This window comes from Rhinolophus sinicus, chromosome 16 (assembly GCF_057876585.1).
Source record: "Rhinolophus sinicus isolate RSI-liver-muscle chromosome 16, RSI-T2T, whole genome shotgun sequence".
NCBI lineage: Eukaryota > Metazoa > Chordata > Mammalia > Chiroptera > Rhinolophidae > Rhinolophus > Rhinolophus sinicus.
The window spans coordinates 117,272,465-117,560,822 of NC_142516.1; the positions used below are offsets into that span (position 1 = coordinate 117,272,465).

The 288,358-nt window shown below is 37.0% G+C and overlaps 4 protein-coding genes and 2 pseudogenes across 6 annotated transcripts; 4 read left to right on the forward strand and 2 right to left on the reverse strand.

The window, feature by feature from the left end:
* The first annotated feature begins 932 nt into the window (after positions 1-932).
* Positions 933-41,796, forward strand: FAM149A (family with sequence similarity 149 member A). Of its 3 annotated transcripts, XM_074329775.2 has the most exons (15): positions 20,615-20,757; positions 22,902-22,972; positions 24,469-24,585; positions 24,874-25,006; positions 27,843-27,985; positions 28,967-29,092; positions 29,777-29,944; positions 30,498-30,688; positions 31,537-31,691; positions 35,182-35,285; positions 35,762-35,971; positions 37,158-37,278; positions 38,465-38,593; positions 38,678-38,756; positions 40,999-41,796. In XM_074329775.2, the coding sequence occupies exons 5-15, from the start codon at positions 27,900-27,902 to the stop codon at positions 41,070-41,072; spliced, it is 1,443 nt and encodes a 480-aa protein (XP_074185876.2). In that variant the 5' UTR covers positions 20,615-20,757; positions 22,902-22,972; positions 24,469-24,585; positions 24,874-25,006; positions 27,843-27,899; the 3' UTR covers positions 41,073-41,796. The 3 variants fall into 3 exon arrangements, with proteins under 3 accessions (XP_019591626.3, XP_074185875.2, XP_074185876.2); XM_019736067.3 differs by lacking the exons at positions 20,615-20,757; positions 22,902-22,972 and adding an exon at positions 933-2,056; XM_074329774.2 differs by lacking the exon at positions 22,902-22,972 and having other exon boundaries at positions 20,169-20,757.
* Positions 41,797-52,045: 10,249 nt separating this feature from the next.
* CYP4V2 (cytochrome P450 family 4 subfamily V member 2) lies at positions 52,046-75,836 on the forward strand. Its single transcript, XM_019736068.3, has 11 exons — positions 52,046-52,867; positions 59,378-59,490; positions 60,821-60,906; positions 61,668-61,858; positions 62,234-62,303; positions 64,987-65,113; positions 67,543-67,728; positions 68,861-68,963; positions 72,885-73,019; positions 73,110-73,289; positions 74,006-75,836. Exons 1-11 carry the CDS (start codon positions 52,657-52,659, stop codon positions 74,176-74,178), a joined length of 1,575 nt encoding a protein of 524 aa, XP_019591627.3. The 5' UTR covers positions 52,046-52,656; the 3' UTR covers positions 74,179-75,836.
* On the reverse strand, positions 71,533-72,405 carry LOC141571226 (protein SET-like; annotated as a pseudogene).
* Positions 75,837-83,413: 7,577 nt separating the features above from the next.
* Positions 83,414-104,856, forward strand: KLKB1 (kallikrein B1). The gene is given in 17 exon segments (XM_088793309.1): positions 83,414-83,559; positions 84,161-84,219; positions 87,268-87,356; positions 89,065-89,227; positions 90,126-90,232; positions 92,736-92,895; positions 93,324-93,433; positions 95,813-95,972; positions 96,742-96,851; positions 97,006-97,168; positions 97,268-97,380; positions 97,546-97,711; positions 100,313-100,488; positions 101,931-102,026; positions 103,768-103,907; positions 104,374-104,536; positions 104,539-104,856. Coding segments are annotated over 14 exon segments (1,797 nt in total). The 5' UTR covers positions 83,414-83,559; positions 84,161-84,219; positions 87,268-87,356; positions 89,065-89,120; the 3' UTR covers positions 104,565-104,856.
* A 6,636-nt stretch (positions 104,857-111,492) lies between these two features.
* On the forward strand, positions 111,493-136,412 carry LOC109449636 (coagulation factor XI-like; annotated as a pseudogene).
* A 118,826-nt stretch (positions 136,413-255,238) lies between these two features.
* Positions 255,239-278,222, reverse strand: MTNR1A (melatonin receptor 1A). The gene is made up of 2 exons (XM_019736058.3): positions 277,861-278,222; positions 255,239-257,862 (listed from the first exon to the last, which is right to left on the reverse strand). Exons 1-2 carry the CDS (start codon positions 278,090-278,092, stop codon positions 256,994-256,996), a joined length of 1,101 nt encoding a protein of 366 aa, XP_019591617.3. The 5' UTR covers positions 278,093-278,222; the 3' UTR covers positions 255,239-256,993.
* Between the last annotated feature and the right edge of the window lie 10,136 nt (positions 278,223-288,358).

Here is a 288,358-nt window from a genome sequence, read left to right on the forward strand (position 1 = left end):
ACTTGGCGTTACCATGGAAATTTACTGTGGCTCAGAATCCAGCTTGGTAACTTGCAAAAGACTAAATATATAGTATATAGTGAATGTCATACAATGTGTATACTGTAGATCATGAATGTCCATTAATTTATTCACTACTAGACTTATTCTTCTTTCCCTGCCCCAAATCAGAAACTATATCTCTTGCATTATTAGTAACTTGCAAAAACATTAATGAATAAACCCTGTCCAAATTTTATTTTTAAATTTTGCTCAGAACTGACCCTGGACTCCTACAGATCATCACACTCATACACTACCTTTCACATATATTTCTTTAGACTTAGCAAAAATGCAATTTATTCCACTTAACAAGAAACTCTTACTTTTCATATCTGCCTTTGAGTTTGTATCGAATCAGTCTGATTATAGTTTGAGTTGTCAAAACATTTTAGTTATTAAATCTCTTGGTTTAAACACACACATTGTATGTGGATTTTACTAGTTTAGGTGTCAGAGCCCCCTCTTATTTCCTAGTTCTTGGGCGAGGCACCCCACTGTTGTTCCCTTATGTCATCTTTAGTGACACACTTTGAACATGAGAGGAGAGGAGCACTGCTGTTTCAAATCCACTCACCTAAATTTCACGTTTTTTTACCAATCTTCCCTCTTATCAGAGAGCTGGCCGTCTCCCTGAGCCTTGGCACATTTGATCTTGTCAGACTAGATAAGTTTCAGATCTTTTTGAAGCCTGTTTACCTTTCCCAGGGCTCTGTTCAAATGCCTTGCCCTCAGTCCAGAGCTTGGTGAATCTGGTGAAGTTCTAAGAATGATGGAGAAATTAGAGGGTGTTCCTTTAAGGCACGAATCAAGGTGGGGAGCTAGGGTATCTACTATGGATACAATCCCAAGCTGCTGTCCGGGGCCCAATTAGCAGCGAGCTAAGCAGGGTTTTTGTTTAGCTTAGCAACCGCCCGCGCGCTTTCCCGGGGGCCCATCTGGGTATCTCCGCGGGCGGAGGCCCAAATCCCCATCCTCAGGCAGCGGTGGCCCTGGCAGCTGAAGCACGTCGCCTCTGTGGGTTCCTCGACCCTTGGCTCTCCGGGGCCTCGCAGCATCAGGGCAGAGAAGGGACTACTCCCCGCAGAGGGTGGCCGCCGCCAGCAACCTCAGCGGGTCACCTGGCGTCGGGAAGGTGGATCCCAAGTGCTGCGGGGCTGAGCGCCGGGAGACGTTCCTCGGTGTGGGGAGTGCGGCAGAGCCCCCCGGAGCTCAGAGGCTTGCGGGTATCCGGAAACCCCATCCCCGCCCCGGGCCGCCTTGTCCGAATTCCTGCGGGCGGCGGTGGATGGAGCTCCGAAGACCTGCTCCCCATGTTCTTGAGGTTCAGGTAACATCGGGGATAGAATCTCCAAGACTGGGACATGAAGGTCGCTGTGTTGGACCTTGGGTCTCTCTTTGCCAAAATCTTCAAGACCTCGACGGCGCCTCCGGCGGTCCCCTCTCCGATTGCCTCCTCCAGCCACTCAAGGGGCGCTGCCGCCGCAGAGCTGGTGGGCACAGAGCTTAGCACTGCCTCCACCCTGACCCTCCCAGCCATGCCTCCTGAGTCCTCCTCCGCGTCTCAGGGGGAACCCGTCCTGCTCCATCCTTTGCTCACTACCTCCTACCCCAGGGTCTCTGTCGCGAACCGCTCAGCAGAAGCAATAGGGACCCCCTTCTCTCTGCCCAGCAGCCCGAGAGCAGCCAAAGTCCAGCCCCTGGCTCAGGCCTTGTCCCTGGCCTCCTCTAGCCGTGACTGCAGCGCCGCAGGCTCCCCAGGCCACCTGGTGACCGAGACAAGGCCGCTCCCCGGCCCTGGGGGGATCTGGGCCCCGCTCCCGTCGATTGGAGGCACCTCAGGCAGCAGCAGCAGTTTAGCCTCGAGCCCACGGAACCCCTGCCAGCCTGACCCCGGAGAGCGAGAACCCAGCGCTTGGATGCCCCCTGGGCCTGGCCCCAAGACCCTGTTCTTCACCCTGCCGGACATCGGTGAGGAGTGGGCCTCGGACAGCGACTCGGAGGATGGCGGAGAGGCGTGAGTAGCTGCAGGATCCCGGCCTGCGGTCTTTCCTTGGGACCCCTACCCCTCCACTGGCCACATTCACCTTGCCAGGAACCCTTCAGAAAATCGCTCTATTTGCAATGACTTGCACTAATTACCCTGGGCACCCTCCTTGCACTTTTCCTGGGTCCGTATGTTCTTTTCAAACACAGTGTGGCAGGCTTTTGCTCAACTTTCTCGTAGATAATCCTCCGCTGTTTACCAGCAGAGAGGCAGGGCTTGAAGAAAAGGAGGACAGAATTTTGTTTCTCTTCTAGCTGAAACATTGACACTTAGATTATTTGATAATCTGGTCTTCTCAACGACTTTGAGAGGAGTCTTCAGGTCCCTTTTTCTCATGCAGAATATGGCAGATGTGCAGGGTATCCAAATACATGTTGGCAGCTGCGATTTTAAGAAATGGTGCCTTCCAACTTTTCAAAGATCAGCCCCAATTCTTATCCCAAGTGGGATGGGTTTTCTTTGCTAGACATTTAATTAATTTACGTATGTATAACATCATCTGACACTGATGACACTCATAATGCTAAGAAGAGGTCTGATGTATACCCTAGAGTTCCTGAGTTCTTATATAGTCCCTTGAGGTACTCCAGAAAGTTGACAACCATGTCACAGAGCAGTAAAGAAACATTCTTCTTATAGAATGTGTATTTTGGAATTAAGGTGCATTTTATTTTTTAATGAGCAGAATATATGACTATTCTTAAGTGGTTACAAACATGTTCAGCCTTTGGAGTCCTAGGAAGGAATAGGGAAATGGTTAAAGGCAAACCAGAAGGGCCCATTCCCGAATGGAGATTTCTGCATTACAAGCTAGTAAAGGAAGAATAGTCAGGCCTGCTACTAGAGAAGCTCCCCACCACCCCAATTAACTAGAGAACTTTTGCATCGAGACTAATTCTAACCCATTCACAATCCAAATAATTACTTTTTTTTTTTACAAAACTGTGTGACATTCATCTCAGTACTAAAATAAGCAGTTAAATGTTATTTCTTTTCATTTAAAACATTGCGTTATAAAATACATTAATAAACTGACTTTTTCTTTCCTCAAGGAACATCAATTGCATTTGGATAAGTCGCTATAATATGTATGCCTAAAGAATTAGACCTTTGTAATTGGCTACTGGTTCTTAACATTTACACGATTAATGTTTTATGAGCAAACAGATCTACACATTGACCTTAAACTCTAGTATTAGTGCTTTTTACAAACAGGCCCTGAAAGGACTGGCTTTGGTTTCCATTGTTGAGCATTTTTGTCTATGTTTGTATTGTCTAAAAATTTTTAATAGATACTGTTTGATTCACACTTTTTTGGCATTATTTACAGAAGTCACCATTTTGCATTAGCAAATATATCAAATTTTACTGAAAATGCAGTCATTGAATTTTAGATAATTGCTATGAGAAATAATATGCACAGATATGTGCATTCAAGGATCTTTCTGGTAATGAGTTTGTGCCCTCTGTAGGACATCAGACAGCCCTCTGAGTACACCAGTTTTCTTTTTCACATGCAGAAATAGTCATATTCAATTCCTTTCATAACTCGTTCATTTTTTAATCATAAAGTTTACAAAGGGACTAGGGGAAAGGAAGAAAATATTAAGGTGATTTTCCCTAAAATACCACAGACATTTTGTACCTTGAAGTATATTTTTTCCCTCTTGGATTTTTGGGGTGGCTATTTATAACATTGAATAAACAAACGTCGTTCAACAATGGATTTAAATTATACAACTACCACTTCACTTGCCAGTTTGCAGATAGCGGCTACTAATCAACCTGATTGATTAACATTAAAATAGTGTATTTAGTTTTCTAAAGCCCAGGGACATGGAGACCTGGAGTTGGTTAAAACAGGAGTAGGAGCATGACACTTCCAACTTTGTTCTCCTTTCTCAAGATTGCTTTCACTGTTTATGGTCTTTTGTGATTCCATATAAATTTTAGGATTATGGATGGACCTAGAGGGTATTATGCTAAGTGAGATAATTCAGACAGAGAAAGACAAATACTGTATGGTTTCACTTACATGTGGAATCTAAAAGAAAAAAACAAAACAAACAAAGCAAAACAAAGCAGACTCATAGAAACAGAAACCAAAGGAATGGTTACCGGAGGGGGTGGGCGTGGGGGATGGGTGAAAATGGTGAAGGGGAATATAATCAATAATATTGAGAAAAGTTTGCATGGTGACAGATGATATTAGAATTAGTAGGGTGATCACATTGTAAGGTATAAAAAGTCGAATCACTATATTGTACACCTGACACTAACATAACTAATATAATATTGTATAATAACTATACTTAGATAAAAGGAAAGAAAAGTAGGAGTAGGAAGAGAAAAAGAGTAGATAAAGCGGATGTGGGTGCATGTAAACAAGTATAAACAAATCCTTAAGAAACGTTAATCTAATTTTAAGAACATTACCCTCAGTTACAAAGGAAAACTCTCATTCACAGTTTATACATTTCTGAAGAAAACCCATGCATTTTACATTTGACCTGGTTATGTATTTGGCCTTTGTTGAAACTAAAAATAGTGAAATTAATTTGGTGGGGGAATATGCAAACTTTCAAATCAGAGCCTTTTTTTTTTTTCCATTGAGGTGTAATATAGCAGCATGAGTTAGATCTCTGATCAATGAACTAGATAAAGGAATGGTTCATGGAAAAGTGTTGGCCCTTTCATTCCACACTGGCTGCGCATCTGAACCAGAGGTCCAGGATACTGAGTTCCCTTTTTTACCTCCCTCTCTTGCATGAACAAACAAAGCAAATGTAATCAGCACTTCACCTTCACCTCCCTGTGCATTTCATTTATACTTTGTACCTCATTTACACTGCTTTTCAGCCTCGCCCATCCCTCTTCACTACCTCCGTGTGCACTTCTGGTTTGAATTATAATATTATCATCTTGTAAAAGGTCTCATTCGCTGTTTGTTCTGGAAATATAGAATTTAAAACAGTAGATAACGTAGGTAGGTAGGAAGATAGAAATTGTAAATAATATATAAATGTTGGTAGACTGTAAACGTCACGTGGTCTGGAAGTGTTCATATCTTTTGTGAGTTATTGCTGTTATCATGTAATTATTGCTACTTGGAGTGTGAGAACCATTGTTAAAGTTATAGTAGTGTGGAAATATCACAGTAACTGCCTGCAGGGCTTATTGACTTGGCTGGCAATAAAGTGAAGGCAGAGACTTGTCTCTTAATTCATCTGGTACTGAGGCAGCCTAGAGTTGGAGAGATGCCTATGGACCCAGGAATCAGATGGATTGGATTCCACTCTCAGACTATTTGCTAGCTTGTAATTCTGGGCAGGTTATTCAGTTTTCCAAACTGTAGATTTTTCACCTTCATAATATGGAGACGATAATAATATTTCCCTCATTGGGATGTTCCAAAAATTAATTGAAATAATATTTTAAGTGCCTAACACATGCAGAAGTGCTTATAAAATGTTATCTACAATTACTATCTACTTCTTGGCACAGAAATGAAATTTGAGAACATGTTTCATTAAAGGATTATGTTCCAGGTGAAGAAAAGAGTGACAAAAAATTTCATTTATGTTTATCATGTGAATAATAAATGGACTCTTTTAGTTCAGTTATTTGGGAGAGCAAATTATATAGAATACACTCTAATCTTTCATCACTTCCCTACACAACTTACAGTAGATAATGGTTTCCTTAATCAGCATTACCACTGATTGCTGTATAATACGTACAAGAAATTTTTACTACCTTGGGATCGATCTTTTAATTTTTAATTTTTAGAGACAATGCAGAATCATCAGTAGTATCACAAATCGTACACGACCCCACCCCCCTTTGTGTAGCTCTTGTCCATTTCTACCTGGTAAATCCTGTGACTTATATAAACATCCTTTCGGGACCATAAATGCTGTCTGTCCTGTGATACTTAAGGCAACACATCAACACATGCCCACAAAGACATTTAATAAAATTTATTAAAACAATGAGTGAAAGCATTTTCTTCCATATGTTATCCACTTTTGTGTGTTTCTAATCTCATAAAAATCTAGGGGCAATTTAAATCGCTTTCGTTAAGAATAATTATTATCATGGGCTTTTTTGTTTTGTCGTCTTGGAGTTCTCCCTAAGTTAGTAATGCTTTCTGCTGGGACTTTGCATGTCCATGGGGATGAATGATGAGCTCAGTAGACAATTGTCATGTGACTATTACTTTCTATTAAAGTCATATGACCATTACTTGCATTAAAAAGAGTAATAAATTTGACTTGGTCGTTATATCTAGTATCTTCTCAAAAGAAAAGGAAAGAAAACAATTTTGTTCTCCCATCTTTTGCAATAGTTTTTTAAACTTTAAGTTGTCTTCTTGGTTATTATACTTAACATCATAAAAAATACATTTGAGGTAATAGTTATGTGTTCTACTGTGTATGTAAAGAACACATTTTGAATTTTTTCTAAGGCAATGGCTAACATGTATAGTATTTGACATGTGCCTAGTTCATAATAACAATCATATGATATGGGATTTGAATCTTTTATAGCTCTAAAATTGTAATAGTTAATTTAATTAGTATAGGTTTTAGAGCACAAGTTTGAAGCAGATTGACTTTGACTCGAATCCCACTCTAATATGTTTCTGAGAATACTAAGAATAAAATACTAATTAAGTATTCACCTTGAGTACCACTACAGCATCTTATGTACAAGGTACAGCTTACTGCTGTGATCTGCAGGAAAGGTAAATATATTGTTTTTTAAACAATAATTGTCAACCTGTATTTATAAAATACCTATTCCATCTAAAACCCAGATGGAGCTAGAGTTTTTGAGTAATCAGAAGAAGAATTGGAAATGGATCTTATCAAAGAGCAGGGAAAATAAGATGAATATGTCAGGAGAGATTTCAGACAAGTTGCCATGAACATGTGTTAAGAGAGAAGAAGATGTCCATGGATTGTGGGAAAGAAAGGGGGTCGGGGATTTGAGTCGTAAATAATGTGTCAAATTGGGGCAAATAGAAACTTGGGGTTTGGGAAGACATTCTAGGAGACTAAAACTGTGTGCACAAAAGCATGGAGGTACAACACTACCTGTCAAATAAGGGGTTCAATTAGTTAGGAGCATAGTGTTTGAAAAGGCATTAAGAAAAAACTGGAGAGAGACTTGAATACTAGACCTTGTTTAGTAAACACTGGATAGACCACTAAATGTTTGTAGGCACAGAAGTGGCATGAACAGGACTGAGCTTTAGAAGGATTAAACTAATGCATAAGAGAATGTAACCACAGAAAAATGGTAACAAGGCTCAAGCAATAAACCCCAGGAGAGGTACAGGGGTCTATGAATGAAACTGATAAAAACAAAGATATTGGGACGATACATGTCACCGAGCTTGGCCACACATTGGTGAGGGTGAAAATCACACTCTACCACAGTGGTAAAAACTAAAACTCTGTTATCTGGGATTTTTTGCCCCATCTTTATTTTAGGCTTTGGTATCATTTTGGGACCAGGACATTCAGAGGTGGGGAAGGAGCTCACTTGTTTTTGGTAACCTCTGTCTTTGCTGGATGAGAAATATCCATAATCTCATTTTATCCTTCTTCTTTATACCCCAGGTCTCATGGATCTATCCACAAAGGCCCTTCAAGTTAGGGGTCTTTCTCCTTTGCTTCTGTGGTACCCACAGGAGGCCTTGGGGTCAGCCAGCTGCTTTCATACAAACCTCCATCACAGGACTTCCAGGAGGATGCCAGTCCATATGACCCAGGCTTTCTTTTCCCTCTGGGATCCTATCACTTTATCCAGGCTCTACTGAAGGATCAGGGCACAGGTCCCTTCTGATTCCTTACCCGACAAACCTATCTTAGGTCAGCCTTCACCTTGTACTCCAGCTCACCAGGGGTCTGACATCCTTTAGGAACTCTGGTGTTGAGTGCCTGATTCAGTGCCCCACCAGCTCCTTGGGAATGAAAAAAGATGAGCCTTCCTACGGAGGCTCATTACTGCGCCACAGTACAAATCAAGTGAAGGGCTGGCTGGATTTCAGCCTCCAATAGACCTCGTGCCTGGGTGCCCTCTGTATGCCACATTGTCCCTGATGGACTATTTTGGTTTGTAGTGGCCCCTGAATCACACAGTCCCATCCCCTAACCTCCCTGAGATTTCCTTTCTCAGAGACATAAAATCTGAGTCCACAGCATCTCCCGATTCCAGGGAACCCACTTCCCTTCTAAAGGTTCGGAAGAACCTCCCTGCCATATCTATTTCCTCCTAAATCTTTTTCCTTGTAAAATCCATACCAATCTTTTAAGTTCAGGCTTTAAAAAACAAAACAAAAAACAAGCAAAAAAAAACGTAAACATCAAGGGGGAAAAAATCCTCCTGCATTCTGTTTTCTGAAGCAAGAAGCAAAAAAAGCCTTGGATTACTTAGTGTGAGAAGGGACAAAGGAAAATGAAAACACTAGGGACAAAATATCAGTTAACATTTAAAAGTAATCTACCACACATCTTTCACATACAGAGAACACTCTTTTTTTCCTTTTACCAGTGCAGTGTAGGTATTTGTTTCATTCAGCAACAGGCAAATTGTACCTCTTTGGGTATGAATAATTTTATAATCCATAGGCAACCATTTTGCTTTGTAGTAAAAGTCATCAGAACATTTTATGATCCTAAGAATACTAGGTATTATCCGGACATATATTAAATATGACATGATTCGTTAAATGCTATGTGCTATTCATTAGATAAATGCATTAATACTATTCATTAAACATGTATAGAAAAAATTCAAAAGTTGCCCCTTTATTCTTGAGAGAAATGGTCACTGAAGACACCATATGTAAGAAAGCACAGAAATTAAATAAAGCCTTTGAAATTTCCAATTGTGAACTTGGAAAAGAAGTTTAAGGTCTTTGCAATGACAAGAAAAACAGTCAAATAAGACTTTCCCTACTGTTGTTTAATAAACAGATTATTAAGCCTAAACTGAACTAAATAAAATGTTCTCCTCTGCATATATACATATATATTCTTCTTAGGATCATTATCATCTTAAATTTATTATAATACCAGTAACAAAGATGAAGACATGCCTCACCTTGGAAGCCCACAATTTACCTTAGGCTTTTAATACTAATAATTACACTAGTATTTAAGAGAATGTCACAAGAGACATAGAAGGTTAAAACAAGTATTTATTGAAAAACGCAACATTTAAATTCAAATTCCTAACATCAAATATTGAAGTATTAGAAACCATTTATGTATATGCAAGACTTATTAAATCCAGTTGAAATAAGAGTCTACATTGAATAAAATGAACCCTTCTCCCTAAAAAAACAGTAATTTCATGGCCAAATTAATGCATAAAAAATAAATCCTAGGAAAGTTTATTTTTAGCGTATGAAGTATATTTTAAACATACAGATAGATGATATATTCTGAAGGAAAGGTCTACTAAAGTCAGACTTTTGTTTTACTTACATTTTGTAGTCGTGTTTCACTGATTAACATGAGCATTGCTCAAATATATATTATTCTACTAAGCTGAGGTTCTTAGTATTTGAAATGAGAGCTGGTATTGCCATGTCTACTAGGTACCAAATGCTGCATGCATGTTCTTAAAGACATTACCATGAATCTCCAAAGCAAACATCCATGGTAGGAATCTTATTTTCATTCTACAGATGAAGAAATTGAGGCTCAGAAAGGAGAAGAAATTGTCTTACTCCACACAGCTCATATGTGAACAGTATCACATTTAAATCCAAGTAGTCAATGTATATTATCCACACATATGTGTAACCAAGCATTTTTAACAAGTTATTTAAGATAATAATGAGGATTAAAATCTATTTCTAAGGTCATCAGAGGTATTTTTCCTGGAACAACCTGACTCTAAGAAATTATACTCTTTCCAATAAAAATAAATTTGAAAAATAAAAATTATTTAAATAAGTAGTCTAAAAGTATCTTCCTCCGAATAATATTCCTGTTACTACTGATAAGGAAACCAAAGTTAAAGCTTAGTTTTGTCCATTTTGAAGTACAGATAACCAATAGCATTTAATATAAAAAGCATGAATTCTTTAAAATAAAGCATTAGTTTTACTCTTTCTGGTTCATTATATATGTATACGTATGTTTTTTATAAATTATTTTGTGTGTATTTAATAGCAAATCAAATATTTTATCCATGTGAATAAGGCAGTAATGAGCAAGCATGTCTTACTAGAAAAAAAAAATGGAGCAGAAGGAATTAGATATGACCCTTGGAAGGGGAAAGGATATACCTGCACATTAGCATTTTCTTAATTAGATGGTTCACTTAAGGGTTTAGAAGAAACCTTATAATTAAATATTGACAACTGTAATCCTTGCCAGACACTTATATTCATGCTTATCTAATGAATATATTTCTTTCACATAACATTTAATGTTTTGAATCTTTCTTGCTTGTTGATTTCCAACATAAATGATATAATTTTGAAGATCTAAAAAAATCTGATAATGAAATATTTGTCTTAAAGATTCATTAAAGTGATTTTTATAATAATTATTGACTTCAATTCCTTACAATAAAATTTCTTTTAATAAGGCATATCACAAAAATTTACCCTGAAAAAAATTACAGGACTCTATTCAAGATGTAAAAGGAATATTGATGACAATTACTGAATTCCAATGTATGCAAAAATATATCGTGTCTGTACTAACAGGCTGCCTCACACCAATTGATTTGGGCTAAAAAAATGAACCTGTGTTGTCATCCTATATCCAGCAGTTGTCTTTTTGTCCTTATTCTCTCTTCTAACTTCATTGAAGTTCTACTTCTAATCCTTTCGTCATTGTCTTGACATTGTGGTAAGTTTAACCCTGGACTTGATGAGTAAGTTTGATTCTTGGTTTAACCCTCAAAGCTCCTGAGAATCTCTCTTATAATGTAATCTACCAACACTTATCCCTGTGGGAACTGAGGTTTAAGGAATCATCGATCACTTTGGCTACTGTTTTGGCTGTAGGTAATAAATTCTTCCATTTCTTACCCAGCATGCTTGTGTCTTTTCTAAGCATCCATAAAACAGTGCAAGCTAATGGGTTAGCTTGTGAACAGAGTCAAATCCCAGATTCTTCAGTCTTTGACAGTCAACGTTATGATTTCAAAGAATTATGTAATAGCAAATATGTAAGTGACAATCACTTTCTTTTCTTTTGTTACGAAACCACCTTATTTTGCAAAGCAGTGACAGCTGAAATTGCTTAACATGAGTTCTACTGTTAAAATTAACGGTCTGAACTAGACAGTTAAAAATATATGGAATGTAGGAGACGGGGACACATGCTTACATAGAAGGTGAAGAACTTGGTAGTGGGTGGTCACTTTGTTACCTGGATCATCCACTCTCCAAAGAGGGGTAGCTTTGTGACCAAATTCAGAAAAGGATAGAATTCTGCTAAGACCCTAAGATACATCTAAATAATGATTTTATGAGTAAGAACTTCAACCAACCTATACTCCTCCAGGATGGAGGCGGGGGGGGGGGTGGGTTGGCTTTCAACATTTTACTATTTCTGTAGAACTCAGCATAGTGATGGGTTCACAGTCATACGGGTTGATGATTGAACTGCTATGGGTAGCATCTCAGAAACCTTTTATTTTCTCTTAGTACATTTTCCTCTAAATAATAATGGTAGTTCTTGACTCACTGTTTTATGATATGTGCTAGCCAGCCACCATCTTGAGGCAGCTCATTCTCACTGAATAAGCACAGTGCTTATTATTAGGATGTCTGCCACACCCACATCCCCTTTGGAGAAACTGTCTACCATAACCCTTGCTGGGGGAAGCAGCCTTAAGCAGTTCCTCAAACAGAATGATGGTGCTACTTTTAGCTCATGAGAGGAAGCGTGAAAGTCTGATGACAGTCAATCTGTTAGCTGGCCAGCAATCAGTGAAGTTGTTTAGGGGAAGCTGTGCCCAAAGAGGGATGTAAATGTAGCAGAATATGTTTCTTGTGAGAATTTACATGGGAGGGAGCGTTAGTAGGCACCCCTCTCATAGGGTTGTTGTCAGGTTTAAATAAGGTTATTCACATGAGGCACTCAGCAGAGTGCTCAGCTGAAATATGAGGTCTTAATAAATGTTAGGTAATTATTATGAATATTATTGTTATTAACTGGAGCTGAAGAATACTCTGAGAGAAGGTAGAGAACAGATGTCATGAGATACATGGGATTATGAATAATCGAAAGCTCTCAGAAGCAGAGACCAAAAAGAAATATTAGGTAGAGGATGAGATATTGAAGCAGCAACATAAACGAGCTGAATCACATTAATAATCATGATGCCTTCACCATGTAAACTCATACTGCCAAGAGGGCAAGAAGCTGGTCTGTTCTCTAGCTGCCCAGGAGGTTGAATGACCTTCATGTTCTCAAAATTCTCATCCCAAAAGCCTGGTGTTGCCATCGTTGTTCCTTCCTTAAATTCCTGTTTGGGTGGTGTCATGTGGTGTCTCAGCTCATGCTCCCCGCACAAGAACGTATGAGATGGTGAGGCCAAAAAGGAACATCCACGGAGCCATAGATGGGGAGTCATACCACTATATTCTCGCTGGTGGCTGGGTTGGAGACACAGGAAGCAGGAGCCACACGATCCGCAATCTGTGGTCCGATTCTCTGCCAACCAACCAAGCAACCAGCGTAGCCACGACAGTTATATCACTGGCTAATGGCTAACCAGTAACAGCTGATGGCCAACTAGTCACAGCTGATGGCCATCTACTACCTGAACCATCACCTTTCCACATGAGGCCGAGAGCCTGGAAACTGCTCTCTGGGACTCTGTCCCCATAGGTGGCATTTCCTGAACTCCTGTGGGATCTGGACTCTTATTTTTAATATTTCAATTTTATTGATTCCCAGTGTGGGGACAGAGTCCCAGAGAGCAGTTTCCAGGCTCTCGACCTCACATGGAAAGGTGCTGGCTCGGGTAGTAGATGGCCATCAGCGGTGACTAGTTGTCCATCAGCTGTAACCGGTTAGCCATTAGCCACTGATATAACTGCCGTGGCTATGCTAACAAGAGCGGGATTGGCTGGTTGTTTGGTTAGTTGGTGGAGAAGCGGACGGCGGATTGCACCTAGCAAGTGGGGTTGGTTGGTTGGTGGGTTGGTTGGCAGAGAATCGGACCGCAGATTGCGGATCGTGTGGCTCCTGCTTCCTGTATGTCCAACCCAGCCGCCAGCGAGAATATAGCAGTATGACTCCCCTATCCATGGCTCTGTTGGTGTTCCTTTTTGGCCTCACTATATCCTGCGTTCTTATGTGGGGAGTGGGAGCTGAAACCCTGCATGACACCCAGGAAAGGAAATCTTATCATTATAATTATCTTACCTTCCAAGTTCATACCACTCATTATGAGGTGAGTCTCACTCTTTGTAACTGAAAAGGATAAGTTGATTCTCTTGTCCTTTCTAATATTTTCCCAAGTTTTTCTTCCTTTGCTGGATGGATAGAGTTTATCCACTCTCTCAGCTTCTCTGCCATATGGGGGAATCAAGGAAGGCTTACTCTTTAAAAAATGGGCTATGTATCACAGTTCTCTGGTGATTTTTGAACTAAATTTCTGTTTTAGAACCATTAAAGATGAATATTGAAAAATAGAATGGAATTTTGTAATGGGAAAGTTGTCATGTAAGTCAATTACAAATGCTGTGTTTATGACAGTTACTTTGAAGTCAAAGGTTGCATTTTGTACGATCTTTGAGAATCCCTCTCTGCCCACCAGGAAGAAGTGTGCTGGCATTGATTTACTGGCTGACATCTGCCTCCAGTTCCATACTCAATGGCATCACACTGGTAGTTTGAAGCTGGGTAAGGAGGGAATATTCACACCCTGCAAATCAGCTTTTATTTCATAGAGCTGGTTTACCATCACACCACTGCTAATAAGTATAAGAAGTATGTTTATTTCCAAAGCCATCCTGGATATGAGAAGTAGATCGAAACAAAAGGATGTTTTTGGCTAAAGTTTATGAGATTACTGAAAATGGTTCTGCCATGTGAACACTGATAAGAGATGCTGATTACTCGACATCTTCAGAAGTCACATAGCTCGAGTGTGGGTACAGCGTCGCTATTGAGTGGTTCTCAGCCTTGGTTTCCTCCACATTATAGGATTACATTGACATGTATGACACATGATTGTGCATAATTGTTCATGTCATGTAATCTCTTACTTTCCACATAACCAAAAGTATGGGAATGTAAATGAAAGGGATAGTCTTGGAAATACTCTAGTTTTTAAAATGCTAATTGTTGATACAAATTAGTCCTAAATTTCTTGGTTCTGCCCTCACAACTGAGAGTGAGGTTAAGGACCACGATTTTAGCTGATGCATGGATAAGAAGAACTTGTGCTCTGCAGGAAGACTCATGTAGTACTGTTTTGAAGAGTGACTCAGCTAAATGCTATTAAGGAGACAAAAAGAAATAACAGAAACCTCTAAGAAACACCTTAGCGCACAAGACTTTCATCCTTCTTATAATGAAGAAAATGTGTTTTTGTCTTTATTATAGACAAAAATTGAGCTGTGCTGAATGAAAATGGGTCTATTATGTTCTAGACTTTATGGTTTTTGTGAACTCAAGGTCAATGTTAACATCAATTTAGGATAAAAATGTTTATCGTTGTTATTTAATGTACTTCAGCTGCTCCTTTGGTTAAAACTGAGACTTTGAGTTGAGCGTGTGTGTGTAGTCCAAATACACTTCTAATCCAAATACTTGTTCCTGTTGGAAACTTCTGTTTTTGCCTCAAGCTGACCGTGTAGCAGGATGCAACCCTGTTTTCACCAGAAACCCTCAGTGAATTATTCTTACATTAAAAGCATTAGGGAAAAAAATAAGTTTTACTGAAGATTTTCTTAGGAGATGAATGGTGATTTACATCACACATTTTGCAATATTTCACTACAAAAATTCCCTTAGTTTTACTTCCAGCAATGGCAGAGTAGCGAGTTTTGCACCAACTATCATCTGAGTGTAACTAGAAAGGCTGGACAATAAATTAAAAAAACACACAAAAAACCTAGGAGTTAGGGTGAAATGGAAATAGACCAGTTTCACAGAGACTGAACCCCAGATTTAAATCTTCTTAATTATTGATTGGAAATAGACCAGTTTCACAGAGACTGAACCCCAGATTTAAATCTTCTTAATTATTGATTGGATCAGGGTGATTTGGGATGGCTAGAGTCCCAAGCCCAGTTTGCTGTATTAGGCAAATTTAATTCCCTCTAAATTTAAGCTGTAAGCAACAACTTTATATTGTTTATCAAAGACACAGCTTAAATATAAGAATACAGAAATGTTGAATATAAATGTGTGGATAAAGTGTGCATACAAATTCTAATGAAAGGAAAGCTGGTGCAGCTTTTATAATATCAGACATACTGGTAGTAGACTTTAAAATATAAAATGAAACCAACTTATAATAGTGATCTAGCAATTATTACAAAGTGTTCACTTTCTCCTCTACTAATTAAAAGAATAAATGAAATCAAGTATTAAAAACGGTGTCTTGGGAAAACTTGACTATATTGATGTTGCAGTTTAGGAAATAGAACTCTTCATAGAATATATTTAGGTAGCTGTTTTCACTTTGAAAGCTTGATGAATTCTTGATAAAAATATTTATAAAACAATTTTTGGATTCCTTGTTTTCTTTCACTTTCTACTGATAAAAGTATCATAAGGTAAATGGTTAAAAGTAAGGAAATATATTTAATATTAATGAATGTTGTTGAACCCATTTATCCAATGTATTAGATTGAAACATAAAATTTCTGTTTTTCTGATTCAAAACCGTATGCTATCAGTAATTTTATATGATTTCACCTAATAATTATTGTCCTGATCAATTTCAGCACTCATTTAGAAGTTGTTGGGTTTTTAAATAACCAAGATAAGTGTTTTGTTTTGAATAATATACTAATTCTATATCCTTCTATAATTTAATATAAGCTGTAGATCTCATAGATTACTTGGGAATTTCTAAATATTTTTATGCTCTTCATATGAAAAGTCTAATACTTTTTCCTTATGCTATCTCTTTTTAGATACAGCTTTCCTTTAAATTTTAAAACTATTTTTTATTCTTTGCTAAATATAGTGAACTTTAGCTTCTTTCTATTATCCATAGAGGACTTTTGATGGGTAGGCCATGCATAGAAGTATGGTGTAAGCTTTGTCACTAGTGGCCTAAGCTTTGCCATACCGTCAACTTCTTTTTGCCTCAGTTTACAAATCTGTAGAATGATATTAACAATATTCCTCCCTTTCAAAGAATCATTGTGAAGCTTAAATGCACTAACATGTATCAAGGGCTTAAAATGGACTGGGATATGACAAGTATTAAAAAATGTTAGTGAATATTGTTATAGAACATATTTGATATGTCTATAATAGATGTCCATAGACCATCTGTATGAAAAATGAACTTTATCGTAAATCTGCAAATTAGATCTGAGGTGAATTTTTAAAAGGGTAATAAGTAAGGTTTTAAAGTCAGACTGGATAATTGGAAAAATTGTTTATTCCTAGTAATTTACTTACTATTTCTTCTCTGTACAAAAAAGTAGCCACCTTTCAGGTTGTCGTGAGGTTTAGAAGTAAGGTATGTGGGTCCCTGACCCTATTTTCCTGCCAGAGTGAAAGCACTCCATCCATGGTACATGTCAGTATTGTGACATTTTCTGTTGGCTGTACATACTAGACATTGTTCACTGAAATTGTGACTTCTAATCTGAACAGAATTCTACATTTTACTGTAGATGAATTCTCACTAATTCCTAAATTTTGCAAAAAAGGATGCATTAAAATCCATCTGGCATGGTATTTGAAATGGTAAAAGAAAGATTGACATCTAGTGGCTTTCTAGTAGTATTACATAAAAATGTTTTAATCCAAAATTGCTTGCTTTACATAGGCTGTCCTTAGAAAAAATTTCATATAAAGCAAATTTCTGTAATTATTTAATGTCAGATTATAATTTCTTGTAATCATTTAAAATAATTTCCTTATACATTTTGCCACCTAGGTAAATTTATTTTCATTTTTGTGTTAAATAATATATTAATTTTATGTTTTTCTATAATTTTATATAAGCTGTGGACTTTATAGTTTACCTAGCACTTTCTAAAATTATTATACTATTCACACTGAAATAATAGAACATGGTATTGTTTTATTGGTCTTCTTGGAAAGTAGTCCTAACTTGTAAAATATATTTAAATGTGTAGAGGAGTTTAATGCATTTATTAAATACACTTTATTTTATAATAGTTTTAAATTTACAGAAAATTACATTATTTACATTTCATATTATGATATATTTGTTACAATTAATTAACCAAAATTGATGCATTATTAACTAAGCTCTAAATTTCATTCCAATTTCATCAGTGTATAAATCAGCGTTCTCCAGAAAAATAAAACCAATAGGATGCATCTATATCTATTCCTACACCTATTTTTATATCTCTATTTATAGATTTACATAGAGAGATATATATTGATAGATAAGTAGATAGATATAAAGAGATAGAGATATATTTTAAGGAATTAGTTCACAATTGTGGAAGCTTGGTAAGTCTAAAGTTTGCAGTAACTTAAGGTATCTCAATCATTTTTTATATTGATTACACATTGAAATGATAATATTTTAGATATATTGGATTAAATAAAATATATTTCTGTCCCAGAAAGAAAGGTCAGTGTGGTTTATGACTCATGCCGTGCAGGCTGATAAAATTCAAAGCACAAAATTTACATAAGAGAATTATATTAGTGGAGTGGTGGAAGCACTACCAACTTGGACTAGAAGGGTTAAGGCTGCTTGGACTTTAAATAGCTGTGGACCAGTGACTGCTGCCCTGTATCTCCTGCTGCCCCTCTTTTCAAACATATGAAAAGAGGAGAAGAAGAATATGGAGCAGAAGAATCACCCAGCCACGTCTTGCTGGAATTCCTTAATTTTTTGGATTGTGAGCATAACAAAATGTCAGCTGCGGTTATCTGGCCTCTGTCTCCTTACTGTTTGTTCAGCTTGCAGGAGGCTGCAGGTGTTCAGGTGGAGAGGAAATGCCCCAAGAAGGAGTCTCTGCATTCTTACTTGAACATGATTGAGGTGATTAAATTTTAGGGATTCTTGTGCATGCATGTGGAAGGAATGTAAATTATGTGTGGCCAGGAAGTGGATTACGGCAGACTAAAGATGTCTGCAAATTCTTTGACACTCTTCTTGTTGACAGGTAGGTTCTATTTTCCAACCCTTTGAATCTGTGACTGATTTGATAATAGAGTACAGTAGAAGTGACACTATGCCCGTTCCAGACAAGCCTTTAATAGAGCTGACAGCTTCTGCCTTTTCTTGGTGTCTGAAGCTGCCATGTAGGAATTATGACTCCCCTGTTGGAGAGACTACTTGGGGATGTCTTGAGACTGTAGGGGAGAAGGGCCCAGTGGTGCTCAGCCTTCTAGCCATCCCCCTACCCCAAAGTGCTAGCTATGTGGGTGAAGCCTTCTTGGACCCTCCAGAGCAGCCCAGTAGCCAATTGAATACCACTGAGTAACCCAGTCAATGCCATATGGAGCAGAAGAATCACCCAGCCACGTCTTGCTGGAATTCCTTAATTTTGTGGATTGTAAGCATAACAAAATGACAGTTGTTTTAATCCACTACGTTTGGGGTAGTTTGCTATGCAGTAATAGATACCTGGGACACACACACACACACACACACACCACATCCTAGTTGGGTGACCTTGAACATATTACTTAAAATCTCTGCCTTCAGTATTTTCATCAATAAAATTGGATAATAGTATCTACCTGGTATGGGTGTTAAATAATTAAAATAGAATATGTATAAAGCAACTACCATATATTTGGATCATAGAGGTCTTCTTTTTCTTTCCCTGTCATGTATCACTTTACATATAAACAGTATTAGCAGTCATGTGTTTACTTCAGATGCCATCAGTCTTTTTTTTTCTTTTCTGAAACACACCCTACATGTATACACATAAGTATTTATCAGGCTTTAAAATCTCATTAACCTTAGAATTTATAACCACTTACTGATTATCTGTAAATATGGTAAGGATCATAGTATTCTTAGTTCAGGAAATGGATGATTGTTTTGTTGTTGGTAGTGGTTTCTTATCATCTTAGGGTTGTCTCTTAAGAGTCAAATTCAAAATAAATAAACTGGATTTTTTCACTACTAAATAAAACAGGCATGGTTTACCTCTGCAAGTGCAGGATACTGAGGAGGAATAGGTGGGCTTCTTTGTACTTGTTCAGACTTAGGAGGCCTCAGATCTCAAAGGAGAATGGCTATGGACGGCAGGCTGGAAAGTGCACCAGAATCCACTTTATTAGTAATAATTGTCAAAAATCTTTTAATGGAGAAACGTATACCATAGGTAGTGTCTATCTTTTCACATTTTGCTTTAAAAATGTATCTTCAGCTAACTCACTCCTGTTTCTTTTAGTTTATGAAAATGGTGGCCTGGTAATTTTGCTCTCACTACAGAGCCGTGACTCTGGTCCTGGTATAATTGTGTGACTCCAAGACTGAAACAAGCACATAATAAACCAAACCACAGGTTTGTCTCTGGTTTGTAGACAAAAATTATTGGACTATATGATATAAAGCATCTATTGGAAGACAGTGAGACAGGATACGAAAGAAAACAAATCTTTGGTGCATAATTAGACCTACAGTTCCTGGTAACCAGAATAGCACCTCGCATTTACCAGGTCTGAGAAATTCTATTTAAAAGAATTAAGGACAGCAAACACTTGTCTGCTCAGACCCGCCCAGACAGCCCTCCTCCCCGCCCCCCTACTTCCCACCCCTTCCACCCACCCCCCACCGGGTTGCAGTGGGAATGCCAGACCAATGCTCATTGGAGGCCAGGAGAGGGCGGTGGGGCGCGTGCCAGGAGGCTGAGTGGCCTGTGGCCAAAACTCAGGTCCCTGGATTATGAAATCTGGCCTCTGGCTGAGGGAAGGGAGAACCACGTGCTTTTCCAGAGGTCAGGGTCCTGGGAAAGTGGGAGGTGTTCAGAGGGCAGGGAGACAGCGGATGGGGGCAGGAAGCCCGACCAGATTTTGGAAGCGGGGGCGCTGGGGACCCACCGCCTGGCCCAGCGCGACCTCTGTGGAGGACGACGCGACCCGGACAGGAGGGGGAAGGGCGTGCGCGGAGGGGACGGAGGCGTTGCCCCGCGGTGCCGGAATCTGGTCCTTGCGGGGCTGAAGGATCCGGAGGGCGAAGCAGACCTGGGCGCTGTAGGAGCAGCCGCGCCCATGGGCTGCGCCGACCTGGCCAGGAGCGCCCCTAGCCGAGCTGCTCAAGGCTCGCTGTTCCCGGACGCGACTCGGCGGCACGTGCGGGACTAGCGGAGTCGAAGGCGCCGCGCTGGGTGGGCGGAGAGCTGAGGCCCCGGGGGCGCGGGGGCGCGCGGTCGCCCGCCGCCTGCAGGGGGCCTGCGCGGGGTATCCGCGCCTGTTGGCTCCCAGGCCTCGAGGTGCGGGGCCCGGCCCCGGGGACGTCAGTGCAGGCCTTGGGCTGATTGTGATTGGGTAAGTCTTGATCTGGAAAGGAAGTGGGATGAACTCTGTCGTGTCGTATTCTTGTGCCATGTGCGTGATTCTTTTTTTTTTTTTTTTCTGCTTGCAAAGCTGGGATCCATCTGGTCTGTTCCTTTCATCCATTCATGAAATCTCTCGTGGTGACTTCATCCAGCCTTCCCAAGTGAAGTTGCTCACATGCTCTGAGAAGCATCCATCACATCTGAGATGACTTCTCCCGAGAGCCAAGATTATTTATAGGGTGATCTTATATTAAGTCAAGGCAGCATGAGTGCTTTATAGGAGGAGCAGCCTCTTGATGGCCAGTCCATTCCGGAAAATCATCCTGCATTCTAACGCGTTCAGAATACAGTGCTCATTTCAGACAATCCTTTTACGCAGAAATACAAAATTTTGAAAGCTCTAATCACTGTTTAATACTTGAATTTCTACAAGTCAAAGTGGCAGAGGTTTGTGGGCTACCAAGAGGCAGCGTTTTAAAATAAAAGTATATGATCGAGTCATTCATTTGAACACTAGACTGGAGTGATTCATGGAGATTGAGATTTAGCCTTAACTTTGATGTACCAACAAATTAGTACAACATGGTTCAGTTGTTGCACTTCAGTCTACTGTGAAAACTAGGTCCTGTCTGCAAATGAACAGCCTTAAATGTACTGAGTAGCTGAATTCTATCATCTCTAAAATATAAACAGTAGAGATAGGAACTAGTATATGACTGTCATATGTCTATGTATTATGTAATAAGAGCTTAATAAACTTTCCACCACATTCAAATTATGAGATATTTATAGGACACATCTGTATGTTGTGTACACTTACTTAGATTGTATGGCTTACGTAGGAGTTGAGTGTTTACAGGCAATTAAAGATGTTCAGTATTATGCATGAAATAATAGTATAAAGCATGATTGGAGGACAGAGAAACCAGAGAATCAAAACAAGACAGAAAAAGAAAAAGGCAAATTATACAGATTTTGTTTTTAGTTTATAATGTGAATAACTTGTGGTTCCTAGAGAGACACCCAGGTCAGGTGGCCTGGGTCCTAGGACCAGCTCCATCCCTATCTTTTGGGCAGTCATTGAATGAATGGGCTCAAATTCCTCTTAAGAATTCTTTAGATTCTGTGGTCAAATGTATATGTCATTACACTGAACTCTGACATTCAAGAAGTTCCACAGAAGTATAGAGCCTTGGAAGAAGCAGGGAACAGCAGAGGAGAAAAAAGGAGAAATGATGTGGAAGTAGATGGTTGTTTCAAGGCATCCATTTTATAGTAATTCCCCCACCCCCCACCCCAGCACCCCTGCATCTTGAAGACCTCCTGTCCTCACTCACTTTGAAGTGATAGGAATGCCCATTTGGCAAGGATATATAATGTGAATATAAAAATTACTTATTCCATTTTGTAAATAATTTTCTTTTTAGTTTGAAGACTGTCCCTCTTCCCCACCCGCACAAAGGGTGAATTTTCTGGAGGAAGAAATTATTGTTCATTGGAAACAAACAAATGGGCATGTGTCTGATTAGTGAATTTAGTTTTCAAGTTGCATAAAAAAAGAGGAAGCACAAGAAGAAAGAGAAGTGGAAATGAGTGCAGCAGATGATCTATTTGGTTGTAAAAGTCATTTTTGGAGAAATCAACTACTCTAAACTGTAATTTTTCTTCTTTATAAAGGATAAAAGATTCTCCAGAAACGTCTTGAATTTGGAGAATAATTTCATGTCTGGTCACAGTGGAATCTTTTTTTTTTTTTTTTTAATTAAGCATGAATATTCAGAGTAATTATAGAGCAAAAACATGTTCTTTGTTAGAGTCACTAATCTCTGTTGGTTCTTTCAATAAGCATAGAACATATCTGTGTGACAGGAATCACTTTAGGTGCTACAGATAAAGAAAACTAATGAAGTATCAAGGTCATCACAATAAAAACTATTGAAAGAAATGCTGTGGGAGGTGCAAATTACCAAAAGCACAGTGTTGTCATGGAGTAGTGTGTGCTAACAATAATAGCATCGAGCACAATCAGTCTGATGTATCTAGCACGGAATATGTAGACACTGCACACCCTTTATCTAATCTGTCTCACAATAACTGTACAAAAGAGTTGACAGTATTGTCACTGTTTTACAGATATGCATATTGAGTCCAGGAGAAGAGAAATGGCAGAGTGCACCAAGCTGCTTGCTCAAAGGATACAGCCTGTCAGTGGCAGAGCAAGATTTGAACCCACCATTATTATTATAGGAATAAATTATTACTCAATAATAAGCCAATTAACTCATATACCAGTATATATTTCTTAATGTTCAAAGCAGATCTGTTTGATGTAATTTTTAGTTGATTACTTCTCTTATGTCTTAAGTGTTTTGTATGTTTATCTGAAGTTTTTGAGTCATGTGTAAATGACAAATAATTGATGGTTTTAAAACAACTGAACAGGGCTAAAGGTAAAGCAGTTTGTTAAGCTTTCATGCTTTCATGTCCTATGTTTTTCCTCTGATACCCTTTAACGCCTTTATCCTCAGAATTGCTTGGTTGTACTTAAGATATATGAGCTATATAGGAGAGGAAAAAAATCATAATTCTTTCTTGTACAGGACATTTTTGGAAGTCAGAAGTTCTAGCTAACCTCTGTTTATAGTAATTCATTTGTTTTTAAAATTCCCTTTGTTGAAAAGTACCTATAAATATATAACTAAGGGCAGAATTTATTCTCATGTATTAATATTTTTAAAAACTCCATTTACATTCAGAAATGCAAATGTTGAAAATTAGGTACCATTTTAATTGAAAGTGAAAGCAAAGTTTTATTTTAATGAATGCTAGAGTGGTGTCCCTGTTAGAAATATTGCAAGTTGACTTTTTTCCCAAACCATTATCATATTTTAAATTAATATAAGATACAACATTTGTCTAAGAAAATATGATTTTTATAAAAGAATAGAAATATTGGGAAGGTAAAACATTGGGAAGGTATTTTGACTAGAGGGAAGTAAATGTTTTAAGAGGTTCATTGAAAGGGTATTTTAATGATTAACGCTGTACTACACTAGCCAGGTTTAATACCTTCTTTAAAATGTAGAGATTTCTTTTGTTTTAGTTTTACATTAATTTTAATATTTTAAAACTCTACAAATTAGGCTACACACCAAACAACAATGCCAAACTAAAGTGAGTTATTGTTTGTGTGTTTCAGACATTTATTTATTTATTTATGTGTTTAGTGATTCAAAAGAATTAGATGTATTTCAGAATTACATGGAATTATAGACATTTTCCTGGGAGCCTGGCTGGCTTTTGCAAGTGAAGGATACCTGTTAAAGGGATGGGTGGAACCTGAAATCAGAAGTCATGTTTTACTCGCCAATTCATGCCATGGAGTCAGGCTATATCTATCTGCCCAGAATTTTGTGTAACTTTTAGCCTGGCTAAGTTGCAAAACTCTTTTTTTTTTCAGTTTATATAAAGGTGCATGTAGGTTAATGTCAACCTTGATTCTAAGACAGTAAATAGTAATGTCTTAGGCCTCAATTTCTTGAGGATATGTGGTATGTGCTTGTCTGTATGTGTATTGCACATGTGTATGTTTAGGGAGACAGGGCAGGAAGAAGGTAATAACTTTATACAAAATAAAATTTAAAAGCCTTATTAAATAAAATCATAACATTAGCGATACTTTTCATATTTTATTTTTCAGAAGAGGACTATCAGAAGGATCTGGAAAACACAATTTTGCTGTGAAAAGCAAAGATCCTTTACCTACACACTTTACAAGAAATGTGCAGAAAGCCATTGATAAATATACACGTATCTGGTAAGAATTAGCCTGTTAAATGTTTCCGATTGCGAAATCAAACATGCTCATAAGGAATATGGGGGGAAAAAAACACAGTGATTGGCCATGAATTTGTAAAAGTAAAAAAGCTGTTTTATTTTTAGCCTAGTGAGTAAACTAAATAAATATTTTTAAATTGGTATAATGTGAAATTAACAGATGTATTTAAAGAAAGAAAAAGGAAGGGGCTCAGAGAAGTAAAGCCCCTTGTAAATATAACCTTTCCCCTGGAAATGTTGTTTATATTACTTTCCTTTGTTTCTGCAGTGAATCTGTGTCATCATTTTCATCCAGTGGAAGCCTCACACACACAGAAGCCCACAGCCCTTCATCTGAGACGCGTAGTTCCACCACTGGTTTATCTACCGAGAGGAGCTCCATTTACTCTTGGAGAGATGATGTGTGTCTTAGAATACTTTGGATAATCCCATGATTACAATTTATAATGAAGAGTTGCTTTCTTATTTAAAAAAAAAAATCTCTTTACCAATTTTAAAAGCATTACTTATGACACACATACCTATGTAAGCATTCACATGTCACACATAAGAACTTAAAAATACAGAAGATATCAGGAAAAACAAAAATCAGTCATAATCTCATAACTCAGAGTCTTAGCTGTTGATAGTTTTCTTTTTTCTACCTCCTAACCCGCCCCCTCGGTGTGTTATATATGATTTCTTGTATGATATGTATAGCTGTAAAATCAGGACAGACTCTGACAAGTAGGAACTCAAATAAGAGGAAAATTTGGGAGAAAGTAAAAACTGCAAAAAAATCACCATGATTAGAGAATCATGGTGATTAGAGAATTAGAGAATTTCTAAGTCAGATGTTTTACTTTCCCCTTCTAACCCTAGCAGAAAGTAGCCCTATTTTTGTTCTTCTCAGGAGTGGTATTCTTAGCTGGGTGAGCTTTTAATCTACAGCTCAGGCTTTTTTTGGACACACGGCTGATTGCAGTCTCCTGCCTCTTTAGTCCCTCAAGTGCCCTTGCTAACCCTGGTCACAGCCTTTTGTGAAGCCTTGTGTCTGGGACATTCCTCCACCATAGCACTTTTGATGTTCTTATTCCTGCTCCTTTTCTTGAGTTCTGTTTTCCTTTGCTCTCTCTTTTTTTAATTAATTAATTAATTTATTTATTTCTAAGTTACATTTGACATTCAATAATATTTTATATTAGTTTCAGGGGTACAGCATAGTGTTAGACATTTATATAATTTAAGTGATCCCCCTGACTAGTCTAGTACCCACCTGGCATTATACATAGTTATTATATCATTGACTGTATGCCCTATGCTTTACTTTACATCCCCATGACTATTTTGTAACTACCAATTTGTACTTCTTAATCCCTTCACCCAGCCCCCTCCCACTCTTCTCACCTCTGGCAACCATCAGTTTGTTCTCTGTATCTATGAGCCTGTCTCTGTTTTGATTTTTTAATTTTGTTCTTTAGATTCCACATAGAAGAGAAATTATAGATATCCCTCTTTCTGTGTCCGACCTATTTCACTTAGCATAATACCCTCTAGGTCCATCCATGTTGTTGCAAATGGTACTCTTTCTTTTCTTTCTCTCTCTCCCCCTTCCCCCTCCCCCTCTCCCTCCCCCTCTCCCTCCCTCTCTCTCTCTCTCTCTCTCTCCCCCCTTTCCTTCCTTTCTCCTTCCTTCCTTCCTTCCTCCCCCACCCTCTTTTTTTTTTTTTTTTATGGCTGAGTCTTTGCTCTGTTTAAAAGCAGTTTTCCACTAATCACTACACATCTGGCTGGGCTCCCCTTCCTCCTCTGGTTTTACAGCTGTGATTTTCAAATGCTGGGAGGGAGGAGGGTGTGGGAAGGGAGACTGGAGGATGTCAGCTCTGAGTCACTCAGGACTTACAAACAGATGGGACTCTTTCACTTCTGATAAACAGCGCTCACCTCACATCAACTCCCTGCCACCCCATTCACATGCTTTTGTCACAAATATGCCAATGGTAAGAAGGCCGAGAACCATTGCTTCATACCCTCCAAATTCTCAGATTCATATCATTTTCATGTCATTATCCATAGAGATTCTTATGATTTCTGTTTATAGAATTTAAATTACTCCAGAACCTACAGTTGCTTTTAATTGAAATACTTTTATTTACTTTTTGATGGGTAGTATTTGCAAAAGCAACAAAATGCAAAAGAGACAATTTGAAAGTAAGCCCTCTTCTAGGCCCCAAGCTACCTAATCCCCCCTAGGAGACAAATATTATTGGTTTTCTCCTTATTTGCTTTTAAAAGAGATAACTCCCCTGCAACATGGGAATCTAGTTTATTATCAATTGAAGAGAAGAAATAACCCAGAAAATACTAAATAGCATTCCAGGAAAATCCACCTGAATTGATCATTTGGGATCAGGTATGTCAGACTGAATATGCACGTGGTTGCTCAGGGTTGTGGATTAGGTGTCAGGTTCATACACCGCTGGAACAAAATGTAACTAGGGCTTTTGCACTGGAGGCTGCCTACCTAGTGTTGGTTTTCCCAATTATGGTAATATTCACAGTCTCCTCATTGGTCCTGAGGGCTATAGGACTGTTGAACTTTGCAACAATCCACAACACCCAGAAAGGCTGAAAGGTTTTCTCACCCGCAGTTCACTGCAGCCACAGCCCAAGAACCTCTTAAGGTCAGGCAGGAAAAATTAATACTCTGGCCTCCACCTAATAGCCCTGCTTCTTAGGATAGCGGGATGTTGTTTTTTTTTTTTTTTTCACTGATTAATAGAATGTGAGTAGCCCTTTCTGAAAGAGTAATTTTCCTTTTTAGTGGTATCATCATTAGAAAACAAAGTGTATTTTGCAGATGTGCTTAGATATGTCACACCCAAGTATATGAAGAATGTGTGTGTGTGTGTGTGTGTGTGTGTGTCTGAGAGAGAGAGAGAGCGAACATAGAAATATAGGTGTATGAGTAGATCAATGTCTGTAAATATGTATATAAAATCTATGTAAAATCTCAAAAATCTCAGCTCATGTGGTAGAAATTAACTCAACAGTTGAAGAAACTGAAGCTCAGAGTGGGATGTAATTTATCAGATTAAAAATTGGAGCGCTGGTGTGTCTGGCCTTAAAGTCCAGTTTCTTTTGATCATGTCATACTCCTATGTAATGGGTACTTTAAATTTGTAAGTATCATTGATCATGAAGCTGATATTTCTACAACTTCTAGTCTTGTAAAATAAATGTGCATTTCTGTTTTAGGATTTTGACAAAGTCAATGCACAGAAAGTACAGCAGTTATTCTGGGAGGTCGAGGAAATGTTATTTGAAGGGAAAGTGAGCCCTCAGATCCAGAACCTGTTGGCTGAATGCAGTGAGTGGTCAAGAAGATCCATTCATCTGAGGTAGGGAGTTTTTCATAACAATTCTCTGGAATGGTTTTTGGAACTGCCCACTCCCGATTGTTTAATACTATTAGTACATTTTGACTAAAAGCACTTGCCCAGTCAAAATATGTATCCAGAACACATGTCCTTTACTGAGAAATCACATCCTTTGAAATGGTTTCTGAGGTAATATGGAGACGTTCCAATACTCAAGGGCATTTTAATTTGTGAGAAGCAAATCCAGCTCATTTTCTGGGGAGAATACATGAGAACGCTCATAGAATTGTCAGTGGATCTTCTTGTTACCTCAACTAGGTACCTTTTCAAAAAAATCTTGACTAAGTTTTTATTTTCTTTTGAATCCTTCATAAGCCCCCTGCCTTAAAGATATATTATAATATGTCAATGAGATATTAATTGTGAATGCTTACTGTCCTAGGCCTGGAGCACTTACTGAAATGTCAGGAGCTCAGACTGGCCCCCGTCCCAGTTGTCTTATGCAGTTATGATAAAAATGAAGGAGGGGCGGTTGGAAAAAGAAAGATCGCAAGGAACATAAGCCAAGTCTATATATTTATATATTTTTATTCGTTATGTGATATTAGTTAACATTTAGAGAGAGCTTCTGTGTGCCTAGAATTACCCTAGATGTTCGGATCTGATATACATTATCCCTAAGTCACTCATCAGTCTGACAAGGTGATATTATTACTCTATCTTGCATCCACAATCAAACAAAGGAAATCAGTGTCTTAGCGAGCCTGAGAACTTTGTCTCCAGTTTCTTCATTGTCGCAAGAACAGCTTGGCCTGCTCCTTCAAAGCCTGTGCTCTTTCTGTGATACCATGATGCATCGCATGTACCAATAAGTATCTGACTGCTTCATAGATGCTCCTTTGTGATATTATTTTATTTGACTTTTAACACTGCAAAATACTTTTCCCTTTTCCAATAAAAAAATATTAGTAGTTTCTTTTCTTTTCCTTTTTTAACATGCAGAATATTGGGAAGACAGCTCCTCCTGCCAACTGATGAAGGGGTCCGCCACTTCCAGGGCAGCGAGCCTCCTTGTGCAGTCCACGAACGCTTTTCGGATGCCTGTGAACCCAACAGCAACATCAGAGAGTATGTTCCTATAAGTTGCTTTCAAAAGTATTTTTAATTGCATTTTAGTTACACTTTTTCATGTCTATCTCAGCCATGAGCCTCGGCTCCATCAATTGGAAGTTTAGATTTCAGTGAAGGGTAAGTACAGAGTATTTTTTTCACAAGATATTTCTGATTCTAAATTGATGATGATGATGATGATGATGATGATGATGATGTGTGTATAATACAGATACCAAGGGAGTTAACTTTTCAACTTTTGTTTCAAAGACTTTCTGAAAGGTGGGCTAGATGAAAAATCAAAAACTGCTTCATTGTGATGGATCCTAAGCCCCAAGGCAGTAGCAGCAGAAGAAATAAAACTCCATCATTTTTTCTTTTGCTCACTAACAGATTTTGATAAATCCCTCTATGCCAGTCACACATAGTATTTGGGACTGTGCCATGACATCTTTTCATTATAGTAGAGAGGATACAAACACAGAATAATTGAGGCTTTCAAGAAGCCCTTAACATTTTTAATGATTCCTGTGTTAAAAATGTTTCTGTTAAGGATGTGATGTGTTGAATGTAATATTTAGTGATTTTTTTTTGGGGGGGGGGATTCTATGCTTTATGGATAATTTGAAGACCCACCATAATCATGCAAACATTGTATTCCTGATGTTCTACAAACTCATGGAGAATCTGCTTTCCCTGTAGATTGTGCATCTCTGGCTCTCACATACCCCCAGCAGCACTTGCAGCCCCTGCCCTGCCAGGCCTGGACTGCACAGGACTGGCTAACCTACTGGCATGTTCATCCCTGCAAGAAGAGGTCTATGACGCAGATGGAAGGATTGAAGAATATTTCGCTTTTGACAAAAAAGAGTAAATAGAATTTTACTTGAAATCAACTTAACAGTATAATAATATTAATTTATTTGGCATTTATTTTGACTATATGCTCATTTCGCATTTTGTGTATTTTTTACTTATCCAAAAGATTTTCCATTCTTTGAAGAGTAGTGTGATGCAAAAAATTTTTAGATTCCTAACAGGAAGTGTATATGCTAGAGCAGTGTTTCCATTTCTTTTTTATCACATGGCACAGATAGAAAACAAGAATTGTGTCCAGCATGCTGGTGAAAGTGGGCAAAGCTACTTGTGGCATTTATTCCGGGATGCTCTTGGTACCCTATACCTAGCTGCCCAGAAGGGCAAAAGGGAAGGTCCAGTCTCTGTAATACTGTATAATAAAAATTTGCCTCATGACTGAAAATTGATACATTAAAAAAATAACAATGTGCTGTTTACAAAAGAATGTTATATTTATTTATATATGTATAATGTGCATGTATGCATGCATATTAGATAGATGGATAGCATTATTTTAACTTTAACCATTGATACTTTAACTAATTAGAACGGGTTTTGTCCTTAGTGACGATGTATGTGTTGAACAAAACTCAGCTCACCATCGTAGGGCATGGCATAAACATGGATTACCTCCCGTTTCCCCTCATGACTGTATCAAAGACGCCGTGGCTGCAGAAGTGTTTGATTACGTCTGGACAAATGTGGTGGAAATATTGAAAGAGCTGATTAGAAAAAACTGGGAAATTACACTCACAGGTACTTAATTACAGAACACACCTTAATGAAAAGAAAAAAAGACCCCTGTTTCTCAGCTTTGTGTTCACCCCCCACCCCCCAGCCTGGCCATACCTAGGACATGACTAAGGTGAGAGGGAAGTGGATTTTCTGCCTTCATTCACAAGTGAATTGTACTTTTCAAAAAGGACATGGTTCTTTTAGAGTTATAAAAAATAATATATGTACACTCTGGAAAAAACACAGAAATACAGAAGAGAGAAGCTAGAAGTCACTTTTTTTAAATTGTATTATGGTAAAAAAAAAAAAAAGAAAAGAAAACTTACCTACTAACTAATCTCTAATAGTGGGATACTGGTTTTTAATTCTTTGTGATATTTATAAAGTAAATGTGTACATAACTAATTTAATAATCACTTCATTTAACCTTATAAAGTGTTTCTAAACTACTTGAAATTGAGTAGAAATGAATCATAGAAATATTTCTGGTGGACATTAATGACTGGTGTTATGGAATCAATTTGGACAAACACAGCAATAATAATAATCATGTTAATTTAAATATTGTTATTTTTCCAACCAAAGAGATTATTTGGTATATTATAAAATACCAAGAATCTTTCTTGCTCCAATCTATAATATCTATTTTTCTACCAACCACTGAAATGATAGACATTTCATTATGTGCTTGTGGAAAAGTGTCATATCAGCCAATTGTTCTGTGGGGTGTCTGCTCTCTGTAGCAAGGGTCAGTGGCCATAGCAGACTCATGGTTATTCAAGAACAAATGTTCTCTTTGAACAGTGAATTTTAAGTACACATGATAGAAAATATGTTTCTTAATGACATTGATTTTTCTGTTGACACAGGAAGAAAAAAACAGAAAGAAAAATTGAGAGTAGCTGATACTAAATCTTCACATCTACTCATTTCCCGTATTAATACTGATGTATCAAGTGTTCCTCCATCCAGAAGTTCTGAAAATCGAAGTATGTCCCTGAATTCTCATCTTAATCCAGCTCAGGTAGATACCTTACTAGTCTCTCTCCTTCAATTTTTATATCTCTGGCTCAGTTTGTCAACACTACCATTCTATTAAATTTTATTGTCAAGATATTTGGGTCTGTTTGTCAATAATATTAAAATTTAAAAATAGTTATTTCCTGGAGTTTAATAGACTCACCATATTCTTTAATAGAGGAGGGTCTCTCAGATTTGAGACTCAACCTGCTTTGAGCTACAGAGCTATTTCCTATTTTTGAAGAGAAAAAATGTTTTTCTCCAATATTTCTAGACAATTTGCTGGTTACAAATGTTCTCCTCTCTTCCCACCAAGGTGATAAAACAGTCAATCAGTATACATTGGGTTCATTCAACATTTATTGATTTTGTGTTAAGTGAACTGTATTAGGTGTTTTGACGGGATATGTAGATGAGCAAAACATAGTCTCTGACCCAGTAAAACAAAAAATATAAAACAAGTCAGATGCAATGTATTCTGTGAATGACATGTAAAAAAAGTGCTGCAGGAGAATAAAGGAGAGAATGATTTATCCTGACTGGAGCTGGAGGCTTGATCTTTTAGGTTGGAGGTGAAATTGGAGCAGAAACATGGAGAAATGAGTAGGACTTTCATGGGTAGGAAGTCTGTGCGGGTCATTTCAGGCCAGACAAAGGCATGAAGGAATGAAAGAGGGGGTGTGTTGGGAAAACAGTGATTAGACTGAGGGTTAGCAGATGGGATCCTGGAACCAGCAGAGGCATTGTGGTAAAACCAGGGCATTTGGAATCAAGAGACCTCTAAGGGGAATTATTTGGACATGTTTAACTTTTCTAAACTTTAGTTTCCTTTTCTATAGAATGAGGATAATAATATGTTCAAAGAATTGTTGTAAGGTTAAAATCATGTAAATATGTGAGAGCTCTTAACACAGAACCTGGCAACTAACACAGTAAATTTTTCTTGAATTGCATTCTTATTCAACGATCTGGTGGGAGATGAGGCTGGAAAAGACAAGCTCACTCAGTAGTGCTAAGGAGTTTGGGCTTTATGTTTTACACAGTCCATTTTGTATGACGGAGCAGAAAAAAGGGGTAAGAGAGGATTCCTGGTCTTGAGGTACATACAATTTCGTTGGAGGGAGTCCAGCCATGCCAAACAATACTACACACACACACACACACACACACACACACACACAAGATGAGATAACCTAGTACATAATAGAGTGGATGAGAGTTTGAGCTTTGGGTATAGATTGCAAGTTTGGAGCCTGACATCAGAATTTATTGGCTTTTTGGTCTTGAATCAGTCCCTTTCTCTCAAAACTTCAGTTTTACCATATGTGGGTTCTGTGAGGTAGGAAGCTGTAAGAATTAAAGGAGATAAGATGTGTGGCATAGCATAGGCACTCAATAGTGTTAGTTTCTATTAACTAACTAAATTTATTAACTTAACTAAATCCTAAATGATAGACAAGATTTGTTAAGCTGAAAAAGAAAAGGGAGGACATTCAAGACAGAGACACAAATATGCACCAGCATAGGTGCAAATAAACAACATGTTTGTAAGTTTGAAAGGACATATGCTTGAATAGGGCACGTGGTTCAGGGAGCAGTGGTTTAAAACAGAAATATCTAATAGGATTGTTCTATTTTGTGGTGTAAAGACTTTATAATAAGTCTTCTTTGCTTTTGCTGTTCACAAGAAACTTTTGGAATCACTGCTGGCTTATTGTATTTTTCTGGTCTCTTGAAACTGCTCTGAGTGGTTCAACAGTATTTCCTACTTTGCACATTCAAATATGAAGTATGAATTGTGTAAAAATGAACAGTTGATAATGACATAGAAAATAACCTTTAAATGTCAGGCAAAATAAACTTGAGAAATATGGAAAATTTAAGGTCTAAGGAATTTTTTACAGATATTTTGTTTTTATAGCTTTAAAAAAAATTTTTTACATCTATTTTGAGGTTTGCATTTGGATAAATGCTGAAAGAAAATGAAGTTAAAGTAAAAGTTAAAAGTAAAAGTTAAATACTAATAGCACCTATTTGAAATAATCAAAGCATCCTAATGGTAATCATAGTAGGTTTTAATTTATTCCTTTAACGTTTCTTTTTTATATATTCAACATGAGGAAAGTGTGATTGTGGTTGCTACATCTGTTGAACTAGAACAGAATTCTAGTTTCAGATATCCTATTTGCCTAGATCTAAATATTATTATTATTTTTTTTTATTGGGGAAGGGGAACAGGATTTTTTTTTTTTTTATAGGGGAACAGTGTGCACTTCCAGGACTTTTTTGTCCAAGTCAAGTTGTTGTCCTTTCAGTCTTAGTTGTGGAGGGTTCTGTTCAGCTTCAAGTTGTTGTTCTTTCAGTCTTAGTTGTGGAGGGCGCAGCTCAGCTCCAGGTCCAGTTGCCGTTGCTAGTTGCAGGGGGCACAGCCCACCATCCCTTGTGGGAGTTGAACCGGCAACCTTGTGGTTGAGAGGACATGCTCCAACCAACTGAGTCATCCGGGAGCTCAGCAGCAGCTCAGCTCAAGGTGCCGTGTTCAATCTTAGTTTCAGGGGGCAGAGCCCACCATCCCTTGCGGGACTCGAGGGATTGAACTGGCAAACCTTGTGGTTGAGAGCCCACTGGCCCATGTGGGAATCGAACTGGCAGCCTTCGGAGTTAGGAGCATGGAGCTCTAACCGCCTGAGCCACCGGGCCGGCCCCCTAAATATTATTTTAAATCCTTGTTTGACATATTAAGGGACCGAATAGAGAACTGATTATTTAACCCTTCCTTCCTGCTTTCACCAATGTTATCTAATTTAGTTCTCATAACAACTCTCTGAAGTAGGTGTCATTATCCCCAATTAAAACATTTAAGAATTGAAACTCCAAAGTAATCTTTTTGAGGTCACCAACCAGGAAGCAGAACTGGGATTCAAATGTAAGCTTTTGAGATGTGGTGCTCAGGTTTTTCCCAGACGATCTGGCTTCTCCTGGGAAGCTAATGGGGCAAGATGTGATGGACAGGATAAGAAAACAGGTCCAAGCAAGCAGACCAGTTAGGAGCTGGGACTCCCTGGTTGTATTTCTCCAGATACTCTCTGTACCTTCTTCACCCAGGTGTGCCCTGGCAGCTGGCTGCATTACAGGGCTCCCTTGCCCTGCAGCTGTTGGGAGAGTGGGGCCTTGTTTTGCTTCTCTCTTGGTTTGTCTGACACATTGGTGGCATTTCTTCTTGCAGCTACCCTTTCCAGATTCCAGGAACCTCTCCCTCACTGCTCCCGGCCTGGGTGTGGCCATGTGTCCTCACTGTTACAAGCTTCCGACAATTAAGCTGTTCCTTATTCATTTCTCTTTCCACACTTCTTTATAAAAAATAATCCCTTTATTAAAATGTTCTCAAATTAGCCAGCTCAATTGTGCCATTTTCTTGCCGATTTCTGACAGGCATCAGTAATTGCAATAGCACTGGATGCTTTTTAATTTTTATCGTTTTTCACTTTTCTCAGATTCATCGCTTCTCTAACAATTTTTATAGTGATTTGAATGGTGTGATGATAATTCAAGCAAAACCACTTCAGCAGAGACCTACCTATTTTGCAGATAGAGCACAGTATGTATAAGAAATAATCACCCAGCCTCCTCCCTGCGACAGACACAGGAGCACATAGAACATTACAGAGGACATGAAAAAGTGAAAATCACATTCAGTTCCCTACTGCCTGTGTGCCTGAGCACGTTCTGGTCAGGATATAGACCCCATGAAGGAATAACAACACTGTTCTAATATCAAACATAAAAGGATTACTCTTAGGTTGGGGCACATAAGAGAAAGGGAATACAGCTGTGAAGTCTTAATCTTAGGGGCTATACAAACAATGGGAACTAAGATCTTTTTTTTCCCTGTTAGTGATTCGTCATAGAAATTGAACTTGAATTGGAAACGATTGTCAACACATCGTTAGGAATACCTTTTAGGAGCCAGACACTGTTATAGACAGTGTGTAGTATTGGGCAATTATATATGTCTCCTGCTGTGGCATTGCTTACATCTGAGTAGTTAACTTTATTGCCCCCCACCTCCACCAGGAACGAACAAGAGGACAAATCATTGGGCGTAGGAGCCAGTGCTCTTTCTTTGGCACGGCACCGCCTGGAACGAATCTCAGATACTCGAGGACTACAGACTTCTGCAAAGAAAACACCGGCCCATAGGTGGCTGCCTTCTCTTACTGCAAACTCACAGAGAATGAAAACCCCCAATGTGTACAGTGATGAAGTTCTTAGGGGAACAAAACTGTAAGTCTTCTTTTTCTCATGGTAAACCAAAGGTCACAGCGGGCAGGGATGCTTGTCACTTAGAGCTTATGGATTACTCCAGACAAAGCATCCTCTATCAAATTTATGTGGACACTTTTCTAAGTAATTCATTAATTTGAATATTTAACATGAATTGAAGATTTAACATTTGAATATTTAAGATGAATTTTGTTCCAGTAGTATACTTAGCTGTATAATTTAGCTGTATCACAGCTAAGTAACTCATAAGCACCCCCATGGTGCTGTCTAGGTTTGGAGACCACAGCCTGGACCATCAGCAAGGGCGGAAGTTATTAAAGGGGCTGTACGTAGGTCCCCTTGTAAGGTCGGAAGGCACAAGCAACTGCCATTGCTTAACCAGTAATTGGACTCTTTCAAGACTTTATTATTTAATAAATAAATTAGAATCTGTTTCTAGAATATTCATCTCTATTGTCTGCATGAACCAGACAATTTAATTTTGCAGTGTTAACATCTGGTAGGGAAGGCCTTCTATTATCATTCCCTTCTTTTATTAAAATTTACTCACCCATCCTGACAAATAAACTTTATAACATGGTTGTCAAATTTTTAAAAGTGTTACATTGGACTTCATAGTATGAAATCTATTGAAAATGTAGGGGTAGCTGACATTTTCATGATACTTAGTTTTCCCATTAAAGAACATATTTTGCATGTACTTTTATGACCTCACATAAAGTTTTGTAGTTTTCCTCATCTAGGCCTTGCACGTTTATACTAACTACTTTTGTCCTTCATTGATCACTCCATTCCCTAAATGTCTACAGTACCCATTTTCAGAACCATATACTATAGCACTTTATTATATAAATTGGATTGCATTGTGCTCTAATTACTTCACGTTTCCAATAATTTGTAAGCTCCTTAAGGAGAGGAACTAGACTTTCAATTACTGCTCTGTTCTGCACAGTGGCTAGCGTAGCTGAGCACTCAGTAAATATGCATTGACAGTCATTGTTAAACAAGGAGAAGGTGACTGGAGCTGGTGGGCAGTCCCTTCTCCACATTTGTCTTCCTGAAATTCAGGTCATTTCTTTTTGGAAGGCAGACTGTGATTAACAGCTCAGGTGAGGAGCTTTGTGGTCAGGTCTGTCCTGTCTGTCTTTGCACCTCGGTGCTCAGTTACATGTTGTTGTATTTACAGGCAAACGGGCATAGACCACGTGTCCTCCCCACCAGTCCAGACCTCACGGAGCAGGTTACCTCCAATAGGCTCAGAGACTGCTGAACAGAATGTGGCAGTTCCTGCATCTCTCCCTGTGTCTGTAAGACAGATGTCGTTATATTTAAGTGCACCATTTAGATAGCCTATTGGAAAACAAACAAACAAAATATAATCTTGGTGTTTCGAAGTGAAACCATTAACATAAAATGTCTCCATAATCTGCTTCCTGAAAGTAAATGGCTTATGAGAATTTACAGGGGGTGGGAGGGTTAATTTATTATTTGGTGAAATGAAAAATGGCTTCAACTAAATTAGAAACTGTAGGTGTCAAGAAACTCTCGGGTGGTCAGGATGTGTAGTGGAGAAAATAGCATAAAGGTGAGGTCAGGAAGATCTGTGTTTCAGTCCTACACACAAACTCTGCGTAATTTGGTTCACATAAATCTCTGAGCCTCAATTTTTGCCTTCTACAAAAGGGTAATAATAATTCCTACTTCAAAGAATTGTTATAAGGATTAAATGAATTTATAGATGTTACATAATGCCTGGCATAAATTAACTCTGTAAAATACCCCTGCTGTTTTTATCAGCCCTCGTTTTTACAACTAACTTCCCCATGTTTATTGCAATGTAGAGGTGATATCTTTTTTACCCAAGATCAACTCAGCCATACAATTGCAAAAGGTCTGGGGAAGGTATGCTGTTAGTAATATACATCACCAGATTTTATAATGACTGCTCACTTTGCTCTGATACAAGTAACTTGTGTCCTCCAGTTCTGGGAACATAAAGTCCTGAGACAGAAAAACAACTGAGGCAATGTTTTCTTATGCATTCCCTGTGCCTCCTTGAGCATAGCACTAGAACCCAATCCTAGAAGGCAAGAGTGGCAAAGCTTTAATGTTTAACCTTACTTAAAATATTGTAGCTTAGAGTGAAATCATAAAAGAAGGCAAACACCACCTTAAAAAAGTTTGCTGCTTCACAAATGCAGAATTACATTTCTATTATAATTTAATAAGAATAATTTTATGTGGGTAAGGTTTTCAATCCATATTTACCTATTAGGACACAGCCATTTTATTAGGTTAAGTAATGCAATTACACAATTGAAATATATTTTGATATTTATGCTTAGTAGACCTTGTTCTTAGCAATATATAAATAAGTTTTCAAATAAGTGAGTAAATGAATGACTAAATGAGTGACTGAAGCATATATAATTTTTTTTTTGTCTTTTTAAAGATTGCATTTTTTTAAAAAAGAACATACTCTCTTTCATTTAGTACAGAGGAAGACATGCACAAAACCGTGTGTTAAGTGCAATACCTGATAGTATAGAACGATCACCTCTTCGAGAAAGATCTCTGACCATCGAACAGTTTTCAAGGCCCAGCACAACCCATACATTTCAGGTAGGTTCTGTGTTAACTATACTTTGGTTTTTAAAATATATGAAACAGTAAAACTCATCCCTCATTTTATTTTTCTTCTAACAGTCAGACATTCCTCAAAAAGGTTCATTGACACTGACGGAGTTTGCTGGTCATACCTGGACAGGTCAAGGTTTTCTGACAGGTCAGTGTTCTCCATGTGTAAACAAATGATGTAATGTATGAAGTCAACTTTTGGAAAGAGAAATTGAAGGTGTTCTACCTTGATAAGACTGTTTTGGCCACGTAAGAAGAAATAACAAATGTTTGTGGTCTATGCCCTGAACTCAGAAATCTCTATAAAGGGCAAAACTGCAAAGAGAAGCACTTAGCTGCTGTTGGCTGTAAAGGGGAAAAAAATGCCTAAATGTCCTTAATTAACTTAGGGCCTCTCCCTCTTAAAAAAGGAAAATGATATGTTGTGAGTCTTAGGAGAAATTAGTGTCTTTCTCTGCTGTAGAGTTTCTATCCTTTTCTTCTAGATTAAACCCTAATCTTAGATTATCCTTGAACATTTACCTAGAAAAATGCTTGATAAAATTATTGCATATATTCTAATTATTTTATAATGTAGAGTTTTACATATAAGTATACTCTTTGAAGAGTAAAGTTTGTAACCTGAATTCAAGCGAATGAGGTTTTAATTTTCAAAACTACTATCAATATTTGAGTTTAAAGAGGCAACATAGCATTGTCACGAGCTGTGCCACTGTGGAATTGAATGCTGTTTCCATCCTGGCTCTACCACCTACCAGCTGAGCAATCTTTGGGGTGCCTCAACCTCTCTGGGTGTCAGTTTATTCTTTTATAAAGGGCTAGGTGGATAAAACAATTATCGGGAAAATGTACAGAGAGGACCTAGCGGGATGCCAGACAGATATTGTTTGCTCAAAAATTATGAACATTTGTATTATAGATCACCTGAAATATAAAGGATAATTTGCTGTTTTAAGCAAAATACTTCATATATTACAATTTTAAATTTAGCAAATCTTAAACATTGGGACAATACAGGTTTGTCACTGTTTACATCAGCCCTTCTAGAGTTCTATAACAGTGATGTCAAAGATTCTTTAGCCCATTGAGATTGTTCTCCTATGTTTAATAGCTCTAGGCTGCTGTACCTTTTGGTTGCTTTTTTGTCTTTTTTTTCCCCTAGCAGTGTTAGTTGTCATGGTCAATGACAACAGTTCTTTCTCTAAACGACAGCCATGCTATATTATCAGGTATTGCTCTTAACGTTAAGTGTAGATGGTCAAGGGGAAAGGAGACATCTGAGTTAGTTTATTAATGAATAACACTGGACTAAATGCTCACTCTACGCCAAGTTCTGTGCTAAAGGCTGAGATTCAAATACCAAGGACGTTTTGGTCTATGCGTCAAGGAACATTGAGTCTAGTGGGGAAGAAGGAAAGGGCTATGAGCGTGGGTGAACAGGGCCACCTGTCTGGACATGCAGGTGGGTAAAGGGGTAGAGAGGCATCCTGAAGGAAGCATGAACCGCCGAATCAGGATGGACATCCTGTGGGATGTGAGAGAGAAAGGAGTGAAGGCTGATAAATATGATGCTGTGGATGGTGCTGAAAAAGGGAACTCGGGGAATTCTGATGAATTCAATTTTGGAGGTGTGGATGGCAGCATGAGTGCAAAATGGAGATTTCTGCTAGTTGGTTGGGCACACAAGAATAGAGGTTAGGAGATGGAACCGGGTTCTGAATTTGTTTGAAATCTGCACTCTTAATTTTTCACCAAATACTAAGTCATTGTAGTCTCTTCTCAAACACTTTGTGACAACTCCTATTATTGATAATCAGAAGCCTTTTTCATTTTTATAGACGTGAGGGTACATTAGGAGAGATGTTCCTCCACTTCTGAGGATTTATTTATCTCTTTTCCCTGATAAGCAGACATGTGGTCTCTTTCTTACTTTTGCTTCTAAGTCAAAAAGCACCAGGAGCTATTAACTTATCAATATTTGTTCTGTGGCAGCAAAAAAAGAAGGGAGAAGCTGAGGGGGTGTCCCCAAGTGGGAAAGCAGCTGATTTTGCTTCTGCCCCTGTGAAGTAGTAGAGCTGCCAGACCTCCCTATTCAACTTCCTGGGCCTTAGGGATCCATCTCTGGGGAGAAATTTCCTGCAAACCCACCAGCTATGGAAGGATACATGGCCAGCACCCGGGCTTGGTAGGAGAGGAGCACCTTCCTTCTTCTCAGCACCCCGAATGGCAATGTTTGCATATGACCATTTTCTCGTTTATTTAAAAGTGACATAAAAATAATGTTTTTTCTTTAAAAAAAAAATCATCTGCATGGAATGTACAAAACAATCCTTTTGAGAGCTGGAATTTTTAACATTTTAATAAGAATTATTTTTTGGTTGGTGTTTCAGGTTCACAATATCCACCTAAATCTTTTCAGAGGACAACTTTGACTTTAAGAAAGAGATTCCAAGTGGCATCTTGATGTTACTTCACCAGAAGTACACTGTTTGGAGCATTCAAAGCCCCAGCACATCATTTATCGCTTGAAAAATGGAAGAACAAGTATTATATTATGTATCTGTTTGTCTGACAGTCTGAGATGTTAGACTATCTGAGAGAAATGCAAACAAATAATTTTGAACACTTTGCTTTGTAAAGAGAATACAAGTCAAACTCACCAACTTTCTTCTTTATTGGAAGCATTCTAATAAGCATTCTTTGCACTTTGCTCGGAAGAATTTGTGTTGATAATCCACCCTTTTATCAATTATATATATATAATTACTGTACATATTCACTCACTACTTAATATGAGAGAGTATGTTAGATAGGAGTACGGCATTTTGTAACTGTGTTTTGAGATTTTTTTTGTCTCATTCTATTATTAAATCCATCAAAATCCTGTTCACTAATAGATATTATTCCATTCTTTGGAAAATAGCAAAGTCATCTTTGGTATGATATGCCAGTTTGACTAAGAATCACATTATTCTAATCATTCTGCTGACTTTCTTATACCTTTTTTAAAAAGTACTTTAGTCATGAAACCTTTTGAGGAATATCAGTGGCTAAGTCTTCCAAGCCAATTTTGTTTTATTAGTTTTCGTGTTGACATTCAGGCAGTCTATTTAGAAGTATCCCAAATTTATTGATTTTTAAAATCAGTTGATTGATTTTAATTATGAATATAAATATAATTAAAATAATATTGCTTATGGTTTCATCTTTATTGTTTACAATTAAAGAGTTCATCCAGGGGTGGCCGGACGGCTCCGTTGGTTAGAGCGCGAGTGCTGAACAACAGGGTTGCCGGTTCGATTTCCACATGGGCCAGTGAGCTGCACCCTCCACAACTAGATTGAAAGACAATGACTTGGCGCTGATGGGCCCCGGAAAAATGCACTGTTCCCCAATTAAAAAATAAATAAATAAATAAATAGTGTTCATCCATTGGAGGGAAGGCTTTGCAGCAGCATCTTCCTTATTTCATCACAACCTGATCTTCTGGTCTTTGCTCAAATGTCACCTGTGCAATAAAGTCTTCCGTGATCTTTCTGCTAAAGCCACATCTCCCTCCTCTCTCTGCTCTCTTGCCCTGCTTTATTTTTCTTTATAGCATATATCCCTATTTGACATGAATTTAGAAAATGGAATAGAGAATGCAAAGGAAAATGATCAGTTGGAGGCAAGGCTTTAGGGTCATTTTTCTTTTCCTCCCCTTCTCCACTGTGTTCCTTGGCAGTGATTTAAATCCTTATATATTTGGATATTCTCTGATCTCAAATTGCCATAATTTCCTCTTTTCTGTCAGGTAATTATGTTCTATCGATCAAATTTTCATTAATCCAAAGTCAAACTATATATATATGTATATAATCATATATGTATAATGATTATACATACAATTTTTATTAATCCAAAGTCAAACTATATATACATATATAATCATATAAATGTGTAATAAATCATTTTCAGACATATTTCTGGTTGTAAGAGAGAGTTGTTGCCTGCTTATAGAAGTCTGAAAAATTAATGTGTTGGGACTGGAATTAGTGTCCAGTATCACAGACAAAACAAAAATGACCCTAGAGCCTTGCCTCCAATTGACGCTTTCTCCTTTACATTCTCTACTTCATTTTTCTATTGTAATGGAACATGTTGGGGAGTAGACATGAGAATGATCCCTTTATCTATAGCTCTTTTGCATGGCCACATCTCCATAACTCTAAGGAATACTCCTAATTGTTTACTTACTCACACAAAGAATTTTCTAACTATCCCTAAACATTAGGTATAGAAACTTTCAAGAGAAATTATCAGTTTTAATTTTGCAGTTGTCAAACGTGAGGAATTTCTAGACGTGTGGGCAGTCTGGAGCCCCTGTTCCTAAAGGTCTCTGGTTAGGTTCTCTCTGGTCCATAATTACTGGTAAATGTGACATGTCTCTCCACCCTGCTCTTTCAAAACTATTCAGGCTATTGTATATCAATTTAAAGGAACCATCCAACTCCTTCCCTAATCAGCCCAGAATTTTTAGAAGGGAAAAGGATTGATATGCATCCTATACTAATTAGGTAGAGTAGAAAAGATGAATTCTTTTTTTCATGGAAACCAATGAATAGATTTTATGGTAGCTTTATTTTATTTGGCTTTGGGGTTTTGCAAAAAGAGAAACTATCATATATATATATATATATATATATATATATATATATATATATACACACACACATATATATGTATATATATATGCATGTATATTTGTATATATATGCATATATAAGTGTATATATATATATATATATATATATCTTAAAAAATAGAACCAAGTGCAGTAATCTTGATTCATATCTCCTAAACATTTTCAATTCGAACATAAAGTACTATTTTGGAGATAACATAAAGAATTGGCTCTGCCTCTGACTTGACCTGTATTAAAGATAATATTTCATTATAGGTTAAATGAGATTTAGAGATTAGTAAATAGATATATAAAGGATGGTGCTTTTTAAAATGATTAGGTAAAATTGAGGGCAGTGTCTTCATAATAATCTTTGATAAATGAGTCTTAGCATTTCTCTGTTAAAAATTGAAAAAGGCAGACTGAATTACTCCTGAGATCAATTTTTTTTTTGAACACACAATGGGATTTATAGATGATGTAATACAGAATTGTACACCTGAAATCTATGTAATTTTACTAACAATTGTCACCCCAATAAATTTAAAAAATAAATTAAAAAAAAAAAAAGAAACAAAAACTAGTAAGGTTTTGTGTGCTTATGTAGACATACCCAGTGCAAACACACACAGGGATATACCAGAGTAAAAGTTTTAACATATCCTCATTATTCAGGTAGTTAAAGAGCGAGCTAAATAGCAGCGGCAACATGCTGTAAATCCTCAAGGCTGACAGAGAAGTGATTATGACAGCTTTCACATTACTGAGATCAATTTTTAAATGAAGGTTAGTGACTGCATTAACTAAAATGTCTATTAGTTTATCCAAAACCAAAGAAGGGATTTAAAAATAATATAAATACATATAAAATACCACAGAAAATTGCTTGATTTTATAAATTTAATATCAAAGGAAGTATATGTATTGACGTTATTCTTAACTAGAATGTAATTACTATCAGTTAAGAGGTGCATTTTCATGTCATAAATCATTTGGATATTATATTTTTAATGTCATTGCTTTCTTATAATTACAGATCATTGTTCAGGATTTTTAATTTTTAAATTTTTAATGAAATATAAAGTGTTGCAAAAGTTTTCAAAAATTCCTTACATTCATAAAAAGTCATTATCATGGATTTAGTTTTTGTATCAAATAGTTATCAAGCCCCTTCTTTGTGATAAGATTCTGTTGTAAGCATTGGCGTGAACAAGGTAAATATTTATAGAACTTAAATTCCAGTGCAGACAGCCTAGAAACAAATCAGTAGAAACATAATATAAGGTCAGATTGCAATAAGTGCTATGAAAAACATAAAACAGGGCAAGATGACAGAGTAGAGAGAGCTGCAACTTCAGATAGGGTAGTCAGGGAAGGCTTCCTTGCAGAAGTAATTTGTGAGCAAAGATGCAAAGGAGATGAGAAAAGAAGCCATGTATAAATGAAAAAGAGAATTCTAGACAGAGGAAAACACACACAGGCTCAAAACAGGAACATATCTGGTGGTTTCAAGAACACTGGGACATAGAATGGAATTTGCAAGGGAATAAATAACAGGAGCTGATCAGTGAAGTAATAGGAGCTGAGTGATTAATATCGTTTTTTGGCCTTTGAAATTGTAATAGGAAGAGACTGGCAAGTTTTGAGGACAGAGTGTTGTAATCTGACATGAGATGATGTTTTCATCAAATGATACTGGGGTAGATGTTGAGAAGTCCAGGGACTTTGGATATGTTATGAAATTTGAGCCAACAGGATTTGTTATGAGATTGGATGTGGAGTGTGACTAAAGGAAGAATCACGATTGACTCCAAGGCTTTGGCTTAACACTTGGAAAGATGGTGTTATCATTTACTGAAATCAGAAAGAATTCAAGAGGAGCACATTTAGAAGCATGCTGGGACATGTTATGTTTGAGATTCCTATTAGATGCCTCAGGGGAGATGTTGAGGTATGTGGGACCCTGTACCTAAGGTTTAGAGAAGAGGTATAGGTTAGAAGTATACATTTGGCAATTATGAACATATAGATGGTGTTTAAGTACTGAAATGGATGAAATATGGTCTTTAAGTACTAAAATGGAGACCGAGTATAAAGAAGCAAGGGGAAAGAGAGTTCTGAGCCCTGGGCATTTTATTAATAACATCTAGAGATATGGGATGTGAAGAGAAACTAGCGAAGCAGACTGAGAAAGAATGACTGGTTAGGGAGAATAAAAATCAGGAGGATGTGGGATCCTTAAAGTCAAATGGGAGGAAAAATTTTTCAAGGAAGTGATAAGAACTTGAATATGTTGAAAGCTGTTGATAAGTCAAGTTAAATAGGGTCTGAGAAATGACTTAAAAGATTTAACCACAGGGAAGATATTGGTGACTCTGACAAGATCAGTGTTAGCGGAATGGAGAAGATGAAACGCCTGTTTGCAGAGGATTCAGGAGAGAATAAGTGGAGAGGAACTGAAGACAATAGGCATGGACAGTCTTTTGAGGATTTTTCTGTAAAGGGCAGCAGAGGAATAAACCTAGAGGGAGATACGGATTCAAGATTGGATTTCAGAAGGGAGAAATCACATGTTATACACTGATGAGAATGATTTGGTAGGAGGGAAAACTTATGCTACAGGAAAGAAGGAAGAAAGTTGCTAGAGCAATGTCCTTTGGAAGGCCTAAGTAGATGGGATAATTTGAGATATAGGAGCATGTTCAGTTCAGACTTCACCAATATTGGATAAGTCCTTGTACCTAAAAATGTGTTAATTCCTTACTTTAACAAAATTGCAAAAATAGTTTCTTACCTCCACTTCATATATCTTTCCAATAGACTCTCCTCTGAAACTCTCTATGTACAAGCTTCTAGTTTTGGGAGAGCCTATGGTGGAAGGAATGTGGTTGAAGCAACCACAGACACAGAAGCCTCTGTGCATACGAGTGTATTGGATCCATGTGTGCACCTGCTGATAAAAAGGAGGGAGGAGTGAAAAATAAGAGGAAAAATGGAACTAGGAATGGTTGCCTGGTAAGATACTCTTCTATTTAAGATAACCTATAACTAGGTTTTAGTTCTGTAAAGAAAATAATCTGAGGTCTGAAAACAAAATTTCCCCCAATACTTGTCCTTTTATTTATTTCATTGTGTGTGTGTGTGTGTGTGTGTGTGTGTGTGTGTGTGTGTGTGTGCGCGCGCGCATGCGCGTGTACGTGTTTCCTAGTAATGTTCATCTTGATGAATGTCTTCATTATTTGGTTTAAGCATGCTGAACCAAAGAAGAAAGAAAGCTAAAATGCCCTCTGGAATATATGGGGAGCATATCCCAATGGAAATTTAAAGAAGAGCTGGCAGAGCTGAGGGAATATTAATTTATAATTCAGAAGCAACAGTCAGAGAAGGCTAAATTTTCTCAAGGAGGTTCTCCAGAATTTAGGGATGTGGTAGAGTGTTTAAGGGTGAAAACTTTATCTTCAAAGACAAAATATTTAAAAAATATATACAATCAAGGTGACTTTAAAAATAAATGTGGAGGCATTCTACTACTGAGTATGAAAGAATAGTTTGTAACAAACTCACCCTTCCACTGAGAATAACTATTAAATGATGTAAATGGACAAGAAATAATTATTTAGAGGAAAAGCAAAAAAGGCAGCCACAAACTTGAAAGAGCAAATTCAGAGACAGGGAAAATACATTGAGGTGAGCCCTATTTTGTCACTGTTGGCCACTCTTTTCCACCCATCAGCATCTTTGAGATTAATAGCATGAGGCATAGAAGTCAAGAAAAAAGTAACATTCTAGAGTTTGTGAGAAGTTCACTAGGTCCTTGAGAAATGCCCCAGTCTTTGAATTGACATTCTTAAAGGACTATACTCTAGGAGTAAGAGCATACTCAGAATAGACAGTTCCTAAAAACACTTGAAGTAAAACCTAGAATAAATGTAACCCCTGTTTAGATCAAGATGACCAGCCTATATTTTATCTGATCACCAGAAAAAAAAAAGTCCTCTCTGAATAAAGAACATCACCCAGAGTTTCTATGATTTTTCATATGCAATGTATGACATTCAATCCAAAATTAACAGCTCAGGAAATAGGGCCAAATTTAAAAGAAACAGAAAATAAAAACAGACCCATAGGTGATTAAGACATTAGCATTATCAGGTACAAACTATGAAACAATTCGATTAGTATGTTTAGGAAAATAGATTAAATGACAGATAATTTCAACAGAGAACTGGAATCTGTGAAAAATAATCAAATTGAAGTTCTAGAACTCAATAATACAATGACTGAATTGAAGAAATCAATAGCTAAATTAGATGTCGCAGAAAAGAGGATTAGTAAACTGGAAGACAGGTCAGTAGACAATATTCAGGTTGGAAGCACAGAGGGGGAAAAAATGGGATATTGCAGGAAAGATTCTGAATCCCTGTGGGGAAAATAGACCACATGTTGAGATATTCAGCAAGTCTCAACAAATTTCAAAGGATTGAAGTCATTCAATATGTTCTCTGATTAGGTAGAATTAAATTAGAAAAAGTAACAGATAAACAAAAATTCACAAATGTTTGAAAACTAAACAATGCAATTCTGAATTATCTGTTAGCTAAAGAAGAAATCACAGTAGAAATTATAAAATATTTAAGCATAATGATAATGAAAATATGCTCAAAATAGCATTATTGACAATAGCCAAAGGTGGAAACAACCCGTGCCTATCAACAGATGAATGGATAAACGAAATGTGGTATATACATACAATAGAATAGTATTCAGCCTTAAAAAAGAATGAAATTCTGATACATAAATGAATCTTGAAAACTATGCTAAGTTAAATAAACCACACACAAAAGGACAAATATTCTGTGATTCTACTTACATGACATACCCAGAATAGGCAAATTCATAGAGACAGAAAGTAGGAATAGAGGTTACTAGGGGGAGGGGAGAGAAGAGTGAGGAGAAAAAGAATTGCAAAATAATTACAAAGAAAGTAAAAGCTGAAATTATAATGACAAGAACAAATATTAATAAAATTAAAAATAAATGTACACCAGAAGGAAAATAATCAACAAAGCTAAAAGCTGATTTTTGAAAAGATTTATAAAATTGAGAGCAAGACTGATGAAGAAAAAAAGAGAAGGCACAAAAGAATATCAGGAATACAAATGGGCATATCACTACTGATCCTATAGATATTAAAATGTGACCATTATATTATGACTAATTTTGTTTGATGATTTAGATGAAATGTTTAAAGTCCTTGAAAAATATTACTTATCACCAGACTTAAAAGATATAGAAAGTCTGGAAGGATTTGCATGTATTATAAGATTTAAATCTATTATTAATATTCTCACAAAGAGAACTCCAAGTCCTGATGACTTCCATAGTTAATCCTTGCAAATACATATTTAAGGAGAAAAAAACAGTATCAATAATACCAATAAAAAAGCCTTTTTCAAGATAACAGAAAGTCATTTTGTAAGGCTAGCATAACCTTGATATAAAACCTGATAAGGATACTACAAAAAAAAAAAAAAAAAAAAAAGGAAATTATAGGCCAGCCTTGTCTCTGAACACAGATGATACACTCCTAAGCAAGATAGTGACAAATCAAATCAGTTAGGTATGAAATGGATAATACATACCACCCAAATTAGATCTATTTTTATTTCAGAAATGTAAGCTTGGTCTATCATGTGAAAAATAGTCAATGCAACAAATGTTGTCAAGGGAAACAAATATATGATTTTCTCAATAGATGCAGAAAAAGTTTTTTTAAAAAATCCATTCATAATAAAGTTTCCTAGTAAACTAGAAAGAGAAGGAAAAAACTATCATCTGATTATGGATATTTGGAGGGGGAAAAAAAAACCATAACAAACTTCATACTTAATAGTAAAATACTGAACAATACCCACTAAGATCAGAAACAATACAAAACCTTTTCTGCTACCACTAAGGTTATTCATCATTATACAGGACATCCTAGCCAGCCCAATAGGGGAAGATTAAAATATAGTCCTAAGACTTGGGCAGAAAGAAAAAAATTTCATTCTTCACATACACAAAAAACAAAACACAACCTATAATTATGTAGGTAGATAATTGAAAATAATCTATAGATATACTTTTAAAAAATCAGTATGTGATTTTTCTCAAGCTCATTGAATACAAGGTCAACATAACAATTCATTTACATTTCTATACACTAACAATTACATAGATGCTAAAATATAAAAATACAATTTATAATACCTCAAAAAACATCAAATACATAGGAATCAATTTAATAAAAAGATTATATTAGGATTATCCATAGACAGTATATATATGAAATGAAATATAATACATATATATGAAAACACTGAAACAATCATTGGTCATAAAATGGATAATACATTGTGGTGTAATCAAACAATGGAATAATATACAACTGTGAAAAAATAGGAGAAATATACACACACAGCAATATAAATTCATCTCACAGAAATAATGCTGAGTTTAAGAAGACAGATGCAAAAGAGTACATACAATATGATTTCATGTTCTGTTGTATGGCCTGGGTGGCAATTACATAGAAGCGATGATGTTTGTTTATAAGACAGTACGTTTAAGTAATGTGCACTTTATCTGATCTTGGTGTCTGTGATTCAAAATTCATGACAAAGTTTCCTGTTACCCTGATGATCTGATATGTGTAAGTATGTAAATAATATAGGTCTATATTCAGCCAGAATTTATTTTTATAATCTAAATTAAATATCTTTTTATATTGGAAATCATACCAAGTGATAGAATATTTAAGAAAATCAAAATTTTAACATTTGCAAAGACTTTCTGTGGCTTACAACATTCTGGCCCATGACCTAATTTTCAAAAGCACTTATTTCAAGCAGGGGAGAGTAGCAAAGATCTTCCAAGTGGGAAGAGATTTGTCCTTTAATATAGAATGAATCTTCCAGAGAGAAAGTTAGGAGATACCTTCCTACACAGTTGGATTAGTTCGTGAAACTGAGAATAAAAGTGGTTACAAATGTAGATAGTCGTCACATCCATCTACATTGGCAATGCCATGTTTCTGATACAGAGCAACATTACATTTCAGGGTGGACAATCTAAGATGCAACACTGTGTACTTTGTTGCCAAGAGAGAAAGGTGTCCCCAAGTGTTTCTCAGCCATGTCTGGCCATCTGACTGGTTTAGTCCGAAATTTTAGCATTCTAAGGCAGTATGAGAAGGATCCTACCTGGTAACAAGGAAAACATGGGAAAGGTGACTCAGCAAACAATGAAACAAGGCTTTTATTTTGTTGACCCTTTCCTAAGGACCTTCAGTGCCCTCTTCCACAGCCACAAATTGCCTTCAAAATAAAGATAAAACTTCTAAGTTTCACGGTCAAGTTTTGTTAAGCTAGCTCCATGCTACCTGTGAACATTATCTTGTTCTAGTTACTATGAGCCACACTGTGCTCCAAGCAGTGGCCCCTACACAGCTTCTTGAACTACTTTGGAGCACTTTGCGCACGTTTGCCTGCAGCACCCCCCTCTTTCTCCACTTCTTGAGAGCAGCGATTGTACATTCCTTGTTTTCTCCACAGAGACCAGCAGACAGTCAGCTACAGACAAATCCTATACTTTCTTTCGTAGCTGGAATTGACCTTTAGAGAGAACAAAACTAAAGCTCATGAGATATATTTAAAGGTATTCAATTAACACATTTTTTAAAAGTCTTAAAATGATTAAATAATATCAAAGTGAATAAAATACAAAGTGTACATTTTTCTCCATTCCCACTCCATAGAGTTGATCAGTAGTTTTCTTTCCAGATGTTAGCCTAACTGTAGAGAAACTTTCCCCCAAAAGATGGCATTACATTATTTGCTGTTCTGCAACAGATAAAACTTGTTTTATTTTTTATTCACTTAATATCTCACAAACATTTTTCTACATCAGTACATAAGTTGACGTTAAAAAAAATTCGATAGGAGAAAAGTCTCATGTTTTTCTCTACATCAAAGAGGCCCTGCAAGTGGTAATGGGCAATCTATACACGAGCTGCAAGTAAAACTAAGTCAGCAAGTAGGGATCCAGAGAATTTCTCCATATGTCATCTTCCTCGGCACTTTCCCTATAACTTAGGGACCTGCTATTAGGAGAGGCACACTCCTAGCCCAGACCCTTTGTAAGAATGATTGAGGGTAGACAGGGGAACCAGAGTCAGGATTGGCGTCCCTTTGCCTGGAGAAAACAGAGAAATTGGTAGTCAGAGGCATCCTTCTCACTGTCCTCTCATTTTCCTTCCTCAGGCTCAGTGGTTTATGACTGTTTCCTTTTGAGAGCACTCCATAACTATTGTCTCTTTATCAAACTCCTTTCCCAGCGTCATTTATCTCCACCGCTTTCAGAGACCTTGACGTTCATCCTCTCCTCCCCACCTCTTGTTGTTCTGTTACCTGTTGGCTTGTCTTGGTCTCCAGGGCATCTTTGGAAAACATTTGGATCACAACAACATTACTCAGCTCTCCCGTGACTCAGTCAGTGACGAGATGTAAACTTTAACTGGTACCCCTAAGGTTGGTGTCCCTAGGCTACTCTAGATCAAAGTAGGAAGCTGCTTCGAATGGTCCTGAAAGGAAGTCACGATGTAATCCACCTTTCTCAGGCAGCCGGTCGCAGCTGAGTGGACACTATCGGTTGGGGTTGTGCAAGGAAGCATGAGGTTAGATGCCCATCCAGGGAAAAAAAGTAACTCCAGAGGCTGAATTTCAAACCAGATGCCTCTTTATTTCAATTTTAAAACAGCTCACCTTAACTGGAATTCTCCCATGCCCAGCAGCGGAGTCCTGTAACCCGAAGATTAGCCCACCCTCGCTGCAGCGCGCCTCTCCATCACCAAGCTGTCTTAATTTCATTCCGTTCTCCGCCCCACTGAACTGCTTTCATTTACTTTCAGCACACTCTATAGAGCCCTGAAACTGTCTTCCGGTCTTTCGTTTTCTGCTTGAACCAAGCAATGAGGCCCGCGTGCATTCTGTAGGCTTTTGTCCTGCATAACGACAACCCCACTGCCACTCCCCACCCCTGTGGTGCTTTCCTCGGAGCCTGGGAGGTTCCAACCTAGTCCCGAGGGGCAGGGCGGCCCGTGCAGCGGGAGGTCCCGCTTGTGGGTGGCCAGGCTGGTGCCTACCCCAGCCGGAGAAGGAAGAAGTGAACGCGCCTGGGGCCACTTCTTCCCACTCCGGGACGTGCCCGCCTCCAGGAGTCCGGGAACTCCTCCCAGCACTGCACTTGAACTCCAGGGGCTGGACCACGCCTTCGACCCCAAGCACCCCGCCCCTGCTGTCATTTTAGTCTCAGTCCCAGTGCGAAGCTGACCACTCGTGCAAGGATGGCGCCGTGGCTGGTGAACATCGGGCAGAACGTGCTGCTCTGGGGCGCGCTGAGTGCTGTCTCCCTGGTGGGCGCCACCCTAATCGTGAACCTCCTGAAGATGTTGGCGAGCTACGTGCAGAAATGGCATCACATGAGGGCAATCCCGAGCATACCGGGCTTCCTCCCCTTTTTGGGACACTCGCTGATCATAAAGCCGGACTCGAGAGGTAAGAGACCGCGCTCAGGCCCCCCGCATCCCCACGCGAGGGCCGGTGGGCTCCCTGCCCGCGCGAACCCGCCTAGCCGAGAGTCCTAGGCATGCAGGAGCTGCTCCGGGAGCTGGAGCCCTGGGGACACACCGCCAGCTCTTCCTCATCAGCCTGGAACACTAGGACTTGCAGTGCGAGCTGCTAGGAGAGAGGAGACTCCATCACCCCCTGGAGAATGGATTCCCAGTTGAATCCAGTTTTCCTTTTCACACCTGACACAATTGCTAGTGCCCTCCGTTCCATATGAACTTTATGTGGACTATAGAATACAGTATTTCTAAACTCCTGTCTTTATGCTTTTTCTCTTCTCCTTTTCCCAGTTCCAAGCTGCTCCAATCTCAAAACATTGTCTTTTCTTCTGCCTTTGCAATTAAAGCCTTAAGGGCAGAAATACTTTAGATCTCTCTCTCTCTCGATCTTTCTCTCTCTCTCTCTCTCTCTCTCTCTCTCTCTCTCTCTCTCCCTCTCCCCCTCTCCCCCTCTCCCCGTCTCCCCCTCTCCCCCTCTCCCCCTCTCCCCCTCTCCCCCTCTCCCCCTCTCCCCCTCTCCCCCTCTCCCCCCCTCTCTCTCCCTCTCTCTCTCTAACAAGGAACTAGAGATTCATTTGAGCCCCACCCCACCCCCACCCCCACCCCCTCCATCACAAGACTTGACCACTACTTTCATTTCTTAGCCCTTTTAAGGAGGTTACATAATAACAATAAGTAAATTACCAACGTAGGGCCTTACTGAAAACTCATACAGCAAGTTTTAAAAGCCTTATTTATTAAAAAGTGAATTGGTTTTTTTTATTGAAATCATCTTTTAAATAGATAAATTGATATTATGCTTTGTTGATGGGAAAAAATCAGGTTAAGTTAGAAAGCTCGCAAAAGTACCTGATATTTGCAATTCCCCCCTCAGGGTGTGTGAATTAGATCTTAACACTTCATTTGCATGGGTGTATAAGTTGTGACACCAAGAGCTGAAAAGATTTGCCCAAAATGAAGTATTTTAAAATGAGCCCAGGCATTACCATATCAATGACTATATTCCCCGTGTTTAACTTTACATCCCCATGACTATTTTGTAACTACCAATTTGTATTTCTTACTCCCTTCACCTTTTTCACCCTGGCCCCCAACCCCCTCCGATGTGTCACCCCCACTAGCCAGGGGGATCACTTCTTAAATTATATAAATGTGCAATAACTATGCTGTGCACCTGAAATTAATATAAAATAATATTGAATATCAATGGTAATTAATAAATTTAAAAAGGGGGGAGGGAAATGGGAATAAGAGGTCCAAATTTCCAAAAAAAAACAACACAAATAAGTCATGGGGATGTAATGTACAGCATGGGGAATATAGTCAATAATATTGTGATAGTGTGGTACGTACGGTGTTAGATGTTTGCTGGACTTATCATGGTGATCACTTCTTTAAGTATATAAATGTTGAATTACTAGGATTTACCCCTGAAACTAATATAATATTGTGTGTTAGCTATATTTTTTAATAAAAATATAGGACAACAACAATAAAAATAAAAAAAAAATGAGCCCAGGACTACAGCCCAGTTCCCCCTCAGATTGTTAATAGTTTTACAGGCTGAATATCAACTCTAAAGCTTAAAGGATTGTTTCTTTTCCACTTCTCTTACTCCAAATAAAAATAATGCCATTATTTCAACTTCATAGGAATATGATGAAGCCTCATGGGAGAATGTTACCAAAGTACTGAAAATATTTCTGGCAGAAGAAATCCAAGTAAACTTCACCAACTAACTTCAATGTGACTAAGGTTATAAACAATGCAACAACACATTTAGATACGAAAATTACATTTGCAAAAATCATCATGGCTAATACTAAATGCAGAGTTAATCTTTCCTTCTACTTTAAGGCTTTATATATTAAAAATAATTATATAGAAATATAGACTCTCCCTAGCCCCCAACAAGAAACGATATACTTACGTCTCATCATATTCTTTTGGTGAATTTTTCTAACAATTGAAATTTCTATTGGAGAAGACCTGTTTCAAAAACAAACTGTGAGTTGATGGATTATTAAAAGTAATTCCTCTTGGAGTTGTTTTCTGAGTGAAGAGAATGACAATATACTGTCTTTTACAAAGGAACTTTTTAATCCATCAACAAGTACTGGATTTTGGCATCAGACAAACCTTTGCTCAGTTTCCAGCTTTACAACCAAGTTGTTTGAGAGGTTGTTAAAATCTCTCTAAGTTAAAGTTTTTTACCCTTTATTTGTAAAAGTAAATTATATTACAGAGTTATTTTAAAGATTAAATTTAATGCAGCTTCTAGATCACTATCTAAAATTTGATTAAAGTAAATTCTTTAGTTGTCACTCATGCATTTATTGAGGCCCTGCTTTGTGCCCAGAATTGAGCTCAGCAAACTTGGGGATATAAGAACATTCTAAGATATATTCCCTGTTCTCAGTAACCTTGTCTCTTATACTAGAGATGGTGGCTTTCACCTTGTGGCTACTATTCAAAGTTTGGCCTCAATAATCTCAGCTAGAGTATTGCAGTTGACTTCTAACTAGCCTTTTGAACTCTAATGTCTTGTTTTTCCAGTCCATTATGTCAACACCTGCCTTCTCCAGCTGCTCCCTGCTATTGGACCTGATACCTTCAAACCAAAGATTTAGACCAAGGCAGTCAGTATATTAGCATGACATGATATTTTGATACTGGAGATCTGACCTAGCTCTTTTCACAGCAATTTAGCCAATTGTTTTGACTGGAAGACATTTTGAAGCAGTATGATGTAATGGTTAAGGTGGAACATTTCTGAGCCTCGATAACTTGGGTACAAAGCCAGGTTCCACCATCTATTATTAGCTCTGTAATATTGGCCAGGTTACTTAACTGTGGACCATTTCCTCAGTTGTTTAGTGATTTTCACAATAGGCTTCTCATCTCACTGTGGTGAGACTTAGCTAGCCTGCTCCTCTTTATCCGTCCCTACCTAGATTTTGCTAGCAGTGTAATGAGGCTTCCGCCTCGTTTCCTAAAGTGTAGTCAGTTCCCTAGCTAGTGCTCCAGTCCTCCCTCGACCTCATGTTGAATTCCTTGGGCTCTGTCTAACCTTTGCCAGGTCTTTTCTCTGAGGTCTGGGCCCTGTGTCTTAATCCTTTAGTTATTGGCTACTGTCCTGTTTCCACCCATATGGCACTCACCAATGTGGTATTCGTGCCTGAGAGATTTGTCATTGTTTGACCTCCCTTAATGCCAGGCTGCATTCCCTGGATTGAAGCCTCACAGATACCAGCATGGAAAGTGTTGACTCTCACGTTTTCCTCACTACTTCAGTATTGTAATTGGGATCAATGGTCACCATTTCCTGACACTCAACACAAGGGCCAGCCATAAAGCAGGGCCAGGGTGCCTAAACCCGGCTGCAGCAAATCCCAGCCCCCTCCCAGAAGCTTCCCGTGGTCCCAGCATACCCAAGTTATTCACAAATCTCAGACACATTATTAGTGTTATTGTCCTACAAAATACAACTCCAGCCATGCTAGTCCTCATCAGAAACGTTCAGTTATTGCCTAGAGCCTATAAATGAAAACCAAACTTCCATAGCCCTCCAACGCTCCACTCTCATCCACCAAGGTGATCATCCCCCATCCTATGCTTTGGCTGAACCTACAGGAAATTTTCAGCCCTCCATGCCTCTGCTCTGCTATTTCTGCTGTGGGGTTTACATTCTTTTTCCTCACCCTAACTTTTCTTTTCCTGCCTATAAAAAGCCAACTCATTCTTTCACACTCAAATTCCAACTCTTTCATGAAATTTCTCCAGTCCTCTCAATGAAAATCAATAACTCCTCAGACTTAAACTTCTATTTTAACACCCGTTTCATTTTATCTGGTATTGTGATCAGTTACAGAAGTGACCCTCTCCCATGATTATAAGTTCCTTGATAGTAGGGATTGGGTCCTGTAGAGGTGCGTATTCTTTGCCTGTGGAATGCATGTGTGAGCATTTTGTATTTTTAGGGATAATTAAGGTATTTCCATCATATTAATTCTCATTTCTTGACATGTCCTGGATTCGATGGACTACCAAATTTCCTTATGTAAGCCCAACATTGTCCACAATGCTGCTCAGTAATTTATTTTAGCTCAATGATTCTTTCTTATACTCACTATGATTGTTCTTCCACATTTTTGTCACATTTCCAAACCAAATTCCACCTCCTACACTCTTAAGGTGTAAGCTTTTTTTCCCTATATCAAAGAAAATATAGACAATATAGACAAAATATGTAAGACTTTGATGAAAGAAATTAAAGAAGACACAAATAAATGGAAAGATATTCCATGCTCATGGACAGGAAGAATTCACATTGTTAAAATGTCCATACTACTGAAAGCAATCTACAAATTCAGTGCCATTCTTATCAAAGACTTATTTATATATTTGTGGTATGTGTTCGTCTCTAACTAATAAAATATTTTTTTAAACATTCTTCCAGCTTACTTCTTATTCTCTACCTTCAGAAAAATAAAACTCCCTTTACTTTTAAAATTTTGTTTATTTAAATAATTTTAGAACTCTAGAAAATTTGTAAAACTAGTACAGAGAAAGTTCACATATGCCGTCTACCCAGCCTCCTCTTATGGTGACATTTTACATAACTAGTATAATGATCATAACTAGAAAATTAATATTTGTACAATGTTCCTAACAAAACTATAGCCCTTATTTTAATTTCACAACTTTTCCTAGTAATGTGCTTTTCCTGTTCCAGGATTCAATCCAAGATCTCACCCGACATTTAGTAATTGTGTTTCCTTGTGTTATGTTCCGTAATATTTGTCTTTTCTAATCTGTGATCATTTGTCAGTCTTTCCATGTCTGTCATGACCTTAATACTTTTGCTGAGTGTTGGTCAGGTATTTTGCAAAATGTCTCTCAGTTTGGATTTGTCTGTTGTTTTTCTCATAATTGGTTGAGATTATGCATTTTTGGGAAGAATTCCATACAAGTGATGTTGAGAGTTTTTCCTTTAAGATCAAGAACAAAACAAGAATACCTACTCTCACCACTTTTATTTAACATAGTATTAGAAGACCTAGCAGAGCATTTAGGCAAGAAAAAAAAATGAATCCAAATTGGAAAGGAAGAAGTTAAACTGCCTTCCCTTTACAGATGATATGATTGTACATGTAGAAAATCCTAAGGACTTCACTAAAAAACAGAACTAATAAACAAATTCAGTAAAATTGCAGGATATAAAATTAATGTACAAAATCAGTTGCATTTCTTTATGCTAATAATGAACTATAAGGAAGAGAAATTGAGAAAACAGCCCCACTTACAATTGAATCAAAAAGAATAAAATACCTAGGAATGAATTTAACCAAGAAAATGAAAGTCCTGTGTACTGAAAACTGTAAGACTTTGATGAAAGAAATTAAAGAAGACACAAATAAATGGAAAGATATTCCATGCTCATGGACAGGAAGAATTCACATTGTTAAAATGTCCATACTACTGAAAGCAATCAACAGATTCAGTGCCATTCTTATCAAAATTCCAATGGCATTTTACACACACACACACACACACACACACACACAATGAGCAAGCAATATTATCATAAAATTTACATGGAACCACAAAAAACCCTGAATAGCCAAAGCAATCTTGAAAAAGAAGAACAAAGCTGGAGGCATTACAAGTCCTAATTTTAAACTATATTACAAAGCTATAATAATGAAAACAGTATGGAATTGGCATAAAAACATACACATTGATCAATGGAAAGAATTGAGAGCCCAGAAATAAACTCATGCAAATATGATCAATTAAGTTACAACAAAAGAGACTATGTACCATGTACAATATTCCATTATATATCTATTCCACATCTTCTTTATCCAATCACCTATTGATGGACACAAGTTGCTTCCATGTCTTGGCTATTTAAATAGTGTTTCCAAGACCAAGGGTGCATATATCTTTTTGGATTAGTGTTTTCAGATTCTTTGGGTAAATACCCAGAAGACGAATTACTGGATCATGTGGTAGTTCTATTCTCAATCATTTGAGGAACCTCAATCCTGTTTTAGAGAGAGTGGAAGGGAAGCATCTATCTACCAGTGATGGAGACGCAGGACAGGTTTTCCTTCTTATAAAAGAGTAGCCTGAGGCAAAACCTGGAGAAATTTAATAGCCTCAGTGTTCTTGGGAAAGGCACATGATAAGGCTCACCACAAGTATCCCCAATGTTTGGCATTTCACAGTTAGCCAGGTCATTTCATATGTGTTATCTCACTCATGATTAAATTAAATTACCTTCATAATTCGTTAAATCATTTAATAGGGACCTATGTTTTACCTTTAAGATGTGAGAGACCTGGGAGATACTAATTGAGTGCCCAAAGTGAAAAAGTAAAAAACCCAAAAGACACTATAAGAAACTCATTCAAAATTAAATGTTTTCTCCCAGAATTTTTTAAGCAGGTCATTTATTACACCGAAGAAAACCGAAACGTGTCACTGTTGAAACTATGGCTTGGGCCAATGCCAGTAGTGGCCATGTATAATGCAGATGTTGTGGAGGTGAGTCTGTGGTAAATATCAATATTCCACTGTATATTTGATGGTGTGAGAACTTATCAGAATTAATATAGTGAATATGTCCTTATATTTAATTGACTTCAGTACATTGAGCATTCCGTTAAATATTTTAGACTATGTAGGTACCATTTAATGCTTTCCAGGTATAGTCTGAATCCTGGGGAGAGTAGTAGCCTCTAGATGTCTATACCCATTTGTTATCAGGTCCCAATACATTTATTCCTTTTTGGAAAGTCTGCAGGATATGGTTTTATAGAACTATAAATAGATTTTTCTATCAGGTGAGCACATGTTACCAGCCAGGCACTGTTTTAAGATTCCAAAAATATAAGACTAATCAAATATGAGTTTTTTGCCTCAAAATTCTTAGTCTCATATCCATTATACATTTATTATTCCAAGTTAATTTCCCTAAAAGAGATGCTAATCTGATATTGATTTGTCAGATATTATTAATCCATGCTATTGAAATTACTCCTCGAAAAATGGTATACTTTTTACTTATTATTGTGACATTGGGGAAATTGTGGTTTGAGGAGACAAAGATTTGAGTCAGGGAATAAAAATGGGATAAACAGACCGTCTCTTCATGGAACAAAATTAAAAAGAGAATTTCCTAGGAAATTTTGTCTTTCTTAGTTATTGTGGTGAAAATGTTGGTGTTTCTTTGGTACCAGACAGCAGAATCCTGGTCCAGAGTAGATAATAAACGGGCCAAACATAGGATTTCAGCCATTGCTGACTTAGTATAAGTACGTATGTGGATCAAGATCTGCCCAGAGTAGGGAACTTGAGCCAGAAGCCTGAGAAGTACTTTTTGTTTAGTACGCTTATCCCTTCTACTTCACTTTGACTTAAAATGTGACCCAGTAACACTCATGGCTCCCAATTTAGTTATACCCTGGAGACATTCAAAAGTGTACCTCTAGTACAAGCCTTTATCCTGAGTCTCACACCTGCTTTCAGACCATGGCTACTTGAATGCCTCCAAGTCAACATACTTGAAAATGAACTTGCGATTTCCATCTTCCTAGATCTGGTCATCCTTGGATTCATCTGCCTCATACCCCTTGCTCCTCACCCTCAGCTCCTTTCCCTCAACTCCATTTAGCCTCTAAGACTAAATGACAGTTATATGTTCAAAACTTTAACTGAAATTCTTTGAGGCACAGGAAAGAAAATTAATCACAGAGAAAGAACGGTTATGAAATGTTGCTTTAAAAAGTAGTTGTGTTCTAACCAGGTATTCTTATAATTGAGATGATTGTTTTGGTATCTATATCTCTCTCTTTTTCCCACCTCTCTTTTTAAGGTGATTTTAACTAATTCAAAGGAAATTGAGAAATCCTTTATGTATAAGTTCCTAGAACCATGGCTTGGCTTAGGACTTCTTACAAGGTACGTCAGTGTAAATTTCTAAAGCTTTCTCGTGGATAACTTGTTATGTGAGCAATTGACACAAGTTAGCCTTCCTATAGCAAGATTGTACTAGTATCAGGTAGTAGGGAGACGCTGGAAGGAAAGGTTGGGTGGAAATGGGCATTTGACATACAGGAATCCAGGTTGTATAGTCTTCTCTAGCCACAGTATCCAGTAATGATGGTCAGCAGTGTTCCAAGAATTAGAAGGTCCTGAAATAAATGGAGTAAAGAAAAGGAGTATTTGGAGCAGGGAAATTTTGAAAACTCAGTGAAAAGGCAGTCAGCCTCAAAGATGTATAGTAACCTCAATCCTTGAGCTGGCATCCAGAAATAGGACTCCATTGACTGAGAAAGAGAAAGGTAGAAAGCTTGTGGTGACTTTGGAGAATTCAGATAGTAGAGATCAGAGTAGATTCATCGAGCACATCAATCTTTTGAGGACTAAAGTAGTGATAGAGGGGAGGAAATAAATTCTAATCTTTAGAAACTTAGAATTTACAAGTTTAGAAAAATTCTAAAATTTTTCAATTTGTATGAATGCTCTTTAAATATTGATATAGAAAAATATCCAAAATATTCATGTTCTGTAACTATATGAATCTTTCTTTGTCATTTTGACCAAAGCATCTGAGAATCGATAGTTTAAGTTGTTTCAGTAGAATTTTATTGTCTTGACTATACTTTATTTGTTTGGGATATCGCTTTTCTTTTATTTGTAACCATGTATTGCATTTCTAGCACTGGAAACAAATGGCGCTCCCGGAGAAAAATGTTAACACCCACTTTCCATTTTACAATTCTGGAAGATTTCTTAGACGTCATGAATGAACAATCGAATATATTGGTTAATAAGTTAGAAAAACATGTTAACCAAGAAGCATTTAACTGCTTTTTTTACATCACTCTTTGTGCCTTAGATATAATCTGTGGTAAGTCTCACTGATTTGTTTATAAATGCATGGTGTAAGGATAAAATGACCCAAATAGAAAATAACATCCATTGGGAGGCAAATGAAGGGTTTGGAAAGGATATTGGATTGTTCTGGGTAGTCCTATGCTAAATTAGCCACCTTAGAGGCAGCAGCCACTGTGAGGGCTTTGAGCAGAGCAGTCACAGAGCCAATATGCCAGGGAGGTCAGAGGGAAGAAAGGGAATAGGGGAAGCAAAAGGTACAAGAGTGAAAAAGTGGGACAAACAATTCTAAAATATATTAGAACGTATGTCTTTTTTCAAGTCTCTACCACTGGAAAATAAACACATATGTGCTTGAATTGAATGGTTGCTTCTCACCCATATTTTACAGAAACGGCTATGGGCAAGAATATTGACGCTCAGAGTAATAATGATTCTGAGTATGTCCGTGCAGTTTATAGGTAAATGGAGTCCTTTTAATTATTTTAAAAATTGTTTTTGATTAGGGCTTTAAAAAATTATCACTAATATTTTTTTTTGTCTGTGTTGTATTGTTTTGTTTTAGAGTAAAACACTATACTAAAAATCCTAATCATTTAAGCATGTATTTCAACAGTAGAGGAATGGTGGTATAAATTACAGCACACCCAAATTATGCAGTAATTTTAAATGATTATTTTATAATATTTCAGAGATTACATTATGGTGCTAAGTGATAAAAGAAAGATAAAATTTTTAAAATTTTTTCAGGTACAGTTGATATTCAGTATTATTTTATATTAGTTTCAGGTGTACAGCATATTGGTTAGACATTTCTATAATTTAAGAAGTGATCCCCTCTCTAATCATCTAATCTATCAGGGGTGCCAAAAAAATGAACACTTTGGTCAGTGTTGCTCAAGCAGTAGTTCACCGTAATTGCAGAAGTCAAATGTGACTTTTAGTCATCTTTTGTTATCAGTACATATTGAGCATTACAATTTTAATACAGTTTTTCCCTTTCTTAAAATGTGTGTACATTTTTTGGCACCGTGTGTGTGTGTGTGTGTCTATCACATCTTTACATTTTTTTTATCCAGTCATCTATTGATGGACACATGAGTTGCTTCCATATCTTAGCTATTGTAAATAGCATTGCAATGAACATAGCAGTGCAGATTAGTGTTTTGGATTTCTTAGGATAAATACCGAGGAATAAAATTTCTGGATCATAAGGTAGTTTCATTTTTAATTTTTTGAGGAAACTCCAAACCATTTTTTGTAGTGGCTCCACCAATTTGCAATCCCACCAACAGTGTATCAGAGTTCCCTTTTCTCCAAATCCTCTTCAACACTTGTTTGTTGATTTATTGATAAAGGCCATTTTGACAGGTATGAAGTGATATCTCATTGTGGTTTTAATTTGCATTTCTCTAATGATTAGTGTCATTGAGCTTCTTTTCATGTCTATTGGCCTCATGTATGTCCTTTTTGGAGAAATGTGTATTCAGATCTTCTAACCATTTTTAAATTGGATTGCTTATTTTTTTGGCGTTAAGTTGTATGAGTTCTTTATAAATTTTGGATATTAACCCCTTATCAGATGTATCACTAGGGAATATCTCCCACCATTCAGTAGGCTGTATTTTCATTTTGTTGATTGTTTCCTTTGTTGTGCAAAACTTTTTAGTTTGATATAGTCCCATTTATTTATATTTTCTTTTGTTTCCTTTGCCCAAGGAGATAGATCATAAAAAATACCACTAATAGCAATGTCAGAGAGTTTACTGCTTATGTTTTTTCTAGGAGTTTTATGGTTTCGGGTCTTACATTTAAGTCTTTAACCCATTTTGAGTTGATTCTTGTATATGGTGTAAGGAGGAGGTCCAGTTTCATTTTTTATATGTATCTGTCCAGTTTTCCCAGCACCATTTGTGGAATAGACTGTCTTTACCGCACTGTAAGTTCTTGCCTCCTTTGTCATAGATTAAATGACCATAGAGGAATAAGTTTATTTCTGGGATCTCTATTCTGTTCTATTGATCTATGTGTTTGTTTTTATGGCAATACCATGCTATTTTGATTACTATAGTCTTGTGGTATATTTTGATATCAGATAGCATAAAAATAATCTTTTTAGTATGATGGTATAAAACTTTATTCATAGAAAAACTATAATATCCTGTACCAGAATGTTAGCTGTGATTATTGTTGTTTTGTGTGCTTCTCTTTCTTATTGTGTTTTGTTTTTGTTGTTATTTACAGTTCTTTCCCATATTTTCTGCACTGATTATGTACTATTTTTTAATTGAAATAATCATTGTAATTTAAAAAAAATTGCTTTATTATTTAGCTATTAAGAGGCAGGGCCAGGATTTAATTTGATGTATTCTATCTTTAAGTCCACTGCTCATTTCATTTCACCTTAACAAATATTTATTTAGCATATATATAAAATCTGTCGATCACTGTATAAGGTAGTGTTCCATAAAACAGAATAATTGAGATAAGCATTGATTGAAACAAATAAATAAAAGCATAAGTTTTAATAATTGCTTAGAAAGAAAAAAATCAAGTTAATATTAGAGAGGAAAACAGGTCCCACAGATTGAGTGACCAGTAAAGGCCTTTCTGAAGAGTTGGTCTCTAAGCCAGTCACAATGGAGGAGATCATATAGACATCTTTCTGCTCTGTCACTGGAAATGACGAGGGAGATACTCAGGACAGGTATGTGACAGATGGATTTTAATGAACACTTTTCTGTTGAGGAAGACAACTAGTTTTCTGTCACTCCAGAGGAGTGATGTGGCAAATGAGTGAACATTTAAAAAAAGTAGATTTCATTTTATCCTGTGGTACAAGAGCTACAGGCAGCTGTGGCCATCTGGAACTCTTCCTGGAAAACAGAAGCAGAGATCAGATGGCCATCTAGTAAGGATGTTTTATAATAGATTCTTCTAAAGAGCCCACTCATTTTTTAAGTTTCAGTGGTGTAATAACCCATGCGTTTATTGTTGAGCATAAAGCAGGGATTTCTTAGTAGCCTCTAAGATGAATCATCATCATTGTCATACATTACTCTCATTAAGACCGGGTGCCAAATAGGTGCTCAAGCAATACACATTTTTGATGTATCAGCTGATGTATTTTTATCCTATTTATAGGATGAGTGATGTGATATATCGAAGAATGAGGGTGCCTTGGCTCTGGCTTGACTTTTCATTCCTTATGTTTAAAGAAGGATGGGAACACAAAAGGTGCCTAAAGATTGTACATGCTTTTACCAACAAGGTAAGTCCTCGATTTTTTTTATTGTGGTGAAACACACATTACATAAAATGTACCATTATAGCCATTTTAAATGTACCATTCAGTGGCATTAAGTGAGTTAACGATGTTATGCAACCATCACTGCTATCCATTTCTGGAACTTTTATATGTCCATGATTTTTATGTTTTATTAGTGTAACCAGTGTAGGACCATGGGGCCTGTGTGTCATAAAGTAATTAAATAATAATGGAAATTATTGAATAATAATGGATTGAATAATAATGGGAAAAAGTAGTGACATGATTACATTTAAATTAGGTATGCACCAAATATTAATTAAGCACTTACTAGTTGGTAAACAAGTGTTAGAAATATAGTAATAATGTTCCCTACCCTGAAACTGGTTATCCTAGTAGGGGAGTTTGTCTATAAACAAGTAATTACAAAATGTGATATGAGCTATGATTATTTATTAACAAACAGGGTGCTAAGTTAAAAGAATAAAGAGACAAGAGTCTGTGTTATAAGAATCTTCTGGAAAATGTTTGGATTAGGCAGTAGTTTTCAAAGGCAAAGGGTATTTATAGCAGTATCTTAACTTGGTTCCAATTTTAGCATATGTACTGCCGAAGCGAGCACTATATCTTAACTTGGAAAAGAAAAATTAACTAGATATTGTTTTCAATAACAAGGAGATGGTAATGTTGTTTTGGCTACAGGATGTCAGTCTTTGTGTTAAAGATGTGTTTATGAAAAAGCAAAATTGAATTGAAAATATACATCAAATTATAACTTAAAGATACTGATAAAAGTGCCTTAGTAATTATATTTATTCTTTGTTGTAAATTTTGGTTTAAAGTATATTGGAATCGCTTCCTTTCAGTGAGGTGCTGCCTACCATGAACAGATCAAGTGGTTACAGATTCAGTAGATGTTAGATGAATGAGATCTTGGATTGAGCTGCCCACAGTGAAGTGGAGTGTAATCACCTGGCAATAGGAAAATGGTGAACAGTTTGTATTCTATGGGTATAATAACACTTTCCCTCAAATTCCATACATTAGTATCAATAATTAATGAATTCCAAATTGGATGGACAATAAATATTTAATAAATATTGAAAATTGTGTACTGAACACTAGGGGTCCACCCAGAATAAAAGAAAACATGGTGTTTTGCCCTTCAAAGAACTTGGGATCTGTTCATTCAAACCACTTAGTAGAAGGTTTGGTCAATTGCCTGACAGGAAAAGGAAGTTGAAATGTATAACCAAATTATGTGTTTGGGTTTTTATTCTTTTATTCATTCAACAAGTATCTGACTAACATTCTTAGAATGCCAAGCAGTATTGTAAAAGTTGAAAATATATCAATGAACAAAGACATATTGCTGCTACATGGATGATACGTTCAATTTGGAGGAGAATGACACTAACTAGTAGCAAACACAATAATGTCAGGTGGTAAGTGAAATGGAAAAAATTAAGTAGGCTTGGGAAGATAATGAGTGCTAGGGACTAGGGTGGCAATGATCAGGGAAGGTATTTCTGATAGTGTGACCATAAGCAGAGCCCTGAAAGAAGTGGGGGAGCCAGTCATGCATTTGAGGATAATGCATTCTAGGCAGAAGGAACAGCAAGCATACAGAGTGATTCTTATCTCCAATACAACATGTAATTAGAGTGATCTTAACTCAGTCTATTATATAAAGACTGCATTCTCTCCACCACCTAAACTTTTTCTCATTAACTCATTCAGAACTCGAGGGTCCTATTTAGTAAGCTACTACTACTCTATTCCCATGCTGAAAAACTGCAAAAATTGCCCTTGGAAATCATGAATTTGTCTTATATCAAATTTATTTTTATAAGTCTTATCAGGGGCGGCCAGATGGCTCAGTTGGTTAGAGCACGAGCTCTGAACAACAGGGTTGCATGTTAGATTCCCACGTGGGCCAGTGAGATGTTCCCTCCACAACTAGATTGAAGACAATGAGCTGCCACTGCGCTTCTGGAAGGGTTGCCAGATGGCTCAGTTGGTTAGAGCGCCAGCTCCCAACAAGGTTGCCAGTTCAATTCCTGCCTGGGATGGTGGACTGCGCTGCCTGCAACTAAAGATTGAAAACGATGACGACTTGGAGCTGAGCTGTGCTCTCCACAGATAGACTGAAGGACAATGACTTGGAGCTGATGGGTCCTGGAGAAACACACCATTCCCCAATATTCCCCAATCACCCCCCCCAAAATAAACCAAGTCTTATCAAATAAGACCCTAAAAATGTTAACAGGAAGCTTTACTATGTTTTTCACAAAAGCCTAAGTTATTGTTGAGTTAGAAAGAACAGGACAGTGTAGAAAAAATTAAAGGAGCTAGTATATTTTCATTGGAAAATATACTAGTATGCTATGTCAAATTCCAAACAAAAGCATGTGATTGTTTAAATCGTACAGGTCATCGCTGAACGGGCCAATGAACTAAAAAGGGATGAAGAATGTAAAGGTGATGACAAGGGCACTACCTTCTCCAAAAATAAACGCCAGGCTTTTCTTGACTTGCTTTTGAATGTGACTGATGATGAAGGGAACAAGCTAAGTCATAATGATATTCGAGAAGAAGTGGACACTTTCATGTTTGAGGTATTTTGTATTATCATGTTAATTTCAGGTGTTATTAAACCAATGCCACTTTTTTGAAAGAATCTTTAGCATGATTTTTAAAAATGTATTGAAAATTTAAAGTAGCTTAATATAACTGAGAAAGAGTCATTTTCTGTAGAGTCAGTTTCTGTAGAGTGTTTTGTATTTTGCCTATACTAACTCAGCAAGGATTAAATGAGATTATCAATGTCTTGATGTGGAGAATATTACTTAGAACCACACATATACTCCCTCCCTACCTTACAAATAGGAGAAGGTAGAAAAGTACAGATCTGGAAAGTTGGCTTAGGAAAGTCAGACTTTTTTTCCCTGAGTAAAGGTCTAGTGCACTCAGTTTCCTCGGAATGCCTCTTCTCAGCCTGGCCCAGCCACTTCTCACCAAACGTGCAACTCTGTGTAGCCTTGGGATCCCTCTCTAAGGAGAGGCCTCCACTTTGAAGGGATTGTTTTGTTTGTTTGCTTCTCACCAAGGTGAAATACTGTACAAAATTTATTTGTTATGTCCTGGGGTTATAGTTACAATGGTCAAATCTGGAGACAATTCCAAATAAAGTTAGCAATCCTAATCTTAATAGAACCATGTTTTTATTTATTTATTTATTTATTTTTAATTTTTCAAATTAAAGGTTATTGGGATGACAGTTGTTAGTAAAGTTACATAAATTTCAGGTGTACAATTCTGTATTACATCCTCTGTTAATCACACTGTATGTTCACCATCCAGAGTCAGTTCTCCTTCCATCACCATGTATTTGATCTCCTTTACCCTCATCTACCACTCTCCTCCCACCTTACCCTCTGGTAACCACTACTATTGTCCGTGTCTATGAGTTTTTGTTTCTCATTTGCTTGTCTTGTTCTTTTGTTATTTTTGGTTTATATACCACATATCAGTGAAATCATATGGTTCTCTACTTTTCGCTCTGACTTATTTCGCTTAACATTATAATCTCAAGACCCATCCATGTTGTCACAAATGGTCCTATTTCATCTTTTCTTACCGCGGAATAGTATTCCATTGTGTATATATACCACAACTTTTTAACCATTTGTCTATTGAAGGATATTTTGAACGATGTTTTTTAAACTACTTTTTTTCTTACACTTGTAGGGACATGATACAACAGCAGCTGCAATCAACTGGGCCTTATATTTATTGGGTTCTTATCCAGAAGTCCAGAAAACATTGGACAATGAACTGGATGAAGTGTTCGGTATGTTTGGCCCCTTCACTAGTTACACTGTGGGTCTCAAGTCAGCAAATGTCCTTCTTACTCCTTAAGGATGTGTAATAGGACCTACTCTATATACACTAATAAGCAGGAAGGCTTCCATATGGGATCCCTTCCAGTACTGGTCTTTGCAAGGTCTCATCCCTTCATATACAGGCATTTGCTAATTTCCTGGCATGTGACAGCACTTGGCTAGATCAATGTTACTGTTTTCAAGGACCTCACTGCTTAATAGATGAAACAGACATTGCATATAAAGCATCATATCACAGCTATCTGCTTGAGTGATATGAAGAATGTGCTATTTGATAGCAGACAGGAGAAGGTGAAGCTAGTTAGAGGGATCAAGGAAAGTGGTTTCATACAGGATTGCTTCTGGCTACAAATGAGAGAAAAGATGGGTTAAGCTGACAGGACATAAATTTCTACTATACAACCAGCATTGCCATCAGATTCTCAAGCTTGTTCTTTTTTTCTCTGTCATCTTTACCATCATGACTTTTCTTCTCTTCATTGTTGTTCCAGGTCTCATGGTTATCTTTAAGGCAAGAAGAAAGATGAGGAGGGCATGAAAGATGTGTTAGTTTCTTGGGACTGCTGTAACAAATTCTACCAACTAGGTGGCTTAAAACAACAGAAATTTATTCTCTCACAGTTCTGGAGGCCAGAGATCTAAAATCGGTGTCACTGACTGAATCAATGTGGTGGCAGGGCTTAGGGGAAACTCCATTCTTTGTCTCTTCTGGTGGCTACCAGCATTCCTTAGCTTATGGCCACCTCTGTCTCCATCTTCACATCTCTTTCTTTTCTATTATGTGTATGTAAAATTTCCCTCTGCCTCTCTCTTATAACATTTGTGATAGCATTTGGGGCCCACCTGAATAATCCAGGATAATCTCATTTTAAGATGCTTAACTTAATAAAATCTTCAAAGATACCTTTTCCCAAATAAGGTAATATTTACAGGTTCCAGAGATTAGGACCTGATATATTTGGGGGCATGATCAGCCTACCACAAAAAGGCTATGCATTGTGCCATCAATGTTATCCTTTGTTTAATCACATGTCACCTGGCTTCCCATAGCTGGAAGGAAAAAGGAAAAGGTTGGGCTGACCAATCAACAAAGTAGTATCTGATGTATTTTCATAAAGAGAAGAAGTGGGGAAGGAAAAATAAAGGAAAAAAGGAGAAAGGGGAAGGCATTCTAGAAAGAGGGGAACCAGATAAACAATGGCAGAGTGGAAAAGTTTGGAGGACAATAGTAACTAGCAAGGGACAGGACATTTGGGAGATGTGTTGAGAGGTAAAGTTGGAAAAGTAATATTGTGTTCATATTTTTTGAGGAATGGAATTTCATATCAAGAGGGAAGGCTATTTTGTAGATTGGAGACAATCTAAACATCTTGGCTCTGTTTCAGTCATTTGATTTTTTTTTCATATCAATTTTAATTCCTCTCAGATCACCTCTGGTGGGTAAATTTAGTATTTAAAAACACACTTCTTTTGGAATATGGTCACATATTTGTATCCTCTACATTTTCTAGTTTATTGCTGGTCTCCCAAATGCTTTCAGATCCCACATAACTAATAACACCATTATTACTAGAATCTTTATTCTGCTGCTTCTCATGTTTTTGTTAATTGTGCCTTACCATTTTTTCTACCTCCCCCAGTATTAGTTTTAAAACATTTTGAGCAACTGATCTTTGTATATTGAGATGCAAGTATTAATTACTTTTGTTATTATTTTTTTACTGTGGTAAACTTCACAAATAACATAAAATTAACCTGTGTGTGTATGTATCTGTGTATGCATTTAGTTTTTATCATAACAAAGCAACTTGTACACTTTCAATGTTTAAAACTAAACATTATCTTTTCTTTCCAGTGAAAGGAAAAGATAATTTAAAAATAAATAGGGACAAAATTACAATAGAGAATGTCAATTCTAAATAAGATTCTACAGGTTTGCTATTCTCCCATCAAGTGGCAGGACTCAAGTCATCATTAGGAGAGAATTGTATTTTAAAAATGTCTTCTTAAACTGCAAGGATGTCCATCAAACATCACAATTAAACATGCCAAAGGAGAAGCGATGTTGTCAAAATGCCCACTTAACCCACCCAAATGTCTCAAACCCACCTTTTGCGGACCTTCTATAAACCAAATTTTTTAACATGTTAATAAAATTTTTATGCAAGAGACAGTAGACAGACATGTGCTAACTATCTGTATTCACATAGATTCACAGTGTAATCTCTGAGCTCAATACACAGAGACAGAAGGGAAAAAGCTAGAATTCTATGCACCACTACACAAGGAGGGCTGAGCACCCTCCAGCCTCCAGCAGAGCTAAGGGAACAGAAAGTTTTCCCACAGAGCATGGTGGTGTTGATTCCATAAAGTTTTTGTTGAGACAGGAAGGGATAACAATGAATTTGGAACAGAATGAGGTAGAGATTCTTTCACCAGTATTCTGCTCAAGGTATTTCCCCCCAACATAAGTTGAGAACCAGGGTGTAAAGGAGAACAGAGATCCATTAGTGTTCCTTATTCATCTTGTCCTTCATCCTCCCCTCCTTCCTCCCCCTCATCATCTTCTTCCCCTTCATCCTCATTCCCTTCTTCATTATCTTTCAATCCTCCTCCTTCATCCTCATCCTCATCCTCTTCTCCTTCTCTTCCTTCTTTATCATCATCACCTTTTTCTTCTCCTTCCCCTTATTTATCATCCATGTCAGGACCCAAGGTGTGCTGTATTGTATTTTGCCAAATATCATCTTTGATGACCTCTCCCAACTCATCTGCACTGCTTCAGAATGGCCGTAAACCAGAGAAAAAAAAATCCCTCTTGTTCCTCATGCTGTCTCTTCCTGCTGGCTTCATTCTGCATTTAAATTGAACATTTCATCAAATCCTTTCCAGATTTCTACATTGATGTCTGTGGATTTTGAAGATGGATCACCACTCTCACTCAGATGAAGTTCTTTGGGGAGAACTTTATTTTCAAAGGAAGGGTTTCAATCAAAGTGAAAATCTATTCTGTGACCTGATTTAATATTTTTAAATTCTGTCACTTCAATTCTGGTCAATTAACACAGTGCCTTTTCATCGTCCTCCCTAGGAAGTGCAGGCTTAGGGATAGTTGACAAATGTTACCCTCAAATTTGGGATTTTGGCAATTAATTACAATCTCTTCTGAAAAAAATGATTGGTGGAGTTATATTTCTGTTCTACCTTCAAAATCTCCTCACTGGCTTGTTCATTACATCAGTTTATTTCAATTTGTACTTAATCAATATGTTCAGTTGCTTCTTGCTGTTCTTTTTCTCCCTTTGGCAAATCCAGAGAGATTGATGTGTCCTCCAGCCTGGAGGTAGGAAGCAGTCTTGGTTTGTTTCTTGAGGTGGGAACAAAGGGCATTTGGGGTCATGCTCTGGGGAAAGACCAAGAATCTGACCCAAGAAAAGATACACTTCTGGAAGAAGCTCTGAGAACTCAAAATGAACTATTTTAAGTGTAGAATTTAGTGCCTTCACAATGTTGTGCAACTATCACCTCTAATTTCAAAACATTTCTGCACCCCAAAAAGAAACCCTATACCATTAATCAGCCACTTCCCATTTCCTCTTCCCCCAGCCCCTGTCAACACCTTATTTCTATCTCTATGGATTTATCTACTCTGTGTATTTCTTATATGACCTTTTATGTCTGGTTTCTTTTACTTAGTATATTATGTCATTTATTTTGATTATCTATAATATCAGAAATTCTATTTTAGCTCTGGGAATTTGACATTCAATGTATTGATTAAATTATTTTTTTTTAATGTCTTATCCCACGAGCCCTAATAACATTTTCATTTATTTTATTTCTTTTATTTATTTCATGTATTTAATCAGGGAAGTCTAATCGTCCTGCTACCTTAGAAGACCTGAAGAAACTTAAATATCTGGAATGTGTTATTAAGGAGACCCTTCGTATTTTTCCTTCAGTTCCTATGATTGCCCGTAACATTAATCAAAATTGCAAAATTGGTAAGAGTTCTATAATTAAAGCAGTAAGGAGAATGGATTTTTAATGTCTGTCTTGCTCCATTCTCATGTATATTGACTACTTCTTGACAGGGGAGTACGACATCTCGAAAGGCTGTCAAGCACTCATTGTTTTCTATGCACTGCATAGAGACCCCAAATACTTCCCAGATCCTGAAGAATTTAAGCCAGAGCGATTCTTTCCCGAGAATTCGAAAGGACGCCATCCATACGCATATGTGCCCTTCTCTGCTGGACCCAGAAACTGTATAGGTTTGTATTCAGAATTGGTTTGACCATTAGGCACCCGTGGTAGTGAGTTTCTCATAATAATTTCTTTGAGATGTAGTATCCCATGTACAAGGCTTTTTTAAAAAAAATAGTTGTTTTATTTTTTCTCTACTTTACTATACATTATTGATTTCAAATATGACTGTCATAAAGTGTATTGATCTCTTAGGGCTGTCCTAATAAAGTACCACAGACTGGGTGGCTTAAACAACAGGAATCTATTTCCTCACAGTTGTGAAGGCTAGAAGTCTAAGATCAAGGTGTCAGTAGGGCTGGTTTCTTCTGAGGCCTCACTCCTTGGTGGAAATGGCTATTTTCTCCCTATGCTTCCACATAGTTTTTCCTCTGTGTGTATTTGTGTCCTGATACGTAGTTGGTAACTGTATAGTAAATTACATTAAAGGCCCACTAAGAAAGCATTCGAGAGTAGTGATTCTCATGCTTCAAAGAGCCCAGGATTTAATCTAAGGTGCTGGAACAATATAGATTCCTAACCCACCTCAGCTATTCAGATGCACGGGGTGGTATCGAGGAAGGGCACTCAAGAATCTTCATTTTTAACAAGAGTCCCAGGTGATTCTGCTTCCTCCAGGGCCTTCTGTGAAAATGTCACATTGCTTGCTTCCTCTAATAGGATCTGTTTTTTCTCACATTTGAGAAACATGTAATTACAGTGATTTATTTACATTAATTTGAAGGTCAAAGATTTGCCATGATGGAAGAAAAGACCATTCTTTCCTGCATCCTGAGGCATTTTTGGGTAGAATCCACCCAGAAAAGAGAAGAAGTTGGTGTGTCAGGAGAGCTGATTCTTCGTCCAATTAATGGCATCTGGATCAAGTTGAAGAGGAGAAACACAGATGAATCTTAAGTGTGTTATTGGGCTGTGCCCTTCTCACAAATAAGGCCTTTCTGTAAGGGAAGCTTTGCATTTACAATTTACAGGTCATAAATTCAATATTCTTAATCCCTAGACCTAATTTTTTCTTGTCCTCACTTACCTTAGGGTCAAGTGTAACAAAGAAAAAGTTTTTATATTTTCATCACCACCATAGTTCTTACCCCTAGTCTTAATCCCAAAAGTAGAGTTGACTGATACTGGTACCCAAATAAGAATATAGCAAGTTTCTCAACAGAGGGAAATTTCAACTGATAGACCCAAAGGATATAATTCAGTTGGGGTCCCAGAATTTTTTAAGGTATTCTCGTTGACTCAGGAACATAAATACACATGTATACATATACATTTAGTTTGAAAAGGGTAAGCAATTAAGCACTTAGACTTAAGGAGCTTACGTTTTTAAAATTGTGTCAATGGCATCAGTTATGAGAAGAATTATTATGATGATACTTTTCAGATTTTATCAATTAGAATAGATGATTTATAAATTGACTCATAGGTTCTGTTCTCGTTTGACTATGTACTTATAGGCTTCATTTTATTCTACATAATATCATGATTACCTTTGTATGTCACATATTATTGGGAGAGATTCCTCCTGGTAGTCTCCAATCCCTCGCAGTGCCTCATAAGGTTGATTAATGGCTTTTGGAAGGACCTTAGAGTTCATCTCTTTATACACCTTTTTATTAGAAGTAAGGGAATAAGATCAATGAGAAGGTAAGTTTCCGTCCAAAGTCGTGCCACTGGTGGGTGACAGGGCTGGCAATAGGTAGAGGCCTATACTATAAACCTCTCCACTTCCAATATGATACACAATATTCTATTGTTTTATGAAACTCAGGTCTATAACCAGGTGTCTTATTAGAACACAGATCTTCTGCCTCTGATTTTGGCATATTTTTTCTAAATTCTTCCATCATTAAGGAAAATAGAAGCCGTTCATCTATATTTAGTAACTCAGTAATGTCTCACTTGGTTTACAGTTAAGCTCCCAGGAAATTCAATCCTCCAGAACATACCTGATACACATCCCCTGAATTTTAATTCTATCGATAATATCTCTATTCCCTCATTGAATGACTTTAAAAACTTTTTTTAAAATAAATAATTTAAATGAGATTGTTTCTTCAGTTTTCTCAAAGCAATAGCAGAGAGAAGCAACAAACAAGGAGGATGTAATATGTATTCTTCAGTGGATATCAAAGGAAGAGTTTACAAAACCAAAGCCATATTACAGTCTGGGACATTTAGGTCAGTGTCAACAGCTCTACCCACTTTATTATCTCAAAGAGCCCCAGAGCAGACAAGTCAGTCCCTAAGTGGATGAGAAACATTCAAGAAAGTATATTACATAGTAAAAAATGATTCCCATCACATGGCAAATTTCATTATCTAGAAGTGGATATATGTAGAAAATCTGTTCTGAGATGACTTTGGATAATTAAAGTTTTAGTCATGAAAATTAGTATTATTTCAGATCAAACATATGGTGATGGAAGGAGAACTGACTCTGGGTGGTGAACACACAATGGGATTTATAGATATGTAATACAGAATTGTACACCTGAAATCTATGTAACTTTACTAACAATTGTCACCCCAATAAACTTTAATTTAAAAAATTAGTATTATTTCTCAATTTTATGCACTTGCATTTAAACCTTGCGTTTTTTATTTTTCAGTGACCTTACACTAGACATGAAATTGCATTTAAAGATTTAAAGTAAAACATTGCTTAATGTTATCTTTTGACCTAACATCTTCATTTAGCCCCAGAATAATTTACTATTCATATTGGAAATTCACCTAAACTCTGTCACAATTGGAATGGAGAAATTATATCATCGTCTATAGTATCAAAATCAAGATGCTGATTTTTTTTAATAGGAGGATGATTGAATATTTGTCTTGCTCCTGCTTGAAAGTGATAACTTTAAAAAATAAATTACATTTTAAACAAGAGTATCACATTTTATTCTAAGAATTAATGTCAGTTTGAAATACAGATAATTTTAAAAGACAATTAGTGGGTGACTGATAATGAGTAAGAAAAGACATAGCACATATGAGTTAATGTCATTAGTGTCATTCAAGACTTTCTAACAAAATGATTCTTGTGCCATTATCATCAACTGATTTTGAGTCTCCCTGACTTTGAAAAATATACTAGAGTAGAAATAGACATACCAGAACATTATGCTCAGCTGATAGCATATCTCTTAGGACTACCTGGGAACTGACAAAACCCATAAGCATCTGTTGGGTCCCAGGGATTTACAGTCTAGAAACCTCTCCAGGTGACAAGCTGGTACATTGATGCTCTATTTATTGTCACAGACAAATGAAGAATGTCAGTTTCTGGGCCAATTTCTGACCTGTCTCATAATTAAAGAGATTCTGGTCACAAAAAGATCAATTTTTATCTTGGAATGTATCTAGAAGATCAAAATGTATTTCTTTCCAGTATCTAATAAGATGCTGGTGTGTGTGTATTTTATGTGCTGTTGGCTTCAACTCCGGTGACCCTATGGATGAGTGATGTCCGCAGTGTCCTGTCCTCAGCAGCCCTGCTCAGCTCCTGTAGACTCATGGCTTAGGGCTTCTTTTATAGAGTCAGTCCATCTCATATTTGGTCTTACTCTTTTCTGCTGCCTTCTATTTTTCCCAGTAGTATTGTCTTTTCCAATAATTCTGCCTTCTCATGATGTGCCTGAAGTAGGACTATTTCAGTTTTGTCATTTTTTGCCTCCAGTAATTCAGGCTGAATTTTCTCTAGGACTCACTATCTTTCTGACTGTCCAAGGTATCTGTAGAGCTCACCTCCAACACCATACTTCATATGAATCTTTTTTTTTTTTTTTCTGTCAGCCTCCTCCACTGTCCAACTTTTGCATGCATACAAGGAAATAGGGAATATTAGGGTGTGGGTAATCTCAGTCTTGGTCTCTAATGATACATTGCTCTTGATCTTTACTAATTCTTCCATTGCTGCCCTTCCGAGTCTCAGGCTTCTCTTGGTTTCTTGGTTCCAGTCTCCATTTGAATTTACATATTTTTAGTCTGCCTAGAAACAGCACCCTCTATATTTTTGAAACTATCCTGTGACAAATCCATCCCCCCCACCACCACATACCTCCTATTCTTCTGTTCTCATCCTTTTGTTTCCCCAGTATACAAACTGTAAGCATGTGGTTCTAGTTGATGCTGCCATGTTCTTAGGCAATCCCACTCTCTCGACTTCAGTTGATTGACCCAAGCAGAGTCCAATCAGAGTTCTCCCCGTGGGTTTTCCCAGCTAGAATTGAAGAAGACATAGTTAATCTCCCTTGGTAGAAACTTCAAGTTGTGAGACTGGGGATCAATTGGCAATTGAACTCCTGGAACAGCTGCTAGGAAATTGAATAAAGATGATGAGTAGAAAGGATGCAGAGATAAGTAATGGCGAGAATCCTGGGTTTGAGTCCCATGTCCCAAGATAGTGCTGAGTTTCAGCTGTGTGGCTGCCCTGTCCTCTGTTCAACCCTACCTTGGAGCCCAAAAGACAGGATATTGCCATTTTACTTAGATTGATTGTCTTTCACTTCTAACCAAAAGCAACATAGCGTTTGTCAGGTCAGCTTCAGCGTGAAGAAAGGTGCCTCATTCTTTGGACATGAATTTAGGTCTTCATCTTATTTCGGTACCTCTCCTCCAGGCTGGATTACAGTGCATAAGATATATCTGCTAGACATTTAAGTGTAATAACATTTTAAAAATTGAGATATAATTGAGATAATATATCAGTTTCAGGTGTACAAAATAATAATTTGATATTTGTATATATTGCTAAATGATAAATGAAATAGCATTTGAGAAAATGCAGGGTTTCTATCTTTCCTCAATAGTAGAAAAATTGGAAGTACAGTGTTTCATTTATGAATACAGCTGGGTTTAGCCTAACATAACAATCTAGTTTCTTAACTCCATCCTGATTTATTCCTCAGACTAGTGTTGTTGTTGTTTTTCCCCTGCATTAATGAAACCAGGTTCATCCTGGTTTGCCATCTAGCTTGCTGTATTCCAAATTCCAGGGACAAGCCTCTCATCTGTAATTACTGTTAACTGACTCTGTGTATTCTTTCCTCAGCTCCTTGTCTAGAAATTCACCAAATGGGTTATTCTTTGAGATTTTGGGGCCAAATTCAATTTCCAAATTAACTCTCAATAGTAGCTATTCCTACTCCTGCTCTTGTGAACTTAGGAGACAAATTTTTAGCACTTTATTTTTCTTTCCCATCATTATCTATCCTCTTACCCGTCAATTTCTTTTTGTTGTGGTTTATATTTACTAATTCCCTTTTTTCCTGAGATAGTCTACTTGTGTTTCATGGAAGTAAAGACTACTAAAATTCATGTTCCTATGTAAAAACCATAGGATAGTCTTTTCTTCTAAAGAAAAAAAGTCACAGTATTTAGAAATAATTTTCTTATTTCTAGAATGTTTTAAACTTATTTTTAAATACTATATATAGTTTTAAAATTTATGTTTTAGCTGAATGGTAAACACAGAAGAGCTCACAAGGGAATCTTAGAAAGGAGATTTAACTCTTTTTTACTATATTGTCCCTTTGGCCTCCTTTCTTATTCAAATCAATCTCCAATTTTATATTTTATGCTTATGAAAATAGAATAATTTAAGACTTAATGCACAAAGGCACAATTAATTTTTTCATATGCCCATAGCACCGTAAGAATGTGGTTGTGCTTCAGGCTTTTCAGCCTTCATGAATTAATTGTTACAATCATCAATGATGCTTGATGTTGTAATCTGTGCTGATTTGTTACTACCAGAAACAGTGTTCAGAAAGCCAAGAACTTCAGCATCTCACAGTGATGCAATAGGATGGGACCTCAAGAGGACATTCCTCCCACCAAAGGACATTCACAGAATTAGGGCCAGTCTGGCTATTAGTCTAATAATCACCTTCAGTGACATCCAAGACCAGAAGCTCATCTTCACTTACAATGGTGACAGTGACTCTCGGTGTGAATTAGATGGTGCACAGCTATGGGTGAAAGGACAATCTTGTCCTCAATATGGTTCTTTTGGGTTTTTTTTTTTTTTTTTTTTTTTTTTAAAGAACATTTAATTCCTTATTCACTTATTTATTCATCACTTCACTCTTTTATTCAATGAATGTCTGCCAAGTGCAATTCAGGGCTCTGGGGACAGACAGCAAATATACTGAGTCCCAGGCCTAACAACAAGGTTTGAGGAGTGGGCAGCAGAACAACCACATAAAAATGAACAAATAGGTAACATAATGTCAGACAGTGGTAAGTGCTATGAAGAAAAATCAAGCAATGCCTTTTTAGGTGAGATGCTTAAAGATGGCATGTCATGTTTTCCACTGCCTTCTTTCTTTTTTTTTAATTCCTTACAAATAGCAATTTAGCACTCCCTTTATTGTGCCCTCTCCTTCCAGATACCACCTGATCACAAGGACAGTGACAGCTCATCTGTTAAAATATTTATTTTTTATTTATTCTATTAATAGATTTTATTTATTTGCCTACTTATTACAGTGGTATATTATAATTATAGTGGTAATATTATAATTCTCACTGAAGTGCACTGAGAAGAGTAGAGCCTAACATATGACCCTTCTTAGGGACATTTGATGCCATAGAGACACAAACAGCCAAAATCCTTTGTGAGTCAAAAGTGACCACTGAAGACCTTTCTCAGTGAACTCAGATTCGTTTCTTAATGTGCAGTGCAAGGTAGCGTTTCTTCATCTGTTTCTTTCCTGGTGGGCCCATCTCCTGGCCACACAGCTAATTCGTCAGAGAATCAGGGCTTTCCCCCTTCTTTTGAAGACCATTGGCAGATCACTGCTCTGCCTCTGGCCCATCTTCCCACCAAGGCTCCTTATGCTCCCTTAGGGACTCTCCAACCCCTCACCTCAAAAGTGTCCAACTCCAAACCCCCTGTCTCCAGGTCACCGTCACTTCAGATGAAATTACCTTCTCTATTAGTGCTCTTTTGCTGCCTCACAAATTGCTACAATCTTAGCTGTTTAAAACAACACTAATGTATTATTTCATAGTTCTGTAAGTCAGTAGATAGGCTTAGCTATTTGGTTTCTCACAAGCCCAGAATCAAGCTGTGAATATTTGGGGGAAGAATCCTCTTCCAAGTGCATTCAGTTTGTTGGAAGTGATTCAGTTTCTTGTGATTGTAGGACTGAATTCTCCCTTTTCTTTCTGGCTCTTGACCAGAGCCCACTCTCAGCCCTAGAGGCCACTCTCAGGTGTTTGCCCCAGGAGTCATCCATCTCAAAGCCACAATGAAGAGTTTCTCTCCTGTCAAATCTCTCTCGAACTGAACCTCAAACCTCTCGGACTTCTATGTTAACAGCAGAAGACTGTTTTTAAAGGGCTTGTGTGATGAAATTAGGCATACTCAGACAATCTCCATTTTAGCTAGCTCAAAAGGGACTGTTCAGTAATTTTAATCCCATCTGCATGTTATGTTCTGTAACAGAGCATACTCACGGTCAGACAGAGCGTCCCGTCTTACTCAGTCCTGGGGTTAGAGTGGGAAATCTTGGGGAACATTTTAGAATTCTGCCCATCACTGACTCCTCAACTTAATTCTGATCTGGCTCTTCTAAATTGACAAAGCTTCAGTTTTATGGTATTATTAGAACTTTACTTACAGTGTTTCCCTGAAAATAAGACCTAGCTAGACAATCAGCTCTAATGCGTTCTTTTGGAGCAAAAATTAATGTAAGACCTGGTCTTATAGTAAAAAAGAACTGGGTCTGTGGGGACAGAGTCCCAGAGAGCAGTTTCCAGGCTTTCGACCTCATGTGGAAAGGTGCTGGCTCGGGTAGTAAATGGCCGTCAGCTGTGACTAGTTGGCCATCAGCTGTAACCAGTGAGCCATTAGCCAATGATATAACTGCCATGGGCTCAACTAGCAAGTGCTGATTGCAGTTAGCAAGTGGGGTGGGTTGGTTGGCAGAGAAGTGGACGGCAAATTGTGGGTCGTGTGGCTCCTTCTTCCTGTGACTCCAACCCAGCCGCCAGTGAGAATATAGAGGTAGGACTCCCCTACCTATGGCTCCGTTGATGTTCCTTTTTGGCCTCACCATATCCTGCGTTCTTATGTGGGGAGCGGGAGCAGAGACCCCGCATGACACCCCACATGAAAGGGTCTTATGTTAATTTTTGCTCCAAAAGATGCATTAGAGCTGATTGTCCGGCTAGGTCTTATTTTTGGGGAAACACGATACATCTAACTGTAAGAAAAATTCAAATAAAACAGAAGTATACTTAAATAGGTTGAAATCTGTAATCACACCTTCTAGAGAAACAACCTGTGAGGGTTTCTGCTGTGATATGGAGGCAGGGTAGCTTTGTCCCATTTTTTTTTTTTTTTTTCCCTGTTGAGGCTGCTAGCTGATAAGATCCCAACTTTTAATTCTTTTATGATGCACATGGCAGAGGATTTTCTTTTGTTGATTGCTGGTGTACCACTTGATACCTGAATCTAAAAGGCAGTACTGCATGCATATTGAAATATGCTACTTCATTACAGCCATATATTATTTTACTGACAACATTATCCTACATTTTTAATAAGCACAATTTTGCATTGCAATAATATGCATTAACTATTTACTGAAGAATCAACTTCCTAAAAATTTAATTTTCTAGTCAAAAAATGTACCACAATTTTAAAGAATAGTTAGAAAACAAAGGAAATTTGGTGGGCAAGTGAGTATGGTCTTTAGATATTTTAAAAAGTACCAGGAGTATAAATTATTTTGTGTGGATCTAGTAGGCAAATCTAGGACAGAAGGATAAAAGTTACAAGGGTGTGTATTTCAGTGTGTAGGGAGAATTTTTTCTGAAAAATAAAAATAAAATAGAACTCCCTGAGCAGGACAGGCTCCTGGGAAAATCAGAAAGCATGCTGCTTTGTAGTCGAGGTATTCTGACAGAGAAATCTAAACTCTATGCCAGGAGTGCTAAACAGCAGGTTTCTATCAACTTTATCTGAAAAGGGCCAGATAGTAAATATTTTCACCTTTGCAGGCCAAACTGTCTCTATCACAACTAGTACTTAACCCCAGTTTTTGGGTGAAAACAAGCATATATAATATACAAAGGCCTGACAATTAAGTTCGTGAACTCATCCTAGAAAAAATGCATACCTCATTACTGAATATCACTATGGTCACCTTCAAAGTATTCCCCTTAGGAAGCTATGCACCGACACGAGTGCCTATTCCACCCTTCAAAACAATTTTGGAACTCTTATTCTGGAATGGCCATCAGAGTTGTCGTCGTATTACCCTTCATGTCCTAAGTATCATAAAAATGTCTTCCTTTCAACATTTATCTTCGGATAAAGAAAGAAGTCATTGGGGGCCAGACCAGGTGAGTAGGGAGGGTGTTCTAATACAGTTACTTGTTTACTGGCTAAAAACTCCCTCACAGACAGTGCCATGTGGACTGGTGCCTTGTTGTGATGCAAGAGCCATGCATTGTTGGCGAAAAGTTCAGGTCGCCTAACTTTCCACACAGCCTTTTCAGCACTTCCAAATAGTAAAGTTGGTTAACTGTTTGTCCAGTTGGTACAAAGTCATAATGAATAATCCCTCTGATATAAAAATAAAAGTTAGCAACATGGTTGAAAACAAGTTCGCGAATTTAATTGTCAGACCTCATATGAATGAATGGGCATGGCTGTACACCAGTAAAAGTTTATTTATAAAAACAGGTGCTGGGTAAGATTTGGCCTGTGCACTGTGGTTTGTCAACCCTGCTATATCTTATTTCCTGCATCAGGGGGTAGAAGGACCTAAATATCAACCAACTCCCTTCCATACTTAAAATTTCTGTGTTATTAGTTAGATTCTTTGCCTTTGGTGTAGGAAGGCATAGATATAATTTGCCTTAAGATCCTTCCAGTATAATCTATCCATACCCACCCTTTATTCAGTTATTCATCTAGGTAATTATAATGGAAAAAAGTCCAGTGAGACGTGATTTAAGCTTCATGACCCCAAATAACAGGGAATGTTATGAACATTTTTAAAAATGGAAAACTGTGCATGAATTGTATGGTCCTAATGTGAAATAGTTAATATATTAAATAGCTGAACACAGGAATGGGACATTCATAGAATATGTTGACAGGGCAAAAAGTTGAAAGAGTTGGCAGAAAACCAAAGTCAATATCAGAGCCAAGCAAATACTGCCTGCAGTGCCACGTCAGGAAAGCTTGAAGACTGTCCATTTTTAAGTGGTGGGAGACCCTCTCATCTAGAACCACAGAAGCAACTGTGCTTTCAGGTAGAGAATTTCTGTTATTCCAATTGCTTCCAAATAAAGAGGGTTTTTAAAAATTGAGTATAGTTTTTACTTTATGAAGATGCTATTTTTTTTTTATGTTTTCATTTCCTGCATATTTAGAGTGTAGAAGGAACTGGTGTTCTTTTATATGGGGATATTTAAGTGTGAAATATTTTGAAATTGAAAGACTATTGACTGATTTAAAAATCTTAAATGGGCTTGAATATTTTGAGAGCTTTTCTTTACTTAGGGAATCTGGAACAATATTATTATTATTTACAATAATTTTCCTTCTGCTCAAATCAAGAGGATTCACAACTGTTTAATTCCCTCCTACCAATTCCCTTTCCACAATAACTAACAGCGTATGTGGCAAATGAGCAATAAACACGATTATTAGTCTAGAGGTCTCAATTTGCATCTTGTGCCAAGTTCTTGGGCACAAAATATACAGAAAACTCTTGTTTTCTATATTGGTAATTGTGTGCTTTGATTCACAATACAGGCATTTAAAAGAAAATCTGTACCACCTTAAATGAAGGTTCATGTTAAATGTGATATACAACCAGCATAGTTATACATGTGTTGTTTTCTCTTTTAGGATGATTTTGTTCAGGCAAGCAGCTTATTTCATTTGTTTGTTTGCTACAGTTTCCTGTGGTAAGTGGATTATCTATAAGACATAAAGTTGAGGGTGTGTGGGAGAATATTTAAGAAAGACATACCACCCCTGGAAAAAGCTACTGGACATACAACTTTGGAGAAGGAGCTAGGCCTTAGTAAGTCAGGACATATCTTTTTAACGTTCTCAGGCAACTACCACTTCTCAGTATTGCCCTAGATACACCAGGGGGAGGAGCCCAGGAGTGAGAATGCCTTCAGGTATGTGTTAACAGAAACTTTTGTTTGGAAAGGACTCTACAAAGCAGATCTTAAAACAATCAGCCCTGTATCAACATTAAAAACAAACAAACAAACAAAAAAACACAACTATCTGAACATTCAAAAGAATGCTAGGCATTTTATAGTATCTGGATCCAACCCAACTGTTATACTGGGTGCACAGTATATACTGTGACTCTTTTAGGTCCCTGGGGAACCATTTAAGAATTGAAAACATCACTAGGTTCCCCAGTGACCTAAAAGAGTCACAGTATGTACTGTGTACCCGGTATAACAGTTGGGTTGGATCCAAATACTATAAAATGCCTAGCATTCTTTTTTAAATTTAATTTAGGAAACCATTCATTTGAATAGTTCTAGTTTCAACACCAAGTTTTGATCCTACTTCTCTTTCTATCCATTCCATTCCATTTTCAGAGAATTAGAATGATTCCGGACACTGTTTTACATTGATCATTGTGGAGTGTGGCATTTTCTACATTAAGATGGCCACATCACAGTGGTTGTTGTTTACTTACCTCTCAGATGTATGTCTAAGATAAACACCTGATGGGTAAGAGTTACATTTGTAAAGAGATATACCTTCTTCAGGAAGAAGTATTTTTTTTCCCCAAACCACAACTCCCCTTCATCTGTCACCTTACTCTTCATTGCTCTTCTGAGCTGTAATCATTACCATATACAAATTTATTGAGTGCTGAGTCAGAAACACTGTGGACCATGGCCAGTTCAATTTTATCCTTTTAGCAATGAATAAATAAATAAATAGTGATCATGCTAGGAAAGTTATTGGTGCAAATAAGCAGAATATGAGAAACTTTATATTGTCTATCTCATAATTCAGAAATGGCCATCATTAGAAATCTGTTTAGTTTTTCAGATAGTCTCCTGCACATATCTATTTATACATTTAACAATGATGTTATTCATTATAGATAGTTTTTTTATAACTTATGTTTCCCATTTATAGCTATCTTTTTATGCAAGTAGATATATTATTGGAAGCTTAGTATTTTTCTCAGTTCATGGTATTTTTGTATGTGCATTCTTGCACACATATTTAGTTATTTCTGTAGAATAAATTTGGGGAAATAAAAATACCAGATACAAAGGTGTGAATATTTTTGAAGATTTTATGACATGCATTATGAAATCGTCTCCAAAACGTTATTCCTAAATTTACTTTTTTCACCAGCAGATGAGAGGGATCATTTACTCCACTTAGGCCGACTCCAATAGTCATCAAATGTTTTGTGGCCTGGCATATTGTCCCCTTTCTGAAGCAGTATCCTAATTGATTTCTGGGAAACTGCTACCTCCTGCTTTTGGTCCACGTGGTTGTGGCTGTGACTCAGGCAGGCTGGAACCAATGAGTAAGTGCACACGTCCAGCTGGCTGTAACCACCTGATGGGAGCCAAAGCCTGGCAATAGACTTGCTTACACACCTAGAAATAAGACTTGGATTTCTTTCCTCCTACTGGATTTAAACTATGGGAGAATACAGAGGGGTGAGCGTCTGGCACTATCTTGCTACTATGTGGAGCAAAAGCAATACCCTGGAACAGAGCAAATGTATGAAGAAAGCTTGTATTTTGATAAGATCAGCTGAGCACTGCATCCAGGTCTTCTTGAAGCCAGATACCATAGACTCTTTGGAGTCTGAACCAACACGTTTCGTTTGTACTCAAGTCACTTTGAACTAGGTTGTTTTTGGTTTGGTTTTTGTTTGTTTGTTTGCTTTTTTATCATTTGCCACCAGAATCATTACCTTAATGCAGGTAACTTAGATCATTTAAAGTTTTTGCTACTCTCGTGAGTAAAAAGGCATCTAGTTGTTTTAACTTGCCTGTAATTATTAAGGATGGCAAACTTTTGCCACCCTGAAGCTGCTTTTTTGGGATGTTGGTTTTAAGCTGTTTATTAAGACACAAGACTCAAAGAAACTTTGAGACTCCCCTCCACCTCATTCCTGCCCAAAAAATTCAGACAGAGAAACCTCCTTCAGGAAGGAAATCTTAGAATGCTCCCTTAGCCTAATTTGTATTAAGTGTGGTAAATAAGAGGGCATCAGGCCAGCCTCTGTCAGCTAGATACCCCATGTCCCATTGTTTCTGAGTTGCCAGAAGGATTTTCCTGCCATGTATATCTCACTTGTCAACTACCTGTAAATCGCCCATTCTCACTTCTGAAATCTAAGACCTTGTCGCCCCTCTTTTTTCCTTTGTCCAAAATGTCTTGTATGCCCAGTGCAGCCTCACTGTCTTTGGAATTTTCATGCTTACGTGAAATCCCCATGCACACGTATTAAAACTTTTGATTTTCTCCTGTTAATCTATCTCTGTTAATTTGATTATTAACCCAGCTAGAAGAATTTAGAAGGTGGGAGGAAAATAATTAATTTTTTTAGCCCCCATATTATCATCTTTACAATTTTTCATATACTTACTTGTCGCTTGCATTTCTTTTGCAAATTACCTTTTTATATCCTTCACCCAATTTTTAAAAATTAGAGTGCTTTTTTTCACCTTATTATGTAATTTTTTAAACAAGATCAATGTCCAATATCCATGGACACAGGGGCTAGTGTGATATAATATAATATAATATAATATAATATAATATAATATAATATAATATAATATAATATAATATAATATAATGTAATATTTTATGTTGTGAGATAACTTATGTAACTGTTTTAAGTATACTCTAAAATATAATACAAACAAGCTTATCATCATCATCACCAATCTATTAGGATAAACAAATAACCTATTAGAACTTTCTTTCTGGTTCTCTTGAAGTTGGTGTACTTGTAGTTACCCCCTTTCAATTGATGGAATCACATGGCAGTTCACAGAGGCTCCGTTGCTGAATGGGAACTCCCAGGCTGGTACCATTCATTGTTTGTGCCTTTCTTTATGCATTGGGGTAGAGGAAGATGGCTGCTAATAATGAATCAACCAAAAGATGAATCAACCAAAATACAAGTTGTCTAAAAAACTGGCCCCTTTGTAGCTAGAATTCTCACTGGACAAACTACTCAGTGTTTTCTGTGTATATGAAATCTAGTCCTGTACACTTGGCAACTTGTATTCCCAGAAGCTTCCACATGAAGAGATCTCTGCTCTTTCTAAATAAAAGCCTTACCCAAGGGTAAGCCATCTTAACCACACCTCTAAGAGGAAGAGAAATGATCCTGCTGGGTTGGAAAGTCACATAGAGCTCAGGGTCAGAATCTCCAGGGGGCGGGATAGTGCAGAGGAAATTTTAAACTTCAGTGCTTAATAAAATACATGTGTCTAAGCTGCCCGTTCCTTGAAAGGCCATACAAAAATAGATTTGATGAAAATTGAAGCATGCCTACTCTTAGGTGACAGACAAGGTTGTCATGGGGATATCCTGTGGTTAATAGACAGTTGACCAACTGCTACCTGAGTTGGAAAAGCTTATTAAGTAGACTTTGAGTAGGTCATTCAAGGTAAACTCAAATTCATATATTAAAAGTAATAGTTTAATACAGGGGTGTCCAAACTGCGGCCCACGGGCCAACTGCGGCCCGCAATCCATTTTTAATTGGCCCGTAGCAAATTCCAAAAATATGTTTAGTTTACTTAAATAAACCAAGTGAGGCAATACATACTTCATCTCGAGTGAGTGGCCCGGCTCTTTGTGTATTTTACCGCATATGGCCCTTGGTGAAAAACGTTGAAAAAAGTTTGGACACCCCTGGTTTAATATATGAAAGAGTAAAATGGTAAAGGTAACAATAATCTAATAATATGTGATGCAGGGTACTTTAGATCAGTGAACAATGTTCAAGTAGTTCAAAATGTGTTTCAATTTGGCATATACATGCATTTGCTTAAACTATCTTAAGAAGGAGCTTGTAGAAACTGAACAAATACTGCCTTCTCTGCACTCATTCCTAAAGTAATAAATACCCAATAACTGTTAGTTTGCTTGAGTTAAACCGAGATGAGGAAAAACTTTTAACATTGCACAATAGAAAAGGGAACAAAATGGTAAGCTGGAAGAGCCGGGTTTATGTCCCAGCACTTTCATTAGTCCTGTGAATCCCGGGCAAGTCTGTACTGTCCTGAAACTTAGTTACTTAATTTCTTTCTTAAAAAAAAAATAAATAAATAGGTCAGGTGTATGATAAAGTTTGTCTCTAGCTTCCTTACAGATATATTGTGAGAATTTAGGGGAGATGTGTTTTGAAAAAGAACATACATTGTTATTTTTAAGGCATGATATTTTCATAACATGTTTAGTGACAGGAAGAAACCAAACTTGGATTGTATTTTCTTGGGGATAATTTTTTTTATGTGTAAATTATTGTATGATTTAATAAAAATCAACCAAGTTTTTTATACGGAAGTACCCATGAAACGATTTTAACATCATGCGTTGTTCAAATAGTTGCCTTAATATATTTCATTCTGCTTCTATAATTATAGTCATATTGTAAAGATTTTGGGGTATTGCATAGAGGAAGTAAGAAGGCTCAGAACAAAGATACATTTCTATCAAAAGTATTATTTACATTCTTTCCAAATGAATAGGTTTTTGGTTTTTTTTCAATGATTATATTACAGGGTGCCTGACTCAACTATATAAAAATGCCTTCTTCAAAGGTGGGGATGTAACCGCCATGTACACCCCAAACGCCCAGCACTGTCAGATGATGTGCACATTCCACCCGAGGTGTTTGCTATTCAGTTTTCTTCCTGCAAGTTCAACAACTGACACAGGCAAAAGGTAAAAGTTGATATTTCATTATTGGAGAAGCCAGTCAGTTTTAAAAGTGGAATCAGTTGTGTGTAGAATAGCTTAGCATATCACAGGGTTATTTTCTCAAGTGGGATTCAAGGACCAGCTTCATCAAAATCACCTAAAGTGGTTCTTACATAAGCAAATTCTTACACTAAAGCCCAGACCTACTGATCCAAAGTCTCTTGGGCCTAGAAATCTGCATTTTAAACAAATGCTGTGTTCACTGAAAGTAGTGAAAGCTAGTCATTTTCTGTCAAAGGCTTCAAGGAAAATGCTTGTAAATCATTGGGTTAAGAAATTGTCTCAAGAAAGGATTTAATAACAGGTGAATATTTCACCCAAACAAGGACACATACTTGCTACGTGATTCATGACCCCGTTTGTAGATAGCACAGTCTTAAGCAAACATAATAGAAAGCAGGCATTTTGTTGAGAATGTAATTGAATAAGATCCAGAGCTTGTGACCAGTATGGGCACCCATGGTATGCTTGGGGGTGTGTGCACCTGTGAATATATATTATTAACTGGTAGTTTGGAAAAGAGCGAGCATTGGAAAAATAGTTGGTGATTAAATCCCCCAAATTAAATCCTCCAAAGTTTAGAAACACAGGAAACACCATTAACTCTTTAATATGTTTGACTTTCTGTACTTAAAAATGTGCAGGAAACATTTTAAAGGAAAACAATGCTGAAGGTAGGTATTACAAAGGCTGTTAGACAGTATGGAACTGCCTTTAAGAATGTTCTTTCCAGCAAGTATCAGGGAAGCTGTAAGAGTTTCCTTATTCCTGCTTGTAGTTATTAGTGTAGAAGAAATGCTAGACATGTCCTCAATGTGTGTTTTTTATTCTACTTTCTAAGTGAAGCTAATTTTAAAAACAGGTTTGGCTGCTTCTTGAAAGACAGTGTTACAGGAACCCTGCCACGTGTGGCATGGACAAGGGCGATTTCTGGGCATTCCCTAAAGCAATGTGGTCATCGGATAAGTGGTAAGGTGTGGATTTCTTTGCTAAATTTCAATGACTAATGAGTCTACCTTAAAATAACTTCTGCTCAAAGTCTGCATTCCCGCGGGCTTTTGGAAGGGAACCCTTAGGAAGATGACGGGGCGGAGCAGTGTTCTGGACATAGCCTCATGTCTTTATCAGCTTAGTGAGCCTCTATTTTTTATGATGATAGCATTACAGCGTAAGGCTTGTAGACAGCGAATACAGATCCAAACTACAGTCTCCCCTTGATTCCAGATAAGAAACTTAAAGAAAACACAGAGGGTATTTCTCTCCCTGTTTCACCTGATGGTAATTTATACACCAGTGGTTCTTTCTAGTTCTCAGTTTGGGGTTTTTTGTCCTTTCTCCAGGGGACATTTGGCAATATTTGGAGACATTTTTTAGTTGTCACAACTTTGGAGGGAGGTGGGGGAAAATGCTACTAACATCTAGTGAATAAAGACCAGAAATGCTGCTAAACATTCCAGAAGGTACTGGGAGAGCCCCACAAGAAAGATTCTCTACTCTCTAATGTCAATCGTGCTGAAGTTAAATTCTGTTAAACCCCTAACTGAAGGACTGGGCTCTGCAAATCTTGCCAAGAAGAACATTTCTTAGAAGGAAGGTGAGGAGTAGAAGGCCAGAAAACTAATTCTAATGCTTACTGCTACTAATATCTTAGGAAACAATTTTCGACCATATCCGAAGAAATTTAAGGCAAGTGAACAATGTCTCTAACATGATCGATCTGCAAATGAAAAGTACTAAAAAAAATTCTCTTAACTGATAGGTTGGCAGAACCTTAAAATAACTATGTTGTGACTGTACGTCATTGCTATTTTATCTTTCCTATCTACAGTTAATCTCGTAGCCTCAAATTTCAGATGCTTATACATTTTCCATCCTCTCCTCCCTCATCAACACCACTCCCTCAATACACATACACATTCTGTGCCTGCAGTTTGTGAAGTAAGCAGTCCTTAGCTGCAAACATGGGGCCTGACTTAGCCAATATGTAGTTTACCTGAGGAGGAGTACACTTCCTATTTTATAAGATCAATTTATATCTTAATATAATTTAGTATAAATTCTTCAATTAAGTATTATTTTCAATTATGGTATTGTGGTGAAATTTGAATAAAAAATAATATTGGGCCATTCTAAATACTCCTTATTGTTCCCCCTTCCCCTGCCAAAAAAATTAGCCTACTTACAGAATTTGATTTAATGTTCCCTTCTAACCTTGCCCAAATACCTTAAAGGAAATTAAAGTGAAAAACTGATCCCAGGCAAATAAATTTTCTCAACTCAGGACCAATTTTACTCTAAAATATTTAGAAGTACATTTATAGCTTTCCACTAACCATAAAGAAAAGTTTTGGTTTATAAGTATCCCATTCCAATTCTTAGCTTGTATCTTTTTTCATGTGCAGCAGAATTGAAAGAGATTCTATTTCTCTAATTTGCATTAACCTGTGTGAATGAACCACCATGAATAATCCACTGCCCTGCCACCTCCATACTCTGTTTTTCTAATACTTTGTACATTTTCTGTCATTCCCATCATTAAATCTAGTTTTGTGACTTCTTCAACTATTCTTCTTATGAGTGGAAATGTATATACTACAGATTATGGTTTATTCTGCTGGTTTCCTTAACCAAGAGTCTCACTAAAAAATTTGAGTCTTTAAAAAAAGAGCCTAACTCATAAATTTGGTTCACTGTCTAAAAAGAATTATCTATCTTTATTTTATATATAAGATATAATTTAATTGAAAAAGTGCTTAAGGGGAATTTTAGAAAAAACAATTTTTAATTAAAGTTTATTGGGGTGACAATTGTTAGTGAAGTTACATAGGTTTCAAGTGTATAATTCTGTAATACGTCATTTCTATATCACATTGTGTGTTCACCACCCAGAGTCAGTTCTCCTTCCATCAAATTTTTAAAGCAAAAGTGGAAATGGTTTCATCATGCACATACAAGAACTCTCCACATTTTATGTTCATGGTATTACACATAGATATCAATGACAGGGCTTACAGATGCAATCTGTAATCAGACGGGAAGAGTTGAAAGCTGAGAAATAAGCAAAGTGATAGAGAAGCTCCTTCACTCAACATAAAAGGTTGAAGGCACATCAGTTTGTTTACTAATGCAAACCCCAGCACACATCCTCACGGCCATTGTTATTATTGCCTTGTTTATTTTCCTTCCACTGCTCATTGATAATTTCAGCATGAAATATCACCTGTATTGCTGCACCTTGCAGTTTTGGAAGTAAAGTAACCCCTTTTCTATACTAGTGCTCTAAAACATGGGACAGGTTTATTTCAAGCAGCGTTTTATCATTTGGTAATGTAACAAAAATTCTAAGTCCCCTAATTAATAGGTCAGTTGCCAAAACCAGAATATTATCTTTCAAAACCACACTACCCAAACTGATGATCTATTTCTAGAAGGGAAACTGACTGAATTTGCTGCATGCATTTTATTTGTACAGCTTGCCACAGAGACATTTATGAAGGAATTGATATGAGAGGAGTCAATTTTAATGTATCTATTGTTACAAGTGTTGATGAATGCCAAAAAAAGTGCACCAATGACATTCACTGCAAATTTTTCACATATGCCACGCAAACATTTCACAATGCAGCACACCGGTGAGTAAAATTCATAGTGTTTGTTCTTTGTGATAGTGATTTTATGACTTAATTGTATTCTTCACAACCTTTTTTTTTTTTCCAACTGAAAACCAATCAGCTTTTAGACATAAGCACTCTCCTTATTTTCCTCAAGAGAATAATTTCCATTTGGTTTGCAGATAGGCTGTGCTTGTGGAATAAGGGTTCAATAGAGTAATGTCTTATTGAATAATGTCTCCCACCCCATTCTCACCCTAACCTTCCCTCTGCAGAGGAGGAAGATGTCTAATTAATAATGCAATTCCCTGACCTGTTCATTATCAAAGTCATTGTTCAGATTGTTTTGTTTATTTTTCATGGACCATCGATTATTTCAATAAAAAAATGGACTGCTGTATGTACCTTGCAGTTTAAGAAGCAAAATAATCTCTTTTCTTCACATTCAGGAACAGCTGTTTATTAAAGCATAGTCCAACAGGAACACCGACCAGTATAAAGGTGCTGGCAAATGTGGTATCTGGATTCTCACTGAAGCCCTGTGCTCTTTCAGAAATTGGTAACTCCATGCCTGCTATTTCACTACATGATTGTAGCAGGTAGAATAAGAGCCCCCCCCCCCCCCCCAATATGTTCACATCATAATCCCTGGCATCTGCGAATGCTACCTTACACAGTAAGAGGGGCTTGACAGATGTGACTACATTCGGGACTTTGAAGTGAGAGATATTCTGGATTATCTAGATGGGCCCAATGTAGTTCCAGGGTCCTTATAAGAAAAAGAAGGAGGCAGAAGGGGAGAGAGAGAGAGAGAGAGAGAGAGAGAGAGACAGACTTGAAGATGCTAACACTGTTGGCTTTGAAGATAGAAAAAGAGTTCCTGAGCCAAGGAATTCAGTGGCCTTGAGAAGGTGATAAAGGCAAGGAAACAGTTTCTCCTATATAGCGTTCTGAAAGAACACAGCCTGCCAACATCCTGATTTTAGCTCAGTAAGATCAATTTCAGACTTCTGATCTCCGGAACTGTGAGAACATAAATTTGTGTTGTTCTACACCACTAAGTGTATGGTAATTTGTTACAGCAGCAATAGGAAACTACTACAGTGATAGTGTAGAGAAAATTATAAGGTAGTTTCTTGGTAGTGTCCATTATCTAGTGAAATGATTCTAACATAATGAATCAATTAAACCTTGTAGTTTCAAACAGAGAGGTAATTTCTGTTGAATTATCCAGAAAACTGGCATGATATTCTACCTTATTTAGTATACCATGTTGTTAATAAGTTGTTTTTGAAACCAAATCACGATAGCCAGTTCTTCACAGTATCAAGGGCTGACTCTGCCAAGCCCTGTATTGGGTGCTGGGCTAGGACGCCCTCCTTGGAAGATTGGGGAGAGTCAGCAGCAATGCGTCTCTTTTTCTGTTTGTTTCTTCTCTTCCCCAGTGCACCCCCTCCATGATGTGTACCAGATTTATTGGTTCAAATGGTACTGATTATTTAATTTTTAATATTCATATCTTTTCTGTTTTTTCAAGTTTTATATTTTAATATAGTATATATGCATTGTTTTTTCCTAGTAGGTTTTAAAAATTTGATATGTAATTTTTAGCATAAAATTAATCTTTTTAAGATGTACAATTCAGTGGTTTTCAGTGTATTCACAAAACTGTGAGCCAGTGGCCAATATTTAGTCCCGCAATATTTCATCACCCCGAAAGAAACAGTGTATTCAATAGCAGTCATTCTCCATTCAGAGCATGACTGAAAAGTTGTATTCTGTTCTGCGTTTCTGTGTTCCACATTTTGTACGGAGCAATGGATAACTAGAGCACTTTAAAAGAAAGTAACCAAAGTGGTATTATATCTAGAAGTAACGGGAAATTTTTTAAAAAGTTAAAAGAGTAAGTTAAAGATATTTAACCTAAAAAGGAGTTAGGATGACTGTCTTCATTTTTTTGTTTTTTGAAGGGCTGTCATTGGGGAGGGGATTAGACTAATCTGTGTGGTTCCATTAAGCAGAGCTAGGTAGGTACTACTGTGAAGAAAGGAAAAAAACAATTCCCAACACCTAGAGTAATCCAGAAAAGAAATGGGCCTTGTTATTATGTAATGAGCTCTTATCAATATAAATGTCTAAGTAAAAGTTGGATAACTTGTCAGGAATATCCTTGGGAGGACGTAGTTATAGGTTGGCATAGATAACCTATAAGTTCCCGTCCAGCTTCAAGAGTCTATGTTTTTAGAAAGAAAGAGTTAAACAGTTGAGGCCTAATTTCCCAGACTGCCCATATGAAGATACTATGTTAGAGGGGGCGCTCTCTCTTGATACAACTATGTTGATTTGAATTAGGTTCTTCTGTCCTTCTTATAATTGCTATCATTTAAGCTTCCATATTTTAATAAAATTTGTGTTATCGAATTATGTAAACTGAGTACATAATATAAACACAAATAAAAATGTAATTAAGAAGATTTTCTTCTGTTCTAATTTCAATGGGCACATGGCATTTTTGTTAGCTACCTGGTATTTTTCTTTATCTCTTTTAATTAAAATATTTTTCATAATATTCAGGATAATATAAAACAAAATCTCATGCTCCTAAGACATAGAATTTAGGGTAAAGGTAATATAAAGAAAATATGAACCCATGCTAAGTAACCTAAATACTTTGCACTGGTTGGATTGACGCTAAGAGCATAGGTTGAGATATTTTATTTCTCTGACATAGGAATCTGTCTTTTATGAGAGTTTCAACAATATTTCCTTCTTCTAAATGGCAAACAACAAGTTTGGGGATACACTGACATTTTTTCACTTAGGATGTTTAGTGTTATGAGTAATAAGTAGTCATCATTTCCTTAGTTATGATGAAAAAGTACAAGCAAATTTACAATCACGTCATTTACTGAGTAACATCTGCCCTCTGAGCTCACAGGTTGCCACATGAACATATTCCAACGCCTTGCATTTTCGGATGTGGATGTTGCCAGGGTCATCACTCCGGATGCTTTCGTATGTCGAACCATTTGTACCTATCACCCCAACTGCCTCTTCTTTACATTCTATACTAATGCGTGGAATACAGAATCACAAAGGTGAGTTTGAATGTGTAATGTTTGTTGCTGGCCTGTCATCTCTTTAATTTTATCGTTTGAATTTTTTTTAATGTTCTTAATTTCCCTCAAACTCTTGAACCTGCCGTTTAAGTGGATACTTTTCTGCCAGAAAGAGATTAGTAAAGAGATTAGCAGATTTTTCTACTTACCTTCTCTTACTTAAACATACCGTTGAATCAAGGAAACAACAGCCATGGAAAAAGAAGGATCTGATACCTTTCTTACTGATCTTAATGTTTTGTATTAGCTTGAAGTAAAAACCACTCACTGGCAGCATATCCTTTAAATTCATTGGTTCTAACTCGACCCTTTGTTTATCCTGATCAAGATTCTGGTTTGATCTCTTTACCCTCAGATAACCCACCCTTTTCTTTATATACAAGATGGAGCTAAGAGAAGGATATCTAGTTATATAATAGCATCAGCAGCATGAACCCCCAGAATTTGTTCTTTGCTCTTTTTATTTTCAATCAGAAGGTGGAATTTTACCATTCTCCTCTTTTCTGGTTGTCTGTGGCTATCACTTTTCTTTAGAGGGAGATGTGGCTCGATTTACATTTAATCTCTGTAATTTATGAGAATCCTTCAGCCTAAGTGAGTTAGGCTGAAGTAATTTAAACAGTTTCTCAGAAGAATAAAATTTTCCGGGGTGCTTTTTATTGTTTTTCCTATTAGATGTTGTTTATTTGCCTTTAATGCAGTTTTCTTTCTTTCTCTCTTTTTTTTTTTGTTGTTGTTTTTTCAATAGAAATATTTGTTTACTTAAGACTTCCAAAAGTGGGACACCGAGTTCCCCGACTCCTCAGGAAAACACCTTATCTGGATATAGCCTTTTAACCTGCAAACGAACTTTTCCTGGTAATGTGATTCAATAATAATACATACAATGTGACAAATGTTATGACCTTCTAACAAGTAATAGTGAAACAATCCTCAGTGTACCAGAAACTTATGTAAATATGGCTTATGGCTGTTTTCATTTTATATCTTCTTCTGTTGATAATTGGCACAGAGCCCTGCCATTCCAAAATTTATGCAGGAGTTGATTTTGGAGGAGAAGAACTGAATGTGACCTTCGTTAGAGGAGTCAATGATTGCCAAGAGACTTGTACGGAGACGGTTCGCTGTCAGTTTTTTACCTATTCTTCACTCCCAGAAGACTGTAGAGGAGAGAAGTTAGTGAAAGTTTATTTTTCTAAGACAGTCGGCAAGACAATTTCATGACCTTCCCCACTCTGTGAAGGTTTAATCTTTATACGGATCATTTCATCTAGATGTAAGTGCTCCTTACGATTATCTTTGGATGGTTCCCCGACTGGAATTACACATGGGAAACAAGCGAGGTCTGGTTATTCTTTGAGGTTGTGTAAAAGTGGGGACAGCTCTGGTGAGTAAACCTCACTTTTTCACAGAACTATAAAGGGATGTCCTTATTGTTTTCAGAGCTTGCTTAGTTTTATGTAATGAAAGTATGTATTTATGTCTTTTGTGGCTGAAGAGGACTCTGAGTCACCTCTAATTCCAGCCATTAATTTCAACACTCTCTTTCTAGTCTGTACAAAAACAAATGCACGCGTTGTTGGAGGAACCAACTCTTCTTGGGGAGAGTGGCCCTGGCAGGTCAGCCTGCAAGTGAAGCTGACAACCCAGACCCATGTGTGTGGAGGGTCAATCATTGGACAACAATGGATCCTAACTGCTGCCCATTGCTTTGATGAGTAAGTTTTGGCCACATCTTATCCAGGGTCTTATCTTGCCTTTGTGTTTTGAAGACCTATAATTAATTTTGCCATCATCATGACAATTTCTTAATGAAAGGTTATTCTTTTTTAACTGAAAAAAAAATTTAAGCAGAAACGGTATTCAAAATGTTGGACAACCAGTAGGGCCTAAACACTGATCAATCTGACCCATCAGACCAGAGTGGGGTGTGTTTGCGAGACTGATGCTCCCTGGGGAATATCTCCTGCTTTAAAGAATAACTACATAAAAAAGTCCCAACTGCTGCCACCTCTACTGACCATTCCCAAAAATGTATTCTTCAAAGAATGATTTTTCAGACCCATAGATTCACAAATGTACTAAGTGACATTAATAGTAATTAGTAAAACAAAAATGTGATAGTTTTTTATCCTATATATTTCAATGAATATAATTTGGTGTAATATTTCTACTTTGTCAGGCAAATAATACCCATCGCAGGATTTTAAAGTTTTAAAACACTTAAACTTTGTAGTGAGAATGGGGCTTGATTCACAGCTCTGCCACTTATTAGAGGTATAAATGACCTTGGGCAATTTGTAAATTCTCTTACCTTTATTTTCTATCTGTAAAATATGAATGATAATGGTATCTAGTTCATAAGGTTTTTGGAAGGAAGAGACACACTTAAAATGCTTAGTACTATACTTGGAGCATAAAAATTACTCAAAAAATATGAGCTATGGTTAGATAAGAAATGTAAAAATGGACCAAGCTTATGAATAAGCAAAGGAGATACTATTAGCCCTAAAATCAAAGGTACTTGATCACTTTCAAAAAGTATTTTTTGTTTTCCTAGCATTTCCCCCTCCCCCAGTTACTGTGTACCAGGATTCGGGATACTGTTGCAGAAATAGAACAGCCAGGGGCATAGGTGGGCTGAGCAAGGATCCTCCACAGTCACCACATAGCAACAGAATGAGCCTGCAGTTGGAGCTCTGCTGTACGTGGCATTGCTAAGGGGAAGGATGTTGGAAAGACCCTGTGAAGGGAAACAGTTGTTTCCCATTTTAGTAAATGCACCCTGGTTTGGGACCAAGAATTTTCATCTTTCCCCCCCAGCTTTATTGAGATAAAATTGACATATAACGTTGTGTAAATTTAAGGTGTACAATATACTAATTGGATACATGTATATATTGCAAAATGATTACCACAATCGGGTTAGTTAACGTATCTCTCATCTCACATAGTTACAATTTGGTTTTGGGTTTTTTTTGTGGTGAGTACTTTTAAGATTTATTCTCTTAGCAACTTTCAAGTGTACAATACAGTATTGACTATAGTCACAACGCTGTACATTATGTCACCAGAACTCATTCATCTTATAACTGAAAGTTTGTCCCCTTTGACCACCTTAGCCCATCCCCTAGCTCTACCCCTTGGGCAACCACTAATCCACTCTCTGTTTCTCTGAGTTCAGGTATTTTAGATTCCACATATAAGTGAGATCATACAGTATTTGTTTTCTCTGTCTGACTTATTTCACTTTGTGTGATGTCCTCAAATTTCATCTTTGCTGTTGCAAATGGCAGGATTTCCTTCTTTTTATGTTTGAAGAATATTCCATTGCATATACCACATTTTGTTTATCTATTCATCTGTTGATGGACATTTAGATTGTTTCCATATCTTGGCTATTGTGAATAATGCTGCAGTAAATATGGAAGTGCAGATATCTCTTGAAGATAGTGATTTTGTTTCCTTCGGATATACACCCAGGAGTGGGATTGCTGGATGAGATGGTAGGTCTAGCTTTAATTTGTTGAGGAAGCTCCGTAAAGTTTTCCAGAGTGGCTGCACTAATTTATGTTAAGAATGTTCATTTTTGAAGGCTCAGTGTTGTGTTTGCTTATAAGAGCTAATATTCATGGAGACACTGTGACTTGATTGAAAGAAAGTGACTTTGCACCTGATATCGCCATTATTTCCTCTGGAGTTTTGTGCATGTCTTGGACCACTCTCTTGATGATAAAAATTTCCATGTATTTACACAAAATAAGACTTTGTTTTAAGTAATAATTTTAGATTGCCTTTGTATATGTTCATATTCAAAGAGTTAATTTAAATTTTCACACTTCGCAAAATATAAATAGATTTTAAATACCACTGATGTCTCCCCTCATTCGCCCTATTAGAAGGGCTTGTGTAAACTCAGTCTGACTTCCTGACAATTCGGAATTTCATGAGAGCAATTGCATTCATGTTTGGTGAACTGAGCATGATTTTCCCGTGATACACTACTAGAGTTTTTCCTGACCACAGTTTCTCTCAGAATGGATCAGTAACATTCTTGTAATTTTACTTAGAGTAAACATGAAATAATTACATTAATGTATATTTTTAATATTATTAACGAAATCTTCAGCAATTCAGTACTGCTGTGTGGGTGATGACAAACTGCCAGCAGGAGAGATTAGGTAAGTAAAAATATGTCACATGTAGTATTTTCTTCCCAGCTTTTTTTTTTTTTTTGAAAGGTAAAGTGAAAGGAAAAAAGACCAATATTCAAGGCTAGCATTTCTGGTTTTAAATAGGTATTTATTTTTCTCTCCTAGGCTTCCCTTTTCGGATATTTGGCGCATTTATGCTGGCATTTTAAATTTGTCAGAGATAACAAAAGAAACACCTTTCTCACAAATAAAAGAGATTATTATTCACCAAAATTATAATATCTCAGAAACTGCTCATGATATTGCCTTAATAAAGCTTGAGGCTCCTTTGAATTATACTGGTACGTAGCACATTTAAGGAGAAGCTGTCCAGCTGAATGGCATTAGTTTAAGTTTTCACAGCAATTTGAACGAGAGGGCAGAATCTGCAGAAATTGTCTTTATTTTCTGGTTGGTGGTGTTGGGGGAAGGTCAGGATTGCCAGGGAAGATAACAACAGTGACTTGACATAAAATCTCCTCTCCTTAAGAGGCAAGAAATGTTTGTTAGTTCTTTCAGGTAGGAAAACAAATGCTTATATATAATTGAAATAATAGACATAGAAATGTCTTTGCCATCTGGGAAGTATGGCTTTCGTTGACAAGTGTAGCAGAATTACCGTTGATTTGGGCTTAGGCATATTGAAACTATATGAGGGCAAGTGGGGCCAGATGTTAATTTCCAGGTGTAACTTGAACAGTGGAGAGACTGATGCAGAAGGAAGCTCTGAGAATACAGTAACATGGCAGGTGGAGGTGCTGCCTTTTGGGTACAATGCCCCAAAGTGGCTGAATGCCCACTGTGTCCATTAAGAATCCTGTAACCTTGGGCAAGTTGCTTTCATCTTTTTGCAACTCAAACTGTAAAATGGGCATGATAGTTACCCCATTAGTTTGTTGTCATGCTGGGTGTCATGCAGGGTCTCTAGTCCCACTCCCCACACAAGAACGCAGGATACGGTGAGGCCAAAAAGGAACACCCGTGGAGCCATAGATAGGGGAGTCATACCCCTATAGTCTCGCTCGCGGCTGGGTTGGAGACACAGGAAACAGGATCCACATGATCTGCAACCTGCCAACCACTTCTCTGCCAACCAACCAACCCCACTTGCTAGCAATCTGCCATGCTAACTGCAATCCACGCTTGCTAGCCCAGCCACCATCTTCTTGCTAGTTCAGCCACCATCCGCTGCTAGCGTAGCCATAGAAATTATATTAGTGGTCAATGGCTCACTGGTTACAGCTGACGGCCAACTAGCCACAGCTGATGGCCATCCAATCACAGTTGATGACCATTTACTACCTGAGCCAGCATCTTTCCACCTGAGGCCAAGAGCCTGGAAACTGCACTCCTGGCTCTGTCCCCACAGTTGTTATAATAATTAAGCCAGTAAGTTAAAGCACTTAAAACAGTGACTGAAACATTGTAGACACTCTGATATTACCATTAAAAATATCATACAAAGAATAAGAGACATAACTTCTAAATGCTGTTGACAGTAAATGTGGGTTCTGAGTTTTAATATTTAATCCAGACAATTTCACACCAAAAAAATGTCATGTGAAAATGACTCTAACAATGAGAAATTTACTAGATCATTGACCTTAGAAACTGAGCAGGAAGCATAGGGTTATTCTCGGTGGTGCTACTCTATACAAAGAGAATGTGGGAAAAGAAAAGTTTGTATTTTTAAAGTCAATGTCCATAACTTTAACCACACTCTAATTTAAAAAATACCTTTCAGAATTCCAAAAACCAATATGTCTCCCTTCCAAAGATGACACAAATGCAATTTATACTAACTGTTGGGTAACTGGATGGGGCTACACAAAGGAAAGAGGTACAGTATGATATTTTAAATGTTGTTCCTAAAGCAAGTCTTATATGTTAAAGCACTTGGAGTGGATCAGCTCAATCGGCCTCTGTCTAAAATTATATCCAAACTCATGATCTCTCCAATCTATTCATTCTCAAATATTTGTGCAGTGATTCTTGAGAAGATGTATTTTTGCTTGGGCCTGGAAGAATGAATAAGGTAAACTTTTAAGCATCTTACTCTATAATAAGATCATTTGCTTGTCTTCACATAAAGGATTGGTCTCACGTAGGGCTAACACCACCCCACCCCCACCCGAAGCCCATGCTGTCCTCAGCGTTAGAGCATTAGCAGTGTTTCCATCTCCCAATGCCACGGTGCTCCCTTCACATTCATGACCGGGACACAGGCAGACGCACCCTCTCTTTGTATGGCTGGCTTTCCATCGTGTGTTTTTTTCATGCATCCTTCCTGTAATCTGATAGAGCCTATGAACCACTGTTTTCTTTCTCAATATTTTTTGGTTATTTTTCAATTAAAAAAAGTTGACATTCAATATTATATTAATTTCAACATAGTGTACAGCATAGTGGTTAGACATTTATATAATTTACAAAGTGATACCCCTGATAAGTCCAGTCCCCACCTGGCACCATACATTGTTGTTACTACATTGTTATTACGTTACTGACTATGTTCCCTATACTGTTCTTTACATCCCTGTGACTATTCTGTTACTAGCAATTTGCGCATCTTAATCTCTTCACCGTTTTTACTCAGCAACTATCACCTGCCCTCCCATCTATGAACCATTTCTCCAACGATGCTTTTAAATGCTTAAATAAGACACATGGGATTACAAAAGCAACCAATGAGATTGCAAGAGAGTTAGCAAAACTGCTTTTTAAAAGATATGATACAGTAATACATATGCTTCTTTGTTAATATATTCATCAGCAAGTTGTTCTAGTTACTACCATAACTTTGAAATTGTGTTGAGCTCAAATGATGATTTCAGTTATCTGTCACAACTGTAATGTGATAGGAAAGTGTCTGTGATTTATATTGATGGCAAAGTCATAGGTACAGCTGAAACACCTGGGACTGTTGCCTGCATTCATAACTGAAGGACGTGTCATACCTTAGTTTGAGGTTGGTGAAAATAAGGATGTATTTTTTTTCTTATCCAAGCTTATAGACCGTGATATTCTTTCCATGGAACCTAGGTTAAGAAACCTGCTTATGGATACTTGGGATATTTCAATTGCCCTTGAAAAATTTCAGGAACAGATCATTCTCCCTTTCCAAAATTATGTTCCTGATAGACACTATAAGTAATAATATTTGTATCATTTTTTACAAAAGGATGCAGCTTGCCAAGACCTTTCCATCCCTCCTGATTCAGTCCTTTATTCAACTAATTCAAAATTTTCAAATTTTTAGCTAAAACCTTGAGACAGGAAGATTTAAAAGTAGCTTAACAAAACACAGAAAGTTCCCAACATATATCCAAGGGGAACCTCCCTCCCTCCCTCCCTCCCTTCCTCTCTTCCTCCCTTCCTCCCTCCTTGCCTCCCTCCCTGTCATCTGTGTGTGTGTGTTTGCATGTGTTGTGTATAACTCTACCTTCTCACCTTTAAAGTTTACACCTAAAAAAATGACCTTAATGTAAAGTTCATTATTCTGATTTGCTTTTAGACTTTAGTCTTATGTCCATATTTATTTTATTTCCTCCTCCTGAAGTTATATGTTGGTTACTTCATAGGTGAAATCGAAAATACCTTACAAAAGGCAAATATTCCTTTGGTAACTAATGAAGAATGCCAGAAAAGATACAGAGGTTATGAAATAACCAAACAGATGATCTGTGCTGGCTATAAAGAAGGGGGAAAAGATGCTTGTAAGGTAATGCACTCGGTTATGAAAAATGTAAAATAGGCTACTTGAGAAAATTCATTTCAAATGTATTATTTTCTAATAGAATATTTCATTATAGTTTTTTAAAACATCTGAGCCAAATGAGCTGATAATTTCACAAGTAACCTCTAACAAATTGAATATGTGTGTATGTGTACGTGTGCGTGTGCAAGGGCATGCTAATTTAAGGGAACACAATTGTACATAAAATAATTATACTAAAATATAAGAATATTACATTGATTTGGCATTGGAATAATGATGTCAAATTTTTTTGTTGGACAATACGTTATTGAATTAAATCATTTTTTTACCACATCTAACAACTAGTGAGGCATATGAGGTACCTGAAGATCTACAAGAAATTGGATGTGTGTGGTGTGTATGGTGTGACTACAGAATTTTAAAGGCACATCTGTCATAACCTCTTATCATTCTGTTTTTTTACCTGCAGGGAGATTCAGGTGGTCCTTTAGTTTGTAAATACAACGGAATATGGCATTTGGTGGGCATCACCAGCTGGGGCGAAGGCTGTGGCCGCAGGGGACAACCAGGTGTCTACAGCAAAGTTGCTGAGTACGTAGACTGGATATTAGAGAAAACACAGAAAGGTGATGGACAGCTCTGATGAAGTCACCAGCATGAAGAAGCTTTATAAAGGTGGGGAAAAACCCAGTGTGTAGCATAAGTTTTGCAATTTGGGTTCAATTCAAATACTGAGCCTTGGGGTTCTTATCTGCAAAAACGTGGAAAGTGATATCTACCTTGTGTCTTTGTCATACGGACGCAAAGAGACGATGCATACAGAGCTGCTGAGGGCAATGTCTTACAGAGGCATGCTTTCAGCACTCAGTAATAGCAATAATAATGAGAGATAATAACTGAACAGCTCCACAACTGTTTGTTGTGAAATAAAATGAGTGTGATTCAAGAGTGATTTTTTTTCCTCATTTTGAAATAGAACTGAAGAAAAAGTGACTCCAGATGCTAGCATGGTGCCTGAGATCATTCTAGCCTTACTTTTTCCTCTGGAACTCGGCATATCTGAGAGATATTAATTTCTTCTCTGTGCCTCACCTGCATGGTCATTAAACCTACTACTGCCCGTCTCACGTGGGGTGCAGTGCCAGTAACCCTGGGTTTTGTTTTGCTAAATGGAATGGAAGAAACCTGTGTAACACTCACCTTTCCAAGGGAGAGATGAGTTATCTGAACCTGGGAGAATAGTGATGCACCTTTTCATTATAGCCTCCTATCTTGGTTACCCTGGCATTGCCACAAGCTCCAGGTGGGCCGTGCAGGGGAGACCTGTGGGGCTGTAGTTATCTGGTTGTAGCTCCCGCACTAGGCTTATCGCACAGCCTTCATGGAGAGCAAGGAATCTGCTTTGCTGAAAATTCAGTGGGTATGGGGAGCTGCCATAGTAATTTAAGAAGCATTATTAGGTACAGAATATTTCATCAAGTTCCATCTTGTAAATTCATGGTAGTAACCCTGGAATGAATATGAATCCTTAATGCAACACAAATTCCAAACTTGCTAGTGATAACCACATCTGATACCAGGTAGTGGGGTCAGTTCCATTAAGCTGACTTAACGTTTATGCAGAAGTGACCGTTTACAAAATATTCTGTAAATTAAGTAAAAAATTAAAAAGTGAACTTCCTAAGAGATTGAGTTCTTCATCTATACTCAAAGATACTCTGAGTGGTTGGAAGGGCTAAAGATGGAGGGGACTGAAGAAAAACCATGAGGTCTGGGTTATTCACAAACCATATGATAAGAAACTAAACAGTTAAAAGATTCCCCCAGAAGCAAAATCTCCAGATTTTGTAAAATCTGGCTGGATTCCAAGAAATTATTAAAAATAAACCCAACTTTATCTTTTACATTGGCATGCAATAAAGATACAGATAGGCCTTTGTTCTATGTGGATGTTATCTTAAATAGTAAAAAACAAAAAATGGTTTACAACAAAAATCTTTTATCTGCAGCTTTTTATATTGATAATTCTACAGGGTGTTTGCACAGGATTTTGGCGTGCTGGCAGGGTAACCACTGGGCTGTTGTTGGCCAGGGAATGACCTTGTCATGGCAAAACTGAGAAGAGAGTTTTGAAATGTGGACCTCCCCGGGGCATCTGTGATTATTTTAAAGTGGCCAGTTGTATAGAGCATATAAAATATATATGTTGGATTGAGGTTTGCCAAACAAGTTGTTTACTAGTAGGGACAGGACTATGGCTGCACATGTGTGAGACTGATAAGAGTGAAGTAAAAACCATGTTTTTGTGTGAAACAGCATAATAAAATTGAGTGATAGACACTTTCACCAAAGCAACTTCTGGTTATCACCTAAGAAGTAAACAAGTCCAAGGAAAAGAGGAAAAAGCAGGACTCCAGAGCAATGCTGTGAGAAGTCTGCCTGGGCGCTCCGGCTAACACCTTCTGCGAGGTACAAACCATGATACTCTGATACTCTGGGACTCTCCGAGGTTCTTCCTTGCAAGACCAGCTTGCCTCGGACCTGTCGTGGGCCCAGTCACCTCTTCCAGACCAGGGACCTTCTCCACCCCAATTGACTCTGGGACTTGGTTTGTTATTAAATTCTATCCTATTCTGTATAACCTTCTGTGCTTACCAGAGCATTGGCCTCTGGAGGGATATTGGCACCTAAATAAAGCTGTGTTACTCTATCTGAACCTGTGTGCTGGGACTTTGTTCCCCACTCATGTCACGAGTACCAAACAGAGACATAGGGCCCTGCCAAGGGGTTAATGACCCCTTGATTTTCAGGAAGAGACTGAAATGTAGTGACTGTCCTTATAGGCGCTTGCGACACCTGTGGAAGCCAGTGGTACTGGAATGGTTCCATTGTTACTTATTCAGCCTCCATGTACAGGGGTGAACAGAGAAGCCCTTCACACAGTAAGACTGTTTAGAACTTAAAAGTGGGTAAGAAGCTAAGAAGGCGAGAGATTGGAATGACTTCACCCTCATGAGGAAGACAGTAGGAGACATGGGTGTGCCAGCCCAGAGAGGGTGGTGAAAGCACCAAGCCTGGCAGCTAGCACTGCTCTTGCCCTATGACAACAGCATACGTACCTGTGGAAAACACAACACATGTACACATCTGGTAAGATGTTAGCCAAGAGCTCCAACATCTGTCTCCTTCCTTACCAAAGTGTGGGAAACCTCCAATGTAAACTTAAAGCTTTTATTGTAATTGTCGGTCATCTCTATCTGCTCACTAAACTGTGAACAACTTTGAAGGAAGCCCTCTTTCATACTTCATATAAATGGGCATTGGAGGCTTGAAGAGATTAAAAAGATTAGCTCAAGTTCACTGAAAGTACAGAACTAGGACTAAGTTTGGCATTCATATCCAAGGTTATGGCCCACGTCATGTTGCCTCATCCTATGAGAGGTTAAAAACAGATAGAAGCATTTATAACCATCATTTGTTATTTTCCTTATCATCTAAGGTGGTGGTTCTCAACGGGAAACAGTTTTGCCCTCAACCCCACTCAGGGAACATTTGGCTATGTCCAGAGACATTTTTGTTTGGCACACTTGGGTGAGGACGTGCTACCAGCCTCTAGAGGGTAAAGGCCAGGGCTGTTGGCAAACATCCTGCAATGCACAGGACACCCTTCACAACAAAGAATTCTCTGGCTCAAATATTAGTAATGCCATGGTTGAGAAACTCTGATCTAAGGTTAACATTAAAATCTTACGAAAGGGGGATATTTCAGGGACAGCATGAAAGGGGTTGTAGGACATGGGAGGCTGTGCTCTTTTTCAAAGCAAGTCTTGATAAAAGAGAAGGAGCTTCAAGAGAAAGCTGCCTGTGGCTGTGACTGAGAAGGGGTGTCTGCCAGCAGTATGCCTGTGTGGTGTCCCCATCCCAGACAGAGGATTTTAGGTCACCAATGATCCTGATATCTGACTTGCACTTGGGTCCCTGTAGACTAAAGTCTGGATTCTTCCTGAGATTTGTCTAGTAATTTCTAATTTTCATTAGGCTTCACAAGCATTTTATTTCAATGGGGGAAGGAAAAATGCACCTTTACCTTTAGATAAAAGTAATCGGCATCAGAATTCTAAACTACAATGGCATTAGCTGAAAAGCACTTTGAGAATATTTACTATCAGTTTGAAAGGAAGGTCTGTTTAATCTCAAAGAGTTTCTGTGCATTTAAGACTCTATTCCACTTTTATTTGAATAGAGAAAAATATTATGGGAATCCTTATATTATTTCAAAGGGTTTAGGGATTTCACTCACTAGCTAAACCAAATTCAGGAAAATATTTGGTTTCCCAATGAAGTATTACTCTCTTAGAGTCTGTTTCTTTCAATAGGATTGGAGAGTTATCATTATAGTCTTTTCATTGGGGCTTTAGCATAGAGATGGGGTTTCATGGAGTAAACAATACAGGGATATAAGGACCTTACACAATTTCACGTATCAGTTTCACATGAGAACCTGCCCTGGCATAAATTTGCCATTCTATATTTGATCTTCATAAAAAGCAGTACATCATAAATGTGTGCTTTTTGAGCAACTGGAATATATTATACTTAATTTTAAAAGGGAAACTCAAGGAAACAACTAAGGACTCTTTATGCCAAATAGGCCATAAAATCTTGGCAACAGACCAAATAAAAATATCTGAATAACTGCCTTCCACATAGACAGTCACTATAGTTCCTTGGCATTTTGCATAAAGATCTCTTCTAAGTTCAAATTCCCCTTAACTTTCTGCCCTATGGAACAAAACACTGGCTTTTCTCGTCTCAAAAATCTCAAATTAGTTTACATGGTGCTAAGCTTCAGATTTTTCTTTACTAACTATTCTCTCACTGTCTCCTTCAGTAAGTTCTCTCTTTCCTCCCCCATATTTTCCTTTCTGTAAGAGTTTTGAAAGGGCTGTTTAGAGGTTCTAATCTTGGGTCATCTTTCTATACAAGCATTTGGCCACCAGAAACTGGGCATTCTACACCTTCAAAAACCATTCAGATAATGACATTATTATGATCACATAAAATGAGATTTCTCTCTCTCTCTCTCTGTCTCCAAATATTGAAATGCTCTAAGCAAACTGTCAACATTTTCTAGGTTCAGAACATCACACTCATATTAACACATTGGCCCTGAACAAAGTACAATGTTTCCTCTATTATTTATAACTTCAGTAAGATCTCAAACAGCAGCTAACTTCTAATTTTATTTCTCTCCTCATCTTCAGAATGTCTTTAAAACTTATGACTTTATTGGTCAATGTAAGATCTTATTTTGCTTGTCTATGGAAAATTAGAAGTCTTCTCTGAACCACAACTTTTTTCTCTAAATTTTTTTTTTAAATCAAACATATTAAAAAGTTTTTTTTTATTAATTTTTACTTCCTTTACATTTCCAGGGGACCGCATAGAAATCCTTAGGGCTAGCTAATGTCTAATGTTAGAAATGAGGTACCTGAAAACCGGAGAGATAAAGCAACTTGGCCAAGGACGCCCAGGCGGCTGGTTTACAGTGCAGAAGACTGGTTTCTGTTCAAATGACATGATTAGTAAACCAATGAATGGAGCTGGGTAGCAGAGAACACATATCAATATGGCTTCCATAGGGCTTTTAGCCCTTCTTCAAGGTCAATGGGAAGGTTCTTAGAAATATAATTAGATAAAACCCAGAAAAGTATTTCACAAGCTTTCCTCTCTGTGAACTGCAACAAATTCGACCACTAGGAGGCGCCCTCAATGACAAAAGGGAATTGACCTGCTATGTTTCTGTTGTTTGTAGTGCAATAGCTAGACATGCCACTCCCTACATCTCTATTTGTGTTTCAGTGCACAGAGGTCTAAAAAATCTATGAAAGACCCATATTTTATCGTTTTTTAAAATTTTAATTTAAATTTTTAGTGTTCACCAAGTGGAATAACATGACTTGCCTCTTTAGAACTAACCATATCTGCATAATCTTCTGAGGAGCTAGCATTATACACAGTAAAATGGAATCTAGAAGAGCAGGGCACCTACCTACAGTCTGCCCTGGACTTTCTACCTACCCACCCCCAACCCCCAACAGCTGCAGTTTCATCCATCAGACTTTCCTTGTTTTCTCTTTAGACTGTGAGACCCTTTAGCCTTAAATTAACGATTAATAGTTGATATTTGAAAGTGTGGTTAAGTGCCACTTTGGGTAGCGGGGATACTAAATGTGAGTTTCCCCAACTGCTAAGGCACACAAGCAAATTCAAGTTCTCTCACTGTCTCTGTGTATGTCATATGTTTGAATACACAGTAAAAAAATAATGTATTGAAAAAGCAAGCAACTCTGCATTTTTGATAATGCATACATTTTAAGGGCTCTCACAGACATGATGTGCAAAGAGAATATTACATAACACTGGGAAACAGTAAAAGTAAATACTAAAGTTAAGTGAACATTATATACACAAACTCATTTAGAAGAGGACAAAGAAGAAAACACTTTTATTAAGAATTGCATCAAGCAAGGTTGTTTCAAGTACGGTTTCAAAAATTACTATTTAAGATTTCTATCAAGCAATTATTCCTTAAAGTGACTTTTTTGACTACAGGAGTTTAATAGATTTTTACAATAGAAAATTATTGATTTTCAAATTTCTTTTTTATTTTTTTATTTATTGGGGTGACAATTGTTAGTAAAATTACATAGATTTCAGGTGTACAATTCTGTATTACATCATCTATAAATCCCATTGTGTGTTCACCACCCAGAGTCAGTTCTCCTTCCATCACCATATATTTGATCCCCCTTACCCTCATCTCCCACCCCCCACCCCCCCTTACCCTCTGGTAACCACTAAACTATTGTCTGTGTCTATGAGTTTTTGTTTCTCATTTGTTTGTTAATATCCATGACCAATTTGAGAGGAGATGCAGAATGAAAGACGCGCAATAGTTTGTACTCAACAACAAGCATTGTACAAATTTAAAAGATATTCAAGAGAAATATTAACAGATCTGAAGTCTTGATTTGTCTCATTGATAGCCAGTATTTCATAATTCAATGCTTCATGGGGATAACTACATTTATAAGTGAAAATGACAACCTAGTCATAATATAATTCAAACAAAATTTCTAGAGCAGAAAATTTCATAAGTAGAAAATCACTTAGAGCTCTTTAATAGAGAAACTTCAAAGGAAATTAATAGGAAAAGAAGACCACAATGGAAAAATTGGGCTGGGAAAAGGAGTCAGATAATGACAATGGAAAAAAATCTGATTAATAGTGAGCTGGGGGCAGAGAGGGGAAAGAAAGGGAGGAGCGGAGAGAGCCCCTTCCCTGTCAGTCCTACGTTCTTCAAAACTATGAACGTGCTAAACACTGCATACACAACCCTGCTGAGGAATGTCCTAGGATTTGAGGAAGGTGAAACTCAACATTATGTTAGGAACTCCATGAACACTATTAAATTAAGTACCCCTCTCCTTCCCTATTTCTTATAACCTCTGATATCAGCAAATTTATTATAAATTCACATTTTATGTTCTAAAAACATGCACATTTTTCTTTTCGTAGGGTGATTTTATTATACTAAATGGTACATTTCATTTTATTTGCCTCAGTTTCTGGTGGTAAGTAGAGCTTTATCTTAAGTACTGGATTAAGGACTGGAAATAGCTTCTTTCCTGACTTGTAGATGAGAAAAACAACAGGGCATAAGCACAGAGACAGAAATTATACCAGAGTCCCCATACATGTGGGAGAATCCCAGGCCATCCACTCCAGGGAAGGAAGAAAATGTAATTGTTTTATTTACTTTCTGCATAAAGCTCCAGGGGCTTTCAAAGCAGGGAAGGAAACTGAACTGAAGGAATTCATAATAGTAGGAATCTATGTCTATACCTATAGCCATATCTATATTCATATCTATACATACATTTATATCTGAATTTACATCACACATCTGAATGATATTTAAAAGCAATATTAAAAAACAGAAATCTTGATTTACCTCATTGATTAGTATTTTTTCCATAAAGCAGTTGGTTCAATGCAACACACACACACACACACACACACACACGCACACACGCGTGCACATGCGCACATGCAGTTTTGTATAGAAAAATACTATGGAAACATTCATACAATTAAAATTTAGGCATTTCAGTAATTTAACTACTGCTGTTAATTCTCCACTGTACATCACACCCACTACATTTGTTTACAAATTATTTAACCAATATTCAGAAGGACATATCAGTACAAATATTTTTAACCTGTGTTTATTTTTTATTTATGATGAAAACTTAAGCATTTATTTTAAAGATAACTTACATATATTACAGTTACTTTCTGCTATTATTGCTAGCATTTTATACAGAATAAACTTTTTTTGACATATGTGAAAAATGGCAAATCTAAGTAAAGAGATTTAAAATAAAATAAATTCCACAATAGTTCATAATTTCATTTTTCTTCGTGACAAGAATCTTACCTGGGTCATTATATTTCTTCATTGCCATTGTGAAATAGTATTGTTATTTCATTGATAAATAAATCCATGCTGATTCAATGGACATATTTTGAACACTGGATTCAACTGCATATACACATATTCTTTACATATACATATGGAACATTTACAAAATAATGACCACATACAAGGCCCTAAGACAAGTCTCAACAAATTTAAAAGAATTAGAATGATACAGAGCATGTTATCCAGTTACAATAAAATTGAGAAGAAAAAAAAAAGAAAGACAACTGGAAAATCCTCAAATGTTAAAAAATTAAGTAATATTCTTTTAAATAGATATGGCTCAAGGAAGATACCCTAATAGAAATTAGAAAATCTATTTAATTGAGTAATAATAAAAATATGGCATATCAAAACTTTGGGGTATAGCTAAATCAGTGCTGAGATCAAATGTGTAGACTTACAGTCATTAGACTAAGGAAAAGGTAAAAATTTTGATATAAGAATCCAGCTCAAGAAAGTAAAAGATTAGTACATTCAATGCAAAGAAACTAGAAGAAAAAATAAAGAAAATTGCAGAAATTAATTAAATGTAAAACAAATATACACGTATGTTAGAGAAGGTCAACATAGTCACAGTCTCCAACCCATTTTATAAGGTCAGTGTAATCCTAATACTAAAACATGGTAGGGACCTTGTAACATTATAATAAATCACAAGCCTTTTTACCTCATGAACATAGATGCAAATATCATAAACAAAATATTACCAAACTTAATCCAGAAAGTATGTTTTTTTAAGTAAAAGGACAATTATATTTCCACAAAATTGTGTTTATTACAAGAATGAAAAGTTAGTTTAGCATTCAAAAACATCAACAGAAGAACCACTTCTGGGTATACACCCAAAAGTGAAAGCAGGGAGTCAAATAGATGTGTGCATAGCAGCATGACTCATGATAGTCAAAAGGTAGAAGCAACCCAAGTGTCCATCAAAGGAAGAATGGATAAACAAAATGTTGATACATGTACAATGGTATATTATTTAGCCTTAGAAAGGAAGGAAATTCTGATACACTACAACAGGGACAAATTTTGAGGATATCATGCTAAGTAAAATAAGCCAGCCACAAAAGAAAAAATACTGCACAATTCCACTTATATAAGATACGAAAAGCAGGGCCAGAGTGATTCCCAAGAGTCATTAGATTTTGGGTGTTTTGTTATATTATTATACAATATCATATCACTTTAGGATTTATGATCATTGGTTAATTCGTAGACTAATGAATTTAGCCTTTAGTGGAATCCCTTTAGTGGCTCTGTGCCAGTAGCTGGAAATATAAAGTTAAGTGGGGCTGGTCTTGACCTCAACTAGCTCACAGTGTGGTGGAGGAGAAAGATATAAAAACAAATACTGTTCTTATAACTCAAGGTGTGAACTGCGTTAATCTGGATTCTGACACTTTGGTTTACTCTTTCTACGCCCATTTTATTTTCAGTGAAATGGGAGTAATAACACCTCCCTTGCAGTGTGTGCCCAGCTGTCTGCACAAGGTCTGCACAAGGCCTGATAGTTCCTTGTGCCCCTTCCCCACAAGAAAGTGGCTTGGTGATGGGGGAAGGCCATGCCATCTTTCTGAGGAACTAATTCTATACGGCTCTTTCAGGTTGCAAGGAAGAGCTGGGCAACCTGAAGACTTGGATACTTTGTGTAAGGGATTCTACTGTCCAGTCAGCCAGACCACTGGGCAGTCCTTGCCTTTTGGTTACTAGGCCAATTCATCCTCTTTTTCAGTTGTTCAATTGCAATTGAACAACTGCTAACGGAGGGATCACCCTCCAGTTTCCACCTCAGTCTTATTGGTTGCACTGGTATCCTATTTGATAAAGTGGGAACTACTGTAGTTAAATTTTAGCTTTTAGCCTAAAGAAAAGAAAAAAAGACAGACAAGAACAAAAAATTTGTACTGTTGTATTCTGGCTAACAATAATCCTTCTGTCTATACTGCTAGAACCTGCCAATCCCTCAATTCCTTCTCCATTCAGCTCAATAAATACTACTAAGTCTTAAAAAAAAAAAAAAAAAAAAAAAAAAGATACAAAGAGTGGTCAATTTCATAAAGATAGAAAGTAGAATGGTGCTTGCCAGGGTTTCGGGAGAGGAGAGATGGGCAGTTAAATGTTTAGTGGGTAGAGACTTTCAGTAGGAAACATGAAAAAAATCTGAAGATGTACATGTTACTATAATAAAACATAAAAATAATTAAAAAATTAAAGCACGCAGAAATAATTGATAAAATTTCATTCGTGATAAGAACACTTAGCAAACTGGAAAAAAAGTGAACTTTCCTCATCTGTTAAATATTATCTTAAAGAAAACAAACAAAAATCCAAAACAAAATCTGCAAGAAACCGAATACTTAATGGTGAAATACTGAAAATTTCCCCTAGGAGTTGAGAGAAAGACAAGAATTACCACCTTTATTTCCATTAGACATTATACTGGAGTTCCTCGTTGTGTAGTAAGGTATGAAAAGAAATGAAGATATCTGCAACTGTAGTGTTTTCTTTTTAAATCTGTGATTTATATTACAACAAAGCCACAATAACTGTGAGCAATGATGTGGTTTGTTGCTTACATAAATAGTAGAAGGACACACCACATTTCAACTAGAGGTTAGTGAAAATAAAGATGGAATTTTCCCCCAACCAAGTCCATGAACCACTTCAGTCCTATAAGCTTCTAGTCATAGTTTTCATTGCTGTGTACTTATATGCTTCCCCACATATTGATAAGGTATGTTGATTGTTGCTACAATCAATTCTTGAGTTATAATTTATTATGCCCAAAATATTTTCATTTTTGTTATATATATTTGTGTATATATTATGCATATATTATGTTTTGTTATATATATATATATATATATATATATATATATATATATATATATATATATATATGATATTTAGAAGGGCTATATAATAGTACTTCTCAATGAGAATATACCAAGATTACAAACTACAACCTTTTATTCAGTGACTAAATAATAATGACCCAAAAAGCCACAATCTGGAGTATTAGATATCTTGTCCTAAAAACAGAAAGTATTTTTAATTTTATGCAACTTAGCTTTTATTTTTTTAACTTATATGTGGTTTTAGCTAAAAGAGATTTAATTATTTTCTGAAACTAAAGTTCCTGCTGTGTTTCCCCGAAAATGAAACCAGGTCTTATATTAATTTTTGCTCCAAAAGATGCATTAGGGCTTATGTTCAGGGGACGTCATCCTGAAAAATCATGCTAGGGCTTATTTTCCAGTTAGGTCTTATTTTCAGGGAAACACGGTACTAAAATGACCCATTTTAAATAGTGAGTTGATGTAATACATTATCACATCCAGGGCCATCGAACACTAATGATCACGCTGCAGCCTTTGTTTCACACAAACATGGAGTTTGGACAGAGAAAAGCAACGGGCAAAGGGAAAAGCAGGAGGCCCATTCTAGACTTGGACAGAATCCTGAATAGCACCTTTTGCCAGTAAAGATCTGAGAGATGATTCAAATACCACAAAGCACCTATGTCTCTGAGACAATCACTCATAAGCACAATTCCATTGAGGCAAATGTGCCTTTTTGTGATTTTCTTTTCGATCTGAGGCTGCTCATTTAATAAACTAACATGAAAGTGTTGATTGCCCTGATTTCCAAATTCAGGGATATTTCCTGTTAAGTAAATCCACTTTGCTTGCCTTTGTGATATTATTACCTAATGACATACATTCCCACTAAAATCCACAATAACACATGTCATATATTGCATCACAGAATGTGTGACTAAGCTGTTCAAAGACAGCTACTTTCAAGGAGGAGACATTATTACTGTTCTTATACCAAGTGCCAAGCACTGCCAAGTTGTCTGCATCCACCACCCAAATTTTTATTCTTCACTTTTACGGCTGAATCACCATCTGAAGATCCTACCAATTGGTAAATGTTTGCATTTGTACATAGAGAAAATAGATTTTACATGACAATTACCTACCAATAAATTTGCATCTACAATCTTAATGTTAACAGTTGGGAAAAAATCTTCTCCTTCAAGTGAAATATTAAATATAAAGATGGTTTTGGGCAGATCAGGGAGGAATAGATATACCTCAGTGTGGGCTTACCAGCCTCCCTTGTGGTCTCAATTGTACTTTTATGCCTCTTAGGCATTTTGCTCTTTGTTTTTCAATTGATTATTGCTATTTAAACTGGTACTTTTTCCTCAACTATTTTACTAGCAAAAATTAAATTTTATAAAGGTAATTTGAAAGAGCAGTGCAATGATTCACTGTCACCATCAAGACTTTTTGTGATTTGTGCCTTACCCATCTATATATGCGTACATGTTTAACCTTTTGAAATAATTTGAAAATATCATAACAGTTCACCCCTAAATATTTCAACATACATTATTATACACAAAAGACATAAAAAATTAGCAAGAATCTCTTAATATCATCTCAATTGTCTCCCAAATGTAATTTATAGCTATTAACCAGAATCTTATAAAGATTCACAAATTACACTTGGTGGTTTTGTCTCTATAGCCATATTATTAAAGCTTTAGAGCATTCCACTCACCATTTTTGTTTTTATGTTGAACGCAAAAATTCAATATAAAGCCTTGCTGCAGAATTAAGTTATCAACAGCCTTGATTATTAAGGCTGCATTCATAGATATTTATTTACATAGTATCCTGAACTTATAAAACTTACTATTCTAGAATCTACAACAGGTGCTGGCAAACTTTTTCATAACATTTTAGGCTTTATGGATCCAGAGACTAAAATCAAGGAAATTATATAAGTACTTACATAACCATTTAAAATGTAACCATTTAAAAGTATAGAAACTCTTAGTTCATGGGCTATACGAAAATAGGCAGAGGACTGCATTTGACCAACAGTCCATAGTTTGCCCACTCCTGTTTCCTGTTAGGAAATAATTTTATATGTCATCTTTAAAGTGTAGGGATGTTGGTAGATCAATAGAATAGAATAGAAAGCCCAGAAATAAATCCATGCCTAGATGGTCATTTAATTTATGACAATGGAAGCAAGAATTTACATTAGGGTAAAGACAGTCTATTCAATAAATGGTGCTGGGAAAACTAGACAGACAGATGCAAAAAAAAAAAAAAAAAAATGAAGCTGGACCACCCCCTTATGTCATATACAAGAATAAATTCAAAATTAATTAAAGGCTGAAATGTAAGATCTGGAACCATAAAACTCCTAGAAGGAAATATAGGAAGAAAATTTGCGGACATTTCCCTTGGTAATATTTTTACTGATGTATCCCCTTGGGTAAGGGAAGTAAGAGAAAAAATAAACATATGGGACTACATCAAACTAAAAAGTTTTTTCACATCAAAGGAAACCATCAATAAAACAAAAAGGCATCCCACTGAATAGGAAAAGGTATTTGTCAATGACACATCTGATAAGGGGTTAATATCCAAAATTTATAAAAAACTCATTCAACTCAACACCAAAAAAACAAACAACCCAATTAAAAAAATGGGCAGAAGACATGAAGAGACATTTTTCTAAAGAGGACATTCAGACGGCAAACAGACATATGAAAAAACCTCACTAATTATTAGAGAAATGCAAATAAAAACCACAATGAGATACCACCTCACTCCAGTCAAAATGGCTATCATCAAAAAATCAACAAACAAGTGCTGGCAAGGATGTGGAGAAAAGGGATACCTTGTGCACTGCTGGTGGGATTGCAGATTGGTGCAGCCACTATAGAACTCAGTATGGAGGTATCTCAAACAACTGAAAATGGAACTACCTTATGACCCAGCAATTCCACTCTTAGGTATCTATCCAGAGAAATCCAAAACACTAATTCCAAAAAATTCATGTACCCCTATGTTTATTACAGTGCTATTCACAATAACCAAGACATGGAAACAACTGAAATGCCCATTGGTAGATGACTGGATTAAGAAACTGTGGTACATTTATACAATGGAATATTACTCAGCTATAAAAAAGAATGAAATCTTACCATTTGCAACGATGTGGATGGACCTAGAGAACATTATGCTATGTGACATAAGTCAAACGGAGAAAGACAAATACCATATGATCTCACTTATATGTGGATCTAAAGAATAGAATAAATGAACAAACTAATCAGAAACAGTCTCAGAGATATAGAAAAAAAACTGAGGGTTGCTAGATGGGAGGGGGGTGGGGATAAGGGAGAAGGTGAGAGGATTAGAAAGCAGTCAGTAACCACAAGATTGCCATGGGGATACGAAAGACAGCTTGGGGAATAAAATCGATAATGTTGTAAAGACTTTGTAGGGTATCAGATGGCACTTGTCTTATTAGGGAGACCACTTCATGGACGGTGTAGGTGCCTGACCACTGCACTGTACACCTGAAGCTGAAACTGAATAATACTGACAATGGGGCTGGAAGTGATATGATGTTTGCACATGATGAGATACTCACTTTTTTCTGAAATAAGGAGCCTTGTGGAAAGAGAAAAAAAAATTGCAAAACTTTTCCAAAGTAGCCAAACCATTCAGAATTCTCAACAGCAACATTTAAGAGTTCTCATTGCTCTGTATCCTCTCCAGAACTTGTCACTGTCAGCATTTTGGTTTTGTTTTATTTTGTTTTGTTTTAGCTCTTCTAATAGGTATGCAGTAAACACCCATTTTTGATGAATTGTGCCAAGCATGAAGATCATCCTTTAAAACTATCAGCAGAAACAATTAAATATTATTTCAGATATTAAACAAAATGTAGGGATGTTGAAATGAAAAGCAAACTCACATCTTGCTAAGAAAATATTTGTTTTGGCATGAGACAGAGTTATTTGTTTCCTTGTCATTGACTTTCTGTGTGCTGACTTTTGACCCATTATTTTAAAACATGAATTCCCCCCTAGCAATGTTACTTTAAAAAAAACAAAAAAACAAACACAACAAAACAGGTTTACTTGCATCCTAAAGGACAGTGTTACAGAATCACTGCCAAGGGTGAATATAACAGGAACAATTTCTGGATATTCTTTCAAACAATGGCTACACCAAGTAAGTTGTAAGATATTTTATTAGAATTAATAAATGCTTGTTATTTTGGTGTATACATATAGTTACATCAGGTATGGTTTTATGGCTATAAAACAAAACCCTGCTATATGGAAATAAAGTCACCTAAAGAAGTTCTCTCAGTGTAGAGCAAAACCCAGCATACATGTATGCCCCCCACCCTCATTATAGTTTATTAAAATTTCTCTCATAGGACATATATTACATCAGTTCTCATCATTCATTTGTTCTCTTTCTCCTTCCCAACTTAAAGTTTTATGTGAAAATTCATATTAAAAATATTAATTCAAATCAAAGGAGGCAAGTGTTGAGATAACACTTGTCTTAATAGTGAAATAGACACTTGAATAGGTTAATTAGTGAATCAATCAGTGGAGCTAAGGAGGTAAGAGAGGTTAGAAAATTGAAACAAGAGTTTAAAAGTCTAATATTGCAATATAAGAAGGGCATCAGCATTCTTTTACTGCTTCCATGTGACAGCAAGAATTAAGCAGATTAAAATAAAAACAAAGGACTTCTGAGGAAAAGTGGAAGAGTGGGAAGAGTAAGTCAGAAGTGACAGTTGTTAGGGTAAAACTATTGGAGTGAACTCTCACGTCTGAAAGATAACCATAATTTCTGCTTTTATTTCCAGCTTCCAACCAAAAGGTGTGTCGACCTAGACATGAAGGGCATGAACTATAATGGCCCCAAGATGCTCAGGAGTGCCAAGAAGGAGACATGAATGACATGTACTGTCACTTTTTCACATACCAACGAGCTGGTTTCCAAGCACAAAGTATTGCTGAGTAAGCCACAGACATTAGATTATGCAACAGAAAGCAAAATGGGGATTCATTTTTTTTTTTTCCATCAACGATGCCAAAATTTATTTTTAACCCCTGAGACATTTTTATAACAAGTGTTTATAGTTTTCTTCACAGAAAGTGCTACATTTTTAATTTGGCAATTTTCAAATGGTTAAAATTGCCCTGACTGTTCCTTTTCTAGCCTAAAGGATGCTACAGTTTGACCCTGTAAAATAAAAAAGAAATACATACTCATATTTCTCCAAATAAGAGTTCTTTACCTAAGACAAAATAACTGAAGCTTATGGAAATATTTAACCTGCCCCATACTGGATTTTGAATATTCCTTGGACAAATCTATTGCATAAGAATATAGAAGAATATGATTTCTAATGATTAATCTGTGTACATTTTTTTTTAATTTAGGGAAAATACTAAAAAATTTAGGGAAAATACTAACTTCAGAAATAATTTGAGATGTTCTAGATTTGTATAGTAAGCTACAGTTTTCTGAAATCCAATGAGAAAAGTAGTACAAATGACTAGTATTTAGATTTTAACATTCAGCTCTCCACATCATAAAAAGGAGATAAGAGGAAAGCAAATAAAGCATCAAAGATTTATTTCAAAAACAACGATAGGAGAGATCCAAGATGGCCAAGTAGAGAAACACTGTGCTTGCTTCCTTCCAGGAACACATTAAAATTACAACTAAATTATACAACAATCAACCTGGAGAACCATCTGAAGTCCAGCTGAACAGAAGTTTTATAGCTAACGATATAAAGAAGCCATGCCGAGACTGATAGGAGGGGCAGAAACACAGAACGGGCCCCACACCTCATGTAGTAGATGAGAATCAAGAAGGATAGCTCAGCCATGGAGGTTCCCCCAGGAGAAGCAAGGAAATCCAGCCCACACTGACCTCACCAACCCAGAGAACTGGCGCTGGGAAAAGGAGCCCCAACAACATTTGGCTGTGAAAAACAGTGGGGATTCAAGCCATCTGGGTGGGATGGAAGGCTGCAGGAAACCAGACGTCCTCTTAAACAGCCCGCGCACAGACTCACTCACACGCAAGCACTTACCTTGGGCTCCAGCAGAGGAACAGTGACTCAGGGGGGTGTCAGAGGTGTAGGGGGGGCAGACTGAGATGTGTGGCCTTGAGGCAAGGGATGGAGGACTGTTGCCCTTTTCCCTGTGAGTGGTCCTTCACCTGTGCAGCCAGCAGGCAGGCGCCATCTTTAATGTGTTGAGCCCGCCCACACACAGCTAAATCTGAATCTGATTGGCCTGTTGAACTCCACTCTCTTCACCCTGCTGATACACTGGGACCCCTCCCCCAACACTAGAAACACTTTCTCCAAGAGCATTCAGCCCTGCCTGAATTTCACTCTTTCTTGGAAAACTATTGAAGCCTGCAGGCCCCAGGCAGGCAGTGACTGGCCTCGGTGTGCTCTGAGACTTTTGCCGAGTAGCTCCGGGTTCAGCACTGGCACTAAATGAGAATTCATATTAACCTGGTGACCACAGCTCTTCTCACTCTAGTGGTTCCCTGAGGCCCTGCCTCACCCAACTTGCAAAGGGCACAAGACTCTCTCAGTGGCTGAACCTTAAGGGAGCCAGCAGGTGACAGCATGTCTCAGGGTATCCAGGCTTTTTGCAGAGCTACCCCAGGCCCAGTACTGGTGGAAGACATCCTTCGTTCACAGTGTGGCTTCTCCCACGGGCGTCCAGGTAGAGCACAGGCAACAAACAACTGTGGATTGCTTTGTAGCTTTTACCAGGTAGCCCCCAACTGTTACAGGCAGTGGGTGATCTGGGCCTATACCAAAGGTTGGTTTCAGACCACAGCGGAGCACAACCCAGTTAACCCCACAAGTGGCTCACTCAAAAGGCAATCTCAACAGGCACCAAAGCCCACTAACGTGAATCTCCCTTAGCGGGGTAACCCCCCACAGAGTAGCCTTTAAGCTATGGATGTGGCCAAACCCCACAGCCAATTAACCTGAGGGTCAATCCCATCCACTGATGTGCCAGTAGCAATCAAGCTCCATTATAAGAGGAGCACACACAAAACGCCCAACAAGGGACACTCCTGGAGCACCCAGAGTATGACCAGAGAGACTGTGCCAGGGCCCCACAGGGCACCTACTACATAAGGCCACCCAGCCAAGACTGAGAGACGTAGCAGATCTACCAAATACATGGAAAAAAAAACACAGAGAGGCAGCCAAAATGAGGAAACAAACAAACAAATAAAAATGTGTCCCATGAAGGAACAGGAGAAAACTCCAGAAAAAGAACTAAGTGAAATAGAGGCAAGATACAAAGTTATCAGATACAGAGTTCAAAACAATGGTTATAAGAATGCTCACGGATCTTAGTGAGAACTTCAATAAAGAGATAGCAAGCATTAGAAAGACATAGAAACCATAAAAAAGAACTAGTCAGAAGTGAAGAATACAATAAATGAAATAAAGAATGCACTAGAAGGAATCACCAGCAGACTAGATGAAGCAGAGGATCAAATCAGTGATTTGGAAGACAAGATAGCAGAAAGCACCCAGTCAGAACAGCAAAAAGAATCCAAAGAAATGGGGATCACTCTGGGACAACATCAAGTGTAACAACATTCACATCATAGGGGTACCAGAAGGAGAAGAGAGAAAGCAAGGAATTGAGAACCTATTTGAAGAAATATCGATGAAAACTTTCCTAACCTAGTGAAGGAAATAGACATACAAGTCCAGGAAGTGCAGAGAGTCCCAAACAGGATGAAGCCAAATATACCCACATCAAGACACATTATAATTAAAATGGCAAAGGTTAAAGTCAAAGAGAGAATCCTAAAAGGAGCAAGATAAAGGCAACTACTAACTTATAAGGAAGTCCCTCCAAGATTATCAGCTTATTTCTCAACAGAAACTTTTCAGGCCAGAAGGGATTGCACAAAATACTCAACGTAATGAAAAGCAAGGATCTACAACCAATACTACTTGACCCAGCAAGGCTATCATTTAAAATCGAAGGACAAATAAAGAGCTTCCCAGACAAGAAAAAACTAAAGGAATTCATCATCACCAAACAGTACTACAAGGAATATTAGAGGGACATCTTTAAGAAGGGGGAAAAAATCAAAATTATGAAAAATAAAATGGCACTAGCTTACATATCTATCAATAGTTACTTTCAATGTAAGTGGATTAAATGCTCCAATCAAAAGACATAGGAGAGCCAAATAGATAAGAAAATGAAACCCTTATATATCCTTCCTACAGGAGACACATTCAGATTGAAAGACACACACACAGAGAAAGTAAAGGGATGGAAAATGATATTTCATAAAAATGGAAAAGAGAAAAAAAAATGGTGTAGTAATACTTATACCAGAAAAAATGACTTTAAAACAAAGGCTATAAAAGGAGAATCCAGTAATCTCACTTCAGGGTAATTATCTGAAGAAACCCAAAGCACTACTTCAAGGGGACATGTACATCCATATGTTCATTGCAGCATTGTTTACAATGGCCAAGATGTGGAGGCAGCCTGGGTGTCCACTGATGGAAGAATGAATAAAGAGGAGGTGGTACATATATAAAATGGAATATTGCTCAGCCATGGAAGGGAATGGGTTCTTGCCATCTGGGGTGGCATGGATGGACCTGGAGGTTATTACGCTGAGTGGAGTGTCAGAGAAAGACGATGCAAATGATTTTTTTCTTATATGTAGACTCTAAATAACAAAATAAACAAACAAAACAGAAACAAACTCATAGATACAGGAAACATACTGATGGTTGCCAGATGGGAGGTGGGTTGGGGGTGTGGGTAAAAAAGGAGGAAGGGATTAAGAAGTACAAATTGATTGTTACACAGTAATCATGGGCATGAAGGGTATAGCATAAAGAATATAGTCAATATTGTTACAACTATGTATGGTGTCAAATGGGTAATAGATTTGTTAGGGTGATAGATGGAAGAGGGTTGGGAGCAAGGTGAAAAAGATGAAGGGACTAAGAAGTACATATTGTTAGTTACAAAATAGTCATGGGGATATAAAGTATAGCATAGGGAATTTAATTAATAATATGGTAATAACTATGTATAGTGCTTGTTGGGTACAAGACTAGTCAGGTATCACTTCTTAAATTATATAAAAGTCAAACCACTAAGCTACACATCTGAAATTAATATAAAATAATATCGAATGTCAACTGTAATTGATAAATTAAAAAAGGGGGTGAAGGCGGAGGGGACTAAGAGATCCAAATTTCCAGGTATAAAACAAGTAAGTCATGGGGATGTAAGTCGTGGGGATATAATGTACAGTATAGGGAATATAGTAAATAATATTGTGATAGTGTGGTACAGTGTCAGGTTGTTGCTGGACTTATGGTGATCACTTCTTTAGGCATATAAATGTTGAATAAGTATGGTGTACCCCTGAAGCTGATATAATATTGTATGTTAGCTATATTTTTAATAAAATATTTTAAAAAACAACAATGATGAAACAAAACAACCCTGAATTAATAATTAAGTTTTCATGTTTCATTTTCAAGCTTTTTGTCTTTAGTTCCCCTCAAACTACATCTTTTTACATATTCTATGTCTACCACTTAACACAATATAAGCAAGCCAGGAAATTGGGAGTTGATAGGCATTTAAAAAGTTAAAATGCTGAAATTGAGATGGGATTACACTCCTATTCTTCATGTCACCACTCCTCTCATGTTGTCATTTTACTGATGAAAAAAATAAAGTTGACAAATTCACAGGACCACCAGGTCTTGGCAGAGTAAGGACTCTAAGTCCACCTGTGTAGCCTCTCAGATCAGTGCTTTCCAGAGTTATTCCTCAGCTGTAACGCCAAGGCAGTCTCTAAATGGGAATTTCTCACCAACTTATGGTTTTTCTTACTTGCATTTAGAAGAATAAAATATTTTCTTTCCATTTTTGTCTTCATTTAGTAACATTTGTCTATTGAAGTACACCTAAATGGGGATATCAACCAGAATAATAAAGCTCAATGAAATAATGTCTGGTTTTTCACTTGTGCACTTTCTAATCTAGGTAACTATTATTTTCTTTTTTTAAAAGATTTTATTGGGGAAGGGGAACAGGACTTTATTGGGGAACAGTGTGTACTTCCAGGCCTTTTTTTCCAAGTCAAGTTGTTGTTGTCCTTTCAGTCTTAGTTGTGGAGGGCGCAGCTCAGCTCCAGGTCCAGTTGCCGTTTTCTAGTTGCAGGGGGCGCAGCCCACCATCCCTTGCGGGAGTCTAACCGGCAAACTTGTGGTTGAGAGGATGCGCTCCAACCAACTGAGCCATCCGGGAGCTCAGCGGCAGCTCAGCTCAAGGTGCCATGTTCAATCTTAGTTGCAGGTGGCAGAGCCCACCATCCCTTGCGGGACTCGAGGAATTGAACTGGCAACCTTGTGGTTGAGAGCCCACTGGCCCATGTGGGATTCAAACTGGCAAACCTCAGAGTTAGGAGCATGGAGCTCTAACCACCTGAGCCACCGGGCTGGCCCCCGGTAACTATTGTTTTCTTAATGACGTGGTTTAACCATTAAATAATAGTTACTGATCATATGTACGATGGGCCTAAGTTAAGATACCAATTTATGCTCACTGATGAAATAGACCCAACTATTAGTTTTACCTTCTTCATGTGAAAATTTTTATTATGTCTTATATAATTAGAGTTAATGTTTGAATTTAAAGTTTAAAATAATCACTTCAGTTTTCCTAACTAAAACAGTTTTGAAATCTCTTGAGATAAACAAACTTCTAAAAAATTATTATTGACTTTATTTCTTTAGTATAATTTTAGGTTCACAGCAAAATTGAGGGAAAGGTATAGAGACTGTCTTTGTCCACCTGCTCCGACACATGCATAGCATCTCCCACCAGAAAGGTACGTTTGTTACCATTGATTAACATATATTAACACATCATAACCACCCAAAGTCCAGAGTTGACGTTAGAGTTCACTCTTGATGTTGTACATTCTATGCACTGGGACAAATGTATAATGAATGACATGTATCCATCATTATGGTATCATACAGAGTATTTTCACTGCCCTAAAATTCCTCGGTGCCACCGATGCATCCCTCACTCAGCCCCAAACCAAATTTTTTTCTATGGAATTTACAAATACCATGGCTGGGATTTTCCTGATTCTTTTAGTGAGTTGATTTCCTCGACATGGTCTCTTCTGTTGTACGGCTTCCATTGGGGTCATCTTCCCTAGTGCTCTGTTTGCAGACAGTAACACTGACAGTGTCACGGCTCCAGATGCCTTTGTCTGTCGAAGCATCTGTACTCACCATCTCAACTATTTGTTTTTTACCTTTTTTTCCTCAAGAATGGCCAAAAGAATCTGCAGGGTAAGGAGTTAAGATTAAGAATAATGTGTTCTCTTTTTAAAACTGCTGATTGAAATCCATCATGAAAAATTCTGAGCAACTACAAATTTAATCAAAATGTCTGTATAAATAGATAAAAGTTGCACAGAAGAATTCTTAGCTCTTCTCCCTTTCCATTCCCCAAATCCAGTGTTACCAGGGATTCTTGATTTTCTGTAGCTTAGGGAGGATTAGGGGCAGGGGTGGAGGGAAGTTTGAGAATTGTTTTTCTCCTAATGAATATTAACATGAGAAACCATATTAAGGCATGGGAAATTTCATTTGATCATTAAAGGGACATTTTCTTGGGTTGTTGTACTTCATTAACAAGATTCACTAAAAAAAAAATCTTAAGTTTGTTTCAAAATCTAGATTCTATATGTTATCTACATCAAAATTCTCAGAGCCCCTGCCATTTGCTTGAATTGGCTGCTCATTTTGGGAGAGAGGTTTCTCAGAGCAATCCAACCAAGGTAAGCCCTTGAGTTCCTTGTCCATCAAGCAAGCCTGGTTTTCCTTGAGGGAGGATATAATTTCAGAAGTACTAGTTCCAACACATGAAAACATATCTCTTACTTTCATTTACACAACAAATTCAATATAATTTATTTGGTGCTTACTACACATCAGGCACTGTTCTAGATATTGGAGGTACCATTAGTAAACTAAGTAGATAATAACCCGGCCCTACTTAGACCAGAATGGACGTGATAGAGAAGTAATCGGGTTGGGATATGTTGTCAGCATAGAGCCAATAACATTTGCTGATGGATTGAATGCTGGCGATGAAAGAGAGAGAAGAGTCAGTGATAGCTTCAAGATTTTTGGCCCAAGGAATTGAATGGATGGACATGCCAGTGACTGAGATGTGGATAACTCCATGAGGAACAGATTTCAAGAGGGTAGAGATGCCTATTCTGTGTCCAGAGAGAAATGCTGAATTGACCATTGCAAATAGAAGTCTGAAACTAAGAAGAGGGTTTTACTCTCTAGATCTATGTTCGGGTGTTACCAGCATATAGCTGGTAATTAAAGCCATGAACCTTGTGAGATCATCAAAGGATTGAATACAGTTGGAGCAGAAAGGAGGTTCAAAGATTGAGCCTTGGGGCATTATAAATTTCAGAAATTAGAAAAATGCTTTTGTAATATGTTATTTTCTGTAATCACTGCTCTTTTTTCCCCTTCCTTTTTAAAAATAAAATTCACAATCAATACCTAAAAGAGGAGTAACACATTTGATTCTCAATGCAGGGTGACAGAGGAATATGGATGCTACAGGCCAAGAATTGGCTTTTTAAATTTAAATGAATTAAAATGAAATGAAACTAAATATTCATTTTCTTTGATGTACTAGTTATGTTTCCAGTGTTCAGTAGCCACATAGCTATTATATTGGATGTCATAGACATGGAATATTTCCATCATTGAAGAAAATTCAACTGGACCACAGGGCTCTTGACTATGATTTTGTGTTCATTAAGAAAAAGTATGCTCTTCCAGGAAGATGGTGCCTGGGTGTGGAGTCTGCTATGGATTTCACTTATCCCTGTCTAATCTTGCAGCAGTCTGGATGGGAGATTTCTAGGTAGCATAAAAATTTATGAATATTTGAGATAGGCTGGGAGTGTTATAAGAAAGAAAATGAAAAAGGAAGATGCTAGGGACACTGACAATAGAGCAAGCTCAGAATATTTTTATGGAGGCAGGTGGTTTAGTTTTGAAAATTTGTCTACAACCTATGGATCCTGGAGTCTGATGGTGACATACGAAGAATAGTTTCAAAATGGGAAAATCTTTGCTATTAAACATGTGCTGTAAGAAATGTTTTTTCTTTGATATGTTTTATATGATATATTTATATTTCCCTTTATATTTACTGTTAACAATCTTTGTCTCCTTAAAACATCTAAAAGCGGATTACCACCTACACATATTCAAAAGAACAAAGCTCTTTCTGGTTTCAGTCTACAAAACTGCAGGCACAGCATCCCTGGTAAACAATGAAAGCACTTTCTTCTGATGGAGATGAACAAATCTGAGGAGACTGATGAGTCTAAGATTTTGTGTCTTATATCTGATATGTGATTTGCTGTGCAGTGCTCTACCGTCCTTCATTTGACCATGACACTGATTTCTTGGGAGAAGAACTGGACATCGTTGATATGAAAGGGCATGAAGCCTGCAGAAAACATGTACCAACATCATCCACTGCCAACTTTTTACCTATCCTCCATCTCAAGAATCTTGCAACAGAGGGAAGTAAGATACAAGAAAGGTTACATGGATGCTCCTGTCCCACCTCTCTGAGAGGTGCATTACATTTACACTTTTTGTTTTCAACCTGTAGAGGAAAATGTTACTGAAAACTTTCTTCAAATGGATCTCCAGATAAAATACTTCATGGGAGAGGAAACATATCTCAATATACATAAGGTTATGTAAAATGGATAATGGTGAGTTTAATGTCACTTGGAAAAACACATCTGTAGGAGTTATTTTATACTTAATATATCATGAATAAAATAGTCAATAATAGCCACAGAGGGGATAAAATTAGTAAAAAAACAAATGTACAATTCTCTGTTATTTTCACTCTTATCACCCAGGCTGACCATGTTTCAAAGGTAAGTCATGGCCTTTGACTAAACTGCATTGCCTAATGTTAATTGAATATGTGTTTTAATTTGAAATATCTTACAACTGATATTCAATAACTCAGGGTAAACCAACACTTTTATGTCTGATTTTTGTTATCAAAGCCAACTACCTTTCTTATTACCCTTCATAATTGAAATATCAACCAGAATCTTGTGTAATCAAATTATTCATTTTCTTTCCATTAGCCATTACTTGACCTTTAGTTGAAACATAAATAATCACCATATGTTTGAAAACTTATATATCTATTCAAGAAATACTTGAGTAGTAGCTACTTTTCAGGGACCTTCATTCTTTCTGATCCTGCATATTGGCAGATTATAGATATTGGCAAAACTTACAATAAAACCATATCATTTTGTAACAATGAGTGTGGTACATGGAAATAAAAAGGTTGTCTAGATTAAAAAAGACCTATAACATAAAAATTAGAACAAAAATCAGATCAGCAGTGTTTCGATTCCAGTGGCCAACTCTGAGAATTGCAGCAAGGGATGGTTTATGGGCAAACAGAATAAAAAAAGGGATGGAATCCCCAACAGGAAAGAACGTAACACACACACACTCCTCCTTAAAATTCCATAACACCTATTATGCCTTTAGTATTTATTGATTTGCATAAAACCACATATTTGTAGACTTTTATTGCTTAATATCTGGGATCTGGGATCAGAATCTTTGGATGGCTCAAGCTTCTTTAAAAAGCTAATCTATAAGCTATATCTCATACATTCTCTGTTTTCTTCAAAATAAGTTCACCTAAGACAAGAAGGAGTATTTATAATGATTCTGTTGTCTTAGTTCTACTGAGTTTTAGAAAGGACATTTAGCAAATTTTGTTGTTAGCGATGTTGACATACTTTATAAAATAGGGACCAGCACTTATGCCTTAAATTGCAGAATCCATTCCCTACACTTCTTCGTTCATTATGTTCTTTGCTGTTGAATTTATGGACTTTGGCCTGTAAAGTTCACAGAATATATCAGGTATAGATTAATAGCTGAAGTAGAAAATATAGGATAAGGGAAAATAAAATCTATGTCTTTTTAATGTACCTTCTGAATAAAGAGAAACTAGATAAGTAGGTTTTGCTTTACTCTAGTAGATAAAACAGTATCTTACTAGAACGGGAATATCTAATAGAAATGTTTATTGTGTCTTGTACTGGCATCGATCTACAATATAATTTAACTCTCTGAAGATACAGAACAATTGTCATCAAAAGACACGTTTCTTAACACAAAGTTTAATGCTATACATAGATATTTTCCGAATTTTGTTTGAACTGAGAAGCCAAATTGAATGAACATCAAGACCTATGACTCATCCATAATCAAGTCTTTCTTGAGCTGTTCATACATATTTTGGTTACTGCTTACCTATTAATTTTCCTAAACTTTGCTTTCTATGCCACTTCTCACCTTGCAAATTACAAGGGCTTCCCAGTAATTCCAGAATATAGTCAAAATCTTCAAAGTGGTTCTGTAAAACTAAACTGCACCCTATCCACTCTCAAATGAGAACTCTTCTCAGTGTATCCTCCTGTTTAGGCTTTCACAAACACATCACACTTCCTACCTCGGCCTGCTACCAGCTAGCATTTCCTTCAAAACTTCTTTACCTGCCCTCTCATTCTATTTGGAGTCTGCTTCAGAATTACACACCCATTTTTCTGTTGAGGAAAGAAAGACCGACAGAAGTTGTTGTTTTATGGTTATAAAACTAGTGAATGGACCATCTAGGACTTGGCTTTTGACTAGTGACTCTGCTAACGTCACACTCATCCTTTAGCTAAGGACACGAAGTTCCCTTGAGCCACTTGCTATTCTAAATGTGGTCTGGGCATAACACATTGGCGACACCTGGGAGCTTGCTAGACAGAATTTCAGGCCCTGTTCCAAACTGAATCAGAAGCTGCATTTTAAAAGACAACCAGGTGATCCACCTGCACATTGAAATATACGAAGTCTGACAGTTAAGTTCACGAACTCATCCTAGAAAAAGTGCTACATACCTCATTGCTGAATATCACTATGGTCACCTTTGAAGTGCTTCCCTTGGGAAGCTATGCACTGATGCCAGGGCCTAGTCCACCCTTCAAAGCAATTTTGGAACTCTTTTTCTGGAACGGCCATCAGAGCTGTCATCGTATTATGCTTGATGTCCTGAATGTCATCAAAATGTCTTTCTTTCAATATTTCCTTTACCTTTGGGTAAAGAAAGAAGTCGTTGGGGGCCATATTAGGTGAGTAGGGAGGGTGTTCCAATACAGTTATTTGTCTATGGGCAAAAAACTCCCTCACAGACAGTGCTGTGTGAGCTGGTGCATTGTCATGATGCAAGAGTCATGAATTGTTGGCGAAAAGTTCAGATCATTTTCATCTTTTGCATGCAGCCTTTTCAGCACTTCCAAATGGTAAACTTTGTTAACTGTTTGTCCAGTTGGTACAAATTCATAATGAATAATCCCTCTGATATCAAAAAAAAGGTTAGCAACATCGTTTTGACTCTTGATTTGGACTGACAGAATTTTTTTGGTCGTGGAGAATGGCTGACTTCCATTGTGTGCTTTGACACTTTGTTTCATGGTCATATTGGTACACCCATGTTTCATCACCAGTGATAACATGGCCTGAAACATCGTCTTGCCTCTTCAAAAAGTCTTGGCAAACTTCGACTCTCCTTTGCTTTTGTTCATTGGTGAACAACTTCGCGACCATTTTTGTACACACTTTTCCCATGCCAACATTTTCAGTTAAGATTTTCCTTGCTGTTTCTCTATTGATGTTTACTTGGTCTGCTATGCTTCTCACAGTCAGCTGATGATTTTGACACATAATTCGACGAATTTTTGCAATGTTTTGATCAGTTTTGCTTGTTACTGGTTGCCCTGACCTCTCTTCATCAGTAACACGTTCTCTCCCTATAGAAAAACGTCTAATCCATTTGTACACTGCCATTTTCTTCATGACATTATCCCCATAAACTTGGACTAATAGGTTCCTGATTTCACTTCCACTCTTGCCAAATTTAACAAGAAATTTAATGTTTGTTCATTGCTCTAATTCAAGCTCAGACATTCTCACGACAGCACATAAAAACATGCAACAACAATAATGAACACTACACAGCAAGACACCACCACACATTGACACAAACACAGCTGTGAGACACTGATATACCAAGGTTATGAAATCTTATCAAGCTATTTGTACAGAACTGCCAATGTAAGTGCACGGTGGCAAGTTCACGAACCTAATTGGCAGACCTAGTAAAAATCGCTGCTCTAAAATAATGATGTCTATGAGCACCTCATTCCCATTCTGTCTCGGTTACTGGGGCATATTCAGCCCTGGCTCTAACCAGGAGGGTGGGTGATAGTGTTTGACATCCCAAGAAGTATAAATAAAAGGGAGTATGTTCAGGGCAGCCAAAAAGGATAGAAACTCAAGGATAACTCTGAATCAAAGCTGTTGATCAAGAGTTGAGCTAAAGATCCCTAGACTATTAACAAAACCAAAGGGCAGAAGCAGTTCACAAATAGAACAGCAGCCCAGGTTTGGATGTAGGTGGAACAGGAGTGACAGACCAAAGATCAGCCCAAGTAGAAGGGGACAGGGGAGATATTAGACATAGGCTGCAAAGTGAGTGGGAGGTGCTCAACTTTATAACAGTAATTCTCAAACTTTAGCAGAGTTGATTAAAATTCAGATTACTGGGTTCTACTGCCAGTTTCTGATTCACTGGGTCTGAGTTAGGGCTCAAGAATTTCCATTTCTAACAAATTCCAAGATGATGCTCTTGGTCTTAGGGGGGCAACACTTGACAACCTCTGCTTTAAAAGGATCGTCAGGGTTATCATCTGAGGGAAGATAAGACTGCCTTGTAGTACCAGCTGAGGCATTCTTTGGGGCATGTAATTATAAGGTGACTTAGTCATTCGATTTTTGTGTGTATGCTTTGCTTTGCCAACTTGATTATAAAGTTTCTTCAAGGTCCTGGTAAATTATTGAACCGAGAGAAGCTTTTCTTCCCTTTGTGCCTGAAGGAGCATAACTACTGATGGAAAATGAAAATTTAGGAAGCCACTCATTGCCATCCTTCTGTTGTAGAGTGTACACCCAAAATCAAGCCCAGAATTGTTGGAGGAATGGTATCTATTCAGACTTGGCATATAACTTTGCATGTCATGTCACCCACCCAGAGACATCTATGTGGAGGCTCCATTATTGGAGACCAGTGGATATTAACAGCTGCTCATTGTTTCAATGAGTCAGTACCATTATTATTTTTACTCATTCCCCATGCTCCTCACACATATATTAAATCTATCACTGGTATTGTAGTATTTTTTAAAAATGTAAATTATCCTATTTACTAAATTAAATTTCTATCTGTAATGAAAAAACAAAAACAAAAAGGAAGAGCCACTCATGGTCTACCAGCATCAGAATAGGTGTAGAAACATGGCTCTTTGACTGTATACTATTCCACTTTCCCATTTAAATGTCCACATATCCCCAGGGGAGTTCTTTCCTATAAGAGTACATTATATTCTGTACATTTTCCTTGGCATTTGGTTCAGAACTAAGCTCAAAGAGAATTTCCTGTTCCCTGAATCTAGTTTACCATTTCTCTCTCTCTTTCTCTCTTGCGTGCGTGTGCTCTAAAGAGCATTCATTCATTTCTGTGTGTTTAATATAAAGTAAATGCTAGCCTAGCACTTTCTAGATAAGAGAAATGTGTGACTGAGAAATCTTAGCATGAAATTGCTTCTTTCTACCTAAAAGCCCACCACTGGCAGAAAATACTAGATATTTAGTAATAGCCAGTTTAATAGCAATGTAGCTCAACTGTTTGGAAATTATTTGGTAAAGGAAATTTTTTCCCTCTATTGTTTACTCCTTAGGTTAGAGTTACCTAAAAATGTGCGTGTCTATAGTGGCACTTTAAATCAATCAGAAATAAAAGAAGATACACCTTTCTTTACAGTTCAAGAAATAATAATTCATGATCAATATGAAATGGTAGAAAGTGGATATGATATTGCCTTGTTGAAACTGGAAACCACAATGAATTCCACAGGTATGCAGAATTTTGAATGGAAACTTATCTGCAATGATAACCTCGATATCAGGTTTAACACTACCCGATTCATGGCCTGACCCTAGAAATCTTTCCGTGTGTTTTTATCATGAAAAGGAGAAGGTCTGCAAAGCTAATCTTTCAGTCTGTTAAAACTGATATACTCTTTCCTGATTATTGACTCTTATTTGGGAGTATGGATGAAATGATAAGTTTTCTCCTGGCTTCTTCAGAAGCACAGAATGATATAATTTTAATACAATTTTGGAATATTAAAGATGATTTATATCTTTCTTTTAGGGGCAAAAAGATTGCAGGTCAGAGCAATTAAGCAACTTCTCTAGGGTCACAGACCTAGTTAGAGTGATGGAGTTAGTGGGGAGGGCTGTGGCTGGTTTCTCTCATTCCCTCATCCTGGATTGTGTGAATGTGAGGGATGAAAATGTATGACAATTAAGCAAAAATGAATATAATAAATACAGAACACACTAAATGCAAACAGAAAGAAAAGTCTCCTGGGGAAAAAGATATATTTTGTGTCTGATAATGAAATTACGATTTTTAAAATTTAGATGTCCAACAATCCATATGTCCACCTCCCAAAAGAGATAGAAAGGTAATATATTCTGAATGCTGGATGGGGGTACAGAAAATTAAGAGATAAATAATATTTCTATATATGCTCTATTTTACAGATAAAGAACACAGTGTAATCATAACCTTTTCTGCTATATCAAGTCATAAGCTAAAACACAAATAAAATAACTTTTATTACAGAAAGTATTAATGAAGATGGAAAGACAAAATCACCCAAGTGAGGAGGATACCACATCTATTTGATTGAAAATTTTAAATATGACAATCTCTTTAGAGACAAATAATTTTTTTCTGAACTTTAATGTGAAACCCAGCACTTTTCTGTAAATTTTCTAGCCTGTTGTCCAATTATTTAATATGGGACGTAATTTCAGTTAGAGCCTTATTTAATTTTTTCAACTTAACAAAATGGTACAATAGTGAGAATAATGTCTTCTTTACACTCTGTAATTATAAAAGGTCTATGAGGTAAACCTAGTATTTTTTCTTTCTTGATTTTTATACAGGTAAAATTTTCATTTTAAATACATTTATTTATATTTAAACATATTCTCCAAGATGCCAAGGTACCCTTGGTGACAAATGAAGAATGCCAAGCAAGATACAGAGGGCATAAAATAACTAATAAAATGATCTGCACAGGCTATGAAGAAAGGGGGAAGGGTGCTTGTAAAGTAACAGAGTGTTCTCAACCAACTGAATATATTCAAATTAGATTGTTGAACACATTTCAAAAAGCAGTGTTCTGCCAAAGAGCAGGGAACACAGTGTATTCGTTTTAGTTACACAACAATTATTAAAAGGCCAGGACAGATTATGAGGTGAAATCACTCCAAGCAAAATTATTTGAGATGAGAAGAATCTGAACCAATCTGTGGGACTTTTCTTTTCTCCCCTCATCACAGGGTGACCCAGTTTCCCCCTGTCCTGTAAATACAACAAGGTCTGGTATTGGTGGGCATCACAAGTTGGGGTGAGTGCTGCGCTCAAAAGGAACCACCAGGCATTTACACCAACATGGTCAAATATGTGGACTGGATTTTGGAGAAAGCTCAAGCAGGTGAAAGGATTCCCAGATGTCATTTGACTCCCTGAAAGGCAAAGCAGATAATTTCCTGGAATGGATTTTTGTTTCAGTGAAAGAGACACTGTGACAAAATTACCCCTTACAGGTTACAGTATTGAGACAGTAACAAATGGAAGGGTCTCGATATCTGTAAGGATATACCAAAAGAAAACAAACTGTAATTTTCGAAATTTCCATTCCATGACAATCATAGTGTGTTTTCAGCATCCAGTCTTTTGCTTTTTGATCACTCTTTACTGAGCCAAAGAAATACTATAAGGTGATATTTTTGAAGATTAAAATGTAGCCAGATACACCAGGAAAGAATCAAGTAGTGGCACCAAAGTATGAGGTAAAACTGCTAAAAGAAACCACCATAAAAAGATTTGTTAAATGAAAAATGGGAACTGGAGAAAATGGGGACAAGAACAGTCACCGCAATTTGCAAGAATCTCTACTCTGTGTAAGTAAGCACATTTCTTTTGTAGAGGAAGAATTTGACTGAATTAAATGGCATGTTTTTAGAATAATCAGGACTTCCTGTCATTTCAATTATTAATATTTTTTTTCAAATTTGTTTGGGGACATGCAAGCTAAGAGTGAGTATGAAGGTTTAAAAATAATTGCAAAAACCACAATTATTTTTGCACCAACCTAATATATGGGAAAGAAATGGAGGCAGCAATTCACTTGGATACCTTAAAGGGACAAATCTTGAACATGTACTTGCCTAGAAAACTATCCATGCATAGATTTTACATTTATTTGGCATGGATTTGAGTAGTTGAGGTTGATGGAGATGTGGGGAGCAAGCTACAGCCTTCCTCAGACAAGCTGCCACTGTCAGTGTACGTTTATAAATCTACACTTATGGATAACAAATCCAGTGGATGGAAATCAATATAAAGTACATTCATAGTATAGGGAAGACAATTTAGGAGCTATAACCATAGTAGAGTCTTCAGCATCGTCGGAGCAGCTCTGAATATTCTAAGTACTGGGCTTCTCCCTGTAGTGCAAACAGTTACATGGTCATCGTTTCTGATATAGTGCAATAACTGAGAATTTGCACTATCTCCACCACGGCTTTCAACATACGTCAACTACACAATTCATCCAAAATAAAAAATACTTATGGAGTACATGGAGCTGTGGGGATACAGTGGTGAGCAATTAAATATGTCCTTACCAGTCTAGTTAGCATGAACAACAAAAATAATCACACAAGATATGTAATTTTAAAAGGATATTTTAAATTTTAAAATATCCAAAGTTTATAAAGAACTCATGCAACTTAACACCAAAACAAAACAAAACAAAACAAAACAAAAAGCCTAACAATTCAAATAAAAAAAAACGGGCAGAGACCTGAATAGACATTTCTCCAAAGAGGACATACACACGGCCAACAGACATATGAAAAGATGCTCAATGTCACTAATCATCAGAGAAATGCAAATCGAAACCACAATGAGATGTCACTTCATGCCTGTCAAAATGACTATCATCAATAAATCAACAAACAAGCGTTGGAGAGGATTCAGAGAAAAGGGAACCCTCATACACTGCTGATGGGATAGTAAATTGGTGCAGCCACTATGGAAAACAGTATGGAGCTGTCTCAAAAAATTAAAAATAGAACTACCTTATGACCCAGCAATTCCAATTCTGGGTATTTATCTGAAGAAACCCAAAATACTAATTTGAAAACACATATGCACCACTCTGTTCACTGCAGCACTGTTTACAATAGCCAAGATATGGAAGCAACCTAAGTGTCCATCAATAGACAACTGGATAAATTAAGTGTCTCTCTCTCTCTCTTTCTCTCTCTCTCTCCATATATATATATGCACACACACACACATATATATATATATATATACATATATATATATATATATATATATATATATATATATATTCCATATATACAATGGAATATTACTTGGCCATAGAAAAGAATGAAATCTTAGCACTTGTGACAACATGGATGGAGCTGGAAGGTATTATGCTAAGTGAAATACATCAGACAGAGAAGGACAAATATCATATGATCTCATTTATATGTGGAATCTAAAGAAAAAAACAAATGAACAAATAAAACAGAAACAGACTCACAGATGCAGGGAGCAAGCTAATGGTTGCCAGATGGGAGGGGTTTTGTGGGGCACAATGAAAAAGGCAAAGAGGTTAAGAAGTACAAATTGGTAGTTATAAAATAGTCCAATGTAAAGGAAGGCACAGGGAATATAGCCAAGAATATGGTAATAACTATGTATAGTGCCAGGTGGATACTAGACTAGTCAGAGGGATCACTGTATCAATTATATAAATGTCTAACCACTATGCTGTACCCCTGAAACTAATACAAAATAATATTGCATGTTAACTATAATTGATAAATTTTTAAAAGGGGGGGAGATTAAAGGGAATAAGAGATTTAAGTTTCCAGGTATAAAATAAATAAGTCATGAGGATGTAAAATACAGCATAGGGAATGTAACCAATAATATTGTGATTGCGTGGTACAGTGTCAGATGGTTGTTGGCCTTACCATGGTGATCACTTCTTTAGGTATATAAATGTTGACTAACTATGGTATACACCTAAAATTAATATGATATTGCATGTTAGCTATACTTTAATGAAAATCTTAAACAAATAAACAAAATATGTAATTTTAAATGGATGTGAGAGGGATGCACATGGTTCTGTGAGAAGGGAGCAGAAGAGCATTTAGGGCAGGTTCAAAGGCTGGGATAAAAAGAAATTTGTCCTGAACAAACAAAAAGCAAACAAACAAATAAACAAGACAAACAAGACTGAAATTAAAAATTGAAGTACCATTAAGATTGTCAAACAATAATCATTTCTCTTATCTCCTTATCTGTGTACTACTTTAGTAGTCCTCACGCAACACTTCCCATTAATAAAAAGGTTAGGATGTAATTCCTGATAAGAAGAGATCTTTCTCCTTCATTCTCCATCTGTGTCTCTTTTGTTCAAAAGGAGAGGAAGAAACATTAAGGGAGAGGGGAGACCATGTGGTAGTAATCCATTTTATTTTTTTAATTTATTGGGGTGACAATGTTAGTAAAATTACATAGATTTCAGGTGTACAATTCTGTATTACATCATCTATAAATCCCATTGTGTGTTCACCACCCAGAGTTAGTTCTTCCATCACCATATATTTGATCCCCCTTACCCTCATCGAATCCATTTTTAAAGAAATGTTTGTTTGTTATTCCTTTAAAAAGAAGAAGAAGGAGAAAAACAACAAGAAGGAGGTCATTCTGTAAAATTGTTCCCAAAAAATATTTGAGAAAAACACCCATTTCTAATAGTTAACTTGGTATAATGTCTTCATTCTTGAATAGCTAGTGTGTGCTCGTGATTCATAAGTGAAAACACTATAAGAAGACATAAAATACACAATGACAAGATTTCCTTCTTTGTACCAAAAGATTGCACAATCTACACACTGTTCACTTAACTTTCTGTTTTGAAGATATTTCTGAGAGGTGGAGAGGGCTTCCTCAGTCTGCTTTTCACAGAACTATGGTATTTCATTGGAGGGACTCCACATTTGATTTAACCAGTCCGTCCGATGGACACTGAGGTTGTTTCCAGTTTTTCACTCTTTCTGATATATGCAGGTAAATTTGTAGGATATATTTCAGAAATAGAATTGCTGAAAACAAAACAAAAAGGGTAAATTCATTTGTAATTTTGATAAAAATGCTAATTTCTCTTAAAAAATTGGTAGAAATTTTCTCTCCCATTAGCTATGTAAGGTCACACTTTGGCTAACATGATATTAAACTTGGGAATAGCTGACAGCCCGATAGGTAGAAAAAGGTATCTCAATGTAGTTTTATTTTTCAATTCTCTTAATATAAATGACAGTAAATATAGCAGATGTAAGATCACCAAATTATTCACTGCTTTTTAAATTTAAATATTAATTTTGTAGCTGTTATACAGATAAAAATAGAGTATGCTCCTTGCAGTCTTATAAACACAGTAAAAATTCTTGCAAAAAATCCCCAAAAGTTCTGGAACTTAACATTGTGCAAACTGGAGAGTGGCTCAGTGTGGTGAAAATATTGCTTGTCTACCCTCATCCCTGTGTTATAGACATAAATTTGGGGTGGAAATGAAATCCCCCAACTTCAGGCGTGGATTCTGATTTCTAGGCATCTTCCTTGCCCTGGGAATTAGTTCACGGGTGAGCAGGTCCAGGCAGCTGGCCCATGACATCCCCCAGCCACTGCGATTGGCTCAGAGCTGTCGTCTTAGAAATGCTTAAGACTTTGGATTGCTTGTGAAGAGAAAGTCTTTCTCTTCCTTCTCCATGTGAATGAGAAAGCATTGACCTTGGCTGTGGTAGCAGCAATCTTTGGAAGCCAGTCCAGGGCCCACAGAGACATGAAGACAATACTTGGGGCCTGAATGAACTCTAAGTTTTCCTGTTTCATAGGCATAAACTCCCTTTTGTGTTTAAGCCAGTTCAAACTGGGTTTTCTGTTACTTGCAGTGGAAACATCAGCATACACTGGGATTTAGTGACTCAAAGGATTGTTAATTATTACCCTGATTCAATTAAATTTCACCTACATGTATTAGGCACTTATTAGAGCACTACTCTATGGAACATAGATTTTTTTTTTTGCTTTCTAATTTTAAAAGTTCTATTTTCTTGAATAATTTTGATTCTAGCCATTCAGACAACGGTTCGTCTCACTCTTTATAATGCTGTCTCTCTTTCTGGATGGCCAGTAATGAGGTCACACACATATCCTGCAGTTCTCATGTGCCAGCACCTTGGGCACCAAAGTTGTCATTATCATAGACTCTTAGGAGTGAGCCCAAACTTTGGGGTGAGAAATATAGGACTAAGGCATTTATCGAAGAAAGACTACAAATAATACATTTTATATTGTGTATGATCCACTATGGCCTTAGCTATTGTCCTACCTCATTAAATAATGAGGGAAACCAAGGTCTCCATTTGGCCTTGTTGAGACCCACATCTCTCTTCATCCTCTGGGTTCTACATTGTCTTCTAATATCACTTTGTTCTATGGTTTCCCATGTCCTACACCCCTCTGGGTAGAATGGGCCCTTTACTTTCCTGTGTGAGTGAATTTTTAACATTCTGGTCAGCAGAGTTCTAAAGTTCATGTAGAGAATTTATCTACTCAACTGATGCTCCAGCAGTAGTTAACGGTGGCTGTATATTGTCACAGTAGTTTTCTCTTTCAGCATGCCTTTCCATAAGATGTCTTTTACCCTAGGGAGGGTACAGTGCCAGGAAGAGGTGGTGGCCACATGGCCGGCTTCCTGGCAGTGGTCCGTGGGCTCTGCCCAACTCTCCCACTCATTCTCCTCACATTGTGTGTATGCCGTGCTCATTCATCAGAGGAGTGCACACTTCTATTTCCTAGGAGAACATTCCTGCCCTTTCCAAGGCTATACCACAAATTTAAAAGAAAACTCCTGAGAACAATTTTTCAATTAGGAAGGTGTGTGTGTGTGTAGACAGAGAGACAGAGACAGAGAGAGAGAGAATAAAATGACTATTTCTTATAACTATAATACTTAATACTCACTTCACTGCCTCTCTGCGTCTCTGTGGTTCCTCATCTTTACATGTGGGTTTAGTTTCCTAGGGCTTCATAACAAAGTACCACAAACTGGATGTTTTAAACAGAAATTTAGTCTCTCACAGTGCTGAGGGCTGGAAGTCCAAAATCAAGGTGTCAGCAGGCCATGTTCCTTCTGTGGATCCTTCCTGCCTCTTTCAGCTTCTGCTGGCTCCAGGTGTATCTTGGCCATGATAGTATCACCTAAACCTCTGCCTTCGTCTTCACAATGCCTTCTCACTGTGACTTATCTCCTCTTCTTATGAGGACATCAGTCATATCGGATAAAGAGCCATCCTACTGTATAGAGCATATACTATTTATAGTATATCACACAGTCATTATCCATATAATCCAAATTTTCAGAGAAGAGACTATATTCAAAATGCCTTGCAGAGTAACTGGCATAAAACAGATGTTCTACAAATTACTTCCCTCCCTTTTGCCCTTGGGTATCAGGCAATATTATTACAAAGGCAATAGTGCATCGTGGGATTCCCAGATGGAGATCATACGAGGTCTGACAATTACGTTCGCAAATTTGTTGCAACGATGTTGCTAACCTTTTTTGGTATCAGAAGGATTATTCATTATGAATTTGTACCAACTGGACAAACAGTTAACCAAGTTTACTATTTGGAAGTGCTGAAAAGTTGTGTGAAAAAGTTAGATGAAAATGACCTGAACCATGGCTCTTGCATCAGGACAATGCACCAGCTCACACGGCACTGTCTGTGAGGGAGTTTTTAGCCAGTAAACAAATAACTGTATTGGAACACCCTCCCTACTCACCTGATCTCACCTCCAATGACTTCTTTCTTTACCTGAAGAAAATATTGAAAGGAAGTCATTTTGATGACATTCAGGACATCACGGGTAATACGACAACAGCTCTGATGGCCATTCCAGAAAAAGAATTCCCAAATTGCACTGAAGGGTGGACTACACACTGGTGTTGGTGCATAGCTTCCCAAGGGGAGGACTTTAAATGTGACCGTAGTGATATTCAGCAATGAGGTATGTAGCACTTTTTCTAGGATGAGTTCGTGAAGTTAATTGTCAGACCTTGTAATTGTGCATGCATGTGTTTGTGTTATGTGTGCTACCTAAAGAGGTGTCAATAATTATCTTTCAACCCCCAAGGCAGCTTTCTCACTGCTCCGAATTACCCCCAGGGAATGTCTGCACACTTTGTAGCCACAAGAACCTTTCAAAGGACACTAAGCTGTGCAGAAGCAGGAATTTCCATATCCTGTGAGAATTTGTGGATAATTTCAGTGCTCTGACATTGTCAAAAGAACAGTCAGGGTGTCACTCATGACCTTGGTCGGGAAGGCACCTTAACAAAGTACACAGAATACCTTTGTCATTACAAAGTATGGGGTTTTTCTGATCAGTCTTTGCTACCAGCATTTAAAGTAGTTATCCCCATTATAAGAATGGTACAGCAGGAAAGAGAACTCAAAACAAAAATTTATTCCGCAGAAATATCTATATAATTGAACTAATTGATATTTGACTTGTGGGTTGGATGTATTTCTCAGATCATTACTCCACTTGGTTGAGGGAAGGATTAATAAAGATGTTTCAAAATGATATTTACGCATCATATATATTTCTATGTGTTTGCAAAATGGCAACAATCGAGATAGGACTGTTTTTCAGACTTGAAAGTTCATTTTTCTTTATTGTGAGTCTACTTTGTAAATGAGGAATGAAATAAGAATCTGAGATGCGATGGGCAGCCTTTAGCAGTCTGACCATCAGTATATGAGTCTAGCAGTGTATAGATGGCTCTGCTGGAGTTTATAAAGATAGTGTACAGCTAAATTGTAGATTTGGCTGCTCCATTTGCTCACTCTGCTAATTTAGCTGAATTCGAAGCATTATCCATTTCTATCTATGGTTCTCGAGTAGCAGGAGGGAATTAAAACTCACGTAAAGAGAGTTACTCAGCTACCTTGGAGGATCAGAGTATCAAGTTCAAAGTTGCTTTAATGTCTAATCAATCTACCATTTTTGAGTTTTCTTTTTTTTTCACCTTGACCAAGTGCTATTGCACTTTGATGAGACCAATAAAAGGTAATTAATATTTGGTGCATGCATTTTTGGGGACTTACAAACTGTTAAGAGGGGAAAGAGACTAGTGATCATAGCCACAGAAATGAAGCCCAGGCTGTGAAGGGACCTCTCTCAGTTGACACCATGAGCTAGGGGGCAAAAGCTGAGCTGAGAAAACCCAGGTCTCCTAACTACAGGGCTCCATTCTCCAGGTGCTGATATAAATGTGAAGGGAAGTCGCATAACAGAGAGATGGGAAAGCAGCCCCTTTGCAAGGGCATGCATTTCTCTTTGCTGCTACGTACATATTAGAAAGAAACAAGATTCTAAGATACCACACTTACTATTTAAACGCCTTTTACATTCAGTTTCTAGTCAGTCTCCACGTATAGTGTTGACATCAAGGGTGGGTTACAGTTCTCAATCTAGATCTGTATATTCTCTTCCCTATTTCCTCTAAACTCCAGCACCTTCTAGTACAGTGGTGGGGAATTGTGATGTTGAAATAAATTAGGAGATTCTTGAGCAGCTTTTAAAACAATCCTATGGAGAGTAACACCATGATCAGTTCATTCTATCTAAAAAGAGTTAAAGTGAACATTCCAGAGTGAAGTGAACAAATAGATGTCATAGATATAAAATTCAGTGGGCCCAACTCTTAGTGATTACTATTGTTAATAATAATAGTAATATCATTTTGATTAGCAAGAATAAGAAAAATAATACAAATAAGAACATTACAGTGTCTACCTCCTAGGGCGTGCCTGCTGTGTGCTGCACACCGCACTGTGCTTTACTCTTTGTCACACCTCATACTGCTCATTGCACTTCATACACCTCATTATTTCCATGTAAGATAAGGTATTATTCCTCCTAGTATAACATGTTATTGTTTTTACAGGGGAACAAAAAGTAAAATCAGCTTGTAAATATTTTTGACTCAATTCTCCATTTTCCCACTAGATGGCACTTTTAGCCTCTTTTTGCCACGTTTTAAACCATAGCATTTGGACAGAATGCAGTCAATTTAAATGTATTTAAACAGATTCTGTGTGTATATACTATCAGGAAAACATGAAATCAACTTAAGTGCTTAAATTAAAACTTGCTTGACTTTTCAAATATAATTTGTACATATCTAGTCCCCAGATAGTAGCTCCTTCTTCAAACCACATGCTCCCGAGTCCCTCAGCTTTGGGACTTCCCTTCCCTTTAGTAACTAACTGTTGCACGCCTCCAACAGTAGTTGCACAGTGGATGGTGTGTACCAAGGTGCACTCCCCAAATACCTCCAGGACTGCAGAGGGAGCGATTACCTGTGTTCCACTAACCCATCACGGCTGTCACTTGCCATCTTGCTGAGTCAGCGTGGCTCAGGACTACTTCTTGCCATATGTTTGTGGTTTCCTTTAGGTTGTTGCAGCCCTCCCAACCTTTTCACCACTGCCCAACCCTGTAGTCACTCCCTGCCCCCCCTCTACACCTGCCCAGCTGGACTTGTGAACAGAATTCCCTCTCATTACTCAGGATATTATTAAGATTATGTTGCAATATTTAAAACAAACAAGCAAAAATCTTTGAATACTGAAGGCTTGGTGGTAACAAAAAAATAAAAGAAAAATATGCACTCACTCTACAGAGAGAGGAAGAGAGAGAGAAAGAGAGAAGTGGGTATGGAAAGACTTCACAGTCAAGTTCTTCTGCAGAGGTTTTTCTACTGGCTGTGTTTCCCAGGTGCCTAGCATGCAGGGACCAGCTTAAACCCTTTTGTTGTGACGGTCGGATATGTCCGAATTAATATTTCCATTCTCTGACTGTGGATGAAAACTTCCAGAAGGGAAGTTTAGGAAAGCAGATGTACATTTTTCTATTTTTGTGTTTTTCAAGAATGAATAGCAATAGGAAATTTTTATACATAAAAAAAAATGTCATTTATATACAAAGCAGCTCAAATTGTTATTATTAAATGCATAAAATAGTCAAAATATCAACTTTTTGTTCTTTTTTCTGGATTTCTGACACATTTTGAAAAAGAAATTTGAAATCAATTAACACAGTGAAAGAATTAAGCATACTCCAACCACAGAGCCCACAGGTGTAAAACCAGGTTTGTTGGGGCTGAAGCTTATACTACTTTGTGACTAAGACATAGAAAGCCTCTTAGGGGCAAAACTGATCAGTATCAGGTTTGTCCCTTCATGTGGACAGAGCAAAGGCCTGAGGTTCTAATAAGTCGGCCAGAGGGCTAGGGCCTTGGGGAAAAAAATAAATAAACTGGTAGGGAAAAAAACTGGTGGAAACAAAGAGGGATGTTAAGTGCAACTCTTGAAAGGACGATGTGAAATCATTATGGCTTCCATATATGCCCACCAGAGGGCGTAGTTATCCTGTGAACTGAATACCAACTCCAGACTCCAGAGTTTAGAGAAGTTGAGAAATTGCTTGAAGGCTTAAAATGTCAGTCTCCTCTCAATCGCATCTTAAATGCCGTTTTCAATTTGTAGCCTTCCTGTTTGCAAGTTGCTTGAGTCCAGTCTTAGCTTGAGCATCCTATAACAAAATTATAATTCAACCCTGCTATCCAGACATATTTTGGTATCTTAGGATATCTGAAAAGGTGCAGATACTATATCCATCTTTTTCTGGCTCCACGAAGCCCTTTTAAAGGACATCGCAGGGACCGCCTTGAAATTCTTCCTCAGTTCGGCCATTATACCACTAAAGTAAAATCACCTTCTGTGGAATAAAAAATAAATAAATAAATAAATAAAGCCCCCTTCAGAAAGTAAGTCCAGATGATACACCTCTGGTAAGAGGTGTCTGATGGGCAGATTTTATTTAAGTGTCACATAATTCGGTGGAGAAATGAAACCTTAGGAAGTCATGTTTTATTCAAAGTAAGCCATTGAACTGTTTATCTAAGGGAGTGAGCATAGTCTCTGTTAGAATCCAGAGCAAACTTGTACACAGAAGTATTATTTTGGAATGAATTTCAATTCAAGAGTTCTTTTTAAACTTACCCTATGTCATGACTGCTACAAAGCAGAAGACTCAAGATGCAAATATTAAAAATATTCAAATGTCCCAGAGACAAACTAGTGAAATTAACTGTCTTACCCATCATCCAGTTCTTCTAAGAATAATCATTATAATTGATTCTGAGACTGGTAACGGCCGTATTTTACTGAGGGTAGGAGATAACAAAGAAGCTTTTAAAACACAACTGGTAATTATATAAATGAGAAATGTTAAATGGAGGAGAACTTGAGAAAGTTACTGTATTTCAGATGTTTTAATTTTTTCTTTGAAAAGCAGAGGATGAATCTAAATATAACTAATTCATAAAATTTAGAATAAATGTCAAATTCTTTAAAGATTGTTTGTTGATGTTGTAGGTGTAAAAAAGCAGTTATCTTTCAGTCACTGATCAAATCATATAAAATTTCTGTTAAATATTTTGTTATGTGCTGAGATACTGAATAGCTTTCTCTTCTTAACTAATGGAAGTTGTTGACTTAGGTTCACGCTCAAATTACCAAAAATAGTTATTTAACAGTCTTTTCAATGTTTAGGAATTTTTAATGGTATTTTATGAATAGGAACACAATATATGTTTCTTCAAGAAAATGTGTAAAATACATCAAAATACAGATATCGGAATAAAAATCACCCATGATCCCAAAGAACTCATATTGACTTACTTCTTTCCTGTCATTTTTAGATTTCTAGAACCTAATAAAGACAGCTTAAATGGAACATTGCAGAGCAATGTCATTATTTGAATATACTTAGACAGAAAAATGTAACATGAAACACAAGCACATAGAATTCAAATTTGAACTAAAAAATGAGATAAATCGTATTATTAGATGTGATTTACTGATTTGATCTCTCAGCAAATCTCGGGTGCTTTTGGTAAATAGTCTCTCATAGTTAGGGAAGTTTGGCCACTATACATGCCCTGCCCCCACTCACTGCCTATACGACGGTATGTGACAGAGAAAGCAAATTTTAGACCAAATTCTGCCAAATATACCACTATTTATTAGCAAGGATGTACAAAAACAGTTATGCAACCTGCTCTCATAGCTTTCGGGTGCCAAGCCCTCAATCCTCAGGCTTCTGAACTAAATAGTTTCCTGAAAGGAGGACATAAAAATTCTGATAGGAGGACCCGTCAACTTTGAAGTGGGGTTCAGTAGATACATCCAGGATCAGTGGGGCTCGAGCTCTAGACCTTAAACTCAACACAGAAGACACAAGTATGGGACGTACAGACTCCTTATGCTCTTCTCATGCAAAGGTAGAAGGGCTTGTGCCAGTGTTTCTAACTAGCCCCCAGCCACCCTAAACACCACAATTGTGCTGCTTTGTTAATATTGCTAACTCACAAACCCTCTGATGTAGATTTTGACAACATCTTTTGAAATACTAAATAACGACCTCTGGATGGCTGATTCTGGAATAGGGTGCATCAAATGCTTACTAACCACTCTTCAGTTACTGTTTAGGATAACCTATCACATGCATACATGACAGTTTATGCTGGTCTCCTCGCTGTCATCTTTCCTTCCCGTCATCTAGTTTCAATCTAGGAGTCAAAGTGATCCTGTTAAAACACAAGTCTAACTATGCCCTTCTTTTTCTCCAGTCGCTCACCATCACACTCAGAGCAAAACCCAACATCCATATAATGGCCCATTGGATCCTACACAGTACGTGCCTGGCACACATACAGAAGAGACTCAACACACATTTTTGCATGAATAACCGAATAAAAGAACCAATGAATACAAAAGTATTTTTAACAAATTGATATATAGGCAACATAATAGATTTTTTTGTTATATTTCCAATGAGTTTTTTAAACATCTTCACTTTAATATTCTTAGTTCTCCAGCTATTACATACATGCAGAATGAAAAAGGGCTCTACTGCCCTAAAGGAGCGTCTGAATTAATCTAAAAATAATTTAAATACAGGAAGAACCTTGTTTATTATGAATTTCATTTTTAGCACCAATGTACCCTACAGTGAAACTTCAAAGCATTGTGCTGTCAGATAGTTAGATGTTTATTTTTCATTAGCATTCATATCTAATGCTGTCTTTATAGCAACATCACAATCATTATCTGCTACCTTCACAATCTTTTTTTTCCCCTGCATTTTGGAGTAATACTGCTCCACAGATATTTTTAAGAAGTAAAAAGACCATACTAAGTTTTATAGCACTCAAGGCTGCCAAAATTAAGTTGATGCCAGGAATGAGATTTTACTAATTTGATAGCATCTTTTAAATTTTCTTGTTTATTTATTTATTTATTTTATTTATTTCTATCGATAAGTTAGTTGTTTTCTAAATCTGAAGCTTCCAGTTGTACTCTGCTGTCTCTAGGCATTCTGGCACATTGCAGAGAATACGATGTGAAATTTGACCACAAAGGATATGGTAGGCTTCCCCTCCCCACCACCCAAAGAGGTCCATGTCCTCTTTGGGTGGACAATCCTCAGAACCTGTCAATATGTTACCTTACATAGCAAAAGGAACTTTGCTGGGTGACTAACTTAGCCATCTTGGGGAGGTGAGATTATCCCAGTGGGCCCAATGTAATCACGAGGATCCTTAGAAGAGGGAGACAGGAGCATCAGAGTCAGTAATACACATGACCAAAGAAGCAAAAGTTTAGTGTGACAGAAGGAAAAACCACCAGCCAAAACACGAGGGTGGCCTCCACAAGCTGAAAAAGTCCAGGAAAGGGATTTCCCCTCAGACCTTCCAGAAGGATCGCAGCCCTGCCAGCCACCTTGACTTTAGTCCAGGGAGACTGAATTTAGACTTCTGACTTCCGGAACTGCAAGATGATAAATGTGTGCTGTCATAAGCCACTAAGTGTGTGCTAATTTGTGAAAGCAGCAATAGGAAATTAATTCAAACGGGTTTGAGAACTTCCCTCTAGAAGGAGATCACTGCTTTATTGTAGAAAACGACTGAAAGTGCAAATGCACATGTAAACAAAAATTGTTGTATAGCCGCAAAGATCTGTTGTTGCTAAAAGTCTGCCTTGGATGCAAACTCAGATTTTTCAAGATGACCACCTGTATTGGTAAATTTTCCTTTCAGCGTCCTAAGACTAATGATCTTGTCATAATTGTTTGAAGCTCCACTCTGCAGAATTAGCAATGGGAGACAGTGGAGAGGACAAACCCTGAGAAGCTGCCTCCTCTTGAAACTATTCTATGGTCAAAAGGCCAAGTAAAAGTTAACCATGCTTCAGTCCACTGCTATGAATCACACACACACTTATTCTCATTGTCAATGTACCCAGGTGATTTTGTTTGACTCCGGGAAAATAGGGCTGGGAACACAATCCTGGGCCAGACAGATTTGGCTTCGATCTCTCCCAATTTATCATATTCATAAATGTACAAGTACAGCTTCTGAGAAGAGCGAACTTCATTCGAATAAAGCATCTTCCCTTTATGTCAGAAAAACATGGTGGACATTTAGTAAAACAAAACTTAACTGCAAATTTATCTCCTGGAGAGCTCAGAAATCTGGGCTACGAGATCCCACATCGCCTACAGCCTACATGGCCATCCCACTTCTGATATTTTCTGTACTCGTGGTCAAATAAATTACAATCTGACAAGGTGCCTGTCAGTCCCCTGAAATCAAAAACCCTGAAACCCCTTTTCACATCTAATCAGTCAGCAAGGTCCTCACTTCCAACTTCAATACAACGTACATATATCCATTCTCATCCTCTCTGCTGCCACCCAGTGCCACGCCAACATCACCTCTTCCTACCTGAACTAAGGTGAGTCTCCTAACAGGTCTCCTTGCCATCTCTTTTTGCTTTTTCACAATCCCTTTCAAGGAAGGAAAACTTTGCAATATAGAAAGCAGATTATGGACTTCTAGATTAAGTCCTTTTAGGTCTTTGATTTTTATCTAAGTTCAGACTCCTTATTCCTAATGTCCTAAGATGTGACTCACTAACCTCATTCCTGATTACACTCCTCCCTTATTCACAGTCTCCACAAAAGCGCTTTACTTAGGCACTTTGTACTTTATTTTCTGCCTGGAAGGTTCCTTTCTCTCAGCTCTTTAGTTAAGTGAATCTTTCTTTTTTCTTTCTTTTTTTTTTTCTTTCCTTGTTTTGTCTCAGCTCAAATGCCACATATACACAGAGGTCTTTCTCACCCACATTAAGTCAGATGCTGTCGTCAGCTGTCACTAACACAATGCCCTTTTTATGACTTTATCACAATAAAATATATTTCATGTGTTTTGTAACCATTTCTTGATTGAATGAATACATGAATGAGTAAATGAATCTGCAGAAAGCCCATTGCTTCTTGCTGGTTTATCCTAAACATCTATTTACAAAACCAGAGCAACATAATATTGGAATTCACAGTGTTTTTCTGTTTTCCATTGCTTGTTACTGGAAATTCAAGTTTCTGTGTGATGTCCCCAATAGAAGATAATTGCTCTGAAAGGTCTGTGCTTAGGAACAGACATCTGTCCTAAATGAAAGCATTCCTGTTAAAGTGGCAAGCAAACAGCTGAATAGATTCTTCTATTCTCCAAAAGGGACTCTATTAAAAGTCAATCAAATGTTGAGATTTAGTTAGCTCTTTAAAAAGTTGCTGTTGAAAGCTTGAGGTGGGTCTGAAATATGCTTTGAAGCAAAGTAGGATGGGGCGATGCCTTTTCTGCAGCCTAAGGTTGTGCTCATCGCCTAAGACAATCTCTGTAGCTCTAAAAAGAGGTTGGACTCCAATTGGAAGTCTCATTAGATTTTCTAGATTGTTTTACTGCTGAGTCAGCTGTAGAGTAGAGCAAAAACAAACAAACAAACAAACAAACAAATAAATAATTTTTTAAAAAGGGGTGGAGGGGTGGGGGAGGGTTGTCTGAGAGTATTAGATTCTCTGCCTGGGTAATAACAAAATGACTCTGGAAAAATTGGACAGTTGCATTGGGGGCATTGATACTTTTAATCTGTGTGGTAGACTTAGTTTTATGAGTTAATAGTATTTGAGTTGAAGCTCTTATCTGACTTTCAGATTCACTGTCAGCAGTCCCCATAGCTACTGTGAAATACCCTAAATGATTTCACCACCCAAAAAATGTTAGTGGCTTATAGACTACTTTCTAGTGCCCACATGAGATTCTGTTCTTTTCAGTTGAAAGGAAGCTTCTGAAATCAGCTATTTGTTTCCCCATTGAGGTCAGTTTTACCTGTTATTGTAAAGAGGTAATTTGCAGTTACGTGAGCCCCAAAGTAAAAGAGGTCCCATGACCAAAGTTGGAAAATTTTGAGTAACAAAATGAATAAGTATTGGATTATATCTTAAAGTAAAAAATATAAATATCCATGAGTTCAGACTGATAAAAAAAAATATTGAATAAATATAAATAAGAGAGAGGAGAGAAATATCCCATACAGAAGAATTCCAAATAACTTACGGAGATACTCCTCCTCTCACACCCCTCGCTTCCAAAGGGTAGAATGCAGGATATAAAGGTAATTTTAAAGTGCTGAAACCAGCTAGGTGATCAGAGTTAATATCATCAGTGATAAGTCATTTTAGAAGTCATCAGTGATAGGGTGTACTCTTCAAAAACAAAAACAAAACCAGATTTACTGAGGTACAATTCATGTGACCCATTCAAAGAGTGCAGCTCAGTGATGTTTTTAGTATATTCACAGAGTAGTTCAATCTTAAATCTAATTTTAGAACATTTTTATCACTCCCCAAAAGAAACCTCATCCCTGTTAGCAGTCACTTACAATCCCACCTCTGCCCCCCTCCCTCCCTGTCTATCCCAGCCCCAGGCAATCACTAATCTATTTCCAGTTCCTACAGATTTGCCTAAAATCTTAATGGTGTGCAAGCGACATTTTATTTGATTTCCTTTTAAATAAACCTTTTGACTATCCACTACAAGTTCCAAAGGCATATGAAGGAGGTTTCCTGATACGGTACCATCTAGTGTTTTAAAAATGGTTTGTTTACTTTTCCTTTCAATATACTTCAATATCTTTATGCGCGATTCTGTTCATGTGCTAATTAAGATTCTGGAGTGACATTATGGAGTGACATTCCACTAGATTTTTATTAACCTCTCTGAATTCAAGCATGCCCATTTTTAATTGAAAATAGAATATCAAGTACTTACGAGTATAGTACCAGGTGGGTACTAGTCAGGGGATCACTTCTTAAATTATATAAATGTCTAACCTCTATGCTGTACACCTGAAATTAATATAAAATAATAATGAGTGTCAACTGTAGTTGAAAATTTTTTTTAAATGGGGAAAAGGTGTAGGGGAATAAGAGGTCCAAATTTCCAGGTATAAAACAAACAAGTCATGGGGACGTAATGTACAGCATAGGGAATATAGTCAATAATATTATGATAGCATAGTACGGTGTCAGATGGTTGCTGAACTTATCATGGTGATCACTTCTTTAGGTACATAAATGTTGAATAACTATGATGTACCCCTGAAACTAATATAATATTGTACGTTAGCTATATTTTAATTTCAAAAACTTCAAAATAAAAATAAAAACATAAAAAACAAAAAAGTCAATAATGAAGGAAAGCACAACTCCTGCTTTGATAAACATTATTATTTAGTGAGAAAGTGGCTGAGAGATTAACAAGAAATTCAGAGAGTGTTATAATACAGAGCAGAATCACATGGCTCCCAACCCCATGCACTGAAAGTTCCCTTCGCTTTTTCAGGGGCAACTAGCGTGGTTGTAAAATGATACTGGAACATAGGTGCACCATTTATTCATTCATCACTCATTCAACAAATATTTATTGATCCCTTCTAGAGGGCATGTTCTTGGTACCAGGACTACATTAGTACATATTTTGTACTAACTGATGTAAACATTATTATACTTTTCAATACGTCCTTGCCTCCTCTACTTTTTCTTTTTTATTGAGATAAAGTTGAAATAACATTTTGTCAGTTCAAGTGCACAACACATTGACTTGTTGTATTTATATATTGCAATATGATTGCCACTGTAGCATTAGCTAACATCTCTGTGATGTACCATAATTATTTCTTTTTTGGTGAGAATATTTACGATCTAGTTTCTTAGCAACTATCAAATATATAACACCATATTGCTAACTATAATTATGATGCTGTGTATTAGATCTTCAGAACTTATTCACCTTCTAACTGCAAGTTTGTCCCCTTTGACCATCATCTCTCCAGTCATCCCTAGCCCCTGGAACCCCTACTCTCCTCCTGAGCTCACTGTTGGCAGGAATTGAGTCCTGTTCTACCTAGTCTCACTTAATACAGTGCTTGGCTCTATATAAACACTTAATACATTTGTTGAGTATTGCATACAACCCTGCATACAAAAACATCTGCAGATCAGGTGTTAGTGCAACCAAACCAAAAGAATAAGAGCTTGGCTATTTTGCAGAGTCCAGTGATAAATGTATAGTAATATACATTTATTTAGTTAGCCTTATGTTAGCTTCTGTCTTTCCACAGCTCTGAGAGCCAGGGAAAGCAACATCCCTTGAATTTTATTTACTCCATTTGTTTTATATGTTGAGGTAGATTTGTACATATCCCTTATCTCAGACAATATTGTTTTAATTCCCTTTAGAGTAAAATTGTCCAGCAGAAGTTTTGGCAATGACGGAAATAGTTCCAGCACAGTGTTTAGCTGCACTGTCCAATGTAGAAGTTGCTGGCCTCTTGTGGCTACTGAGTACTCGAAACGTGACTAATGCACCCGGGGAACTGAATTTTAATTATGTTATACTCAAATTTAATTTGAAATAGCCCCATGTGTCTAGTGGCTACCATACTGAAGAGCACAGCTCTAGAGACTTATGAGTATTATGCCATTTTATCAATGTATTATCTATGCATACTAGACTTCATTGACTGTTTGCAATGTAATGAACTGGGTCCTGCAATTTAAAACTATTTTTGACCTGGAGGTAGCATATGATTAACTGAATTTTTACAGCCAGAACTATAATATACATTATATGTATCTAATTGTATAAAATTATGTAATGAAATCATATAAGATTATATATATATAATTGAAATTATATATATATATATATGCATACATATATATGCATACATATACATATATATATATATATATATATATATATATATATATATATATATATGTATATATATTAGTTAGCTCAGTGGTATACTGAGCTAACTAATGTGTGGTATAACAACAAAATACCACAGACTGGTGGCTTAAACAACAGGAATTTATTTCTCATAGTTCTGGCGGCTGGGAAGTCCAAGATCAGGGAGCCAGCATGGTCGGTTTCTGGTGAGAGCTCTCTTCCAGGTTTGCAGACAGTCACCTTCTACTTGCATCCTCAAGTGACAAAGAGAGATCAAGTTCTGGTCTCTCTTCCTCTTCTTATGAGGACAGTAATCCCATCATGGGGACACCAGTCTCATGACCTCATCTAAACCTAATTATCTCTCAAAGGCTCCATCTTGAAATACCATCTCATTAGGCCTTAGGGCTTCAACCTATGAATTGTAGGAAGACAGAATTCAACCCATAGCAACACACACACACACACACACACACACACACACACACACACACACACACAGTGTTTAACAATGTCCTAAAAAGTAAAACAAAGTCCTATAACGTTCTATTTTTCCTCCCATGATCACTATTTCAATAAATTCTAAAATCATCAAATCTAAAATGCTATAAAAGGAAAATGCCCCTATTTTGTTAATGCTCAAGCACCTGTGCCTGCCTGTTCCACTGGCACCAATATAAACTCAGAGCAGAGCGGACAGCTGCGGGGTGAGATTTAAGGGATAAGGAGATTCCCACCCCAAAATGCCTCCCTGGGGTAGGGGTGAAGGGAAGAGATGGAGTTATAGAATGCAAAGTTTCTGATTAAAGTGTAAGGGATTTCTGCAGAGAATAATATAAACATTCATTTATTATCTGTCAGAATCACAAAATGTTTGGAATCATAGCTAAAAGTGGATTTTTTTTTTTTGTCTTTGAAAGCTTTTTAAAAAAATTTTTTAGAAAAATTTTACATGGAATCCTGTCATAAAAATGAGATGTCAATAGCACTGTTCAGCCAGAATGGAAGCCTCAGCACCACGCATGGTCCCTGGAACAGAGGCCCTCTGAGAAACCCCTGAGGTATACAGGAAATAAGTTCTAGAGCAGTGATATTCAATACTTGTAAGGAAACAAATTCAGCAAGGTCACAGAGTCAGCTAGTGGCTGGGCCTGGCAGTCCCTCCACCACACCCAAGTCTCCAGCATTGCAGCAATCCATCCGGCCCAAAGACCAACCTGGAGTATCCATCCCCAGTAGGGCCCCAGGAATCTGCCCCAGAGAGGTCATTTGGAATGTGGCGAGAAAGGAAGCAAATGTTCTCCTGGGAACCAATGCCCAACATAAACCACAGTTTCAAGTTTGGGTAAGATGGGGCAGGGGTCAGGGCTTCACGCTTCAATACCTTGAGCCTGTTGGGGGTGGGGTGGGATGGTGACAAATAAAGAACAGAGATGACAGTAGGAAAAAAACTTCATGATTTAGCTATGTTCTGTGCATACATCCAAAACATTAGTTAAAATATTTGAATCTTTTATAAACAAATCTTACTTATTATAGTTAATAGAAGAAGATTGGCTTGACAAAGCTGGTGTTTTGTGGGCTCCAGTTCAGTTAGTCAAATCCAGTTCCCCACTTCAACAATGTATCAGTTCTACATAAAAACAATACTTAATTGTAGATAGCAGGTCAGTTTCCCCAAACACAGACTCTAAGATAGAGGTTTGTATACAGGAGATTTGAGGGAAACACAGTGGGGATGAACACCTGAAAAGAAGTTAGGCTGCAATGAACATACTTGCAACAGAGCCTCAGCCAGTCCTGGGGGTGCTCTGGGCCTGAGATCATTCAGCAGAGTTGTCCGAGATAAGACAAGAGCTCTAGCCTATTGCCCACTCCTGCCCAAGGAACGAGGCTTATATTTGGCCTGATCCCTCTGCTGTGGACAATTCCTGAAGGGAAACTGCAATGAGCCATCATCAGTCATCATTGACAGTAGACTGGGGAAATCACTGCCTCCGTTTTGAAAGGTGACCAGGGTAGTGTAACATAGCATCCCCCATATTTGGCATCACACGTCGCTGTGTTTATCAGAGGTATAATAATAGACTTCAGTTATAGAATCAACTGTTAGCAGTGCTCTACTAATAGAGACATCAAGTCTCAGAAGGAGGAAGTGAGTTGTCCTTGGGTATGCCAGTGGTTGCTAGACTTTAGTTTCCACAGAATTGCCCAGAGGGCCTGCTAAACCACAGATTGTGGATTCCAATCTGTGGCAGTTCTGATTCAGCAGGTCTGGGATGGGGCTGGACAATGTGCTTTTCTAACAACTTCCCAGGTGCCACTGGTGCTGCTGGTTCAGAGAGAACCACCTACCACATCTGAGAACCTGGGGTAGGTGGTGAGTGTTGAGGAAACATTCTTCAAGGAAGGAACAACACAACTGACACTATGTTGGAGCAAAGTAACAAAATAGATGAAACATTCCCTGAATAGCTTACCGCCAGTCATCTTGCTGGAAAATCAGTGTGAGAGGATATAAAGTATGATGCCTCAGGAACCTGTCTGAACTCAGATCTCAGCTCTACCATTTACTAACTGCATCACCCTGGGCAACCGTCCAAAGCACTCTGTGACTCAGTTTCTATTAAATGGGGATGGTAATGATAACAGTAACCTAAGTCACTGTGAGGATTAAATGAGTCATACATGTAAAGTACATTTAGAATTCTTTTCGATATTTTAAATATGGAAGCTTGGGTTGGTATGGAAGAATCACACTGGAGATTACATGGGAGACAGTGGACTGGAGTATTGCCCAGGTTCACAGAGGATTTTGTGCAAATGAGGAGCCAATTCTTTTTGTTTTAAGCCACAGACATTTGGGGGTTGGTTTTCAGTGTGGCATAAGATAGCCTATCCCAGCTAATGGACTCCCCACCTGGTAGTATCTCCAATTTATGTGACAAGCCATACTACAACTACATATTGTCTCTTACAACGCATGCTGACAATTTATCTTAGATTATTTTTCTAAATAGTTTAGATGTCTTTGGGAGGGCTGGTGTCATTGCTTTCAATCCAGCAGTTTGAAAATTCTCAGTAAAAGTAAGCACCAGCCTTTTTTTCAATAATTTTTCAAGGTGTTCTTTTGATTTCTTATTTCATTTAAGGGGAAGGATTTAGGTTTTCATACTGTGCCTACTACAGTGAAGAGTTTGGAAATGGATTCTGCCACCTCTAGTTACTGAGTACTTGGACTGACGTTCAAGTGTTTCTGGGCACTTGAGAAGTAATTCTACTTACTTTTCTTCCATATATAGAATGAGAAGAAGAACACGTTATTTGAGCTTAACCACTGTAACAAAATCAGTGATATTTAGCTTTTCTTTTTACCTCATTTTGAAGTAGCAGATATTCAAACTTTAATACCAATTATATTTTATTAAGGTATTTCTTAGTAAGGATAGACGTTTAATGTTATCTATTGAATTCCTGTGCTGAATTTGAGTAGGCTGTCACTCAACAACTAGCAACAGTGATGGAGGTCAAATTTTACTAAATCATAAATGTTCTAGTGCAATAGATACATGTATACATACACCATGGGTGCCAAAAAATGTATATAAGTGGACATTTTGGTCAACATTTCTTAAGCAGTAGTCACCCATAATCACAAGTGTCTGGACGTTGATGGTAACACTTTGAGTACCTCTTGCAATTGCAGAAGTCAAACGTGACTTGTATTCATCGTTTGTTATCAGTGTATATCATTACAATTTTAATACAGTTTTCCTTTATTAAAATATGTATACAATTTTTGGCCCCCTCTGTATATTTCAGAACTGCTTTAATGAAAACAAAGTTACAGAACTGACTTTCAATTAAATCAACATTATTCAATGAAAATAAAATTATCGAAATGATAAATTTTCTAAAATACCTCATGATTTTTACATTTATTGCCTTTTATTTTTGAAAATTATGTGTGTTAAAAATACTTACTACATTCCATTTAAAGGATTTAAACTTTTTTCCATGTAAAGGGACATGCTTCTATACAAACAAATTTGCAAATGATGTTTGATCATAAAGGAGGCTATTAAAGGTGCAGTTGCTATGGAAGGCAGTGTGGAGGTTCCTCAAAAAATTAAGAATAGACTTACCATATGACCCAGCAATCCCTCTCCTGGGTATCTACTCAAAAAATCTGAAAACATTTATCCATAATGATATACGTGCTCTGATGTTCATTGCAGCTTTATTTACGGTGGCCAAGTCATGGAAACAACCAAAGTGTCCTTCAATAAATGATTGTACATAAAAGATGTGGTAAATATACACAATGGAATACTATTCTGCCATAAGAAAAGATGAAATACTGCCATTTGCGACAACATGGATGGATCTTGAGGTTATTGTGCTAAGCGAAATAAGTCAGACAGAAAAAGCAGAGAACCATATGATTTCACTGATATGTGATATATAAACCAAAAACAACAAAAGAACAAGACAAGCAAATGAGAAACAAAAACTCATAGACACAGACAATAGTTTAGTGGTTACCAGAGGTTAGGGGGTGAGGGAGGTGGTAGATGAGGGTAAAAGGGATCAAATATATGGTGATGGAAGGAGAAGTGACTGTGGATGGTGAACACACAATGTGCTATATAGATGATGTATTACATAATTGTACACCTGAAACATATGTGACTTTACTAACAATTGTCACCCCAATAAACTTTAATTAGAAAAATATTTTTTATGAAATAAAAGAATAAAATCTCAAAGTAATAAAGCTAATAACAGAAAAGTTTAAAAAGGATAATTTGTTTTGTGGATAAAAGACAATCCCATGTGTTTATGCTATTTGAAAGAGTGTCCATTGCATGAATATGTTATCTTCTTTCGTCTGTCTCTGGATTGAAGGGAGGAAAAGCTAGGAAAAGAGACACCAGAGAAAATAATACACATGTGAGCCTCTCAGAGGAGTGCTCTTTGGCAGTTAAGATGAATACAGTTTGAGTAGCTGGAAACTACAGCCAACTCTCGGGAAAGTGTGAATGTCATCCAATCTGTGATTAAATTTAAATTATAGATATAGATATATAGATATAGATAGGTGATTAGATAGATAGAATTAGTTGAAGTTATATACATTAATATGTATATGTAATTACAAATTAACCTTGTTTGTTATTAAATATATATTACATTAAAATTAAATTACATATATGTGTGTATATACATATATAAACACATACAAACACACACACACACACACACACACACACATATATATAAAGTAATGCGTATTTTGAATATATAGGTGGGTGGGAAGGAAGAAATGAATCTGGTTTTCAGTCCAACATGTACAGCACTTGAAGTGTGGAAAACTGGATATCCATACTTAAAAGAATGAAATTGGAGCCCTATTTACACCACTCACAAAAATCAACTTCAAATGGATTAGAGACTTACATATAGGTTTTTGAAACTATAAAACTTCTAGAAGAAAACATTGGGGAAATGCTCCTTGATATTGGTTTTAGCGATGATATTTTGGATATGAAACGATAGCATAAGGAACAAAAACAAAAACAAGTGGGACTACATCAAATTAAAAAGCTTCTGCACAGCAAAAGAAATTATCAACAAAATGAAAAGGCAACATATGGAATGAGAAAATATTTGCAAACCATATATCAGATAAGGGGTTAATATATAAACTATACAAGGAAGTCAAACAATTCAATAGCCAAAAACCAATAATTCTGTTTAAAATGGGCTAAGTACCTGAACAGATAATTTTTTTCCATGAAGAAAATATACAGGTGTCCAGCAGGTACATGTAAAGGTATCCAACATCACTTATCTCAGGGAAATGCAAATCAAACTCTCAGTGAGGTATCACCTCACACCTTTTAGAATGGCTACTGTCAAAAAGACAAAAGATAGTTGTTGGTGAGAATGTGGAGAAAGGGAACCCTTGTGCATTGTTGGTGGGAATGGCAATTGGTACAGCCATTAAGGAAAACAGTATGGAAGTTCCCCCCCCCAAAATTAAAAATAGAGCTGCCATATGATCCAAGAATCCCACTTCTGGCTATACTTGGGGTGCCAAAAAAATGTGTACAAGTGGACACATTGGTCACTGTTGCTCAAGCAGTAGTTCGCCATAATCAGAAGTGTCTGGATGCTGATGGTAACCTCATGGAGCACCTCTTGTAATTGCAGAAGTCAAACATGACTTGCAGTCATCTTTTGTTATTGGTGTATATTAAGTATTACAATTTTAATAGTTTTTTTCTTTCTTCAAATGTGTATACATTTTATTGGCACTCTCTGTATAATTGAAGGGAATGAAATCACTATCTTGAAGATACGTCTGCATACCCATGTTAATTGCAACCTTATTTATAATAGTCAAGACATGGAAACAACCTTACTGTCCGTCAATGGATGAATGAACAAATAAACTGTGATATATTATATATATATATATATATATATATATATATATATATATATATGAATATAAATATTATTTAGCCATAAAAGAAAGAAATCCTATCATTTGTGACAACATGGATAAAACTTGAAGGCATTATGCTATTAGGTTGGTGCAAAAGGAATTGCAGTTTTTGCAATTATTTTTAACCTTTTAAACCACAATCAGTTTTGCACCAACCTAATAAACAAAATAAGTCAGACAAAATAAGTATTTGGAATCTGAAAAAGCCAAACTGGTAGAAAAAAAGAGTATAATGGTGGTTCCTAGGGGTGGGAGTATGGAGAGATGTTGGTCAAAAGGTATAAACTTCTGGTTATAAGTAAGTCTGGGAAATCTAATGTACAGCATGGTGACTATAGTTAATAATGCCATATTGTATACTTGAAAGTTGCTAATAGTTCTTAAATGTTCTCACCAGACACACAAAGAAAGGTAACTATGTAAAGTAACATATGTGTTAACTAATCTTATTGTAGCAATCATTTCACAATATAAAGGTATATCACGTCATCACCTTGTACACCTAAAACTTACACCATGTTATGTCAAATATATGTTAATAAAGCTGGGAAAATCTAAAAGAAAAAAAATATGTCAACACAAAAACCTACACATGAAGGTTTATAGCAGCTTTATTCATAAATGCCAAAACACAGAAAGAACAAAAATGTTCTTCAGTAGGCGAATGGATTAAGAAAAAGAACAGAAAATTATTTATCAGTAAGAAGAAATGAGCTATCAAGCCATAACAAGACATGGAGGAAACTTAAAGGCACATTGTTAAGTGAAAGAACCCAATCTAAAAAGGCTACCATATGATTCCAACTATATGACATTCCGGAAAAGCCAAAATTGTGGAGAGAGCAAAAAGATCTGAAGGTTCAAGAAGAGGAAGGGAGGAGTTACTAGGTGGAGCCCAGGGGTTTGTATGACAATGATGCTATTCTGTACGATACTACAATGGTGGATACAAGTCATTATACCTTTGTTAAAACCCACAGAATGCACAAAACCAAGAGTGAACGCTAATGTAAACTATGAACTGTAGTCGATAATAATGAACAGTAATAATGTAAAATAATGTATTGTTCATCAATCATAACAAAATCTACACTAATACAAGATGTTAATAGAAGAAAGTAGAAGGAGCAGAAGGAAGGTATAAAGAAACTCTGTACTTCCTGCCCAACTTTTATGTAAATCTGGTCTATAAAGGAAAGTCTGTTAAGTTTTAAAAAGTGTACACTTACTTGGAAAATGTCCTACTAGGTAGAGCATGATGGGTGTGAGCCTGAGCACTGGATCCAGACTGCCTTCAGCAAGGAAAGTGTGTAAAACGGCAGTCATGCTGCCCAGGCCATACGGCCGATCTGAGAATCAAATGAGATCATCTATGGGGAGCATACGGCTGAGTGCCTCTGGGTGGTTGTTAACATCATTAGTAGAGAGAACACTTTTGAGGAAATTTCTACATGAGAAAGTCTTAAAATGTGGACTCTCCTGTGAAACATTTTCATGTCACTTGAATATTCATGTATAAACTGATTGTACATTCAGCACTGACTTTGAAAAGAAACACATCATCAAAAGGATGACCAGATAGCATTCCATCTAATATCCCTTTCAAGAGTGAAAATTTAAGAAACTATGAAAGGCGATGATGCATGTAAAACCACTTGACATTGTAAAAGCCAAACTTTCAAGACATTGTTTTTAATATCTCCAATTTTTGCTGCATACTTCAGTTCATTGTCTCCAAAATTTCTCCATAGCTTTGGAATTATATAGTGTCAGAGTTGGACAAACATCAGTGCTCCTAAGTTTAACTACATTTTAAAGAAGCAGAATATGAGACTCTAGAGATTTAGTGATTTCTCCATGATCACAAAGCTAATTAGTGATAAAGCTGAGTTTACACTATGGGTCTAACCCTCAGTTCAGGGCTCATTTGATTATATGTGCTGCCATCGTTATTTCCAGTTATAGTAACATATTCAAAATCCTAAAGACTCCACATTTATATCAGAACAAAGATAAGTTTGTTCTTCTTTAGAAGTGTCTCCCCAAAGGTCCATAATCATGGCCTTTTTATGGGAGAGCATTTCCAGCTGCTGCTCTGTGCAAAAGGCACTCCTGTTTGCTGTTCTTTTTATGTCTACCATATTGCAAATCGAAATTTTACCCCAACTTGTGGGCAATGACATGTACTTACCAACAACACTGAACAATTTTCAAATCACTGTCATATTATCTTTTTTTAATAGGCTCATGAAATTGGCAGGACAGGATTTTATTGCAATCTTCATTTTATAGCTAGGAGACAGGAACTCAGAGAATTTCCTTGACTCACCCAAATTCAGATTTAGTTCATGGATGAAGTAGATTTTGACACATGTCTCCTGACTCCTAATTTTGGTGTTTTTCTACCTACTGTTGTTATATCAGAACAAGGTGTTAATAAATACTTAATAAAAACACTTGCTTCAAAGTCTTTGGTTAGCTGAAGAAATGTCTTAATGTTAACTCTTTAAAGATATTATATAATATTTGATATAGACACAAGAACATAGATAAGTGGTATGTTACATATTATGAAACATAATAATAAAATGAACACCTGTGAACTCTACCTCCCAAATATGTTGTGAGTTTTCTTCATTTTACTACTTTCTCTTTCCCCAGAAATAATGCTTAGCATTATTCTTTTAAAAACTTATTTTTTTCCCACAAAATCATGTGTACCTCTAACACTATATTTAGTTTTGTTTTAAGTTACATAAATATTTTTCCGGGCTGTATGCTGTCTTCAGAAATTTGCTCTTTCCATTCAATATTTTATTTCCAAGATTTTTTCAAGTTATTTCATGTAACAGAAGTTAGTAATTTTCTGCCAAGTCATATTCTACTATGCAAAAAATACCTCAGTATATTATTCATTTTTCCATTGGTGGACATTCAGGTTGACAACTTTTTTTATGTCATGAACAATGATGCCATGGCATTTTTATGCTTGTCTCTTGGTAGCTATTCAAATTTATGAGATATGGCCATATTGGCTTCCAAACTGGATATAATAATTTGAATTATCAGAGTTTTATTTTTTCCAACCTAATGTTTATATCACTTCGTTGAGATCTGAAGATGTATTTCCTGAAAAGGTAGCAAGGATAAATTTTTGTGATTATTTGTCATTTGTCTTCCTTCTCTTTGAAATAACCCTTCCTGTATTTTGCCCATTTTCTACTTTTTTGTTTTTTTCTTTCTCTTTGATAGATATAACTTTGAAATACCAGTCTTTTGACAGTTATATATATTGTATGTATCTTCTCCTAGTTCATGGGTTGTCTTTTCATGTTCTCTAAAATTCTTGTGATGTACTCAAGTAAATAATTTGATATAACTATAGTTATCAGTCTTTTATGATTAGTACTTTTAGGTCATATTAATAACAAATTCTTCACTATTAAGCTTATAAAATGATTTTTTTCTAATTTTCCTTCTAAAATATCTGAAGGCTTTGCTTTACATTTAAGTCTCTCATCTATCAGTAATTTGGTATATGGTATGCAGAAGGAATAAAATTTTTCCCCACATGAATAACCAATTGTCCCAACATTATCTTTTGAAAACTCAATCCTTTCCTCAATTATCTGAGGGAATGTCACCACCACTTTTTTATTTCAATTTTTCACATATGTGATAGTCTATTTCTTGGTTTTTATTGTGTTCCTCTTTTCAGTTTGTTGATTCCAGTGTCAGTACCATGCTATCCAAATTCACCATTGCTTTACAGTATGTCTTCACCTATGGTAGGGTAGTAGAATTTCTCAAATTCTCCTCCATCAGCATCTTTTCTATTCTTAGGTGTTTGCTACTCCATGTTAATTTTAGAATCACATTGTCAAGTTTCTCAAAAAAAAAAAAAAAAAGAACCTGTAGGATTTTGACTGGAATTGAATCAAATCTAGATTAATTTAGAGAATGAATACTACTGAGTATATTGCATGGAGCTTTATGATAATTGAGTTTTCCTAGCCATGAACATAGAATCTCTTCATTTCTGTTTTCTTTATTATTGTCTTTCAATATAATGTATTTCAGTTTTCTCCATACTATTTTTAAACATCTCTTGCTAGATGTATTTCTGAGCATTTGGCTTTTGAGGTACATTTTACTTATGAAACCATCCGAGCCTGTTGATTTCTCTGTGCAAAGAATTACAATTATAGATTTGATCATTTTAATGGCAAAAATATTTGGTTTAATTTAATATTTGAAGAGCCCAAGTGGTTAAAATATTTTTCTCTAGAGAGGAAATGCATTTTCCTCTGCTGGGAGCCAGGGAGCACTTCTAACCTAGAACCACTTCAGCTGCTTTGGGGGGAAGTGAAGTCTTGGGGTCCCAACTCATGTTTCTTCAGGCTCTATAGGCTCTTAGATTGCTGTACTGGCATCTGGGCCTCAGGAAAGCTTGCTTTTATGTGAATAACACTTAGTACATATGGCTTTGAAAGATGTTTTATGCAGGATGTAGGCATTTTCCAGTTGAAGCTTCCCTCAGAATAGCTAGTCTGATATTCTACCAAAAATTAATGTCTCAAGGTTGACTTTTAAGAAGTCAGTTAACATCATTCACAGCTTCAAGGTTCTCCAAAACAATAATTTAGGGATGTTGAGCTTGATGGAATTTGGCTTCTCAGCATTCTTTTTACTTAGAGAGTATGCTTATTTGAGGTAGGCAGTGATTAAGCCATTCTCTGACACTGACACACATCTACCAGAGAGTGGTGAAATGAGGATATTTCAATCTAACAGCAATGCTTTTGGGAAGGCTTACCACATGTAGGCACCATATAAAATTATCTGATTCCTAATTTTTCTTATTCATGTATTTATTTATTTAGTTATATACTTATTTTTGCTGAAAAAATAACTTTGTAAATCGTTATTGAGTTCCAGTGAGGTCTGCATATGACAGGCATGACTTAGAATGACCCTCTACGTTATTATTTGTGATCATGCTCAAACCTTACCAAATCATCTTCTCTCCTTTGTTCATGTGGACCTGAGCCTTGGAGCATTGCTCCCAAACTTTGTTTCTAAGAGCTCCTGTTACCCACCTCCCTTGAAATTAAGGACTATGTCAACCACCAAGGCTGGCAAATACTTGGGGTACTGAATTCATCAAAGGAGGGTAGAAGAGTACAACTTGTCCCTTTTCTGCATGATTTTGGTAATGCGGTGTGCTTTCCATGGTGTGCTTACACGGTGGAAAGTTCACGAACTTAATAGTCTGGCCTTCGTATATGTTGTTTAAATACAGATATAACACGTTCCTATCTACTCATAACTTGGTTTATGTTTATATATATATATATATATGTTTATGTTTATGTATATATATAATGTATATATGTATATATGTTATGTTTATATATATGTATATATGTGTGTGTGTGTGTGTATATATATATATATATATATATATATATATATATATATATATATTACCTCTTACTGAATACAACAAATAAGTTGAAGCATTCAATGAATATTTTTATGAGCATCACCCACAGGAATACATAAACTTGGCAAGTAGGTGTTTAATTGCATCTCATTGTAAATGCCAGAAACATAGCTGGAAATTACTCAACAGCCTCATTTGAGAGGTGTGCTCCACTTGAACAGTATAGGTTAATTACCACTCATGCTTGTTCTCTCCCTGATTTTACACTTCATGCATATACAATATGGATTCTATCCTATCTAATTGGTGAAAACATTTTCACCATTTGTTCTTTCAAATAACAAAATTTTATTGTGATTTTACTAAGTGTATAGTATACTGGATATGAGGGATACAGTAAGATTAAAGAAACCAGGTACCTGCCCCATAGGATCTCAGAGTCTCCAGGAAGAGACAGGCAGGCATATGTGTGTAAAACATGCATTAAAAGAGGAATATACAAAATATCCATGGCAATAACTGAGAGCAATGTATTCTGCCTGACAGTCAAGGAAGACTCAGAAGATGAAATTATATTTGAGTCAGATAGCAAAATAATTTATAGGAGTTTTTCAGGAGGAACGCAACAGGAACATTTCAGGCAGGGGGAACGTCATGATTTGTGGCTGTGAGTACAGTGTATCCACTCTATTTTATGGCACATTTTATCAATTTCATTTTTCAAACCTATTGAGTTTTCATTTGTGCCATTTTTTTAAATTCTAAAAGTGCTTTTTTTATTTTCTGAATTTCCTCTCTTTTTATTGTATTCTGTTCTTAGTTCACGGATGCAACATCTTCTCTTATCATTTTGAAGATGTAAATAAGAGTTAATTTTTCGATTTTTTTCCTGCATATTTCCTGATTTCTCCAAGTTGCTTTTTATCTCTTTATCTCCTTTGTTTTGGTTTTTATCTTTCCAGCTAGAGGTCTTCTTCAGATGTCAATAATTGTGGATTGTCTGATTACATATGAGTGAAAGATCAAACATATAACTGAAAGTTCTTCACTTATCAGTGAGGCTGTAGGATGACCATTTCTGGGGTACAAATATTTTTGGGGAAAGAGTCATGTTGGAAATAATCAGAGTGGCTTTTTCCACTTGTGCTAGTCATATTCCCTAGAGGAGCTTCTTCCTATCTGCTACCTGGAAGTAAAGTGCAGAAGCCAAGTGGGGAAAGGAGCCGAGGGAGGAGGGATTTAGCATTCACTGTGTTTGTAATCACTTAATCCTTTGGTTCTCCACTTAGCACTTATGCCTCAACTGTGTCATTCGTACTCCAAGGCAGACCCTCCCTATTGTCCCTCTCTAAAGTTTCCCCTTTTACAGAATTGGGGAGGGAAAGTAGCCCAGTAGTGTCTAATTGGATAAGGATCTAGACTTCTCACTAAGAAACTTTTAAAAACAGCTTTTGTTTGTGAGCCTGCTTCCCTTTCTTCCTGCTCAGAGTTACCACCCATTCTAGCGCCACCCATTTCTGAGTCTCTTGAAAGTTCTGTGGTTTAAATCAGATTAATTTTTAGCTTTCCCTCTGTTGGTTTAGAACGTGAACTTCTTGGGCTTCATAAGTAGGTTATCACTAGCTTGTGTCCACTTTTCACCCACCAAAATTTGTTATTGTCTCATTTCTTGCTCCTTCCTTCTGCTTTCGTTTCTTAATAATTACCTTTACTGACATTTTGATAGCTTCCCTGTTGTGGGGGGGCAAAATGATATGCCTGGGTTCAATCTGCCATAACCACAAAACTCCATATTCTAAAACTTTCCTTTTGGCGGTACATGGGATTGGGAGATGGACACTAGATCCAAAACTGTATCATGAGAGGGAGAGAGAAGAGGGGATGTGCACTGAGTTGTGGGCTTCAAGGGGAATTGTGAGAGAGACTAGAGATTGAGGGAAAATGCTGAGCTATGCAAGGTATGTGATGAAAGACAGGGGGAACGTTGAAGACAGAAATAGCTGCCAGCAATATTCAACTCTGGCCCCACCTCACCTAAGGGTCACTGCTCGGTGTCACAATGCCTGGATGGACCATCGCCACGCCTCATCACCAGGGGTATTCTGACAGCAGGGCATGATAACAGCCTGCCAAGACAGAAACAGACCAACCCAAGGTTTTATCCTACACTGGAGTGTGTCAAGGACCTTTATTCCTATTGTTCATCCCTTTGGAAAGATACTGCCCCAATCTCCTTGCTCTTTCTGAATCAGGTGTGTTTGGAGAAGGGTAGTATTTCAGCCAAACTTTTTCAAAAAGTCCTATTTGCTTTACTTGAGATATTTAATAGACAGCTTCTATTCCTAACTTCATACTCTCATCCTGCATTTTTTTAAAATTTATAAATCACCTTCAACCCATTATGGAACAGGAGACCTATCGATTATTAGAATGAATTAAACATAATTGATTTCCTCAGTTTGGATTATTTGATATTTTGGTTCATTGGTTTTGGAGAATAGGAATTAAAATAATTATTAGGTAAATTATTTTTCACCTTATATTATGCATCAATAAATAATAATTAGGTTGACACTATATGTCATTATGCCAAGACACATAATGGAGATAATTTGTTGTTTACAGAATTTAAAAGCAAGTTAATTTCCAATGACCTGAACTGAAAATTTCACGCATGTCAACATTTGGTGAGTTAAATGCAAATTAATTACAAACATATGGACAAAATTTCCTTTGAAACAGGCACAGATGTAAAAATGAGATATATGTACTTGAAACATATTAAGTGTAGGCAATGTTTTAAATAGTTTAAGCTATTTAGTAAAAGCAACAATACCACTGAACACCCCCACATAATTTCTACGGTTTAGCACTAAGGAAGTAGAAGTTTGTAAATTTTACTAAATGTATGTTAGCTAATCATGCATTGAAAATCAAAACTTCCATAAGAATTGAAGAGGACAACATTGAGTTTACCATAAATAGGCTTACATGGGTGAGGTGCCATTCCTCAAGACTAATAACATTTACACAGCACAAGATGAGGAAATGTGAGAAAAGAGAGAGAGAGAGAGAGAGAGAGAGAGAGAGAGAGAGAGAGAGAGAGAGAGAGAGAGAAGAGGCCATGAAGATTGAGTGTTGGGAATCTTAATGGGAGTGACAGTAGAAATTGAGGGACAATGCTGAGCTATGTTAGATAATATGGAAAAACGTAGGGGGCCAAGTTCAGTGAACACAGTGTATGAGTTTGCATTTTCTTACTAAATCAGCATTCTGAGTCTTTGATCCTTCCCAAGGACAGAAAGTCCCACGAAAGTATAGAGACACACCCAAGGTCATTTAAATAATGCCAGAACTGTCACTGAACCTTTACATGAAGGCAGCCCTCCTGAGAAGTGAGCACTGCAAAGCCAGTTAGCGCCAGCCATAGCTTCTGCCCCAGCTATTCACCCAGGGCTGTCTTCCCATGTGTTCTTGTGTGCTTCATGTCTCTGGCGTTTAGTTTTGAGTTTTCAATACCTATCCACGTGAACACAGTGAGCTCACTAACCTCAGTTTCTATTCATGCTCTTAACCTCATTCTGTGTTAGTTTAGTGCCTTCAAAAACAAGGTCACAAAGCTTAACCAAAGCTCACATTTATTTCAATCAAACACATACATATTAATGATGGCACATAGATCTCCCTAGAGTGGTGTAGGCAAAAAATTCCCAGGGTTCTAGGCCCCACTCAGAGACATGTCTGGGCTCCCAGTGTTAGCAGATGGGTTAACAGATGGGTCTCACCGAATCTGGACTGGAGGGTCATCGTTGAAATAAGGAGCTTCCCATTTTCAGTCAATGATAGCCACTACTCTGACATTATTTGATATTATTTATAATTCTTGCTACTAATAACTCTCAGAAGGTATAAAAAGAAAGCTGAAACCATAGACACAAGCAAAAATAATCATGATTATGTGCTCGTACATGTAGGTATTTAGCCATTCGAAATGGTTCCTCCTTAAAAATTAATCTTTAGATGTTCCCTTGTTAATACCTCATTACACCCCCTGGTTTTAACAACCCCAAACTTTAAAAAATAGATGTTTTTCTCCTTGAGCCTATTGCCTTATGAAAATTTTATTGCTGCCTCAGCATATCCTGATCAGTGAGAAAGATTTAAAGAAGTAAGCTAGCATGCCACCCAGATGGGAAATTCTCAAAATTCTTTCCAGACTTCTCTTCTTTTTCAGACTTTCTCTTCTCAAGGGAATGAGGCTCCCTGGCACTTACATGTATGCCATCACACTTGCTCTTTCTTCTACATATAATGCTATTCCCTCCCCTTCCATTCACATTTGGGAAACTTCTAACCATCATTCTAAACCCAGCACAAATCACTTCAATTAAAATTTCCTCTGAGCACAATCATCCATTCATGTCTCACATGTATTCCCATAACATTTACACATAATATAGTGTAGGACTTATTTCATGGCTTATACTTAACCTTTTAGATACCGGACTCCCCAACAGACCATGGGGCTCATAGGGAAGGAACTTTGGTCATCCTTATTATACCCAGTAACACACCAAAGGCTTTTAAAATATTGAATGAGTCAACATGGACATATAGTTGGTTCTTTACATTTCCCCAGCATACCCTCCAAAAACAAGTTCAAAAGCACTAAGTAGGTGACACTCACAGATTCCCCTGATTCATTAAAAGATTGCACTTCCTGGGCAAAATCAGTTTAGGAATGTTTCCAGTGTAAGGGTTTGGCTGAGTATTTGCAATGCCTCATGTACCCCTAGCACTGCCTTGGTTGTCAGTTTTTTTCCCCTCATTCAGGGAATAAAACTGGAGAAGTCAAATAATTTCATGTTAGTCCTATTTCTAACACTGAGACAACTTGGACCTAAGTACACAGTCAAAAAAGAAGAAGAGAAATACAAATATGAAAAGCCATATCCATTTTTTCTTACCCCTGATATTTAAGTTGTTATTACTATAAAATGGAATGGTGTTTTGTTATTAGAATTTCATATATTATAACCAATATTTATGTTTATCATTTTAAGATTGCAGCAATATTTAATAATATTACTGCATTTTACCCAATGAATCAGTGAAATAAGGGGAAATTGCTATAAAATGAGAACATTATATGAGAACTATGGTTAATCACACTGGCCTTTCTGATAGTTAACGTATTTTGCCATGTACAAGGTGTACTGTTTTGCCCAAGTTTGTGAGGGAAAAACAAGGATGCACAATATACATGGCTAGTACTAATTCCATATCTATATAATGTTTTTATTTCTTTTATTTATGCTTATGAGTTAAAAGTGAAACTCTAGAGATCAATAACAATATCCGTAAGCAAAATATCAGTAATACCCTGGAATACGATAATTGCTTTTGTCGAATTTAAGAAGAACTTGGAATGACAAAGAGTTCTTGGCCTTCTATGATGCGTAAATATTGTAAGTTTGTTACCGGTACATAAAATTTCTTATACCTTGTATCTGTTCTTATGTTTTGTAATTATTTGTTACATAAAATTTCTTGTACCATAATGTTAAAAATAAATGCTAAAATTCCTTCATAATACAAAAAACAAGTACCTAAATGTAAACAAATAAAAATTTGAATTAAAAAATTAAAACGGGGCCGGCCCAGGGGTTCAGGTGGTTGGAGCGCCATACTCCTAACTCCCAAGGCTACTGGTTCGATTCCTACATGGGCCAGTGGGCTCTCAACCACAACGCTGCTGATTCAACTCCTTGACTCCTGCAAGGGATGGGGGGCTGCGCCCCCTGCAACTAGCAACGGCAGCTGGACCTGGAGCTGAGCTGCGCCCTCCACAACTAAGACTGAAAGGACAACAACTTGACTTGGAAAAAGTCCTGGAAGTACACACCATTCCCCAAATAAAGTCCTGTTCCCCTTCCCCAATTAAAAAAAAATAATAATAATAAAACGAAAGATTTTCTTCCCTGAAAGTTTGGGCCAAAAACATTGGTACACATTATACATAGGAGTGCATTATACACGGCAAAATACGGTACTTCTGAAACATGTTCTCTCTAGGTAAACATTCAAATATGACAAAATATTCACAATTGGCTATATTTTTATAGACATTATTTTCCTCTGAAGGAATTAGGTTGAGTTAAAAGATAATTGCACTTGAAAATGTGACCTTTTTCTTAAATAACTATCATGAAATCGTACTTAAATTTACCTTATTTTTGATTCATTGTGATATCAAGCAATGGTGATTTTAATAGTCTGCTGCAATCAGGTTAAAACAGGCTGGAATTGAAATGGTTGAGCTTTGATAGTCCTTGATGTTCTGATGATAACAGCTGGCTGCCATTTTACATTCCATCTAACTTCTCTTTATTCTGAGGAAGGAAAGGTTTATTAGCAGGTCTATAAACCATTTCTCCATCCTTACAAACACCAGAAGCAAACCTGGCCCTGAGCAGAACCCCTTGCAAACATGAAATGTTACATCGAGTTCTCTCAGGGGTTGCCATGTACCAATTACTCACCTAGAAATGCTTTTAGCAAGATATTCCTGGTCTGTCTAGAGTAGATCGTTTATTGTCAGCAAACCTGCTATTTGAGGACTGCAGCTGCTTTGAAGAATGAACGTTGGGAACCAGAAATAACTATGAGTATATGATAAGAAAGATAATCATATGAGAGACCCCTAAACTCAGTGGTAGCTTTGTGCTATCCTACCCTCCACACAGTTCTCTCTCAGAATCCCAAACTCATCCTAGCAGAAGTGAGGAATTGGGAAGCTCGATCCAAAGAGTCTGGGCACTCTTAGATACCCATATTGCAGATGTCATTACTTTTATCATGTGTATTTTACCAACCCTTCATAACAGTCTGTGCTGGGTAAGGCATGTATTTCGTGTGAGTCTGATTAACAATTAAGGCCTTTGTGTTCATCCATTTAAAAATCATGGAGAAATCCAACCTTAAGTTGTCTTTATACAGAGCAATGACTCTAAGTACACGTTTGACTAAAAATTAGGTTAATACACTCTTACTGTGGTTTGGATCCAGAAGTCCTGGGGCTGGTTTTCTGTCTGCTGTTACCTGCTTCTCTTTTGATGTTAATATGCATTTCAGAAGTTCTACTGGAACACACACTTTACATTTACTCGTAAAGATATGTGCTCAGGCTGGGACTTTTTTGACTACAGTAATGATCTCATTAGTTATTTTAATAGTTTAAATAGTGCCTCAGAGAGTAAGAAGATCTGCCATTAAGGGAAGAAAAAGCACAGCTGAGCTGTCTCATTAATGAATTGAGCTGCTCATTAGCTAATTTTTTCCAAAGTCTCTAATGATATCCTAGTTAATGGCCGCTAGAAATACAGAAGTATTTTAAAAGCGAGTTCTCCATCTCAAACCTTTGCAGCTGTAATATCGATTACTTTGTTCATAATAATAGCACACATAAGAACAGCCAACTTCTACTGAGTGCCTACTACATGCCAGGCACACATGGGAAGAGACACAGTCAGCTAATTCATTTGGCTAGCCCCTGGATGTCTAACTCAAGTTACACAGAAATTTATTAAATTGGGTCAATTGACATAATTGGCCAACTGTTAAAAATTGTACAGATGGCAAATCCAGGCTGGTCTTGAAGGTTCATGATTTATGAGACGATATATTTGGCATCTTGCCTTTATGGAGAAGAAAATTCCTTTCTCCCAAGCAGGGTAAATCTCCATCCTAAGGTACTAGAAGAGGTTTTGGTTGTTGCTGTTTCCATCCTTAATTTTCCTAACTGGGATTTAAAAACAATCCAAAAATGAACAATGACTATTCACTGACTGGATGTGAGGCACTATAGTTAGGTGGCATGGATGAAAGAGAGAATGCTTCAGGGTCCCTTCAAGTCTCTGACTCCTCCAGCAGTTGATTTAGGTCATCTAGTTCCTCATTAAAGCCTAAGCAGGACAGAGAGTTTGTCAGAGACCTTAATGCCTATAGTATCTGGTAGCTGCCAAGAGCATGGATGTGGGGAGTCAGAAAGCCTGCATTCTAATTCCACTCTGCTTGTTACTAACTGTATGGCTTTGCCCAGTTATTCAATCTGCTCATATTTCAGTTTCATAATCTCTAAAAATGGAGACACCAGTAATTACTTCATTGGGCTGCTGCGGGAAATGTATTCAAACGAGATGACATATATAATATACCAGTACACACTAAGTATCCAATAGATGGTAGCATTATTATTTTTATGTTTATTGTTAATAACGCAAGTTCACTTGGGCCAGTTCATTTCAGTGATATTATGGCTCAGTTTCCTCTGCCTAGATTTCCATATCCCTCCTGCCAAACTTGACCCGAATCCTGCCCCAAATCTGTTTATCTGCCTTAAGCTTCCTTCCCAGAGGCTAGACCCTGCTTTTTTATACTCTTCCCACCAATACCATTACCTCTTCCCTCTTCCCCAACTCCCAATCCACTCGCTGTATTCCTGACGTAGATTAGTCAAAATGATGCTGATGCGTACCTGTTTCTAAGTATGAGTTGACACAATAATTTCCTTTTCTATCCCTGCCCCACTTAACCTCTGGACACCCTCAGATCTCAGAAACAGCCTCAACCCGGGCTAAGCTTCCCTTTTGTACAATGAATCACTTGGCTGCTACAGTTGGGAGCAGACATTGTATTAGGTTGTGTTTCCCAGGCTCCTATCGTAGCTTCCGTCTCCTCCCTGTCGGCTTAGGTCCTGACAAGCCTCACATGCGAGCATTTGCTATATTAGGACGTGCAAAGAAATATGAACAGCAACTTCAGCAAAGGACCTTACGATTATTCTTCAACATCATCTTATCTTGTACTCCTAACATATTTGCAAAAATGACAGAAAATTTACTATTATTTTACTTCCTGTTTCTGTATCAGTAGAATTTTATTAATAAATACCAGTGTAGCATCCAACACAGTAATAGAAACCTGTGTTTCCTCTTACCTTACACTGGCATGCTGATATGGATACAGGAGTGCAATTAAATGAAAATGGAAGGTGTCTCAAAATCCACTTCTGTCAGTCTATAAGAAAAACACAGCAACTTTAATACTGCTATAACATTGTCATTAATAACATCTACCATTATTTTAACTAAAGGAGCTCTACATATTTATCTGAAATAAAAGTGCTTCTAATAGAAATCATAATCTTTCTTCCATAACCAACTCATCCTCCAGACTGTCCATCTTTATCAAGAAGTTCTGTTTTCATCCTAGTCATGCAAGCTTATAGCCTTGGAGGCATTTAAATGTCATTTTGGTAGAAGATACAAATACATAACCAGCAATATCGTTTTAGGCAGACTGTACTGAAACTAGCCAATCATGATTGCTCATATAAACATTTTCTTAGTGTGTGACTTCTTATAAAACTTTTTGAAATTAAGACTTTAACTTTAGAGCAATTTTAGATACACAGCAAAATTGAGGGGATGGTACAGAGATTTCCTATATATACTCTTTGCCCCATGCATACATAACATCCCCCATTATCAACATCCCCATCGGAGGGGTACATGGGTTATAATTGAACCTATGCAGACACATCATCACCCAAAGTCCACAGTTTACCTTAGGGTTCACTCTTGGTGTTCTACATTTTACGGGTTTGGACAAATGTACAATGACATGTATCCATCATTACGGTATCATACAGAGTATTTCCACTGCTCTAAGAATCCTCTGTGCTCTATCTACTTATCATTCTGTCTACTTATACTTCCCACAATCTCTGGTGACCACTGATCTTGTCCTTGTCTCCATAGCTTTGCCTTTTCCAGAATGTCCTATTGTTGAAATCAAACATATGTAGCCTTTTCAGATTGGTTTCTTTCACTCAGTAATATGCCTCTAAGTTTCCTCCATGTCTTTTCATGGCTTCTAAGCTCATTTATTTTCAGTGCTGAATAATATCCCATTGTTTGGATGTACCACAGAAGGATCTTGATTGCACAAACGCTTTTTATACTGGGTATTTATATTCCATAATCAAAGCAGTACCTCCACACTGCCATACATTGTAACAATTAGTTTTCCTTTTCATGAGGTTTAGATTTAATCTAATAAGGCCAATATCTTCTATTAGGAAAGACTATCTCCTCTGTGACAACCCTAAATCTCAGCACAACAAAGCTTTATCTCTCATTCATATAAAGTTCAATGTGGATAATCCTGGATGGTAGCACTCATGTGCACCTCTCCTCCAAGTGGTGACTCAGGCATTCATGCCCTTTCCATTTTGCATAACCCATCTCAATGGATAACCTCCAGGTTTGCTATATAAAGGGGAGCATGAAATCTTTCTCAGGAATGTTCCTGGCCAACTCTGGAATTATCATACATAATTTCTGTCCTACTCCATTGACTGGAAACTAGGTATATGGTTCCCACATACTTGCAAGGAAGACTGGGAAATAAAATCTTTCAGGGTGCCCAGGAGGGAAAATAAAAGGGTTTGTAAACCTAGCATTGTCCTTGCTATACCCTTATCAGTTAAAATGAAATTATATCTATAATATATGCAAATAAATTACATCTACTTAGTTTTTAGTATCCATATGTCAATGTCTTTAACTGTCTTAGGTTGTGAAGGGTAGAACCAAGGTCTATGTGATTCTCAATGTAGAGTACCTAGTACCCACACAAGTAGGTGGTTAAGTAAGTACTTTTCATATTGACGTTCAGAATGAAAATAATAAATACATTTAGGTGTACAGTATATTCAATAAATGCAGGTTATTGTGGAGGAGGAGATAGAGCAAGCCGGCCCATTGTCACAGCCATTATGAATCATAACTTGGAGACTCACAGAAATAAACATGGCACGGGAGTGAATTAGACGGTGCTTTACTGTATAAATTCCACCAGAGTATTGTCTGGCTCCATATGCTTCCCAAATGTCCTACATGAAGCCATTTAAAGGCCTCTGTGAAGGATGGAATTTCTCCCAGCTGGGCAGGCATAATTTTGGCTGCTGCCAGATGAAGGAAATTTCCAAAGCAATTGTTGACATGGAAGTAAACAAGAGGGCCTTGTGCATAGACAACCAAAGGGAAAAATCTAAACAACTTCACTAAGAGACGTGGTGGCTTCCCAGTTGCAGACACACACTCTATCAACTACTGGCATGTTTCGCTTTATGTAACAAAAAGGTTCTTTACATAATATGGGCAATTAGTCCTGTACTCAGTTGGGGGTTCAGCTCAGCTTCTGTCTCAGAAAACAGAACCAGGGTGGGATTAGCTCTGGACAGGATGCCTGCCAAGTGGTAATCCCGGTTGGACAGATGAAAATAAACCATTATTAAAAAGTCCTGTTCTGGCCTTAAACATTTCCGTTTTCACTGTAGTGCTAGAGCTAACACTTATGGCCCCTCAAGCTGTGCACGAGGGGGCACCATTCCCTTAGAATTACCATATTTTCCACACTGCTTCTGTACCTGGGAAGACTTTTGGTTGGTAAACCTATCTACTCACTCCAGAATGAATGGTCTTTTCGTGAAGAAAACCTGAATTTGTAATCACTTTGCTTGAAACAAAACTTTGAATGCTCCTCAGTGTTTTTAAGATAAAGATCCAACTCCTTCCTGGAGCCTCTGGAGCCTTACAGGGTCTGGCCTCTCCCTGTCTCCAGTCTCCTCTGTACCATGTGCCCGGGCGCCCCCTTGCTTTCCTCTCCAGCATCCATCACCTTCTCTCTGTTGTCTGAGTTACCTCACTCTACGGGTCTTTACCATCTCTCCCAGGAATCTGATCTTCCTTCTAGTTGTAGCTCAATTGTTGCTTCCTCGGGAAGCCTTTTCTGACCTTTCAGACTAGAGGAAGATCCCTAGCGTGTACTTTCTTGTGGCATGTACCACTTTCCAACATCACATTTCACATGTATATATGTTACGTAGAGATCTATGTAACACACATATGTATGTGGCATAGGAGGTGGTGACTGTGCTGGCATCTGAATTTTTTCCTGGGTAGTTTTCTGAAGAATGCAAGGGCTGTTGGTGACAGCATCCTTGTGGCCATGATAGTTGGCCTCTGGTCTACAGAGATTCTGTAACTCCTTGGAAACCTTCTTAGAATCATTCTTCATCTCAGTAGCTACAAAATGCGACATACTTGGAAACAATTCTTTGACTCTGCTTAATTAGCAAAGCTGTTTTGTACATTTATTGCACATAGTTTTGTGCATTTATTGCACTGGTGCTATAAAAGCTGGACTTTATGGTATATCTGTCCCTAAATACTCGTTAGCGTTGTTTTCTCCCCTTCAGTACTCCTGTAAACGGTGGGCCCCATGTGCATATTTTTTATGTTTTTAAATGTTTCATATGAAAACTACAATCTACCTTCATTTACATGTGTTTCTTTATTGTCAATAAGTCTGTCTTCCTATCCGGATTTTTTCGTGTACACATGTTCTACCAGTTAACTTTTTTTGTGTGTGGTTTCAATCCTACATTACTTCCGCTTTGTTTAAGTAAAAAGGGGGAATTTTTAAAAAGCTGAAATCCACCCCTGCCAAAAGAAAGTGATGATGAAAAGACACATATAGGCTACACATATTTGTACAATTATGTGATTAATATCTGTCTCATGTCCCAAACTCCAAGCTTCATGAAGCTGGAGACCATATGGATTTCACCTTTCTGGCATTTCCAGGGCAAGCCTAGTTCCTGGAGCATAACTGGCCCACAACAGTTCACTGAGGGCAGGGAAGGACTAGAAGTCAATCAGCCTTTACTTTAAAGAGAGCCTGGTCATCCTAGGCACTGCCTCACACTAGAACTTCCCATGTCTAGTTCTTCAACTTTCTATGGCTGTGCCCTACTGTTGGCTTTTTGCTCTTGGTACACTCATTTCTTGTGCCAGTTTTGCTCGCATTTGTCCCACTTCTAGTCCTAATTCTGCCTGCTAACCTGCAAGTATTGATCCTTCATTCAACCAGCTCCTGAATGCTCATCACAGGCTCAGCCGGGGGCCTGGCTCTAGTCCAGGTCACCGTCTATAAGGGCTGAGCTTGACACTTCATAGTTAATATTGTTCCCAGGAAGCACTGATAAAGCCATTCACAAACCCAGGTGATGGAGGAGAAAACATCGATCGTCCTAGAAATGCTTCCCATATTTTGGTTGTACTCACCACAGGGAGCTTGATGCGTTCAGGTTTTTTTATTTTGTTTTGTTTTTTGCCTCAGACAGTGATTCATCTCTCTCAGGGCATTACTCCTGTACCAGCTTTTCTGCTACTGTTTCCTTGCATGGCTGCATTAGTAAAAAAGGACTCTTATGTTTGTCATGAAAAAGACATCCTTGAAATTCAGAAGGATTTGGATTGTTCAGAGATTTACATTACTTCTTCAAAGCTCTGACAGACTAAAACATGGTAGTGTTTACATACAGACAGATTCTTTGATAAGGTCAAGAGTGTGTCATTTCAAACTGAATAGTTGAGGCTATTAACTGCCATTTTTTACTCCTGTGGGTACCATTGGACCCACCAGTGAGGCCCCAGACTATATCTATTTACAGAAATCTTTTAGTAGAGATAATCCTGGTTTATTTTTAAATACAACTCAAATACATTATGAACTTCATCTAAATTCTAAACTAATTCTGCACCATCTGATTAACAACCCATGTGGGGAGTGAGGAGAATGGGTACTGCTAAGTCACTCAGTTGTTAGTAGATGAGCTCACTGCCAAGTCAACAAACGATCAGTTTGCCATCATTGCAGCTACATCACAAGAAAGCTAGGAGTCAACTATAATTTTATATATATATATATATATATATATATATATATATATATATATATATATGTCACAGGATGTGGAGTACAGCATAAGGTATAGAGTCAGTGGAATTGTAACATCTATATACGATGTCAGAGGGGTAGTAGATTGGGGGAGGAGGGTTATCACTTTGTGCGGGGTATAAATGTCTATTACATTGTTTTGTACACCTGAAACTAATAATAAAAACAAAAGAAAGAAAGAAAGAAAGAAAGAAAGAAAGAAAGAAAGAAAGAAAGAAAGAAAGAAAGAAAGAAAGAAAGAAAGAAAGAAAGAAAGAAAGAGGAAGGAAGGAAGGAAGGAAGGAAGGAAGGAAGGAAGGAAGGAAGGAAAGAAGGAAAGAAGGAAAGAAGGAAAGAAGGAAAGAAGGAAAGAAGGAAAGAAGGAAAGAAGGAAAGAAGGAAAGAAGGAAAGAAAAAGGAAAGAAGGAAAGAAGGAAAGAAAGGAAAAGAGCTCGTCGTTTTGAGATTCATCCCAATGAAGACCTGAACCCTAAGAACTTACTTTGTTGGTTTGTCTCTGATTTGATACTTTCTCTTATCTGACACTTTCCTTCTTTCTAGCTTCCCATCTGGTCTTGCTCTTCCTAATTTCCTATCTAATGTTGTTTCTTTTTTATACTAATTAATATTTCCATCCGTTACATGTCTTTAATTTGTCTCTTAATTCTTGTCCCGTTTCAGGCTGTATTGTTGTCAACCAACCTTCTTGCCTTGATCTTAGGACACTTTCCTTTGAGTTGCCCTGATGGGTTAACTCAAACCTCAGAGGGTCAAGTTCAGATATGTCTTAAGGTATATAATTTATTGGTTACAATTTGTGTAATTTTTTTTTCAGTAAGTTTCCTGCTTAGACACTCAATTTTGCACTCATACACATGAACTCTTACTTCCTTTTGCAATAAAACTTCTTCTTTAGTGGTGAACTCATTTCTACCAAGCAATATTCACTAGGCAGCACAAATGGGCAGATATTATTTATATCTGAATTTATATATAAAGTATTTATGTATATATAAAATTTATTATTTATTCCTATTATTTTTATATTCAGATGAGTATAAAGTAACCACTATTAATGTGTAGATTATTTAACTCAGTGCTTCTTAAAGGTGGTGTCATGAAATGCTGGTGGGTGGGTCATAGTACAACGATATCATTTTAATGCAAACCGCGATACTTTTGAGAATCTGAGGCATCTTTAAGAATTCCACGCCCTGTGAAACACAATTTACAGAACACTGTTTTTTCTCCATTATGATTTGGTCTCCATCATTCCTGGATATTTCTTCTTGCCTTATTATGTTTCTAACAGTCAACAGCAACTCACTCACTCTTTTTCTTTTAAAGCTCTGTTACCTTTTGAATTATTTCATTGTTTCTGGTGAGGGGAGCACACTTGGTTATCAGTCCATTCATCCATTAGTTCATTCTTTTGTATAAAAAGTGGCTAGTGGAAAATAGTGAAATATTGATGACATTTCATTTTACTAACTTTTTCCAATTTTTAAATAATGGCTATATTAATCTGCTACGGCTGCCATAATAGAATATCACAGGCTGGTGGCTTACACAACAGGTATTTGTTTTCTATTTCTCAGGGCTAGAAGTCCAAGATCAAGACGCCATCAGGGTTGGTTTCTGGTGAGGTCTGTCTTCCTGCCTTATAGATGGCCACCTTCTCGCTGTGTCCTTACATGGCCTTTCCTTAGTTTGTGCCCCTGAGATCTCTGCTATCTCTTCCTTTTCTTATAGGGACACCAATCCTATCAGATTAGGACCCTACCTTTATGAGCTCATTTAACTTTACCTTTCCAAAGGCCCTATCAATACCATTGATCTTTCTTCCTTTCACTTTAATTGCCTGATTAAACCCCATCTAAGGGTAAATCCTATTTTCTGCCTGCTCTGTCTGAGTACCTGGACAGCTGAATGTGATTGCCACACAGTAAATTCATGACCATGTACCTCAAGGGGACGATTATGGGACTAGGTAACATTTGTATACTTCTTTAGTCCATTCCCTTTTGCACTGCTCTAGATAATTCTTTTATACTTTTATTCTCCTCGAATCCCTAAAATGCCCCCATTAGTCTCACATTTGGTTCTTATTTCAATGAGAAAACAAAAGCTGTCAGAAGACAACATTCTCACTCATTCACCATCCCAACACTAACAGGACTATACAAGTACCCAAATACCTATCTTTAATTGAGTTACTATAAATGAACTGTCCATGGTCATAAATAATGTCAATTCCACTATTTGTTCAGGGTCACATTCCTTCTCCTTTTCTAAGGGCGACACTCAACAGTTGTCCCTTTTCTTTTCCATCATCAAGTCTTCAACGTCTACTGGGTCATCCAATGAGCATACAAACATACTGTACCTTCTCCCACTTAATACTCCTCACTTCCACCATATTTGTCATCCCATTTCTTTGTCACTGTATGCAGCAAAACATCTCAAAATTATCTCCAATTCTTCTCATTCTATTCTCCCTCAAATCCCCTTTAATCTGTCTTTCACTTTTATTACTCCTCCAAAACTGCACTTCTCAAGGTCATCAACAACCTTACACTGGTAACAAATATTTGGTGCATGAATTAATAAAATAAATACTGAACACAGAGTGAAAAATCCATCAAAACCACCATTGCCTAAGTCATGACTGCTGGGGGCATGGTTAAAGATTAATGATTACTGTCTCTAGCACAATAACAATTACAAGAATAAAGAAACTACTATTTTTCTCAGCAGAAAGGAGTAGTCCTAAAAAAAAAATCAAATTTCTAGACGTTAATCACTACAATATTCACCAACCACCTTAATGAGTCAGTTGATGTGCTAAAATCATTCTTAATCTCTGACACCTTCTAAAACATTTTTATTCACCAGAAAAATGTTCATAGATTGGTATGCAAAGAGATGCATCAGTGTGAATCACATCAACATGATACAGAACTTCTTGAAAAAATTATTGCTGCCACAGCTGATAGACAGAGAATCCATGAAAGAAGTTTTTGCACTATCCAGGGGTATGATGCCTTGGGCTCACCAACCACCCAAGGCTGTTGCCTCTATATTCTTTCTTCTGGGATCACAGTAGGACTGGTAGTAATATCAAAATAGGACGAGATTGTAAACTTTTTCAAGTCTAATTTAAAAAACAACAACTGGAGGTTACTGTGAAATGATGACTTCTTATACTAAGGCCAGGATCAAGTAAATGTTTTAAAAATGTGTTAAAACTGCATTACTTCTCTGATGTATTTTTGTGTGTGTGTGTGCTTTATACTCCTTGATGTAAGAAGCAGAAAATTGCAGTGATAATGATTGAGTAAGTGATATGGACTTTAGCAATGAAATTCCATTGAGTTAGAGACAGTAGTCCCTCCAGCATCCCCCAGGCCTCCAGGGAGTGTTGGTGCCACACCTGGGTTGATTCAGGCAGCCAGCATCAATACAACCACCCACTGTGTGAATGTCACTGTATTAGCTCTGAGCCAGGATCAGCAAACCCCAGGTCACTGTCAGCTCCATCCTTCAACAGCCTTAGGAAATAGGAAGGTTCCATTTTCATGAAATTATGAATCTTCATGAGCATCATAACAAAAGTCCATAAATTAAGTTTTTCATCATGTACAGTTCCTTTTACCAATCCATTCAGTAAGGAGACTGCATTCGGTTAAATCTGATAGAAATTGAGATCAAAATTAGTTAGGACCAAGAAAAATAATGTTTTCTGAACAATTTTAGGTAGCTCCTGAGGGAAGGAAAGTAAATTTTGTTTTTCCCATTCTTCTAGGTTTTATGCTGTCCTTGGATTTTTTTTTTTTTTTTTTTTTTTTTTTTTTTTTTAGCTCATTAGCTCCCCTCTTCTTAAGATAAATCTGAAATTAAAGTTTTTATTTTGTTTATCACAGTTTGGTAAGGGCTGAAATAACTTTCAAGCAAGAAGAGAAGCCCTAGCATGGCTCAGAGGATGATAGGCATGGCCCAGAAGGTTTTGGTGGAGAGTCTAGGCTGATCCAGAATGCAGATATAAATGACAAGGGACAGAGCCAAGGGTTTTTCCTGTAGCCTCAAATCAGTATCTTAGAAATGGTCTGACTCCCATTCCTCCCCTGTGAGATCAAAATCACTAACGGGATCTGGGAATCTGTATTTGCCATGCTCCTCAGCCACGTCTCATCACGTGTTCCAGTTTGAGGACCACTGCTCTGCAAATTATAGCTAGTTAAAGACATTTCTTCACCAGCGGTTCTCAGACTTCAGATGACACCAGCAAGCAGTGGACCCTAGTTCTTTGAAAATTGAACAATAAAGGGAGAGCACCTTTCATGTCTCAATTGCTTGAATGAAGAGAACGAAGGCATAGACGCAGTGTGTCCCACAAGCCAGGGAGCCTGCCCCGTTCATTTGAATATTCTGTTCAAACCCTGGTAGTGAAAATGTCTCCCATCTATTTACATTCTTTCACTTAATAAGTCTCCCCAAATTATTCCGTTTTTATGAGACTAAAGTTCTACCTGTTGACCGTGTGGTATGAATTACATTTCAATCAGTGGGAGCAAAAAGAAACTAAACATTTTCATTTACACTAGAAAACAGCATATTTATTTGTTCTAAGTAAAGCAAATATTTTAATCATGCATGTGAAAATTTTTTTTACATTCACATATGTACTACATTGCCTTACTTTCCCCATAGGATTTAATCCCCCAAAAATTCTTGTAATGTTTCAATTTTATTCAGAATTGGAGTGATGGATAATATTAGACATGTCAAATAATTAAATTCCTTTTTGGTTTTTCAACTTCCCATGCAATTTTGTTAACTACCTTTTATGAACAGAGATACTGTTTTTTTTTTTTTTTTAAAAAAAGCTAAAGACGACTATTAAAAAATGAAATAAGTGCTATAGCCCCTACTTTTAAGGAGTCACAATTTAGCTACATTAGGTCTACAAACCCATCAAAAAAAAAAGAGATTTCTTAGAGTTGAGGCTACACTCTGTAGAAATCTCTTCAAGAAACACTAGCCCTCAGCAAGCCCTTCTTCTATACTCTGCCAGATATATTTTATTGGTGTGTGTCTTATGTAAGCAGAATTTATGTACCATTTGGAATGGCCAGTTTATCTGTGAATTTGACTAAACTACAGTCCTCAGTTATTCAATCAAACACTGATCTAGGTGTTACTGTGACTCTGTTTTGTAGATGTGATTGACTTTCATAATCCATTGACTTTAAGTAAAGGAGATTATTCTAGATAATAAGGGTGGGCTTTATTTAATCAGTTGAGGGATCTTAAAAATTGTTGCACCTTCTGTGAAGAAGAAATTCCACCTATGGGCAGCAGCTTCAGCCCATGCCTAAGAGTTGTACCCTGACCTTTCTGACACCCTGTCCTAGGGAGTTTACACTTGCCTAGTTAGCTCCTGGCTAGAACTGGTCACGTTAACCAATTCTTTGCAATAAATCTCTTCATATGTATCTCCTACTGGTTCTGATTTTTTGGTTGAACCCTGACTCGTACACCAGTCATTTATATTTATATTCATGTATTCATTCATACATGTGTTTAATTTTTCACCATTCAGTGTGAGGTTAGGTGCTGAAGATTCAACAATACTAAATTACTGGACTACAAGATAGAAGGTTAAGTGTAGTAATCAATAAGACCTGGGAGAGAATATTATTTGAGAACTACTATAAGCCAAGCACTATGATGAAAAGCTTCACATGCATCAACGTATTTAACCATCACAACCACCTATATTCTGCCCGTTTTACAGATGGGAAACTGAAGCATAGACTGATTAGATAACTTGCTCAAGAACATTCAGCTACTAAGTGTTTCTCTAATGACAGAGATGTGGAGCATCTTTTCATTTGCTTATTTTCCATCTGCATAATTTATTTGATGGGGTGTCTGTTAAGGTCTTTGCTCCATTTTTTAAATGAGTTGTCGTTGTATTGTTGAGTTTTAAGAGTTCTCTGTATATTTTGGATAACAGTGCTTAATCAGGTATGTCTTTTGCAAGTATTTTCTCCCAGTCTATAGCTTGTCTTTTCATTTTTTCATAGTGTCTGTCACTGAGCAGAAATCTTTATTTTATTTTAATGAAGTCCAGATTATCAATTCTTTTTTAAATGGATCATGTCTTTGGTGTTATATACAAAAAACCATTGTCAAACCCAAGGTCGTCTAGGTTTTCTCCTATGTTATCTTGTAAGAGGTTTATAGTTGAGTGTTTTATATTTAGGTCTATAATCCATCGTGAGTTAATTTTTGTGAAGGGTGTAAGGTCTGTGTCTAGATTCATTTTTTTGCATGTGAATGCCCAGTTGTTCTAGCACCATTTGTTGAATCTCCTGCCATTTTTAAGATTGTTGGAATCTTCTTACTGGGTTTGGAAATTCTTTATATAGTCTTGTATTCATATTTACCACTTGTGTGTATTGTACGTAGCTTGTCACAATTTGTGATTGATATCTTCACTTTCCTTTGGAGTATCTTTAGATTTAAAAAGTATGTAATTTTAAAATAGTCAAATGTATTCATCTTTCTTTTATAATCAATACTTTCGTGTCTTAATATAGCTTTTCTATCACAAGGTCTAAAAAATATTCATCTGTTTTATACTTAGACTTTTAAAGTGTTTTTTTTTTGACACTTAAGTCCATAAACTACCTTGATAGAGTTTGATATATTGTTGAAGTAGAGGGTCCAGTCTTGTCTTTCTCTAATAGCGTCTTTTAGTAATGTCTATAATATGGTAAATAAAGTATCTCAGATTACTTTTATTGCAAAGCAAGTGACATGATTAGACATCAATTCCAGGGAAATATGGCATGGAAGTATAGTCTTTCCATCTGCCTGAGAGTAGAACTGGAAATATTTGGTGGACAGTGCTAATACCCCCACAGTACCTACTGAGCTTGAAGTTTAGTGCCAGACTGTATTACAGGTACTAAGGATACAGGAGTAGCTAAAATAGACAAAGTGTCTGTCTTCACAAAGTTTCCATTCTCACGGGGGCCAGTACATAGTATTTCAGCCAAGAATGACATGCTGTTTCAGAGTAGTCATAACCCCAAAACATTGCCTTCTATCAAAAGTCTCCTTCAACAAACACCTTGCATCTGTAATTGATTTAATCCTCACTCTAGAACTGGCACTAAAATTGAGCAATACAGCTAAAGTTGAAGCACATTTGTGCTGATTTTATTGTCCACCTTGGTGCCAGAGCCGACTTAAGTAAAAACCCAGGACACTTCTTTTTTAGGAGTTAGAATTCATATACAGTGACCAAAATATCCACCCTTTGTTTAGAACACAAAGTTTACTGCAAGAACCAGCACCACGAGTCAATCATTTTGTGCAGGCTTCTGATCTGAGTTCTTTGAGAAGGTAATAGATCTACTGTCACCACCTGCAAAATGCTACAGATATATGTGGGAGTTCAGTTCAGCACATCTCATTTGATTGAGAGGTAAAAGAGCAAAAAGCATGGGCATCCTTATTCATTTGCATTAGCCTCAACCCCAGTCAATCAACACCTCCCATGTGCTGTACTAATATTTTCGTTTATATTCTGAGTCCATAAATAGTCATTCTGCACTGCTAGATTTCATTAAGAGATATATGGGAGACTGTTTTTGAAAAACAATAATGTGTGTCTTGTAAACGAAATGATATAATTCTTATCAAGTCTATTCTCATTTATCATTAACAATCAAATGAGATAGGAGATCCAAGATAGTGGAGAAGATAAACGCTGTGTCTGCTTCCTTCCGTAAACAAATTAAAATTACAACTACAGTATAGAACAACCAACCTCGAGAACCATCTGAAGTCTGGCTGAACAGAAGTTTTATAACTAAGAGCATAAAAAAGAAGCCTGGTAGAAGGGTGGGACCCAGAACTGGTTAACCCCAAATCTCCCTGTGGCAGTTGAGAATTGGGAGGAATTCTCAGCCACAGAGGTTCCCCCCAGAGGAGTGAGGAACCCCAGCCCCACAATGGCTGCCCCAGCCTAGAATACGGGTGCCAGGAAAAATAGTCTCCACAACATTTGGCTGTGAAAAACAGTGGGGATCCCAACCATCCAGGTGAGACGAAAAGCAGTAGGCAACCCTCTTAAACATACATAGGGCCAACTGACTTCTGTGGCTTCAGGACGAGGACAGGAGGACCGTTGGCATTTTCCCTGTGTGAGATTCTTCTGCTCAGCAGCCGGCAGGCTGGTGCCATCTTTCCTGTATTGAGCTCTCCCCCTACATTTACAGGCAAATCTGAATTTGACTGGCCCGGTGAGCTCTGCTGCTGACTTACTGGGACCCCACCTTACCCAACTTACCCAACCCTGGAGGCACTATCTCCAACAGCAGCCAGTCCCACCTGCATTGCACTCTTCTTGAAAACTGTCAGAGACCACGGGCCCTAGGTGGGCAGCGACTGGCCTTGGTGTGCTCTGAGACTTTTGCTGAGTAGCTTCAGGCTCAGCACTAGAATCAAACCAGAATTTGACTTAACCTGGTGACCACAACTTTTCCCACTCTAGTGACTCTCTGAGATTCTGCCTCACCCAATTTGCATACCACATGAAACTGAATCTTAAGGGAGCCAGCAGGTGGCAGCAGGCCTTGAGGTGTCCTGGCATTTGGCAGAGCTACCCCAGGCCCAGTACTGATTGCAGACATCCTCAGTTCATAGTATGGCCTCTCCCATGCGCATTCATGGTTAGCACAGGCAGCAAACAACCATGGATCGGTTTGTAGCTCCTGAGTAGTCCCTGGCTGGTCACAGGCAGTGGGTGACCTGGGCTACCCTAGAGCCCCTCCCAAGAGGCCCTAGAACCAACATACTTGGAGGTTGGCTTCATACCACAGCAGAGCATTGCCCAATTAGCCCCACAAGCGGCATACACAATGGGGAGTATTAAAAGGCTCCAGAGCCCACTGAGGCAAACCTCACTTAGTGGGGTAAGTCCCCTGTGTAGCAGCCTGTAAGCTGTGGACGTGCAAAACCCCAGAGCCAATCAGCCTGAGAGTCAGTTCCACCCACTGATGTGCCAATAGCAACCAATTCTCAACTATAACAGGAGGGAACACACAACCCTCACAAGGGACACTCCTGGAGCACCCAGCACAGCTGACTAGGGTGACTGTGCCACTGGGCCCCACAGGACAATTACTACATAAGTCCACCCAGCCAAGACTGGGGGACATAGCAGATCTACCTAGTACAGAGAAACAAACACAGAGAGGCAATCAAAATGAGGAAACAAAGAAATACATCCCAAATGAAAGAAAAGAAGAAACTCTAGAAAAAGAGCTAAACAAAATGGAGGCAAGCAAACTACCAGATATAAAGTTCAAACCAATGGTTAGAAGGATGCTCAAGGAACTTGGTGAGAACTTCAACAGAGAGATAGCAAGCATAAAAAAGGACATAGAAACCATAAAAAAAAGAACCAGTCAGAACTGAAGAATACAATAACTGAAATGAAGAATGCACTAGAAGGAATCACCAGCAGACTATATGAAGCAGTGGATTGAATCAGCAATTTGCAAGACAAGGTAGCAGAAAGCACCCAATTGGAACAGCAAAACAAACAAACAAAAAAATCCAAAGAAATGAGGATAGTTTAAAAGCTCTCTGGGACAACATCAAGCGTACCAACATTTGAATCATAAGGTTACCAGAAGGAGAAGAGAGACAGCAAGGGATTGAGAACCTATTTGAAGAAATAATGACTGAAAACTTTCCTAACCTAGAGAAGGAAATAGATATAAAAGTCCAGGAAGTGCGGAAAGTCCCAAACAAGATGAACCCAAACAGGCCAACACCAAGACGCATTATAATTAGAATGGCAAAGGTTAAAGACAAACAGAGAATCCTAAAAGCAACAAGAGAAAGGCAACTAGTAAGTTATAAGGGAGCCCCCATAACATTGTCAGCTGATTTCTCAACAGAAACTTTGCAGGCCAGAAGGGATTGGCACAAAATATTCAATGTGATGAAAAACAAGGACCTAACAAATAAGATTACTCTACACAGCAAGGCTATCATTTAGAATCGAAGGACAGAGAAAGAGCTTCTCAGAGAAGAAAAAGCTAAAGGAGTTGATCCTCACCAAACCAGTATTACAAGGAATGCTAGAGGGACATCTTTAAGATAGGGGAAAAAAAAGATCAAAATTATGAATAATAAAAGGCAATGACTACATATCTGTCAACAATTACTTTCAATGTAAATGGATTAAATGCTCCACTCAAAAGTCATAAGAAGGTTGAATGGATAAGAAAATAAGACCCTTACATATGTTGCCTCCAAGAGACTCATTTCAGATTGAAAGTCACACACATGGAAAGTAAAGGGATTGAAAAAGTTGTTTCATTAAATGGAAACGAAAAAAACACAAACCAACCAACTGGAGGTAGCAATACTTATACCAGACAAAATAGACAAAATAGACTTTAAATCAAAGGCAAGAGACAAAGAAGGACCCAGTAATCCCATTTCACAGTATTTATCTGAAGAAACCTAAAGTCTCCTTTGAGGGGACATGTGCATCCATATGTTCATTGCAGCATTTTTTATAATGGCCAAGATATGGAGGCAGCGTGGGTGTCTGTCAATGGAAGAATAAAGATGAAGAATAAAGATGAGGTAGTAAATATATACAATGGAATATGCTTGGCCAGGGAAGGGAATGGGTTCTTGCCATCTGGGGCAGCATGAATGGACCTGGGTAATATTGTACTGAGTGGAATGTCAGAGAAAGACAGATGCAATGAGATGTCGCTTATCTGTGAAATCTAAAGAACAAAATAAACAAACAAAACAGAAACAAACTCATAGATACAGAGAACATTTCGATGGTTGCCAGATGAGAGGAGGGTTGAGGATGAGTGAAAAAAGGGAAGGGATTAAGAAATAAAAATTAACTGTTACACAGTAATCATGGGGATGTAGGGTATAGCATAAGGAATATGGTCAATATTATTGTAATAACTATGTATGCTGTCAGATGGGTACTAGTTTTATTAGGGTGATGGGTTGGAGGCAGGGTGAAAAAGGTGAAGGGAGTAAGAAGTACAAACTGATAGTTACAAAATAGTCATGGGAATTAAAAGTAAAGCATAGCAAATACAGTCAGTAATATGGTAATAACTACGTATAGTGTCAGGGGGATCATTTCTTAAATTATATAAATGTCTAACCACTATGCTGTATACCTGAAATGAATACAAAATAATATTGAATGTCATTGTAATTGAAAAATTTAGAAAGGGGTGAAAGGTGAAGGGAGTAAGAGGTCCAAATCTCCAAGTATAAAACAAATAAGTTATGGGGATGTAATGTACAGCATAAGGAATATAGTTGATAATATTGCGATAGCATAGTATGGTGTCAGATGGTTGCTGGACTTATCAGGGTTGATCACTTCTTTAAGTATATAAAGTTTGAATAAATATGGTGTATACCTGAAACTAATATAATGTTGTATGTTAATCTATATTTTAATAAAAATATTTTTAAAAATTTTTTTTAAATCAAATGACCTGACTGACCATTATACTAAACTACATAAGCTAATATCTGACATTGCCATTCAGATAAGAAACACGTAACAGCATGGTGCCAACTACTGCTGTTTCTATTAAAGAACAGAGTAAACACCGAAATAAAGGGAAAGCTTCTGTAGCCTTTTAACTAAGCACAGCATCTTTAGAACGTCCATGGAAAGCAGATAAAAGTCTAGTGATTCATGAATTTGAAAAAAAAATCAATGTGAAGGTAAGTTCCACATCTATGTAGAGAGCATTGCATTGAGAGTTAATGTAGAATACAAAATGTTTTGTAGTTGCTTTTGGATGAGTATGAAACGTGGTAGAGTCTTTACATAATTATAAACCAATAATTAACCTCAATTAAATGTATCAAGAAGCAAATCCTGACATTTATTTTAGGTTATAAGGACAGGTTATTCCTATTAATTTTCAACAATCTTTAAGAGACATTTCTACCTTTTAGTCCAAGGCACTCGTCCTTGTTTGGATGATTTTAACAACATCCTAATGAGTCTTCTGGCTCCCTCCTTTGACTCACAACTCACACCATTCTCCACATAGCAGCCAGCATTAACCTTTTAAAAAGAATTGACTCTGGATAGTGAACACACAATGTGATACATAGATGATGTAATACAGAATTGCACATTTGAAACCTATGCAACTTTACTAACCATTGTCACCCCCATAAACTTAAAAAAAAAGATGCAAATCGTATCAGATCACTCTCTCTGTAAAATCTTTCAGTGCGTTTGTCATCAGACAGAGCAAAACACGTGTCTCCTTACCATAACTGCCAAGTCCCTCCAAAATCTGACTGTGAAGTACATTTCCAGTCTCATTTCACTGTTCTTTTCCTCTTGTGTATAGCAGTGGTGAGCTGATTTTCAAGCTGTGTTTGTGCTTCATTTTATAAATATGCAAACATTTATTTATATGTTCTACTATTGATGGATATTAAAGTTATTTACATTTTGGGCAATAATGAATAATGCTGTTGCACATATCATTGCACATAGGTGTGAGTATATATCCAACCTTGCACATAGGTTGGATATATAACTAAGACTAAAATTGATATGGGAAAGCTTATATTCAGCTTTAGTAGGCAATACCAAGTAGGTTTGCAAAATGGTTGTTCTAATTGACACCCCAACCGACAGTGTATGAAAGTAATTACTCCACATTCTCTCCAACATTAACTGCTGCTGGTCTCAGGGTTTTAGCCAACATGTTGACATTATCTCATTGTGGCTTCCCTCCTAACAGGGATTTTTGTTGTTATTATTATTGTTAGAGCATAATTATATTTAGCCTATGGCATGCCTTTTTATTTTATTAATAGTGTCCTTTGATAAGAAGTTTTAATTTTTATTAAATTTAATGTAGCTTTTTTTTTCCCCTTTGGTGGTTTATGCTGTGTTCTGTCTTAGAAAGACTTGTATAACCAAAGGTTACAAAGATATTCTGTTTTTTTCCTAGGAGCTTTAAAGTTTTAGGTTTTCCATTTAATTCTGCAATACACTTCAAGTTAATTTTTGTATATGGTGTGATGTATGGATTAATTTCCAATTAAATATTTAATCGATTCAGTGCTATTTGCTGTAAGTTTTTCCTTATTTTATTGAAATATTTTTTTGAAAATTAGTTGACCATATGTGTGGATCTATGTCTGAAATCTTCATAATGCTCTACAGATCAATATTCTGCTCTGCTGATCAATATATCTATCCATTGTCAGTATCACTGGTCTGAATTACTGTAAGCACTATAATATGTTTTAAAATCAGGTAGAGTATGTTATCCAATTTTGCTATTCTTTTTCAAAGTTGTTTTGGCTAGTCTGTCCTTTACGTGTCCGTATCTATTTTAGGATCAATTTATCAATATATACCATCACACCCGCCAGAAGAAAGCCAACCCTACTTCAACTTTGATTGGAATTTAATTGAATCAATAGCCCAACTGCGGAGACCTAATGACTTCATAAATGTGAGGGTGATCTATGTCTTCATGTACGTAGAACTTTCTACGCTTCTCTCAATTTTATTTTATAATTTTAAACTGTAGAATATTTTATATGTTTAAAATTTAATTTATAGGTATTTTAAATTAGTATTTAAAAATTTAATTTATAGGTATTTTAAATATAGGTATTTTAAATTATATTAGTATCTTTTGATACTAATTTTAAATGATCTTTCTCAGTATATAAAAATACAGTTACTTTTTGTATGTACCTTATATCCCAAAGTCACATTGATTTTAACTTATCCAATTCAGCATAAATGTAGTAGACTTTTTCTTAGATTCCTTTGGCTTTTTTATATATATATATATATATATATATATATATATATATATATATATATATATATATATATGATCATACTATATGCAAATAAAGACAGTTTTACTTCTTCGTTCCCAATTGTTATGCCTTATTTTGCCCTTTTTATGTTTTATCTTTAGTCTTTTTATTTAATTTCTTCCTTTTTTATTGTATGGTTTAGACTTTAGTGAATAATGAGAAGAAATGGTGAGAGTGGACATATTAGACTTGATCCTCATTTTAAAGGGAAAGAGTTCAGAATTTTACCATTAATTATAATGTTAATTGTAGAATTTTCATACATGCCTTTTATCAGATTGAGAAAGTTTTCTTCTATATCTAGCCTTTGAAAGTTTTTTTTTTTCTTAATTTTATTTTATTAAATTTATTGGGGTGACAATTGTTAGTAAAATTACATAGATTTCAGGTGTACAATTCTGTATTACATCATCTATAAATCCCATTGTGTGTTCATCACCCAGAGTCAGTTCTCCTTCCATCACCATATATTCGATCCCCCTTACCCTCATCTCCCACCCCCCACCCCCCACCCCCCTTACCCTCTGGCAACCACTAAACTATTGTCTGTGTTTATGAGTTTCTGTTTCTCATTTGTTTGTCTTGTTCTTTTGTTGTTTTTGGTTTATATACCACATATCAGTGAAATCACATGGTTCTCTGCTTTTTCTGTCTGACTTGTTTCGCTCAGCATTACTCTCTCAAGATCCATCCATGTTGTCACAAATGTTCCTATATCATCTTTTCTTACTGCCGAATAGTATTCCATTGTGTATATATACTTTGAAAGCTTTTTAGTCATGAATGTGTTAAATTTTAAGTTGTTTTTAATGTATCCAGTGGATCATCTGTTTTTCTCCTTTAATCTGTTACTGTGGCAAATTACTATGATTTACTTTCAAATTCTAAAATAACATTATAATCCTGGGATAAACCACACTTTGTTATGATGTATTATCTTTTTTACATAATGTTAGATTGAACTTGCTAAAATTTTTTTTCAAATTTTTGCATCTATGTTAATGAGTGAGATTTGTTGGTATTTTAGCTTCGTGTCAGATACTCTTGTCGGATGTTTGTATCAAAGTCAAGCTGAATTCAGAGACAGAATTATGAATTACTGCCTCCATCTACTTTCTGAAAGTGTTTTTTATGGATTAAGCTAATTTTTTCCTTAAATATTTGATAAAAGTCACCCATGACAATATCTGGAACATTGTCATTGATGGAAAAGGAATCTGTGCCCACTTTTAAAAAAACCCTGCATTTTCAAAGAAATATTTTTATGTCCTTAATCCCAAATGCCAGTTTGTGTGGCTCCTTCACAGCTGGCATGGTTTCATAGACTCTCCCTGTTCGCCTCAGCCTTCAGTAACCCTGACTTCCTCCACTCTTCATTTGAAAATATGTATTTGTTACTCTGGTTTACCCATTGTTGGCCCTTTTCCTCATGATTTATTTTACTATTTCTTAATATTTTATCAATATCCTTCCCCTACTCCCAAGTATATCAGTATCACTTAGAAGGGCCACAGGATGTGCCTTATAAACTTCCGTGACCTATGTACCTGTCATGTATATAGAAAGTCTCATACCATGACTGTTGATGAGGTTGAGGGTGGTGGTGATTATAATTAGTGCAATCCTTATTACTAGGTTATGGTACAACTGCAGAGAAAGTTCTTATGTTTCCTGGTCACCAACTTTAGCTCCCAAATGCCTTACATAAAAGCAGCAGACTGTCTTCTTCTCTGAGGCCTTACTCTTAACCCCACAAGTTCTTCGGTGGCTCTAGGGGGTCCGTTAGGTCTAAAGACTCAGTTCTGAATTCCAATGCCACCAAGAGAGAGAAAAAGAGGGAAGCTTGATTTGTCTACTTGCACAATGGCTTTGGTTGTTCTCATGTTCAAGGGCATTTCCACTTCCATGATGGTCCTTGATGATTTGGCTCCCCAGCCACACCACAGTTCTGCCCGGTGCTGGCCTTCTCCTGATCAACTGTATATGTTTATGGTACAGTGTGGGAAGGGCTTCTGGTTGTAGCACAGACTATGCCTGAACTAGGCCTCCCACAGGGTCCTCAACACTTTATGCTAAGTCCAGCACACGCTTCCCTTCCAGTATGTTCCCTTCAGGCTTTACTGAATCTGATCTCAGCAGATCTTGGTGGGTGCCTCTCTGATTCATGTACGTTTTTCCAACTTTCACTCTTACAGCTAGATATTTTGCACTCCCTGTAACTCCCAGTGAAGCTATACAAAGTCAAAATTACCAAATAAAATGAATCTGTCAAGCCAAAATTTGAGTGTAAGTCGAAAGAGAGAAGTGTGTCAATGAAGGGAGTACACGGGTAAATAATTGCCTATCATCTGCTCTGCTCCAATTAAACAGTCCATTTACAGGTATATTTCTATAGTCGGGAGAGATGTATCAAGGTGGATGGGGTAATGATGCCAGCTAAAAACCTATCTAATAAGCCAGGTTTTATTAGGACACCAATTCCACCAAAATTTAAATTTTTCTCCAGGACAGAAAATACTGATACTAAGTAATCATAAGTATCCTCTTCACTTAAGAATTATATTTCTCATTGGAAATGATGAACCACCTTTCTGGCCTCTGTTTTATTTAAACTCTACAACCTTAAATAAGGTGAGTAGACCCACTGAGTGACAGAACTGATCTCTGTGCTGTCAGATCGGGTTCCAGATGTGGCACTCTGAAAAGTCCCACACTGGTCTCTGTTGGATTTGCCAGAGAAAGGCCAATCAGCTTTTTCTAGCAGATGTTTAGCTTTCTTGGAAGCAGCATTTCTTTAGACTTCAACACACACACAAGCACACACACACACACACACACACACACACAAATACACACACATTCCAAGGGTCATGATTGGAGAATGATAAACTCAAAATTTTGAAAACCTATAAATAAAGGGAAAAATCAAGCGTTTAGTATGCCATTCCTTTACCCATCATATCAGTGAGTGCCAAATGCTAGAAGAAGAAAAGTCACTCATTACAGAAATAGCCAGCTAGTAAATGAAAAGGAATGATAGAATTACAATATAGCCGTATAGCAACTTCTCATGAATTAATGACTATCACTGATACTTAAAATGGCTGCTAACATCATGAAAAGAAACAATAAAAAATACGTGATTTCTAATGAAGAATCCAACACAACTTCTGGAGTAGTTTTGCTGTCCCCAAGTTAAATAAATAAATCAAACAAATCACATCGAGCTTTTGTATTCACCTACCAATCTACAAAAAGTACTGAGGACAGAGGGAAACATTGAAGAGAAGACTGGGTGTGATCTGCAAAATCCAGACTGTTGGAAGTTCTACGGGAAAGATAATCCACTGTCTTTAAGAAATAAATTATAAGAGGAAAAGGAGAAATGTCCAATGCAAGAAATGTCTCAACCAATCACACTAGGTGGCCTCATCTGGATCTTGATTTGAACAATTTACATTTTTATAAATAAATGATGAGATGAGGCTCATTATACCAGTAGGTCGAATTTTATATACTGGTATGTTTGAAGTGGCTATTTCAATGATGGTACTAAAAATGGATAGCAATATTTTTATAATACAAACTTTAAAAGTCTATAACAGCAGCATTTTAGAAATTCTCAGGCTTTATTTCTCTTCGACTAATTGACTCAAAGCAGGGTACCCTCACCCCATGGTATGTTGTATGAAAAAAGCAGATTTCATTTTGTAGTCGTCAGATGCTTTTCATAACCTCAAGAAAGTGGAAAATAAGAATGATATATAGAGGTGTTTCACTTAGAACCAGTGAATTTTAAAACTTCAAAGAAAATATTAATAACATAGGAAATTGTATATACCATATGCTGATGAAGTTGTTTTTATGAGTCTTCTAGGGTGGTAAATCAGCCAAAATTTATTAATGTGAATTTATATAACGTAACTATAATTTTTGCCAAGAATGCACAAAATCTTACGTAATAATGAGAAAGATAGCAATAAAATTATATTAAAATAATGCAGAAAATCTTTAAAATTTATTGTATAGTGTCTACAAAGGTTTATAATTCAAAATACACTTCAAGATTTGGGAGCCACTCCAAGTTAACTAATATATTCTACTTTGGTTAGTGTTATACATTATCCTAAAAGATCACCTATATATTTTTATCTATATATAGATAAAAAATAAATATCCTTTATTCTTTTACTCTTACCTTCTATGGTATCTCAGGAAAAACTATAACATTGATTGATACTGATATATTATTACTGAGCTAATGCTATTATTTAAAAAGAATTATGGATAAATTTTCAGTTGGAGTTAGCATTTACTCATTTATTTATTTATGTGTTTATGTGTTTTGGCAAGCTGGAAAACTCAAAACTCAGGCAGGTTTCTATGTAAGTCTTGCAGGATTCCTTTTTCTCCAAAACCTCAGATTTTGCCTTTAAGATCTTCAATTTATTGAAGGAGACCCTTCTGCCTTATTGAGGATGACCTCTTTTACTTAAAGTCAACTGATTATAAAAGTTAATCACATTTACCAAATACCTGTATGGCAACATCTGGACTAGTGTTTGACCAAACACCTGGGTACCATAGCCTAGCCATGTTGACACATAAAATGAACCATCACAGGCATACATTTTTATATAGTAAATGTTAGTTTGGTACAAAAGTAATTGCGGTTTAAAAGGTTAAAAATAATCGCAAAAATCACAATTACTTTTGCACCAACTAATACTTAATATTCATTGAGTCTCTATTATAGTCTTACCTGGCAGGGGAGATACCATGATCACAAGCATATTTTTTAAAGCATAAACTTTTTGATTGAAGAAGATATTTGGGATCAAAATTATTTGTGCTATATAACTGAAACTGGGAAATCAATATGCATTTCCTTCTTAGCCTAAGGAACTCTATTGATGTTATGCTACAGAAATGTTTACTATAGCTCAATAATTATTTATTGAGCACCTACCATGTGTTGCCCAGACTCTGTTAAGTGCTGGTCAATGGCAGTCGTCAGGTTGGATGTTGGTCTGAGGAGTGTGTAAGGGGTGACTTCATCTTGTTGCAGTTGCTGGGTGGTAAGTAGGTGAGGGAGGCCTTTGATGAGTGACATTTAAGCTAAATCTTGAAGAAGGGACAAGATTTCACCAGGTGAACAGGGGGATGGATAGAAACATTCTGGGCAAAGGAAAGTGAGTAGGCAAAGGCTGGGAATTAAGGGAAATCATGGAGTGCTTCAGGAGCTGAAAGAAGTCAGTTTGGCTATAGCACTTACAACAAGAGAAAGAAAATCAAGCTTGGGAGATAAGCTGGGGCCAGATTCTTATAAGCTAGTCTAAGGATTTTAAAATTTTATCCTAAGGGCAGTAATATCCTGTTATTTCCTATAATGTCAATGAATATAGTTTAATAGAGAAGAAATGAATGCAGTGTGTTCACCTGCTGTTGTCCTCATTATTTGGAAACAGAACATTTGATTAAACAAATCAATAAAATGTCACTTCATTTTTATAAAAATTATCATTCCACTAAAATGTGACTTCAGTCTAAAGAGACAGATTAATGTTTAATGTGTTCCTGGTGGCGACATTTTTATGTTATGTGAATCTAAACTCTTTAAGAACACTGCAGTTTGTGTACTTTCTCTTATGACCCCAAAATTATGTGGTTGGCTATTCTAACTAAAAACAACAACAACAACAACTCAAATTTCCAGTTATAACAACAGTCACAGGGATGTAAAATACAGCATAGGGAATATAGTCGATTATATTGTAATAATTATGTGTTGTATCAGGTGAGTACTAGACTTATAGTGGTGAGCATTTCATAAGGTATATAAATGTCTAATCACTATGTTGTACACCTGAAACTAATATAACATTATATGTCAACTGTGATTGAAAACATATTTAAACTAAAAGAAAACTACTGGAGCAACAGGAATTCTTTCTTAGTGGAAGATGGCGTTTAGATATGTCTTACTGCCAGAATTATCTGACTGCTCCTGTCCTGATATGTATTTAAATCCAATGACAGAGGCTCAGAAGCTTTCAGGCAAAGATTCTGTGGTAAGTACAAGATTGGGGTTCAGATATTCTGGCAAGTCTTATGAAGAAGGGCTAGGAGTGGAGAAACAAGAGGCAAGTGACAAGGAAGCCCTGCATAGCTCTGGGAGAGTCTTTACCCAAGTGGAAGAACACGTGTGACAATGACTTTGTGGGAGTCCCCAGGCTTCAAGAAGGAGGGCAGTGATCACGGCTGTTGCGAAACTTGACCCGACCTCATCATGTCAGCAGTATATGCACAACTTGGAAATGAACCTCATAGAACTGTAGCCTTGGTGGGGTGGCTCAGCGCAGTGGGTGTAGGGCCCTAACTCAGAAGAGATGTTGCAGAGGGAAAGGGAACCTCAGCAGTCCTGACCAGCAGTGTCAGCATCGTCAGCTGCAGCAGCAGCATAAAGGTTACCTGGAGCAATACGGCAGCCACTGGTACCTGTGCGGCATCAGGAGCGGGTAGATCAGGGGAGGCTTCAGAAGCTTCCTCCATTACAACTGTCATATTTCATTGTAAAATAAAACCATCAAAGTTACTGCCACCAGTTCGCCACTTTAGATAAACTTTGTGAGAGTGTGTGTGTATGTGTGTGAATGTGTGAAAAATTACTTATACATGGCACGATAATTGTGAAAAAATATCTAAATACAGGGATTTCCCCTGCTCGTTAAGTTATACTATTGTGATCATGGTAATTTCTCTTTAAGGTCATATGTCATTCGTATGTATTTTACTTATTTCCATTTAAGGTCATAGTTCATTTGTAGAAATGGAAAACAAAATCCAACAATGCTAAATGAATTTGGTAATCTTAGGAAGTAATCAGTTCCCTTAAACAGGAATTAAATTAGACAGCAGCTTCACACTATCACATCGGTAATCAGATAAGACTTAGAAAAAGAAACAAAGCCAATTGCAAGAGACTACAAGTATAGTTTCAAAATATCTAATTCTTGTGGCGTATTGTGCTCCTAGAATCAAGTTTTTAATTATAAAAAATAAATTAAACAATATCAGACCTTGATTTTATAAATTATGCTATTGGTAAGGTGTCTTTTCTACTTCATTACTGGGAAGAGAATGACTGTGATGAAAACTTTTCCAGAAGCATCACTTCTCTTTTGTTTATATTCATCACTTCCTCTAGATAACTTCTATTGCCTTCTCATATGTGCTTTCAGCTCCTTGCTTGCCCACAAGCTTGTTTTATTAACTTTGTTTTAGAAGCCAATAATGAGCAATAAGTTACAGTTACTAGATTCAATAGATGTTTTTAATCTAGAGAGTATTACTAACATGACTGTAAGAGCAAACGCTGATATAATCTTTAAGAATTGAGAATCACAACCTAATATGACTGTATGATTTCAATGATATTCATTACATCCTATAAGGAAGAAAACAGAACCTACTAAGGCAGCTTAATGTTTTGAATTATATTATAGCATGCATATAGGGGAGTACATATACAATACTAGTAACTCCCGCTCTTCCCTTCCCCAGCCCCTGGTAACCTCCATTCTACTTTCTGTCTCTAGGTATGTGACTAGTCTAGCCTTCTCATGTAAGTAGAATGATACAATATTTGGGCTTTTATGTCTGGATTATTTCACTTACCATAATACTTCCAGGGTTCATCCATGTTGTAGCGTGTATCAGAATTTCACTCCATATTATAGCTAAGTAATATTCCATTCTTTTTTTTAAAGCATGTGCTACATAGAGAATATTTGAAAGTGGATATTTGTGTTATTATGATGTGATTTGAATGTTGAAAACGATGTATGCCACCTATAGTAATTCCCATATCTGTTCTCTTAAAAAGTGAGAACGTTATATATAAGCTTGATCAAATATATGATGATGGAAGGAGAACTGACTCTGGATGATGAACACACAGTGGGATTTATAGATGATGTATTACAGAATTGTACACTTGAAACCTATGTAACTTCACTAACCATTGTCACCCCAATAAACTTTAATTTAGAAAAAAGATTTCAAATAAAAACTGTAAGTGAATTTTCAAAAATGTAAAACGCATCAGCTTCCTAATGGTCTGCAAGGACGATTGATGAACATCAAGGAAAATTGAAAGTTTCTAGAAGTAGTTCAACAAAAAGCTCTTCCCAATTATTGGATGGAATTACAAAATGAATGTCAAGATTTAGTAAAGGGAGCCAGTTTTGATTTATTCCTGTTAGAACTCTTTATAAAATATCTCTCTCAGTTATGAAAGCCATTAAAAGTAATTGTTTCAGCAAATACCGAACTTAGATTCAATTCTTTGAATGGCTTTGCACAGAATATTAAGGCAAGATTTAAAACAACAATGAGGTATTTCCTACCATATTATGCTTCTCTAAATTATTAATAACATTTTTTGTGGAAGCAAAGGTCTTAGCTATCATTTAATAAGTTAACTATTTTTAAATACAATTTCACCTTCATCTCACACTTAAAAAATGATTATTTTTTGCATGTTTAAATAGTGCATTAGTAATGTTGCAAAAACTTTACAAGTAATTAAATATGAATATATCAAAAGTATAGGCTCGAATGTTCTTACTGATAGATATGCACAGTCAAAAAGCTTTGGGCACTGGTGTTAACAAGGTTGTCATAACAGGAGGAATTCAGGGTTGCTTTTTTTTTTATTGTTAATGAATTGAGATAAATTTTTCTACCTGAACTAAATGAAACCAGTGGGAAACAAGGTAAATGAGAAAATACTTTACTGAAGTAAAAAAACAAAAATTGTGACACATAATTAAACCCGCGTTTTGCGGGTCTTGAAACATTGGTCACTGGCCATGCTTCTAACCAGCTCGTCTGCAGGGCTGCGCTGCCACTCTGCCGGCACCTCACTGGCTCACTGGTGTCTTCAGCCTGCCCCTACTAAGTGGCCTCCCCTCTCAGCCAATGCATTAATCAGGGTTCTCCAGAGAAACAAAGCCAATGTATGCCTACATTGGGTGACCACTAAACATTTGAATGATTGTGATTGCTTTCTACATACATTCGTCATGCAGATGTTTTGTATCTTCCACTTTAGTCTAGTTTTCTTTTTTCCAATTTTTAGTTCCCTCAGTCAAATTTCTCAGAACTCTACCAAGATGTTAATTATCTACACAAAAAGTTTCTCCTTATGACAATTATATAATGATTCATCACTGTATATGTCTAAACAGCCAACATTGCTGAAAAACACAATTTCCTTAAGAGATCCTTTCTGTAGCTGATTTGATCTGTATCTCTCAAGACTATGCTTTCACTTAAATTGAGTGCTTATCCCTGACAGATGGTCTTTCCTAATAACAGGAGCCAAAATTATAAACAAAATCTAATTGCAAAGACAATTTTTGCTCCTTTATCACACTTTCTTTTATATCTTTTTGTTAGCCATTTTTCATAACTCTAGTAGAAAATAATATCATTCAAGTATCTTATTTTATGGGTTCAAGAGATTTAAGGTAAGGTAGAAAATATTTTATGGTTCTCATTTTGAGTATGTACTAGTTATTGGAAACACAGCTTCAGAATGTTTAGTTATAAATTGCCAATTTAATAAGCACTTTTCACATCCTTTTTTTTATTTGCATGGTACAATATTATATTTCTCAAACTCAAATGTAGTGTGTTACTCTCCTGCTTAAATCCTTCCTGGATTGCCTTCAGAAGAATACTCAAACTCCTCAGCATAGCTTCCGTACACTCCTCGCCAGGTCTCTGACCCTGGCCACACACACTCCATTGTCACCTCTCATACCAACCACTGGTACTTTTCAACATATTTTTCATGCCTCTCTACCTTTGTATGTTGTTCCCTCTACCTGGTATGTGACACACACACTCTGCACCTACTACCCATACCCCAATTTAAAGCCAAATAGTTCTAAAATCATCTTAAGTGTCACCTTTTTCTGGAAGCCTTGTCTTTTTCTTTTCTTTTTTTCATTGTCAATATAGCTTAGATAGAAAAAGGTATATATGGTAATTACTGAAATTGGTGAGTATATCTGTTAGATAAGTCAGCGACTGGAAATACATATTTAAAAATATACGTACTTGAATGATTTCCCTTGTCTGTACACAAAACCGAAATTCACCAGAATCCTATAAGCTCCATTGCTCTCTTTATTCTGTTAGGGTTTTAAATTCACCGTCTGTAGATCCCAAGTGAAACCTACACTGGATTATATTTCTAATATGAAGGAAGTAAAAGTAGTGTGGCAAGCCAGCCGCCACAAGTCGATCAGTACCTAAATGGGGGAGTGGGAATGGATAAAAGACACTCATACAAATGCTGATGCGGCCGGTCTTCAGTGATGCTGAAGCCTCGAGTTTATTCTTCTTCACCAATATATGCAGTTTGAGTACGTGCAACTTAACAAAGAAAATATGCATTACCTTAGCAAATGTAAATTTTTAACTTTTACATAGAGGATACAAAATCACTGAAACTCCCAAAAGTAATTATCCTATCAATTACCCTGATAGCCATCAGTCTTCTGTGTCAGGAACTGGCTGCTCCCACCACATTCCTCAGTAGCTTGTAAGCACCCTCCAGGCGCCAGCAAAGACATTGCCTTAAGAGCAGAAACAGGTTAAGCATTAACCGAGCCATTCTGTAAGGCTCAGAGTTAGCTGTAACCATGGCTCCCCACAAAGTAGTGTTATTTTTACCTGAAGCTTAGTTGTTACTTCTTATTCCTGCCTCAATAGGTCTATGTACAGACAGAGTACCTAATGTGAAATTAAGTCCTAAACACAAGTAAAGAAATATATATGTGTGTATGAGCATGTATAGTAAAAGAAGGATATTGCGTGTGTGTATATATATATGATTTTTTTTATTTATCTATGCACATGTGTAATCGTGGCAAGAGTGAAAGAGTGAAGGCATGAGTGCTAAAGGATTATTCCTAGGAGGATATCCTCATTTGTAGGAAATACAGATTGAAATATTCAGGGTGATGATGGCTTAAGTCAGCAATTTGCTCCCAAATGGTTCAGGAAACATTTTCTTGTCCTGCACTTGCAATAAATGTGTAAATTTGTGATTTTTTTTTTAATAAAACATGAAAGCACTTTGTAAATTTCCTCAAGTATGAAAGGGTTTTTTTTTCCCCTGCCCTCAGCCCCAAATAAAAGATCTAGAACCTTTGGACGTGCAAACTATTAAATTGAGACTGTTTATTGCTTTAGAACCGAGACATGAGGCCTGCCGTGAGTTTTCATCCAGTGGCAGAGGAACTGTATCTCATTGTGGATAAAGCTTAACAGAACAGAAAAAAGAAATAATAATAAAGCTGAAGTCTGATTACACTGTAATTCATGCTTTTTCAGTATGCCAGTTGCAAAACCACATATCCCTTCATTTAATATACATTTAAGTATTATTCTAGTCCACAAAATGTGCTAATTATTGAAGTTACAAAAATGAATAATAACATTAAGCTGTAGCATATTGGGAAGACCTACAGGTAAAAGGTGGCAACGCAGTGTTATGTGTCATTATAAAAATATGAAAAAAAAATACTGCAGTTGGAAGCCAAAGTAGGGAATAATTAACTCTAAGTAGGTAATAAGAAAGGCTAACCCAAAAAGGTGACACTTTGAGTTGGGTTTTGTAGTTTGTAAAGAAGTTTGCCAGCAAGGCAGGATAATGGTGGAGGGAGCATTGGCGATAGAAGAGATTCTGAGCTACTTGTGCAAAGGCTTGGCCTCTTGAAGGGGCTTTGGATGGATGGATGGAGAACAGAAGTAAGTTCATTTGGACTGGTAGGAAGTCTCTAATGAATGGAAAGGTGAGGAAAGACTTGGTTCTTAAAGATACGTCAACCCTGGTTCCCCTCACTTCTTTCTGAGATGTTTTATTCTTTATGCTACAAAAACAATCTATGTTTTTTAATGCAAATATCTCTCATTTCTGTGTGTTCTGTAAGAATTTGGCAGACTGTTAAAAGTTATTGGTGGTTCATTGGGGGTGGAGTTTATTCTTCTTGACTTCAGGTATGACTTCTGGGATTGTGGTTGCGGTCTTGATGAATTGCCATTTACTCTGCTACATCACTTGATTGAGTACAAGTTCAGATTATTTCCCAGAAATTATTAAACACTGTCCTAAACTCAGATTACAGAATATCATATTGAAATTTCTTTAAAAATCTATTTGCTCATATTGTGTAGTTAAATATCCCACAAAATAGACTTAATTTTCTCCTGAACTATAGCTAAATTCATATATTTATATAGAAATTCAGAATTTCTATATGATCTAAATTAAAGCTTTTGTTTTGTTCTGGTTTTGGTCTGAGGAGGTTCAATTACCTAGATGTTTCCTTAGTCAAATGCCCACTTGAAGACAAAGGATAGCAAAGAAAATGAAAAATGTAAGGAATTAATGGCTGGACCACAAGAGAATCCAACAGAAAGATTTGTTACAACCTAGATTTCTTCCAATATTTCTTCTGTTCTACTACCCGGGCATCATAAACAAAACATAGCACTATAGTTACATAAATAAGAGACCTAAAATAAGCTGAACATTACAAACATTATTTAAAATATTAAACATTGTGAAAATGTACAACTAGATTTTCATAGGAGATAACCTTTTCAAATAATTACATAATCATTTTAATACAGGAATTTCAGAAAATTAATTCTTTCCAACATGAAATATTTTAATAATACCAGTGTTGCACAATAGTAATCTTCCAGCACTTTCAAATATTCACATTTAAATAAAGCATATGTTGGAAGAACTTCTAGTAAACATATTTACATCAATTAATTTGTTAAAATGTTTATTATTTATTATTGTTTTAATCTGTGGTGCTTGCTTTTGTGGTAACATGGTATCTTTGGATTCGAGCAATATACAGTTCTGCAAATAGATCTAATGGCTGATACATCTTGCAAAACTGGAATGTGATTTTCATGCTTGCCAGGGACTGATGAAGTTGGCTGAGGGTAGCAGACTGGAAGCTTTTCAGCTTTTGAAGCACCTGCTATCAGAGTCTCTAAGAAGCTTCTTTGTCTGATATAATTGAGTATCAGGCTAGAAATGGCTACAGCCCTAGAATGACACTTCTCTTTTCAAAAGCCTGGGCTTCACAGATCCAGGCATAAAAGTAACTGCTAAAACAGGCCATTTATTTTCCTTCCTTCTTTCCCATGCATTTCACTTTCCTTTTCAACAGGACTATACACTGGAAAATTCTTAACTAATAGAAATGGCTCTATGTGAATAGACAGAAGACAGTGTCCTAAAAGTCTTTCTCTATGGACAATTGAGAGACTGAGGAAAAGAAGTTAAACATTCAACTAACTTTATTAGGCGATAAGTCAGAAGAGAGACTCCTCAAGAAACTGGGGAAGAGACAGCAATGGGTTTCAAAATTTCCCATGTAAAATACCATGTTATAATTTGTTCAAGAGAGTGGATGGGAATTTTTTAAATACTATTGTCACATTTTTTTCCCCTTGGGATAAAAAAAAATTTTTTTAGTTGTGTTACAGTATAAGAGATGTTTACCTTTTTCAGGAGATACGAATCAGGAAAAAATTAGATTGAGTGTTTTCTTGAACACTAAATCAGTATCAACTGGGCTTCCAATGAGTAAAGCTCTGGAGTAATAAACTCGTTCAGAATTATCGACCCATTGCATTAAGTAACTTTCACAGTTATGGGTCACTCTAGACTGTTTGTTCAGAAGGGAGAACAGAGCAATGAAAACAGGGACTCCTACTGTATCGCAGGCCCTGGCAGTTTTCAGTCTGTATATTTCTGCCTGGGGATCCAGCTTTGTCCCTCCCAACCTAACAATCCCCCTACTTTGTATATGAGGATTAATTCAGGTCTCTGTACTGGGGAGTTGTGGTCAAGAAGAAGCTATACCTCCACATCCATCTGGGAAGACACATGAATGGGAAAAGACATGGGTTAATTTTCTTCTATGCCACTCCTTTAATGGAGATGGAGGTTAATGTCTGGATGTTGTATGTGTTCAATTGGTTTGTTCCCCATGAGCAGGGTGAAGAGGGAGGGCAAATGAGCAGTTGCCAATACAGGTACAGTATGGGCTTTCTCTGAATCTCACAAGTAATGTACTAAGAGAGGCACAGCCCTGGAGCTTGCCCAAGACAAGGCAACCATGGTACAGCACTGCTGTGGGACTAGAGATACCTAACATAACTTGCTGGATGGGCACGAGATCTTGGAAGGACTGGCATATAGAAAATTTCCTCAGCGCCTCAGGGGTGGCTCATATTGCTCAAAGATTGTGTAAAACTTACATCTTTGAAACAAGGGTAACTTTCTCATATCTCTAGTTAGGAAATTGAAGTTATTACATCAGCACCCAGGGCCATCCCTAAACCCAAAACAAGAAGTTATTTTAAATACGCATTTTACATCAGGGTGTGACACAGACCTCAGCAGTCAAGAATGAATCACACACATAATGACAAAGTTTTTTGGCATGCTAACCATCCTACCCTGAATAATTTCTATTTCCAGTGGTTATCTTTTTCAGTATTGATGGCTGAATATTGTTACAGCATTCCCGGAGAGCCAAAAGACCCACTTAGAAACAATAGAAAACAAACAATTAATATTAACAATAATTAATATTATATGTGGATGTCTGTGTGCATAAAACCTAGTTAAGAAACCCAATATGCCACTATAAAAATGGTATGAAGCACTTACACAACACTAATAATTGTATACAAGTGAGGGAATGCTTCCATCATAATTTAGAAGAATTATTAAATGAAAATACATATACAAGAGTCCAAAATTTTCTCAGCATTTTCTCACAAAATTAGCTCAGTCATAGCTTAGTACAGCCACATAGCAACTTTGTATAATAGTGTTTTCTGAAAGAATAAGAAAGTATTATAATAATAGGTGATTATCATTGGAGTCAGGGCTTCTCTAAGTGTAGTCCAACAATTGCTTACGTGAGAATTGGGGTGTTTTTTACAAATCCAAATTTCTGAATCTTGCCCATGCCTACTGAATCAACATGTCTGAAAATAGGACACTGTCACCTGCATGACATAAGCTCTGTGGTTGATTTTTATGCACATTAAACTTTGAGAACTACTGAGTTATATTTTACTATATAAAAGATAAAATCAGGCAACAGAACTCAAGTACCATACCCCTTTATTCTCCTTTTCTGTATTTCAGAGGAAGATGTTTTTCTTGAGACTTTTTAATTGCTTGAACCCTCCCTCTGCCAAATCAATCAGACAACCAAATCAATCTCCAACTTCAATTCCAGACAATTTAATAGATGAAAATGGCCTTGAATCTAATACAGTGACTGTCACATAATTTTCTCTAATTCTTATGTGCTTATCTGGTTCTAACTACATTTAGTTACATCAAAAAGCATCATAACAAAGCACATGTGATTCTCCATCCTGCAGTGATCTCTCTAAATTCATATTCTGCATAGTCATGTGAATAGTGCAATCAATCCAACATTACTTGTGAAGCACTGATACAATTGGGTTAATAAGCAAAAAAAAAAAAAAAAAAAAAGAAAGAAAGTAAATTTGGTGACCACGAAAAGTGGATAAACTCACTGGATATTTGCAAATACAATCACAGGGAAACCTAATAGACCCTTTTATGTATTATAGAAAGATAAGTGTGGATTGGTGTTGAATTATCAGTTATATTCAAACCACTAAGATGCCACTTACAATTTAATACCATTATTTTGTAATTGGTGGCCATTTAGGTTCAAGGCAAAGCTGCTCTTCCCTTTGAATTATTTTGGTGAAGAAATGTCAAGTAAATTGATGGTACAATTAGGAAGAATAACTTGTTTTCAAGTACATTTAAACATTCCAAGCACCCATTTACATGAAAGCAGATGACACACGAACTATACACTAAATACTCTCTAACCTTAACTATGCAACAAAACAGTTTCTTCCAGAAGGTAAATCCAGTTCCAGTTGTTTGTTCTATGAGAATTTGGTTTGGGGTTATAGTTGATATGTAGTTAAAAGAATGCCCATCTTTGGCCTTCCCCTAATTTGCTTAATTAGAAGGGACCAGCTTTTTGATAATTTACTGAGTAATCTGATTGTCAAGAAGCTCAAAACCAAGTTTGACCCTCAATTACAGTTATATTTCTTCCTCTCTTTTTTAAAAACTTCCTTTTTAATGCATTTTATTAACCTGTTCTAGGGGTTCTTTTGATATATCCATGTTGGTCAAGAAAGATTGGACCGAGAGCTGATTATTGGCCCAAGATTCTATGTCTAAAAGCCACAATATAAGATCAAAATTGCTAAAATTTCTGTAAACCCTAGACACCCTTGTATCATCCCTACATAACTTCTACCATCTCACCACTTATAGAAAGAAGGCAATAAAAGATTTCTGCCTGAAACTATTTGTGAGCTATTAGAGGCATAAAGAGATGGCAATAAAATATAGATGCTATGACAACCACTTGGTGCTCATGTCAGATTCGCCATCAGACATCTGCTTAGAGAGATGGGCTGTGGGACTCTGTCCACAGAACCTTCCAGTCCAAGGAGCTCAAGGGGCTTGAAGCAACATGCAAGATACCAGCCTTTGGGTCTCCCTAAGCACTATTCTCTGGCATGAATTACATGGAAGAGGCTCCAGTGACTCATCACCTGGAATTTGTTATAGATGGATCCAGCAGTCAAACATTTTCTGAGAAGGAGGCGATTTCTGCAGAAGCATCAAAACTACTAGGATAGGAGAACCTCCCAACAATTGACAACAAATTTGTTTTGGAGAAGTGTTTGAGGAAACACTCAAACACTGGAAGAAAGAAAAAGACTATTAATTTTTCCATTGACAAGGAAATAGTATATAATATTACATTAAAATACGTAAACATTTTCTAGAAAATATTTTTGTCTGCTCTTGGGGAAAAATATCTCATACTATTTGAGTTAGATCTTAGGTCTTTTTTCCCCATTTTACAAAAATGCAGATACCACTGGGCAATCTGGTCAGTATAATCTACCAGATACAATTTTTTTTTTAAAATTTCCAATGTTAACCCAGCTCTGTACCCTAAATTAAAAATAATAAATAATCCATATTATAGACTTTAGAACTGAGTCTCTCTGGTTGGATTTTAGAGACAAATGAGTCAATAAATAATTAAACTCCCCAGGCCAGAATTGGAGTTTATTGAATACTAAGCTAAAGAGTTTGAACAGAGAGAGATCCAGGTAATGAGATTTTTGGGTCTGTAAGTAAGGACTATAAGGAGACAACCCAAGACCCAACTCAAATATCACCTTCCCCAGGAGGGGTCCCTGACAACCCCCTGATACCCCTCAGTGTTTAACCTGACAACCCTGAGTACCACCACAAGCTTCCACTGTTGCATTTACAACACCGTGTGGTAATTTCTTTTTTCATAAAGTGTCCATCTCACGCCAAGAGTATGAGCTCTGTGAAAACATGGATCATGTATTACTTTATTGTCCTAGTTAAGCCATATTTTAATATGACCTAATTACATGTGAAACAACTACAAAGTCCTAAAAGTGTAGTTTACATTAAATTCTATCTCCCCAACCTGTTCCCAATCTAACAAAAAAACAAAAAATGAAACCTAAACTGGACTCTAGAGTTTCGCTACCTAAAGTCACACAGCTACCTTAGCAGCAAAACTCAGAATAAAACATAGATTCCAAGAATCCTGACTCAATAACTCAATGGTATTATTTTTAATTAAACAAGCAAATATTTCTGAGATCACACTAATACCTACACTGCATGTATTATCAATGTTTTTAACTGTGTGACTTATTCCACTAAGCCTTGCGTAAGAGTTTTAACATTTAATCATGTTTTAAATTATGAGCCATTACACTAGATTTCTGTATACCACAGAAGATTCAATGAATAGATATCTCATGTACTGTTATTACATTTAGGAGTAATGCACACTAGAATTGCGAGAGTCTAAATAGTTATTGATACATGGTTTCATGTCTTCTTTATGATGACATAAACCTTTGGATTTTTCATTTTTAACCTTTGATTGATCATTCCCTACAATATACATGTGATGCAAACACTTTACTGTGCAATTACAAAGGAAAGTTAACAGTTGAGATAATTATTCTATACCTGGAAAAAAAAATTCAAAGCTAAGAAAAAAGGATTTCCTCCTAAAGTATTCTCCATTTTATCTCTAATGATGAAATTTTCTGCATAATTGAAAAAATAAATCCTCCATGCCATTGAAGATTTTATGCTTCCATTATTTGTCCCTTATAGCTTCTAGTAACTACCACAACCATTCAGAAGTGCCACAACCAACTGTGATTGCATTTAGATCCTACCTGGATAATCCAGGATAATCTCCCCATGCTGAAATCCTTAAATTAATCACTTCTTTTTTTTCTTTTCATATAAAGTGGCACCCACAGTTTCCAGGGATTAGAATGGGGATATGTTTGGGAGGCCATTATTCAGCCTACCACACTCTCTGAAGACAAAAAGGGTTAGACACCTGACCCTCACGTCATACAGGCCCTTTCTACCTTCCTCACCTTAATCCTCATCACCTAAGGAGACCTAGAAAGGAGGCAAGGATGTAATCCCTATGTCCTCTCCCAGTTCTTAGTTTCTCCAACATCAGAATCAAGACGAAAGACTAAGAAACTAGAAAAGGCGGGGCGGATATACAATTCATGAATTGATGGTATGAAAAAGTATACATATTTAGTCAGTTTAGTATCTACTGTTGTATAACTAAAAAATAAACACAATATCTTTTTTGTTTTAGGCTGTTTACATAAAATAATGTTTATTTTTACGTTTGAAACCTTAGTAAAGTATAGGCATTAAATTCCTCATCTCTAATAAAATGATTGCAACACATTTAAATGAAGATTCATCTCAGTCAGTGACTGGGGCAAAAAAACTCTTTCTTGTTTCAGAGGATGATGGTTTCTATAATTGGTTCAAGGAAGCATTAACACAATTTCTCTCATGATATTTACATATCTGAAGAAACAAATGGTCCATTCGCAAACCCATAGTTTCAAATTGGTCTGTGATTCAACATCTCTGAATAGTTTGACAGCCTACCAATTTGCACATAGCCTACATGAATTTAACCACATGCCCTGAACAAGGGAAAATAGAGGCAGACCATTCAAATTTTGTGCCCATTTTACTCACTGATCTGTGTTCTAGATTGAGCTTGAGATAGGGGGACATCTGCCATTTCCTCATTTGCTCTCTGACGCTGCTCTTTGCCTCATCTAGCTGTAGTGATTAGTATTTAATACAACATGATCCCTAGAACTATTAGGAAATGAATACATCTGCAGCTTAAGGAACAAACAGAAATCTGTTTCCAAGCTAAAGGAAAACCTAACTGTGTTGAATTTATTGAGCAATAATACTGTCTGGTACTTTTTGAGTGATTTAAGGAATTTTTCAAGGGTAATTCAGACCCATGTGATTTTCTCCTTACATTCTTTTTTTTTTGTATAAAATTGCATCTTCTTTATTTTGCATACTTTAATTTAATACAAAATAAACACACAGACACACACACACAAAACTCCACAACACACAACATCCAAACCCTGTGCTGCTCTCCTCTGGCTTCTCACTTGAAGATCTCTAGACTCTCTCCTTACATTCTGACTTTAGAATCTATGCTTTTCATAAAGATGATTACCATTTCCTATTCTCTCAAAGCTCTGCCGACTTTTTGGTGCAAAGGGAATAGTAAAGGATTTAATTCTATAAAATTCATTTCTGCTAATATACTAGTCCCTCAGAAAATAGTATTAAATAATTAAAATGTTACATTTCTCTGAAATTTCAGACATAAATTAGGTCAGTGGGGAAAATCATATTCAGATTCAGATTGGCCTTTCATTGTTGGTGTCATTGATTGTTTCACAAAGATATGGCAGATCCAGCCAGGAGTTACAAAACGCTATTTCCGTCAGTATATCAAAATATACAGGATTAAAAGAAATATTTTCCAAAAATGTTATATACAATAAACTTAAGCTTAGGTTGTGCCTTCTAGCCTAAACTGAAGGGTATTATCTTGCTTCAATCCTTATTAAAATCTTGGTATTTGTTCTATAAATTTAGTCTTTATACCCTGAGAACCCAAAGGATTTTCAAAGAATTCCCAGTAGTTTTAATCACAATAAAAACCCAAAACACACAAACAGAAAAAACAAACTGTCTTTAATTTTATAAGCTTGTTTGGTCTCAGCTAAGCCAACATGCCTGAGGAGGAAAAAAAAAAAAAATGAAAAAAAAATTTTCAGTCAAATAAGAAAAGATAAAGATTTATTAAATATGGTATCATAAGTTCAACAATTTACAGCTCTATTATCACTTTTCTATGACACCATTCCTTGCCTATCACCCTGTCTTCTAGGAAGGCTTTAATGATAAGGGGAAAGGGGGGGAAGGAAGAGAAAAAGGAATTTTTAACTTGTCTCCACAGAGATGGTGAGTGTGCAAAAAGAATTGTTATAGAAAAATATAAACTAGATCAAAATGAGTCATTCATATAGGATTAATGCTTGTTTTCTTGAAGTATTTCTTGGTATTTAGATTTGAGTCCCTGTCCTATTGCTCATGCCAAGCAAGGCCTGACGTCTGGGGTTATGGTTTGAGCAGGATCAGCATTCCACACAGTCACCAACCTAGTTTCTCTGCAATGCCCAGAACACCAAGGGTCCCAATTATGGGACCTTGAGGACCCCATCTCTCTGAGGAAGCTAGAGTCCCTGATTTTCAAGGATTCTTTTCAAGTAGCAATGACAGATGGGTGGACAGATGTGATAGGATGGATACACAATCCCTGGTGTATCACTGCCGGATCACATGAGCAGAGTGAGCAGTGCCAAGAAGTTATCTCAGGCAGGCAGATTCAAGTTACACCTTAATATCTGTCTATTCTTTCCCTTGGTGGCATGGTCCCTTGTTTTCAGTAAATGCTCAAACTAAGTTACATTTTCAGAAATCAAGCAATGGTTGCTTTTGGTGAAGAAGGGTGTGTATTTAGAAGAGACAAGAAGGTGCTAGAAAGTTCTTTCTTGACCTAGTAGGTAGTTACACTGATGCATTTACTTCATGACAATCCATAGAAATGTGCATTTACGATCTGTACACCTCTAGGTTTTATTTCCATTTTAAAAGCCTAAAAAAATAAAAGAAAGCTACAGGACAGTGTGTATTATCTTGTGATTTTCAAAAAGTTAGAGAGATATTCTCTAGTCTCCTATACCTTTATATACATGACATTTCTGGAAAGGAATTAGTAACAGTGGTTATCAACGGCAGAAGATCAAGGAACACTCATGGAAACTTGGAACAAGTGTGGTGGAAACTTAAGTGTGGTATGAACTTTTATGTGTTCATTAAATTTTCATCACTTGCATGTGTATATTTTCAAATAAATAAATTAACATTGACAAAATTAATAAAACTAGAACTGACCTGAAAACAAGTGCGTATTTACTGAAAATTTGTTTGGCGTAGATGATATATTTAGGAATTTAGTAATGGATACGGATTTCACAGTAAGGAGCAGATGGTAGAAAGTCTAGAATGCCAAACTAAGGAACTTAAATTTTCCAAAACCAGTATTGATCCTCTCTTTCCCAGCCTGTTGTCTCCTCCAGTCTTCTTCTCACTCCTGCATCACTAACCACCCAGTTGTACAAACTACACTTGGATTACCCAACTACCACTTCTCCTTCTCCCTCCATTACCATATTAATCAGTAACTCCTTTTGATTATAGCACAAATCCCTAATTTTAATATATCTACCTTTCTGCATGTTCATAGATACTACCCTAGTCCAAGTCACCACCATCTCTCCCTGACACACCTCTCATTTGTATTTTCTTTCTATGCTCCTCACACTGTGCTTAAAGCACTTCAATGTCTTTGCCTCGAAAATTAATTTAAAATGAAGCTCTGGCCCATCGTGGTCCACAAAGTCTTAGGTGATCTGGTTCCCACCTACCTTCTCAACCTCACTGCACAGCATTCTAGAGCTACTCTGGTTCTACCCTTTCCTGACATGGGACCTTTGATATGCTGTTTCCTCTGCCTGGAGCCCAATTCTACATGCTCTTCTTCTGGCTGGCTCCCTTTAAGTCTTGATTGAAAAGTCACCTCCAAGAGAAGACATGTGCTGCTGATCACATTAGGTATGCCCGCTCCCCAATGTTTTGTATCACTGCGCCCTCATCACTGCATTCATCTATTTCATTCTGCCTCTCACATATCACAGGGCACCAGGGAAAACAACACTATTGCAAAATGCGTAGGGTAGCCGAGGTATCAAAGGGTTTTTTCCATTAAAATCGGTCGTAAATTTTCCATCAAGAACAAATGTGTAAGTTAAACACTTTAGTTCCAACCCTCTGAAAGAAGAGAGTGAAAACAGGAATGAAAACTGGTAAGTTGACTAACGCTGCAACCTTGCTGGGCCTGGGATGCAAAACCAGGAAGAAGCAGCATTTTCATTCTTAGAGGGACCAAAAGCTAGGCTTACCCAGAACTGGCCTAAGTGCTAGACTCTAGGCTCCATGAGAGCAGGTTGATAGAAGATCTTTCCTCAGTCTCTACAGAGACGTAATATAAAGCTATACCTGTAGGGAAGTGAGAGGTCACACACACACAGCCTTACTGTCAGCACATGAGCTAAGAGGCCCACTGTGGGTGCAGTATCTCCACCCGCACAGTGGGACAGCCAGCCAGGGCTACCCTGTATGACCTGATTCTTGATTTGGACCTTGGGGACCATAAGGAGGATACAGAAAAACCCCAAACAAGATTGAAGAGAGAGATAGAATTATTGTGCCCAAAATTATAATTCTATAACCAAATTCAAAACCACAATTAAAAAAAAAATCCAATAATGATATCAGCAAAAACTATCATCAATTAGAAAAAGAACATATCCCATGCTACATGAAATAAAGCAAGCTGAAAGAAGAACACTTTAAAACAAGTACATTAGGATGCTGAAAATGTAAGTTGTTTTTTAGAAATTATGAAACGTGAACATATGGGTAAGAGAAAGAATCAATGAGAACTCTTGGAAACGAAATATTATTTATGGATTTTTTTTAAACTAGTTAAATTTGGTAAATTGAACACATCTTCCTCTGTACGCTCTGCTTACTGAATTGATGGCAAAATATTGTAAAAGGCATAACAAAAGACATCAACGAAGTTTTTGAAGTTTGGAAGTAGATGGATTTAATAGAGCATAGAAAGTAGAGACCAAAATGCCTGCAAGAAGGAAGGTGACAAAAAGTAAGCCGTCATGTGACAGAACCCTATAAAAATTTAAAATTGGAGGGATAATGAATTTCTGGGAGCAGGGCTGACATACAAGGGGTGAGTAAAGTCTGCATAACAAGCACAGGCAACTTATATCCTAAATACAGCAGAAGATAGATAGCTTCTTTTTCAAGGAGGTTTAACCAGAGAAAGTCTGGACTTGGTTGAAGACACCAATCTCAGCTGCAGGTGTGTTGAAAGGTTGAATTAGGTAAAATATTGCATATCAATGGCTTTCAAAATACTAGTCCCTAGGCTTATACCCCTCCTACCTGCTTGAAACAACAACACGAAATTGGAAGATTCTTCTTGAGAAAAGTAACCAGCTCAAGAGAAAAGGTATAGATATCATGACATTTGAATGCCCCCAGTGAAAAGGTCAGTATGAGAGACTTCCATTGCTCCCCTAGATTCATTCCCTGTCTCTACCCCAGGAGTCTGAGCTGTAAGGACCACATCAGGGAGCTCCATTGCCCTCTGCCTTCGTGTTGGCTTTGGATACTAGAGAACTCAGCAATAGATCCAAGATTATTTGGAGAATGCATTCTGAGTACTTATTCCCTGGCTCCCCTATAAGCAGGCTCACTTTATGCTCACTCAGCCCATTGATCAGAGCTTCTGGTTTTTCTTACAAGACTCTCTGTTTCTAGGGTATGGACCCTGGAGAGATAACAGCTTCGCTGCCTACACCATTGTAAGCTGTCATTTCAGTCAACTCTCCTACAATTGTTAAAAATTGAACATCATCTTTTTTTCTTGGAACTCTGATACTGCCTATTAACTGCATTGTAGCCCACCAGTGAAATTCTCAAACCCTCAAGTTCTGTTCTCACCTACAGAGGTCCCGTGAAGCTTTTTTGTGGCTCATTTTCAACCATGAATGGACAGCCAGGATCACTAGGCACATAAAAAAAAGTGTAGCATGAAAAGCACCCCAAATAAGAAAATAGAAAAAAAGAAATAATAAGATGATATGAGAAGAAGAAATCCAACATCTTCGCAATAGGAATTTTAAAATGAGGAAAGCAAGAATGTGTAAGAAAATAATCAAAGAAAAGTATTTCAAAAATTTCCCATAGTGAATAATATAATTGGGAAAACGGCAATAATAAAGAGATGATGTTAAAGGGAAAATAAGTCACATCATTAATCAAGAGGATAGCTGTCTTGTCAATAACACTGCAGAAATTCCTTACATCTATGGAGAAAAATTACTTGCGAGCTGGAACTTTATAAACAGCAAAATTATTAATCAAACGTGAAGAGAATTAAAATATTTGTAAATAGTAAGCAAAGGCTCAAAAATCTCCCACGGCAGTCAGCTTCTGCAATGGCCTCCACTTGTCCTGGTTCCCTAACATTCATGCTCTTAGATAAACTCCTCCCACTGGAGGTGGCTGGACTTACTGACTCATCTAATGAATAGAATACAGGAGAAGTAATACATATTGTTTCCAATATTAAGAAGACAGGTTTTCATCTTGAGCATTCTTCTTGTTCTCTGTCAGTTTGCTTGCCTTGTGGGAAGCCAGCTACCATGTCATGAGGCCCAAGGCCTGCTAACAACCACGTGAGTGAGCTTGGAGAAGTCCTATGATTTAATTTCAAGATTGTATATTTTCTCTTTTTCAAAGTACCTTGACATTTGTATTAAACATTATTTATATTGATGATGATCTACATAGTAATTAAAAAGACAAACCAGAGACCTACAGGATATTTGCAAAGCATATAACTAATAGAGAGATAATGTCAGAATTTATAAATATTTATCTTTTATATACAAAAAAAGCAAACAACCCAATGGAAAAATTCTCAAAGGAAATAAATGGGAAGACCACAGGGAAGAAAACGTAAGGCCAACAAACATATGAAGAGAGACCTAACTTCACTAATAATCAGGGAGATAAAAACGTAAGCTAAAAAGTGACACTATTTTCATCCATCCATTTATAAAAAATATGAAGTTTGACATTATCAAATATTGTAAAGATTTTGAGAAACAGGAATGCTCAGATATTACTAACAGTTATATAAATTGGAAAAACCACTCTGTATTTTTACAATATTTATAAAAGTTACCAAAAACATGCTAATTCTACAAAAGAGCAATTTCACTTCTACATGTATTTTACAACAATAACTTACACATATGCAGAATGAGACATAAAATTATATTGCAAGGGCCAATTCAAATTAATAAGCTTAATTCTCACTGTTAAAAATTAGGGAAGACACTTTTCCCCTCACTCATTTCTTAGAGTGTTTACTTTACCCTGTAATTTTCAGTTCTTTCTGTTTCTTTGAAATGTATGTAAACCTTTTAGAAGCCAAATAATACTCTTGACAGATTTATGACCCAGGAATGTCTCTCTCAAAGAACCATCTTTTTGAAATGTAAACAGCAGAAGAGCAGTTTCAGGAGCTTTGGTGAGCACCTTGCTCTGAGTGGCAAACTACCTCCTGTCATAAAAACAGATGTTTATTTTTCCTTTGTATGAAACCAATGAACAAACACAGAGATAGTAAACCCAATTACCAAGTAAATTTAGGATGAACCATGTTTGACAAATGGTGCTGTCCAGCTCTCTTACTTGAGGACTGGTTCTTGTTTATCTTGAGAACACATATGTAATAGATTGTTTCTGCTGGGCTACATGAAAGGGTCAGATTCCTTTCCGTCTTTGAGATCTTTTGACAACCTGTCGTGTGATGTATATCACATTCTGGTTTAATGCTTATTCAGTGATAAAACTGTTTTGTTTCCCTTCTACCTTTGTGACAAGGTTTCCTGGGTTGGGAAAAGATTTTGCTTATAATTATATTTCCCCAACAATGCTTATTACATCATTCTTTGTAATGGTGAAATATTGTAATTTCCATTTGTAGAATGAATAAAGTATTATATAATAATGTAATGGGCTAACGTACAGCATTTAAATAAATAGCTACAATGTTAACCCCATTCCATACTGCCAATAACATATCAACAGGAAGTAAGAGCATTTTTTTTCAGGTCCTTGTGTGGAACTATTCTCCCAAATGATTTTAGTTATACTCGAAGTTTTTCATTTATGTGGTGTTGTTTACTGTTCTAATAGTTCTTTCAAAAGAAATTGGTTGTGATCAATTTTTAGAAGAATTAAGGTATTGATGGAGTATATTTTCATATATGGCCCTAAATATAACACTACATTATGTAAGGACTTGGAAACTGAAAAACAAAGGTACTTAATATACATTTGAATAAAAAGTTAATCAAGACTTTGCTGTAATTACCATAGCACTTTGAAAATCCTTCTCCCTTCATTCAGCAAGCATGTAGCTTGCTCCAAGTTGCACATATAAACATAGGAGTGTTACACTCTGTTTTCAGTCATGCAAATGAGAAAAGTCCCTGAATTCAGAGTTGAGTTCAATGGAGTGATTCATATTTAAAAGGCAGATGGTCCGTTTGATAAACAGCTTGGGTATCAGAAAGAAAATGATACAGCTTTTAGTAAACAGACTGTTTGCATAAAATTACTGGAAATAAATCAGTAAACAGACAAGGAATTTCATATTCTCTGAAAAGGTGACAATCACCACGTTCCATCTGGAATGCAACCATTTGGAGATGTGTATGACTGACAGACAGTGCCTGGGTGTGGCTGAAATCACTCAATTTTGGCAAATGGAAGAAACACCAGACGAGTTTCTCCTTTGTGCAGTGGTAAGTGAGAATGTTTGAGGCCTGCCAAACATAATGAGAAAAGCCTCACAGAAAATATGACCGGCCAGAGCCTGAAGAAAATAAAAGCTTCCAGGGGTCTCAGAGCTACAGGAAGTTGTTGGGAAGTATTGCTATCTTTCTCCTGACAGGTGACATGGCTCATCAGTTTTCTATGAGGATGTCAGAAGAGACTATCCGATGATTTGAACACAGAGGTACTGCTGTCTGACACGAGGCTCAACTGAGTGTTTCTGACAAATTAATATTTAATAACATTTCAAACTGTGCTCTTTCCATAGGCATGTCTCATTAGTTTAGAAAGACACCAAGAATAATTCTACATGGCCAAAAGCTGGTTATTTTTGTCTGAGTTCTCTCTACATTTCTTGGTCTGTTTAGATGTAAATTGTGTCCTCTAATATTAAACTTAGGAAAATTAAAATTGTAAAGGAAAATTTGTCTTGGAGATTTCCATTCTCCTTTTCAGGTCCCCATATCCCTTTGGGAGATGTCTCTTGACCATTGGATCTGATTTTGGTTCCTTCTCTGAGACCAGTCATTCATTCATTCCCTATTGTGGATTTGTATTCATGTGTTATCCGCTTCTGGGTATTCTTTATGGTAAAACTCTTCTCTAAATATGGAATCAAAGATAATCAAGTTATGAAATTTCAAATGTTAACAGGCAGCCTTGTCTTGGGACCACTGATCCTCTACACAGGCAGTTGTCAGATTTACTTATGTCCAATTCAGGACCTTCATTCATTTAGTAAAATGCAATTACCTCAATTAGTGCTCCTTAACTGTTGCCAGGTACTACTAACTCAGGTTTTATTTGTAAGCTTGAGTGAAAATAATTCACCTCAACTTGCCTTAAAATTTCCATTTTTGTGCATGCCAGCAGAGACCTCATACATGATAGAATTTATTCTTTACTGTTTTAAATCTGGCAAGTGATCACTGAAAAGTCATTCCTTCTGAAATATTTACTGAAGTTTGTCAACGTGCCAAGATTTTTATGCATAGAAGGTAGGGGGAAGGATGGCACCAGGGACCAAAATAACTTCTAAAGTTTGTTGTTTCATGGGGAAATGAAACATAGAAGTATATTAATTGGTTCAGTTGAGTCTCTTTAATGGTAGAATCAGTGCTGATAGAAAACAAGAATAGAAAATGTAAATAGAACATCTACAATCTAATTCTATTTCAATGCTTCAGATTTCTTTTTCATTAGGATCTATCTATAGGAGAAGTCTTTAATAAGTCTTCATTAAGTAAATTCTAAGGGGCCACATTTTCTATATTTGAGTTAATATACAGAGTGTGCCAAAAAACTTATACACATTTTAAGAAAGGAGAACTGTATTAAAATTGTAATACTCAATATATACCAATAACAAAAGATGAATACAAGTCACGTTTGACTTCTGCGATTACAAGAGGTGCTCAAAGTGGTTACCATCAGCGTCCAGATACTTCTGATTATGTCGTACTACTGCTTGAGCAACGTTGACCAAAGTGTCCACTTGTATACATTTTTTTGGCTGCCAGCATATACTGGGGGGGGGGGCAAAATAATGTATACACATGACTTATATTCATATCAGTATATATTATTACAATTTTAATACAGTTTTTTCCTTTCTTAAAATGTATACATATATATACACACACACACATATATATATGGCACTCTCTGTATATTAATATATAAAGTAGTTTTATAAATTTTAAATATCAATTTATTTCTATGCACCACCTTCAAGTCTAAACAGCACAGGCAAAAATATGACAAGGGATAAATGGCAAACATACTTTACATAGTGCTCAAAATAGACATGCTGACAATTCTAAATACAATTTTAGAGACCTAAAAACAACAACTACAAAAAATCATTAAAACTGAATGTAAGTGAGAAAAGAGGTTTAGAAAAGTTGTCTTAACATGACTATCAGAGTATCCTCCTGATACTTGAAAACCTCATATAGATTCAAAGTTCAACAATCCCCCAAAAGAAAAAGAAAACAGTAGTGGTGTTCCGTTGGAAAGAAAAAACCAGGAGAAACGGAGGTTGGAGATAACAGATGATCAGCTGATATTGGGAACCATTTGAGTGGTCTTATCTATAAGCCCCTCAGTCTAGTCCAGCAAACTGCTCCTTCCAAAATGTTGTGATGAGCATCTTGGGACTGTTACAAACAAAACAACCAGCCTAACATGGAGTCACTTATGCTAAGCTCCATGTCACCAAAATGAGACTTCATGACAGTTCAGGCCTCTCCCAGAAATGGAATCTTAAACCAGCCCGATCAGCTCTAGTTAGGTCACCTGTCTGACAGACTCCAGCCGTCCCCTAAAGGAAAGTGACCTCGCCACAACCAATCTGTTTTTTCTAGTCTAACTTCTTTGTCCTGCTCCCTTCTACCTATAAAATCTTTCATTTTGCACAGCTTTCTCACTCTTTCCTTCTGATTTGCATTAGAAAAAAAGGGCGGGGGGACTCTGATTAATGAACTAGATTAATAAATCTAGAGTTGATGGATGGGCTATAACATTTTGTTAAGTAAAACATAACTATAAAACTATTTTAGTTTCTACTCTTGTTCTTAAATTATATTCCTCAAACATATCAATACATTTTTTTGGCCCAAGAATGGTATGTTAAATATAATTTACTGCCTATACAAGATGTGTGCTTTTTAAAGAATAATTTTTGTTAGGAATATATAAATCAAAGTAACATCCTGGGATCGGCTTTTTTACTCACAGAACACTCCTGACACCAAATATGTGGGGTTTTTTTCCATACGATTAACTAATTCTCCAACTCTTTGGACAACAATTGAGTGTCCAATTTCAGTTCAATTCTGGCACTGTGTATTTGGAGATAGCATCAGATCCCACAAATTAAGGGCTCAGTCCCACAATACTACCCCCACTTCAGATACCAATTTTAAGTTCTGGTCTCCCACACTTTTGACCGACCAGCTATATGTAAATCAGGGGTTCCCACATCTCCCTCCTCAGATTTGAGTAGGAGGGAGAGTAATTTGCTAGAATAGTGGATAGGACTCAGAAAAGCAGTTTACTTACTATTAGTGGTTTATTGTCAAGGATGTGGCTCAGGAACAGGAAATACAAGTGATTCATAGGGCAAGGTATTGGGGGAACAGGTGTGTGTTTGCACAGCATCGCTATGCCTTCTTCAAACATAGTAACCTCCCAGCATCTCCATGTATTCACTCATGTGAAGTCCTATAGTTTAAGAGGTTTTATGAAAGTTTCATTGCAATTGAAATTTCACTTCAATGGTTGATTAAGTCATTGGCCATTGGTCATAGGGTGGGGCTGAAAGCTCTAAACTTTTAATCACAAAGTTGGATCCCCTGGCAACCAGCCACATCCTGAAGCTATAGATAGTCACCTCATTAGCATAAACTCAGGTATGGTGGAAAGAGATTTTTATGAATAACAAGACGTGTTCCTCTCACCCCTATCAGGAAGTTCCAAGGGTTTTAGGAGCTCTGAGCCAGGGACTGGAGATGAAGACCAAATATATATTCCTTATTATATAAAAATATTTTGAACTAGTAAAGTTCATTCTGTTTCCTTTAAAAAGTAACAACAAAACTGGGGAAGAAAGTCTGCCAGATTCTCACCACTTACCCAGAACACTCATTCCCCAGCTGCTGGGAAGTTTAATGGGTCCAATCTGGCTTCTTTCAGTCTCACAAAGGTGCTGATCTCAAGAGCACTCCCCAATAAACTTCCTGCACTCAACTCTCTGTCTCCAAGACCGCTTTGCAAATAGCTCGCTGTATATCTGATTCCATGTAAGCTACTAAATATAAAAATAGTGCAAAGCAACACATCACTAAAATGAAGCATCTTTCAAAGAAATTAGACTAAGTTGATAAACTTGAAAACGATTTTGTAATTTGCTATAGAATACACATGCAATTGTAAGCAGAACGTCTTACAATTTTATTTTCCATGTAAAACATGTAACATGACTGAAAAGGTCCTCTTTAACTTATTAAGAACTATAAAAACACCACAGGGCTAACACCAGGTGTTAGTCTCATGGCCTGAAGCGTCTTCCTGCCTCATCACTCTCTTCTAGTTTCCAGAGGCTCAGTTAAATACGGCATGGGTTCTTTTCCTCAAGGCTAAGTATTTCCAAGTTTCCTCTTATTATGGTGCCTCATATTAATAAATATTTAGTGCATATCAATATAAAATTGAGAATAATGGAAAAATTACTGTTCCTATCATTTCATTATTTCAAAGCCAACTTTATTTAACAGCAAGCATCATTGGTCTCATAAAGCAGCAGATCTGAAAACAGATAAACTGAACAACTTTTCTATCTACCATGAACCAAGGTAATAAGACAAGATCATGAATAATCACTGGGGAGAATAAGAACCCGATATAGAAAATGACAGGATAGTTGAGAAAACATAGATATTGTTTCTGCGGAAAAGGAAATATTAATGAACAATGAGAGGTTTCCAACTGTAATGGCCATATATATATATATATATATATATATATATATATATATATATATATATCATGTTATTTGGCTGCACTGACTGAATTATAATTTACAAAGAACAGAACACAGATAGATAAGAAAGAAGTTCTAGAACTCTCTATTCAATGACTATCTTATTACCTTAAATGCAATATTGTAAAAACTGGAAATGAACTCCTTTTCTACATACTGTAGAGTTTATCTAAGAGTGAGGATCAACTTGACCATGTACTAAATTTAAATGGATAATAAATGGAACCAGAAACATTGAGCAATCTAACACCCTAGAAAGACACCACCACCTATGAAGTATATTTCATAAAAATAAAATAAAATAAAAAAGAAGAAGAAGAAAAAAATTTGAATCTGATCATGGCCTTAGAGCTAATTCTGGTGAGAGAAGAAAATGACCCCATGGGATATCATCAACAAAATCTAGAATTGAGAATTCTATAGAATGACTGGATTTCTTCAAGAAATGGCAAGAAAAAAGAGAGAGGTGAAACTTATAAAGAGACTTGATATACACATCAAGCAAATGAGCTGTGTGGATCTTGTTTAGACCCTGATGCAGACAAACCAACTGTAAAGCAAACATGTATGAGAATTGAGAAAATTCAAACATTAACCAGATATATGATTACATTAACATTATTATTTATTTTACGTATACTAATAGTATTGTGTTGATATTTTAAAAAGAATCCTTATGTTTTAGGAATATATGCTGGCATATTTCTTGATGAAATAATATACTGAGAATTTGCTTTATAATAATTCAGGTGGTGGGCGGAAGAGTGAGGGGGGAAAATAGATGAAACATGAGTGATCAAATAATGATAACTTTTGAAGTTGGATGATAGATATGTGGGAGTTCATAAGATATTCTCTCTTCTTCTGTGATGTTTGAAAATTCTACAAAGAAAACTTTCTAGAAATCTCTACTGTAATTAAAATTAAACTGAAAAGGTTTACAGTTTAGTGAATTAAATAAGTGAAGTTATTTATATAAAAATGCAATTGAGTTTTTAAAATCTACCCATCTGAAGAACATTTAAAAAAATTTAGAAATTGAACATGAAGTTCAAATTATGTTCTTTTCCAAGCTAAGATGCTATTTATTAAAAACTCAAATTATTACCATAAAGGAAAATATTTGAGAAATTTTAGTTCATCTTAATTACGTATTCTAAAGAGGATATAAAAGAAGGTATCAATTTAAACATGACATAAGCCAACATAAGCCTCTTCAAACAAGAAATATAGCTACGTGAGGGGTTTTCAATCTACGTTGTGAGACTTGGTTAGAGTTGTGCAAGAAATTCTTAAACTTTATTTCATTTTTGAGTAAATTTGTTATATGTCATTGTAGGCATTATGAAAATAAAATCTAGTCTAAATGCTAAAAGAGATGCTGAGTACTAAAGAAACTCTTCCAGTAATATCTCTCAACAAAGTATCGGCAAGAGCAGCTAATAATTATGGAACACTCTGCAAATATAAGACACTGTGTTAGCACATTATATTATCAGAGTAGAAGTATTAATATCTCTCTTCCCTCTCAACTTGAGAAACCCGCAAACCAGAGAGGTGAAGTAATGTAACCAGGTCCCAGAACTGTGGTGGGTTTGAGCTCTGGCCTCTGCCTCCAGATCCTGTACTTTGATCATCATTCTAATACTTTCCTTGTGATAGAAAGTGATTTCACTTAGTTGGACTCATCTTATAAAGTCCAAAAATCTGAAATTGCATAGTTCTCTAAAGTAATACATCGTGTCATAGAATAAAATCATTTTTTTGTGGTGTGCTTTTCATTACTGTTTTACTCTCATCTACCAGCAGAGGGAGCATAATTCTTCACTTATAACAGTCCAAATCCCACAAAGAAATCCAGAGAATGATAGCATTAAACAGGATTTTAAATCCTGTAATTTTATAAATTAAGAATCTGAGATTGCAGAGGTGAAGTGAGTTTATAGAAGTTACATGGCTGGCTACTGGTGGAACTAGATGAACAATTCAGATCTCCAAGATAGAGCTAATTTTCACCGTGTCTGGTCCTTTCCGTGAATATAATGCGTCCTTCTTAGCTCATTAGGTGGTCAAATGAAATGTTTCAGAAAGCCAAGCTTAATCTCTTAGAGGTAATGTTGATGTAGTACTCTCAAAGGTGGTCTTATCCTTTTCTGTTCTAGTGTATGTACACACATAATGATCAACCAAGACAATGCTAAGAAATTTCTTAGGAGTAGATAGTTATTTGCCTACCAATATGTGCTATACCTTTCCTACATTTGCCATATGCTGTTTGACCAATATTTGTGTTTCTTCTTAAATGTGCAATGTAAAAGAAGATAATTGTAGAACCATTTCAGATCACCCAGGTTATTTTAATGGTAAAATAAGCAGGTAGACATTTATTGCAATCGTGTACCTTATTTTATGTTTAGACTTTTTTCTAAACCATGTGTGACTATTTGAAAATATTTCTCCATGAAAAAAATTTAAATAGTAAATGGCTCCAACTCACCTCATTAGCTTTGTAATATAGAGGGTCCCCCCCAAAAAATGTATACATATTTTAAGAAAGGAAAAAACTGTATTAATTGTAATACTCAATATATTTGTATATCGATAACAAAAGATGAATACAAGTCACATTTCACTTCTGCAATTACAAGAGATGCTCAAAGTGGTTACCATCAGTGTCCTGACACTTCTGATTACAGCGAATTACTGCTTCAGCATAGATAACATCTCTTAAAATGTTTAAACAATTTTTTGGGACCCCCAGTACAATTTGAAATCAGCGAGTGTGATGTCTCCAGCTTTGTTCTTCTTTCTCAAGATTGCTTTGGCTCCTTGCTGGGTATTCCAATCCAGGCTTTTATTATAGAGGTTTGGTAGTTATTAGGAGTTGGCTCAAATATGAATGAATTATACTTAAATTCTCATTCTGCTAATTTTTCCATAGCTATGGTTCTCTTGGTTAGAAAAACCAAGGGAAGGAAGGGTAGTGTTGATCTGTAAGCCTATAGCAAATCTGAGCTGCTGGAAACCAACAGCCCCCAATGACACCAATAATAACCACATAACAGCCACACCGAGTTCTAAGAGAGTAGAGTTGGACCAAATTGGGAACCTCCAAGGTTACTTTTGCTCTATAGCGTGAGACCTAAGTTAGGTTCATCTGAGCACTTGTTTCAGGGTATTAGCCTGATCTCTTTTTGCCTTTCAAGGTCAAAGACACTTATCTCCTGCATCCCTTATTACACCAGCTACATGATATAAACAGAAAAGAAAAACATTTATCTATGCCAATCCTGTAATTTCTTTATTTCTACAAATACCTCCATCCTCAGGTTTCTTGTTCCTTAGCTATTTCTTTCTCAAGAATGGCACTGAGGGGTGAAATAAGCCTGAACTCTTTACAGAGGAGGTGCTACAAATACACCCACCTGAACCCATGGCAGACATCACTAATAGATCACAGTTCTCTTTCCTGCTGAGTTTGGATGTAGCCTCAGGGTCTTTCTCAACATAGTACTCCAGGCAGCTACCACCAACAAACTAGACTTGACCCTCAAGATAAAATCCATTTATGTTTCCAACCCGTCAAAGAGAACCAGGGCTGGATACTAGTTATAGCAAGATTTTATTTGGAAACTATTGTAATAGGGAAAAAGAGACTTTAATGTAGAACTGAGCTCAATTCCAAATACAACAAGTAGGAATCTATAACCAAAGAGCAGAGTAAGCAGGTCAGTGGATGGAAAATTACTAAGAACAGACATTAAGAGTAGGGGGATTCTTGCTAAACCAACACAACATGATTCTTCATCAGGCCATGGTGATCAGATCAGATATCAAGGGCTGGGGATGAGGAATCTGACCAGATATCAAGGGTGATAGGATGTCAAGCATAGGGGATTCTCTTTAAACTGACATAACAGGATTCTTACTAAAACCGGTCTCTGCAAGAATGGACATAGATTCCAAGTTCACGGTTAAAGTCTAGTTGAGGAGAAGGCTCATCGGAGTCTAACTAAAGTTTGGTCTGGCAGAGAGTCTTTGTCAAACCCTGTGTACTCTCAGAGTTAAAAGTATACACCTCTTACTAGCAACGAAATTGTAAATAACTCTAATGCAGTCCATCTATAGTTCCAAGCGGACAAAACTATGCATACAAATGATTCCTTTGATACCAGACAATTCTGGGCTCAAGAATCAACTGAATATATATATATATATATTTAAATCCAAGTTGTATAGTTCAATTTCAATTTTCCTGAGACTATAAAGACAAAATTAAACAAGCATTTTATAACTTGTTCAAGAAGGCAAAAATATCAGTTGCTGAAAACATGGTTATATTGAATTACTTTCATTTGCCAAACTTTAGTTTAAACCTTGTAAGAGTCACATCAAGACAAGCTTTTCCTATTGCTTTTTTCTTAGTTGAATACTGTTTCGAAAGTGAACTATCAGTTACAAAACTATAGGTTACCAATAACTTGGTTTGCTGCTTACATACAGGATTATGTGTGTTATATAATAAAGAAGTATTGTTTTCCGTTTCTATGAAATTGAACAAAAGTAAAGCTAATGATTTGGTAGGAAGTCTTTTTGCATGTATACTTCTGCTAGCATTCTTTCCATTTTCAAATTTTAATGTAATAGGCCAAGTTTTCATATTCAGCCATCAACTCTGGATTTTATCACAATAGCTATGCAAATTAAGATTTTCTTTTATAATAGTCTAGAAGAACACAGATTAAATATACAGCTGCTTGACAACCCTCTAGGCCAGCTTTTCCAAGCTTCCCTTCTCATAAATCTGTACTTGATTCTTACTCAGGTCAGGGATGCAAGTTGGAATCTTGGTGTTTACCAAGTATCCAAGTGGTTTTTATAATCAGAACTATTTGAGAAGCACCACTCCAGGCAAATCCTCAGTTTTAGGGTATAAAATGACAAAAAGAAAACAATTTAGTAGTGAGTTTGATGCCATTTATTCAAGGGAAAATAATGCATGGGTCAGAAAAGTGCAGTGCCTTCCTCACAAGTAGTGGAGCACTCTTCCCAAGGGATTTTGGGCAAGAGTGGATTTTATAGAATGTTGCAAGCAGCAGTGGGGAAACAGGGTAAGATTGGTTGGAGTTGTATATTTGATCTTATTTAGAAAGATCAAGGAACAAGGAAATAAGTATAGAGTCAAGTAGGCTTGGCATTTAGGGATTGGCTGACTGGATATACTGTATTTCTGTTTAAATGGAGCATTTACAGGAACACGGAAATTCTGTTTGCTGACATAGCACCCCGGACAGGAGCAACTACATCTTGGGTCTACACATTTATTTCCATAAGCAGGTAAAAGAATCTCAAAACAAAACCAAGGAATTTTGGAGAGCATACACAAAAAAGCAGCCATGGTCATCACCCTTATGACTAGGGTGAAGCACTGAGCTGCTGCTGCTTCCTCTGCCGTTCCCCAGCCCATGCCACAACGTTCCTTCTTTAGGATTGGTAAGGACAGGCGAGGGCTTGAGGTAGGGACAGGCAGAAGAGCAAAGACATTGTAAGCACCCCCACAGACACCCTGAGCAGCTAGCTCTTCCTTCCCCAGCTGAAGTTGAGCCAAGATACACCACCAAGTCACAGGGATGCTCTGAGGACCAGATAGGAAGGAATACAGTTCTCTACACATTTCTCCTACATTTTGTAGGAAGTGAAGCAGCGCCCTCTGTCATGAGATATTATGACTATTCTCATTATCACTCTTCTGTCTCCTCACAGTGCCTTCACTGACAGCAGGGATTCCATAAACAATCGTACCGGCACTCTGACCAAAGCATCCATCCAACAAGGAGGTTTCCAAAAGGACTCAGAGCACCAGAGCTGGGAGGAAGTGAATGTGTGAGACATAGAGAAGAGAGAAGGAGGGTAACAGGAGAGAGCACCTTGGGAGACAGAGGACTTTCTCTAACCTTTTCCTCTTTGCAGAATTGTCTCTACCCATTGCTGGAGGCTGAGCAAAGCCTAGGCAGGAGTCTAAAGCAAGTCAACATCATTGTCACTGCCTCTACTTCCCATAGTGGTTTGCATGGCTTCCCTGCCAGCTCTAAGGCTGCCCTGAACTTCTAGAAAGAATCTAAGGAAGTGACTTGCATTTGGAGTTAAAACATCAGTGTGAACCTGTCTGGAAAATCAGCATTGTTAGAGAGGAGATGAAAGGAAAGAGAGTGACAGAAGTGTGGCAACTTTCTTGAGCAGACAGTCTTGAGGAAAGGGAAAGCGGTCTCTGGAGGCAGTTAGGAAGGCTTTTCCATGTTGCTCTGTGAGAAACCGCGTGCTGCTCGGTATAGATCGATACTGTTCCTCAAGGATCCTAGTGTCAGAGCTGCTTCTTTGAATGCGACACCATGGAGAGACAAGTCACCAGGAAGCTGGCTTTACACAAGCACAGTCACATTTCGAAACCCTCAGTCTTGAAGGTCACTGGCCACCTTCCCTGGTGGGGTGAGCAGCATGACTAGCAGGTGGCTCATTCACGGTGGCCTTTTTGTCCTCTGCACCCCCCGGTGGGAACAGCAGAACTCCAGTTCTCACCCTGGAACTGGGGTTTCTGTCAACCTGGTAAAGGGCAGCGACAGCACACATTGATGTAGCCTGGGACGTAAATGCAAAACGGTGATGGCCAGGGGAGCTCTCCACCGTGACGTGGGAAGTGAGGAAAACAGAGGCTCACACACTTTTTCAGTCAAAGCACGCAATCAGGAGTTCTTTGATTTTCAACTCTAAAATAGGAGAAAAGAGTTCAAGAATATATTAATTTTGCACCCCTCCCTGCTTTCAAATGAAATAAAAACATAAGGGAAGCCAGAAAAATCATTCAAGACATGTTAGCCATTGGGGGAGGGGACTGACTGCAAAAAGAGCAAATGAGCCACTATGTGTGGTTTTGGGCCAAAAGTCAAGTTCTGTTTTCACTAGTGCACTGCCTCTCTGCAGTAAAATTTGCTTGTGCTGGATGGAGTGAACAGAGCATGAGGTCCCAAACCAACAGAATATGAGCATGGTGTCCAGAACAAAGACAGTGTCTTCAGGATTCACAGGGAATGTGTGCACGGGTCCCCAGAGGAGTGCCAGGCTCTTGGTGGGTGGTGTCAGGGCAGCCCACTCTTAAAAGCTGCTTTTCATTTTCAGCACAAACAAGACTTGAAGAGAAAATCTTTTTCAAAATGCAAAGCACTACTATGTATGCCATTCAGGATGAAGAAGCAAGAAAAACTAGCTGGAAGTGAGCTAGTTTGGACGTTCCCTTCATCAACAATGTTGATCCCTGTACATGCTAATGAACCCAGGCTCACTCTCTGCCAAAAGGAAGTGAAGAGTAGATTACCAGGTGGAAGAATCTTGGGGAAAAGGAGCAAGTATATGTTTGTTTGGGCTGACAAACGTGCCCTTTTCGGAAATAGTACTAGATTGGTGCTGGGAGCAGAGATGAAGCTTCTGAAAGAGGAGTGACAGCCTTGCTCCTTCTCCCTCACCCAACCCCACTCTGGTCCCCCCCAGCTGGAACAATGGAAGACTAAGGAACCATGCTTCAGGAGCCACTGACAGACTCCCCAACCCTGTGGAGCATGAACCAGGGTGAGGCAGCACTCTGTAGGGAGGGGGCAAAAAAAAAATCTGATTTCCTCCCAGTCCAAAGAATGTGTAAAGGGAAGGCAGCTCCTTGCTGGAGCCTAATTCTCTGAGGCATGAATAGGGACACAATTAGAACTATTTCTACTTCAGCCAAAGCTGGACTTTTAGCAAGGTATGTTCTTATAACTTAAAGCAATGTCAATTGATCAGACAAGGTGAGCCTTAAGTGGTTTTAAAATGCTTTTACATATGATCTCATTTAATCTTCATTTCAGTCCTAGGAGAAAGGGACTGTGGTCCTCGTGCACTGATCCCAAAAGTTCAGAGAATCCCAAGGAGTTACATATCAAGAAACAAAAACAAAACCAGACCAACACACTGTGGTCAAAACCAAAGATAACACTAAAATCTTGAAAAGAACCAGAGGAAAGAGAAATAATATATATAAAGAAATAAAGATGAAATCATAGAAGACTTCTCATCAGAAAATCTGAAAGCCACAAAACAATAGAAAGATTTCTTTAAACTACTGAAAGGAAAAACACTGCCTACTGTGAATGCTTTACACAGTAAAACTATGTTTTAAAAATAAGGGCAAAAAATAAAAAAAGATTTTCAGATAAATAAAAGCTAAGAGTTATCAATGCCCACAGCCTTGCATTATAAGAAATATTAAATTCTTTAAAAAATTATTCAGGCAGAAAGCGTATGATACCAGATGGAAATTGAGATCTCATAAAGAAATGAAAACCACCAGAAGAGGTAAAGAGGAGGGTAAATATAAAAACGAATTTTCTTATATTTAATCTTTTTAAAACATAACTGACTGTTAAAAGCAAAAAAAAAATATGAATGTATTGCAGAGTTTGTAACAAAGACAAAAATAAGTTTTTAAAAGGAAAAGGAAAAATATAAAGATAAACTATACTGTAATCGTTTTTCTCATTATATATAAAAGAGTGCAGTATTATTTGAAGGTAGAATGTAATAAAGATGATTATAAATCATAGGCCTAGGAGGTTATAACAAAGCCAATATGGAGATAAAATGGAATCTAAAAAATATTCAATTAATTTAAAAGAAGGCAGGAAAAGAAATAAAAGTAAGCAGAAAAGAAATAAAAGGACAGATAGAAAACCACCAAGGTGGTTGAATTAAATACAATAATATCAATTATATTAAACATAAAAGGTCTAATGCCTTACTGTAAAAAATAAAGATTGCAAAACGAGATAAGAAAACAAGACTCAACTGTAAACTATCTAGAATAAATGTATGCAAAATACTAAGACATAGGTTAAAAATAAAAGGAAGAAAAAAGATATACCATGTAAACATGAATCAAAAGAAAACTGAAGTGCTTCATTAATATCAGACAAATTAGACTTTAGAACAGAGAATATTAACAGGTAAAAAATAGGTTCTTTACATAATAATAAAAATATCAATTCATCAAGAAGACAAAAGCTTAAATACATATACATTTTCAAAATAAGTAGAAACCGATAGAACTGGAAACGGAAGTAAACTAATCTACAGTTATTGCTGGAGATTTCAGTGCTCTACTCTCAGTAATTCATAAAGTAGGAATGAAATCAGAAAGAATATCAAAAACTTGAACACACTATCAACTAAATTGACCTGTCATTCAGAAAACACTCCACCCAATAACAGAATAATATACACACTTTAAGTGTAAGTGAAACATTCACCAATATAGACATATTCTGGGCCATAAAGTCTCAATAAATTTAAAAGGATTCAAGTCATACCAAGTATGCTCTCTAAAAAATGAAAACACATCATCTCAAGAAGTGTAAATGTAACTAAAACAATAATTTAAGGCAAGTGTCTAGCTTTAAATGCTTATATTAGAAAAGAACAAATGTCCTAATAAACTCAAATTTCCCCATTACAACTAGCAAAAGAAAGATGAAAAAATAGAAGGGAGAAAAAAACAACAACAATCAATGAAATACTAAACAAAGAAATAAAAATCAATGATATTGAAAGCTGGCCCTTTGAAAAACAATAAAATCAATGAACCTTACCCAGATTGATGAGGAGAAAAAGAAAAGGTACAAATTACCGATATCAGGAATGAAATAGGATATATTTCTACAAATCCTACAAACATTGAAAGAATAATATGGAATCATTATAACTAAGTTCCTGCTAACACATTTAATAACTCAGATTAAACTGACAAATTTCTTGAAAGACATATGAGGTCTTGCTAGGATGAGTTCGCAAACTTAATTGCCAGGTCTCATGGACTAGGAAAGCTCATTCAGGAATAAAATAGATAACCCAAAAAGCTTAATATCAATTTAAAAAATTAATTTTGTACTTAAAACCTTCCAAAAACAAAACTCAAGGCTCAGATGGTTCTAGCAGTAAATTCTAACTAACACCTAAAAAAAAAATTTCTTCCAGAAAATAAAAAAATTAAGGAATAATCCCCAAGTCATATTTTGAGGCCAGAATTATCCTGAGGCTAAAACTAAGACTATAGAGGAAAAAAATCTTCAGACCAATAATTCTTATAAACATAGATGTAGAAATCCCCCCAAAAATATTAGCAAATCAAATACAGGAATGTATAAAAAAAGATAAAATTTCACTTCCAACTATGGTTTATTCCAGGAATGTAAGATTGGTTCAACCTTTAAATAACCAATGTAGTTTGACATGTCATACTTAAAAAAAGATGTTATATGGTCTCAATAAATACATAAAATTATTTCACAAAATTCATATCCATTTGTAACAAAAACTATCAGTAATTGAGGAATACAAGAGAACTCCCTCAACTTGATAAAAGTCACTTATGAAAAGCCTACAGGTAACATTCTAGTTAATGGTGATAACTTGAATGCTTTCCTTCTAAGAGCAGGAACAGAACAAGGCCAACTCTTATCACTTCTATTTCACACCATACTTGAAGCCCTAAACAGTAAAAAGGGCATGAGAAGAGAAAAAAATAAAAGGTACAGAGATTTGGGGAAAAAGAATTGTATTTTATTATGATTGTCTACATCAAAGATTCCAATTAATCTTTTTAAAAAATCTTATTGGAATAAGTGAGTTTAGCAAGGTTGCACATTCAAGATCAGTTTATAAAAATCAAATGTCTTTCTATATACTAACAATGAATAATTGCAAATTCAAACTTTAAAAAATGTACAAGTATCAAATGCATGTAATATGTGATGGTAAATCTAAAAAATATGTGTAAAACTTGTATTCTGAAAATGATGGAACATTTCTAATAGAAATTAAAGTACACATAAATAAATGAAGAGAAATACCATGTCATGAATAAGACTCAATATTGTTATTCTTGTCATTCTCTTCAAATTGATCTATATATTCAATTGCAAATCCAGTCAAAATCCCAGACCAGTTCTTAAATTTATATGGACCTTAGATTGCCCCATATGCAAAGGTTAGCTCAAGGTAGATAGTAAACCTAAATATAATAAGTAAAATGATACAATTAATTTTGGAAAACAGCTTAGGAAGTTTATTTTTAAATTAAAAATACCCTTACGATATAAGCCAACTACTCCTTTCATGAGTACTTACCCAACAGGATGAAAACATATCCACCCAACTGAAGTTCATAGCAGCTTTATTCATAATAGCCAAAAATTAGAAAGAACCCAAATAACCACCAACAGATGAATGGATAAACAAATTAAGGTATATCCATGCAATGGAATATTATTCAATAATAAAAAAGTAATGGAGTATTGGTATATTACACAATGTGGATGAGTCTTTTAAACATAATACTGAACAATAGAAGCCAAACAGAAAAGAATGCAGCTATATGGTTTCATTTCGGTGCAGTTCTAGAAAAGGCAAATCTAATATATAGTGTCAGAGGGCTGCTTGGGGAGAGGTGGAGTATTTCCTGCAGAGGCAAGAGGGAATGTTTTGGAAACATGGAAAAATACCCATACATTGATTGTGGGGACAATTACACAAGCACATACATATACCACAACAAATTGTATAGTTCTCAGTGACTACATCTGTTGTATGTGTATTAGACTTTTTAATACTTGAATAAAATTAATAAAATATCCGTGAACTTGTTATTTGAAAGTATCTGTGCTTATTTTCACTAGGAACTATTTTTTTCTCTTTGCGGATAAGCAATATTACTCTCATAGTAACAAGGCATGACTCACCTGGCCTGATACATAGAAAAGATTATTATTGGGACATGATTGATATAAAATGACCCCGAAATGGCTCATAATATTAACAAGTTATTGACCAATTTTCTGTACATCAAAAAATAGGGGAAAGAGTACGTGGTTTTTAGACATATAAGTGTAACAATACTATTTTTAATAATTAATCATTTTCCTATTATTATCTATCTACTATACCGTTTAGTATACATATGTTAAAAATCACTTAAACAATCTTTACTTAAAATGTTTACAAATATTGGCAATCAAATATCTCAATGTGAGCACTAATGTTTCCTTAATTAAATAAATTCTCTGGCATTAATACATTGTAGTTGCTACAATGTTAGAACAGGAGATATTTTAAAGATGTGGAGTAGAACACGCCATCAAAAATTATTAGGCAATTTATTTCAGAAAAAATAATGAACAGCCTGTTTAAAATTATTAACCTTTTGATCTTCTATTAAGGGCTCAAATATAAAGTGCCCTTTATATTGACATTAGTTTCCATTTCTCCCCCAAATGACTGTCTCAGGGTTTTCAGAAGAACAGAGACAACGCAGAGATTTCAGTGATCATCATAATCCCCTTTCTCACCATCATCATAGCTGCCGCCAACATTTGAATACTTACAATGCATCCGACTCTATTCTAAGTGCTTTACATATTTTCACTGACTTAACTATTGCAAAAGCCTACAGGGTAGATATTAATATTCATTCCTATTTTACCAATAAGTAGACTGAGGCTAAGAGAGGTTGCCTAATATTTCACATGTCATTAAGAAGCAGACTGGGTATTTTACTTGAACAGTTTCACATTAAAACTTGTGCTTTTAAGTATTATTCTGTGTTGTAACTAATACAATAATACATATTTTTAATACCATATGTTTATTTGAAAAGAGAGCCCATTCTAAGATAAACAGCAAAAGTGACTAGGAATTCTCCAAGAAAAAGACTCCCAGATTATGAACAATCACCCACACCCGAGGATGGTATCACCACAGACAAGAGACACAAAACATAAGAACTAATTCCTGAGACAAAGGTCATGGAATAAATGGAAGTAAACTTCACAGCAAGTATACATCAGAGGTTGGGAAACTATTATAACATGCATTAAAAGAACCAATTCTAAATTAAAAATAAAGACTGCCAAAATATAAAATCTTGTTTCAGCTTATTGATGTAGAGAACTTAAAAAAAAACATCGCTCCCACACTTACAAGAAAACAGCTGGGCAAACTGCAAATGAATGACAAAGCTTTACCTACACAGAGTTATGGCAGCATAGAGCTGGCCAGCAGCAGCTCAGAGGCAAGCTTCCGAAGATCCCTCTCCCCACACCTCTACAGTCCCCCAGGGGGAAGTTCAGCCACTGACCAGGTGATTGAGGTCTGAAAGGGTCCCTGCCACTGGGATTTTCAAAACTTCCCAGGAAGTCTTGCTTCGCTGCTGGGTTTAATGTCCTAACAGGACCAGGCATTCATTGCCTCTAACAAACATGCAAAAGCATTGTTGGAAGGAATATCATATATAAAATACAGTATAGAAACACATTCAAGAGGACACACACAAAGGAGCAAAGAATTGTATATTTACCACAGGTTTTGTACTCTAGAAAACAAACAACATGCAATCAAGTGAAAAAAAATCAAAGCTAAAACAGTTCAAAAGGGAGATTAGAGAGAAGAAAACAAATTAAGGACAAAATGCCATTAGAAAGGTAATAACTTAGAAATAGCAAAAAACAATTCTCATAGCAGCAAAGCAAATTGGTGACAGTGAGGAAGGACCTGAAATAGTAACACATGGGGCAAAAATGAAGATTAAAGCAATTGAAGGCAAAAGATACAGATGGCCGACATGACACCCAGCTCATACAAACAAAGTAAAACACAATGTTTTACTCAAGTTTGAAACACGTGACAGAAAAATATTAGAGAAATACTAAGTACTCCTACAGATCAAAAGAAAGCAAAACTCAATAGAAAATTAAAAGTCATAAAAATGGCTAACTAGTATATGGAAGGATTCTGTGTCAAATTAGTGAAATGACAACCCAATGCTATACTGATTTTTACAGATAACGTTGGAAAAATTGAAAAGCTTAATGAAACCTAGTATTTACAAAGCATAAAATAGGCATGTGTATATAATGATGGCTAAAACTATCATTTAAGAATACAAATACCACTTGTTCTTACATCTTCATTACTAGGCATCTATCCTACACATACACTCACACTTAGGGGAGAAATATGTACAACTAAGATCCTTACACCATTTTTAACAATTGTAAAAAACAGAAAAAAATCTAAAATTTTATTTGTAAAATACTGGTTTACAATTATGCAATATCTATAAAAGGAAAAAAGTATCTATAAAAGGTAGTCATTCCTTGTACAGTAGCTCTATACATGTTAATAAGAGAAGACCATTAAGATGAATCAAATGACAAGCCAAGTATTTAATGATAGTTATACTATGAATTCATGTGTTTTTTAAAAGGATAGAGTGATATATTCATATAGAAATGTATTAAAAATCCACTATAAACTGTCAGTACTGATTACAGCTGAATGGGACTGAGCATTTGGAAGTAAAGAGATATTTTATTTTATCCCCTCCTATTCCTTTTGAAATTTTAATCACATGCCTGTATTTCTTCTTCTTTTTTAATAATATAAGAATTTTGGAGTTTTCCATTAAAAAGTATTGAATTAGTTTTTCAAGTTTTAGTGCTTTTTTTCCCTTTAATGGAGAAAAATCATTGACTAGAAAAATAGACTATCCAGAGAGACTTATTTCTGTATGGTTTAACATAGCTAAGATGTTTATTCTCAAACATGGGCCATTGCTTTTACTGGTAACTAAGAAACTACACAATTGTATTGGAATTCGTGTAGATTAATTTTACTTTGTTTACATATAAAGCATAAATAAAATATATAATAACTATAATTTAAATCTAAAGCAAGTAGGATTGAAATTACATGTATAGCATTCTTTTTTGCTACACTGGTGCAAACAGAATAAATATTTTCTTGCTGCAGACCCTGCAATCAAGGCCTATGAAGGAAGCCTTCTTTTTATCATGGAGAGGCATTAAGGGAATCTGGGATTTTTAATAAATACTATGAAGTCTCAAACCTGAACTTTCATAATCAACCAATATCACTTCTTAAGAGCGATACATATCACAATCTTTTGGTATAGAACAATTACTTTTCCTTAAGTTATGTTTGTTATCTGAGACCTCAATTACTGATTATTCTTAACATAGTATGACTCTTGTTATAATCATGAAATATGAGACCCTAAAAATAAAACTTGGAGCTGCTTCCAAAGTCTCTGCATATTTCTACAGGACACTGGGAAACTGATTTGACGACCAAGAATCAAATCAATTATTTGTAATTTATTTATCTATCCTCTCTTTCAGCATGGAGAGTTAAAGGCAAAGCAAATGGAAACCAGTAACCATTCACTTTTAGAAGTTTTATATTTGAGGTAAATTAGGAAAGACCAAGATGTTCCCAGATGTCTTTGTGAAATGATGTCAGGTGATGAAAGTTGTCTACAGTGCTTTTTAGATCCAACCCTCCTATCTTTCTTGTGATTCCATCCCCAAGAAAAATCAGAAAGAAACACCTACGCCTGAGAAAATTCTGGTATATGCAGGAGCAATTCACCGACTTGCAGATAACTGCTGTGTTTTTGCAATTCACATGTCAAGTTAACATGAAGAGTAATTTAAACACACACGCATTACAGTTTACTTTGTAAATTGAAAATCTGGAAAAATCCACAGAACGTGATCCCTTTCAGAAAGGAGTGTGTTTGTTCTGCATAGTTCCTGTTGATAATCCTAATGGTTTGGGGTCCCTCTGAGTGGCCTCTTGCTGTGCTGGACCTGACCACCTGTGTGTCTGACAATGGGTGGGTGGCTAGCACTGCATGGAATTTAATGAGGACTTTTTTTTTTTAATTAAAGTTTATTGGGGTGGCAATTGTTATGAAGTTATATAGGTTTCAGGTGTACAATTCTGTATTACATCATCTATATAGCACATTGTGTGTTCACCACCCAGAGTCAGTTCTTCTTCTGTCACCATATATTGGATCCCATTTACCCTCATCTACCTCTCCCTCCCCCCTTACCCTCTGGTAACCAATAAACTTTAAAGTCACCAGCACATCAGCTCTTGTTTGAAAGAGCTGGTCACTGACTGTTTTATCTAGTAAAATTACATCCTCTCATGAAACACTGAAACATTCAGTTGACACATTAATGCTGAATTAAACTAGCCATGATTTTTAACTTTCAGATGGTCACAGTTACCAAATGTAAAAACAGTAATCTGTCATTCAGCCACTGGGATTGATGCAGCCAATTAAGGATAAACTCTGCCCACAAGATCTTGCTGAGGTTTTCTATTTGATAATGAGACTGGTGCATACCATCAGGATGGATAGTGTGTCCAATTTATGTGATAATGAAACCGCTAAAAAGAGAGTTATACTTAACAAACACGTATAACAAATCATGTTACGTTCCAGACACTGTTTTAAGTACTCTGCAATTATTAGCTCATTTAATCCTCAGTTTCACAACTCACAGGTAAGTTCTGTTATTCTGCTCACTTAAACATGAAGAAGCCTAGAGGGTTGATAATTTACCCAACATCACACAGCTAGTAAAAGGCAGAGATGAGATTTGAACTCAGACACCACAGCTTCAGAATCCAGGTTCTGAATGACTCCGCTATACTTGTCCTATGATCAGGATAAAGCAGGTTTTTCAGCCTCAACACTACTGACATTTTGACCAGATAATTATTTGTTGCAAAGGACTGTCCTGTGCCTTGTAGCATCCTTGACTTCTACATATTAGGTGCCTGTAGCATCCTCCCCATCCCCAACTGTGAAAACCAAATGACTGCAGACATTGACAAATAACCCCTGTGGGGCAAAATAATCTCTCGTTGAAAAATCATCCCCTATTTCTGTCATTGAATCAGAGTGACTCAAAAGGGGAAATAATAATAGAAAAATACGAGATTAATAAAAATAATCCTACTATGTTTCCTTACCTTTTAAGATAGACTTAACTAGAAATATCTCAATATTTTTCTTTATTTGGTTTTTACTTTGTCTACCATTCCTGATTTTTTTGTACACTCTTTAGCTTACATGGCTAGAAAAAGGAGCTCTCTACTTTTTACCTTAAGCCACAGCTGTTTAAGAATTTATGATGTGCTCAACATTATTAGATGCAGTGGGTGCACAGAAATAGAACAAGTTACACAGATCTCTGCCTAGGTGAAGAAAAGCACAAACAGAAAAATTAGAATTACCAAAGCAGTCAGGCATATGTGTAGGTTAAATGATGTTGCACAAAACCACTGTACTGTAGGAATTAATAACTGGAGGATCAGGGAGGGCAGTAGGAAAAGGGGCAGGCTTCACAGATGAGGGCAGTGAGTAGAATTTGGAGAGAAAGCGTAACCAAAGACAAACAGACATCCAGGGAGCAAGTTATGTTCAAAACAGTGAAGTCCCTGGCCCAGCTAGAATGGATATTACAAATGGGAAGGAATAAGAGACACAATTGGAAGAAGGCCACAATGAGCCTTTGCAGGTTTATGAACACGAAAAGAAAGGAATATAGTGGTTGTCGTGCAGGGAGGCCTGCGCGGTCTCTGCTCCCGTTCCCCACAAGAGAACGCAGGCTATGGTGAGGCCAAAAAGGAACACCCACGGAGCCATAAGTAGGGGAGTCATATCACTTATTCTCTCTGCAATCTGCTCTTGTTAGCTCAGCCACCATCTTCTTGCTAGCCCCCATTTTCTCTAGCGTAGCCACAGCAGTTATATTAGTGGCCAATGGCTCACTGGTTACAGCTGACAGCCAACTAGCCACAGCTGATGGCCATCCAATCACAGTTGATGGCCATTTACTACCTGAGCCAGCACCTTTCTATGTGAGGCCGAGAGCCTGGAAACTGCTTTCTGGGGCTCTGTCCCCACAGTGGTGTTTCAGGAACATGAATGAGGGATCTGAGGGAGTTCATGTAGAGTTAAGAGAGTTGTTCAATAATCTACTTATGTGGTAACGAAGAGAGAGACCAAGACATTGGCTGTGAAATGGGAAGGAAGGGGTGATTAAGGAAGACAATTCAAATGGAGGAACTGGCAGGAATCAATGGCTTATTAGGCATTGAAAATAAAAACAAATGTGGCAGGCAGTTCCTCAGAAGGCTCCCAATGATCCCATCCTCCTGGTAATTACATTCCTGTAGTCTCCTCTCCTACGGTGTGGACTAGACCTAGTGATCCATTTCTGATAAATAGAGTATGGCAAAAGCAACGGATGGCACTTCTGAGACTAGATTGCAAAACAGTGTGGCTTCCATCTTGGGCATCCCCTCTCGCACACATTCAGAGCCCTCGCTCTGGGACAAGCCAGCTTTCCTGTTGTGGGTGGCTTTATGGAGAGACCCACACAATGAGGAAATGGTGTCCCCGGAAGCCAGCCAGCGAGGCCCCGAGGCCTGTCACCGGTTGCGCAAGTGTGCTTAGAAGCAATCCTTCCCACCACCCCAGCCCAGCCTTGAGAGACTGCAGCCTTGGCCTGTGTCTTGATGGCAGCCTCACGAGAGACCTGAGGCCAGAGGAGGCAGCTAAGCCACAGCCAGATTCCTGACTCATAGAAAGTGTGAATTGATACATGTGTATTGTTTTAAGTCACTAAATCGGGGGATAAATAGTTGCATAGCAATGGATAAATAACAACAATCACACAATTACAAGACTAAAAATAACTTGCATCTCTAACATAAGGCACCAATTTATTCATTTTATATACTTAGAAATATAGTTTTTCTCAAAATTCATCAAAAGAGGGAAAAACAAAGAACAAGAGGCATCAAACAAGGAAAAGAAGAGTTCTCAGTTAATAGAGAAAATGTATTCTTACACGCTTACGTACAGAGAGCCAAGATACCTCTCTGGCACAACTGTTTTCACGAGTAATCCTTCTCCCCACGTTAGCCATGTACTTGTTATTGCCAACACTTTGCAGGGACATGTCACTGAACTACTTTCAGAAAAGTAACATATTCAAAGTAAATATCCATACACCTTTGCAGCCCTTAGGAAGTAGAAGAAGTATTTTATCTCCTGTCCACACCCACAGATTTTCCAATAAACATATGGTCAGCTAGTCAACTAACAGCTTTCTTTTTCCTTTGTTGAGAACAAATTACTTTTTTTAAGAGGTTGAAAGAATGATTTTTTTCAAAGAGGTTGGAACACTGTTATAAATCATACCACATTTGAAAGAAAGAAGAACAGGCATCTGTTCCAACGTCTAAAACTACAACGAAAACAAGAATGTAAGCCTCATGAAGGCAGGAGTTCTCATTGCTCTCTGTTGTAGCCCCAGAGCCCAGCATGTGTTTGATGGTCCATAAACAGTGAATGAGGAGAGTACAGCTAATGGTTCAGATAGAATTGGAGCCTGCATGCCCAATGCCCTTAAATATTGAAAGGCAAAGAGAATATACTTTATTTCTGCCCCCCTAATATTATATTAATTAGCCCTACTGTAAATGTATAAGCTTATAAACCACATCTTGATAAGTGATTTTGTTATTCACTCCCTCCCCCAACGCCTCCCTCCCAATCTGGCAGCCATCAATTTGTTCTCTGTTATCTATGAGTTTGTCGTTTTGTTTGTTCATTTAAATCAGTGGGCTTGGAGGGAAGCAAATTACCCTCCATAATGTGGCTGGGTCTCATCCAAGCAGTTGAAGGCTTTAAGAACAAAGACTGAGGTTTCCTGAGGAAGAAGGAATTCTTCAGCTTTATTGCAGACAGCTTTCAGATTGGAACTAGCATCAGCTGTTCCCTGGTCTCCAGCCTGCTGGCCCATCCTGCAGATTTGGGGCTTGCCAAGCCTCTATAATTACATAAGCCAATTCCTTAAAATAAATATTTCTCATATATATATATATATATATATATATATATATATATATATATATATATATATATGAATGCAGCTGAAAACTGAGAGCAATAAGATATATATATATATATATATATATATATATGATATAGAGCTATAACTATAGCTATAGGTATAGAAATAGATATAGTTATATAGATATATGCATATATAGATAGAGATATATATCCTATAGTTTCTGTTTCTCTGGAGAAACCTGACTATTACAATGAGTGAGAGACAGGTAGGGGGAGAAAGAGAGATTGATTTTAAAGCACTGGTTCATGCAATTATGGAGGTTGGCAAGTCCAAAATCTGAAGGGTAAGTCAGTAAACTGGAGACGCAGGGAAGAGTTCTACTACAGTTTAAGTCCAAAGGCAGAATTCTGCTGGCAGAATTCTCACTTTCGGGGAAAGGTCAGTCATTTTTCCATTATGGGCTTCAACTAATTGGACAGGCCTACCCACACGATGGAGGGTAATGAGCTTTATTCAGTCTATTCATTTAAATGTTAGTCTTATTTTAAAACAGCTTCACACAAAGAGCTAAAATAAAATTTGACCATATATCTGAGCATCATGATCTCACCAAGTTGACACATAAAATTAACCATCACAGCACAAACTTTTAATCTTTTTGTGTGCAATTACATCAGAGGCTTAAATCCACTTCTCATAACATCTTATTCACAAGCACCATGAAGCCACATGATAGGCCTTACCTGCCTAGAATTTAATTTTTTCAAAATAACTCTATTACCACCCCAGTCAGGTATTTTGTCCTCCAAACTCAATAACTCAGTTTTTCAACAGTTGTTCATTACTCTTATCTATCACGCTGGATTTCCCTACCCTACAAATTCTTATCAGGACACTAGATTATCTATTTGTGTGCCTTACATATTTAGCACCCAACTATGATAAAAATTGCTTTTTCCACGTTTTTCAACATGTCTTCCCATCCTTTTAAATAATTCCAATAAAATCATCACAGATTAAAAATCTATAATTGGAATCAGCTGCTTCTTAATATAGTCGAGGTTTCTGGTTCAGAATGACGTCCAGCTAGCACCCTAAAATCATTTTTTTTTAAACTTCTAATAAAATGCCAAGAAACCTGGGGGAAAAGGTTAAAAATCACAGCACAAAGCAGGCAACCTAATGTCATACTGTGCACTATGTTAACAACAGTTATAAGAAAGATTAGCCAAACTGAGAAATAACCAAGCCAGAATTCAGCACACTGTATCCAGGTTCACTCTGTTGGAGACAGATGACTTTGAAAAGCTGAAAGTTTTATTTTTCTGAAACTGAGGTATATGTAGCAACAGGCCCAAGTTCCTGGGGAGTAGAGCTAATAGGAATCAAACATATTACCTTAGAAAATGTATTTAAGAGCCCTGCTATGGACTGAATATTTATGTCACCCTAGAAATTCTTATGTTGAAATCTTAACCCTCTACTGTGATTGGGAGGTGAGGCCTTTGGGAGTTAATTAGGTCATGAGGTGGAGTCCTCATGAATGGGATTGGTGCCCTTATAAAAAGACATGAGAGGAGTTCCAGTCAAGATGGCAGAGCAGGTAAATGCTATGCTTAACTTCTCTCACTACCACATCAAAATTACAACTGAACTACAAAATAATCATTGTGAATTGCTTGAAATCTAGCCGAACCAAAGTGCTACAATTACGGACAGACAGAAGAAGCCACTACAAGACTAACAGGAGGGGCAGAGATGCAGAACAGGCTGGTCCCACACTGTGCGTGACCATTAAAAATTGGGAGATATATCTCAGTGGCGGAGGTATCCCCCCAAAGGAGCAAGGGGTCCCAGTGCCACATCAGGACCCCCAGCCCAGGGTTGCAGTGCCAGGGACAGAAACCCCCATAATTTCTGGCTGTATAAACCAACAGAGATTGTGGCTGAGTGAGATGGAGGGCAGCTGGAGTCCCAGGTGCTCCTGTTAAAGGGATCGCGCATGGACTTACCCACCAATGGAATCACTCAGTCTGAACTCCAGTGTTGGGGCAGCAGGTGGAGAGGTGACAGTGACATACAGGGGTTGGGGGTGGGGATGGAAACAGTTGTCTATCTGCAGGATGAGGGCTAGAGGGGCAGCTTTCTCCTGGAGAGAGGAGCTGGTAGAAGCCATTCCTTCTTTGTTGAGCCCTCCCCCTTCCCAGCATGCACACACAGGCAGCCGCTAATCTGAGTCTCCATCAAGCTGGCTAATGCCCTTCATTTGCCACGCCTTGGTGATTCTAGACCCCGCCCCACCCAACCTTCAGGTACACCCACTGCTGCCAGTGACTTCTTCCTACAAATCGACTGCCTTGGCTCATGCTGCAGACTTTCCTAGGGTCTCCCAAAGGTTCACAAAACCCAGCAAGTAGCATGTGGCTTAAGCATTTCCCGTACTTCTGGTTGAACAGCCCTAAAACTGGCAATAGCGGCAGCCGGCTTTGGTTAATGGCTGGCACACTTGAGGCACTTCCAAGCATGGTGCAGGTGGTGGCCATCTGCAGATTGCTTTGTGGCTCCTGCCAGGTGGCTCCAGGCAGGTCACTGGCTGTGGCTGAACTTGACCTGCAGCAGGTCCCCTCATAGGTGGCCCTGGAGCTGACGCGCCCTGTGGCCAGCTTCAAAACGAGAGGAGAAAAGAATGCTTAAATAATGTCTTTTGTTGGAAATTTCCTCCCAGCACCTTGAACATACTCAGGCTTTCTTGTGATAATCACATCATCAGCAGTATCACCCTAGTCCAAAATTGTCCATAGAAATTAGGTCATTAAGGAATGTTGCCAGTATTATCAGGGGTTGCTAAAGTTACAAAGTAAGAAACCCTAATGGGCCATCTGTGCTTCAGGAGGATTCTTTCCTATTTACTCTTTATCTGAATCTAGGCTTTTCAGATTATAAAAGAATTTAAAAAGCATGTGTGCTCATATTGGTGGGATAAAAACAGATGAATAAGCTAATAATAATGCAAGACAAGAAACATTTTTCTTTCTAAAAATTATTGATAATACATATGTGTAAAAACATCTTCACTTATATGTTAGGAAATGAAAAAAATGTTGGGTCTGGTTTAGAAAAATAAAATTTTATCCTTTGGAAACTTCGTTTTTGCAACCTAACGGAGTCTATCTGAATATTTTCAGAGATGTATGTACTTGGGCCTTTTATATCATTTAAGGTTTTTAAGCTGACTTTTAAAAATAAACATAATAATCATATTGAGTTTCAAACCACAAATTTAGCAAAATCTTTAGACATATGAATTATTTCTAATCAACCTGAGCTAGATGCTTCTATACGTATAGAAGCAAATGAGACATTCTTTCTCTCTTCCTGGAATTTACAGGAGTTTACAGGAGTAAAAGGACAGAAATAGAATAAGGAATTGTTATTATAATTACAATTTTGTTAGCAATATTAAGTATACAGGCTACTATGGAAATCAAGGGAGACTTCAGAAGGAGTAACATCTATTCTGAGACTGGAGTGATCTGAAGATCTTTGGGGAATGATGGCTGCAGTGTGATTATTATTTATCTTAGACCTTTATTTTCTTTTAGTTGTAACATTTGTTGGATAGAGCACTGTGGGCAGAGTTTGGTGATGGCATGAAGCTGGTGGAATTCTATAAAGCTGGGTTAAGGATCAAGTATTTTACCTCCTCTAGATCATGCACTTAGCCTGGTTTAAATTTAAACTTAGAAATACTGAGCTCTTTTTACATATTGACATAGGTACATTTCAGAGAGTATTTTGTGGGGGTTTTTTATTAGAGTTATTCCTCTCTTCATAAATTCTTAGAAATCAGTACAATCTATAAACGGTTTTGACAGAAATGGGCAAAGGTATTTAGATCTGGTCTAGTTTCCAAAATAAGACACTTTTCAAAGTTGTAATGCCAAAATAGCACTATTCAAACAAGGAATTCTGAAATGATTTTATCACTGTGAGAGGAGAAGCAAAGAAGTGCAGCCATTAGTCACAAAATTACAATGATAAATAATACTCTAATAAATCTGAAACATGTTCAAGATTGCTATTATAAATAAATGGGTAATTGCATTTGGATCTAGATTCACTTAATAGTCTTAACATGAATCCTTGAAAAATCTTGGTACCTTGGGTTGGGTGGAATACCTTAATTTTCTCATTAAAACTACTGGAAATTTCTTCTTCATTTACTACTTCTCAGGTATCATCAGGGTATCCGGACACAATTAACAAGTTATTAAGTGAGGCATGCATGTAATATACCCCTATGTACTCATTACCCCTTTACAAAATAAACAAATCAAGGTAAATTTTGTTTCCTTTATAAATCAACCCACTTCCTAAGCTCTCCACTCTAATTCTTCTAAAGCAAATTCCAGACATCATATAATTTTGTGTGCAAATTCTTCATTATATATCTCTAAAAGGCAGTGCTTTTTGTCTTAACTGAATCAAAACACCATTATCATACCCTTAAAAATCTAGTAGTACCTTAATATTGTCAATATTTAGTAGTGTTTGCATTTTAACTTTATATTGTATAATTTTTAAAATGTTTATCTCAAACAAATCCATTTAGTACAAGTGGTTGACATTTCTCTTATGTCTTTTTTAATCTTTAGGTTCACCCTACATCTTTTTCTCTCTCAAATATTTGTTAGAGAAAGGGGTTTTTTCATCCAATACGTATGGAATGGAATTTTGTTGATTGCGTCCTGTGATGTTAATATGTGCACCTATTCCCTACATTTCCTGATAATTTCTGGTTAAATCAGATTCAATTTTGAGTTTTTGGAAGAAAAGCCTACTTCATAGATGTGTACTTTCATCTAGTTGTGTCTTGTGTGGTGTGTGTGTGTGTGTGTGTGTGTGTGTGTGTGTGTGATGTTAGCAGCCACACTGCACTTTAATTATGTGTTAGCTTGCCCTTCCTATGACGTGGTAAGTAAGCTCTTTGAAGAGCAAACGCTGTACTCATCACTTTGTCCCTAGTACCTGGCACAGTTTCTGGAAAATAACAGGGGCCCAATATTTTCTAACATTTTAGTGAATTCAGGAGCTTGTGGTTCAGTCTCAGCTCTCTCACTAACTCTTTGTAGATCACTGGTGAGACTCATAATTTTTAATGAATCTCATCTTCATCATTTGTAAAATGAGGATTTGACTTGAAATTGGTCTCTAAGTTCCCTTCAGTGATTCTATAAAATAGCCATGCAAAGGTCAAGAATATAAGCTGTCTCCCCTGTCCCCCACACACTCCATCCCAAGACGTTGCAAGAAGAAATAAAGAAATTCATCCCATACATGTATACTAAGAAGTGTTTTCTGTTTCTTTTTCAATTAAATTTTTTTTGTTTTTTTTTTACAGAAACACATTTGTCACATAGGGCAAAAAAACTGTAGTTGTAATAGAATTCAGCTTGCTGGCTGGATATATCAAGCTGGAGCAGATAATGTTCAACTAAATTCAGTTCTCTTCCGTGATAGACAAGAATATATAAATATATAGTATATGAACACATGAGTAACTGAGTAGTTTAAATTCTGCTAACAAAAATGCCCAAAAAAGGACAGGCTTATTGTCCACTAACAGATACATATTTTACCTGACTATCAAACCACTCTCCATTCTTAACCAACTTTTATTTTATTTAATTTCCAACAAACAACAGGGAAAACAAGCTGACCACCTTGAAAATAATTACAAGAAATCATTTCTACATATATATACCTTCATATGTAATATATCATTTATTAGAACAAATATATACAAGCGAAAATTCCATTGAAGTTTATTCTTGGCAGTAATAAGGTCCAGACATGAATAAATGAAAGTAAAAACATGCAAGTATATTACATCATGGGTTATATTTTCAAAAATATAAAAATAAATTGTCTTTCGAAAAAAGTCTTATGTTTTTATTTAAATTTATACCCAAGCTGAAGAAAATAGGTAGAAGTATAAAACAATATCAGAACTTAGGTTAATATCTTATATTCAACAATTTTGAATTGTCTAAACAAAAGTTTATTCTCTAGCTCACTGGTCACAGAATCAATGAAGATATATAATTTTCTAGGCACAAATATTCAAGAGTTTATAGAGATTTGTAGAACATGTCATGGAAATAAAAGCTATAAAACAATTTATTTTTTTATTCCAAACAAAACAACTTTCTTCCCGCTATGTTATGCTTGCATCATTCACTGCCAAGTAATAGTACTATCAGAAATTAGACAGGATCAGTATCTAATGTCTACAAGCAATGATAATCAATTGGTTCTGAAATGGGTTTGTTAGTCACAGGCCTGTAATCAGAACACAGTAATGTGTCTTTGTAACAAAGGCAGTGTTTCCTAGGGACAAAGCATTATTTCATTATTACTAACAACATAGGAGAACATCTAAACAATTGTTTTACTCTTCAAAGCTGTGGAGGCTTAAGATCATCAACATCAAAGATGAAATGGAAAGGGTCCCACTGGCTAAAACACACAAGTATACACACAAACACCCATGAAAAACTGTCTCTCGTGTTCGACTTTTTAACAGTAAAAAACATTCCTAAATAATTGTTTTTATTAATTTAAAATGTTTCTGCTCTATAGATGGTAAACACTACAAAATATGATTAAGGCTTCGGATTCTAACATTATTATATATTCCTTTATGATTGTTGTCCCATAGTTGAATTTACATTTCCCTTTGCCACTTTAAAACAAGGTGATTGTACATTTGACTACATTATCCTTCAGGTTGTAGACAAACATAAACTGAACCCAACTAGGATATGTCCCAACATTTCAGGAATATGGCACCACAGCATAGATCACACCCCTCTAAATATTACAATTACCAATCTCTTGGTACACATTTGTTACTGAATTTTTACCATTTGTTATTGGTAATTACATGTACACTGAAATTTTGATTAAATGTGTCTCATTTTGGCCTTTTCCTATATATTACAAATTTAGTTTGCATTTAATCTTTGGTATTCCAAATGACCTTTGCTAAAATAATTACTCACTTATCAGTAACATAAATATTGAACATAACTAAAATAATTTTCATTTATTCTCTATATTTTCACCAACACACAGTTTTAGATTTACAGAAGTTGTAATTAGTATAGCAAAGCTGGTGTCATTATTGTAGAGAACATAGCACTTTTAGTACAATACAAAATAATTTTTTTAAATGGAGATTATTTTCAAGCATAACAGTAGACAAAAATAAAAGGAAGGGTGAAAAAGAAATTGTGAAAATTATCTTTTTAAAAGAAAAGCCTGCTTAAAGAAGTTTATGTTTAGGTAATTCTCAAATACAATTCAGTAATTTAAACTGACTTGAAATGTATCTATATATTCCAAATGTTTGCTTATTCACTGTGGATATTTAATGATACATCAGGGGCAGTCTAAAAAATATGGTCAAAACTATTTTTCATTACATAACATTCAGGTTGAATGTGCTTACTAAATGAGTAATTATGTATTTAATACCCAAGATTGATTATTCTGTCATATGACTTCCCAGAATATTTAAAATCAAGTAGTTCTGCTGCTTTGTCAAAAAAAGTCATGTTTATGCATGTAAATGAGTTATACACACAAATATTTAGTAATGAAACATGCAGTTGAGTAGACAAACTGAAATTATTCTTTTCCCCTCCCTGATCTATAGAATGTATTAATTCTTTAGTTTTAAACAAAATAAGCATATTTTATATGATTATAAAGCTTATGAGATATTGGCAATATGTCCCCAACTAATCTGTTGCAGGAGGTATAAGAAATACAGTAACATATTTATAAAAGTAACATTCACTGAGGGCAAAAAAGCTCCTACATGATTTAAATCTTCTGTTAGAGATTACTATTGAGGCAAACCCTCCAGTGATAATATTCAAATGATTTATGAAAATTAGAATGGTCAAATTCTTTGGTCTATCCACTTCAAGTGGATATTAGTGTAGGTACTTAAATTATATAATGCTAGCAGTTCATTTTAGAAAGGACAATGATAGATGTTTTACTATCCTTATTCCAATTCAAATGGTCTTGTGTAGACTTTGCCTATCCAGAGTCTCAGATCCCACCAAGTACTTTAGCAAAAAGGTTTTCCCAGTTATAACATCGGTACTGTTTTCAGCCTCACAAAGCTTCCAGCTTAGGCAGTGAAATCCAAGCTTGGCAAATGCAAATATTCATAAAATATGTCAGTGTGCCACTCAAAATGTTATTTCTTTTCATTGCTAACTCTCACATCACCACTAGTATTTCGAAAGACAGAGGGAAGGCTGACAATTATTATATTGGTTAGTAATTTTGATAGATTGAAGAGGTTTACCTTAACAGAGGTTTATAGCTGATTAACACAACTTGGTGGATTTCATGAAAGAGTTGCTTTCTTGATTAGCACAGCACAATCTCCCTCAATGCTATTCATGTACCAATTTGTACGATGCAACAGTCATTTCATTACTAGTGATCTAGTAGTCTTGAAAAAGTTAATCTTCCAAACAGTTTACAAAGTAATTTGTACCTTGGAAAATCAGCAACAACTGATTACACATTTGAGTTTTTCAGGAGAAAAACAACAACACATAATTAGCTAAGGACGTCCTGCTTACTAATATTACATTGTAGTGAGCAAACAAGTGATAATGTCTTGAATGCTTACAGGTTGTCTACAATGAGATCCCATTAGAGAAAGTCTGGGCCTTTTACTTTGATCTTTATGAGTTGTTTTTTCATTGTCAATATTTTAACTAGCTAATATTCTGATGATAGTGAAGAAAAACATCTCAAGACTTTAAAGTTACAAACTTGATTTTCAGGGGAGATACTCTACTTGGCAGACAATTTCTAAAGTTCATAGTTTCTGTTCATTTTTTTTTTTTTTTTTTTGCTGTTGTGTAAATTAAAAAATAATTTTTTTGCTGCTGTATAAATTAAAAATATTTTTTTTGCTGTTGTATAAATTAAAAAATAATTTTCTTAGAAAATTAAGACATTTTCTAAAGACCAATCATACTACATACAGTTAGTAACACAGTAATTTATTTTCAGCATCCAGAAAAAAGTGTAATGCATTTCAAAAAGAGTTCAGTTAACATGGATAATTTTTTTAAGGTTCAGTTATCTAAAATTTGGAATGTTAATTTAAAAATTATCTCTACTGTTTAATGTTGTTTCTGACTAGAACTTTTCACATAAATGACTTGATAGGTAAAGTTTTAGAGATAACTTACACACACACACACACACACACACACACACACACACACACACCGCCATCACCAACACCATCACCACTGTAAGCTATAATTTAGTGTTTCCCAAAATGCTTGATGAGAAGAATTATCAGACGAACCTTTAAAATAATGAATCCTAGAACTTTCTAAGGAGATTCTGATTAAATAGATAAAGAGATATTAGGAAATATATCCAGATCACTTTTTGTCTTATGTATGGAGTTGCAAATCACCAACTCATTCAAGCATATGACAGTTTGGTTGCAGAACTTTAAAACATGGCTCTAATTTCTTGCAAAGCACTCTATGTAATAAACCTTATAGTAGTCCCAAATAACTGTTTGGGGTAAACTAGAGCCATCGTTTATGAAACCATAATTTGCCCATGCAAATTTTTTTCTTCTTCTAGACTTTTAGTATTATTAAGGCAATCCAAATACTGAGGTGAATCATTAAAGCATATTGTTTTGAGATATTTATAAAGGAAAAACTACCTGGTTTAGATACTTAGTTGTTCAAGTAGATTATCAATCTAGAACATATTCAACACTATATCTAAAGTATAGCTCTTAGGTTTTTTTGTCATTTTTAACTGAACTGATTAGATGGCTTAACAAATTAACAGAGATCAATTAAAAACAGCTGGTCCGTGACATGAATAATGATATTCAGTGACGAAAATAAGAAGCCAAATGTTTAGTAAAGTTGAATATGTAGCTATTTCTTTAAAATACTATGGTTATTGACAACTGGAAAGGGGCTCTGTCATATAGTTGGCTCTGTATCTAGTTGAATGTGCAACTTTTAATGGAGAATGATAAACATTTATGATCATGACTACCCAATGCCAACACAGCCAATTAAAAACTTTGTAGTGGTTGTTGCTGTTGCTGTTGAATTATTCACTGATTTATATTCAGTCTTTCACTGTGTAATGAGTCACTCACTGCACGAACCCCATTTTGTTCCATTTACTCATTATAAATAAAAGACATCATTTGTTTTCCTACTAAAAATCTTTTAAAAGGGGAAGAAAAAAGTAATTATTATACTCGTGGCACTCATTTGCAATTAAAAAGTTTGCACTCTCTTTCTCCAAATGAATATATTCAACACTTTTATTTAAAATTACCCCCTTCTGTCCCTGAAACATATTCTTCAATTAACATATATCTCTCTATGTGTTCTGTGTTTCTCTTGGTAAGGAGAATTAGAGACCTGTTCAAAAGCTTGATAGTACATTTGCTCAGAAAGTATAGCGGCAACCTCTTAAGAACACATGTTTCTTCAACCACGCTGGTTTTCTAGAAATCTGTCAAGAGGGAAGCAAATATGAAAATCAGTAAGACTTTGAGCAGTGTGCATATCATGCCAATAATGCACTGCTTTTTAAACAGAGTCCACCTTTATTGGGTTATTGTTGGCCATTAATGGAGAGGGTTTACATTGAACTCTATCTGCTATGTCATTAGAGCTATCCACAAAGAACATCTTGGCTGTACACAGTGAGACTATAATTCTCCTGTATTCCTTCCTGAAATTTTGGTTAAGCACTCCATATATAATTGCATTAAGGCAGCTGTTGAAATATGCCATATAGTAACTGGCCACAAACAGCCACTCTGGGATCCTGGGTACCATGCTGGCAGGATCTGAGGCTACAGCGAGACCAATAAAGTTTAGAGGAGCCCAGCAAACGGCAAAAAGTACAAAAACCACAAACATGGTGACAAAGTTCCTGAAATCCTGTGGTTTCAGTTTGGATTTCTTGTCAGGTTTCACCCTCCATCTGACCTGAAGAACCAGGATCCATATTCTTAGGTAACAGAAGATGACTATGGTCATGGGAACGATGAAATGGAAAACCACAACTGCTGCCGTGTATGCGGAACTGACAGACTGTGCAAATGTACAGGAATAGATCCGCGGGTCATACTGCAGAGTTCCGACACGCAAGTTGGGCATGATTGCAGCAAGTGTCAACATCCATATCAGGAACACGCAGCAGAGGGAATTCTTGTTACTACACAGCTTGTCATACTTGAGACTGTGGCAGATGTAGCAGTAGCGGTTAATGGCAATTCCAGTGATATTGAATATTGAACCGATGACACTCAAGCCCATTAGGAAACCACTAATTTCGCAGTGCAGATATCCCAGGTTCCAACCATTGTTAAATATAGATGTCAGCACTAAGGGGTAGGGGTAAACAGCCACCACCAGGTCTGCAACTGCTAGGCTCACCACAAACATATTTCCTAAAAGAGAAAGGTTTAGAAAATACAGGTTAATACAGGTTTCTCATGGATTGAATTTTCTTTCACAGTTATTTAAAAAAGAGCTGTTTCTGCAACTTGGGTGACTTGACATCGTAGCTACTACCATGTTACAAATGCAGTAGAGGCTATTTTCACCAGGAAGTGAGCCCATTCACTGCCCTTGTCAAATTAATCCCGCTCTTCACAATACCCACATCCCCAGAATAAGGCGTTGCCATCTTCAAAACTTGTTTTTCAAATTGTTTAGTTTCTCTTGTGCTTTAAAAAAATCTTGAGTTCAGTATACTCCTGTCACATCTTTTGTTCTGGAATCTTCTACATTACCTGAGAAACCTCATGTCATCTTGTTATTTCCCAAGCCAGCCATGATGTCCTTAAATTCCAGGCCTTCTATCTCTGTCTAGTTCTTCAGTGGTTCTCAAATGGGCCTCTAATTCCTTTTCTTGGAGAGCAATGGATCCTTGTCCATCACATAATAGTTAAGAGAAAAGAAGGTCTGTAATCAGCTGCCTGTTAGAATATTGGCTTTACCACTTACTAGCTATTTAACTGGGGCAAGTGATATTATCTGAACAAACTTTAGTTTCCTCTTCTATAAGATGAAGATAATGATATCATCTTCTTCATAGAGGTATGATGAGGCTTGCATGAGGCAATCTTTGTTAATTGCCGAGCTGTATCTGTCGCATGATAAATGCTCAATAAATGTTGGAATTCCACAACACTTTCACCTCATTCTAAAGGAAAAAGCAAACTTTTTTTTATTTATAAAGAATTTAAAGTACAAAAATTAAACCCTAAATATTCAGGTTAAGTGATAATTTTTTATATTAACATAACTCAACACATTTTAAAACATAAAAAAAGAACTCTAGTCAAATTTTGAGATGCTCAGCAAGTACATTCTTCACTTTGGTGGCTCATTTGCCTTTCTTCCTTTTCCTTGTGCCTTGAATGGCTCCCTTTCCTAACTTTAAAAATACTACCTATTTCCCCAAACCCACATTAAGTAGAAATTCCCTTTGCCCAACTACGTGGAAGAGCTTCCTGTTTTGAAGGTTCCTAAATCACTTTATTTATACCACTTTTAATTTGGATTAAATTATAATAAATTCCATTCAATAAAAACTTATTAAGCGCACATGATAGGTGCTGGAGAAACAGGAATTAACAGACAGGGATCTTATCATCCTTGATCTGAGAAAAGCAAACAAAATTAAAATAGAAAGAAGTACAACAAGAGTATGTACAGAGACGAGGCAGCGAGGAAGGAAATGAGCTAGACAGAGGTGGAACATTCCAGGTGGAGTGACTGTATGTTTTGCCTTTTATTATATTAATTTGTAAATTTGGCTTTCCTATTTTTCCCAAGATTGTCTTCCTCATATTTGTATCCTAAATAGCATTCAGCTGAGACTTTTGTTCAAATGCTTCATGAAGTAAATTAAATACTTATCTCCCAACATCTGAAATAAAATAGACTTTGTATCTAAAGTTCCTATCTGGTTATTTTTACTTCCTCCAAAAAAAAAAAATTGCAAAGAAGTGAAGTAAAATAGCAGTCATGACTAAAAAAGACATGGTTTTTGCCATTTGTTTAGAAATTTTGGATAAATTGTCATAAAAACAAATTTGAAAAGTGGTTAAATTAGGCAAAATTAAAGCAATAAAAGCAAATTTATTTTTCCTACAGATAAATTTTAATTACCAATGAAATATTTAAATTCCAAAGTGGGTATATTTTAATGAATTTTGAACTCAACATGTTTAATACTTTAAAAATAAGTATAATATATGAAAGTAAGCTACAAATTAAGTAGTCATCAAAATGGTACAGTTTTACCCAGGATGCCATGACGACAGACTGGCCAATATAGATTTATTTTTAAAAGAGCTTAAAAATAAGATCACAGGTGATGTCACAGATTTCTTTCATGGCTTTAATCTACTCCCTTTGCATTTATTTTGTAGTAGTTGTTTCTTTTCTGTTCAAGTAATTACATTAATTAAATCATTAATTTTCTTTGAACCAATCTCATTTCACAAGTGTTTGAAGAAAAAAATAAGCCATAACCTGTGCAGATGTGATTATCAGGTAGCTCAGCTGGAAGCTTTGTCATATCTGCTGTGTGTGTGTGTGTGTGTGTGTGTGTGTGTATAGTGTGTGTGTGTGTGTGTGTGTATATGTGTGTGTGTGTGGGGGGGTGTGGTGTGATATGGGGGTTTAGTTTGTTTGTCTCTTTCCCTTTTCTGTTCCCCTGTCATCTAATATGTGTTAGTAATTAACCTTATATCTCAGTATTTCCGTTACAGGATATCGAATGGGAAATGGGATTCCACTCGATGAATAATGAAAATCAAGCAACGATGAATAAAGAGACTGTATTGTCTTTTGGAGAGAGGGTCAGTGTATTTTCAGTTTTGCAAGGATAGTTGCATTATGTGAGATGAAATCATAATTGTGATGTTTCCCTTATCTGGAACTTAAGTATAGTTAAAAGAGATATATATGGATGCTACATTCCCAAGGGGTGGACTGACTGTGGTGGCTTTGTTTTGTGTCAGTTTAGATAAGCTGAGACTACATTTCCCAGAATTTCCTTCCTGGCATAGTTATGGGTTAGCATGGTCCACAAAGGAATACCGCATGAGATTTGGAAAGTGGAAGGGAAGCAGAAGCCATATTTTCTTTTAATGTTCAGAAGGCTCAAGCAGGGCACTAGGCACTGTGGCATCTCCTTCATTAACTAGTAAAATCTTAGGGGACAGTACAAGAATTTCTTAGCTTGGGCCAGATTCTTATCTCTTACCAGTTATTTTTACTACTTAAAAATTTTTTTTTTAAATCCTATGCTCTGCAAATCTCATGCTGACTTCCATTTGAATAAATACTTCTTTATTACTTTGCTGCTATGTTAATTACAGATAAATCTATCTCCCTATCTACATTGTGCAAAGTTTGAGCTTTTAAGGTTTTCATCAACAATGTTTCTACAGCTCTGGCTATATTGCTCTTAATTTGGTAATAATCACACCTGTGCATTGATTTAACCTGAGGAGGATTAATTTCCTTCTGTGTGCTCTCTTCAAAACGCCGGCGACGGAAGCCTGTTACTATGGCAAGCCTGGTCTCCAGCTGCTTCTGTACATTCTCTCTGTTTCATAGGTCTTCTAGTAGCTGTTGCTAATGCCCTTCCCATATCCCCTTTGCTAGGATGGAGCATTGTCACGCAGGCTCTCAGCTCCTGCTTCCCCACACAAGAATGCAGGATATGGTGAGGCCAAAAGGGAACACCAACGGAGCCACGGATGGGGGATTCATACCACTATAGTCTCGCTGGCGGCTGGGTTGGAGATACAGGAAGCAGGCTCCACATGGTGCGTGATCCGCCGTCCACTTCTCTGCCAACCAACAAACCCCTAGCATAGCCACAGCAGTTATATTAGTGGCTAATGGCTAACGGGTAATAGCTGATGGCCACCCAGCCACAGCTGATGGCCATCTACTACCCAAGCCAACATCTTTCCACGTGAGGCTGAGAGCCTGGAAACTGCTCTCTGGGACTCCGTCCACAAGCATTTATCCTTGAAATTTGAATGAGTGTTAGGTAATTCCGTTTGCCAGCAGCTGCATCCTTCTCTGGAGAATTGTCCTCAGTTGAACAATAAAAATGACCAACTGACACTGACCAACAGGCCAACCCTCTTGCCTCAAGTGACGGCAACTCTGTGGTTGGATTGATGCCCAGATACTTCAGTCTCATGGGTCAGGCCAAATCTAGGTTTCACCTGAAATACCATTCTTGCATGACTCTCCTCCCCTAGCCTGCTCCCATCACTTCCTTCAGTTCCTCCTGAGAGCACCTCCTGCAATAAAGCATGAGTAATAAACCTAGAACCTGTTCTCAGGTTCTGTTTCTAGGCAACCTAAGATAAACCTTGAGCTCTGTAAAGAGGTTGGGTGGTTTTCTAAAGAGGTCACCAGCTTCTTGGTAGAAAAAGAGGAACTACTTATACATACAAACAAACAAACAAACAAACTTTACTGGGTAGAAGTTACAGACTTTAAATGCTTCTTGACATGGCTCTTCAATGTCTTTCATTGAAGATTTGCGTAGATTTGCTTCCAACATCAAACCAACATGTGACTCTATATATGAGCATAGACATCTGTCTCCCTCTAAGAGATTGTGAACTATTTGAGTCTAGGACTGTGGGATCTTTTAATTCTCAGTGACAGCACAGCGCCGGGGACATAATAGGTACTTGGGAATGGTTTGCTGGATGAACTAACGCATCCTTAGTCTCTAAACTATAACCATAAAAGTGTAGAAATTAGTTGCTTTTTTGCTCTTATTTGCCAGGATGTTGTTTTTCTCAATAGGCCAATCTTCATTCCTTCTTTCATTTTAGCCTGGACTTCAACTAAGTGGAAAACAAGATTAGACACCCACTGAATCATTGTTCATAAAGATTGAAAAAGAAAACCCTGACTGTGTCTGAACTTTACCATTTAAGTGGTAAACACCGGTTGAAACAGGGAAAAAATATGTCCTTCAGCTACTCTTGGCAACATTTTTTGCTTGTTTCACACAGCAAATCTAAGCAGATCTAAGCAGTCTGGTTTAATGAAGAATCTATTATAAACCTGGTGAAAATAAAAAATTCCATGTTCATAATAAATGTTAATGGTATGACAAGAAAAAACTGAGATGCTGTAAATGACTAAGGAATATTCTCTGGCAGTGCAAGGAAATGTGAAGGGTGTTATTTTTGTACATTAGAGCACACAGGCCACGTCTTACATTCTTAAACTTCAAAGGACTATATATGAGAAACTTGTCTTTTCAGATTATTAGAGATAGTGTGGACAACAAGTTTAGAAACAAAAACATATTTGAATTCCAATCCTGGCTATGCCATTTCCTAAATAGTAAACCAGAGCTTCCCAGAGCCCCAGTTTCTTAACAGGTACTGAATCAAGATGATAATGGCCACAGTGACGATTCAAGAGAGTACGTGGAAAATGGTTGGCTTTGGATAAATACGCATTCCTTACGTTTTGCACTGTGATGACAACATTGTTTCACAGAAGGTTCCTCCACTGGTGAGACAGCCATGGCTGAGGAGGTATCTCCCTGCTCTGATCCCTGCAATCTTGCAGGGGCCTCTTTATAGCGAGTAAGGCTCCTTTTATCCTCCTACCCCTCCAGCCATCAGCCTCTTCCTCTCCCATCAAACTTTTCAAGCAAGGCTGTCTCGCTATTTCTCTCCTTTCCCTCCCATTTGTCATTTACCTTCCTATAACTTGTGGCTTCTACCCACACCACATCGCTTAAACTTCTCTCCAATCGTCAGTGATAGTCTTACTGACCCCCTTCTCTCAACGTTCATCCTCCTGTAGGTCTCTAAAATATAATGCCCTGTTCATATAATACCTGTGCTTAGACTACCCTGCATGAATAGTACATGATTACATCTAATGTCTTCGCTTTTTCATCCGCTTTACCCCACGTGCCTTCCTGGCTCTGCAGCCTCTTTCTCTCTCCCATTGTGTCTCCACACAATGTGTATCTATTTCATTGTGTCTTCTTTGTCCTACACCTTAACTTGGTGGTGACTCCCTAATGTTGTAAACATAGTTGATGGATAGATTGTCTTAACTATTCCATTAATATAGTATACATGCAGTAAAGGGGACTAAGACTACCTTAAGTCGTTTAAACTTAAGTAACACACATAACACTCTTGCTCTAGCTCAGCTTTCAGTCAGTTTTTAAAGGTGTGAAATTCTGCTAAGAATTCTGCTCATTTTCTACATCTGGTTACTCTTTTGTCAGAAGGGTGCTTTAGGGAGACTTTTGTAATGTGTAAATATCCATGTTATAGCCAGATTGATTCAGCCTTTCATCTTTAAGCTGAACACAAATTACCAATGTCTGCATTATTATTTATTACAAAATGAAGAATGAAACTTTAAAAACAAAAACCTAATACTTTGGCCACATTAACATGTAATCAATAAAAACTGTATTAACTGTATTGGGATTGTAGTCTTTATTTCCTTAGACATGTTCCCCAATTTTGAAGGACTCAGTGAAATCCCAACTTAAATAAATTAATGGCACTTACTAATATCTCTATTTAATTAGAGAAGAGCTCTAAAATGCTAAATTCCAAAAGAGAATTCCTTTTATTATTAAAAATGGTACAATCATAGTATTGCCCTATTTATATACTAAATTAAATAAATGATAAAATAAATGAAAAAAATTAACACTACAAAAGTATAAAATAAGATTCTCATAAAGGTAATTCTTAAAAATTCAAAATTTGACTCTGTTTTTCATGTACTTAGGGAATAAAGGCCTAAAAGTGTTAAATATTATACTCTGCCTTAAAAATAAAAATATGTTCGTCTGTCATAACTGTACACCATGTGTACTATATAACAAATAATTTATTCTACTTCCCAGACTATTATAGTTAAAGCACAATACATTTTAAGTACAGGGTAGCAATCCATATAATCTTTACAACTCTAGTATTGTCCTACATTAACAGGTGAGAAGATAAAACAAGTAATTTGCCAAGGTCACACCTGGTAGATAGCAGAGGTTTTACTCCGGGCCTTCTGATTCTAGAGGCCATTTTCTTCAAAGGAAACATATCACACACACGCACACACACACACACACACACACACACAGAAACTGAGTTTATAATAGGACTAATTTTCCATAGATAAAGATGTTTCATATATAAAATGATATGTAAAAACCAATTTTATATATTTAACCTTTCTATATATAAATATAGAAAATACAACCTTTAAAAAAAAGGTTTTTGTTAAAAGAATATGATACCTACACGACCCCCTTCCCCAAAATGAAAATATCTGAGTGTTCAAAAACTCAGATAGAAAAAACAATTAATGGCAAAATAATAGAATAAATAACAAACAGTACAAAATAAATTAAAACTAATTTTTAACAATGGCAAACTCTTAAAAGTAAAAATTAAAATTTAAACCAAATCTTAAATAATAGTGAATTAACTGGAAGAGTGTTTGTCTTGCCACAGAACTGTGTCCCAAGCTCTAATATTTTACTAGACCTGGTACTTAGAAGACATCCAACAACTATTTAAATAAAGAAAAAAAGAAATGAATGCATGAAAGATAAAAGCACATTATTATTTTCAAGATCACAAGAGTATTTTGTATTACGAGATGTGTCAATATTATAAAAGTAAATACAAATTATTGATTATAAATTTTTATTATCTGCCATTTAATAGCTATGTGAGGCAATTTTTTAAAACTTTAAGTTAGCAAAGTGATTCTCAAACCTTATCCAACAGGTGTATTTTTCAGGCTATATACTTTCTTCAAAAGATACAGGGCCAATATATAGTTCTCAAATACCTATGCTTTCTCTCTATTATTGACTAATTTCTTTGAAGTTGTTTCATTAATTCTGCCTCATGTGGGCAGTAGATTTCCTATTTCCTATTTATTACTTATATTTCTTTCATACTGAGGTAAAAATTCTTTAAAAAATTTTCATGACTATGTACTTTAAACTCCAGCTACCATCCACCAACAAACTTTCAAATTTCTTTTGCAAAGTTTTTCTGCTATATAAACATGTTTCTAGTCTTAAAACTTTGTACTTCATGTCTTTGAAAATTTATTATTTGAAAATTAGAGAACAAAAATTATAGAAGTGCCATGATAGAAAGTAATCTCTTTGAAAGTAGAAGCCATGTTTTGCACAAGCTTAACACAGTGTCTTGCATTTTGACAAATCAACAAGAATTTGTGTTCATTTATATAGTCTGTCTCACACTGTAGGTATGCAATAAATATTTATTTAAATGGATATTGAATAAGTCCCCAAAGTGCTCAATATCAAAGCAGGTAAGTATCCTTTTAAACCATAAGCTCAACCACTCAAATTCACCCTCAATAGCCTGAATAATATTTAACACCAGTAGATTTAGTTTTTTATTTTCTTGTCCCTTTTTCTAAGACTAATTCCTTTAATGTGATTGCCAAAAGTGTATAGCTCTGTAGAAAAATAAATCTTAGAGCACCTCAACCAGAAAACCTAGAAGTTTATTCCTCATTTGCAGCATAATTAAATTTCACTAAAATTTCTTGAGCCCTCAGGTTTCTCGTCAACTTGATTAGCAAACCTATTTGAAAGATGAGAAAATTGTGGTGCTGATTAGAAGCCATCTTTACAAAGGAGAGTATATGATTATTGATGATACCATACAAAGTTCTGAGCATGCACAAATGCATTTTTAAAGACAATCCATGAATCACCTCTTTGATAGCCTAGAAAATCCTGAGAGGGTGTGTATTTCTTTTACAGAAGATAGGGCACTTTTGTCAGCTAAGCAACTAAAAAATATTTGGGAAAAATGGGGGAAATTCAAGGCACCTTGTAAAGATCTTACTGTTTACCTCAAATATTCTAGTTATTATTTTTAAAAGATGCTAATAAAGAATGAGCAGAACAAGCTCATTTGTAGAGACTACGTAGATTTAGAATGACTTCTAAGGCAGATATTTTTCAAACCAGATATTTTTTTTTCAAGAACAACCCTCAACTATTAGTAAGAACTAAGAGCAGGAGGTTACATTTATGACTATATTATCTTTGGTTAACTTTCAAAATTGCCAAGAGAAAAATAATTCTAAAAGTTAACAATATTAGCCCTATCTTATCTATGATTAATTTAATGTGGAAAATTTCTACTTTATTAGATCAATATCTAGAACAGCCAAAAGTCAGACACAAATTCAATTATGTACTTAGGAGTCTGAAACTACTATCCTAAGGTTTCCAGGGGATTCTGGTAATTACTTTAGTAAATTTGGAAAAAAAAAATTAGGGTTCCATAATAATGTACTACACAGGCCAGGGAAAAAGTCACAAAACTTTAAACAATGGCTAAGCACACAATGGAAAAAAAATCAACAAAATGTATTAAAAAGTAAAAAATTCACTTGAATCAATAATTTCAAATGTCATGGAGAGCTACAGAAGGAAAACGTTAGCAGTACTAAATATACATATATATTATCAGATTCGAGGTTATATTAAGCACTGACTTCATTAGCTTGAAATCGTTTTCCAAATCTATACATCCAAGTTAGGCCATAACTTTTTGAATGGTAAAATACTTATCTGATATAATTACTGTAGCTTTCAGAGTTGATTCATTTAAATTAGTGAACAACTTGGATACTGAAATAGTCTCTCAAAAGTTGGATATTGAATAAAAAATCTCAGCCCTACTTGCTATGGGGAGATAGTGTTTGTTACAAAGGGGAAAACTGAGACATCAGAGAATATGTGTAATTTGCACAATGTCATAAAAGAGACATAGATCTTAAATCTTCAATTTCTGACCAATGGTCCACTTACTTTAAAATAAACATTTAAGATTTCTGGTCAAGATGGCAGAGTAGCTATGCTTTCCTCCTCTCATAACCACATCAATATTACAACTAAACTACAGAATAACCTGAAGTCTAGCTGAACTGAAGCCCTACAACTAAGGACGTACAGAAGAAGCCACTTTGAGACTGCTAGGAGGGGTAGAGACAAATAATGGGCTGGTCCCACACCTGTGTGTGACCATTAACAATCAAGAGGAACATCTCAGCCACGGAGGTCCCCACCCTCTCAGAGAAGCAAGGGGTTCCATCCCCACACAAGGTTCAATACCAAGGAAAGAAGTTGCCGTAACTTCTGGCTGTGAACAATAGGGGAGATTGTGGCTGAATGAGACTGAGGATGGCTACAGCCCCAGGTGCTCCTCTTAAAAAGCCTGCACATTAACTTACTTGCTGATGGATTCACTCACTCTGAGCTCCAGTGCTGGCAGAGCAGCTCCTCCCTGGAACTGGCAGAAGCCATTGTTTCTTTGTTGAACCCTCCCCCTCTCAGCATGCAAATGCATGTGGCCCTTTATCTGAGTCTCCATCAAACTGGCTATCACCTTTTGTCTGCCCTGCCTTAGTGATGCCCTGAGACTTCACCCAATCCAACTTTCGGAAACATCCAAGCCACTTCCAGTGGCTTTTCTGTATAAACAACCTATCTTAGCTCATGCTATGTACTTTCATAAAATCTCTCAAAGGTTCACAAAACCCAAACAAGCAGCATCTGGCTTTGGCATGTCCTGTACCTCTTGCTGAGCAGCCCTAAGCCCAGCACTAGCTACAGCAGGCCTTGGTTTGTAGCTTGACATCTTGAGGCACCTCCAAGCCTAGCGCAGGTGGTGGCCATCTGCAAATTGGACTCAGGTAGAGCACAGCCTGCAGCTGAACTTGGCCCATGGCAGGGCTCCTAGCAGGAGGCTCAGGTCTAGCATGTCCAGTGACCAGCTTCAGACCAAGCCAGAACATCACCCAACCATGCCCAAGTATCACACACCCAAAGGGTAGAGTGGGCAGGCACCAGAGCCCAGCTAAAGTGAATCCTGCTCTATAGGGGCAGCCTCTGCACAGCAGCTCCTCCACTGTAGTCACAGCCATTCCTCACAACCAATCATCCGGAGGGTCAACCCCTCCTATTGATGTAAACATCAACCAAGGCTCAACTACAACAGGAGTGCACACACAAGGGACACACCTGGAGTATGCAGCTCAGGAGACCAGAGAGACTGGGCCACTGAGCCACACAGAACACCTATTACACAAAGCCTCTCTACTAAGACCGGAAGACACAGCAGCCCTACCTAACACATAAAAATAAACACAGGGAAGCACCAAAGTGGCGAGACAAAAAAACATTTCCCAAATAAAAGAACAGAACAAAGCTCCAGAAAAAGAGCTAAACAAAATAGAGACAAGCAATCTTTCAGATGCAGAGTTCCAAACACTGGTTATAAGGATGCTCAATAATCTCAGGGAGAACTTCAACAAAGAGATAGGAAATACAAAAATGGAGGTAGAAAACATAAAAAAGAACCAACCAGAAATAAAGAATACAATAACAGAAATGGAGGCTTCATTACAGGGAATCAACAGTAACTTAGATGAAGCAGAGGATCGAATCAGTGATTTAGAAGATAAAGTAGCATAAAACACCCAAACAAAACAGCAAAAAGAAAAAAGCATCCAAAAAAAATGATGACAGTGAAAGGGGCTTTTGGGACAACATCAAGCATACCAACATTCACATGATAGGGGTACCAGAAAAGGGAAGAGAGAGAGTAAGGAATTGAAAAACTATCTGAAGAATAATGACGGAAATTTCCCCTACCTGGTGAAGGAAATAGACATACAAGCCCAGGAAATGCAGAGAGTCCCAAACAAGATGAACCCAAATAGGCCCACACCAAGACACATCATAATTAAAATGCCAAAGTTTAAAGACAAAGAGAGAATCTTAAAAGCAGCAAGAGAAAAGCAGTTAGTTACCTACAAGGGAGCTCCCATAAGACTGTCAGCTGATATCTCAACAGAAATTTTCAGGCCAGAAGGGATTGGCAGGAAATGTTCAAAGTGATGAAAAGCAAGGACCTACAACCAAGATTGCTCTATCCAGCAAGGCTATCATTTAGAGTCAAAGGACAGATAAACAGTTTCCCAGAGAAGAAAAAGCTAAATAAAGTAGTTCATCACCACCAAATCAGTATTACAAAAAATGTTAGAGGGACTTCTTTAAGAGAGAAACAATGATCAAAATTATGAATAAAATGGCAATACTACATATCTACCAACAATTATTTTCAATGTAAATGGATTAAGTGCTTCTATCAAAAGATAGGGAGGCTGAACAGATTTAAAAAAATAAATAAATAAAAACAAGACCCTTACATATGCTGCCTACAAGAGACTCACTTCAGATAGAAAGACGCACACAAACTGAAAATAAAGGGATGGGAAAAAGATATTTCATAAAAATGGAAACAAGCAAGCAAACAAAAGCTGGGGTAACAATACTTATACCAGACAATATAGACTTTAAAGTAAAGGGTCTAACAAGAGACAAAGTACCCAGCAATTCCACTTCTGGGTATTTATTGGAAGAAATCCAAACACTACTTCGAGGGGACATGTGCATCCATATGTTCATTGCAGCATTGTTTACAATGGCCAAGGTATGGAGGCAACCTAGGTGTTCATAGATGGATGAATGTTTATAGAGTAGGTGGTACATATATTCAATTAAATATTGCTCGGCCATGGAAGAGAACGGATTCTTGATATCTGCAGTGGCATGGATGGACCTGGAAGGTATTGTGCTCAGTGGAGTAGGTCAGGCAGAGAAAGACAGATGCAATGTGATTTCACTTACATGTGGAATCCTAAGAACAAAATAACCAAAGAAAACAGAGACAATCTCATAGATTCAGAGAACACTTTGATGGTTGTCAAGTGGGAGGAGGGTTTGGGGGATGGGTGAAAAAAGAGAAGGGATTAAGAAGTACAAATTGGTTGTTACACAGTAGTCATGGGGATGTAGGGTATAGCATAAGGAATATAGTCAATAATATTGTAATCACTATGCATGGTGTCAGATGGGTACTAGATTTATCAGGGTGATAGATGGGAGGGTTGTGGGACAGGGTAAAAAGGTGAACTTGTAGTTACAAAATAGTCATGGGGATGTAAAACATAGGGAATATAGTTAATAATATGGTAATAACTATGTATAGTTCTATGTGGGTACTAGACTAATCAGAGGGGTCATTTCTTAAATTATGTAAATGTCTAACCACTATGCTATACACCTGAAATTGATATAAAATAATATTCAATGTCAACTGTAATTGAAAAATTGAAAAAGGGGGGAAAGTGAGGAGGAATAAGAGGTTCAACTTTCCAGGTTCAAAAACCAATAAGTCATGGGGATGTAATGGACAGCAAGGGGAATATAGTCAATAATATTGTGATAACGTGATAGAGTGTCAGATGGTTGCTGGAGTTATCATATTAATCACTTCTTTAGGTATATAAATGTTGAATGGCCATGGTGTATACCTCATTTTATAGAAATGAGCATATAAAAAATAAAAACAATCTAAGAGAATCAATCATAAAATGCATCCAGGTCCATCCATGCCAATGTTGAATAGCCATGGTGTATAATAGCAAACTATTATAATATTGTATGCTAGCTATATTTTAATAAAAATATATAAATTCATTTAAAAAGAAATGAGCATAATAAAAATAAAAACAATCTAAGAGAATCAATCATAAAATGCATACCGATAACATAATAATGTCATTACTTATATAGTATTTTATAATTTCAAAGTGATAAGTAGATGGATGGATGGATGGATGGATGGATGGATGGATGGATGGATGGATGGGCAAAATGTAAGTTTATCTTCCTAGCATCCTTGTGAGATAAGTAGCCCCATCGGACAGATGGAGAAACTTAGGCTCAGGGACATTGAGTAACTGGTCCCAAAACATAGTACAAATAAAGGTACTGCAGGTTTAAGACTCATCCTGGATCTTCTGATTTCAATTCCTAAGCTCCTTCCACTGGGTTGTGTACTGGGATACTGTAATGATCACTTATCTGTGAATTTTGGGTTTTAGTCTTCTTATCTACCTGAGGAGGTTGTTACAAGGACAAATAAAACAAAATTTGGGAAAGTGCTTTGAAAACTGTAAATTGCTCTGTGTGCAAAAGTACAAACCACTAGACATTCTAAACAAGAAAATAAGTTATTTTTATACACTATCCACAAAAATCAGATCAAATTAGCTATCTGTGAAAAGTGGAATTCTATTGGTTTTCTTCTACTTTAATTTTCTTAAGCTTGAAAAGTGTTTCAAATACAGATTAGTAAATAAATTTAAAAAAATAAAATTGTAGAATTGAAAAACTAAATTCCTTTAATAATTAAGGTTGCTTTGATACGGGTGCTATAAAACACTCATATTTGAAATGGAAATGTTCACCAAAAGATGTCCAGCAGTTTTTGGAAAATCAATTATGGACCAGAACCATAAAAACAGTCTTAAGTTTTATGATAAACAGTTTAGATTTACAATTAAGACACCAGAATAGATTGTTGAGGAATTCTGTATATCTCTTCCAATTGCCCATACATATCCCAGAAGTTAGAGCTTTGCTATAATTTTATTTACCTAGCATCTGAAGTCCATGGATATTAAGTACATCACAGAAAAACATCATTTACAGTGAGAAGAGAATATAAGATGCAACATGAATCTTAATGGAAAAAAGAAAATTTCTAAAAGGATAAAATGATTCAAAAGTATTGTCTAAAATGTGTTGTTTTTCCTTTGGGTTTAGACAATTGGTTCATATATGGGTATTTTGTTTTATGTTTTTGGCTTTAAAGATCCCACAGAACTGGTTTTTAAATCACCAGTAAACCATGTGACTAGCCACACTTATGACCTCAATACAGACATCCTGAATTGATATTGCAGGAGAGGTAGTTTGAGTCTTTACTTTAAAAACACTTATAAGCTGGTGAAATGCTTATCTTCCTTCTGCCTTTGAACACCTAAGTGAGAGTGACGTACTCACTCCAGTGAACCCTACTGTTCTTTAAATGTGTATTGTTGCACACTGAATGGCCAGGCTAGCTACCTATTTAGGCTGTGCCTCTTGAGTGGTTACATTTTGACAGGGTCTCTTCAGGCCTAGAAGAGCCTAACTCTCCCCATGGCCCACCCAGAGGTATGAAAGTTGGCCGACCCAGGGGGTTTGCTCAATCACAGACACTGCTGGCCAGCTCAATATAAGCATCCCCAGCTCATCCTACCCAAATACCAGAAGCTGCATATATCCCAGAGAAGTAGTCCATCATTTCTCAACCAGAAAGAGTCCCACCAAAAGAGGCTTAAATTTGCTATGCAGTTGGTCACTTCATTTTCTTCCAAGAAGGGAAAACTATATGGGGCATTTCTAAAACAGGAAAACAAAGCAGAGAAACTTTCTCTAGCAGTTAAATGATAAGTGAACCAGAAAGTTTAGGGCAAGTGAGGCACACTTTCATAAGGACACACTTTCCTAGGTCTATGATGCTTATTATTATTATATACATATATGTCATTATAGCCACAATTCTTATTGCTACTCAATTTTGTAGCATTATAATCTCCAAATTCAGAGTGAGTTTAATAATCATGTAAATCAAAGGACACTATGGTTGGAAGGGATTCACAGATATTTCCAACCCCATCATTTTGCTGATGTGAAAACAGTCCTGAGACATGATGACTCATCTACAACCACAGATCCATTCAGTAAAGAAGCTCTAGACTCTACGTTCTGGATTTATTCTCTGCACAAGCTCCTTCCACAGTTGTTTGCAGGATCTGATGTTTGTCCCTAACACAGGAGCACTTGACTGATGAGCAGCTGCATATACTTACATTTGTTTCCACCGCATCCTTGAGGCTAAATTCACCCTCTATCATCATGTCTTGTTCCTGAGACCTCTCCTGACATTTCTGAGGTTGCATGTGAAGCTTCCATTGGTCCCTTCCACACTACTTTTTCCTATTCTCCCAAGATCCCAAGAGCTTCAGAACTCAGAACAAGGCTGGTTGATTTCAGGGTCTCACGAGTCACAGGTGGCCCAAAAGTTCTGAGTATTGTTTCAGCCATAGTGGTTTGGATGATTTTGTGAGACAGCTTAAGAGCCAAAATATCATGTAAAGTCTTCTTTTAAGAAATCTGTTAAGTAGAGAGAGATCCAAATGGCAGAGTAGATAAACACTGTGCCTGCTTCCTTCCATGAACACATTAAAATTAAAAGTAAGTTACAGAACAATCAACCTAGAGGACCATCTGAAGTCTAGCTGAACAGAAGTTTTATAATTAAGAATACAGAGGAGCCATTCAAAACTGGAAAAAGGGGTGTAGACGAGAAACTGGCTGTCCCCAAACCTCTGTGTGGTGGTTGAGAACGAGGGATATCTCAGCCATGGAGATTCTCCCTGGAGAAGCAAGACCCCAGCTCCACACCAGTCTCCCCAGTCCAGAGTATTGGTGCCTGGAAGAGGAGCCCCCACATCTGACTGAAAACAGTGGGGATTCTGACCATCTGGTTGGGACGGAAGGCTGCGGGAAACCCAGATGCCCTGTTAAATGTCCTATGCACAGACTCTCACACTCCCAGACACTCACCCTGAGCTCCAGCAAAGGGACGGTGACTTGGGAGGCATTGGAGGCATGGAAGCGTGGGATGGGTGGGAGGGGGCGATGGACAGGCTGAGGTGTGTGGCTTCAGGGCAGGGCTGCAGGACAGTCACTATTTTTCCCTGGGTGGTGTCTTCCTCCCATGCAGCCTGCAGAGAGGTGCCATCTTTCCTGTGCTGAGCCCACCCCTAGGGGCCAAATTTGAATGTGATTGGCCTGGTGAGCTCCGTTGTTCCATCCTGCTGACTCAGCGGGGAACCCACCTCACCCAACTCACCCAATGCCAGAGGCACTTTCTCAGGGAGCAGCCAGCTCCACTCACATTATCATTATCTTTAGGTATGTAAATGTTGAATAACAATGGGGGTACCCCTGAAACATAATATTGTATGTTAGCTATGTTTTTAATAAAAATCTTTTTAAAAAAGAAATCTGTGAGTGAACTTCTAGAATATGACATGCTTATAAGTTCAGGGCTCTCTTTTTCTCTGATGCACAACAGACACACTCAGGAAACTGAGTTACAAGTATGATCTCTACTAAGAGATTGAATATAATTATGGTGATTAAAGAATACTGGAGGCCAACGAATAAGAAACAGGCATGGGAGAGAAGAAAAGAGAAGACAAGAGAAGAGAAGGGAAAAGAAAGAAGGGGAAAGAGAAACACAATCAGAATACAGCAAACAGAATGGTCAAGGGCTTAATCAAGATAGCTATGAACATGTTCAATGGGACCTACACTGGAGTATTGATAAACTGATGGTGAGTGTGGCCAAAGGTAATGGAGAAGGCAGTGAGCTTCAGCCTACGTTACCTGAGCAATGGATACAAGCAAAGAGTCAAGTTCAGCACAGGCAACAATCTGCTGGTGGATGGTAAAAGAGAAAAAGTTCAGGTTAGCTACAAGAATGTAGTATTCTATAGACTGCCATCTCAAAAAATTGTTTAGCAAATAACAAAATATAAAGTAATGTGGTAGGAGCACTTTTCATAAGTTCTTTGTCATATAACAGAAATAGAATTGTTCCAAGCATGTGAATATTTTTTTTTTTTTTTTTAATGAAAGGTTCTGCAGATTCGAACTTCCCAACTGCTGCAATTGTTTATAGCAATCACGTAGAGTGAGCTCCAGGGCCAAGCTCTGTGGCTTAAACCCTGCTCCACTACTTCGGTGGGTATGGCCAATCTGTGTCCTTGTTCCTCCCTGTAAAGAGGGTAACAATGGCACCCCACCACATGGCTGCTCTGAGGATTCAGTTAACATGGTTCTCCAAAGTGTGTCTAGTCCGTAGAAAGCTGCTTTTATTGCTAGGAGAAAATGGGACTCTTCTTTTTTCTCTTCTTTCTCTTCTTTTTTTTTTTTCTTTGAGGGTACAAAGAGTGGGCACTGGACAGGTCAAAACAAAAGCCCTATTATTGAACCCTAATCCAAGGAATCAAAACAATCAGTAATGCAATGAGATTGCAAAGCAGATTAATACGTAATCAGAGCCAGCATTTCCAGAACCCAGTATACAGGGAGCAGTGGAGACTGGTAGGAAATCAGCAATGGTGAGAAAGCAGGCTTCTCTCACAGCTTTGCTCCTGGGATGAGATGGATAATTCTCATACCATGCTCATAGCACTGGGTCTTCTCATACTCTTTCTTTCTCTGTCTCTGTCTCTCTTCCTCTCTCTAATTCAACAAATTTAAATTGAAACAACAACAACAAAAAAAAACAACCCTCAAAACAGTTCACCTATTTCTCCCCCTTCCCTCCACCCTTGCATCTGGCAACCACCAATTTGTTCTTTGTATCTATGAGTTTGGTATTTATTTATTCATAGATTCCATATATAGAAGAGATCACATGGTATTTGTCTTTCTTTGTCTGACTTATTTCACTTAGCATAATACCTTAGAGGTCCATCCATGTTGTCACAAATGGCAAGATTTCATTCTCTTTTATGGCTGGATAACATTCCATTGTAAATATACCACAATTTCATTATCCACACATCCATCAATGAATACAGCTTGTTTTCATATCTTGGCTCTGTAAATAATGCTGCAGTGAACACGGGGGTGAAGATATGTTTTGAAGTTAGTGTTTTCATTTCCTTTGGAAAAATACCCGGAAGTGGAATTGCTGGGTCCTATATGGTAGTTCTATTTTTAATTTTCTAAGGAACCTCCATACTGTTTTCCATAGGGGCTGCACCAATTTACATTCCCACCAACAGGGCACAAGGGTACCTTTTTCTCCACATCCTCACCAATACTTGTTATTTCTTCTTTTTTAATAATAGCCATTCTTAACAGTTGTGAGGTGATAGCTCGTTGTGGTTTTGATTTGCATTTCCCTGATGATTATTGATGATGAGCATCCTTTTATGTACCTGTGGGTCGTTACATCTTCTTTGGCAAAATGTCTATTCAGATCATCTGCCCATTTTTTAATTGGATTTTTTTTTGCTATTGAGTTGTATGAGTTCTTTATACATTTTTAGATGTTAGCCTCTTATCCAATGATTTGCAAATATTTTCTCCCATTCAATAAGTTGCCTTTTCATTTTGTTGATGGTTTCCTTTGTTGTGCAGAAGCTTTTCAGTTTCATGTAGTCTCAGTTGTTTATTTTTGTTTTTGTTGTTTTTGCTTTTGGTGTCAGACTAAAAAATATCATCACTAAGACCTATGCCAAGGAGGTCCTACCTATGCTTTCCTCTGGGAGCCGCTTCTTGAAGGCAGAATTCCTCTAGCTTAACTCAATCACCTAGGTAGTGAGGTTATTCAATGGACTAACTCAATTCAATTCATGTTATCAGGTGCTTATTAATTGGTTCTTAAACTATGCATGGTCTCAAGCAATACGGAAAAAAGGGGGGGGGGCTCCTAGAAATTACATCATTGATCAGCTACTCGGTTAGAACAAAAATATTGCTTTTGACAAACATGTAATTGCATCATTCCTTCTCCTCCCCATATCCATTTCCATAAATTTGCCTACAAATAAAGAGCTAGGTACCTAACCGTTTAGAGATCTGAACATCCCGTGTCCTATGGACAAATAGTCCTCAGGCTCCCATCCAGAATAAACCAATTTCAATTCATTGCCTGGAATAAAAATCAAGTTTATCTCAGCACGAAATTAGCTTTAGTGGTATATTACATGTAAATACACCCTTTATTACAACAATGTCTATTTTTAAAATGTAAACTTGTTTAACTTGGAGGAATAATTGTCACTTTCCGAAACATGTTTAGAAGCTTATCACTCTTTTTAAATTGTATGCCAAAAACTGAAAACTACTGCTGACAACAAAACTGAAATAAGTGCAGTATCTTTTTACCAGCTTATTTTTTCTCATATTTTCACAAAGTTGGGCAAATAAATTATGCATAAAACCAAGCAGTTGGTAAGTTGGTTATCTGATTTGAAAGGGCTTCTTGAGGAATTTTCTGCAACCTGCATCAAGTGCCTTTCAATTTAAGAAACCTCAGAAACTGAAAACTATAGTGGGTATTTCCCCTAAAATAAAAAGAACGCGACTGTGCCCAAATTTTCTACCCCTTAGTGACTGAAGAGTTCTGTTTAATGAATAAGCATCTTTGACGGGCAGGTTAAAGGTAAGCAAGCCGATGGTCTCTACTAGGAAAAATTACTCCAAATCCTGTTTTTAAGAAAAGAATTGAACTTTTCTTAGGAAAAGTTCAACTGACAGCTGGGGGGTGCTGCGTTCTGGAAAGGTGGCCAAAAAGGGGAGAAGCTGCCATCGGGTGAAAGTTGGGGGCTGCCCGTCCAGCCTGCCCGGCCCCGGGAGCCCCTACCTGCGTTCCTCAGCTTCTTGTTCCGATACACGGACAGGATGACCAGGAGGTTGCCCACGACGTCCACCACGATGGTGAAGATGAGGATGAAGGCGAGCGTGGAGGCCAGCCACGAGGGTCGCGGCCGCGCGTCCCCACCCCCGCCGCCGGGCTCCTGCTGCGAGGCGTTGAGCAACGCACTGCTGTTCCCCTTCAAGGTCCCGCCCGGCGCGCCCCAGGGCCGTCCGGCCATCGCGCGGCCCGGGAAGGCGACCCCGGCTCCACCGCCCTTGCAAGTTACTGGAGGGCGGCGTGATCCCGCTCCTCCACTGATATGGCTCCTCCGGCCTTCCGGCGTCCACTCTCCATCCCAAACGTTGCTTCGTAGCCGCCCTGCGGGCTCCACCGCCTCCCCTCGGCGGGACTCTGCACCTGCAGCCCCAGCCTGGTAACACCTGGCGTCAGCCTTCAGTTCGGGCTCCTTGGATTGCAGGGCTCAAGACCAGAACCCTGCGCTACGTGCGGACAGCGCCCCCGTGCGGGTTGCCTGGGCCCAACCGCCTGCACCCTAAGGGAGCAGGGAGTCCAGAGAAGTCTTCGTAGGGAAGGAAGGTCGTGATTCCGTTCATTGTGTTTTCGCTCTGGGACATTTCACCAAGCAGGGCCAGACTGCATGCGTTCCAACCCTACCTCGGATTGAGGCTCGTTCATTAGCCACCATGTGCCCCAGTGTCCTTATCTGTGAATTGGGAGTCAAAGAGTATCTAACTTATCTAACTTATAGATAGTAAGAGGTGGGGAAAAAAGAAAAAAATCAAGGAACGTTCTCAGTGAGGTAGCGCACTGTCCATGAAACAGAAATCATTTTCCCAGCTCCCCCCCGCGCTCCACCCCACACACTGTCATCCGTAATTTTGATCATCTTTCCCAACAACTACTTTTCTTTTGAGCTTTCTCGAAAGCTGTCCTTAAGACTCCAAGTTCTTGTCCTTAACTTCTGTGCAGCCCCTCTGGCTTCCCCGGGTAATCAGAACAAGAATGGACGAAGTTGCTGGTTTGAAATGACAGAAGATGGCACTGGCCTGCTGATTCAGAACAACTATAAACTTTTCGTTTTGCTTTCAAATATAATGGACTGAAGTTTCAAATTAGCCACAACCTTGCTTCTATAGCCACACTCAGGCAGTTCTCTCTGAGATTTCTTCCCAGAGCAGTACAGGTCCTAACACCTTTAGCCATCAAACCTGCCAAGCTCTCCCTGCAGACATCCAAGCCTATGTTTGGCACATACTCACCCTATAGCTTTTAAAAATAACTTCACTTGACCTTTGAAAGTGTCCACGAATTCTGCATCCTCAATTCTACCAGCCACCAGGCTTTGGGAGTCATTCCATAAGTGTTTGCCATGTGGCAAGGCAAGCCTGGACCTTTCCAACAAAGCAGCCAAAGAATGGTACTTATCAAGGAAATACATAAATCCACCTGTGTCTCAGGTGACTACAGCTTCCACTTTCCCTTTTGTAACTTTCCTATATTCATGCCTTTACGGTAAAGTACTAAATTAAAATCAATTTCCTTTCATTCATTTATGTGGTTGTTGTTAAATATTTTATGTACTTGGCACCATGCTCAAAACATAGTCCTTAACCTGCAAATAGCAGTGTCATGCAGGGACTCTGGTCCCGCTCCCGGCATAAGAACGCAGGATATGGAGAGGCCAAAAAGGAACACCAACGGAGCCAGGGATTGGGGGTTGTTCATACCACTTTATTCCCGCTGGTGGCCGGATTGGAGATATAGGAAGCAGGAGTCACACGATCTGCAATCCGCAGTCCACTTCTCTGCCACCCAACCAACCAACTTGCTAGCGGCAATCCACGCTTGCTAGCTGAGCCACGGCAGTTATATCAGTGGCTAATGGCTAAACCGGGTACAACTGATGGCCAACTAGTCACAGCTGATGGCCAACTAGTCACAGCTGATGGCCATCTACTACCCGAGCCAGCACCTTTCCACGTGAGGTCGAGAGCCTGGAAACTTCTCTCTGGGACTCTGTCCCCACAAGCAGCATGCACTGTGGATGTACAGATGAGATACAGAGATGAAATGGAGAGTCCATAAGAAAATGAGAGCATTGGACAGGAATTGGGGTATTAATAAATACATTAAATGAGTTGAAGAGTAGGGTTTTTAAGTTAATAATTTTTCATTTTTAGAGCAGTCTTAAGCTCACAGCAAACCTGAAGGAAAGTACAGAGATTTCCCATATATCCCTGTCCCACATGCACAGTCTCCCCCATTATCTACCTTGCACACCACACTGGCACCTTCATTTATCTATAAACCTACATTGATACACCATTATCATCCAAATCATAGTTTACATTAGGTTCACTACTGGTATTGTACCTTCTATGGGTTTGGACACTTGCATAATGACATGTATTCATCTTTATAGTGTCACACAGAGTATTTTCAATGCGGTAAAAACACTCTGTGCTCTGCTTATTCATCCTTCCTTCCGCTCAGCCTCTGGTAACCACTTATCTTTTTAGTCTTCATAGTTTTGCCTTTTCCAGAATATCATACAGTTGGAATTCTATAGTTTGTAGCCTTTCAAATTGGTTTCTTTCACTTAGTAATGTACTTTTAAGTTTCCTCTATGCCCTTTCATGGCTTCATAGCTCATTTGTTTTTAGCACTGAATAATATTCTATTGTCTGGATGTACCGCAGTTTAGTTATCCATTCACCTGAAGGGCATCTTTGTTCCTTCCAAGTTTGGGCAATTATGAATAAAGCTGCTATAAACATCAATGTGCAGGGTTTTGTGACGACGTAAATTTTCAACTGCTTTGAGTAAATCCCAAGGGGACCAGTTGCTGGATCATATAGTTAGAGTATGTTTAGTTTTGTAAGAAATCACCAAACTGTCTTCCAAAGTGGCTGTACTATTTTGCAGTCCCACCAGCAATGAATGAATTCCCATTGCTCCACATCCTTGGCAGCTGAAAGCCAAAGATAGAAAGTGTTAAAAGAAAACCAACAAATTACATACTGGGGAACAATTAATCCAACTAACTGCTGAATTCTCATCAGAAACTATATTAGCTTTCTATTGCTGTCATAGTAAATCATCTTAAATTAATTTAGAGACTTAAAATAACATTTATTATTTCACAGTTGTATCATCCGGAAGTCTAGGTAGAAAGCCACTCAGCTGGGCCCTCTGTTAGAGCCCTACACGGACAAAATCAAGGGGTCAGTAAGGCCGTGTTCCTTTCTGGAGGTTCTAGGGATGAATCTGCTTCCAAGCTTATTCAAGCTGTTGGCACAATCCAGTTCTTGGATTGTAAGTTTGTAAGACTAAGGTTATCCTAAATTTCTAGAGGTTGGCTGCATTCCATAAGTCAGGGCCCCTTTCCTCCATCTTCAAAGCCTGCAGTGGTGGGTTAAGTCCCACTCATGCTTCAAATCTCTCTTCACTTCTGCCATCTCCCCTGTCTCAAGTCTGAAAAGCCTCTTTTACTGTGTAATGTAATATTTTCACCGGTTTGAAGGGTAAGGGCGTGGACATATTTGGAGGGTCATTATTCTAAATAACACTGAAATAATGATGGGTAAAAGAAAGTTGGAACAGTATCTTTAAAGTGCTAAAAGAACAAACCTTTCATACCAGAATGTAAAGGAACTAAACTTCCTAGTTAAAGACATTCAGATTAACGGTTAAGAAGCTTTATGCTATTTGCATGAAACTCACTAAAACATGAGGAACAAAACAGTTGCGAATAAAAATGACGAGACATATATATCAGATGCATTTAAAACAAAGACTGATGCAGCCTATATTGATATCTGACAAAATAGACTTTGTTATAGATGGAATGTTCGTGTCCCCTCAAAATTCCTATGTGGAAACCTAATCCCCAATATGATGGTGTCTGGGTTATACTTTCCTCCTTCCTGCTGGTCCAGTTCACTGTGTGTCATTTATCCTGATACCTACCGCGTGCCGTCCTCTACCTCTCCGTTTTGGAATCCCACTGCAAGACTGGGAAGCAGCCCCAGTACTGAACACAGTATCTGGTACATAGTAGACACCAACAATTATTTGTTGGATGAAATGAGGGAATAAGGGAATCTATTATTGTCTGGTGGCTTTAAGATAACATAATTTCTATGAAATTATGTCTTTCATCATATTTGGAAACTTGTAATTTATCAGAAAAATGCTATTTGTCAGAATAATGGGTTTTAATGCATTTGTCACCCTCAAGTCATGAAACATTTTTTTCTGTATTTATTTCTCCAGTCAATAGCAAAAAGGAGTAAATCTATTTTTCACTCAAGGAATTTTTATATTGCATTATTAGGTTAATTAATATGGATTTTATTTCTTTGCATGATGTAAGAAGACATCACATAACTCTAGAAGATATAAACCAATGCAATTCAGGAATTTAAATTTTATTTAGAGTATATACATTTTCACTAAATATACACATATCCTAATTTCAAGGCTAATATACCATAAAATAAATAACTTTTTACTATTCATTAATGTTTATTATTCACAAGGTTTCCAGTAAAATATTGCTTACAGAAGAAAATAAATAGTGTAAGGAACATTAGGAATAGTTCAAGTTTCTCAACAATACGCATGAAAATACATGACAAAAACAGTTCAGTAATGAGCCTACTGTATGCACTGTGGTGGCAATTATAAAATAAATGTACTCAAGATTCTGCTGGAACTCAGTGGAATAAAGAGAAAGGTAGGTGCTTGTATAAAAGCAGACCACCTGGATTGAAATTTGTGAGTGAGGGGCTGGTTTGGCCAGAAGCCCTGAGTCTTCCTTTTTTAATCAGAGGGACCACCCAGCTCACCCATGGGGATAGCTGCAGTGTGAGCTATGTCTCTTGAGGGTCTTTGGGAAGTTGAGAACAGAAAAAAAATGTCAGTGATTTCATGATCAATTTCCAAAATATGCATTATAATAATATTTCTAATAGCAAGGATGAAGTGAAAAGCTTCATAAGACTGAAAAAAATGAGGAAACTTCCCCCAAATTGTAGGAATATATAAGGATTTGGATAAACAGAAAAGATGGGTGTGGGGCCATTTCAAAAACAGAGGAGGGCCATTATCAAATGTGCCGGGAAAGAAATAAGGTTGACACAGAAGGACAAGGAAATGTGTGCAGTCTGCTGGACAGATATGTTTGGTGAGCAAAGATGAGAAATTGCCTCATTAATTTCTTTATAAATGTACTTGCCGTCCCTCAAAAAAATCACCACACACAAAAGCTAAATGCATTAAAACATCTTATATGTTTCTGTTACTGAGGGGAGAAGATGCTACAATCAAAGAAATAAATTTGGATAGTGCCTGCTATACTCAAATAAAATGATGATAAAGTGGAGTGCACACACACACACACACACACACACACACACACATCCCCACAGCCATTAAGAATGCCTAAAGCAACAGGGCCTTGTCAAGGATTTGATCCACATGGTTCTTTCTCAGTGTAACACCGGATATGAGCCAGGAGTTCATCTCTGGTAGAGCTAAGACCTCATCTTAAACCCTTTGAGAGGGACGTCAATCCACTTGATCTAATCAGGAATCAGGTTTCTCCAGGGGACCTCCACCAGCTTGTACTGTGTTTCCCCGAAAATAAGACCTAGCTGGACAATCAGCTCTACTGCATCTTTTGGAGCAAAAATTAATATAAGACTCCCTATCCTATCCTATCCTATCCTATCCTATCCTATCCTATCCTATCCTATCCTATCCTATCCTATCCTATCCTATCCTATCCTATCCTATCCTATCCTATCCTATCCTATCCTATCCTATCCTATCCTATCCTATCCTATCCTATCCTATCCTATCCTATCCTATCCTATCCTATCCTATCCTATCCTATCCTATCCTATCCTATCCTATCCTATCCTATCCTATCCTATCCTATCCTATCCTATCCTATCCTATCCTATCCTATCCTATCCTATCCTATCCTATCCTATCCTATCCTATCCTATCCTATCCTATCCTATCCTGACCGGGTCTTACATTATAGTAAAATAAGATTGGGTCTTATATTAATTTTTGTTCCAAAAGACGTATTAGAGCTGATTGTCCGGCTAGGTCTTTTTTTGGGGGAAACATGGTATCAGGGCCCTGAGCTGCATTCCATGAGTGACTGCACAGCCAATATTTACTGAGAACTTCTGAGAAATTTCGTAAGTCAGAACAGTAGTAACCCAGGAAGTATGATTGTGTAAATAAGAAGTTTTCACACACACACACACACACACACACACACACACACACATGCACACACATGCACACACACACACACACACATTGAAATGGCTGTGTGTGCCCGTGCCTGTATGTGTACTGGGGAAGGATACTTGATAAACGCAGCTCACCAAATGCAAATGGATTACAAATGATTTCAGAGTGACACAGACAGAGTTCCCTTTCCATTCTTTGACCACATTACCATTCCTATCTGGAGGGCACATCAACCTGCCTGCATTATATGTGTTGACTGAAGGGGAAGAGATTTCACTCTATGTACCTATTTCCTTTTGTGAAGGAAGGACAGCATCAGCAATCCTTTCGGGGAGAAGCTGTGCTTTTTATTACGTCTTTAACTGCAAATTACTTACAAATAACCCCTTTGCCCCCAATTACTGTCACTCCTGAGGTGCTACAGGTACGCAGGACTGAATCAGAGTCACACTGCTGGAGTCTTGGGTTAACACGGAAAACTCTTGAGTAATCAGAAAAACTTTCTGATTTTGATTTACTCTCTGTCACTCCAAACATCTGTTATTTCAGCAGTAACATATACTAGAGCTTTTTAAGGTATGGGGGAAAAGAGCACTAAAGATCATAGTTCAGGTTTTATTAAATGTATTGCTTCTTAACTCACAACCCTTGACCACACGGATACATTTTTCTCAGTCAAAGGCCTTGACAGCTCATAAGCAAGTTCTGTTCACTTTTATGTGCACAGCATGTAGCAAAGGGTAGAGACGACACAAATATTTGTTCCTGCAACCCACAAAATGAATTGAACTGAGTGCATAAAAGAATGGTGGAATGACAGGAGGGACAGCGAGCCTCAGAAGCACAGTACTTGGAGCCAAGATGAAACCGAGAGTATTGTTTTTGTTTTGTTAAATGAAGCAGGGTGGAAGAACAAGAGGGCACAAGCTGTGGACTTGACCTGGATGCTGTCATCTTATTCCTCCTATAGAGCACAGACTTGATCTTGTTCCCCCTTCACCTAATGGCACATATAATGCTTCTGGCATTCATTGACTACAACAGATACTCAGAAATAATTTTTAGATAAATGAAGAGCAAAAGTAGCACCTTCAGACTTCATCGCACCCGCGTCACACAAAGTCTCCATTATCGAATGCACTGAATTGGTAGAAAATGAGAAATCTTCAAATGACCCAAACTCTTCTGGATTAGAGTCAGTTTCTCAAGTGATTTGAACTAGTTTAGGAAACTTTTGTGAATTACAGCTTATTCTGTAGGAGCACTTAAAACTAAACTTTCTTAGGATACATTTAAAAAATAATAGACTCTTAAAATGCATACTTGAACCTTGGGATGGGAAGGAGGAAAAAAATAGTAACAAAGCATTTATTGAACTTTTACTATGTGTCCAAACTGCTGTGTTGGTCTGTGGGAAGAAGCTTTGAGGCCAGAGTGAGGACTTTGAATTTCAGTCTCAAAACTGATCTGCAGTGTAACTTTAGAAAGTTACGTGCTCTGTGCCTCAGTTTCCTGATCTCAAAAATGGAGATAATAAACAGGGTCGCTGGCTGGATGCAAAATGCTTGGGGTGTAATGAGCTCTCAGTGACAACCGCTCTCATTCAGGTTATTCGTATTGATGTCACACAACTTCTGTCCACCTCCTCTCGAGCTGAGGAAAGTAAGGAGGAGAAGTTCAGTAGTTGGTTCCCTATCAGAGAGCTGGTAAGTGGCAGGGCATAATTTTGAACTCAGGTCTGTGACTCAAAAGCTGCAACCTCTACCTTCCACTGATACCTGAAGGTGTGGGAGTTTGAGAGTACCCGACGGTCCCCGGCATTAAAAAGCAGCTCTCTTGCCAAGTTATTATAGAATGGACTGAATTTGATCCATGAAGCCAACTGAGCCTTGAAGGCTGCACAGCTACGGAGGCAGGGGGGTGAACTCCTGTCTGATCCAGCCACAGACGGTCCACCGGAATGAAGCAGGACTCGTGTTGGGTGCAGGAGAGGGCTTGGTAAGGAGAGTGGGCTCCGGCGTCAGACCCCAAGGTAGAATGGGGCTTTGCCACTTGCCAGCCTTGTCATCAGGGACAATTGTCTCGGTTTCCCTTATATAAAATGGGGGTGATGGGACTAGATACTTCCCCCCCAGGACAGTTGTGAGGATTATGTAGCTAAAGCTCCTAGAATTCAGCCTGGTGCACAGACTCCACAATGTTCTTGTTCTAGTGAAGAACAAACCTCACCTTGTCACTCAGTGTGAGGACATCTCCCGACGCGTGGGATGATTCCAAGCTGTGGCATGGAAGTGAAATGTAAGAACTGCAGTGACCAATGACCTGAGGGTATTTTTAAATTCTGTGAAATTCCTCGTCAGAAATAAAAACTCAGCATTTTTGAGAACTTATAATTATTAAAAACAATCTCAATCCATTACGGGATTTTAGTTGGAGAACCTTTTTGCATTTGAACACTCAGTTTAATTAGAGGTATCTTTTTAATAAGGTTTATGAATAAAATTTCATTTTGTCCATCTTAAAATATTTAAAGTATACTTACTTTTGAAAGAAGGGAAAAATACTCTTTAAGGTAAAGAAATTTAAAAACAGAAACCACAAGAGCATTTAAAAATGTCTTTGTAACCCCAATTTGCAGGTGGGCTAACATTGCAAATTTGATAAAGTGGAACTGTGCTTCAAAGTCTTTGAGGCATGAGGGCGGGGGTGACACACCCTCTAGATAAATCTGTTTCTTTCCCTATATTCTCCCCTTATCCCCAAACTGTTAGGTATATCCATAAACATTAAAATGAATTGAAGCAATAGTCATCAGACATTTTGAGAATTCCATTTTACCCCTTGAGATGATTGGATAATGGCTCCGATCTAGAATCACTGAGCTCGTATTTATCATCTCTTCCATGTCGACCCTGCACAATTAGCTCTTTCCAAGATATATTTGGTACAATGACATTTTCACTCAAACGTGTAATACATTTTCTTCTTCCTCTATGTTTAGCATAATTTGAAAATGTAGCCTCTTGTATGGCCACACTTTCTAACAGCACAGTGACAAGCACTTTAATTACCTAAATATTCACACAAGCAGAGGTTTTCTTGGGGGGAAAAATACTTGTCATTCTTTTCAAGTGGTTCATTCTGTTTGCAGTAGAGGCGGTAAACTGCTGGTGAGGAAATTAAATTCTGACAAACAACTCTTTCTCTTAGCTGGTGCACTAATTGAAATTGAACCTAATGCCTTTGATGAAGAGCAATCAGAAAGTACACAGAAAGCCAGTCTGCAAGAGAGAAAAAGCAGCCCACATTGACCTTCAAAAAGTTACTGCGCAGATTCAGCAGGCTGAGTGAAAGTGGACATTGTAGCAAAGGGGAACCCATCAACTAAAAGACTGGGAGGCAGTGAATGAGGGGGTGGAATAATTTCCCAGGTCTGATAGGTTACAGACCTAAATCTTACATTTGTATGAAATCATTGAAAATTGAATCTAAAAGCTAATTTTCTGAGGATGATCTGGTTCTTGTCTAGACTATTTTTCATAGAATGAATTCACAAGACAAGAGAGCAGACTATCCAGAGATCTCGATGCCAGAGCTGCTTTCCAGAGGGGCCAATCCTCCAGCCCTCTGGGCAGTTGTCCGGGACATGACAATACGCAGCCGGAACCTCTGGTTTAAAGCAGCCTTGTCCCTTCATGCCACTGTGCCACAAAAATATTATCTTCTACATATACTATGACATGGAAAAGGCAAAATATTACCATAGCAATATCAGAGCAGAACACGCCATTGATGTTAAGGAAATGTAAGCCCAATGCCTACAAAAGTTCCAACTTTTATGTTGCAGTTTTAGAATTTTGTTATGTTATATGCAGTATTTGGAAACAAATAACCCACGTATCTAGAAATCTGTCGTGAAGAGGAGCAAAAACTGAATATATGAAGATGTTAATGTTGGGATTGCTGTGAAAGTTTGAAAACATCTTAAAAGTAGCAAAATAGATAATACCTAAGTTATAAACCCATACTATGAAATATTATGTAGCCAGTCTTCTTATCTAGCCAACTTTAAAATAAGAGCAACAATATTTCCCAAGTAGGAAATGGAAGGTCTCTCCTCTGGAAAAACTGAGATTCTTCAAAGAAAGACATACAGATAATAACAACAATTTTTTAATAGTTTGACCATATACTAAGAGGCATCTGACAA

Bases quoted from the DNA above. Each gene is read 5' to 3' on its own strand.
- FAM149A (XM_019736067.3), top strand. From the start codon at position 1,404: ATGAAGGTCGCTGTGTTGGACCTTGGGTCTCTCTTTGCCAAAATCTTC. The intron at 29,093-29,776 runs GTATGTTCCTAT...CTTTCCCTGTAG, and splicing joins CCCAACAGCAACATCAGAGA to ATTGTGCATCTCTGGCTCTC. The intron at 29,945-30,497 runs GTAAATAGAATT...TTTTGTCCTTAG, and splicing joins TTCGCTTTTGACAAAAAAGA to TGACGATGTATGTGTTGAAC.
- CYP4V2 (XM_019736068.3), top strand. From the start codon at position 52,657: ATGGCGCCGTGGCTGGTGAACATCGGGCAGAACGTGCTGCTCTGGGGC. The intron at 52,868-59,377 runs GTAAGAGACCGC...GTTTTCTCCCAG, and splicing joins CATAAAGCCGGACTCGAGAG to AATTTTTTAAGCAGGTCATT. The intron at 59,491-60,820 runs GTGAGTCTGTGG...TCTCTTTTTAAG, and splicing joins ATAATGCAGATGTTGTGGAG to GTGATTTTAACTAATTCAAA.
- MTNR1A (XM_019736058.3), bottom strand. From the start codon at position 278,092: ATGGCCGGACGGCCCTGGGGCGCGCCGGGCGGGACCTTGAAGGGGAAC. The intron at 257,863-277,860 runs GTAGGGGCTCCC...TTTCTCTTTTAG, and splicing joins CAAGAAGCTGAGGAACGCAG to GAAATATGTTTGTGGTGAGC.